General features: G+C 43.9%; 12 protein-coding genes, 1 long non-coding RNA gene and 1 pseudogene across 26 annotated transcripts in view; 5 read left to right on the plus strand and 9 right to left on the minus strand.

Moving 5' to 3' along the window:
* The first annotated feature begins 16,066 nt into the window (after positions 1–16,066).
* On the plus strand, positions 16,067–29,097 carry zgc:171566. The gene is made up of 8 exons (XM_042329828.1): positions 16,067–16,504; positions 17,192–17,357; positions 17,642–17,726; positions 18,016–18,154; positions 18,765–18,871; positions 21,074–21,164; positions 22,979–23,116; positions 28,538–29,097. Exons 1-8 carry the CDS (start codon positions 16,402–16,404, stop codon positions 28,657–28,659), a joined length of 951 nt encoding a protein of 316 aa, XP_042185762.1. The 5' UTR covers positions 16,067–16,401; the 3' UTR covers positions 28,660–29,097.
* Positions 29,098–33,786: 4,689 nt separating this feature from the next.
* LOC121840793 (trichohyalin-like) lies at positions 33,787–35,482 on the minus strand (the record flags this gene model as incomplete). Its single annotated transcript, XM_042306105.1, has 2 exons — positions 33,787–34,820; positions 35,041–35,482. Coding segments are annotated over 2 exons (1,476 nt in total), but the record flags the coding sequence as incomplete, so codon positions are not given.
* A 1,041-nt stretch (positions 35,483–36,523) lies between these two features.
* On the minus strand, positions 36,524–62,135 carry LOC112222005 (podocalyxin-like protein 2). Of its 3 annotated transcripts, none has more exons than XM_042329832.1 (10): positions 61,777–62,135; positions 51,491–51,631; positions 51,171–51,332; positions 46,101–47,110; positions 41,652–41,726; positions 39,440–39,596; positions 39,109–39,170; positions 38,783–38,962; positions 37,126–37,326; positions 36,524–37,072 (listed from the first exon to the last, which is right to left on the minus strand). In XM_042329832.1, the coding sequence occupies exons 1-10, from the start codon at positions 61,805–61,807 to the stop codon at positions 37,043–37,045; spliced, it is 2,049 nt and encodes a 682-aa protein (XP_042185766.1). In that variant the 5' UTR covers positions 61,808–62,135; the 3' UTR covers positions 36,524–37,042. The 3 variants fall into 3 exon arrangements, with proteins under 3 accessions (XP_042185766.1, XP_042185767.1, XP_042185765.1); XM_042329833.1 differs by having other exon boundaries at positions 36,524–36,782; positions 37,073–37,326; XM_042329831.1 differs by having other exon boundaries at positions 36,524–37,326; positions 61,777–62,134.
* A 2,946-nt stretch (positions 62,136–65,081) lies between these two features.
* On the minus strand, positions 65,082–77,435 carry LOC112222032 (DNA replication licensing factor mcm2-like). Its single transcript, XM_024384576.2, has 16 exons — positions 77,305–77,435; positions 75,463–75,653; positions 74,691–74,854; positions 73,948–74,075; positions 73,717–73,855; positions 73,295–73,514; positions 72,467–72,674; positions 72,159–72,293; positions 71,150–71,341; positions 70,195–70,288; positions 69,324–69,574; positions 67,829–68,068; positions 67,394–67,636; positions 66,693–66,875; positions 66,064–66,219; positions 65,082–65,750 (listed from the first exon to the last, which is right to left on the minus strand). Exons 1-16 carry the CDS (start codon positions 77,308–77,310, stop codon positions 65,640–65,642), a joined length of 2,661 nt encoding a protein of 886 aa, XP_024240344.2. The 5' UTR covers positions 77,311–77,435; the 3' UTR covers positions 65,082–65,639.
* A 289-nt stretch (positions 77,436–77,724) lies between these two features.
* On the minus strand, positions 77,725–80,129 carry LOC112221994 (mitochondrial potassium channel). 3 transcript variants are annotated; one of them, XM_024384502.2, is made up of 4 exons: positions 80,019–80,129; positions 79,249–79,650; positions 78,884–79,048; positions 77,725–78,783 (listed from the first exon to the last, which is right to left on the minus strand). In XM_024384502.2, exons 2-4 carry the CDS (start codon positions 79,588–79,590, stop codon positions 77,971–77,973), a joined length of 1,320 nt encoding a protein of 439 aa, XP_024240270.1. In that variant the 5' UTR covers positions 79,591–79,650; positions 80,019–80,129; the 3' UTR covers positions 77,725–77,970. The 3 variants fall into 3 exon arrangements, with proteins under 3 accessions (XP_024240270.1, XP_024240279.1, XP_024240289.1); XM_024384511.1 differs by having other exon boundaries at positions 80,015–80,094; XM_024384521.2 differs by having other exon boundaries at positions 79,249–79,673; positions 80,019–80,059.
* LOC112222026 (translation machinery-associated protein 7) lies at positions 80,104–81,679 on the plus strand. Its single transcript, XM_024384560.2, has 4 exons — positions 80,104–80,234; positions 80,730–80,785; positions 80,937–81,024; positions 81,464–81,679. Exons 1-4 carry the CDS (start codon positions 80,219–80,221, stop codon positions 81,496–81,498), a joined length of 195 nt encoding a protein of 64 aa, XP_024240328.1. The 5' UTR covers positions 80,104–80,218; the 3' UTR covers positions 81,499–81,679.
* Positions 81,680–86,855: 5,176 nt separating this feature from the next.
* On the plus strand, positions 86,856–92,013 carry LOC121847722 (annotated as a pseudogene).
* Positions 92,014–97,893: 5,880 nt separating this feature from the next.
* On the plus strand, positions 97,894–114,870 carry LOC112222037 (deoxyribonuclease gamma). 5 transcript variants are annotated; one of them, XM_042329863.1, is made up of 10 exons: positions 97,894–98,050; positions 98,918–99,003; positions 99,129–99,223; positions 99,676–99,762; positions 100,279–100,391; positions 101,459–101,571; positions 102,611–102,768; positions 103,038–103,134; positions 103,270–103,452; positions 114,295–114,491. In XM_042329863.1, exons 2-9 carry the CDS (start codon positions 98,923–98,925, stop codon positions 103,417–103,419), a joined length of 894 nt encoding a protein of 297 aa, XP_042185797.1. In that variant the 5' UTR covers positions 97,894–98,050; positions 98,918–98,922; the 3' UTR covers positions 103,420–103,452; positions 114,295–114,491. The 5 variants fall into 5 exon arrangements, with proteins under 5 accessions (XP_042185797.1, XP_042185790.1, XP_042185795.1 ...); XM_042329856.1 differs by lacking the exon at positions 114,295–114,491 and having other exon boundaries at positions 103,270–103,353; positions 103,416–103,662; XM_042329851.1 differs by lacking the exons at positions 97,894–98,050; positions 98,918–99,003; positions 99,129–99,223; ... (4 more) ...; positions 103,038–103,134; positions 103,270–103,452 and adding exons at positions 108,956–109,112; positions 109,975–110,060; positions 110,186–110,280; ... (3 more) ...; positions 113,575–113,732; positions 114,002–114,098 and having other exon boundaries at positions 114,234–114,317; positions 114,378–114,870.
* Positions 114,871–116,329: 1,459 nt separating this feature from the next.
* On the plus strand, positions 116,330–131,066 carry LOC112262727 (keratin, type II cytoskeletal 8-like). The gene is made up of 9 exons (XM_042329877.1): positions 116,330–117,134; positions 122,158–122,366; positions 122,918–122,978; positions 123,549–123,644; positions 124,900–125,064; positions 126,595–126,720; positions 128,108–128,328; positions 129,292–129,338; positions 129,686–131,066. Exons 1-9 carry the CDS (start codon positions 116,865–116,867, stop codon positions 129,793–129,795), a joined length of 1,305 nt encoding a protein of 434 aa, XP_042185811.1. The 5' UTR covers positions 116,330–116,864; the 3' UTR covers positions 129,796–131,066.
* Positions 131,067–133,626: 2,560 nt separating this feature from the next.
* LOC112222046 (ceramide synthase 5) lies at positions 133,627–177,975 on the minus strand. 5 transcript variants are annotated; one of them, XR_006084543.1, is made up of 11 exons: positions 177,496–177,975; positions 168,828–168,936; positions 159,934–160,064; positions 158,879–158,936; positions 158,737–158,787; positions 156,440–156,532; positions 149,284–149,412; positions 148,725–148,831; positions 140,674–140,830; positions 134,983–135,548; positions 133,627–134,667 (listed from the first exon to the last, which is right to left on the minus strand). XR_006084543.1 is itself a non-coding variant. In XM_042329892.1 (10 exons), exons 1-10 carry the CDS (start codon positions 177,666–177,668, stop codon positions 135,360–135,362), a joined length of 1,197 nt encoding a protein of 398 aa, XP_042185826.1. In that variant the 5' UTR covers positions 177,669–177,975; the 3' UTR covers positions 134,970–135,359. The 5 variants fall into 5 exon arrangements, 1 of the variants encoding a protein (XP_042185826.1); XR_006084542.1 differs by lacking the exon at positions 133,627–134,667 and adding an exon at positions 134,716–134,933 and having other exon boundaries at positions 135,140–135,548; XR_006084544.1 differs by lacking the exon at positions 133,627–134,667 and adding an exon at positions 134,716–134,933 and having other exon boundaries at positions 135,087–135,548.
* A 9,719-nt stretch (positions 177,976–187,694) lies between these two features.
* LOC112222054 (glycerol-3-phosphate dehydrogenase [NAD(+)], cytoplasmic) lies at positions 187,695–197,212 on the minus strand. Its single transcript, XM_042329901.1, has 8 exons — positions 197,064–197,212; positions 195,516–195,693; positions 194,874–195,014; positions 194,512–194,650; positions 194,010–194,122; positions 193,270–193,506; positions 192,823–192,929; positions 187,695–188,330 (listed from the first exon to the last, which is right to left on the minus strand). The coding sequence occupies exons 1-8, from the start codon at positions 197,102–197,104 to the stop codon at positions 188,234–188,236; spliced, it is 1,053 nt and encodes a 350-aa protein (XP_042185835.1). The 5' UTR covers positions 197,105–197,212; the 3' UTR covers positions 187,695–188,233.
* A 467-nt stretch (positions 197,213–197,679) lies between these two features.
* Positions 197,680–231,199, minus strand: LOC112222062 (SWI/SNF-related matrix-associated actin-dependent regulator of chromatin subfamily D member 1). The gene is made up of 12 exons (XM_042329904.1): positions 230,971–231,199; positions 217,460–217,635; positions 217,057–217,222; positions 211,794–211,916; positions 211,561–211,677; positions 211,265–211,366; positions 207,078–207,239; positions 206,205–206,302; positions 205,525–205,660; positions 202,368–202,490; positions 200,128–200,229; positions 197,680–199,490 (listed from the first exon to the last, which is right to left on the minus strand). The coding sequence occupies exons 1-12, from the start codon at positions 231,154–231,156 to the stop codon at positions 199,437–199,439; spliced, it is 1,545 nt and encodes a 514-aa protein (XP_042185838.1). The 5' UTR covers positions 231,157–231,199; the 3' UTR covers positions 197,680–199,436.
* Positions 231,200–236,021: 4,822 nt separating this feature from the next.
* Positions 236,022–238,969, minus strand: LOC121840693. Its single transcript, XR_006079824.1, has 3 exons — positions 238,889–238,969; positions 237,693–237,877; positions 236,022–236,060 (listed from the first exon to the last, which is right to left on the minus strand). It is a non-coding gene; the product is annotated as an uncharacterized LOC121840693 (long non-coding RNA).
* A 10,511-nt stretch (positions 238,970–249,480) lies between these two features.
* Positions 249,481–288,358, minus strand: part of LOC112263252 (acid-sensing ion channel 1) — a 426,839-nt gene continuing 387,961 nt past the window's right edge. For both annotated transcript variants that reach the window (XM_042329911.1, XM_042329907.1), the window contains 6 exons: positions 270,984–271,040; positions 268,903–269,056; positions 256,170–256,261; positions 253,876–253,955; positions 252,561–252,662; positions 249,481–250,817 (listed from right to left, as the gene is read on the minus strand). In XM_042329911.1, the coding sequence (XP_042185845.1) occupies positions 250,722–250,817; positions 252,561–252,662; positions 253,876–253,955; positions 256,170–256,261; positions 268,903–269,056; positions 270,984–271,040 (581 nt within the window). In that variant the 3' untranslated portion in view covers positions 249,481–250,721. The remainder of the gene's footprint in view (positions 250,818–252,560; positions 252,663–253,875; positions 253,956–256,169; positions 256,262–268,902; positions 269,057–270,983; positions 271,041–288,358) is intronic.

The following is a 288,358-nucleotide window of genomic DNA, read 5'->3' on the forward strand; positions in this document are numbered from 1 at the left end:
TACATTTAAACTCAGTTTCACAATACCTGACGTTTATTCCTAGTAAAAATTCCCAGTCTTACGTCAGTATCACCACTTCATTTTAAGAATGTGAAATGTCAGAATAATAGCAATGAGAATGATTTATTTCAGCTTTTATTTCTTTCATCATATTCCCAGTGGGTCAGTTTACATACGCTCAATTAGTATTCTGTAGCATTGCTTTTAAATTGTTTAACTTGGGTCAAATGTTTTGGGTAGCCTTCCACAAGCTTCCCACAATAGGTTGCGTGAATTTTGGCCCATTTCTCCAAACAGAGCTGTTGTAACTGAGTCAGGTGTGTAGGCCTCAGGTGTGTATGATTGAGGTCAGGGCTTTGTGATGGCCACTCCAATATCTTGACTTAGTTGTCCTTAAGTCATTTTGAAGCAACTTTGGAAGTATGCTTGGGGTCATTGTCCATTTGGGAGACCCATTTGCGACCAAGCTTTAACTTCCTAACTGATGTCTTGAGATGTTGCTTCAATATATATGCACATCATTTTCCTGCCTCATGATGCCATCTATTTTGTGAAGTGCACCAGTCCCTCCAGCAGCAAAGCACCCCCACAACATGATGCTGCAACCCCTGTGCTTCACGATTGGGATGGGGTTCTTCGGCTTGAAGGCCTCCCCCTTTATCATCTAAACATAACGGTGGTCATTATGGCCAAACAGTTCTATTATTGTTTCATCAGACCAGAGGACATTATTCCAAAAGTACGATATTTGTCCCCATGTGCAGTTGCTAAGGACAGTCTGGCTGTTTTATGGCCGTTTTGGAGCAGTGGCTTCTTCCTTGCTGAGCCTTTCAGGTTATGTCGATATAGGACTCTACTGTGGATATAGATACTTTTGTACCTGTTTCCCTCCAGCATCTTCACAAGGTCCTTTGCTGTTGTTCTGGGATTGATTTGCACTTTTCGCACCAAAGTACGTTCATCTCTAGGAGACGGAATGTGTCTCCTTCCTGAGCAGTATGACGGCTAACCCTAACCCTGGTCACATGGTGTTTATACTTGCGTACATTATTTGTACAGATGAACGTGGTACCTTCAGGTGTTTGGAAATTGCTCCCAAGGATGAACCAGACTTGTGGACGTCTTGGCTGATTTCTTTTGATTTTCCGATGATGTCAAGCAAAGAGGCACTGAGTTGGAAGGTAGGACTTGAAATATATCCACAGGTACACCTCCATTTGACTCAAATTATGTCAATTAGCTTATCAGAAGCATCTAAAGCCATGACATCATTTTCCAAACTGTTTAAAGGCACAGTCAACAAAGTGTATATAAACTTCTGACCCACTGGAATTGTGATGGAGTGAATTATTGTGCTCGTCGTTGGAATGAGGTGAGGACCAAAGCGCAGTGTGGTAAGTGATCATCTTATTTAATGAAAGAACTGAACACTGAATAACAAACAACCGAAACAGTTCTGTCTGGTGCAGACACACAAAGACTGAAAATAACCACCCACAAAACACAATTGAAAACAGGCTACCTAAATATGGTTCTCAATCAGGGACAACAATTGACAGCTGCCTCTGATTGAGAACCATACCAGGCCAAACACAGAAATAGAAAATCATAGAAAAACTAACATAGACAACCCACCCAACTCACGCCCTGACCATACTAAAACAAAAGACAAAACAAAGGAACTAAGGTCAGAGCATTGTTTAAAGTGGCGTGACAATTATAAGTGAAATAATCTGTCTGTAAACAATTGTTGGAAAATTTACTTGTGTCATACAAAGTAGATGTCCTAACTGACTTGCCAAAACTACAGTTTGTTAACAATAAATGTGTGGAGTGGTTGAAAAACGAGTTTTAATGATTCCAACCTAAGTGTATGTAAACTTCAGACTTCAACTGTATCTGCTCTGTATACACTGATCGCAGCTAGGCAACCAAGTCAAAGGATGATCACCACTGTCTTAACGACTACTCACGTGCAATCTGCCCCGGAGTTCTCTGTCGTTCCTCATCTTCACATATATCCTCTCATCCAGACTGAGATCAGATCAGATCCAGATCCTCTCATCCAGACTGAGATCAGATCAGGATCCAGATCCTCTCATCCCGACTGAGATCAGATCAGATCCAGATCCTCTCATCCAGACTGAGATCAGATCAGGATCCAGATCCTCTCATCCCGACTGAGATCAGATCCAGATTCTCTCATCCAGACTGAGATCAGATCAGATCCAGATCCTCTCATCCAGATTGAGATCAGATCAGATCCAGAGGCTCCTCCATTGTGTTGCTGATGATTTGCTGCAACAGAGACCAGATTAGATGTTGGTTTTATGCCCACTTAAAAATGGTAAACTATCAGTGAGAGTTAAGTACTCATTCCCATAGGGTGGCACACAGTCGGTCCAGCGTCGTCCAGTTTTGGCAATCGGGTTTGGCGTCCGGGTTTGACAATTTCAACATTGTCAGGTCGGGGATTCGATCTTGCAACCTTTTGGTAACAAGTCCAATGCTCTAACCACTATGCTACCTGCCGCCCATTAACATGGAGTTGGTCTCCCCTTTGTTGCTAAACTCAGCAGAAAAAGAACCCTCCCATTTTCAGGGCCCTGTCTTTCAAATATAATTTGTAAAAATCCAAATAAATTCACAGATCTTCAATGGTTTAAACACTGTTTCTCATGATTCTTCAATGAACTGTGAACAATGATCATGCACCAGTGGAACAGTCGTTAAGACACTAACAGCTTACAGACGGTAGGCAATTAAGGTCACAGTTATGAAAACTTAGGACACTAACGAGGCCTTTCTACTGACTCTGAAAAATGTCAAAAGAAAGATTCCCAGGGTCCCTGCTCATCTGCGTGAATGTGCCTTAGGCATGCTGCAAGGAGGCATGAGGACTGTAGATATGGCCAGGGCAATACATTGCCAGGTCCGTACTGTGAGACGCCTAAGACAGCGCTAAAGGGAGACCGGACGGACAGCTGATTGTCCTCACAGTGGCAGATCACGTGTAACAACACCTGCACAGGATCGGTACATCCGAACATCACACCTGCGGGACAGGTACAGGATAGCAACAACAACTGCCCGAGTTACACCAGGAACGCACAATCCCTCCATCAGTGCTCAGACTATCCACAATAGGCTGAGAGAGGCTGGACTGAGGGCTTGCAGGCCTGTTGTAAGGCAGGTCCTCACCAGACATCACCAGCAACAACGTCGCCTATGGGCACAAAACCACCGTCGCTGGACCAGACAGGACTGGCAAAAAGTGCTCTTCACTGCGGAAGCATCTCTTCTATGCAACAACCATCTGTACGCCTAATGTATCCATTAGAGCAGACACTATCCAGAGCCACTGAGAAAGCGACAACTACGAAAGATATTGTGCCTTCTGGGGAAGTTAACCAGAGTCTCTTTGATCAACTGACTCTCCAGCAGAGGGACCATCAATTTCAACAGAGAAGACAACAACGGCAAACGGGCATAAATATATACATATATACAATAAATACATATACAATTATTTTCAAATGAGCGGCCGTTCATGTGCAAAGGATTAGCATTTCAATTAATATAATTATCAACTGTGTGTAGTGAATCCATTTTGTCTTTCCCACTTTTTATCTGTCCCCACCCCTTTCCATTGTCTACCAAGCCGTCATACCGGTTTAACCCACTAGGGACTTATCAATGCATTGTGTTAGTAACCAATAACTATATTGTTTCTTTATGTATTTCTGTGATTTGATTAGTTAGTTAGTAAATAAATAATTAAGCCAATTTGTATATCACTGATTCATTTTGGAGGCTTCGTGCAGATATCCAAGGGTTTGCGAAGTTCAGTAATGAGAACTGATGAGGGAATAACGATACGTTAATAGAAGACTAATTGATAAGATATGAAAATATCTGAAGAATCGATTCGGGAAATAGAGACTCTATAAACATTTTCCCGTAGTGCCCCAACTTTCTAGTTAATTCAAGTTTACATGATTAGTTTAATCACATAATAATAATTACGCATAGAGAATTGATTTGATAAAATAACAGTCTTCACATTTAATGATGTCACAAACATAACACCACACACACACAAACACGAAATCAATACCATGGAAAGCCACATGATATTTTGCTTAAATTAATTTACTAAATTGTTTTTTAAATCTTTTAGTTGTCACTGTATTAGACTAACCATAGATGATTTGATGATGTTGAAATGGTGCAGGAAATGTGGAGGCAGCTTCTGTTTTATTTGCGACTTGCGGTAACTATCTGGTTTTCTAAATCAATAGTTGTTTAGTAGTCTGAAAATATCAGAAACATTAACTTGATTGACAATGCTATAGGTCACCATCCAACCTGGAACTGAGTGAGTGATGCTTACTCTGAAGCTTTTTTTTAACTTTCAAAGCCAAGAAGAAAAATATTTTACAATTATATATTTGACTTTATAAGGACTGAATGCTGAGGCTACCAAGGTTACTAGGACATAGAGACACAACTTCAATTATCACTGACGTGTGAAGCGAGAGGTGTCGAAGCCTTTGAGCCCAACAAATGGCAGGCTACCCCACCCAGGCTACCCCACCCAGGCTACCCCACCCAGATCCATAGGCCTTGAAGCCCCCTCCTGCTGTTCAGAGACCATCCACTGGCATTTTATACATGGTTGATGCTTATTTATAAAACCCTCTTAGGCCTCACTCCCCCTTATCTGAGATATCTACTGCAGCCTTCATCCTCCTTATACAACACTCGTTCTGCCAGTCACATTCTGTTAAAGGTCCCCAAAGCACAGACATCCCTGGGTCGCTCGTCTTTTCAATTCGCTGCAATTAGCGACTGGAACGAGCTGCAACAAACACTCAAACTGGGCGGTTTTATCTCCATCTCTTCATTCAAAGTCTCAATCATGGACACTCTTACTGACAGTTGTGGCTGCTTTGTGTGATGTATTGTTGTCTTTACCTTCTTGCCCTTTGTGCTGTTGTCTGTGCAATAATGTTTGTACCATGTTCTGTGCTGCTACCATGTTGTGTTGCTACCATGTTGTGCTACTACCATGTTGTTCTGCTACCATGTTGTGCTGCTACCATGTTGTGCTGCTACCATGTTGTTCTGCTACCATGTTGTGCTGCTACCATGTTGTGCTGCTACCATGTTGTGCTGCTACCATGTTGTGCTGCTACCATGTTTTGTGCTGCTACCATGTTTGGCTTCTACCATGTTGTGTTACTACCATGTTGTGCTGCTACCATGTTGTGTTGCCACCATGTTGTGTTGTTACCATGTTGTGTTGTTACCATGTTGTGCTTCTACCATGTTGTGTTGCTACCATGCTGTGTTGTCATGTGTTGCTGCCTTGCTATGTTGTTGTCTAAGGTCTATCTGTATGTAGTGTAGTGTTGTCTCTCTTGTCGTGATGTGTGTTTTGTCCTATATTTATATATATATACAGTATATATATTTATTTTTTTAATCCCCACAGGAGGCCTTTTGCCTTTTGGTAGGCCGTCAATGTAAATAAGAATTTGTTCTTAACTGACTTTCCTCGTTTCGTTAAATAAAAAAATAACACATGTAACATGTTTCTTACATGCATAATGCTTTGTGGACTCACTTTTTATAGCTACTGTTTACAGGCCTCCAGGGCCATATACAGCGTTCCTCATTGAGTTCCCTGAATTCCTATCGGACCTTGTAGTCATAGCAGATAATATTCTAATCTTTGGTGACTTTAATATTCACATGGAAAAGTCCACAGACCCACTCCAAAAGGCTTTGTCCAACATGTCTCTGGACCCACTCACTGTCACAGTCATACTCTGGACCTAGTTTTGTCCCATGGAATAAATGTTGTGGATCTTAATGTTTTTCCTCATAATCCTGGACTATCGGACCACCATTTTATTACGTTTGCAATTGCAACAAATAATCTGCTCAGACCCCAACCAAGGAACATCAAAAGTCGTGCTATAAATTCACAGACAACACAAAGATTCCTTGATGTCCTTCCAGACTCCCTCTGCCTACCCAAGGACGCCAGAGGACAAAAATCAGTTAACCACCTAACTGAGGAACTCAATTTAACCTTGCGCAATACCCTAGATGCAGTTGCACCCCTAAAAACTAAAAACATTTCTCATAAGAAACTAGCTCCCTGGTACACAGAAAATGCCCGAGCTCTGAAGCAAGCTTCCAGAAAATTGGAACGGAAATGGCGCCACACCAAACTGGAAGTCTTCGGACTAGCTTTGAAAGACAGTAGCGTGCAGTACCGAAGAGCCCTCACTGCTGCTCGATCATCCTATTTTTCTAACTTAATTGAGGAAAATAAGAACAATCCGAAATTCCTTTTTGATACTGTCGCAAAGCTAACTAAAAAGCAGCTTTCCCCAAGAGAAGATGACTTTCACTTTAGCAGTGATAAATTCATGAACTTCTTTGAGGAAAAGATTATGATTATTAGAAAGCAAATTACAGACTCTTTAAATCTGCGTATTCCTTCAAAGTCCTGAGTCTGCACAACTCTGCCAGGACCTAGGATCAAGAGAGACGCTCAAGTGTTTTAGTACTATATCTCTTAACACAATGATGAAAATAATCATGGCCTCTAAACCTTCAAGCTGCATACTGGACCCTTTTCCAACTAAACGACTGAAAGAGCTGCTTCCTGTGCTTGGCCCTCCTATGTTGAACATAATAAACGGCTCTCTATCCACCGGATGTGTACCAAACTCACTAAAAGTGGCAGTAATAAAGCCTCTCTTGAAAAAGCCAAACCTTGACCCAGAAAATATAAAAAACTATCGGCCTATATCGAATCTTCCATTCATCTCAAAAATTGTAGAAAAGGCTGTTGCGCAGCAACTCACTGCCTTCCTGAAGACAAACAATGTATACGAAATGCTTCAGTCTGGTTTTAGACCCCATCACAGCACTGAGACTGCACTTGTGAAGGTGGTAAATTACATTTTAATGGCATCGGACCGAGGCTCTGCATCTGTCCTCGTGCTCCTAGACCTTAGTGCTGCTTTTGATACCATCGATCACCACATTCTTTTGGAGAGATTGGAAACCCAAATTGGTCTACACGGACATGTTCTGGCCTGGTTTAGATCTTATCTGTCGGAAAGATATCAGTTTGTCTCTGTGAATGGTTTGTCCTCTGACAAATCAACTGTAAATTTCCCTCAAGGGTCCGTTTTAGGACCACTATTGTTTTCACTATATATTTTACCTCTTGGGGATGTTATTCGAAAACATAATGTTAACTTTCACTGCTATGCAGATGACACACAGCTGTACATTTCAATGAAACATGGTGAAGCCCCAAAATTGCCCTTGCTAGAAGCATGTGTTTCAGACATAAGGAAGTGGATGGCTGCAAACTTTCTACTTTTAAATTCGGACAAAACAGAGTTGCTTGTTCTAGGTCCCAAGAAACAAAGAGATCTTCTGTTGAATCTGACAATCAATCTTAATGGTTGTACAGTCGTCTCAAATAAAACTGTGAAGGACCTCGGCGTTACTCTGGACCCTGATCTCTCTTTTGAAGAACATATCAAGACCATTTCAAGGACAGCTTTTTCCAACTACGTAACATTGCAAAAATCTGAAACTTTCTGTCCAAAAATGATGCAGAAAAATTAATCCATGCTTTTGTCACTTCTAGGTTAGACTACTGCAATGCTCTACTTTCCGGCTACCCGGATAAAGCATTAAATAAACTTCAGTTAGTGCTAAATACGGCTGCTAGAACCAAAAAATGTGATCATATTACTCCAGTGCTAGCTTCCCTACACTGGATTCCTGTCAAAGCAAGGGCTGATTTCAAGGTTTTACTGTTAACCTACAAAGCATTACATGGGCTTGCTCCTACCTATCTCTCTGATTTGGTCCTGCCGTACATACCTACACGTACGCTACGGTCACAAGACGCAGGCCTCCTAATTGTCCCTAGAATTTCTAAGCAAACAGCTGGGGGCAGGGCTTTCTCCTATAGAGCTCCATTTTTATGGAACGGTCTGCCTACCCATGTCAGTGACGCAAACTCGGTCTCAACCTTTAAGTCTTTACTGAAGACTCATCTCTTCAGTGGGTCATATGATTGAGTGTAGTCTGGCCCAGAAGTGGGAAGGTGAACGGAAAGGCTCTGGAGCAACGAACCGCCCTTGCTGTCTCTGCCTGGCCGGTTCCCCTCTTTCCACTGGGATTCTCTGCCTCTAACCCTATTACAGGGGCTGAGTCACTGGCTTACTGGGGCTCTCTCATGCCGTCCCTGGAAGGGGTGCGTCACCTGAGTGGGTTGATTCACTGATGTGGTCATCCTGTCTGGGTTGGCGCCCCCCTTGGGTTGTGCCATGGCGGAGATCTTTGTGGGCTATACTCAGCCTTGTCTCAGGATGGTAAGTTGGTGGTTGAAGATATCCCTCTAGTGGTGTGGGGGCTGTGCTTTGGCAAAGTGGGTGGGGTTATATCCTTCCTGTTGGCCCTGTCCGGGGGTGTCCTCGGATGGGGCCACAGTGTCTCCTGACCCCTCCTGTCTCAGCCTCCAGTATTTATGCTGCAGTAGTTTATGTGTCGGGGGGCTAGGGTCAGTTTGTTATATCTGGAGAACTTCTCCTGTCCTATTCGGTGTCCTGTGTGAATCTAAGTGTGCGTTCTCTAATTCTCTCCTTCTCTCTTTCTTTCTCTCTCTCGGAGGACCTGAGCCCTAGGAACATGCCCCAGGACTACCTGACATGATGACTCCTTGCTGTCCCCAGTCCACCTGGCCTTGCTGCTGCTCCAGTTTCAACTGTTCTGCCTTATTATTATTCGACCATGCTGGTCATTTATGAACATTTGAACATCTTGGCCATGTTCTGTTATAATCTCCACCCGGCACAGCCAGAAGAGGACTGGCCACCCCACATGTGCTCTCTCTAATTCTCTCTTTCTTTCTCTCTCTCGAAGGACCTGAGCCCTAGGACCATGCCCCAGGACTACCTGACATGATGACTCCTTGCTGTCCCCAGTCCACCTGGCCATGCTGCTGCTCCAGTTTCAACTGTTCTGCCTTATTATTATTCGACCATGCTGGTCATTTATGAACATTTGAACATCTTGGCCATGTTCTGTTATAATCTCCACCCGGCACAGCCAGAAGAGGACTGGCCACCCCACATAGCCTGGTTCCTCTCTAGGTTTCTTCCTAGGTTTTGGCCTTTCTAGGGAGTTTTTCCTAGCCACCGTGCTTCTACACCTGCATTGGTTGCTGTTTGGGGTTTTAGGCTGGGTTTCTGTACAGCACTTTGAGATATCAGCTGATGTACGAAGGGCTTTATAAATACATTTGATTTGATTTGATTTGGACTCCACGGGACAAATGTTGCTCTCCGGTTTTGTAATGAACAAAGGTGTGATTGAATTTATTCTGCCACTGTGTCTTCTTATTGTCTCAGCCTCAGGCCTACAGTACATTCTGAAAGTATTCAGACCCTTTAACCTTTTCCACATTTTGTTATGTTACAGCCTTATTGTAAAATTGATTCAATTTATTTTTTCCCTTATCAATCTACACGCATACCTCCCAATGACAATACAAAAAAAAGGCTGCTTTAGTAATTTTAGTACATTTATTAAAAGTTAAAAACAGAATGTCAGAGCAAAAACCAAGCCATGAGGTCTGTGTCGATTGTTTCAAGGCACAGATCTGGGGAAGGGTAACAAACAAATTCTGCAGCATTGAAAGTCCCCAAGAACACAGTGGCTTACATCATTCTTAAATGGATGAGGTTTGGAACCACCAAGACTCCTCCTAGAGCTGGCCGCCCGGCCAAACTGAGCAATCGGGGGAGAAGGGCCTTGGTCAGGGTGGTGACCAAGAACCTGATGGTCACTCTGACAGAGCTCCAGAGTTCCTCTGTGGAGATAGGAGAACCTTCCAGAAGGACATCTCTGCAGCACTCCACCAATCAGGCCTTTATGGTAGAGTGGCCAGACGGGAAGACACTCCTCAGTAAAAGACACATGACAGCCCACTTGGAGTTTGCCAAAAGGCACCTAAAGATTATCAGACCATGGAAAACAAAATTCAAAGGTCTGATGAAACCAAGATTGAACTTGTTCGCCTGAATGCCAAGCATCACGTCTGGAGGAAACCTGGCACCATCCCTACGATGAAGCATGTCCATGGCAGCATCATGCTGTGGGGATGTTTTTCAGCAGCAGGGACTAGGAGACTAGTCAGGATTGAGGGAAAGATTAACAGAGAAAAGTACAGAGAGATCCTTGATGAAAACCTGCTCCAGAGCGCTCAGGACCTCAGACTGGGTCAAAGGATTACCTTCCAACTGTAACGGTTTTCTAGTGGTGATGAAGGAGAGTCGGACCAAACTGCAGCGTGTCGATTGAGATTCATGTTTAATCAAATAAAGAAACACGAACACTACACAAAACGAAACCGAAACAGCCTATCTAGTGCAAACTAACCGAGAGTACACATAGGACACTAAGGACAATCACCCACGACAAACTCAAAGAATATGGCTGCCCTAATATAGTTCCCAATCAGAGACAACGATAAGCACCTGCCTCTGATTGAGAACCATTCCAGACAGCCATATAGACTTTGCTAGATAACCCACTAAGCTACAATCCCAATACCACCACCAAAAACCCCAAGACAAACACACCACAATTACAAAAACCCCATGCCACACCCTGGCCTGACCAAATACATAAAGATAAACACAAAATACTTTGACCAGGGCGTGACAGAACCCCCCCCCTAAGGTGCGGACTCCCGAACGCACAACCTAAACCTGTAGGGGAGGGTCTGGGTGGGCATCTGTCCGCGGTGGCAGCTCTGGTGCTGGACGTGGACCCCACTCCATAATTGTCTTAGTCCACCTCCTTAGTGTCCCTTGAGTGGCGACCCTCGCCGCTAACCTTGGCCTAGGAAACCTAACAACGGGCCCCACTGGACTGAGGTAGCTCGGGACCGAGGGGAAGCTCGGGACCGAGGGGAAGCTCGGGAGTGAGAGGAAGCTCGGGAGTGAGAGGAAGCTCGGGAGTGAGAGGAAGCTCGGGAGTGAGAGGAAGCTCGGGAGTGAGAGGAAGCTCGGGAGTGAGAGGAAGCTCAGGCAGGTTGATGGATCTACCAGATCCTGGCTGGCTGGTGGTTCCGGCAGATCCTGGCTGACTGGCACTTCTGGCGGATCCTGGCAGACTGGCGGATCCTGGCAGACTGGCGGATCCTGGCTGAATGGCGGATCTAACTGATCCTGGCAGACTGGCGGATCCTGGCTGACTGGCAGATCCTGGCCGACTGGCAGATCCTGGCTGACTGGCAGATCCTGGCCGACTGGCAGATCCTGGCCGACTGGCAGTTCTGGCGGATCCTGGCAGACTGGCGGATCCTGGCAGACTGGCGGATCCTGGCAGATCCTGGCTGACTGGTGGATCCTGGCTGACTGGCGGATCCTGGCAGACTGGCGGATCCTGGCAGACTGGCTGACTGGCGGATCCTGGCTGACTGGCGGATCCTGGCCGACTGGCGGATCCTGGCCGACTGGCGGATCCTGGCCGACTGGCGGATCCTGGCCGACTGGCAGATCCTGGCCGACTGGCAGATCCTGGCCGACTGGCAGATCCTGGCCGACTGGCAGATCCTGGCGGATCCTGGCAGACTGGCGGATCCTGGCAGACTGGCAGTTCTGGCGGATCCTGGCAGACTGGCGATGCTGGGCAGACTGGCGATGCTGGGCAGACTGGCGATGCTGGGCAGACTGGTGGCGCTGGGCAGACTGGCGACGCTGGGCAGACTGGCGGTGCTGGGCAGACTGGCGGTGCTGGGCAGACTGGCGATGCTGGGCAGACTGACGGCGCTGGGCAGACTGGTGACGCTGGGCAGACGGGGGCACTGGCGGCGCTGGGCAGACTGGCGGCCCTAGCTGCTCCATATAGGCTGACAGCTCTGGCGGCTTCTTACAGACTGACAGCTCTGGCGGCTCCGTGCTGACTGGCTGCTCCTTGCAGCCTGGCAGCTCCTTGCAGCCTGGCAGCTCCGTGCAGACTGACAGCTCCTTGCAGACTGACAGCTCCGTGCAGACCGGCAGCTCCGTGCAGACTGACAGCTCCTTGCAGACTGACAGCTCCTTACAGACTGGCAGCTCCTTGTAGACTGACAGCTCCTTGCAGACTGGCTGCTCCTTGCAGACTGGCTGCTCTATGCAGACTGACATCTCTGGCTGCTTCATGCAGACTGACAGCTCTGGCTGCTCCATGTAGGCTGACATCTCTGGCGGCTCCGTGCAGACTGGCAGCTCCTTACAGACTGGCAGCTCCTTGCAGACTGGTAGCTCCGTGCAGACTGGCAGCTCCGTGCAGACTGGCAGCTCCGTGCAGACTGGCAGCTCCGTGCAGACTGGCAGCTCCTTGCAGACTGACAGCTCCTTGCAGACTGGCTGCTCCATGCAGACTGGCTGCTCTATGCAGACTGACATCTCTGGCTGCTTCATGCAGACTGACAGCTCTGGCTGCTCCATGTAGGCTGACAGCTCTGGCGGCTTCTTACAGACTGGCAGCTCTGGCGGCTCCGTGCAGACTGGCAGCTCCTTACAGACTGGCAGCTCCTTGCAGACTGGTAGCTCCGTGCAGACCGGCAGCTCCGTGCAGACCGGCAGCTCCGTGCAGACCGGCAGCTCCGTGCAGACCGGCAGCTCCGTGCAGACTGACAGCTCCTTGCAGACTGACAGCTCCGTGCAGACCGACAGCTCCTTACAGACTGGCAGCTCCTTGTAGACTGGCTGCGCTGAACAGGCGTGAGACTCCGGCCGCGCAGGAGAGGAGAAAGGCTCTGGCTGCGCTGAACAGGCGGGAGACTCCAGCAGCGCTGTAGAGGAGAAAGGCTCCGGCAGCGCTGAACAGGTGGGACGCACTGTAGGCCTGATGCGTGGTGCTGGCACTGGTATGCCGTGCATGCTATGCCAAGCCCACACCTTTCTTTCTACTCTGTCCAATACATCCTCCACACTCTCAGACTCAGCACTCTGCTTCGCCGACAGCTCCAAATCCATCCATGGCTCTGCCCAGGGTCCTTGTCCGTCAAGGATCTCCTCCCAAGTCCATTTATCCAAAGAGTGCAGCCTCTCCCAATGCTGCTGCTGCCTCTGTTGCTTCTCCTGCTGCTGCCTTTGCTCCTGCTGCTGCCTTTGCTGCTGCTGCTGTTGCTCCTGCTGCACCTGTCGCTTCTCCTGCTGCTGCTGCTGTTGCTGCTGCCTCTGTTTACCACGCCGCTTGGTCCTTGGTTGGTGCTTATTCTGTAACGGTTTTCTAGTGGTGATGAAGGAGAGTCGGACCAAACTGCAGCGTGTCGATTGAGATTCATGTTTAATCAAATAAAGAAACACGAACACTACACAAAACGTAATCGAAACCGAAACAGCCTATCTAGTGCAAACTAACCGAGAGTACACATAGGACACTAAGGACAATCACCCACGACAAACTCAAAGAATATGGCTGCCTAAATATGGTTCCCAATCAGAGACAACGATAAGCACCTGCCTCTGATTGAGAACCACTCCAGACAGCCATAGACTTTGCTAGATAACCCACTAAGCTACAATCCCAATACCACCACCAAAAACCCCAAGACAAACACACCACAATTACAAAAACCCCATGCCACACCCTGGCCTGACCAAATACATAAAGATAAACACAAAATACTTTGACCAGGGCGTGACACCAACAGGACAATGACCATAAACACACAGTCAAGACAACTCAGGAGTGGCTTCGGGACATGTCTCTGAATGTCCTTCAGTGGCCCTGCCACAGCCCGGACTTGAACCCGATTGAACATCTCTGGAGAGACCAGAGAAAATACCTGTGCAGTGATGCTTTCCATCCAACCTGACAGAGCTTGAGAGGATCTGCAGGAAGAATGGGAGAAAATCCCCAAATACAGGTGTGCCAAGCTTGTAGCGTCATACCCAAGAAGTCACGAGGTTGTAATCACTGCACAAGGTGCTTCAACAAGTAAAGGGTCTGAATACTTATGAAAATGTAATATTTCCATTTTTTTTATTTGTAATAAATTTGCAAACATTTCTAAAAACCTGTTTTTGCTATGTCATTATGGGGTATTGCGATGTCATTATGGGGTATTGTGATGTCATTATGGGGTATTGTGATGTCATTATGGGGTATTGTGATGTCATTATGGGGTATTGTGTGTAGATTGATGAGGTGGAAAAAACAATTGTATCAATTTTAGAATAAGGATGTAATGTAACAAAATGTGGAAAAAGTCAAGAGGTCTGAAATGTTTCTAAATGCACTGTATATATCACGGTGGCAAGGCATATGAACTAACAGGTTATAGAGCAAACAACACAATTATCACAACACATAGGTTGTAAAATAGCTATTTTGTTTCCTGGCTTCCCCAGTGATTTTACACATGCACCTCTACTGTTCCTCGGCCCAATTTACTAGTCTGGCTATCTCTGGCCTCTCCATCACTGAGATATAATAAAAGAGCTCTCCATTCTCGCAATCACTCATTTCCCAGGATTCCTTGCGGGAAACGGTATGTTCATTTTGTTCACAGAAGCAGGAGGACACACGAGATGCAGTTACAGATTGTCATGGAAATTCTAACCAGAAAGAAAGAGAGACTGTAGATTCTTCGAACAACAATTATATTATACATTTTTCAAATCTGGAGCCATTAAAAATCCCTCAATGGTGCAGAGTTAAGGCTCTTAAGGCGCTTTTATAGGTAGGTACAACCTCGTTTGTCTACGTGGCAGTTTAGCAGGTGTGTGAGGTCATGGTGGGTACATGTAACCTTTATTTAACTAGGCAAGTCAGTTAAGAACCAATTCTTATTTACAATGACAGCCTACCAGGGAACAGTGCCTTGTTCAGGGGCGGAATGGCAGATTTTTACATTGTCAGCTCGGGGATTTGATCCAACAACCTTTCAGTTACTGGCTTTAACCACTAGGCTACCTGCCGCAAACATAGCATTCAAAACAAGTGATATCAACATAGCATACAAAACAAGTGATATCAACATAGCATACAAAACACGTGATATCAACATAGCATACAAAACAAGTGATATCAACAGTTTTATTACTATCTAGCTGCTGCTGCTCAAACTAGCCTCTGATCTTCATATCTCCACATAGCTGTGCCCTTGAAAGATATGAAAATGACAGGATGGACCACAAACTGTGGTCACTCTCAGACGGCCCTTTGTCTTTGGTCGCGTGACTAAATTACACAAAGACAAGAGTGAAAAAACACTAGCTTCTTCATACACGACAGAAACAGACAGTGGAAATGTAAAATGGCTTATACCTGCGTATGTGTTTAACAGAGTTTGTAATTTTCCCACCATATGTGTGACACCTACAAATGTCAATCTTGTTGAATTCATGAATGCCGATGTAATAACAGTAGTGGTGCATGGGTAAAATCACTGGGGAAGCCAAGCCAGGGGGGGGGGAAACCTATGTGTTGTGATAATTGTGATGTTCCATCCTCTTAGGCCAGGGGCACACAATGTATGAATTTATGGTTGGATCCGATTCACCAATATAATCATAGGCCAGTACGGATAATTAAGTAAAACCACAAGTTCGAGATGCAACAATTCAAATTTTCTTCTGGCAATGACGTTTGGTTTCATGTGATGTGATTAGATTGAAGCCAAATCCAAACTGGCTTCCCTTTGCATTTTTTAGGGGGTGGACCAGGATCATTTACAGTTCAGCTTGCTCAGTTTAGCTCAACGCTGATTGGCTGTTATTGTTTTTTTTTTTTTCATCAAGAGAGGCCAAAATGCTATGTGGCTTCGCTTGCATTCAATGCTATGGGCGGCAACAATATCATCCTCTTTTTGACAAGACTGCAGTCAGATAGATGGGCTACACATACAGAGACAGAGGGGGCGCTGTTTCGCTCGTTCGGGGTTTTCTCTAGTGTGATACATTCATCCTCTTGTAATTATTTTATGTTTTTTTTTTTCTTGATCAATGTTTTGGGGAAGCGGCATCCATGAATACACGCCACTGAAATAGCATAATGTTGCCTTTTGCGTTATAGCCTGGTTGAAATATTTCGCATGTCCACATGTCATTCGGTGAGTTTTCATAATTGCACACGTGACTGAAACCTTTTTTTTTCACGCGTCCCCCGCCACGCGTGAGAGAATCGATAGGCTTCACTGTAGAGTCCAGGGATTACGCGTCACATAACTGCAGTAGACTACAGCCTCCTCGTTCTCACTGGTACCATCATCACATACCGCGCTGCTGATCATTGAAGCAGGAGAACTAGTGTCTGACAATTTTAGCATTTTTATTTTATGTAAGCTACCCGAGGGGAATGAGTCCTCCGTTTGCGGTTCTTGCGGTGTTGGCCGCTTGCCTTTGCGGTGTGCCTCTGCTGGTGGTTTGTAGTGACCATCTAAATTACAGACCCATCATCGGTAAGCCCTTCCGAATCAATCTGTAGGGTGAATTTGTATGTATGAGTGTATCTGGAATGTTCCTTATATGCTGCTGGTAATGTGTTATTCTAGAATGTTCTTGGACCATTATCGGAACCTACCAATTTCCAACATGAAATTGTCAATTTTCTAGGAAGTGAAACAAGAGAAACTCACTTCAGAATGTCATCTTGATTGTATAGATTTGATAAGTTATAAAACATATATTTGATATTTTTCACTGATCAACGTTAATCCTCATGTAGCCATTGCAGAGTTATAGACCGGCTGCTCAATATTTCGCCTTCTAAAAAGCAGGTTATTTAGAATTGCCTCAGGTGTATGTATATAGGCTAAGTAGAAAAATAGTCTGTTGAAATCGACCATAGACGTTGGAGAGAGAGAGAGAGAATATCTGTGATGATGATGGCTGTATATATTAACCACACCTGTCTTCACAGTAACCTTTAACCCTATCTATCAGCTTTAAAGCAAACCAAGTGGAGGGTTTGTTGCCGTTTTTGTTGTTTTTCAAAGGAATAGGGCCTTGTCCAAGCCAGAACTGTCCAGGAGTCTATCTCCTGTTTCTGTAGCGTGAGGCAACTTGATGTACAACTACACCCACCTAGACATTATGATAGTCTTGTTGTAGTTTTTTTTTAAATGGAAAGTGTATTGTTATTTCAGGTGTCCTGGCCCAGGAGAACATCGTAGGAGACCCTCATGCTCAGGGATCCTCCTACATCACTGCCTCCTATGTGAAGTACCTGGAGAGTGCCGGAGCCCGAGTTGTTCCCATAAGAATACACCAAACAGATGAAGAATATGAGAAGATCTTTCACTCCATAAACGGGTGAGTGAAATTATTGCTCACTTATTATGTTTACTGTAAAGAGATGCCTTCATTCGAATAATTAAAATGCCAAGGACTATAGGCAATTTGGGGCGTCAGGGTAGCCTAGTGGTTAGAGCGTTGGACTGTCGTCCTGCCCCTGAACAAGGCAGTTAACCCACTGTTCCTAGGCCGTCATTGAAAATAAGAATTTGTTCTTAACTGACTTGCCTAATTAAATAAAGGTAAAAAAATAAATAATTATGATTTGAATTTGATTCTGATTGGTTGATTGGTTGTTTTAGGTTGCTGCTACCAGGAGGGGACGTAGATCTGGAGACGTCCCAGTTCAGTCGATTGTCAAAGATCTTCTACGATCTGGCCATCAAGGTACATAATATAATACATGTATCAGTTCCGTACCCATCAAAATCCAATTCAGTTTTTATCCCTGATTGACGATGGCTGTTTTTGGAAATTGTTTTCAGTAACTATATAACAGTTTTAAATATTGAGTATTCTGTTTGGTACCCACCGTTTAAGACTACTCCCCTTGCCCCTGACCTTTCTATAAACAGTGTAGTGGTGGAGTGTCCACTATATGGCTTCCACCTGTTGGGCAGAACGTCCGGTTGATTCGTGGTCCTCTTGTCGTCATTGTCTTCCTCTCTCCATGCAGGCCAACGATGCGTCCGAGTACTTCCCTATTTGGGGTACGTGCCAAGGTCTTCAGCAGATGACCGTACTGACCAGCAACAAGAACCTCCTGACTCTAACAGACACCAAGGCTGTGGCCCTGCCTCTCACATTCACCCCAGGTCAGAGACAGCACCACATTTCTGCAGACTTTAGGAGTGAAGGCCTATGTTTGTCTATGAATATTGTGCCTTGTATGGTGCACAGACCAAGTTTCCCCTCCATAGGAGTAGAGGGCTGTGTTCATTTGGGCAGCAAATAGAAAGAAAAACATTACGTTTTCCATTGCTTGACTAAATGCCAGGGGAGAAAAAACATTCCCTGGACCAAAAGAAACCATTGATCTTGACAATCCATTTTTGACCTATTTAAAACTAGAATCTGCAGTTGAAATAATAACCCCAGAGGCCAAAACAGTGAAGGATGGGCCTGGAGAAATGTAACCACTTTCAAATTCATAGACCGAGCTATGGATGCAAGGACTGACCATCCACGATATATTATAGATTTATCATGTGTTGAGGCTATACATTGTTTACGGTCACATTGTTTTACAAACGTTAGAACCAAAAAACGGTGTATATTTTGGGGTTCTGATTGGGTATGACAGGCATTTTATGTTATATTCTTTAAGAATCAACGGGTATATATAATTAATTTACAAGTCCAAAAATGTATGTAGCAACTAAGGATTCAAGCTTTTAATATTTGAGTTAACTTTGTTTACCACAGCTTCACAGACCAGCCGTCTGTTCAAGACCTTCCCCGGTAGCCTGCTACAGTCTCTGTCCGAGGACAACATCACCTCCAACTTCCACAGCTGGAGTCTGTCGCTACAGGTACTGTCTGACGTCAATAAACACATGAATATGTCTCTGGTACTGTCTGACTGCTGGCTGACTTGTTCTTAGGACTGATAGACTTGTTCTTAGGGAAGGAACGAGTACAGAAGTGACCACAGTGTTTTAACAAACAATATTCTATAGAATTAAAATGGCTCTTTTAAAAAAAAAAAAAGTTTTTTAATGGATTTAAAGACCGCTGTGTTTCGGACAGCATGGTATTCATCAGGGTGAAGGCCATGCTGCCCAAACAACTCATCAGTTCAAAGGAGTTTGTTACATTGAACATGCCATACAAATAAAGGCATTTGTATTACATGAAGAGTGCCTTGGTCATCCTCGTTTTTTGTTGACCAATGAACCCCTTTTTTTACCGAAGAGCAGCGATCTACAGAGCCCTACTGTGTCCTTATCAGTGCTTTCTTCCTCGTCTTTTCTACAAGCATTATTCTGGATGTGAATTATTCATCTTGTCAAAACACTGAGCTGAAAGTGTAATACCACGTTCTCGTTCCCAGAATATCTGAAGACTTGTTTGAATGTCTGTGCGTCAGAGTTACCATGTACAGATGACCACCACTAGCCTGTGTGTCAGTCACTTCGCCCCCACCTACATGTACAGATGACCACCACTAGCCTGTGTGTCAGTCACTTCGCCCCCACCTACATGTACAGATGACCACCACTAGCCTGTGTGTCAGTCACTTCGCCCCCACCTACATGTACAGATGACCACCACTAGCCTGTGTGTCAGTCACTTCGCCCCCACCTGTGTGTCACATGTACAGATGACCACCACTAGCCTGTGTGTCAGTCACCTTGTACAGATGACCCCCACTAGCCTGTGTGTCATGTGTACAGATGACCACCACTAGCCTGTGTGTCAGTCACTTCGCCCCCACCTACATGTACAGATGACCACCACTAGCCTGTGTGTCAGTCAGTACAGATGACCACCACTAGCCTGTGTGTCAGTCACTTCGCCCCCACCTACATGTACAGATGACCACCACTAGCCTGTGTGTCAGTCACTTCGCCCCCACCTACATGTACAGATGACCACCACTAGCCTGTGTGTCAGTCACTTCGCCCCCACCACATGTACAGATGACCACCACTAGCCTGTGTGTCAGTCAGATGACCACCACTAGCCTGTGTGTCAGTCCCCCCCCACCTACATGTACAGATGACCACCACTAGCCTGTGTGTCAGTCACTTCGCCCCCACCTACATGTACAGATGACCACCACTAGCCTGTGTGTCAGTCACTTCGCCCCCACCTACATGTACAGATGACCACCACTAGCCTGTGTGTCAGTCACTTCGCCCCCACCTACCCCCACCTACATGTACAGATGACCACCACTAGCCTGTGTGTCAGTCACTTCGCCCCCACCTACATGTACAGATGACCACCACTAGCCTGTGTGTCAGTCACCACTAGCCTGTGTGTCAGTCTACATGTACAGATGACCACCACTAGCCTGTGTGTCAGTCACTTCGCCCCCACCTACATGTACAGATGACCACCACTAGCCTGTGTGTCAGTCACTTCGCCCCCACCTACATGTACAGATGACCACCACTAGCCTGTTGACATTCGCCCCCACCTCTAGCCTGCCTGTGTCAGTCACTTCGCCCCCACCTACATGTACAGATGACCTCCACTAGCCTGTGTGTCAGTCAGTCCATGTACAGATGACCTCCCCCCACCTACATGTACAGATGACCTCCACTAGCCTGTGTGTCAGTCACTTCGCCCCCACCTACATGTACAGATGACCTCCACTAGCCTGTGTGTCAGTCACTTCGCCCCCACCTACATGTACAGATGACCTCCACTAGCCTGTACCCCTGCACACTGACTCGGTACCGTTACCCTCTGTATATAGCCTCGTTATTCTTATTGTGTTACTTTTTGTTTTAGTCTACTTGATAAATATGTTCTTCTGGAACTGCACTGTTGGTTAAGGGCTTGTAAGTATTTCAAGGTAAAGTCTACAGTTGTATTCGGCGCATGTGACAGTTTGATTTGAATATATATTGTCCTATTCCTTTGTTGACATTTCAGTTTCCTGTTTCCTAGAGCAAAATAAATATGTATTTCTCAGCAACAATGTAACCTTTTTTTTTTTTTACATTTATTTTTAAATTCCGGAACATTCCAAAGTAACTCAATGTAATGATTCATGTCACCAGAACTACAGCCGGAATGTCAAACTGAAACGTTTCTACAAGATTCTGACCACCAACACAGACGGCAGGAGAGAGTTCGTTTCTACCATGGAAGGTACTGTACGGTGTCTGAGCATGGCTAGAGGGACTTTAGTCACAAGGTTCATTTGGCAGTCAAATGTTGTCAGCGTTACTGGTAGAACTTATCACTTTTCAGCTGATATCTGTTCAGCTGGTCTTGGACAAGCATTTTGCTGTATTTGAACAGACTTTACTGTAGGTAAACATTATGTAACCATGGGATCCCTGCAGGTGTGTGTGTGTGTGTGTGTGTGTGTGTGTGTGTGTGTGTGTGTGTGTGTGCAATCCTTCACAAGCTGGGTATGTTGATTCACACGTATTCAACTGATGTTTTTAAAATACATTTACTTCAGTGTGTTGATTTAACAATCGGTCATGTCCACAAGACTCCAGGTGCTAATCAGTCACACTGTACCTGGATACTAGAGTGATCTGTTTTCTGCTGTCTAATGGCCCACACTGTACCTGGATACTAGAGTGATCTGTTTTCTGCTGTCTAATGGCCCACACTGTACCTGGATACTAGAGTGATCTGTTTTCTGCTGTCTAATGGCCCACACTGTACCTGGATACTAGAGTGATCTGTTTTCTGCTGTCTAATGGCCCACACTGTACCTGGATACTAGAGTGATCTGTTTTCTGCTGTCTAATGGCCCACACTGTACCTGGATACTAGAGTGATCTGTTTTCTGCTGTCTAATGGCCTGCACTGTACCTGGATACTAGAGTGATCTGTTTTCTGCTGTCTAATGGCCCACACTGTACCAGGATACTAATGATCTGTTTTCTGATGTCTAATGGCCCACACTGTACCTGGATACTAGAGTGATCTGTTTTCTGCTGTCTAATGGCCTGCACTGTACCTGGATACTAGAGTGATCTGTTTTCTGCTGTCTAATGGCCCACACTGTACCAGGATACTAATGATCTGTTTTCTGATGTCTAATGGCCCACACTGTACCAGGATACTAATGATCTGTTTTCTGCTGTCTAATGGCCCACACTGTACCTGGATACTAATTATCTGTTTTCTGCTGTCTAATGGCCCACACTGTACCTGGATACTAATGATCTGTTTTCTGCTGTCTAATGGCCCACACTGTACCTGGATACTAATGATCTGTTTTCTGATGTCTAATGGCCCACACTGTACCAGGATACTAATGATCTGTTTTCTGATGTCTAATGGCCCACACTGTACCTGGATACTAGAGTGATCTGTTTTCTGCTGTCTAATGGCCCACACTGTACCTGGATACTAGAGTGATCTGTTTTCTGCTGTCTAATGGCCCACACTGTACCTGGATACTAGAGTGATCTGTTTTCTGCTGTCTAATGGCCCACACTGTACCTGGATACTAGAGTGATCTGTTTTCTGCTGTCTAATGGCCCACACTGTACCTGGATACTAGAGTGATCTGTTTTCTGCTGTCTAATGGCCCACACTGTACCTGGATACTAGAGTGATCTGTTTTCTGCTGTCTAATGGCCCACACTGTACCTGGATACTAGAGTGATCTGTTTTCTGCTGTCTAATGGCCCACACTGTACCTGGATACTAGAGTGATCTGTTTTCTGCTGTCTAATGGCCCACACTACCTGGATACTAGAGTGATCTGTTTTCTGCTGTCTAATGGCCCACACTGTACCAGGATACTAGAGTGATCTGTTTTCTGCTGTCTAATGGCCCACACTACCCGGATACTAGTGATCTGTTTTCTGCTGTCTAATGGCCCACACTGTACCAGGATACTAGAGTGATCTGTTTTCTGCTGTCTAATGGCCCACACTGTACCCGGATACTAGAGTTGTTCTAGTATATATGTTCTGTCTGTTTTCCTGTTCTAGCATACCACTATCCATTCTATGCTGTCCAGTGGCACCCTGAGAAGAGTCCCTTTGAGTGGGTAGATAAACCAGGCATGGTCCACTCTGCTGCCTCCGTCAGAGCATCCTTCTACACAGCACACTTCTTTGTCTCCGAGGGTGAGTTATTTTAGTCCACTTTTCTTTAAGCAGGCAAATCAGTTAAGAACGACGCTGGCCTGGTGAGGGACTGTAGATTAGTTACTGGACTGTATGACGCTGGCCTGGTGAGGGACTACACGACACTGGCCTGGTGAGGGACTGTAGATTAGTTATTGGACTGTACGACACTGGCCTGGTGAGGGACTGTAGATTAGTTATTGGACTGCACAATGCTGGCCTGGTGAGGGACTGGCCTGGTGAGGGACTGCTGGCCTGGTGAGGGACTGTACAATGGCTGGCCTGGCCTGAGGGGGACTGTAGATTAGTTATTGGACTGCACGACACTGGCCTGGTGAGGGACTGTATGACGCTGGCCTGGTGAGGGACTGTAGTTATTGGACCATTTAACCTGTAGATGACAGGTCATCCTACAGTCATACATTGTGTCAGATAAACAACATGATTTGTTAACCCTACATTACACTAGGCTTTCATTATCCGGTGCTTTCTCAATGTATTAAGAGCCCTTTTCCCACGTTTTGTTACGTCAGCCTTATTTGATCAATTAATTTAATGTTTTTTCCCCTCAATCTACTCACAATACTCACAAGGCTAATCTGAAAACAAGACTCCCTAAATTCTATCAGCATATCGATTGTGCTACCAGGGCTGGCAAAACCCTGGATCATTGTTATTCTAACTTCCGCGCCGCATATCAGGCCCTCCCCCGCCCTCCTTTTGGAAAAGCTGACCACGACTCCATTTTGTTGCTCCCTGCCTATAGACCGAGACTAAAACAGGAAGCTCCCACGCTGATGTCTGTTCAACACTGGTCCGACTGATCTGAGTCCACGCTTCAAGACTGCTTCCATCACGTGGACTGGGATATGTTCCGCATTGCGTCCAACAACAACATTGACGAATATGCTGATTCGGTGAGTGAGTTTATTAGCAAGTGCATCGGTGATGTCGTCGCGAGACTGAAAGCGCAAACCACTGCTTTTAACCAGGGCAAGGTGACCGGAAACATGATAATACAGTGTACCTATTCCCTCCGCAAGGCCATCAAACAAGCTAAGCATCAGTATAGAGACAAAGTAGAGTCACAATTCAACGGCTCAGACACAAGAGGCATGTGGCAGGGTCTACAGTCAATCACGGATTACAAAAAGAAAACCAGCCCAGTCACGGACCAGGATGTCTTGCTCCCACACAGACTTAACAACTTCTTTGCCCGCTTTGAGGACAATACAGTGCCACTGACACGGCCCGCAACCAAAACATGCGGCCTCTCCTTCACTGCAGCCGACGTGAGTAAAACATTTAAACGTGTTCACCCTCGCAAGGCTGCAGGCCCAGCCGTGTCCTCAGAGCATGCGCAGACCAGCTGGCTGGTGTGTTTATGGACATATTCGATCAATCCTTATCCCAGTCTGCTCTTCCCACATGCTTCAAGAGGGCCACCATTGTTCCTGTTCCCAAGAAAGCTAAGGTAACTGAGCTAAACGACTACCGCCCCGTAGCACTCACTTCCGTCATCATGAAGTGCTTTGAGAGACTAGTCAAGGACCATATCACCTCCACCCTACCTGACACCCTAGACCCACTCCAATTTGCTTACCGCCCAAATAGGTCCACAGACGACGCAATCGCAACCACACTGCCCTAACCCATCTGGACAAGAGGAATACCTATGTGAGAATGCTGTTCATTGACTACAGCTCAGCATTTAACACCATAGTACCCTCCAAACTCGTCATCAAGCTCGAGACCCTGGGTCTCGACCCTGCCCTGTGCAACTGGGTACTGGACTTCCTGACGGGCCGCCCCCAGGTGGTGAGGGTAGGTAACATCTCCACCCCGCTGATCCTCAACACTGGAGCCCCTCAAGGGTGCATTCTGAGCCCTCTCCTGTACTCCCTGTTCACCCACGACTGCGTGGCCATGTAAGCCTCCAACTCAATCATCAAGTTTGCAGATGACACTAGAGTGGTAGGCTTGATTACCAACAACGACGAGACGGCCTAGAGGGAGGAGGTGAGGGCCCTCGGAGTGTGGCGTCAGGAAAATAACCTCCCACTCAACGTCAACAAAACAGAGATGATTGTGGACTTCAGGAAACAGCAGAGGGAACACCCCCCTATCCACATCGATGGAACAGTAGTGGAGAGGGTAGCAAGTTTTAAGTTCCTCGGCATACACATCACAGACAAACTGAATTGGTCCACTCACACAGACAGCATCGTGAGGAAGGCACAGCAGCGCCTCTTCAACCTCAGGAGGCTGAAGAAATTTGGCTTGTCACCAAAAGCACTCAAACTTCTACAGATGCACAATCGAGAGCATCCTGTCAGGCTGTATCACCGCCTGGTACAGCAACTGCACCGGCCACAACCGTAAGGCTCTCCAGAGGGTAGTGAGGTCTGCACAACGCATCACCGGGGGCAAACTACCTGCCCTCCAGGACACCTACACCACCCGATGTCACAGGAAGGCCATTAAGATCATCAAGGACAACAACCACCCGAGCAAACTGCCTGTTTACCCCGCTATCATCCAGAAGGCGAGGTCAGTACAGGTGCATCAAAGCAGGGACCAAGAGACTGGAAAAACAGCTTCTATCTCAAGGCCATCAGACTGGTGGATGTTTAACACTAACATTGAATGGCTGCTGCCAACATACTGACTCAACTCCAGCCACTTTAAAAATTTAAAAATTGATGTAAAAATGTATCACTAGCCACTTTAAACAATGCCACTTAATATAATGTTTACAGACCCTACATTACTCATCTCATATGTATATACTGTACTCTATCATCTACTGCATCTTGCCTATGCCATTCTGTACCATCACTCATTCATATCTTTATGTACATATTCTTTATCCCTTTACACTTGTGTGTGTATAAGGTAGTAGTTGTGAAATTGTTAGGTTAGATTACTCGTTGGTTATTACTGCATTGTCGGAACTAGAAGCACAAGCATTTCGCTGCACAAGCATTTCGCTACACTCGCATTAACATCTGCTAACCATGTGTATGTGACAAATACAATTTGATTTGAAGCACCTTTGGCAGCGATTACAGCCTCAAGTCTTCTTGGGTATGACGCTACAAGCTAGGCACACCTGTATTTGGGGAGTTTCTGCCATTCTTCTCTGCAGATCCTCTCAAGCTCTGCTATTTTCAGGTCTATCCAGAGATGTTCAAGTCCGGGCTCTGGCTGGGCCACTCAAGGACATTCAGAGACTCCTACGTTGTCTTGGCTGTGTTGTTGTCCTGTTCGAAGGTGAACCTTCACCCCAGTCCTGAGCGGTCTGGAACAGGTTTTCCTCAAGGATCCCTCTGTACTTTTCTCAGTTCATCTTTCCCGTCTCCCAGTCCCTGCTGCTGAAAAACATCCCCACAACATGATGATGCCACCACCATGCTTCACCGTAGGGAATGTGCCATGTTTCCCCCAGACGTGACACTTGCTATTCAGGCCAAAGAGTTCAATCTTGGTTTCATCAGACCAGAGAATCTTGTTTCTTATGGTCTGAGTCCTTTAGGTGCCTTTTGGCAAACTCCACGCTGGCTGTCATGTGCCTTTTACTGAGGAGTGGCTTCTGTCTGACCACTCTACCATAATGGCCTGATTGGTGGAGTGCTGCAGAGATGGTTGTCCTTCTGGAAGGTTCTCCCATCTCCACAGAGGAGCTCTGGAGCTCAGTCAGTGACTATCGGGTTCTTGGTCACCTCCCTGACCAAGGCCTTTCTCCACCGATTGCTCAGTTTGACCGGGCAGCCAGCTCTAGGAAGAGTCTTGGTGATTCCAAGACGTTTGAGTTGAGCCAACTCCGTATTATTGTAATGCAACAGTATGGTTGGTTACACATACACTGAAACATACACTGAAAACAAATATTAACTTAAGTATTGGTCCCATGTTTCATTTTATTTTTATTATATAGATGCCAGAAATGTTCTACACAATAAGCTTTTTTCTCTCATATGTTGAACACACATTTGTTTACATCCCTGTTAATGAACATTTTCTTATTTTAGACAAGATAATCCATCCACCTGACAGGTGTGGCATGTCAAAAAAAAGCTGATTAAACAGCATGATCATTGCACAGGTGCACCTTGTGCTGGGGACAAAAGGCCACTAAAATGTGCAATTTTGTCACACAATACAATGCCACAGATGTCTCGAGTTTTGATGGAGCGTGGCAATTTGGCATGCTGACTGTGGGAATATCCACCAGAGCTGTTGCCAGAGACATGTTGTGTATTTTTCTACCATAAGCCACCTCCAACATCATTTTAGAGAATTTGGCAGCATGTCCAACCGGCCTCACAACTGCAGACCATGTGTAACCATGCCAGCCCAGGACCTCCACATCCGGTATTTGCACAACCAAATAATTTCTGCACAAACTGTCCGACGCCACCTCAGGAAAGCTCATCTGTGTGTCTAATCATCCTCACCAAGGGTCTTGACCTGACTGCAGTTCGGCGTCATCACCAACTTCAGTGGGCAAATGCTCACCTTCAATGGCCGATGGCACGCTGGAGGAGTGTGCTCTTCATGGATGAATCCCAGTTTCAACTGTACCGGGCAGACGGTTTGTATGGCGTTTGTGGGCGAGCGGTTTTCTGATGTCAACGTTGTGAACAGAGTGCCCCATGTTGGTGGTGGGGTTATGGTGTGGGCAGGCATAAGCTACGGACAACGAACACAATTTTGTATTTTATCGATGGCAATTTGAATGCACAGAGATACGGTGACGTGATCCTGAGGCCCATTGTCGTGCCATTCATCCGCTGCCATCACCTCATGTTTCAGCATGATAAAGCACGGCTCCATGTCGCAAGGATCTGTACACAATTCCTGGAAGCTGAAAATGTCCCAGTTCTTCCATGGCCTGCATACTCACCAGACACGTCACCCATTGAGCATGTTTGGGATGCTCTGGATCAACGTGTATGACAGCGTGCTCCATTTCCCGGCAATATAATGCAACTTTGCACGGCCATTGAAGAGGAGTGGGACAACATTTCACAGGCCACAATCAACAACCTGATCAAATCTATGTGAAGGAGTTGTCGCACTGCATGAGGCAAATGGTGGTCACACCAGATACTGACTGGTTTTCTGATCCACGCCCCTAACTGTTTTTGTTTTTTTTAATAGGTACACTATCTGTGGCCAACCAATTTTAAGGTATCTGTGACCCAACAGATGCATATCTGTATTCCCAGTCATGTGAAATCCATAGATTAGGGCCTAATTAATATATTTCAATTGACTGATTTCCTTTTCTATAAACTGTAACTCAATAATTGTTGCATTTTTATTCAGTGTAGTAGGCCTGTAGATGTGGGAGTATGTTAGCGTTTAAACACAGTTGGCTAATCTCTTCTGTTGTCCTACTCATCCTCCTATTCACAGCCATGAAGAATCATCACAAGTTCTCTTCAGCCAGTGAGGAGGAGAGGGCTCTCATCTACAACTATTCTCCTGTATTCACAGGTCTAGATGGTATATTTGTGCAAAATTATTACTTTGATTAGATTTAACAATTGATTATAGTCTCTTTAAACTGTCAAATAAACTGCATTTGTATTTGAGCTCTGATTTAGCTGTAAAAAAAAAAAAATGTTTTGGATCAGTGTTTATTGCAGATGTTGCTGTTGGATGATTTTTAGAAATGTTTTCTTTTTACTTGGTTTGGAGTCTTGATGTGTTTTTTAAACATGTTGAAATATATTGGATGTGAAGATATCGTTTTTATTAATGGGGAAAATATGTACATTCTCACTGCCATTATGACAACGTGACTGTAACGTCTGAAAACGGAACCCGAAAACTGCCTGCACACGAATGCAAAAAGTATTCTGAATTCATCTGTTTGTGATGCATTTGATAGCACATTTTAGTGCCATCACAATAGTGTTTTTTTTTTTTTATTGTTTTACTCACCCAAATGAATGGACAATAAAGTCTGCAAACAAAACCTTGTTGACATTGTTTCTTATAGCTCGATGCCAGCTGACTGGCCCAATATATCATCAATATGTGCTTGAATATTCAGATTCAAGCACATATACAAGTACCTCCAGAATTGGGAGGTTATTTCTATAGTATACACTAGATGGCGCAATTGTATAATTTGCTTGTAGCCTATATGATAATGAATCTGACTATATATAAGTCCTACCAAAGCAGCATTTCACAAATGTTTATTTTATTTTTTTTACATTACATGATACATAAAACAGTGAATTTTAAACTAACATGAAATTTAAAAAAAAAAAAAAGTTTCACACAAAATAATGAACATTTTATAAAATCGATAACAAAAGATCGAGTATACTTCTAAACTTCTCTCTAGCCGACTCTCACTCGGTGTTAGCAATGGCACCTGGGGATGATTCTTATCCAAGTGACATATGAGAAACCTGCCATTTTAACACCACTGAGCAGCTCATATGATAGAGACAACAGCACAGGAGCAATTACAAGGAGCTGACCACACACAGACCTACGGCTGGTTTCCAATAAGCCTAGTCCTGGACTAAAACATTTTCAATTGAGATTTTTCCCCATTAATAATGACAAAAGAGACCCGAGTTCAGACCCACCAATCCAGAACATCAGGACCTACTCTCTGAACTTTCCTGTTCATTAGGGAACTCAGTGTTAAATGGTTTAAGTTGTTTGTTTTTTACGAACGTTTGTTATTGGACCAGATCCCAAGTAGTCCTTCCCTGATTGTCAGTTTTCTTCCGTTTGGTGCCTAATGAGCACAACCCTGGAGAGGTCAACTGTCCAATACAGATTTTAAAGAGCACATTGTGGCCGTCTGCTTGTCTAGTGCAAAATAAAACAAAACAGGAAGTGTTATTCCTCCCTCCCTCCCTCTCATCAGCCATCCCACTCTCCTTCCAGCCACCCCTCTCACCCATCCATCCATTCCTCCCTCCCTCTCATCAGCCATCCCACTCTCCTTCCAGCCACCCCTCTCACCCATCCATCCATTCCTCCCTCCCTCTCATCAGCCATCCCACTCCCCTCCCATCCATCCATTCCCCTCCCTCTCATCAGCCCCCACTCCATTCCAGCCACCCCTTCCCCATCCATTCCTCCCTCCTCTCATCAGCCATCCCCTCTCATCCATTCATTCCTCCCTCCCTTCATCAGCCACCCCTCCCATCCATCCATTCCTCCCTCCCTCTCATCAGCCATCCCACTCTCCTTCCAGCCACCCCTCTCATCCATCCATCCATTCCTCCCTCCCTCTCATCAGCCATCCCACTCTCCTTCCAGCCACCCCTCTCATCCATCCATCCATTCCTCCCTCCCTCTCATCAGCCATCCCACTCTCCTTCCAGCCACCCCTCTCACCATCCATCCATTCCTCCCTCCCTCTCATCAGCCATCCCACTCTCCTTCCAGCCACCCCTCCCATCCATCCATTCCTCCCTCCCTCTCATCAGCCATCCCACTCTCCTTCCAGCCACCCCTCTCATCCATCCATCCATTCCTCCCTCCCTCTCATCAGCCATCCCACTCTCCTTCCAGCCACCCCTCCCACCCATCCATCCATTCCTCCCTCCCTCTCATCAGCCATCCCACTCTCCTTCCAGCCACCCCTCCCATCCATCCATTCCTCCCTCCCTCTCATCAGCCATCCCACTCTCCTTCCAGCCACCCCTCCCATCCATCCATTCCTCCCTCCCTCTCATCAGCCATCCCACTCTCCTTCCAGCCACCCCTCCCATCCATCCATTCCTCCCTCCCTCTCATCAGCCATCCCACTCTCCTTCCAGCCACCCCTCTCACCCATCCATCCATTCCTCCCTCCCTCCCTCTCATCAGCCATCCCACTCTCCTTCCAGCCACCCCTCCCATCCATTCATTCCTCCCTCCCTCTCATCAGCCATCCCACTCTCCTTCCAGCCACCCCTCTCACCCATCCATCCATTCCTCCCTCCCTCTCATCAGCCATCCCAGCCATCCCATCCATCCATTCCTTCCAGCCACCCACTCTCCTTCCAGCCACCCCTCCCATCCATCCATTCCTCCCTCCCTCTCATCAGCCATCCCACTCTCCTTCCAGCCACCCCTCCCATCATCCATTCCTCCCTCCCTCTCATCAGCATCCATTCCTTCCAGCCACCCCTCCCCCATCCATCCATTCCTTCCTCCCTCCCTCTCATCAGCCATCCCACTCTCCTTCCAGCCACCCCTCTCATCCATTCATTCCTCCATCCCTCTCATCAGCCATCCCTCTCCTTCCAGCCACCCCTCTCACCCATCCATCCATTCCTCCCTCCCTCTCATCAGCCATCCCACTCTCCTTCCAGCCACCCCTCTCACCCATCCATCCATCCATTCCTCCCTCCCTCTCATCAGCCATCCCACTCTCCTTCCAGCCACCCCTCTCATCCATCCATCCCTTCCTCCCTCCCTCTCATCAGCCATCCCACTCTCTCTTCCTCCCATCCAGCCATTCCTCCATCCAATCCCATCCATCCCTCCACTAAAACGTTAGTTTAGTACCACAGGAGATTGCAGAGGGGAGGGCGGCTCATAATGTCTGGAATGGATTAAATGGAATGGGGTCAAACACGTGGAAACCAGGTGTTTTTTGATGTTCCATTTCTTCTTTTCAGGCCATTACTATGAGTCCGTCCTCCCCAATTAAGGTGCTACCAACCCCCTGTGTTTAGTAGCTTATCACTACCATATAAGATTTGACTATGCTTTGGGATGATTTCACACACACACACACACACACACACACACACACACACAGAGTTTTAGCTTGTATTTACGGATTTAAGCGTTTCTAACACTCCTCGGCTAAGCACAGTGTACGCTATGAGAGATGTGAACCATCTTGGTGCTATTGATTTCTCTCAAAAAGATCTGAGCTCTATAGCTGACTGCGGACTAAAAACAAAAACACATATCCCACCATTTTGATGCAGAGACAATACTGTCAAGGCAGAGAAGATATATTTAAACCACAGTATGTCATTAGCTTCAGGGCCTCAGCAGAAATACTAGCAGCATGACATTACATTCATATTTACATGCCTTCTACAGTAAAGAGCCCAAAACATTATTCGCTGTGCTTATGATAAATTAATATATATATATTTATAAAATTGTAGGGGGGGTTATCAAAGGGAAGCATCATAAATATGGCCAGCCTCTGTTTTGCAGCCTGGTTACCAGATGTGATTGTGCTTTAGCCAATCCCTTGTTTGTTACCATGACAGCCTCAGTTGTTTTGCAACCTGGTTACCAGAGGTGATTGTGCTTTAGCCAATCCCTTGTTTGTTACCGTGCCACAGCAGCCAGAGATGACTTGCTAAAGCCTTCAGATCAGGCAACCAAGCTAGATATTTGGCTAACTCAGTCTTGATTGTAAGGAGGCTGGGTATAATGGATGCTGCCAAATGATTGTGTGACTTTGAACTACTAGTGTGAACAGATCAGATACAGAGATGGCATTCCAAACTTTACATAATAAAAGAATAGCACAAAGTGTTTAACTCTCAAACATGTTAAACTAAAATGCAATATTCTAATAACTTCAGTAGTTCAACTACGAACATTTATACACGTAACAGAGGGATAATGCCTCTATTCGCTTCAATATCAATGTTTCATTGTTCTGAAAAGTCCCTGTAGCTGTACAGTGTTTAGTAATAGATGCGAATCATGCTTAGTTGACAAAAAAAGGGAAAGCAGAGTAGATGATCAAGTCCATATCATATAATCATAGTCAATTGATAAAACGTCTAAGTAGCTTTAATAAGTTGTTTAATAAGTGACTTCTGATTACTATACTTTGTCTTTCTGTACTGAACACAAAAAATATATATATATATATAAACGCAACATGCAACAATTTCAACGATTTTACTGAGTTACAGTTCATATAAGGAAATCGGTCAATTGAAATGAATTCGTTAGGCCCTAATCTATGGATTTCACATGACTGGGCAGGGGCACAGCCATGGGTGGGCTTAGAAGAGCATAGGCCCACCCACTGGGGAGCAAGGCCCAGACAAAAATATTGAGTTTTTCCTCACAAAAGGGCTTTATTACAGACATAAATACTCCTCAGTTTTATCAGCTGCCTGGGTGGCTGGTCTCAGACGATCCCGCAGGTGAAGAAGCCGGATGTGGAAATCCTGGGCTGGCGTGGTTACACACGGTCTGCGGTTGTGAGGCCGAGTGGACATTCTGACAAATTCTCTAAAACGACGTTGACGGTGGCTTATGGTAGAGAAATGAACATTCAATTCTCTGGCAAGAGCTCTGGTTTAGAGTGGCATTTTATTGTCCCCAGCACAAGCTGCACCTGTTTAATGATCTAATGCTGATTTAGTGCTGTTTAATCAGCTTCTTGATATGCCACACCTGTCAGGTGGATGGATTATCTTGTCAAAGAAGAAATGCTCACTAGCAGGACTATAAACAAATTGGTGCACAAAATTTAAGGGAAATAAGCTTTTTGTGCAGATGGACAATTTCTGGGATCTTTATTTCAGCTCATGAAACATGGGACCAACACTTTCCTTCTCTCTTTCTCTCTCTTTCCTTTTCTCTCTCTTTCCTTTTCTCTCTCTTTCCTTTTCTCTTTCTCTCTTTCCTTCTCTCTCTCTTTCCTTCTCTCTCTCTCTTTCTTCTCTCTCTCTCTTTCCTTCTCTCTCTCTCTTTCCTTCTCTCTCTTTCCTTCTCTCTTCTCTCTCTCTTTCCTTCTCTCTCTCTCTTTCCTTCTCTCTCTCTTTCCTTCTCTCTCTCTTTCCTTCTCTCTCTCTTTCCTCTTTCCTTCTTTCCCTCTCTTTCCTTCTCTCTCTCTCTTTCCTTCTCTCTCTCTTTCCTTCTCTCTCTCTTTCCTTCTCTCTCTCTTTCCTTCTCTCTCTCTTTCCTTCTCTTTCCTTCTTTCCCTCTCTTTCCTTCTCTCTCTCTCTTTCCTTCTCTCTCTCTTTCCTTCTCTCTCTCTTTCCTTCTCTCTCTCTTTTCCTTTCTCTCTCTTTCCTTCTCTCTCTCTTTCCTTCTCTCTCTCTTTCCTTCTCTTTCCTTCTCTCTCTCTCTTTCCTTCTCTCTCTCTTTCCTTTTCTCTCTCTTTCCTTCTCTCTCTCTTTCCTTCTCTCTCTCTCTTTCTTCTCTCTCTCTCTTTCCTTCTCTCTCTCTCTCTTTCCTTCTCTCTCTTTCCTTCTCTCTCTCTCTTTCCTTCTCTCTCTCTTTCCTTCTCTCTCTCTTTCCTTCTCTCTCTTTCCTTCTCTTTCCTTCTTTCCCTCTCTTTCCTTCTCTCTCTCTCTTTCCTTCTCTCTCTCTTTCCTTCTCTCTCTCTTTCTTCTCTCTCTCTTTCCTTCTCTCTCTCTTTCCTTCTCTTTCCTTCTTTCCCTCTCTTTCCTTCTCTCTCTCTCTTTCCTTCTCTCTCTCTTTCCTTCTCTCTCTCTTTCCTTCTCTCTCTCTCTTTCCTTCTCTCTCTCTTTCCTTCTCTCTCTCTTTCCTTCTCTCTCTCTTTCCTTCTCTTTCTTTTTCCCTCTCTTTCTTTTCTCTTCTTTCCTTTTCTCTCTCTTTCCTTCTCTCTCTCTTTCCTTCTCTCTCTCTCTTCTTCTCTCTCTCTCTTTCTTCTCTCTCTCTTCTTTCCTTCTCTCTCTCTCTCTTTCCTTCTCTCTCTTTCCTTCTCTCTCTTTCCTTCTCTCTCTCTCTTTCTTCTTTCCCTCTCTTTCCTTTTCTCTCTCTTTCCTTTTCTATCTCTTTCCTTTTCTCTCTCTTTCCTTCTCTCTCTCTTTCCTTCTCTCTCTCTTTCCTTCTCTTTCCTTCTTTCCCTCTCTTTCCTTCTCTCTCTCTCTTTCCTTCTCTCTCTCTTTCCTTCTCTCTCTCTTTCCTTCTCTCTCTCTTTCCTTCTCTCTCTCTTTCCTTCTCTTTCCTTCTTTCTCTCTCTTTCCTTCTCTCTCTCTCTTTCCTTCTCTCTCTCTTTCCTTCTCTCTCTCTCTCCTTCTCTCTCTCTCTTTCCTTCTCTCTCTCTTTCCTTCTCTCTCTCTTTCCTTCTCTCTCTCTTTCCTTCTCTTTCCTTCTTTCCCTCTCTTTCCTTCTCTCTCTCTTTCCTTTTCTCTCTCTTTCCTTCTCTCTCTCTTTCCTTCTCTCTCTCTCTTTTTTTCTCTCTTTCCTTCTCTCTCTCTCTCTTTCCTTCTCTCTTTCTCTCTCTTTCCTTCTCTCTCTTTCCTTCTCTCTCTTTCCTTCTCTCTCTCTCTTTCCTTCTCTCTTTCCTTCTCTCTCTCTTTCCTTTTCTCTCTCTTTCCTTCTCTCTCTCTCTTCTTCTCTCTCTTTCCTTCTCTCTCTCTCTCTTTCCTTCTCTCTCTCTCTCTTTCCTTCTCTCTCTTTCCTTCTCTCTCTTTCCTTCTCTCTCTCTCTCTTTCCTTCTCTCTCTCTCTCTTTCCTTCTCTCTCTTTCCTTCTCTCTCTTTCCTTCTCTCTCTCTCTTTCCTTCTTTCCCTCTCTTTCCTTTTCTCTCTCTTTCCTTCTCTCTCTCTTTCCTTTTCTCTCTCTTTCCTTCTCTCTCTCTTTCCTTCTCTCTCTCTTTCCTTCTCTCTCTCTTTCCTTCTCTCTCTCTTTCCTTCTCTCTCATGTTGCGTTTATATTGTTGTTCTGTATAATTTGACAGCCGATGCATTCACAAGTTTCACAACACGGATGTTTTGCGTCTTCATCATGAGTTCTCTTTTCTAGCCTAGTCCGACTCCCAGATCTGTTTGTGCTGTCTTGCCACGCCAAATGTGACAGTGACCATAGAAGTTGGCAAGACAGCACAAACAGATCTGGATCCAGGCTACCTTCTCCTCTTCCACTCTTCTTCTCTCTACTAAAAGGTGTGTATCCTCTTCCATAGTATCCTCTTCCACTCTTCTTCTCTCTACTAAAAGGTGTGTATCCTCTTCCACTCTTCTTCTCTCTACTAAAGGTGTGTATCCTCTTCTATAGTATCCTCTTCCACTCTTCTTCTCTCTACTAAAGGTGTGTATCCTCTTCCATAGTATCCTCTTCCACTCTTCTTCTCTCTACTAAAGGTGTGTATCCTCTTCCATAGTATCCTCTTCCACTCTTCTTCTCTCTACTAAAAGGTGTGTATCCTCTTCCATAGTATCCTCTTCCACTCTTCTTCTCTCTACTAAAGGTGTGTATCCTCTTCCATAGTATCCTCTTCCACTCTTCTTCTCTCTACTAAAAGGTGTGTATCCTCTTCCATAGTATCCTCTTCCACTCTTCTTCTCTCTACTAAAGGTGTGTATCCTCTTCTATAGTATCCTCTTCCACTCTTCTTCTCTCTACTAAAGGTGTGTATCCTCTTCCATAGTATCCTCTTCCACTCTTCTTCTCTCTACTAAAAGGTGTGTATCCTCTTCCACTCTTCTTCTCTCTACTAAAAGGTGTGTATCCTCTTCCATAGTATCCTCTTCCACTCTTCTTCTCTCTACTAAAGGTGTGTATCCTCTTCCATAGTATCCTCTTCCACTCTTCTTCTCTCTACTAAAAGGTGTGTATCCTCTTCCATAGTATCCTCTTCCACTCTTCTTCTCTCTACTAAAGGTGTGTATCCTCTTCCATAGTATCCTCTTCCACTCTTCTTCTCTCTACTAAAGGTGTGTATCCTCTTCCATAGTATCCTCTTCCACTCTTCTTCTCTCTACTAAAAGGTGTGTATCCTCTTCCACTCTTCTTCTCTCTACTAAAGGTGTGTATCCTCTTCCACTCTTCTTCTCTCTACTAAAGGTGTGTATCCTCTTCTATAGTATCCTCTTCCACTCTTCTTCTCTCTACTAAAGGTGTGTATCCTCTTCCATAGTATCCTCTTCCACTCTTCTTCTCTCTACTAAAAGGTGTGTATCCTCTTCCATAGTATCCTCTTCCACTCTTCTTCTCTCTACTAAAGGTGTGTATCCTCTTCCATAGTATCCTCTTCCACTCTTCTTCTCTCTACTAAAGGTGTGTATCCTCTTCCATAGTATCCTCTTCCTTCACTCCAGGTTTGTTGACCAGGACCTGCCAGCCACTACTCCCTCCCTCCCCCACAGACCCAGCCGTCAGTCCGTTGGCGTGGCGATGTTTCTTCTCCTGTATCTCTGGCTGCCCCCCCCCGTCACTCGTCACATCCAGGGTAGGGTTGTCATGGCAGCCGTTCTCCACAAAATGGAATTCCTCGCCTCGAGTCTTGGGAGGGAAAGGAGAAGAAAGAGGAGAAGTTTTTACATAATCAAAACATAACGTTTGAAATAATTGAGCGTGGGACTCCCGAGTGGCACAGTGGTCTAAGGCACTGCATCGCAGTGCTAGCTGTGCCACTAGAGAATCTGGGTTCGAGTCCAGGCTCTGTCACAGCCAGCCGCGACCAGGAGACCCATGGGGCGGCACACAATTGGCCCAGGGTCGTCCGGGTAGGGGAGGGTTTGGCCGGCACTAGCGACTCCTGTGGCGGGCCGGGCGCAGTGCACACTGATACGGTCACCAGGTGTACGGTGTTTCCTCCGACACATAGGTGCGGCTGGCTTCCGGGTTAAGCGGGCATTGTGTCAAGAAGCAGTGCGGCTTGGCAGGGTCGTGTTTCGGAGGACGCATGACTCTCGACCTTCACCTCTCCTGAGTCCGTACGGGAGTTGCAGCGATGGGACAAGACTGTAACTACCAATTGAATACCACGAAATTGGGGGGAGAGGCTAAAAAGAAAACCAATAATAATACATTTACAAGAAATGAAGTAACTGAAGAGTAACAACCACACCATCATAATTCATCCATACAGTCATAAAGCTATTGATCAATCGATACCATTTATCAATCAATGAATAAATCAATACCATTTCTCAATCAATACCATTTACCTATCAATCAATCAATACCATTTATCAATCAATCAATCAATACCATTTATCAATCAATGAATAAATCAATACCATTTATCAATCAATGAATCAATCAATCAATACCATTTATCAATCAATCAATACCATTTATCAATTAATCAATCAATCAATGAATCAATCAATACCATTTATCAATCAATGAATAAATCAATACCATTTATCAATCAATCAATCAATCAATCAATCAATACCATTTATCAATCAATCAATACCATTTATCAATTAATCAATCAATCAATGAATCAATCAATAGCATGTATCATTCAATCAATGAATGAATCAATATCATTTATCAATCAATACCATTTATCAATCAATGAATCAATCAATCAATCAATACCATTTATCAATCAATGAATCAATCAATTCAATGTTATTCATTTAGCCCTTCTTTTTTTTTTACAACAACATTGTCAAAGTGCTTTACAGTAAATCTACAGTAAGAAAATCTACAGTAAATCTACAGTAAGTAAATCTACAGTAAGTAAATCTACAGTAAATCTACAGTAAGTAAATCTACAGTAACTCTACAGTAAGTAACTCTACAGTAAGTAAATCTACAGTAAATCTACAGTAAGTAAATCTACAGTAAGTAAATCTACAGTAAGTACATCTACAGTAAGTACATCTACAGTAAATCTACAACAAGTAAATCTAGAGCAAGTAAATCTACAGCAAGTAAATCTACAGTAAATCTACAGGAAGTAAATCTACAGTAAGTAAATCTACAGTAAATCTACACCTACCATAGTCTTGATCTTAGGCAGGCGTCTCTGCCAGAAGATATAGATGAGACCAGACGCGATGATGACCACACAGACAGAACCTATGATCACCAGGACCACAAACAGCTTCCCGTAGTCACTACGAGTCTGACTGGGCCTGGAGTGACAGGTGTTAGCGCTGCTGTAGTTCTGGATACCAATCTGGAACCAATCACACTGAACAGTTCAGTTTCATTCAGACAGAATCAGTTTATACTTCGGACGGAGACCAGGCCGACCCATTTACAACCTTACACAAAGTCAGAAGGATCCAATTACAACCTTACATAGAAACAGAAAGATCTTACCTCGTGTAAACCTCTCCTGATTTCGCCTAACATTGACAACATATCCTTGGTGGCAATAACTCCTACAAGACAGTCAGAAATCACACAAAAAAATGTTACTTAATAGCACACGAGTGGAGCACCCGCATGAGAATACAGTGTTGGGAGACATCTACGTGTATATCTTCATGTCATTTGATGAAGTTTGGCTCGGGATCACATATTTCACAGTATTTCTATGAAACCTAGGTTTGAGAGCTTGACTGCAATGAGAAAGTGGGCCCCAGCTCTCTGGGCCCCAGCTCTCTGGGCCCCAGCTCTCTGGGCCCCAGCTCTCTGATGTATCTGGTACCGTGTTCGTTGGTCAGCGTGACGAGCAGCTGGTGGTCCTGTCGGGTGGGTTTAGAGAGAGAGATGAGCCAGGAGCCCTGAGGACTGTTCATCTTCCTAGAGAAGGTTGTCTCTAGCAGCTCCAAGAGCCGGTCTCCACTATCCACACGGAACTCATCCTGACCAGGAGACAGAGATGTCACAGGGTTAGGGCAAAGTTAGTTAGTTAGAGAAGGTTGTCTCTAGCAACTCCAAGAGCCGGTCCCCACTCTCCACACGGAACTCATCCTGAACATAAACACAACAGGAGAGGTCAGAGGTTAACGGTGAAAAAAACAAAAGGGGCATCAGGTGACCTGGTTGTTGTCAGATCGATTTGGTTTGTGCTGTAGTTAGTTGTATAGAGGATCCAGCTGAAACAAGGACAAGAGGACAAGGTAGAAACAAACAGACGTACAAAATATGCAACTGTTTAACATACAAAATGGTATTCTGTGGGAAAAAAAGAGAAGGTTGTGTGGTGATGACTCATGCTGTACGGAATAAATCTGCCTGCCAACTATGCCGTTGAACTAACCATGCTCCTTTGATGCGCTGCTGTTTTGTGGATCGGAGCGTTTCTGTCTTCCTCCCTGCTGGGTACTTGTGATTACTCTGTAGCGGTTGGCGTGACAACCAAAAAGGTCACATTGATTATAATTGCACGGCTTTCTGTTGTTTCCATGGTGACGGAGGGACTCTTGGGTGATGGAGGGGGATGATTTGGGGGATGGAGAGGATTTGATTTAGATTTATTAGGATCCTCATTAGCCGACTCCAATGGCAACAGCTAGTCTTACTGGGGTCCGACACAGCGAAAAACATATTACAGACAAAAGAGGATGGAGAAGAGGGGGTGGGGGTGGAGAGGAGGGGGATGAGATGGATGGGGGTGGGGATGGAGAGGAGGGGGGGATCAGATGGATGGGGGTGGGGGTGGAGAGGAGGGGGATGAGATGGATGGGGTGGGGGATGGAGAGGGGTGAGGGGGAGAGGAGGGGGTGAGGGGGAGGGTGGAAAGGAGGGGTGAGGGTGAGGGGGAGAGGAGGGGGATGAGATGGATGGGGGTGGGGGATGGAGAGGGGTGGGGGGAGAGGAGGGGGTGGGAGGGAGGGGGATGAGGGGTTGAGGGTGGAGGGGAGGGGAGGGGGATGAGGGGTTGAGGGTGGAGGGGAGGGGAAGGGATGGGGGATGAGGGGTTGAGGGTGGGGGGGGTGGAGAGGAGGGGGTGAGGGGTGGAGAGGAGGGTGGAAAGGAGGGGGTGAGGGTGAGGGGTGAGAGGAGGGGGTGAGGGTGGAGGGTGGAAAGGAGGGGGTGAGGGTGAGGGGGAGAGGAGGGGGTGAGGGTGGAGAGGAGGGGGGTGAGGGTGGAGAGGAGGGGGTGAGGGTGGAGGGTGGAGAGGAGGGGGTGAGGGTGGAGAGGAAGGGGTGAGGAGAATGTTGTAAACCGACTGTCAGAGGAAAGAAAGGGCTCCTGGGTTGTCTCACAGTGAAAGGGCTCCTGGGTTGTCTCACAGTGAAAGGGCTCCTGGTTTCCTCACAGTGAAAGGGCTCCTGGTTTCCTCACAGTGAAAGGGCTCCTGGTTGTCTCACAGTGAAAGGGCTCCTGGGTTGTCTCACAGTGAAAGGGCTCCTGGTTTCCTCACAGTGAAAGGGCTCCTGGTTTCCTCACAGTGAAAGGGCTCCTGGTTGTCTCACAGTGAAAGGGCTCCTGGGTTGTCTCACAGTGAAAGGGCTCCTGGGTTGTCTCACAGTGAAAGGGCTCCTGGGTTGTCTCACAGTGAAAGGGCTCCTGGGTTGTCTCACAGTGAAAGGGCTCCTGGGTTGTCTCACAGTGAAAGGGCTCCTGGGTTGTCTCACAGTGAAAGGGCTCCTGGGTTGTCTCACAGTGAAAGGGCTCCTGGGTTTCCTCACAGTGAAAGGGCTCCTCCTGCCTCACAGTGAAGGACAACAATGGAGCTGTGTGGATCTATGGCCTGGTTAGACCAGACTGTACGCTACACTCACTATAGTTACACAAGTGTTCAGGCTGGTTTAACTAGGAGACCATCTAATGGCATCCCATCATGCCCTGTTGATTCAATTACAAATTTACGAAATCAGAACTTTTCCCAACGAATGATTCTAAGAAACATCAGCAATTACAGTGCTGCAATATTACGGTCTAAAAAATATGTTTACGATGTGGTTACTCACACAGTCAACGTTGTCTGACATGTTGAGGATGACGTACCCCTTCCCAGCCAGATCGCTCCAGTCCACACAGATCACCTGGTGGTTACATTAAGAGAGGAGGTGAAAGGGAGTTAGTAAGAGGCTGGCAAACCAATCAAAAACGTCAAAATATATGGGGCTGAGTGATACACAGTACCATAGTGTGACCGGTCGGGTTCAAACCAGTCTCCTGTGTGCCACAAGAACGCCGAACTGAAGTTAGGTCATTACCTCAGGGGGCTAACAACTCTTCAAGGAAAGGCTACTCCTCATAGAACCACCTCCTCCGCTACATTATAGATTAGACATACTACTGAACCACCTCCTCCACTACATTATAGATTAGACATACTACTGAACCACCTCCTCCGCTACATTATAGATTAGACATACTACTGAACCACCTCCTCTACTACATTATAGATTAGACATACTACTGAACCACCTCCTCCGCTACATTATAGAATAGACATACTACTGAACCACCTCCTCCGCTACATTATAGATTAGACATACTACTGAACCACCTCCTCCGCTACATTATAGAATAGACATACTACTGAACCACCTCCTCCGCTACATTATAGATTAGACATACTACTGAACCACCTCCTCCACTACATTATAGAATAGACATACTACTGAACCACCTCCTCCGCTACATTATAGAATAGACATACTACTGAACCACCTCCTCCGCTACATTATAGATTAGACATACTACTGAACCACCTGCTCTACCACATTATAGAATAGACATACTACTGAACCACCTCCTCCGCTACATTATAGATTAGACATACTACTGAACCACCTCCTCCGCTACATTATAGAATAGACATACTACTGAACCACCTGCTCTACCACATTATAGAATAGACATACTACTGAACCACCTCCTCCGCTACATTATAGATTAGACATACTACTGAACCACCTCCTCCGCTACATTATAGATTAGACATACTACTGAACCACCTCCTCCGTTACATTATAGATTAGACATACTACAGAACCACCTCCTCCGCTACATTATAGATTAGACATACTACTGAACCACCTCCTCCGTTACATTATAGATTAGACATACTACTGAACCACCTCCTCCGCTACATTATAGATTAGACATACTACTGAACCACCTCCTCCGCTACATTATAGAATAGACATACTACTGAACCACCTGCTCTACCACATTATAGAATAGACATACTACTGAACCACCTCCTCCGCTACATTATAGATTAGACATACTACTGAACCACCTGCTCTACCACATTATAGAATAGACATACTACTGAACCACCTCCTCCACTACATTATAGATTAGACATACTACTGAACCACCTCCTCCACTACATTATAGATTAGACATACTACTGAACCACCTCCTCCGCTACATTATAGAATAGACATACTACTGAACCACCTCCTCCGCTACATTATAGATTAGACATACTACTGAACCACCTGCTCTACCACATTATAGAATAGACATACTACTGAACCACCTCCTCTGCTACATTATAGATTAGACATACTACTGAACCACCTCCTCCGCTACATTATAGATTAGACATACTACTGAACCACCTCCTCCGCTACATTATAGATTAGACATACTACTGAACCACCTCCTCCACTACATTATAGATTAGACATACTACTGAACCACCTCCTCCGCTACATTATAGATTAGACATACTATTGAACCACCTCCTCCGCTACATTATAGATTAGACATACTACTGAACCACCTCCTCCGCTACATTATAGATTAGACATACTACTGAACCACCTGCTCTACCACATTATAGAATAGACATACTACTGAACCACCTCCTCCGCTACATTATAGATTAGACATACTACTGAACCACCTGCTCTACCACATTATAGAATAGACATACTACTGAACCACCTCCTCCGCTACATTATAGATTAGACATACTACTGAACCACCTCCTCCGCTACATTATAGATTAGACATACTACTGAACCACCTCCTCCGCTACATTATAGAATAGACATACTACTGAACCACCTCCTCCGCTACATTATAGAATAGACATACTACTGAACCACCTCCTCCGCTACATTATAGAATAGACATACTACTGAACCACCTCCTCCGCTACATTATAGATTAGACATACTACTGAACCACCTCCTCCGCTACATTATAGATTAGACATACTACTGAACCACCTCCTCCGCTACATTATAGATTAGACATACTACTGAACCACCTCCTCCGCTACATTATAGATTAGACATACTACTGAACCACCTCCTCCACTACATTATAGAATAGACATACTACTGAACCACCTCCTCCGCTACATTATAGAATAGACATACTACTGAACCACCTGCTCTACCACATTATAGATTAGACATACTACTGAACCACCTGCTCTACCACATTATAGAATAGACATACTACTGAACCACCTCCTCCGCTACATTATAGAATAGACATACTACTGAACCACCTCCTCCACTACATTATAGAATAGACATACTACTGAACCACCTCAGATACATTATAGATTAGACATACTACTGAACCACCTCCTCTACTGCATTATAGATTAGACATACTACTGAACCACCTCCTCTACTACATTATAGATTAGACATACAACTGAACCACCTCCACTACTACATTATAGATTAGACATACTACTGAACCACCTCCTCCACTACATTATAGATTAGACATACTACTGAACCACCTCCTCCACTACATTATAGATTAGACATACTACTGAACCACCTCCTCTGCTACATTATAGATTAGACATACTACTGAACCACCTCCTCCGCTACATTATAGATTAGACATACTACTGAACCACCTCCTCTACTACATTATAGATTAGACATACTACTGAACCACCTCCTCCACTACATTATAGATTAGACATACTACTGAACCACCTCCTCCACTACATTATAGAATAGACATACTATTGAACCACCTCCTCCACTACATTATAGATTAGACATACTACTGAACCACCTCCTCTACTACATTATAGATTAGACATAATACTGAACCACCTCCTCCGCTACATTATAGATTAGACATACTACTGAACCACCTCCTCTACTACATTATAGATTAGACATACTACTGAACCACCTCCTCCACTACATTATAGATTAGACATACTACTGAACCACCTCCTCCGCTACATTATAGATTAGACATACTACTGAACCACCTCCTCCACTACATTATAGATTAGACATACTACTGAACCACCTCCTCCACTACATTATAGATTAGACATACTACTGAACCACCTCCTCCGCTACATTATAGAATAGACATACTGCTGAACCACCTCCTCCACTACATTATAGATTAGACATACTACTGAACCACCTCCTCCACTACATTATAGATTAGACATACTACTGAACCACCTCCTCCACTACATTATAGATTAGACATACTACTGAACCACCTCCTCCACTACATTATAGATTAGACATACTACTGAACCACCTCCTCCACTACATTATAGATTAGACATACTACTGAACCACCTCCTCCACTACATTATAGATTAGACATACTACTGAACCACCTCCTCCACTACATTATAGATTAGACATACTACTGAACCACCTCCTCCACTACATTATAGATTAGACATACTACTGAACCACCTCCGCTACATTATAGAATAGACATACTACTGAACCACCTCCTCCGCTACATTATAGATTAGAAATACTACTGAACCACCTCCACTACATTATAGATTAGACATACTACTGAACCACCTCAGATACATTATAGATTAGACATACTACTCAACCACCTCAGATACATTATAGATTAGACATACTACTGAACCACCTCCTCCGCTACATTATAGATTAAGACATACTACTGAACCACCTCCGCTACATTATAGAATAGACATACTACTGAACCACCTGCTCTACTACATTATAGATTAGACATACTACTGAACCATCTCCTCCACTACATTATAGATTAGACATACTACTGAACCATCTCCTCCACTACATTATAGATTAGACATACTACTGAACCACTTCCACTACATTATAGATTAGACATACTACTGAACCACCTCCACTACTACATTATAGATTAGACATACTACTGAACCACCTCCACTACTACATTATAGATTAGACATACTACTGAACCACCTCCACTACTACATTATAGATTAGACATACTACTGAACCACCTCCACTACTACATTATAGATTAGACATACTACTGAACCACCTCCACATTATAGATTAGACATACTACTGAACCACCTCCACTACTACATTATAGATTAGACATACTACTGAACCACCTCCACTACTACATTATAGATTAGACATACTACTGAACCACCTCCACTACATTATAGATTAGACATACTACTGAACCTGCTGTATCTCCTGTGAGAAGTGTGCACCACGGAGGAGCTCTGCCTCTGTTAACAGCTCTTTTCCTCCATGCCTGATCTCCTGCTCCTCCTCATCATGCTTCTTTTCCTCCTCCTGCCTCCTCTCCTTCTCCTGGATCTCCTTCCCAGCGAACATCTCCTCGTCCTCCAGACGGACCGCTGAATCCTCCGTGACGTCGACCGTGGGCGCCAGAGACGCCAAGGGGGCTGTGGTCAGGGGAGAGATGTCCCCTCCTCTCCCTGCTCTTCCCGAGTCACTCCTAGGTCTTCCAGGGACCACTGCCTCCTCTTCCTCCTCCTGGTCTTCTGTATGGGTGTTGTCCGACTGGAGAGGCCCAAGGCTGGGGAAGACACCCACCTCTGGGAGGGTTGGTCTGGAGGTGGAGGCATCAGGCTCAGGGGTGGAACTCTCCCTCTCCTCTTCCTCGTCCTCCTCCTGGTCTTCTGTATGGGTGTTGTCCGACTGGAGAGGCCCGAGGCTGGGGAAGACACCCACCTCTGGGAGGGTTGGTCTGGAGGTGGAGGCATCAGGCTCAGGGGTGGAACTCTCCCTCTCCTCCTCCTCCTCCTCCTCCTCCTCCTCCTCCTCCTCCTCATCATCTGCTACCTCTACCTCCACTGTGTCTTCAGGAGTTGATTGTGAACCCCCGTACACTGGGACATATTGTGGGTCTAAGGTGGTTGAGTCTACAGGAACCAGAGGGTCAGCAGCAGGGGTGGTGGGGGTGTTGGAGGTGGGGGTGGTGGTGGTGGTGGTGGTGGTGGTGGTGGAGGTGGTGGTGTTGGATGTGGTGGTGTTGGAGGTGGTGGTAGGCAGGCTCTGGTTCTGGCCGTAGCCAGCCTCCAGGGGGAGGCCACTGGACTCTCTCTCCATCTCCCATAGCTCCCGCTCCTGCCTCTCCACCACATCCTTGAAGGGAGAGGTGTGATTTCCCTGTCTGGGTTCCTCCATAGGAGAGGTGGAGGTCTGGGAGAGGGTCTGACTGTAACCTGAGACGAACAAGAAGAAATGGTAGTACTTGACTTTACAGTACAGAGATGACTTGGTATTTACCAGTACACACAGTCATAACCTATGATTTATTATAATGAACTCAGGAACGCTCCTTAACTCTTTGTTGTGAAATATGTGTGACTGGGACAGATGTATTATCCACAACACAAACAGACTGTAAATCCCTAGTGTTGCTTGATTTACAATAGACTGGGAGGCACCCTCCCCCCCAATACAGTCACACTGAAATATGATGTTCATATAGAACTGATTTCCCGGACATAAATCAAATCCATTTTTATTTGTCACATACACATGTTTTACAGATATTATTGGGGGTGTAACGAAATGCGTGTGTTTCGACAGTGCAGTAATATCTAACAATTTCACAACATATACCTAATACACACACATCTAAGTAAAGGAATGTAATTAAGAATATATACATTTATGGACGAGCAATGTCAGAGCGGCATAGACAAAGATACAGTAGAATAGTGTAGAATACAGTATATACATATGAGATGAGTAATACATGTATGTAAACATTATTAAAGTGACTAGTGTTCCATTTATTAAAGTGGCCAGTGATTTCAAGTCAATGTATATAGGGCAGCAGCCTAAGGTGCTGTCTCCTGTTATTGACTGATAGGACTATTACTCAGTCATCGGCTTCATCAATAAGTGCATCGATGACGTCGTCTCCACAGTGACCGTACGTACATATCCCAACCAGAAGCCATGGATTACAGGCAACATCCGTATCGAGCTAGAGACTAGAGCTGCTGCTTTCAAAGAGCGGGAGACTAATCCGGACGCTTATAAGAAATCCCGCTATGCCCTCCGACAAACCATCAAACAAGCAAAGCATCAATACAGGATTAAGATTGAATCCTACTACACTGGCTCTGATGCTCGTCGGATGTGGCAGGGCTTGAAAACTATTACAGACTAGAAAGGGAAACCCAGACGCGAGCTGGCCAGTGACACGAGCCTACCAGACGAGCTAAATACCTTTTATGCCCGCACCGAGGCAAGCAACACTGATTCATGCACGACAGCACCAGCTGTTCTGGATGACTGTGTGAAAACACTCTCGGTAGCCAATGTGAACAAAACCTTGAAACAGGTCAACATTCACAAAGCCGCGGGGCCAGACGGATTACCAGGACGTGTACTCAAAGCATGCGCGGACCAACTGTCAAGTGTCTTCACTGACATTTTCAACCTCTCCCTGACCGAGTCTGTAATACCTACATGTTTCAAGCAGACCACCATAGTCCCTGTGCCCAAGGAAGCGAAGGTAACCTGCCTAAATGATTACTGCCCGTGGTATTCACATCAGTAGCCATGAAGTGCTTTGAAAGGTTGGTCATGGCTCACATCTACAGCATCCACCCAGACACCCTAGACCCACTCCAATTCGCATACCGCTTCAACAGATCCACAGATGAGACAATCTCAATCGCACTCCACACTGTCCTTTCTCATCTGGACAAAAGGAACACCTATGTGAGAATGCTGTTCATTGACTACAGCTCAGCGTTCAACACCATAGTGCCCTCAAAGCTTATCACTAAGCTAAGGACTCTGGGACTAAACACCTCCCTCTGCAACTGGATCCTGGACTTCCTGACGGGCCGACCCCAGGTGGTAAGAGTAGGCAGCAACACGTCTGCCATGCTGATCCTCAACACTGGGGACCCTAAGGGGTGTGTACTTAGTCCCTTCCTGTATTCCCTGTTCACCCACGACTGCATGGCCAAACACGACTCCAACACCATCATTAAGTTTTCTGACGACACAACAGTGGTAGGCCTGATCACCGATAACTATGAGATGGCCTAAAGGGAGGAGGTCAGAGAACTGGCAGTATGGTGCCAGGACAACAACCTCTCCGCCAATGTGAGCAAGACAAAGGAGCTGATCGTGGACCACAGGAAAAAGGCGGGCCGAACAGGCCCCCATTAACATTGACGGGGCTGTAGTGGAGCGGGTTGAGAGTTTCTTGGATAGTCCTCTACTGTACTGTCCTGTCCTCTACTGTCCTGTACTGTCCTCTACTCTACTGTCCTCTACTCTACTGTTCTCTACTCTGGGTGCTGTAATTCCTCTGTCTCTGTTGATGTTTGTCATGATGTTGAACAAACGAAGACGGAGAGGAGCTACCTAAAGCACAAACAGAATTGACTACCATAGCCTGGTCCCAGATCTGTTTGTGCTGTATTGTTAACTCCTATAGACAACACAAAGACTGGACCACCAGGCTAAGCTAGGCTACATACCAACAGGGACTAGAGAGACTAAACTGCTGGTGTGGCTTTCTGCCTGAAAGCCAACTCCAACCGATATCTGCAGCATGGAATCCCATTTGCTACCACCATGAAATCATTAAAATACTTGTGCCAGATGGGCGGAGTTTGCAGTTTTGGGACTATTCCATTTGTCTATTAAGATTAAGGTGAGCTCAATCAAGCACAGATAAAGTATTTGAAATTCTTTTCAGATATGATTTGAACCCAGGTCTGCCACACTGGTACCGCAGTGAAACATATCCTCCTCCCCATTCTTCTGCGCAATGCAAGGAATCATACTCAACTCAAGGAATCATACTCAACTCAACTCAGCTCAAGGAATCATACTCAACTCAACTCAAGGAATCATACTCAACTCAAGGAATCATACTCAACTCAACTCAAGGAATCATACTCAACTCAACTCAAGGAATCATACTCAACTCAACGAATCATACTCAACTCAACTCAAGGAATCATACTCAACTCAACTCAAGGAATCATACTCAACTCAACTCAAGGAATCATACTCAACTCAACTCAAGGAATCATACTCAACTCAACTCAAGGAATCATACTCAACTCAACTCAAGGAATCATACTCAACTCAACTCAAGGAATCATACTCAACTCAACGAATCATACTCAACTCAAGGAATCATACTCAACTCAACTCAAGGAATCATACTCAACTCAACGAATCATACTCAACTCAACTCAGCTCAAGGAATCATACTCAACTCAACTCAAGGAATCATACTCAACTCAAGGAATCATACTCAACTCAACTCAAAGAATCATACTCAACTCAAGGAATCATACTCAACTCAACTCAGCTCAAGGAATCATACTCAACTCAACTCAACGAATCATACTCAACTCAAGGAATCATACTCAACTCAACTCAGCTCAAGGAATCATACTCAACTCAGCTCAAGGAATCATACTCAACTCAAGGAATCATACTCAACTCAAGGAATCATACTCAACTCAAGGAATCATACTCAACTCAACTCAAGGAATCATACTCAACTCAACTCAAGGAATCATACTCAACTCAACGAATCATACTCAACTCACCTCAGCTCAAGGAATCATACTCAACTCAATTCAGCTTAAGGAATCATACTCAACTCAATTCAGCTCAAGGAATCATACTCAACTCAATTCAGCTCAAGGAATCATACTCAACTCAACTCAGCTCAAGGAATCATACTCAACTCAGCTCAAGGAATCATACTCAACTCAACTCAGCTCAAGGAATCATACTCAACTCAACTCAGCTCAAGGAATCATACTCAACTCAAGGAATCATACTCAACTCAACTTTCTCTCAGTGCAGACATAATGTAAAATAATTCTACAGTACCCAGCCTTTACCCAGCCTTTACCCAGCCTGTACCCAGCCTGTACCCAGCCTGTACCCAGCCTGTACCTAGCCTGTACCCAGCCTGTACCTAGCCTGTACCTAGCCTGTACCTAGCCTGTACCTAGCCTGTACCCAGCCTGTACCCAACCCACCACAATAAACAGTTCTGGGAATAAATACACCCATCTCAGCAATATCATATTAACTTATATAGTGTGAGTGGTGGTGAGCATCTAGTGCTGCAGTTTGGGACACATTACCTGCTGCCATATATTCACTCTATCTAAGATCTTCCCTGACCTCTTCTCACGAAAGAGGGGACAAGATACAGCAGGGGAACTCTGATGTCAGACAGAAAGGACATACCACTGTCATATATATAGTCTTACTTACCTCTGAGGGACTTCCTGTCTAGACCAGTGACGTTGACTTGGTCCCTGACATCATCCCAGAGATGAACAGAGGACTGCAGAGGCTTGTTGTCGTCATTGAATAACCCCGAGGACTCCTGTCCCTGGGAGGTTAGGCCTGGTACTGTGGTGGGGCTGCCTGGAACTACAGAGAAGAAGAATACTTATTTACTTTATTGTCCACAAACACTCCTTGGAGTATTTTGGGGATTAAATGCCTTGCTCTAGGATGATGATGCTAGGACTATGCCCCCAATAGATTTCCCTGTCGGGCATAGGATTTGAACCACTACTCTAATGTACCGGTCATCCTCTCCGGCTGCTCCTCCACATCTTGGTCCAGGTCCATGAGGGACAGAGGAGAGGGCTGGGAGGTGGACAGCAAGGTGGGTGGTCCATCACTTAGCAGGGCATCACATGGCAGTAGGAAAAACAGTGTGGAGCCTGGAAAGAGAGAGAAGGAAAGAAATAGGAAAGGAAGGAAAGGGATGAAGAAAGGAAGGAAAGAGAGGAGGAAAGGATGGAAAGAGAGAAGGAAAGATAGAGAGAGAGAGGAAGAAAGAAAGAAATAGGAAAGGAAGGAAAGAAAGAGGAAAGGAAGGAAAGAAGGAAAGAGAGAAGGAAAGAGAGAGAAGAGAGAGAGAAAGAAAGAAATAGGAAAGGAAGGAAAGAGAGAAGGAAATGAAGGAAAGAGAGGAGGAAAGACAAAAAGAGAGGAGGAAAGGAAGGAAAGAGAGGAGGAAAGGAAGGAAAGAGAGGAGGAAAGACAGAAAGAGAGGAGGAAAGGAAGGAAAGAGAAAGAGAGGAAAGGAAGAAAGAGAGGAGGAAAGAAGGAAAGAGAGGAGGAAAGGAAGGAAAGAGAGGAGGAAAGGAAGGAAAGGAGGAGGAAAGGAAGGAAAGAGAGGAGGAAAGGAAGGAAAGAGAGAAGGAAAGATAGATAGATAGAGAGAGAGAGAGAGAGAGAGAGAGAGAGAGATAGAGAGAGAGAGAGATAGAGAGAGAGACAGAGAGATTTCCATCCATTACTAGGTATCCTTACTAGGTAAGTACCAGCTTATGTCGGGCTGTGAAATAAAGCATTACTAAAATAAGATTTACTAAAATAAGATTTACTAAAATAAGATTTACTAAAATAAGATATCCTTGCAAATAGAGACTCCAGTCACCCAAGTTATAGACTGTTATCCCTGCTACCACAAGGCAAGCGGTACCGGAGCTCCAAGTCTAGGACCAAAAGGCTCCCCAACAGATTCTACCCCCAAGTCATTAGACTGCTGAACAATTCATACAAATCGCCACCGGACAATTTACATTGACCCCCTCCCCCCTCCCCCTCTTGTACACTGCTGCTACTCGCTATTTGTTTGTTTGTTACCTATATATAGTCACTTTCTTGTTAGTCAGCATTTCACTGAAGTCTACACTTGTTGTATTCTGCGCCTGTAGCAAATAAAGTTTGGTTCAATTTGATTTGAAATAGAAGGTAATACTCTAAATGTGTAGTCTTTTTCTCTGTGTTTTTCCATATTGTTAAATAGAGTTGTCTTAATGGGGTCTGTGTGTGGTCCCGTGTGGCTCAGTTGGTAGAGCATGGCACTGGTATCGGCAATGTTGTGGGTTCGATTCCCACAGAGGACCAGCATGTGAAAATGGATACATGCACTTGTGTAAGTTGCTCTGGATAAGAGTGTCTGTAAAATGACTAAAAGCAGGTAATGCATGTGACAGATGGATATTAAGTTACTAAGCACTTGAGTGACACCTGTCAGTCTTTGACCTGTTAAGGAATGTGCTCCTGTCTGGTCCCAGTTTTAACCACAAATGGCTTAATACAGTCTAGAGTACAATCAGCTTAATATCCACACTGTTTGAACATGTTGAACTATGAGCTCACACTGGGCTGAGCTCACACTGGGCTGAGCTCACACTGGGCTGAGCTCACACTGGGCTGAGCTCACACTGGGCTGAGCTCACACTGGGCTGAGCTCACACTGGGCTGAGCTCACACTGGGCTAAGCTCACACTGGGCTGAGCTCACACTGGGCTGAGCTCACACTGGGCTAAGCTCACACTGGGCTGAGCTCACACTGGGCTAAGCTCACACTGGGCTGAGCTCACACTGGGCTAAGCTCACACTGGGCTAAGCTCACACTGGGCTAAGCTCACACTGGGCTGAGCTCACACTGGGCCGAGCTCACACTGGGCCGAGCTCACACTGGGCTGAGCTCACACTGGGCCGAGCTCACACTGGGCCGAGCTCACACTGGGCTAAGCTCACACTGGGCTGAGCTCACACTGGGCTAAGCTCACACTGGGCTAAGCTCACACTGGGCTAAGCTCCCCTGTGGCTCCGTCACCAACCACATGACAAGAAGACTGAGATTTATTCCTTGTTCTCAAAATACATTTCCCAAAGCCATGGCTTTCCAAATGCTGAGTCACAGAGCCTTGCAGTTACTGTAGATAAGTAAGTCTGGCTCCTCTTTGACCGGGACAGTGAGGTCACAGCTACATGGCAGAAAGCATCACCAAGACAGAGGTTTAGGCTATTCCTTATTCCCAAAACACACTTTCCAGGCTGTGGCTTTCTTTATGCAGAGTCACAGAGGCTTGTCGTTAGATAAGGACACGCCTTTACAGCTGGCATGGCTTCTATCACTGATTCAAACTCATATACATCTCTGTTCTCTTCCTGGGTTGGCTCTGTCTGTCTGTCTGTCTGTCAGCTCTACAAACACATCTCTGTTCTCTTCCTGGTGTGGCTCTGTCTGTCTGTCTGTCTGTCTGTCAGCTGTTCTCTTCCTGGTGTGGCTCTGTCTGTCTGTCTGTCTGTCTGTCTGTCTGTCTGTCTGTCTGTCTGTCTGTCTGTCTGTCTGTCTGTCTGTCTGTCTGTCTGTCAGCTCTACAAACACATCTCTGTTCTCTTCCTGGTGTGGCTCTGTCTGTCTGTCTGTCTGTCTGTCAGCTCTACAAACACATCTCTGTTCTCTTCCTGGGTTGGCTCTGTCTGTCTGTCTGTCTGTCTGTCTGTCTGTCTGTCTGTCTGTCTGTCTGTCTGTCTGTCTGTCTGTCTGTCAGCTCTACAAACACATCTCTGTTCTCTTCCTGGTGTCTATCTGTCTGTCGGCTCTACAAACACATCTCTGTTCTCTTCCTGGGTTGGCTCTCTGTCTGTCTGTCTGTCTGTCTGTCTGTCTGTCTGTCTGTCTGTCTGTCTGTCTGTCTGTCTGTCTGTCTGTCTGTCTGTCTGTCTGTCTGTCAGCTCTACAAACACATCTCTGTTCTCTTCCTGGTGTCTATCTGTCTGTCGGCTCTACAAACACATCTCTGTTCTCTTCCTGGGTTGGCTCTCTGTCTGTCTGTCTGTCTGTCTGTCTGTCTGTCTGTCTGTCTGTCTGTCTGTCTGTCTGTCTGTCTGTCTGTCTGTCTGTCTGTCTGTCGGCTCCACAAACACATCTCTGTTCTCTTCCTGGTGTCTGTCTGTCTGTCGGCTCTACAAACACATCTCTGTTCTCTTCCTGGGTTGGCTCTGTCTGTCTGTCAGCTCTACAAACACATCTCTGTTCTCTTCCTGGGTTGGCTCTGTCTGTCTGTCAGCTCTACAAACACATCTCTGTTCTCTTCCTGGTGTCTGTCTGTCTGTCGGCTCTACAAACACATCTCTGTTCTCTTCCTGGTGTCTATCTGTCTGTCGGCTCTACAAACACATCCCTGTTCTCTTCCTGGGTTGGCTCTGTCTGTCTGTCAGCTCTACAAACACATCTCTGTTCTCTTCCTGGTGTCTGTCTGTCTGTCGGCTCTACAAACACATCTCTGTTCTCTTCCTGGTGTCTGTCTGTCTGTCAGCTCTACAAACACATCTCTGTTGTTTGGGGCCCCTGGCCGCTTCAAAGGGGAAATTATAAACTTCAGAAACCTTTTAACCTCGAAAAGCTAACCAATGGAATTGTTTTAAGATGGTCATACCATTAATCATTTAGCTATTTTTATTTAGAATTTTAGGCCCCCTTTAGCTATAAAAAAAAAAATGTATAAAACAATTATTTGATGAAATATTGAATTTCGCCTTTACTACTATAGCCCATAGAAACACATTAAATAACACATTCATAAATGCCAAAAAAGACAGTCCAAAAATCTATCATAAGGAATGAGGGTTTTGTAATAAGTGTCTGTCCTATATCTAGGAGATATAAGAAAGCTCACAAAATATTTTTTTTTTTTTTTTGGACACATATTTTAACCCCTTATATTTGTTAGCACGAAACTACCTCCAGACTTCCATTCATTCATATGGGTTAACTTCCAAACTCGTAGAGCAGAACACTATTATCTTATTGAGTCTTATCTCTCTATAGAGAGGTCAGTCATAGGCCTTCCGAGTGGTGCAGTGGTCTAAGGCATTCCATTGTAGTGCTTAAGGCGTCACTACCGACCTGGGTTCAATCCCAGGCTGTTTCACAGCCGTGCGTGACCGGGCGACCCATGAGGTGGTGCACAATTGGCCCAGCGTCGTCCGTTTTACATTTTCTGCATTGCCGGAAAGTTATCCTGCAACAGGCTGATCAAATTAAGATCCTCCTCTGAGTCCCCAGAACTTCTGGTGTGACTAACTGGGTTTGAACCTGTGTCTCAACCATGAGGCTGTGTTAGCGCGCCGAGCTAAAGGCTGAAGCTCAGGGAGCTAACACAAGTCTTCCGGCAGGTCTCAGGCAATGTAAGGAATCATGGGAACGTGTTTCACTGAACCACATACTGGCCAACTATTATAGTACTGGTCTGGTTGTGTACTCTCTGAGTTTCCACATGACTGTCTGCATCTAACCTTGAGTACGTCCCAATGACACCTCAATTACCCATGCAGTGCACTACTTTAGACCAGGGCCCATAGGGAAAAGAGGCCCTTATTCACCAAGGGGCTGACGCAATAATGCATTCTACATCTAGCTTCAGGGACAAGACTTGGACAGCTGTATTCTATATCTATCTTCAGGGACAAGACTAGGACAGCTGTATTCTATATCTAGCTTCAGGGACAAGACTAGGACATCTGTATTCTATATCTAGCTTCAGGGACAAGACTAGGACATCTGTATTCTATATCTAGCTTTCAGGGACAAGACTTGGACATCACCCAGGACTGAGACAAAACTTTACTTTGAATGTCACTTCATTGACCCATGACTGATAGAAAGGCTAAGTACTACTGACCATAATAATAAACAACAACAGCAACAACAACAGCAACAACAACAACAGCAACAACAACAACAACAAGACACTAATAAGTCATGCCAAACAAATCAAATCAAATTTTATTTGTCACATACACATGGTTAGCAGATGTTAATGCGAGTGTAGCGAAATGCTTGTGCTTCTAGTTCCGACAATGCAGTAATAACCAACAAGTAATCTAACTAACAATTCCAAAACTACTGTCTTATACACAGTGTAAGGGGATAAAGAATATGTACATAAGGATATATGAATGAGTGATGGTACAGAGGAGCATAGGCATGATACAGTAGATGGTATCGAGTACAGTATATACATATGAGATGAGTATGTAAACAAAGTGGCATAGTTAAAGTGGCTAGTGATACATGTATTACATAAGGATGCAGTCGATGATATAGAGTACAGTATATATGTATGCATATGAGATGAATAATGTAGGGTAAGTAACATTATATAAGGTAGCATTGTTTAAAGTGGCTAGTGATATATTTACATTTCCCATCAATTCCCATTATTAAAGTGGCTGGAGTTGAGTCAGTGTCAGTGTGTTGGCAGCAGCCACTCAATGTTAGTGGTGGCTGTTTAACAGTCTGATGGCCTTGAGATAGAAGCTGTTTTTCAGTCTCTCGGTCCCAGCTTTGATGCACCTGTACTGACCTCGCCTTCTGGATGATAGCGGGGTGATAGATGCCAGAAAACTGTTTATTTGACTTGGAACAGGATCTATGGAGGATCTCAGATTGTGATAAATATTGATTCCACAGTAAATCCAATGATTTCCTTGCCTGACATCTCTCTGTTGCAGGCCAACTTCCTGTGTAGCTATTGTTGCTCCTTATGTTATGTAGCAGCCCTTTGCAGGGAAATCATTTGGTTCTCTGCTCTCCTGCTGAGCTCTGGAAGGGGCAATGTTGTTAAAACCTCTTGAAGCTATTCCACAAATGACCTTTTAAGAAGGCACACCAGATAATTTAAATGCATTCCAGGTGACTAACTCATGAAGCTGGTTGAGAGAATGCCAAGAGTGTGCAAAGCTGTCATCAAGGCAAAGGGTGGCTATTGGAAGAATTTCATTTGTTTAACACTTTTTTGGTTACTACATGATTCCATATGTGTTATATCATAGTTTTGATGTCTTCACAATTATTGTACAATGTAGAAAATAGTTTTAAAAAATAAAGAAAAACCCTTGAATGAGTAGGTGTTCTAAAACTTTTGACCGGTAGTATAGACTCTGTGTGTGTGTGATTCACACAAGTGCTTCGGCTGCTTCATCTCTATAATGTGCTCTCTATCTCCTTATATCCATATCATTCCACATCAGTGATCAATCACTTACCTGTCCTGCTAAGTACATTCATGAGGGTCAATAGTGTGATTAATGACTTTTCTACCTGCTTTGAATGGGTTCCAGGATGCTGCTGTGTCCTGTAGGAGGATGGCAGGGCTACAGACAGAGGGAGGTTGACTTTGCAGCACTGTGTAGGCAGCCAGGTAGCTTTAGCTGTGGGTAGTAGTGAAATGCATAGTGCCTGTTCTCTGGCTGCCTACAGTGTACATTTCTCACAGCAGAAAACTGTTGAAAGTGAACAGTCTGAGATTAGCAGGTTTGTGTGTGTATACAGGGCATTCGGAAAGTATTTAGACTCCTTGACTTTTTCCACATTTTGTTACGTTACAGCCTTATTCTAAAATGGATTAAATTAATGTTTTTCCTCATCAATCTATACAAACCCTATAATGACATCACAATACCCCATAATGACATCACAATACCCCTTAATGACATCATAATACCCCTTAATGACATCACAATACCCCTTAATGACATGACAATACCCATAATGACAAAGAGAAAACATTTTTTTTTAAACAAAAATACCATAAGTATTCAGACCCTTTGCTAAGAGACTTGCAATTTACCTCAGGTGCATCCTGTTTCCATTGACCTTCCTTGAGATGTTTCTGTAACTTGAGTGGAGTCCACCTGTGGTAAATTGATTGGACATGATTTGGAAAGGTACACACCTGTCTATATAATGTCCCACAGTTGACAGTGCATGTCAGAGCAAAAACCAAGCCAGGAAGTCGAAGGAATTGTCCGTAGAGCTCCGAGACAGGATTGTGTCGAGGTACAGATCTGGGGAAGGGTACCAAAGCATTTCTGCATCATTGAAGGTCCCCTAGAACACAGTGGCCTCCATCATTCTTAAATGGAAGAAGTTTGGAACCACCAAGACTCTTCCTAGAGCTGGCCCTCTGGCCAAACTGAGCAATCAGGGGAAAAGAGCCTTGGTGGTTCCAAACTTCTTCCATTTAAGAATGATGGAGGCCACTGTGTTCTAGGGGACCTTTAATGGTGACCAAGAACCCGATGGTCCCTCTGACAGAGCTCTAAAGTTCCTCTGTGGAGATAGGAGAACCTTCCAGAAGTACAACCATCTCTGCAGCACTCCACCAATCAGGCCATTATGGTAGAGTGGCCATACAGAAGCCACTCCTCAGTAAAAGGCTCATGACATCCTGCTTGGAGTTTGCCAAAAGGCACCTAAAGGACTCTCACACAATGAGAAACAAGATTCTCTGGTCTGATGAAACCAAGATTGAACTCTTTGGCCTGAATGCCGAAGCATCACATCTGGAGGAAACCTGGCACCATCCCTACGGTGAAGCATGGTGGTGGCAGCACCATGCTGTGGGAATGTTTTTTCAGCGGCAGGGACTGGGAGACTAGTCAAGATCGAGGGAAAGATGAACAGAGCAAAGTACAGAGAGATCCTAAATGAAAACCTGCTCCAGAGCGCTCAGGACCTCAGACTGGGGTGAAGGTTCACCCTTCCAACAGGACCATGACCCTAAGCACACAGCAGAGACAACACAGCAGTGGCTTCAGGACAAGTTTCAGAATGACCTTGAGTGGCCCAGCCAGACCCCGGACTTGAAACCGAACTAACGTCTCTGGAGAGACCTGAAAATAGCTGTACAGCGACGCTCCCCATCCAACCTGACAGAGCTTGAGAGGATCTGCAGAGAAAAATGGGAGAAACTCCCCAAATTCAGGTATGCCAAGCTTGTAGCATCATACCCAAGAACATTCGAGGCTGTAATCACTGCCAAAGGTGCTTCGACAAAGTACTGAGTAAAAGGTCTGAATACTTATGTAAATGTAATTTTTGTATTTTATTTATTTATTTATACTATTGCTAAAATCTCAAACCTGTTTTTGCTTTGTCATTGTGGGGTATTGTGTGTCGACTGATGAGGAAAAAAACAATTGAATCCATTTTAGAATATGGCTGTTACGTAAAAAAAATATGTGGTGAAAGTCAGAGGATCTGAATACTTTCCAAATGTAATATAATAATAAAATAATAATTGAGAATATAGTCACTGAGAAACAATCACGGTTTTGGATATTGAATCCTTCCTGATGTCGTGAGCCAGCCAGCCAGCCAGCCAGCCAGCCAGCCAGCCAGCCAGCCAGCCAGCCAGCCAGCCAGCCAGCCAGCCAGCCAGCCAGCCAGCCAGCCAGTGCAGTGGAAAGCAATTGTGTTGAAGTAAACACATTTCACAGAGCCAGTGAAGGGAGGGAGTTTCAGAAAAGCCTATAGGCTACTGTACCGAAGTGCTGTCCTTGTTCTTCTGTGCCTGCATAGTGCTTACAACAGATGTCAGCACTACTGTAAATGTCAGCACTACTGTAAATGTCAGCACTACTGTAAATGTCAGCACTACTGTAAATGTCAGCACTGGACCAATAGAGCGACAAGGTAATATTCTCATTGGCTGTTATGGAAATAGGACAGAAAATAATACAATCCCCTCATAAAAAAATGATGAAGTTGGCAAATGATTTCCCCGAGTCTGGATGTGGTGAAAGGATATAGAAAAAGGGTGTAGCCTGGTTCCATACCAGTAGGCCAACTGACTACCGCTTTCATTGAACCATAAGGAGTCTCCTCTGACTACCGTTTTCATTGAACCATAAGGAGCCTCCTCTGACTACCGTTTTCATTGAACCATAAGGAGCCTCCTCTGACTACCGTTTTCATTGAACCATAAGGAGGCTCCTATGACTACCGTTTTCATTGAACCATAAGGAGGCTCCTCTGACTACCGTTTTCATTGAACCATACAATACAAGGAGACTTCTCTGACTACCGTTTTCATTGAACCATACAATACAAGGAGACTTCTCTGACTACCGTTTTCATTGAACCATACAATACAAGGAGACTTCTCTGACTACGGTTTTCATTGAACCATACAATACTAAGGAGTTGGGTTTAGCACTGAGTGGCAACACTAATTAGTGGCCTCTGTTCTGATGGTTTACAATGTTCCATGCAATCAATATCTGTCAGGCACAGTGTCACTACAATTAAACTATGGGTTGAGGGGGTTGAGTGGTAAAGCCACTTAACTCAGAAGGAAAACAAGTGCTCCACTGACTGTCAAGATAAATGTGTGTGCTCTCTAGTAACGGGATAATCTCCAACCAGTTTCGACTGTGCTGTGCTCGTCGTGTCCAGTATAATGACTAGCCTGTAGGAACTTCATTACAGCCTACATATAACTGGTTTTCCTTAGATAATCAATTCTAGATCTAAACAATTCAGCTCCTCGTGAGTTTGGTGTTGTTTCTCAACTGTCTGAGGACAGACGGACTTCTTTGTCTAGGCTGTGTACTTCACGGGATCAGGAAAACATTGGTACTGTAAACTATCATATTTATTGTTTTGACATCTATTTTAAATCTGAATAATCTCATGATGTACAAAAAGATGAACAAAAAGAAAAACAATCATATATTTAAAAACAGTCTGGTTTCATGTTTAAAACACAGGTGTAATTGAATTCACTACTGCACCAATCAGTGGGTCCACTTTTATAATTAAGCCTCACAATGAGTCACATTCAACATTCTCTTTTTTTTTTTTAAGTAGGAGATATGACAGAGCATAACTACATGGATTTTCTTTGGATACATACAGGCCCCCCTTTGTTGGGCAATAGACTTATTATGATGACAATTTTATGCATCTGTGAATATGGCATTAGAAAACACGGCGTGTGATTTATGATCGCTGCAGAAACACACTCAGTGAGACATAGAGCTTTTGTTGATAATTCATAATAGGAAGAGGATCCCGTTAGAAAACACGAATGAATATAATTTAAACAATGACAAATTATAATTTTTTTGTATCAATGTTTCAACAACCAAGCAATATTCAATTGAAAGAGACTGAGCGCGTAGTTTACATTGATTTGGGCTATCATGCGACACCAATAACAGTAACTAGACTACAGTACCGGCGCAGACCTGCCATAATAAAAACAAGACTTACCGAATAAAAGCGGGCGAAGCAGGCCTGCCATGACTGCAGCGAAAACAATTCCACACTATTTAGAACTGTTGTTGCTCGTTGTTTTTCAGCTGTAGCGGGCGGAGAGAGCGCACCTCATCGCATACTGGCCGGTTAAGAAAAACGCTAAGCGTGATAAGCGTCTGAACTTGGATGCTCCGGTTCACGATTATCTGCGTCTCTCAGCGCTATGTGTGTGTGGAGACAGGCTCGCACTGACAGATGCTGTCACTATGGTGCTTTCAATACAACTCGGAAACTCGGTATCTCCGAGTTAAAAATGTATGTACGTTATTGGTCTATTCTGATATTTTCCAAATGGGAAACTCCGGCACCATTTCTTCAACGAGTGTGCAAGTCGGACATTTCCGAGTTGTCTTGAACGCGGCATATGACAACGCCTGTGTGTGCGGGCATAAGCACCCGTCAGAGTAAGTCACATAATGTAAACAATGAAACTTCAGAGACAAACCCTCTCGTCTGAATTAAATGTTGACAGTCACATTCTTTCGTGTAAATGACAGCAGGGGTGCAGTGATTAATTTAAACTAGAAGAACAGGCCTTTATGTATTCTACCAATTGTACCCCACACACCCACAATTGGGTTTTCTGATAAAAGAGCTGTAGAGATGCAACCTGGTCTCAGAGCATATCGTATTATTATTTTTTAGACACCCTATTTAGTATGACATGTTATGTTTTGTATTAACTTGTGGGTGTCCATCATGGAATGATATGTTACAAAAGTGCAATTCCTACAATGTTACAAATTACATTTTGTAAAATATATCATACCATGACGGGACATCCACAAATGTGTTGTAGCTAATCTCTGGAGAGACCTGAAAAAAGCTGTGCAGCGATGCTCCCCATCCAACCTGACAGAGTTTGAGAGGATCTGCAGAGAAGAATGGTAGAAACTCCCCAAATACAGGTGTGCCAAGCTTGTAGCGTCATACCCAATAGTATAGTATAGGGTCTGAATACTTATGTAAATGTTATATTTCAATTTTGTATTTTTAATACATTTGCAAATATTTCTAAAAACATATTTTTGCTTTGTCATTATGGGGGTATTGTGTGTAGATTGATGAGGGGGAAAAAATGATTTAATCCATTGTAGAATAAGGCTGTAACGTAACAAAATGTGGAAAATGTCAAGGGGTCCGAATACTTTCCGAATGCACCGACGATGTCATCAATGATGTCGTTGGCGCCCCCCTTGGGTTGTGCCTTGGCGGAGATCTTTGTGGGCTACACTCGGCCTTGTCTCAGGATGGTAAGTTGGTGGTTGAAGATATCCCTCTCGTGGTGTGGGGGCTGTGCTTTGGCAAAGTGGGTGGGGTTATATCCTTCCTGTTTGGCCATGTCCGGGGGTGTCCTCGGATGGGGCCACAGTGTCTCCTGACCCCTCCTGTCTCAGCCTCCAGTATTTATGCTGCAGTAGTTTATGTGTCGGGGGGCTAGGGTCAGTTTGTTATATCTGGAGTACTTCTCCTGTCCTATTCGGTGTCCTGTGTGAATTTAAGTGTGCGCTCTCTAATTCTCTCTTTCGGAGGACCTGAGCCCTAGGACCATGCCTCAGGACTACCTGACATGATGACTCCTTGCTGTCCCCAGTCCATCTGGCTGTGCTGCTGCTCCAGTTTCAACTGTTCTTCCTTATTATTATTATTATTATTGGACCATGCTGGTCATTTATGAACATTTGAACATCTTGGTCATGTTCTGTTATAATCTCCACCCGGCACAGCCAGAAGAGGACTGGCCACCCCACATAGCCTGGTTCCTCTAGGTTTCTTCCTAGGTTTTGGCCTTTCTAGGGAGTTTTTCCTAGCCACCGTGCTTCTACACCTGCATTGCTTGCTGTTTGGGTTTGTTTTAGGCTGGGTTTCTGTACAGCACTTTGAGATATCAGCTGATGTACGAAGGGCTATATAAATACATTTGATTTGATTTGAAGATAAATTGCTGGTAGTCATACGGAGTTAAGCAAATGTAAATGGAACGTTGTTCTCTTTTTATGCACTTCTCTCTCTCTCTGAGTATTTTGACCTTGAACTTATACATGAGAATAGCATGCTAATCACCTGCTATTCATTCAGGGTGGAGATTTAAGAAATGTAGGTGTCTACAGATAGCACTTCCATGTCCCACGGTTCTGGGTGTTATGGGTGTCTGCTGCACCCTCTGAGAAATGGGACTAGTTCAATAAAATCGTCACGGAACGGAGTGCAGACCAAGCCCTAACAGTTTGAGCCCGAATTGGCTGTCGTCAGTTCTGGTTAGAGCAGGCAACAGAGGATGGTATAGCCTACTAATCAAATTCTATGTACACTAACCTCCCTACATTACCATGGGTTATAAGAACTGAATGTGGCAATTCTCAAATGAATCAAGCCACTATTTTTGATTCAATAAATTGTGTTTGTAAACGCTTTCCAAACCAGATATAATTCAAACATACTTTCCTAACCCCCCAATGAGTAAATAATGAGTCTGAATAATGAGTCTAAATAATGAGTCTGAATAACAGACAAGACGGGGAGTATTTAAAAAAAAAAAAAATCAAATTTTGATGATTAAACAGAGATGAATATGCATATATTTAGATGGATTTCTTTTAAATCGAACCTTATTTTCTGAACCCGTTCTCTCAAATGTATGCTAGTCTGGCAACAAAATTTGCATTAGTAAAGATAAAATGTACTGAACACCCTATTGAAAACACCCAAGAGAAAAATCTGTCGGTAAGAAAGTGGGAGAGTATTCAGCGTAACGCAAAAGCCCCATCACAAGGTAAAGCCAGAATACCAACTACTGAGACATGTAGGAAAGGTCATTTCTTAAAAATTGGAAAGAGGGGCCTTGGTAAATAGTATCCTCTGCGGTTTTAGCATGACAGTCGACCTCAGGCCAGCAAAAAAAAAACGTGCGATTTCCTTATCAGAGATCACGCACCACTACACCTACAGATGTCGATGCCTTACAGTGGGGGCAGGTGACAATCGTCCACAAAGGTCGATTTATGCCCTTTAAGCTTAAAAAGGACCTATATTTATTTGTTTAATTTAACTAGGCAAGTACAAATTCTTATTTTACAATGACGGCCTACCCCCGGCCCAACCCGGACACGCTATGGGACTCCTAATCACAGCTGGTTGTGATACAGCCTGGAATCAAACCAGGGTCTGTAGTGACACCTCTAGCACAGAGATGCAAGGGCCTTAGACGGCTGCACCACTCGGAGATCCATGTCTTCAGTACATTCAGGGTGATGACATGCTTCAACAAATGACATTTATTACCAAAACATTATCCCAGAATTCTAGTCACAGACCAGAACAGGAAGTCATGAAGGTCATCAGAAAGTCATTGGTCCAGAAGAAAATAATATGACATCATATTTCAGTGGCCAGAAGATAATCTGATTTCAGGTCAGATTATCTAATAAAAATAAGACATTAATACTCAGTTACACGTCAAAAAGTCTGTTACAAAAAACACACAAGCTTTGTTCCAAAATGTAAAAGTAGAAAGTAGTTTGGATTGAAGGTATATAGGCTACGTTCACAAAACTTGGTACATTAACAGATACAATTTGTAACATTGATAGCATTCAAATTGGGCCATTTTGTTCCCTATTAGGATTCTTCTGTTAACCAACAACAGGATGACAAACATTTACAACTATTTACACATCCAGACAGGCTGTGTCCCCCCCAGAAAATAAATCACACCCCTATGGGCCCTATTCAAAAGTAGTACACTACATATGGAAAGGGTGAATTTAGAACACAGACAGAGGCTAGTCTTCTTCTTTTTTTTTACCCAGGAAACAGATTTAAAACTGCTGCAGGATCAGCTTCTTCTTCATGTCGTGAGAGAACTTGTTGGATCGGAACGCGTCGCTGTCATAGAACACTGACAGGTTGTGGATGCTGATCTGTCTGGCCTGGGGTAGGAGAGAGCACAAACAACAATTAATAAACTATAGCAGTGTTGACAACAACATATTCTCTCATCCCCCCACCCCACCCCCCCCAGGGGAAGAATAGAAATAGATACAGAGTTGAATCAAGTTGACATTATTGAGATTATGCCAAAGGTTAGCATCTCGCTAGACAACAGACGAGGGAGAGGAGACGAAACCATCAGACTATTGAGATGGCACCATGATTAGCAGCTTGGTATAATAGTACATTACCGAGGAAGACATTTTACATAATTCGTTAAGACAACACCATGACTAACTAACAGCTCATTACCTTGTCCACCAGGTCTTTCTCTGGGATCTCGATGGTGTCCTGCTGTGCTCCGTACCGGTTCCTCTGATACGCCACCTGCTCTGACACCAGCTGCTTCAGGATGAACAGCAGCAACTCGTTGTTGTCTCGTCTGAACGCCAGGTAGCGGGCAAACGTCTAGAGAAGAAGAAGAAGAGTAAACAGCAGCCAGTTGTCCTGTATGAAAACCAGTAAACGAGGGAGGAAGACAGGTTGATTTCAGGATGTCACTAGAGGAAGTGACTAGCAAGCCTCCTCCAAGGACTGGTTTCCCAGACACCAATTCATATCCATTGAAAGTGAACTTTTGTCGAGGACCCGAGGCCCCTAAGGTCGAGGACCCGAGGCCCCTAAGGTCGAGGACCCGAGGCCCCTAAGGTCGAGGACCCGAGGCCCCTAAGGTCGAGGACCCGAGGCCCCTAAAGTCGAGGACCCGAGGCCCCTAAAGTCGAGGACCCGAGGCCCCTAAGGTCGAGGACCCGAGGCCCCTAAGGTCGAGGACCCGAGGCCCCTAAGGTCGAGGACCCGAGGCCCCTAAGGTCGAGGACCCGAGGCCCCTAAGGTCGAGGACCCGAGGCCCCTAAGGTCGAGGAGTCCGTTCCTGTGCTTACCTTCCTCATGCTCCTCATGACGCTGAACTTCTGAGTGTCGATGAAGCTCTCCAGCATGACTCTGATGGCCATGTTGACGTCGTCCTCCACTACGTAGTCTCGGAGGTGCATCCTGGCGTGGGCCTCCGCCATACGGATCATAGACTCGATGTGACGCACCGTGATGGGGATACTGCCTGTCGCCTAGAGAGGAAGACATAGATCTATTACTGATAACAAACCCATGATGAGACACTCGATGTGACGGGGAGCCTGTCTGTCTCCTACTCAGCAATAATATGGATTTAATAACACACAAGACAGTACACTAACAGGGATGTGATCAGAACCAAATAAAATCAGCTGCCTAGAGAAGACATCCAGCTGTGACTCACTATTGATCCAACAGCAGGATGCTGACACTCCCTTTACAGCAGACAAAGCGATTGATTATTATTGATTCCAGGGTTAAGATCCATTCTTAAAATTCTTTTTTTTTTTAAAAGACATTCCAATTCGCATTACGGTTGTTCAGGTCTGTCGCATGAGTGTCATTAATCCTGTCTCTAGGCTCTGGGATCAAAACTCACCCGGCTAACAGGATTGTAGTACGCAGGATTCAAACCCCGATTCACACAGCTTTTTTCATGTTTGTTCGGAATAGCCAATAGCTAACAAGACTTTTTGTAATTGTGGCAATACTAGACTAGTCACAGACTCACCATGGACTCTTTGCGCAGGTCGCTGTAGATACGAGCCACTTTATCCTGGTCCATCTGGTTGAGTTTGGGCCGGACCCTTTCCTTGGAGTACATTATGTATTTTCTCAGCAGCTCCTGGGGGATAGGAGGCACGTCTGTGGTGTTGGGCAGAACCACTTCCTCCAAGCCAGCCATGCCAGCTTCCTTGTTGCTGGGGTGATGCTTAATGTGGCTGCCCACCACAAAACGAGCCAGCATCTCATCCTGTTGTAGTAAAAAGGAGAGAGAGCGAGAGAGGTTAAGGTCTGATGAGAGTTGTCAAGTTTTCAGGGTTTTTGTAGAGTATCAATTAAGCAACAGTAGTTATATTACAATCCAGTTTGTACCAATATTACAAAATATGAAAAATGTATGAAGGAAGTTAGCATTCGGACGCTAGTTGATATGCAGCTTTACCTGCACTGGATCCACAGTATCTCTGACCACACACAGGATGTCAAAACGAGACACGATAGGCTCGGTCAGATCCACGTTCTCAGAGAAGGTCAGAGACGGGTCGTAGCGACCACCGATAGGGTTGGCAGCAGCGATGATAGTACAGCGTGCCTGGAGCGAGGTGACGATGCCAGCCTTGGAGATGGAGATGCTCTGTTGTTCCATGGCCTCATGGATACTGGTCCTGTCTGCATCGTTCATCTGGACAGGGAAGATTTTTGTTAAGCCTCATACCGTTACCCACATCTCGAGTGGGGCCAAGAGTTAGACCTGGTCACATCACATGTTCAGGGAAATCTCATGGTCCCCCCCTGACCAGTCCTGACCAGAAGACCCCCCCCCCCGCCTGACCAGAAGACACCCCCCCCCCCCGTCCTGACCAGAAGACACCACCACCAGAAGACACCACCACCCCCCCGTCCTGACCAGAAGACACCACCACCCCCCGTGACCAGAAGACACCACCACCCCCCCCTGCCTGACCAGAAGACACCACCACCCCCCGACCAGAAGACACCACCACCCCCCGCCCACCACCACCCCCCGTGACCAGAAGACACCACCACCCCCCGACCAGAAGACACCACCACCCCCCGACCAGAAGACACCACCACCCCCACCACCCCCCTGACCAGAAGACACCACCACCCCCCTGACCAGAAGACCCACCACCCCCCGTGACCAGAAGACACCACCCCCCCCGCCCTGACCAGAAGACACCACCACCCCCCCTGACCAGAAGACCCTGACCAGAAGACACCACCACCCCCCCGACCAGAAGACACCACCACCCCCCGTCCTGACCAGAAGACACCACCACCCCCCCCCTGACCAGAAGACACCACCACCCCCGTCCTGACCAGAAGACACCACCACCCCCCTGACCAGAAGACCCACCCCCCCCCCGTCCTGACCAGAAGACACCACCACCAGAAGACCCCCCTGACCAGTCCTGACCAGAAGACACCAGAAGACCACCCCCCCCCTGTCCTGACCAGAAGACACCACCAGAAGACCACCAGAAGACACCCCCCCCCCGTCCTGACCAGAAGACACCACCACCAGAAGACCCCCCCCCATCCTGACCAGAAGACACCACCCCCCATCCTGACCAGAAGACACCACCCCTGAAGAAGACACCACCCCCCATCCTGACCAGAAGACACCACCCCCCATCCTGACCAGAAGACACCACCCCCCCATCCTGACCAGAAGACACCACCCCCCATCCTGACCAGAAGACACCACCCCCCATCCTGACCAGAAGACACCACCCCCCCTGACCATCCTGACCAGAAGAGACCACCCCCCCCCATCCTGACCAGAAGAGACCACCCCCATCCTGACCAGAAGAGACCACCCCCCATCCCCATCCTGACCAGAAGAGACCCTCCCCACCCTACTCATGAGAAATGTGAATATCACAAGCAGATGGGTATAAAAAGAACCCCCTCACCTTATCAAACTCATCGATGAGACAGACCCCTCTGTCTGCTAACACCAGGGCTCCAGCCTCCAGGGTCCACTCCCTGGTGACCGGGTGTCTCTGTACGTAGGCGGTCAGGCCCACAGCGGAGGCTCCCTGGCCTGTGGTGAACACCGCTCTGCTGGCCACCTTCTCAACATACTTCAAGAACTGGGACTTAGCCGTACCGGGGTCACCGCACAGGAGCACGTTGAGGTCACCACGAACCTTGTGTTTCCCACCTAGAAGAGAGAGCAGATGGTTTTAAATAGTGTTGTGTATTTATATTTTTTTACTCCTTTTTTCCCACCATTCATGATATCCAATTGGTAGTAGTTAGTCTGATCGCTGCAACTCCCGTACGGGAGAGGCGAAGGTCGAGAGCCATGCGTCCTCCGAAACACAACCAAGCCGCACTGCTTCTTAACACAGCGCGCATCCAACCCGGAAGCCAGCCACACCAATGTGTCGGAGGAAACGCCGTGCACCTGGCGACCTGGTCAGCGCGCACTGCGCCTGTTCCGCCACAGGAGTCGCTGGCGCGATGAGACAAGGATATCCCCACCGACCAAACCGTCCCTAACCCGGAAGACACTGGGCCAAATGTACCTCCCGGTCGCGACAGAGCCTGGGCTCTAACCCAGCGCCTTAGATCACTTCGCCACCCGAGAGGCGTGTGTTATATTTCCTAGTCAGGTTGTGTGATCAAAACTCTGCTCCCAAATCCCCCATTCCCTTCCCCTGAAGTGTACACTTGTGCACTCCCCCTACAGGGAATGTTAAAGCATAGGAGTGGAACACACTTCAGGGAAAAGGGTGTAGAATTGGGACGTGGGAATAGCCTCGTCTATTGTCCACAAACCTGGATTCTTGGGCTCTCCACCAAACAGAGCCAGAGCCAGGCCTCTCTTGATGTCCTCGTGGCCGTAGATGGAGGGGCCGATACTGGCAAAGATCTGCGGAGAGACAGGAGACAGACCAGGGGATAAATAGGGTATATTAAATGATACGAGGAACGACAACACGACTAGATAAGGAGTTCTTAAAAGCCCTTCTAGCTACGGGTATTGACAACCAACATTTACACAATGAGCTTCTCCGGTACTTTAGTTGACCTTCTAGCCAATAGTTCTGAAAGTAGCACCCACGAGCCAAAACTGGTCTCCGAAAATTGCATCTGTCACGTATATGAGCACTAAAGTATGTGGACACCCCTGCAAATTAGTGGATTCGGCCACAACCACTGCCGACCGGTTTATACAATCTCCATAGACAAGCAGTAGAATAGACTTACTGAAAAGCTCAGTGACGTGGCACCGTCATAGGATGCCACCTTTCCAACACGTCGGTTCGTCAAATTTCTGTCCTGCTAGAGCTGTGGAAACGTTTAGGAGCAACAACGGCTCAGCCACGAAGTGGTAGGCCACACAAGCTCACAGAACAGGACTGCCCGAGTGCTGAAAAGCGTAGTCCGTCCTCGGTTACAACTCTCACTACTGCCTTCCAAACAGCTTCTGGAAGCAACGTCAGCAAAGGAACTGTTCGTTAGGAGCTTCATGAAATGGGTTTCCGTGGCCGAGCAGCCGCACACAAGCCTAAGATCACCATGCCCAATGCCAAGCATCATCTAGAGTGGTGTAAAGCTCACCGCCATTGGACTCTGGAGCAGTGGAAACGTGTTCTCTGGAGTGATGAAGCACGCTTCACCACATCACACCAGCAAGGTGCGGCTGAAATTGCCGAATCCACAAATTTGAAGGGGTGTCCACATACGCACAAAAATATCTCTCTCACTCAGCAGGGTACTCCTAACTCACCCTCTCCCCGATGCGCTCGTCCTTAGACAGCGCCACGATGGCCTTGACGTCCTCGTCAGTGAGCTCAGCCACGGCCACTTTGTTGTCTCTCAGAGCGATGTGATTGGCCATGATGACCGTAGCGAACACTGGGAAGCCGTTGGCCATGTTCAGAGAGCCGTCGTAGTTGTTGTTGTAGATGCCCGTCAGTTCCTGCGGGGGGGAAAAAGTTAGAATATTACTTTTGGGAAAATATTATTTTTAAAAATGAAAAAGGTATCGCTCTGAGCCCCAAATATGAAGAGTTGCTTTGGTATTTTTACTCGTATGAATAAACACATGATTGTTCAAAATGGGGTCAAACAACATGGTACATCTACCTCTGAAACCATACGTTATAATGGAGTCCTCAGATCCCCGTACATCTACCTATGAAACCATACGTTATAATGGAGTCCTCAGATCCCCGTACATCTACCTATGAAACCATACGTTATAATGGAGTCCTCAGGTACATCTACCTATGAAACCATACGTTATAATGGAGTCCTCAGGTCCCCGTAGATCTACCTATGAAACCATAAGTTATAATGGAGTCCTCAGGTCCCTGTACCATCTACCTATGAAACCATACGTTATAATGGAGTCCTCAGGTACATCTACCTCTGAAACCATACGTTATAATGGAGTCCTCAGGTACATCTACCTATGAAACCATATGTTATAATGGAGTCCTCAGGTCCCCGTACATCTACCTATGAAACCATACGTTATAATGGAGTCCTCAGGTACATCTACCTATGAAACCATACGTTATAATGGAGTCCTCAGGTCCCTGTACCATCTACCTATGAAACCATATGTTATAATGGAGTCCTCAGGTACATCTACCTATGAAACCATACGTTATAATGGAGTCCTCAGGTACATCTACCTATGAAACCATACGTTATAATGGAGTCCTCAGGTCCCTGTACATCAACCAACTACCAAAAAAAAAAAACATAGTTCTGTTAGAAGTCAGACTCACTATTTCGTCTCCAGGTTTGCATTGGTCCACCAGGTCAGCCAACAGGATGGCATCTTTGGAGCGTGGGAGGCGGCCAGCGGCGATCTTCCCAGGGCTCTCCTGAATGGTGATTCGCTGGTAGTTCTGGTACACAGTCTGTGGAAGAAGTGTTATTATTCCACTTTTTTCCCTTCTGATTGGTCGACTGGCACTCGGCTTCACTTCCTCGTTCTAATCTCATTCGATTCTCCATTGGTTCACTCACCTAGATTCTGTATTGCTATTGGTCCACTACCTTAGAGCATATCTATTTGTTCGGCTAGACTCACCAACTCCATGTTGATGTCAAAAGGGCCGAAGGACTGGCACTCAGGGCAAGACCCTGGCTTCACTTCCTGGTTCTGGGACTGGAAGAAAGGCCCCAGGATGAAGTTACACTTGTTACAGTTGTATTTGACCATTCCCAGCTGAGGTAGAACACCTGTACAGCAGGTCACCACTCCACTGGTACGGATCAACTGGTTCAGGTGGAGTTGTCTAGGGAGGACAAGAGGGAAAATAACAAAGGATAATGTATTGGAAAGAGGCAAATCAATTATATTAGTCCTATAGAGGGTGTGGTGTAAGAGGCCCCACAGAGTATCACCCTGTGCACGGGAATTCACATTGTTCTAATATTCTACCTCAAATCACATTTATAAAGATATTTTTACATCCGCGGATATCTCAAAGTGCTATACAGAAACCCTAGCCTAAAACCCCAAACAGCAAGCAATGCAGGCGTAGAAGCACGGTGGCTAGGAAAAACTCCCTAGAAAGGCCAAAACCCAGGAAGAAACCTAGAGAGGAACCAGGCTATGTGGGGTGGCCAGTTCTCTTCTGGCTGTGCCGGGTAGAGAGGAACCAGGCTATGTGGGGTAGCCAGTTCTCTTCTGGCTGTGCCAGGTGGAGATTATAACAGTACATCGCCAATAAGGCCAGATGGCTCTTTCAAGGATGATCGAACTTTCATAGATGACCAGCAGGGTCAAATAATAGCTCTGTAACAAATGTAGACGAGATTAGCCTCGGTCTTTGTTGTTGAAAAAGTTGTTGCGCCCCCCCCTCACTTATGCCTACTTTGTGTCACTGAGTCTACTTTTAAAATCAGTATTTACCTGAGGGATCTCAGCTCTTCGACAAGGGGCAGGTTGCAGATCCTGACGTGGATCTCGTGAGCGATGCGGTCGTATTTGGGGTACATGGCCAGGACTACTTCCTTGGCTGCCTCGTCAAATATTTTCAGCATCTCAGTAGGCGCCTCCGGCAGGAAGTAGGCCAGGACATGCTCCCTGGCTGCTAGGTCCTCGTAGTTCACCACCAGACTCTCCTTGTTCTCTGGAAGTTTTAAATATATTATCACTGGTTAGTTACATAAATAAAAAATGTATTTTTCCCCCCAGCATTTCAGTAGGTGCCTCAGGCAGGAAGTAGACCAGGACATCCTCCTTGGCTGCTATGTCCTGATAGCTCACCAGTCCTTGTCCTTGTTCTCTGTGAGAAATTTCAGATAGAATAGTCTAGTACTTGTATTGAATACCTTTACACATGTCGGTGATCTTCTCCTTGAACACGTTGTGGCCGTTCTCATCCACGTGGGTGCGCAGGAAGTTCTTAAAACGGTGGTATATCTCCAGACGAGGAGCGGCCATGACCACCCACTCCCTGACTGAGTGACCCTACAACCAACCAATCACAGGGAAATAAAGACATTTACAAAATCTGAAAAACTAAAACGGATAAAAACTACTTTTTCTTCTTTCTTTCTTACCTTCATGTCCTCCAGGTTCTCAATGCTCTCAATCATCTCCTCATCCTCTCCCTCCACCCCGGACCCATCTGCAGCCCGCTCAGCCAGGCGACGCCTCCGGGCCGGGCGCTCATCCTCATCCTCACTGTCTGTTAGGAAGAAGAGAATTGAGTAGAGTTAATTGACGCGGTAAGCTTAGGATAATTCTCATCCTCACTGTTAGGATGAACAGAAACGTTTGGGAAGAAAGGTGAATGATTAGTGGAAGTCGTAGATACAGCAGGGTTTGGAGTTACAGGGTAGCCTAGTGGTTAGAGCGTTGGACTAGTAACCGAAAGGTTGTAAGTTCAAATCCCCGAGCTGACAAGGTTAAAAATCTGTCGTTCTGCCCCCTGAACAGGTAGTTAACCCACTGTTCCTAGGCCGTCATTGAAAATAAGAATTTGTTCTTAACTGACTTGCCTAGTAAAATAAAGGTTAAATAAAAAAAACACTTCATACATTCCACAACAGCGTAAGAATACGATATAGTATATAGGCCTAATGCAGTATCTTCATAGACAAAGACTACGGGCCAAACTTAAAGGACCGACAGTATATTCGGCTCTCTGGGCCTTTACCATGACATACTCTCTATATATACACACCATAGGACAGCACTCTCTTGAGTTTCCCCCTCTAGAGATATATATAATATCCTAATTTCCTCAGCCTACCCTCCTTGTCCCTGAATCTCAATGTATATAATATATAAACATCCTCACCATAAAGTAGACCTCTCCTCAGCCTGCCTCCCTGCTCCCTGTCTCTTCTCCTCATGGCATCCTCAGCAGCAGCCCTGGCCCCAGGAGACAGCTCCGACAGCTCCTCGTCAAGATCCAGACCCTCCTCCTCATACCTGTCTAGCTCAGGGATGGCTCGGTAGTCCCTGTATTGAGAGGGGGAGAGATGGCATCAGTGTGGTGATAATATAAAAGCAACCAGAACACTATGTAAAGAGCTACATCTTAAGTCAGGATGAGATAAACGACAAGGATCAATTCCACTTTAAATAAAATACATTAATTTAACTAGGCAAGTCAGTTAAGGACAAATTCTTATTTACAATGACGGCCTACCAAAAGGCCTCAAGCGGGGACAGGGGCTGTGATTAAAAATAAATATATATATATATTTAGGACAAAACACAAATCACAACGAGAGACAACAACATAGCAAGGCAGCAACACATGACAACACAGCATCGTAGCAACACCACATGGTAGCAGCACAAAACATGGTACAAACATTATTGGGCACAGACAACAGCACAAAGGGCAAGAAGGTAGAGACAACAATACATCACGCTAAGCAGCCACAACTGTCAGTAAGAGTGTCCATGATTGAATCCCTAAAAGGTATTGAATACTATTTTTATTGCAGCCATGTTACACAGCAGCACAAGGAAGATGAACACACAGTAAGACTGTAACCAAGCTAGTTTACCGGAGTTACGTTGAGTTAGCTAGAATGAAATAAACACCTCCCCTTGCTCACCTCTCCATCGCATCTCCGATCAGTTCCTCCCCATCTCCCTCCTCCTCCTCCCCTGGCAGAGGACCATCACCCAGGAGCCCCTCTGACTCATCCTCGAAGGGGGGCAGGTCTCTCCCCGGGCTGGAGGTCAGGTCTCCCCGTCTGAAACCATGGCTGGGGCTGGTCGCCATGTGAGATGACTCAGATGAATCCTGACAAAGAGGAGAATACCCAGACCCTTGTTAAAAATCGATTAGCTAAACTTTACTAGTTATTTATGTGATGACTTATATCATAACAATGTTATTGTAACAAGATGTAACTACTGTAACGTAGTAAACAAAGAGCTAACGTTAATTAGCTAGCGAACATGAGCTATATAAATGAAACGTTGCATTTTCAAGTTAGTTACCAGGGTCTCTCTAGTTAGCTTGCTAACTATGATGGTGACAATGGAGTGCTCGTACGCCGACTGATGGCTGACAACCTGGCAATCAAACTAGCTAGCTAACTACCAGCTATTGCACAATACAATTCTAAATTAAACGATTTGTATCACTTTTAACATGGCCAATAAAAATGTATAAACCATAACCTTAATAACATTTACATCTAGTTATGAGCGGTCTAAGGCACTGCCATCTCAGTACTAGGGACGTCACTACAGACCCTGGTTAGATGCAACTGTCAGATCAGATTACTACACCTGTACATAGCCCACCTATAATTTAGCCCAAACAACTCTCTCTTTCCCAACTGTATTTAATAAATTTATTTATTTTGCTCCTTTGCACCCCATTATTTTTTATTTCTACTTTGCACATTCTTCCATTGCAAATCTACCATTCCAGTGTTTTACTTGCTATATTGTATTTACTTTGCCACCATGGCCTTTTTTTGCCTTTACCTCCCTTCTCACCTCATTTGCTCACATCGTATATAGACTTGTTTATACTGTATTATTGACTGTATGTTTGTTTTACTCCATGTGTAACTCTGTTTGTTGTATGTGTCGAACTGCTTTGCTTTATCTTGGCCAGGTCGCAATTGTAAATGAGAACTTGTTCTCAACTAGCCTACCTGGTTAAATAAAGGTGTTCTCAACTAGCCTACCTGGTTAAATAAAGGTGTTCTCAACTAGCCTACCTGGTTAAATAAAGGTGTTATCAACTAGCCTACCTGGTTAAATAAAGGTGTTCTCAACTAGCCTACCTGGTTAAATAAAGGTGTTCTCAACTAGCCTACCTGGTTAAATAAAGGTGTTCTCAACTAGCCTACCTGGTTAAATAAAGGTGTTCTCAACTAGCCTACCTGGTTAAATAAAGGTGTTCTCAACTAGCCTACCTGGTTAAATAAAGGTGTTCTCAACTAGCCTACCTGGTTAAATAAAGGTGTTCTCAACTAGCCTACCTGGTTAAATAAAGGTGTTCTCAACTAGCCTACCTGGTTAAATAGAGGTCTTCTCAACTAGCCTACCTGGTTAAATAAAGGTAAAATAAAATAAATAAATAAAAAGATCCCGGGTTGTATCACAACCGGCCGTGACCGTGAGTCCCATATGGCGACGCACAACTGGCATAGCTTCAGCCGGGTGAGGCCGTCATTGTAAATAGGATTTTGTTTTTAACTGACTTGCCTGGTTAAATTGGCAAGTAACATAAACTAGCTAAGATTAGTGGGCATGACAACGTTGCTAGCTAATCTGCTTCCTGACATGTTCTTCTGCTCTTTGCTTTACTAAAGAGCAAAAAGAGAACACGAGCAAAGCTAGCTAACCAATCACAGGAGATAAACAGCCACCTGTGAACTTTTATATTAGCATGCAATGTTAATATAAAACTATTTTCTATAATAATCACTCACCGCCATTGTGTATTGCTGGCTTGTCTCCGCTGCTTCTACCCAAGTGTTTTTTTCTCTGACCACTGACTTTTCGCGCGAAATCTTCACGTGGTATGGAAAGCGCGCGAAACCTCATGAATATGTTATGTTGAAAACCAAACTCAGTATTATGATTGGTCGGCGCTAATTAATGGCTCTGTGATTGGTCAGTCCTATGGAGAACATTTAGGTGCACTCGTTTTGATTCGCCCAGCAAGCCGGAAGATTCGGATTACCGCATGTATAACTTCCGTCATAGGACCAACTGATAAATAAATCGGGCAACGCTGTCACGCTTGAGCACATTTGTGTGTGAAATACACGTTTTATGTTCTTTTTTTCTAGGAGTGACAATTTATTTAGGATTAATTTATATAACAAATCTACATTCAAAACATAAAATATTTGACAACATATTACATTTTAATAGATCAAGTACTGTAATTCAAAATATTTGATAATGTATTGCATTTAAACATAATTATAGTACTCTCATACAGTCATTGATTTCACATCATTACATGGTTCATTTTCCCTGTATAAAAGACATGAATAGCACATCACAATATTAATTTGTAATTATTTCATTGTAAATCAAGATGGACCTGGTTTAGATTAATAACACTCTTTTACAGTACATAATGTTAGTCAAACACCTCTAAAGAAAATATACAGCGCAGGTACAGTGACAGCAAGCGCAACGTAAGCCAGAACAGTGTTGTACATGGTAGTCTGGTTTATCTGAGCCTCAAGTCTTTTCTCCGTCTGGTCAATTCCTTGCATAACACTCTCTGTTTCACATACAAACATCTGTGAATCTTGTTGTCTTATCACGACAGGTGGCTTCTCTTCTCTATGATACGTCTCAATTAAATTCTTCACGTCCTTGAGTTCTGATTCAACCTTCCCAACACCCTGGTCAAGCTGCCCAAGCTGGGGCTGGACTCCTTCTATAAGAACCTGTGCCTTCTGGCTATAGAGCAATATCTCTTTTAGAACTGTCTCAGACGCACTTGGAGAGGGTTGGGGTGGAGGCGGAACCACGATGGGTTCCGGAACCAGAACAGGACCTGCCACTGGCTTCTTCACATCTTTCTCAGCCTGAGCTGCTCTATGCTGTAGTATCGTCCTCAGGGTGTCTATAAGGCCTCTCAGTTCCTCTTGTTGAGACTTATGCATACTGGCCTGGACTTTGATAGCTTCCTGTAGGTTGACTGGTCCTTTCTGGGCCTCTAGTAGTAAAGTCTTCAGCTCCTGTAGGCGTACCCTGTTGATATAGGTAGAACCCATGACCCCTATGAAGGTACCGAGTACAGAGCCTATCACGGACCAGTTCTTGGTGCGCTCCGTCCGCGTCCGTTCTTTCTCGTGGCTCTCACGTACACCCGCTGAGAATAAGGCAAACTTCTCCCTTTCAGCCCCCTCTGCGTTTTCGTAGGCTGTTCGCATGCGACGTTCCTCCTATGGTCAAGACATTGTGAGAATGTTTGCTTCTTTAAATAGAGTGCAACACTACAGATGTGTGTATGTTCCATTTTTATTCTGTGTTGACATTTGTTACCTGCAGCAACTTGTGCTCCAGCGTGGCCAGCTCCAGGTAGTGGGCCTCCTCTCGTGAGACCCGATCCAGTCGATCTCTCACCTCCTTCAGCCGGACCTGTAGGGCCTCCAGGCTGCCATGGGCCTCACGCACCATCCCTCTGGCCACCATGAAGGCCTTTTCTGCCTAAAGTAAAACATGACAACATTTACAAGATCAGGAAAGAGATGCATAATCTGACCAAACTCTGGGTCCCAAGACAAACTAGGGTTTTCTCCTGGTCAGGTCATGGAAAACTCAGTGGAGAGATAGTAAGACAAGATAGATACAGTGAAAAATGCACCAAAACCTCCAGTTCAATACACCTGGCTTGCATATTGTCTTACCTCTGTAACTTTAGACTGGGCATATCTGACTTCATTCAGGCCTACAAACTCCTCGTACCTCTCCCACCAGTAGTTAACTGTGTTTGAGGCAGTGCTCATAGACTTCTGCCCCCATTGCTTCCCCAAGTCAGTCAGATTCTGTATTGTAGCTATGGCATGCTCCTGAATAGGCACAGCAGGTTTATCAACTCGGTCATCTTTTGGCTGTGGTGGTTTCTGTTGTTGTGTGCTGTAGCTCCTGCTGGAATACACAGTCCCTCTGACCGTCCAAGGGATGTGGAAACGGTAGAGACATGAAGTTCCATGGCACCATGGTATGAGCGGTTTCCCTCCGGACCTCATTGAGAAGCCAGTCGGTGATATTCACTATGACACTACAGCAGAAGACATTGGAGCTGCCACCTGTAAAACAGTATAGTCAAACCCTGTACCAAAGTACAGTATATGGGTGGGCTGTTGAGGTTCGATGTATCAATGAATGTTCATCAATACTTTTTTAACACTGCTCATTTGACCTCTACAATGCTGATGTTTATGCAATTCATTGAAAATCTATGGCCATTTTGGATGTTATGCATGATGCAGTGGCTGAGACCCCCAATCAATTACCATAAAGAACGGGCTAGCGAGCACAGCTACCTAGCTAGCTACCAGCTGACAGTTTGCAAACTTGCTTTAAGGCAACCCAAGCCTAAATTAACGTCATGTTATACTCGTAGCTATTCATCTCTCTGATTTTTATTTGTACCTTAAAAAGTATAATCACCTACCGGTTGTCTTCAAGTGTTGATTGTTCGGCAAATTATCAGCTGGCTACAGAACGTGAATGATGCTTTTATGATCAGGCGCATCGCAAACATCCTGCATCCGGTTTAGAGCGGAAGTAAGGTCCTAACGGCGCGGATTAGTAAGCAACTGCTAATACGCTAGCTCAGTTGTTTAATTTAGATTTTTTTGAAAAGTATCAAATATGTCCGGAAGAGAAGGTGAGATACACATTTACATTTTTTTTTACATTAAGCTCGATATTTATTTTCAGAGGAAACGTAATATTGCCTCTACTAGATTGAAGAAAAGTTTCGACTTCGACTGTCCAGACTAGCTAACTAGCAACTCGTGCAATGCATTGCAATGTAGCTAGATACTGTAGCTTGAATAGCTGGGGCCTGTCAAGCCATGCCAAAGCAAAGCAAAGAGATGGCCATGCTACTTAGGCTAGAAAGTTCAATCTATTTACAGGGATGGCATTCGTATGTACCATATATGTTCATATATTGTTGATTGCTCGTACTAACATCTGCTTGCTAATAAATGCATCACAGTTATGCTAGATGGTTAGCTAGCTGTATAATGTGTACATTTCTCCCACATGTCTTAATCAAGTTTAGCTAGTTATACGTAAGCATGCTACCTTCTGGGCTTTGTGTGATGCTCATATGCGGTATTGATTCATATTAATTCAATGTGTTCTTGTCTTACAGGTGGTAAGAAGAAGCCCTTAAAAGCTGCCAAGAAAGCGACTAAGGAGATGGATGATGTGAGTCATTGTGTTGTTGGCACAATGTTGTATGTAGCCTGTATCATTCTGAAGGAACGAATCAGGATCTTTTGAAATTTCGAATACATTCAAATGTGGACCTGTGTTATGTCCATTGTAATCCTGAGCAGATTTGCTTTGTCAAATCCAGGATGAAATGGCCTTCAAACAAAAGCAGAAAGAAGACCAGAAAGCCTTGGAGGCGTTGAAGACGAAAGCAGCAGGAAAAGGACCTTTGAGTAAAGAATAATGTATTTGTTCTTGTTGACAATAAGAATCTAATCAGGATTCTTCGCTTTTTCTGATGAAACTGAACAATACCCCAAAATTAAATCAAAGGGTGGACTTTCAACTTGCCCCAAATCTACCCAACCACCCATTCACGGACTCCAGATATATAGTATTATTTACCCATGCCAAAGTTTAACTGTTTTTATACTGCAGAGGATAACAAAAAAGTATCTCAAGTACTGAGGAGAATAGGCCTATTGATTCTCAACACTAGGTGGCAGTGTTAGCTTTTTTTGGGGGGGGGTATTCTTACCTGATATTCAATGTACTCTGCTTGCCACAGGTGTCTTTGAGGCTATACATTAGTGCCTCACTACATGAGTTTTCTACAAAAAGTTTATATTTTATATTTCAGATGTTTTTCTGAACTTTTCCATTTTGTTTCAGCTGGTGGCGGAATCAAGAAGTCTGGAAAGAAGTGATTTGGCGTTAGAAGATCATGCACTCATTTGCTGAATCACAGCTCCCCACCCCCATATTTTTCTTTCTTGTTTGGGTCCATTGAAGAATGGGTAAAATACATGAAATGACCCTTTTTAAAAATAATTTCCAGTGTGTTCTTGTAAAGGAAAAAGTTGTGTACTATTAAAGTCTTGTAACTACTGTTGTATTTACACTCCTCTGTAATCTTTGAGATTCAGTCAGGAAACACATCAGCAATAGATCAGTAGCTACACTACACATACCAACATGATGTTGTGACGGCCCCGTTATAATGTGTAGCACAAATATAGTGTATTATGGTCAAATGTAATCAGTTTCACTTCTTCCAAGCTTGGCCTCCTGCATCTTTAGCATCTGTGTCAGTAAATTCAGCTTCTCTCGTTGAGGTTCTCTCTTCCGTTCCCTAAATTCTCTTCATACAGTCCAATTTTGTCCATGAACTGTTTCCCAGTTCCAGAAAATTAGTCTTCTTATTTACAATTCATTTTATTGTTCAGATTTTGACACCGGATTTTTGAATGTGTGTGGAGTGATGTGTGTTTAAAAGATGTTGCTTGTTTACCTCATTTAAATGATTTTCCTTAAGAGGAAAGTTTGGGAGATTCAGAATAAAGCGCAATGATGCTGCTTGCTGTATTTAGTTGGTGTCTGTCCTTTCAGCTGTACCTCAACAGGGTAATTAATGGTCATTCACCTTCAGGGGCCTGATAAAGCATGTGGAGATATAAGCCAGAGGGTTCACCTTTTACATGTATTTCTAGCGTAGACAGAGGGTCACTGTAGGCTACTAAAGTGTTAATTTCATATAGTTTATAATAATGTTAATCAAACCATCTGCCAGGATTGAACTTGGCTTGTGTTGTCTAGCGTGTGTACGTCCATCTCCTTTAGAACATACATATATGCCTTTTGAAAGTAGAATAGTTTGGCACGATGGTGTAAAGCATGTAATCTGTGGATCAGAACAAGTCAGCAGTCATATTACACAAGTAAATGTGTTTTATAATACCTTATGACATTTTAACACCCCCCCCCAAAAAAAAAAATGTGCACGTTATCTCCATAGGTGATCGACCATTTTCAGACGTGTTTTTTAAATCAGCGAGCCACCTGTCAAGTGTTCTCGTTGCCTGTGTTCGCTGTGGTATCAGTCATCTTTAATCAGCCAGTGGACATGTCACTGCAGCGGTTTTCGTGTCCTTGTTAGAAACGTAGGACCCGTCTGCGTTAAAAGTCAACAAAGATCATTAAGTTCTGGTACAAGAGACACAACAGATGTATTCACTTGTCATCAGGAATGAGGACAGGGTTTTTATGAGAACAGGTTGTTCATAAATCAATGTTATTCTCACACATAAGAGTTATCTTTAAATCAAGATGTGGCTGGTTTTGTATTTGACTTGTTAAAGGCTCATACTGTAGGTCTACTTTCTAAACCCAAGGGTGGTGTTAAGCTCTGTCAATGGCTTATCTCAGAACTTACATCAGTCTTCCATTTATTTTTCACTTCCATGAAGACATCATTAAGCTCATCCAGCTCCTGTTGAGTCATCAGGCTAGGTGTGCACCGCGATCAGAACCTCTAGCTTTGAGAAACCCAGGAAGAGATGAGAAGTCATTTATTACATCTGTTTATGGACGGACTTTTATTCTCTGCTTTAATTTCCACCTGTCTGTCTGTTTAACATTCACATATGATTTGCTAAATCAAATGGCATGTGAATGGATCACGCTAAATTCCAATGCTCCTGTGCCCCTTACCAATATTGAGACATTTAAAGCGGAAAATGGACAGGTCCCTGGCGAAGGCATCCACATCTTCAGCCTGGTTGTACTCATTGCAAGGCGCCGACCAAGTCCACCAAATCATCCCTTTTCAGCACAAACGACGCAACACATTTAATAGCATTAGTCCTGCATTATATATATATATATTTATCAGATCACAATGTAAAAGATGATGGGCATCAGATAGAGCTTTATGAGGGTAATGTTGTACCTGTACGGAAACACACTGCTCCTTGTATCTGTTTCTTCCCAGACGAGTGCTGATTTTCAGTGTAGTGTTGCTGCTTACTGGACCTATTTGGACAAGAACACAAGATCAAATGACACACTTGTAAATGAATCATTATTATCCTGTAGGGCCAGGAGTTTTCCTGACCTGACAAGGGGGCCTTATTTATATATTTATAGTGTCTCATGGTCTGGAAAAACATCCGGCTACTGACCCTAATATGACCAGGGTTCAGTACTGAACTATACTCTACTGTACTGAACTATACTCTACTGTACTGAACTAAACTCTACTTTCCTATGCTTAACTATACTCTACTGTACTGAACTATACTGAATTAAACTCTACTTTCCTATGCTGAACTATACTCTACTGTACTAAGCTATACTCTACAGTACAGAACTATACTCTATGAACGATACTCTACTGTACTGAACTATACTCTGCTGTTCTACACTATACTTAATTGAACCAAACTCTACTGTACTGAACTATACTGTACTGAACTATACTCTACTTTCCTGTACGGGACTATACTATACTGTACGGAACTATAGTCTACTGTGCCACACTATACTCTACTGACCTATACTCTACTGTACTGTACTGTACTGGACTATACTATACTGTACTGAACTATACTCTACTGTACTGAACTATACTCTACTGAACTATACTCTACTCTACTGTACTGAACTATACTCTACTGAACTCTACTCTACTGTACTGAACTCTACTCTACTGTACTGAACTCTACTCTACTGTACTGAACGATACTCTACTGAACTATACTCTACTGAACTATACTCTACAGTACTGTACTGAACTCTACTCTACTGTACTGAACTCTACTCTACTGAACTGAACTCTACTCTACTGTACTGAACTATACTCCTGTGCTGAACTATACTCTACTGTACTGAACTATACTCCTGTGCTGAACTATACTTTACTGTACTGAACTATACTCCTGTGCTGAACTATACTCTACTGTACTGAACTATACTCTACTGTACTGAACTATACTCCTGTGCTGAACTATACTCTACTGTACTGAACTATACTCTACTGTACTGAACTATACTCCTGTGCTGAACTATACTCACCATCTCAAGCTTTATATTAATAATATGTGTAGAGTAAATTGCCACAGTAGATTATCTCTGGAAAATGAGGACATAACTGATTTCAGTTTTACGGAATGATTGTCAATTCAATCTTACGCCTTGTTCACATGCTGGTTGTAGCTATACGCCTGCTGATTTCAACCAGTTAGCAACTCTGAAATTTCTGAATTCCAACTGGCATGTGAGCAGGACATTAGTCTGGTTTCACTGCTCAAAACGTCTGCCTCCTGTCATTGAAGCCATGGAAGTTCAAGGCCGCACTGCAGTCATTGTTAGCAGAAAACAGGATTCCTCATTATAGTGTATGGAAAAATGTAGATCTTTGTTCTAACCCCCTAAATCAGATCTTAGATAAGCCTCAATGTAAGTGAACTCGGATTTTGTTGTCTAACAACACATTGTGTCAGTACCTGTAGAGGAAGACAAACTGTTCCTTGTAGGTGTCGCGCCCCAGTCTGATACTCTTCACCATGGTGTAAGGATGCTTCTTGTTGGCCCTGCCAAAAGGATATAACACATATTATAAACTGGGTGGTTCAAACCCTGAATGCTGATTGGCCGACGGCCGTGATATATCAGACCGTATATCACTGGTATGACAAAGCATTTATTTTTACTGCTGTAATTAAGTTGGTAACCAGTTTATAATAGCAATAAGGCACCTCGGGGGGTTGTGATATATGGCCAATATACCACGGCTAAGGGCTGTGTCCAGGCACTCTGCATTGCGGAGTAATTGCTTCTAATAAACCAGATATATTGCTTCTAATAAACTAGATGTGTGTGCTTGAACTGATCATTTTAAAATCCCACACAGAAGAAGTTATAAGGATAATTTAGTTGCTAATGGCAGGTTGCAGTACCCCGGTCGGCCTTCAACTTGAGTTACTCAATGAGTGATAGTATTGAAAGACTATAGCCAATACGCATAGGCTGTCACCTAAAATGTGGCATGTAGGCTGATTATTTATTGGTGCTGTTCGGTTATCAAATCAATTTAATTAGCTATTTTGGTGAATGGCATTGGTGCCCTAGCAGAGGGTATTGGTGCCCTAGCAGATGGCATTGGTGCCCTAGCAGATGGTGTTGGTGACCTAGCAGATGGTGTTGGTGCCCTAGCAGATGGTGTTGGTGACCTAGCAGATGGTGTTGGTGCCCTAGCAGATGGTGTTGGTGCCCTAGCAGATGGCATTGGTGCCCTAGCAGATGGTGTTGGTGCCCTAGCAGATTGGGCCCCTCTCAAAAGCCAAATGGTCTTGCAGGCCTGCCACCACCACTCAGATTTACAGTAACTTCTGAGCTACTCATAGACTACCCATGATGACAGATGAGAAATACCTATTCCAGATACATACTGTGGTTTACAGTATTCTGACAGGCTCTGGTTTACAGTTTACAGCCTCTGACAGGCTATCCTGTCAGAGTTGACATCTCTAGATGTCTCTGCTGTGTACTATAGTGTATAAACCGTAAAAGTCAGGAAAGGCCTCAAGCTTTTTTTCCTTCACTAAAATTACAACACACAAACACAAACAAAATAATATTTTTTTAGGCTCTGTTTGCATTTATTGTTCTAAAAAAAAAAATTGCACATGGAAGGCCAATCCTGTTCATGACATGTTGGAAACGTGCCCTGATAATCAGAGGGGCCCAAAAAAATGGGGGGCCTTGTGGTTTAGTTTGTTCTGGTGGTGTAAGTGGCCCCTCTAACACATATAGCCTATAGACTCTGACCTGCTGCAGCATAGGTTTAACTCCGGAACCGTGCTCTTTCAGAAAACTCTCTCCTCTTTATCTGTCTCTCTATCCTGTCTAATAAACATTAACAAAATATGGAAGGAGTGTGTGTGTGTGTGTGTGTGTGTGTGTGGGGGGGGCTCTGGATACACTGGGACCAGATGACAGGTTCCCAACACTATAGGTAACTCTAATTCCAATAATAACATGGTCACTATCTCAGATACGTTTTCGGTGCACTATATAGAACCTGGTCTCTAAGTAACTAAGTAATATGTTTACATATTTCACAACTGAGCGGTTAGGCAGAAAGTGGCCTGCCTGAGTGAATCAGAAAGCACGGTGTCCGTGTGTAAAGGGACACAAATGTCACTGTGACAAGGAAATGGGAAGAAAATATGCAAACACAAAGAAACTTCCACACCCCAAACTGTTCTTCAGATACAGGAAGTGCTATGTTATAAAGCTTTAGTCACAACCTAGGTATACAGGGAGAGAGTGGGTTATGTAGTGCAGTTCAGGCCATACAACGTTCTCTCTGAAGAGGATTTCTGCTGTTTCCTTAAGGCATCAGAGCATCCTTCAACTCCTGGGTACATCTTCATACCACGGTAATGAATTTGAATAATGAAAAAAATTGTATACGGTTCAAATAGACTAAATATGGAACTATTATCAATCGACCTTATTCAATAATATCCTTTGAGTAAATGTCATAAAATTGTTTGTAATATCATTATTTTGTACCAACAAAAACAAAACTGAGGAAAAGAGATTTGCATAATATTTCATGTTGATGTTCTTTGTGCGAAAACTGCTGTGAGACTGCACAGGAAGCTACTGTGTGCATATGTCAGATGTTTTGAGGCTTCCGCTCTTCTTGATGTCAGACAGTCTGCAAGGCTAGTGTTCTCCTTTCTGTCTTTAAAGCCTTTTGGTCTGATATCTATTGACAATTTACAGCTGAATTAAATGACCAGGACTGAACCGGACTCCGATGAACACTTTGTGGGGTCTATAATAAGCAAATCATTTCTAGCAGATCATTTCTACCCTAAAACGTCAGGAAGTCTCAACTCTTTTTGTATGGTGAAGAGAACGGAAACATATACTGCACTAATAAAATATTTTTGTGTGTGAAATATCTAGTTTTTTTTTTTACAAATCATCTTGGCTGACATATATATATATATATATTTTTTTTTTGAACCTTTATTTAACTAGGCAAGTCAGTTAAGAACAAATTCTTATTTTCAATGACAGCCTAGGAACAGTGCACACCCCACAACTGCCTGTTCAGGGGCAGAATGACAGATTTGTACCTTGTCAGCTCGAGGATTTGAACCTTCCGGTTACTAGTCCAACGCTCTAACCACTAGGCTACCCTGCCACCCCAATATATTCAGACAGTTTATAGACAAGACTCTATACCAACTACTAAGATGTATCATAACTGCTCTATTACCCGTAGCAATCATGAAGGTGGCGTCCTTCAACGTCAGAAGATTGGGCACAAGCAAAGTGGCTGATAAGAACGTCCTGAAATATCTCATCAAGGTGCTTATTCTCTCATTGTTCTGGAAATACATTCACATTCTCTATTCATACTTAATATTCAACATTGAGTCTGTCATTATATTCTATTGAATTCATTCCCATTCTATTCTATTCCATATGGCCAGATTGTGTCCCGCTACAGTGTCTTTTGATCCTAGAAGTGGTTGATAGGACTGGCCAGGCCATGACAACGTTCCTTAAAGAGCTGAATGACACAAGGTATTTTCTCCATCTCTGACCTAAAACATACAATAATACCTGGATCCCTAGCAATTCTCCTGTGTATATGTCATATATCCACATCTATATAATACAGTGATTAATACCTTACTGTTGTAATCCATGCCACTGAAGAAAAAGGCATTTAAGCAATAAGGCACAAGGGGGTTTGTGGTATATGGCCAATTTATTACGACTAAGGGCTGTTCTTAGGTATAACACAACGCAGAGTTCCTGGACACAGCCCTTAGCTGTGGTATATTGCCCATATACCACAACCCCCCGAGGTGCCTTATTGCTATTATAAACTGGTTACCAACTTAATTAGAGCAGTAAACATAAATGCTTTGTCATACCAGTGATATACGGTCTGATATATCACGGCCGTCGGCCAATCAGCAATCAGGGTTTGAACCACCCAGTTTATAATATGTGTTATATCCTTTTGGCAGGGCCAACAAGAAGCATCCTTACACCATGGTGAAGAGTACCAGACTGGGGCGCGACACCTACAAGGAACAGTTTGTCTTCCTCTACAGGTACTGACACAATGTGTTGTTAGACAAGCTTACAATTGGCTCATTCATCTTCCCCCTCGTCTCCCCTGTAACTATTCCCCAGGTCGTTGCTGTAAATGAGCATGTGGGAGGATGAGAAGTTCGAGTATGAGGAAATAAAAATAAAAGACAACAAAATCCGAGTTCACTTACATTGAGGCTTATCTAAGATCTGAAATTAACTGATCCTTTTAGATAATAATGAACAAGTGTACATAAACAGCAATGGGGACCTGATCCTAGATCAGTTTTCCCACTCAGGGACACTATGAATACGGGCCCTGTAGATGAACGTGAATACGTGTAGGAGACCTGATCCCAGATCAGCATTCCTACTCAGGGACACTATGAATACGAGCCCTGTAGATGAACTTGAACATGTGTAGGAGACCTGATCCTAGATCAGTATTCCCACTCAGGGACACTATGAATACGGGCCCTGTAGATGAACGTGATAAGCTGTAAGTTGACAGATGCCTCATGTATTGTTTGTGCCAGAAAGGACCATGTGAAGCTGACTGACAGTTATCAGTATAAGGACAACCAGGTGGGAGACGAGGACGCCTTCGCTAGAGAGCCCTACATCCTCCGCTTCACTTGTCTCAATACAGGTAGTATTATAGTAATGTCTTCACTAGAGAGCTCTGTTTCACCTGTCTCAATACAGGTAGTGTTATAGTAATGTCTTCACTAGAGAGCTCTGTTTCACCTGTCTCAATACAGGTAGTGTTATAGTAATGTCTTCACTAGAGAGCTCTGTTTCACCTGTCTCAATACAGGTAGTGTTATAGTAATGTCTTCACTAGAGAGCTCTGTTTCACCTGTCTCAATACAGGTAGTATTATAGTAATGTCTTCACGTAAGTTATTATTTATTTACCATCTATCCTCTTTAGTTCCTATTTGTATATTTATCCTACCTGAGGGGTGATAGAGACTGGTTGGTACATCAGTAATACTATAGTATCTGAGGGGTGATAGAGACTGGTTGGTACATCAGTAATACTATAGTATCTGAGGGGTGATAGAGACTGGTTGGTACATCAGTAATACTATAGTATCTGAGGGGTGATAGAGACTGGTTGTAGTAATACTATATTATCTGAGGGGTGATAGAGACTGGTTGGTACATCAGTAATACTATAGTATCTGAGGGGTGATAGAGACTGGTTGGTACATCAGTACTACTATAGTATCTGAGGGGTGATAGAGACTGGTTGGTACATCAGTAATACTATAGTTTCTGAGGGGTGATAGAGACTGGTTGTAGTAATACTATAGTATCTGAGGTGTGATAGAGACTGGTTGGTACATCAGTAATACTATAGTATCTGAGGGGTGATAGAGACTGGTTGGTACATCAGTAATACTATAGTATCTGAGGGGTGATAGAGACTGGTTGGTACATCAGTAATACTATAGTATCTGAGGGGTGATAGAGACTGGTTGGTACATCAGTAATACTATAGTATCTGAGGGGGGGGATAGAGACTGGTTGTAGTAATACTATAGTACAACATGATAGCTTTATATCCTATAGTGCTGAAAGACCTTGTGTTGATCCCGGTGCACACCAAGCCTGAAGACTCTGTGAAGGAATTGGATGAGCTGTACGACGTCGTGAAAGTAGTGAAGAGGAAGTGGAAGACTGATGTAGGTTTACTTACTAAATGCTCACCTGGGTACACACACTTCTTATTCTGAAAGTTAAGGTTCACTGACACTTTAAGGTTCAAATAGTTTCCACTCATTTGTAGTTTAAACGTGTGTATATAAGTAGCTAATAAGGTATTTATTATGTCTTATTAGTCATATATTACACCTAAATTAAGTGTTTTCTTATTCAAACATTGTCATGTGCTACTGGAAAATCCTTTTAAAACCTCCTTGTTAGCCATAATAAAGACATATTAGTATTTAATAAAGGGCAAGTTACACAGGAACAATATTCTTAGTAAGCTGTCTCAATGTAGGACTACTAAGGACATAGTACATAAAATGTGTTCCCTATTCTAAAGTGTAACGAAAGATACCGCTTTAGAACAGGGAACACATATTGAGGTACGATGACCTTATTAGTTCCACATTGAGAACGCTCACTAAGAGTCTGTTTCTTGTGTAATTTGCTCTTTATTAAATACTGTATCAAATCAAATCAAATGTATTTATATAGCCCTTCGTACATCAGCTGATATCTCAAAGTGCTTATACAGAAACCCAGCCTAAAACCCCAAACAGCAAGCAATGCAGGTGTAGAAGCACGGTGGCTAGGAAAACTCCCTAGAAAGGCCAAAACCTAGGAAGAAACCTAGAGAGGAACCAACAATGAGGTTATTAAGTAAGTTTGATGTTTGATTAAGAAAACCCTTAATTAAGTTATAATATATTACTAATAAGACATAATAAAGGCCTTATTGGCTACTTATATACACACTTATACACTACAAATGAATAGCTAACGTGCACCTTAAAAAGTGTTATCCACTTTTTAACACAACATTATATCATTGTTGACAGCATTTAGCTTAAAATCAAGAGAATATAGAAGTAATTTAAAAATATATATGTATTTTTTGATTTCTTTGTATATTCTTTATTATTTTCCTTTAATAAAAAAAATATTATACATTTTTTTTTTTTTTATTCTTCATAGAAATACTTTAGTGTCACTGTTTGTGTCTCTGGCAGAACATCATGATCCTGGGCGATTTCAATGCGGACGGAAGTTATGTCACCAAGAAAGGCATGACAAATATCCGTATTCGTAGTGACAAGAAGTTCCACTGGGTGATTGGAGATGATGTGGACACCACAGCCAACACAAGCAACGACCACACCTACGACAGGTAGACCTACTCCAAATAGGTTATAGACTCAAGGTGTACGACAAAAAGGTTATGAATTGGATCAAATACATCAAATATGGTACAATATAATAATTTCTCAAAAATGTTTCCAAAAGAACCCTATGAAATTAATGGAAATGGTTCATTGTTAAGCAATGTTTTATAAACATATATGTTCAATATTGCAAACAGGACCTCTGAAGACACATATCATCATGTAATTTCTTTAGCCATTGTGGAATATTTTTGTTTCCTTTGCTTCCTATCAGGATTGTGATGTACGGGGATGACATGTTGGAAGCGATGGTCCCCAACTCAGCCAAGCCCTTCAACTACCACAAAGCCTTTCACTTATCTGAAGCTATGGTATGTCATATTTCATCTTTCAGCCATCTGTTTTCCATCTTGGACTAAAAACATTTTCAATTGAGATGTTTTTTGTTCAATCCCTTACTACATAAATATTTCACTCCCTCAAATGATGCAGGCTGTTTTAAAGAGATAGAGGAAGTAATCTCCCAGTGTAAATCCTACCATAAATATTCTCCCAGTGTAAATCCAGTACCACAGAAGAAAAAGAATAAAAGATGATGCTCCCAGGTAAATCTACCACAGAAGAAAAAGAATAAAGAGATGAGTATCTCCCAGTGTAAATCCAGTACCACAGAAGAAAAAGAATAAAGAGATAGAGGAAGTAGAGTCTCCCAGTGTAAATCCAGTACCACAGAAGAAGAAGAATAAAGAGATAGCTCCCAGTGTAAATCCAGTACCACAGAAGAAAAAGAATAAAGAGATAGAGGAAGTAGAGTCTCCCAGTGTAAATCCAGTACCACAGAAGAAAAAGAATAAAGAGATAGAGGAAGTAGAGTCTCCCAGTGTAAATCCAGTACCACAGAAGAAGAAAAGACCCATGAGAAAGTTAATAGGGAAGTCAAAACAAGCCTAGAAATGCCAAAATGTACATAAATAATTATATTCTAACTGTAAATCTGTTTCTGTTTGTTTCAAATGTTTCAAGTGATTTACTTAATAAAGACCTACATGCAATATTCTATGCAGGAAATGTTATTTTACGATAAAACATTTTCTAAGTAAACCAATCCAAGTTGTCTGTTTATCTTCATTAGAAAATATATTTTCAACATGGAAATAGGTCACACAAAAAACATCAACTGGCTAACAACACAGTGTGAAACTGATGCAGCTACAGGGCTTACAACTGTTTGTGAGTGTATTCTAACCACACTTCTGGTGGTTGACAGTGCTGCACATAGTGTACTGTAATGTACTACAGCAGACACTGGACAGCAGGATGGAGAGAGATGACACCGTTTCTCCAAGGAGTTACCATGGAATTGTGGGCCGGTCCGCAAAAAGACGGACCTGTTTACACACTGAAAGACAATCTGGACACTGCTCTAATATCTTGTATAATGAGATATAAACTCATGAGATATAAAAAAATAAACATCCCTTTTTCAGGACCCTGTCTTTCAAAGATAATTCGTAAAAATCTAAATAACTTCACAGATCTTCATTGTAAAGGGTTTAAACACTGTTTCCCATGCTTGTTCAATGAACCATAAACAATTAATGAACAATCACCTGTGGAACGGTCGTTAAGACACAAACAGCTTACAGACGGTAGGCAATGAAGGTCACAGTTATGAAAACTTAGGACATTAAAGAGGCCTTTCTACTGACCCAAAAGAAAGATGCCCAGGGTCCCTGCACATCTGTGGCCAGGGCAATAAATTGCAATGTCATTACTGTGACACGCCTAAGACAGCACTACAGGGAGACAGGGTGGACAGCTGATCGCTCTCGTAGTGGCAGACCACGTGTAACAACACCTGCACAGGATCGGTACATCCGAACATCACACCTGTGGGACAGGTACAGGATGGCAACAACAACTGCCTGAGATATATCAGGAACGCACAATCCCTCCATCAGTGCTCAGACAGTCCGCAATAGGCTGAGAGTGGCTGGACTGAGGGCTTGTAGGCCTGTTGTAAGGCAGGTCCTCACCAGACATCACCAACAACAACGTTGCCTATGGGCACAAACCCACCGTCGCTGGACCAGACAGGACTGGCAAAAAGTGCTCTTCATTGACGAGTCGCGGTTTTGTCACACCAGGGGTGTTGGTCGGATTCGCGTTTATCGCGAAGGAATCAGCGTTACACCGAGGCCTGTACTCTGGAGCGGGATCGATTTGGAGGTGGAGGGTCCGTCATGGTCTGCGGCGGTGTGTCACAGCATCATCGGACTGAGCTTGTTGTCATTGAGAGAGAGAGGAGGGAGAGGGGAGGGAGAGACAGAGAGAGGGAGAGAGAGAGAGAGAGAGAGAGAGAGAGAGAGAGAGAGAGGGGGGGAGGGAGAGGGAGGGAGAGAGAGAGAGAGCGAAAATAGAGAGGGACAAAAGGGGGGAGAGAGAGAGCGAGGGGAGGGAGAAAGAGGGGGAGAGAGAGAGAGGTGAGGGAGAGAGAAAATAGAGAGGGACAAAGAGGGGGGAGAGAGGGTTCCCAGTGAATACCATTGTAAATACAACCCATATTTATGTTTATTAATTTTCCCTTTTATACTTTAACTATTTGCAAATCATTATAACACTGTATATAGACATATTATATTTGAAATTTCTCTATAATGTTTACCGTACATTTTTTATTTCACATTTGTTTATTATCTATTTAACTTGCCTTGTCAATATAAATGTATGTTTCCCATGCCAATAAAGCCCTTTCAATTGAAATTGAGAGAGGGAGAGAGAGAGGTGGGGGAGAGAGGAGGAACCGAGACAGGCAGTGTGGGGCCATGAAGAGGAGAAAGTTGAATGGGCTGTCTAACTGGTTCCGCAGAGTGAGAATAACATAACCAGAGGCCCACCCCCAGCCTGAGGAAGAGGGATTTATAAGGAGGGCAGAACACCTGAGACAACTCACTGAGGTCAGATAGTCCCGCTGCTGTCCTGTCCTCTTCTGCAGCACCACTTTAACTCTCACTCGTCTCCGTCTGTGATTCTCACGCATCTCCATCTCTCTGTCTGTGACTCTCCCTCCACCTCTCCATCTCCCCTTCCACCATGAGCCTGAGGTCCAAGCGTATCAGCAGCTCCAGTGGTTCTGTGCGGAGACACAGCGGGGCTTCGGTGGCATGTCCCTGGGTAGCAGCTCTCTGTACGCGGGGGCTCAAACGGCCACCACAGCAGTCCTTTCCACTCAGTCTCTGTCAACAGGAGCCTGCTGGCCCCCTTAACCTGGAGATCGACCCCAACCTACAGGTGACGCGCATCCATGAGAAAGAGCAGATCAAGGGCCTCAACAACCGATTCGCATCCTTCATCGATAAGGTATGTAGTCATCACTGAGAATTATTAGGTTACATCCCAATGTCTATACTAGCATACAGCTTTGATTGCTTGCCCAATACATTCATTCAATGATTTTTATTTTTTTAACCTTTATTTAACTAGGCAAGTCAGTTAAGAACAAATTCTTATTTACAATGACGGCCAAACCCGTAAACTCCCTAACCCGGACGACGCTGGGTCAATTGTGCGCCGCCCTATGGGACTCCCAATCACGGCTGGTTGTGAGTGATACAGCCTGGATTCGAACCAGGGTGTCTGTAGTGACACCTCTAGGACTGAGATGCAGTGCCTTAGACTGCTGCGCCACTCAGGAGCCCCTACTACACAAGCTACTTCGGTTTTAGTTATCCTCATATAACATCATCATCACCACTCGGGAGCCCCTACTACACAAGCTACTTCGGTTTTAGCTATCCCATATAACATCATCATCATCACCACTCGGGAGCCACTACTACACAAGCTACTTCGGTTTTAGCTATCATCATATAACATCATCATCACATCACCACTCGGGAGCCCCTACTACACAAGCTAATCATCACCACTCAGGAGCCCCTACTACACAAGCTAATCATCACCACTCAGGAGCCCCTACTACACAAGCTAATCATCACCACTCAGGTTTTAGTTCATCACCACTCAGCCCCTATAACATCAATCATCACCACTCAGGAGCCCCTACTACACAAGCTAATCATCACCACTCAGGAGCCCCTACTACACAAGCTAATCATCACCACTCAGGAGCCCCTACTACACAAGCTAATCATCACCACTCAGGAGCCCCTACTACAACAAGCTACTTCGGTTTTAGTTATCATCATAAATGGCACTGATTTATTGTCTTTTGAAGCAGCTACAAAAGGAGCAAAAGCTAGTTTTGGTTTTAGCCAAACTAGCCTGGAAAAGGAGAACAAACAAAGAGTTTGCCATCTGTGTCTGTTTTCATTATGTGTGTTGCAACAATCACCCATTCAATCCCATTGATCACAATAGTGAGGATTTTTATTTATTTATTATGCATTATTAAGTTGTCTATGGTGAATCATAGACGTTTCATATGATTTCTCAAAATCATAAACTGGTCACAAGAACACAAGCATACATCTACAAGGTGTACTTTTACAGACAAATTTGACACCAGAAGTCCTTATTCGCCAGGTCGCAGTTGCAAATGAGAACTTGTTCTCAACTAGCCTACCTGGTTAAATAAAGGTGAAATAAAAAATTTTAAAAACAGCAGATTAGCAACGCTTTCAGTAGATTGGAGTTGAGTTGGGTTATGGGATGTACTTGATCAAAATGATCTTCCACATGGATTTACCTTCATCCATTAGCCTTTAGATATATGTTTGAAATAGTGATTTTGACTGTAAAACATCATATTGTGTTAATTCAGTATAGACCCATAATTGGACATGTATAGACCCATAAACTGAATTAGTGTAATAACTTAAACAAATATTTAAAGTCGATAGGTTTGTTTAGTATTTCTTGCACGAGCGTAGACCTGGTTTGTCAGAGTATTGGGACATAGCCAAAGGTGGTTCTTATGGGCTGAGATATGCAGGCATAGATCTGCTTTATATCAGTATTGGGACAGTCACAGGTGTAGACCTGGTTTGTATGAGTAATGGAGCTGAGGTTCAGGGGTAGTCCTGGTTTGTATGAGTACTGGAGCTGAGGTTCAGGGGTAGTCCTGGTTTGTAGGAGTACTGGAGCTGTGGTTCAGGGGTAGTCCTGGTTTGTATGAGTATTGGAGCTGAGGTTCAGAGGTAGTGATGGTTTGTATGAGTATTGGAGCTGAGGTTCAGGGTAGTCCTGGTAGCCCTGATTTGTATGAGTACTGGAGCTGAGGTTCAGGGGTAGTCCTGGTTTGTATGAGTATTGGAGCTGAGGTTCAGAGGTAGTGATGGTTTGTATGAGTATTGGAGCTGAGGTTCAGGGTAGTCCTGGTAGCCCTGGTTTATATGAGTACTGGAGCTGAGGTTCAGGGTAGTCCTGGTAGCCCTGGTTTGTATGAGTACTGGAGCTGAGGTTCAGGGGTAGTGATGGTTTGTATGAGTACTGGAGCTGAGGTTCAGGGTAGTGATGGTTTGTATGAGTACTGGAGCAGAGGTTCAGGGGTAGTGATGGTTTGTAGGGGTAGTACTGGAGCTGAGGTTCAGGGGTAGTGATGGTTTGTATGAGTATTGGAGCTGAGGTTCAGGGGTAGTGATGGTTTGTAGGAGTATTGGAGCTGAGGTTCAGGGTAGTCCTGGTAGCCCTGGTTTGTATGAGTACTGGAGCTGAGGTTCAGGGTAAACCTGGTTTGTATGAGTACTGGAGCTGAGGTTCAGGGTAAACCTGGTTTGTATGAGTACTGGAGCTGAGGTTCAGGGGTAAACCTGGTTTGTATGAGTACTGGAGCTGAGGTTCAGGGTAGTGATGGTTTGTATGAGTACTGGAGCTGAGGTTCAGGGTAAACCTGGTTTGTATGAGTACTGGAGCTGAGGTTCAGGGTAAACCTGGCTTACAGTTTATACGTATTCAGTCTTTGGCACATTTAGACATGGCTGAGTTGACAAATTGGGTTCAAGCACAGGTGCAGACGTTGTAGGTATGTAGGTGTGTGGGGGGGGCTCTGGATACACTGGGACCAGATGACAGGTTCCCAACACTATAGGTAACTCTAATTCCAATAATAACATGGTCACTATCTCAGATACGTTTTCGGTGCACTATATAGAACCTGGTCTCTAAGTAACTAAGTCATATGTTTACATATTTCACAACTGAGCGGTTAGGCAGAAAGTGGCCTGCCTGAGTGAATCAGAAAGCACGGTGTCCGTGTGTAAAGGGACACAAATGTCACTGTGACAAGGAAATGGGAAGAAAATATGCAAACACAAAGAAACTTCCACACCCCAAACTGTTCTTCAGATACAGGAAGTGCTATGTTATAAAGCTTTAGTCACAACCTAGGTATACAGGGAGAGAGTGGGTTATGTAGTGCAGTTCAGGCCATACAACGTTCTCTCTGAAGAGGATTTCTGCTGTTTCCTTAAGGCATCAGAGCATCCTTCAACTCCTGGGTACATCTTCATACCACGGTAATGAATTTGAATAATGAAAAAATTGTATACGGTTCAAATAGACTAAATATGGAACTATTATCAATCGACCTTATTCAATAATATCCTTTGAGTAAATGTCATAAAATTGTTTGTAATATCATTATTTTGTACCAACAAAAACAAAACTGAGGAAAAGAGATTTGCATAATATTTCATGTTGATGTTCTTTGTGCGAAAAACTGTTGTGAGACTGCACAGGAAGCTACTGTGTGCATATGTCAGATGTTTTGAGGCTTCCGCTCTTCTTGATGTCAGACAGTCTGCAAGGCTAGTGTTCTCCTTTCTGTCTTTAAAGCCTTTTGGTCTGATATCTATTGACAATTTACAGCTGAATTAAATGACCAGGACTGAACCGGACTCCGATGAACACTTTGTGGGGTCTATAATAAGCAAATCATTTCTAGCAGATCATTTCTACCCTAAAACGTCAGGAAGTCTCAACTCTTTTTGTATGGTGAAGAGAACGGAAACATATACTGCACTAATAAAATCTTTTTTTGTGTGTGAAATATCTAGTTTTTTTTTACAAATCATCTTGGCTGACATATATATATATATATATTTTTTTTTTGAACCTTTATTTAACTAGGCAAGTCAGTTAAGAACAAATTCTTATTTTCAATGACAGCCTAGGAACAGTGCACACCCCACAACTGCCTGTTCAGGGGCAGAATGACAGATTTGTACCTTGTCAGCTCGGGGATTTGAACTTGCAACCTTCCGGTTACTAGTCCAACGCTCTAACCACTAGGCTACCCTGCCACCCCGATATATTCAGACAGTTTATAGACAAGACTCTATACCAACTACTAAGATGTATCATAACTGCTCTATTACCCGTAGCAATCATGAAGGTGGCGTCCTTCAACGTCAGAAGATTGGGCACAAGCAAAGTGGCTGATAAGAACGTCCTGAAATATCTCATCAAGGTGCTTATTCTCTCATTGTTCTGGAAATACATTCACATTCTCTATTCATACTTAATATTCAACATTGAGTCTGTCATTATATTCTATTGAATTCATTCCCATTCTATTCTATTCCATATGGCCAGATTGTGTCCCGCTACAGTGTCTTCTTGATCCTAGAAGTGGTTGATAGGACTGGCCAGGCCATGACAACGTTCCTTAAAGAGCTGAATGACACAAGGTATTTTCTCCATCTCTGACCTAAAACATACAATAATACCTGGATCCCTAGCAATTCTCCTGTGTATATGTCATATATCCACATCTATATAATACAGTGATTAATACCTTACTGTTGTAATCCATGCCACTGAAGAAAAAGGCATTTAAGCAATAAGGCACAAGGGGGTTTGTGGTATATGGCCAATTTATTACGACTAAGGGCTGTTCTTAGGTATAACACAACGCAGAGTTCCTGGACACAGCCCTTAGCTGTGGTATATTGCCCATATACCACAACCCCCCGAGGTGCCTTATTGCTATTATAAACTGGTTACCAACTTAATTACAGCAGTAAAAATAAATGCTTTGTCATACCAGTGATATACGGTCTGATATATCACGGCCGTCGGCCAATCAGCATTCAGGGTTTGAACCACCCAGTTTATAATATGTGTTATATCCTTTTGGCAGGGCCAACAAGAAGCATCCTTACACCATGGTGAAGAGTATCAGACTGGGGCGCGACACCTACAAGGAACAGTTTGTCTTCCTCTACAGGTACTGACACAATGTGTTGTTAGACAAGCTTACAATTGGCTCATTCATCTTCCCCCTCGTCTCCCCTGTAACTATTCCCCAGGTCGTTGCTGTAAATGAGCATGTGGGAGGATGAGAAGTTCGAGTATGAGGAAATAAAAATAAAAGACAACAAAATCCGAGTTCACTTACATTGAGGCTTATCTAAGATCTGAAATTAACTGATCCTTTTAGATAATAATGAACAAGTGTACATAAACAGCAATGGGGACCTGATCCTAGATCAGTTTTCCCACTCAGGGACACTATGAATACGGGCCCTGTAGATGAACGTGAATACGTGTAGGAGACCTGATCCCAGATCAGCATTCCTACTCAGGGACACTATGAATACGAGCCCTGTAGATGAACTTGAACATGTGTAGGAGACCTGATCCTAGATCAGTATTCCCACTCAGGGACACTATGAATACGGGCCCTGTAGATGAACGTGATAAGCTGTAAGTTGACAGATGCCTCATGTATTGTTTGTGCCAGAAAGGACCATGTGAAGCTGACTGACAGTTATCAGTATAAGGACAACCAGGTGGGAGACGAGGACGCCTTCGCTAGAGAGCCCTACATCCTCCGCTTCACTTGTCTCAATACAGGTAGTATTATAGTAATGTCTTCACTAGAGAGCTCTGTTTCACCTGTCTCAATACAGGTAGTATTATAGTAATGTCTTCACTAGAGACCTCTGTTTCACCTGTCTCAATACAGGTAGTGTTATAGTAATGTCTTCACTAGAGAGCTCTGTTTCACCTGTCTCAATACAGGTAGTGTTATAGTAATGTCTTCACTAGAGAGCTCTGTTTCACCTGTCTCAATACAGGTAGTATTATAGTAATGTCTTCACGTAAGTTATTATTTATTTACCATCTATCCTCTTTAGTTCCTATTTGTATATTTATCCTACCTGAGGGGTGATAAAGACTGGTTGGTACATCAGTAATACTATAGTATCTGAGGGGTGATAGAGACTGGTTGGTACATCAGTAATACTATAGTATCTGAGGGGTGATAGAGACTGGTTGGTACATCAGTAATACTATAGTATCTGAGGGGTGATAGAGACTGGTTGGTACATCAGTAATACTATAGTATCTGAGGGGTGATAGAGACTGGTTGGTACATCAGTAATACTATAGTATCTGAGGGGTGATAGAGACTGGTTGTAGTAATACTATATTATCTGAGGGGTGATAGAGACTGGTTGGTACATCAGTAATACTATAGTATCTGAGGGGTGATAGAGACTGGTTGGTACATCAGTACTACTATAGTATCTGAGGGGTGATAGAGACTGGTTGGTACATCAGTAATACTATAGTTTCTGAGGGGTGATAGAGACTGGTTGTAGTAATACTATAGTATCTGAGGTGTGATAGAGACTGGTTGGTACATCAGTAATACTATAGTATCTGAGGGGTGATAGAGACTGGTTGGTACATCAGTAATACTATAGTATCTGAGGGGTGATAGAGACTGGTTGGTACATCAGTAATACTATAGTATCTGAGGGGTGATAGAGACTGGTTGGTACATCAGTAATACTATAGTATCTGAGGGGTGATAGAGACTGGTTGGTACATCAGTAATACTATAGTATCTGAGGGGGGATAGAGACTGGTTGTAGTAATACTATAGTACAACATGATAGCTTTATATCCTATAGTGCTGAAAGACCTCGTGTTGATCCCGGTGCACACCAAGCCTGAAGACTCTGTGAAGGAATTGGATGAGCTGTACGACGTCGTGAAAGTAGTGAAGAGGAAGTGGAAGACTGATGTAGGTTTACTTACTAAATGCTCACCTGGGTACACACACTTCTTATTCTGAAAGTTAAGGTTCACTGACACTTTAAGGTTCAAATAGTTTCCACTCATTTGTAGTTTAAACGTGTGTATATAAGTAGCTAATAAGGTATTTATTATGTCTTATTAGTCATATATTACACCTAAATTAAGTGTTTTCTTATTCAAACATTGTCATGTGCTACTGGAAAATCCTTTTAAAACCTCCTTGTTAGTCATAATAAAGACATACTAGTATTTAATAAAGGGCAAGTTACACAGGAACAATATTCTTAGTAAGCTGTCTCAATGTAGGACTACTAAGGACATAGTACATAAAATGTGTTCCCTATTCTAAAGTGTAACGAAAGATACCGCTTTAGAACAGGGAACACATATTGAGGTACGATGACCTTATTAGTTCCACATTGAGAACGCTCACTAAGAGTCTGTTTCTTGTGTAATTTGCTCTTTATTAAATACTGTATCAAATCAAATCAAATGTATTTATATAGCCCTTCGTACATCAGCTGATATCTCAAAGTGCTTATACAGAAACCCAGCCTAAAACCCCAAACAGCAAGCAATGCAGGTGTAGAAGCACGGTGGCTAGGAAAAACTCCCTAGAAAGGCCAAAACCTAGGAAGAAACCTAGAGAGGAACCAACAATGAGGTTATTAAGTAAGTTTGATGTTTGATTAAGAAAACCCTTAATTAAGTTATAATATATTACTAATAAGACATAATAAAGGCCTTATTGGCTACTTATATACACACTTATACACTACAAATGAATAGCTAACGTGCACCTTAAAAAGTGTTATCCACTTTTTAACACAACATTATATCATTGTTGACAGCATTTAGCTTAAAATCAAGAGAATATAGAAGTAATTTAAAAAATATATATGTATTTTTTGATTTCTTTGTATATTCTTTATTATTTTCCTTTAATAAAAAAAAATATTATAATTTTTTTTTTTTTTTAATTCTTCATAGAAATACTTTAGTGTCACTGTTTGTGTCTCTGGCAGAACATCATGATCCTGGGCGATTTCAATGCGGACGGAAGTTATGTCACCAAGAAAGGCATGACAAATATCCGTATCCGTAGTGACAAGAAGTTCCACTGGGTGATTGGAGATGATGTGGACACCACAGCCAACACAAGCAACGACCACACCTACGACAGGTAGACCTACTCCAAATAGGTTATAGACTCAAGGTGTACGACAAAAAGGTTATGAATTGGATCAAATACATCAAATATGGTACAATATAATAATTTCTCAAAAATGTTTCCAAAAGAACCCTATGAAATTAATGGAAATGGTTCATTGTTAAGCAATGTTTTATAAACATATATGTTCAATATTGCAAACAGGACCTCTGAAGACACATATCATCATGTAATTTCTTTAGCCATTGTGGAATATTTTTGTTTCCTTTGCTTCCTATCAGGATTGTGATGTACGGGGATGACATGTTGGAAGCGATGGTCCCCAACTCAGCCAAGCCCTTCAACTACCACAAAGCCTTTCACTTATCTGAAGCTATGGTATGTCATATTTCATCTTTCAGCCATCTGTTTTCCATCTTGGACTAAAAACATTTTCAATTGAGATGTTTTTTGTTATAGTGTTTTTAGGTAATCCCTTACTACATAAATATTTCACTCCCTCAAATGATGCAGGCTTTGAGTATCAGTGACCACTACCCTGTAGAGGTGGAGCTGACGACGGCTGAAACTGTACCACAGAAGAAAAAGAAAAAAGAGATAGAGGAAGTAGAGTCTCCCAGTGTAAATCCAGTACCACAGAAGAAGAAAAGAAAAAAGAGATAGAGGAAGTAGAGTCTCCCAGTGTAAATCCAGTACCACAGAAGAAGAAAAGACCCGTGAGAAAGTTAATAGGGAAGTCAAAACAAGCCTAGAAATGCCAAAATGTACATAAATAATTATATTCTAACTGTAAATCTGTTTCTGTTTGTTTCAAATGTTTCAAGTGATTTACTTAATAAAGACCTACATGCAATATTCTATGCAGGAAATGTTATTTTACGATAAAACATTTTCTAAGTAAACCAATCCAAGTTGTCTGTTTATCTTCATTAGAAAATATATTTTCAACATGGAAATAGGTCACACAAAAAACATCAACTGGCTAACAACACAGTGTGAAACTGATGCAGCTACAGGGCTTACAACTGTTTGTGAGTGTATTCTAACCACACTTCTGGTGGTTGACAGTGCTGCACATAGTGTACTGTAATGTACTACAGCAGACACTGGACAGCAGGATGGAGAGAGATGACACCGTTTCTCCAAGGAGTTACCATGGAATTGTGGGCCGGTCCGCAAAAAGACGGACCTGTTTACACACTGAAAGACAATCTGGACACTGCTCTAATATCTTGTATAATGAGATATAAACTCATGAGATATAAAAAAAATAAACATCCCTTTTTCAGGACCCTGTCTTTCAAAGATAATTCGTAAAAATCTAAATAACTTCACAGATCTTCATTGTAAAGGGTTTAAACACTGTTTCCCATGCTTGTTCAATGAACCATAAACAATTAATGAACAATCACCTGTGGAACAGTCGTTAAGACACAAACAGCTTACAGACGGTAGGCAATGAAGGTCACAGTTATGAAAACTTAGGACACTAAAGAGGCCTTTCTACTGACCCAAAAGAAAGATGCCCAGGGTCCCTGCACATCTGTGGCCAGGGCAATAAATTGCAATGTCATTACTGTGACACGCCTAAGACAGCACTACAGGGAGACAGGGTGGACAGCTGATCGCTCTCGTAGTGGCAGACCACGTGTAACAACACCTGCACAGGATCGGTACATCCGAACATCACACCTGTGGGACAGGTACAGGATGGCAACAACAACTGCCTGAGATATATCAGGAACGCACAATCCCTCCATCAGTGCTCAGACAGTCCGCAATAGGCTGAGAGTGGCTGGACTGAGGGCTTGTAGGCCTGTTGTAAGGCAGGTCCTCACCAGACATCACCAACAACAACGTTGCCTATGGGCACAAACCCACCGTCGCTGGACCAGACAGGACTGGCAAAAAGTGCTCTTCATTGACGAGTCGCGGTTTTGTCACACCAGGGGTGTTGGTCGGATTCGCGTTTATCGCGAAGGAATCAGCGTTACACCGAGGCCTGTACTCTGGAGCGGGATCGATTTGGAGGTGGAGGGTCCGTCATGGTCTGCGGCGGTGTGTCACAGCATCATCGGACTGAGCTTGTTGTCATTGAGAGAGAGAGGAGGGAGAGGGAGGGAGAGACAGAGAGAGGGAGAGAGAGAGAGAGAGAGAGAGAGAGAGAGAGAGAGAGAGAGGGGGAGGGAGAGGGGAGGGAGAGAGAGAGAGAGCGAAAATAGAGAGGGACAAAAAGGGGGGAGAGAGAGAGCGAGGGGAGGGAGAAAGAGGGGGAGAGAGAGAGAGGTGAGGGAGAGAGAAAATAGAGAGGGACAAAGAGGGGGGGAGAGAGGGTTCCCAGTGAATACCATTGTAAATACAACCCATATTTATGTTTATTAATTTTCCCTTTTATACTTTAACTATTTGCAAATCATTATAACACTGTATATAGACATATTATATTTGAAATTTCTCTATAATGTTTACCGTACATTTTTTATTTCACATTTGTTTATTATCTATTTAACTTGCCTTGTCAATATAAATGTATGTTTCCCATGCCAATAAAGCCCTTTCAATTGAAATTGAGAGAGGGAGAGAGAGAGGTGGGGGAGAGAGGAGGAACCGAGACAGGCAGTGTGGGGCCATGAAGAGGAGAAAGTTGAATGGGCTGTCTAACTGGTTCCGCAGAGTGAGAATAACATAACCAGAGGCCCACCCCCAGCCTGAGGAAGAGGGATTTATAAGGAGGGCAGAACACCTGAGACAACTCACTGAGGTCAGATAGTCCCGCTGCTGTCCTGTCCTCTTCTGCAGCACCACTTTAACTCTCACTCGTCTCCGTCTGTGATTCTCACGCATCTCCATCTCTCTGTCTGTGACTCTCCCTCCACCTCTCCATCTCCCCTTCCACCATGAGCCTGAGGTCCAAGCGTATCAGCAGCTCCAGTGGCTCTGTGCGGAGACACAGCGGGGGCTTCGGTGGCATGTCCCTGGGTAGCAGCTCTCTGTACGCGGGGGCTCAAACGGCCACCACAGCAGTCCTTTCCACTCAGTCTCTGTCAACAGGAGCCTGCTGGCCCCCTTAACCTGGAGATCGACCCCAACCTACAGGTGACGCGCATCCATGAGAAAGAGCAGATCAAGGGCCTCAACAACCGATTCGCATCCTTCATCGATAAGGTATGTAGTCATCACTGAGAATTATTAGGTTACATCCCAATGTCTATACTAGCATACAGCTTTGATTGCTTGCCCAATACATTCATTCAATGATTTTTATTTTTTTAACCTTTATTTAACTAGGCAAGTCAGTTAAGAACAAATTCTTATTTACAATGACGGCCAAACCCGTAAACTCCCTAACCCGGACGACGCTGGGTCAATTGTGCGCCGCCCTATGGGACTCCCAATCACGGCTGGTTGTGAGTGATACAGCCTGGATTCGAACCAGGGTGTCTGTAGTGACACCTCTAGGACTGAGATGCAGTGCCTTAGACTGCTGCGCCACTCAGGAGCCCCTACTACACAAGCTACTTCGGTTTTAGTTATCCTCATATAACATCATCATCACCACTCGGGAGCCCCTACTACACAAGCTACTTCGGTTTTAGTTATCCTCATATAACATCATCATCACCACTGGGAGCCCCTACTACACAAGCTAATCATCACCACTCAGGAGCCCCTACTACACAAGCTAATCATCACCACTCAGGAGCCCCTACTACACAAGCTACTTCGGTTTTAGTTATCCTCATATAACATCATCATCACCACTCAGGAGCCCCTACTACACAAGCTAATCATCACCACTCAGGAGCCCCTACTACACAAGCTAATCATCACCACTCAGGAGCCCCTACTACACAAGCTAATCATCACCACTCAGGAGCCCCTACTACAACAAGCTACTTCGGTTTTAGTTATCATCATAAATGGCACTGATTTATTGTCTTTTGAAGCAGCTACAAAAGGAGCAAAAGCTAGTTTTGGTTTTAGCCAAACTAGCCTGGAAAAGGAGAACAAACAAAGAGTTTGCCATCTGTGTCTGTTTTCATTATGTGCGTTGCAACAATCACCCATTCAATCCCATTGATCACAATAGTGAGGATTTTTATTTATTTATTATGCATTATTAAGTTGTCTATGGTGAATCATAGACGTTTCATATGATTTCTCAAAATCATAAACTGGTCACAAGAACACAAGCATACATCTACAAGGTGTACTTTTACAGACAAATTTGACACCAGAAGTCCTTATTCGCCAGGTCGCAGTTGCAAATGAGAACTTGTTCTCAACTAGCCTACCTGGTTAAATAAAGGTGAAATAAATTTTTAAAAACAGCAGATTAGCAACGCTTTCAGTAGATTGGAGTTGAGTTGGGTTATGGGATGTACTTGATCAAAATGATCTTCCACATGGATTTACCTTCATCCATTAGCCTTTAGATATATGTTTGAAATAGTGATTTTGACTGTAAAACATCATATTGTGTTAATTCAGTATAGACCCATAATTGGACATGTATAGACCCATAAACTGAATTAGTGTAATAACTTAAACAAATATTTAAAGTCGATAGGTTTGTTTAGTATTTCTTGCACGAGCGTAGACCTGGTTTGTCAGAGTATTGGGACATAGCCAAAGGTGGTTCTTATGGGCTGAGATATGCAGGCATAGATCTGCTTTATATCAGTATTGGGACAGTCACAGGTGTAGACCTGGTTTGTATGAGTAATGGAGCTGAGGTTCAGGGGTAGTCCTGGTTTGTATGAGTACTGGAGCTGAGGTTCAGGGGTAGTCCTGGTTTGTAGGAGTACTGGAGCTGTGGTTCAGGGTAGTGATGGTTTGTATGAGTATTGGAGCTGAGGTTCAGGGGTAGTGATGGTTTGTATGAGTATTGGAGCTGAGGTTCAGGGTAGTCCTGGTAGCCCTGATTTGTATGAGTACTGGAGCTGAGGTTCAGGGGTAGTCCTGGTTTGTATGAGTATTGGAGCTGAGGTTCAGAGGTAGTGATGGTTTGTATGAGTATTGGAGCTGAGGTTCAGGGTAGTCCTGGTAGCCCTGGTTTATATGAGTACTGGAGCTGAGGTTCAGGGTAGTCCTGGTAGCCCTGGTTTGTATGAGTACTGGAGCTGAGGTTCAGGGGTAGTCCTGGTTTGTATGAGTACTGGAGCTGAGGTTCAGGGGTAGTGATGGTTTGTATGAGTACTGGAGCTGAGGTTCAGGGTAGTGATGGTTTGTATGAGTACTGGAGCAGAGGTTCAGGGGTAGTGATGGTGATGGTTTGGGGTAGGGTTTGTAGTACTGGAGCTGAGGTTCAGGGGTAGTGATGGTTTGTAGGAGTACTGGAGCTGAGGTTCAGGGGTAGTGATGGTTTGTATGAGTATTGGAGCTGAGGTTCAGGGGTAGTGATGGTTTGTAGGAGTATTGGAGCTGAGGTTCAGGGTAGTCCTGGTAGCCCTGGTTTGTATGAGTACTGGAGCTGAGGTTCAGGGTAAACCTGGTTTGTATGAGTACTGGAGCTGAGGTTCAGGGTAAACCTGGTTTGTATGAGTACTGGAGCTGAGGTTCAGGGGTAAACCTGGTTTGTATGAGTACTGGAGCTGAGGTTCAGGGTAAACCTGGTTTGTATGAGTACTGGAGCTGAGGTTCAGGGTAAACCTGGTTTGTATGAGTACTGGAGCTGAGGTTCAGGGGTAAACCTGGTTTGTATGAGTACTGGAGCTGAGGTTCAGGGTAAACCTGGTTTGTATGAGTACTGGAGCTGAGGTTCAGGGTAAACCTGACTTACAGTTTATACGTATTCAGTCTTTGGCACATTTAGACATGGCTGAGTTGACAAATTGGGTTCAAGCACAGGTGCAGACGTTGTAGGTATGTAGGTGTGTGGGGGGCTCTGGATACACTGGGACCAGATGACAGGTTCCCAACACTATAGGTAACTCTAATTCCAATAATAACATGGTCACTATCTCAGATATGTTTTCGGTGCACTATATAGAACCTGGTCTCTAAGTAACTAAGTCATATGTTTACATATTTCACAACCGAGCGGTTAGGCAGAAAGTGGCCTGCCTGAGTGAATCAGAAAGCACGGTGTCCGTGTGTAAAGGGACACAAATGTCACTGTGACAAGGAAATGGGAAGAAAATATGCAAACACAAAGAAACTTCCACACCCCAAACTGTTCTTCAGATACAGGAAGTGCTATGTTATAAAGCTTTAGTCACAACCTAGGTATACAGGGAGAGAGTGGGTTATGTAGTGCAGTTCAGGCCATACAACGTTCTCTCTGAAGAGGATTTCTGCTGTTTCCTTAAGGCATCAGAGCATCCTTCAACTCCTGGGTACATCTTCATACCACGGTAATGAATTTGAATAATGAAAAAATTGTATACGGTTCAAATAGACTAAATATGGAACTATTATCAATCGACCTTATTCAATAATATCCTTTGAGTAAATGTCATAAAATTGTTTGTAATATCATTATTTTGTACCAACAAAAACAAAACTGAGGAAAAGAGATTTGCATAATATTTCATGTTGATGTTCTTTGTGCGAAAAACTGTTGTGAGACTGCACAGGAAGCTACTGTGTGCATATGTCAGATGTTTTGAGGCTTCCGCTCTTCTTGATGTCAGACAGTCTGCAAGGCTAGTGTTCTCCTTTCTGTCTTTAAAGCCTTTTGGTCTGATATCTATTGACAATTTACAGCTGAATTAAATGACCAGGACTGAACCGGACTCCGATGAACACTTTGTGGGGTCTATAATAAGCAAATCATTTCTAGCAGATCATTTCTACCCTAAAACGTCAGGAAGTCTCAACTCTTTTTGTATGGTGAAGAGAACGGAAACATATACTGCACTAATAAAATCTTTTTTTGTGTGTGAAATATCTAGTTTTTTTTTACAAATCATCTTGGCTGACATATATATATATATATTTTTTTTAACCTTTATTTAACTAGGCAAGTCAGTTAAGAACAAATTCTTATTTTCAATGACGGCCTAGGAACAGTGCACACCCCACAACTGCATGTTCAGGGGCAGAATGACAGATTTGTACCTTGTCAGCTCGGGGATTTGAACTTGCAACCTTCCGGTTACTAGTCCAACGCTCTAATCACTAGGCTACCCTGCCACCCCGATATATTCAGACAGTTTATAGACAAGACTCTATACCAACTACTAAGATGTATCATAACTGCTCTATTACCCGTAGCAATCATGAAGGTGGCGTCCTTCAACGTCAGAAGATTGGGCACAAGCAAAGTGGCTGATAAGAACGTCCTGAAATATCTCATCAAGGTGCTTATTCTCTCATTGTTCTGGAAATACATTCACATTCTCTATTCATACTTAATATTCAACATTGAGTCTGTCATTATATTCTATTGAATTCATTCCCATTCTATTCTATTCCATATGGCCAGATTGTGTCCCGCTACAGTGTCTTCTTGATCCTAGAAGTGGTTGATAGGACTGGCCAGGCCATGACAACGTTCCTTAAAGAGCTGAATGACACAAGGTATTTTCTCCATCTCTGACCTAAAACATACAATAATACCTGGATCCCTAGCAATTCTCCTGTGTATATGTCATATATCCACATCTATATAATACAGTGATTAATACCTTACTGTTGTAATCCATGCCACTGAAGAAAAAAGGCATTTAAGCAATAAGGCACAAGGGGTTTGTGGTATATGGCCAATTTATTACGACTAAGGGCTGTTCTTAGGTATAACACAACGCAGAGTTCCTGGACACAGCCCTTAGCTGTGGTATATTGCCCATATACCACAACCCCGAGGTGCCTTATTGCTATTATAAACTGGTTACCAACTTAATTAGAGCACTAAACATAAATGCTTTGTCATACCAGTGATATACGGTCTGATATATCACGGCCGTCGGCCAATCAGCAATCAGGGTTTGAACCACCCAGTTTATAATATGTGTTATATCCTTTTGGCAGGGCCAACAAGAAGCATCCTTACACCATGGTGAAGAGTACCAGACTGGGGCGCGACACCTACAAGGAACAGTTTGTCTTCCTCTACAGGTACTGACACAATGTGTTGTTAGACAAGCTTACAATTGGCTCATTCATCTTCCCCCTCGTCTCCCCTGTAACTATTCCCCAGGTCGTTGCTGTAAATGAGCATGTGGGAGGATGAGAAGTTCGAGTATGAGGAAATAAAAATAAAAGACAACAAAATCCGAGTTCACTTACATTGAGGCTTATCTAAGATCTGAAATTAACTGATCCTTTTAGATAATAATGAACAAGTGTACATAAACAGCAATGGGGACCTGATCCTAGATCAGTTTTCCCACTCAGGGACACTATGAATACGGGCCCTGTAGATGAACGTGAATACGTGTAGGAGACCTGATCCCAGATCAGCATTCCTACTCAGGGACACTATGAATACGAGCCCTGTAGATGAACTTGAACATGTGTAGGAGACCTGATCCTAGATCAGTATTCCCACTCAGGGACACTATGAATACGGGCCCTGTAGATGAACGTGATAAGCTGTAAGTTGACAGATGCCTCATGTATTGTTTGTGCCAGAAAGGACCATGTGAAGCTGACTGACAGTTATCAGTATAAGGACAACCAGGTGGGAGACGAGGACGCCTTCGCTAGAGAGCCCTACATCCTCCGCTTCACTTGTCTCAATACAGGTAGTATTATAGTAATGTCTTCACTAGAGAGCTCTGTTTCACCTGTCTCAATACAGGTAGTATTATAGTAATGTCTTCACTAGAGAGCTCTGTTTCACCTGTCTCAATACAGGTAGTGTTATAGTAATGTCTTCACTAGAGAGCTCTGTTTCACCTGTCTCAATACAGGTAGTGTTATAGTAATGTCTTCACTAGAGAGCTCTGTTTCACCTGTCTCAATACAGGTAGTATTATAGTAATGTCTTCACGTAAGTTATTATTTATTTACCATCTATCCTCTTTAGTTCCTATTTGTATATTTATCCTACCTGAGGGGTGATAGAGACTGGTTGGTACATCAGTAATACTATAGTATCTGAGGGGTGATAGAGACTGGTTGGTACATCAGTAATACTATAGTATCTGAGGGGTGATAGAGACTGGTTGGTACATCAGTAATACTATAGTATCTGAGGGGTGATAGAGACTGGTTGTAGTAATACTATATTATCTGAGGGGTGATAGAGACTGGTTGGTACATCAGTAATACTATAGTATCTGAGGGGTGATAGAGACTGGTTGGTACATCAGTACTACTATAGTATCTGAGGGGTGATAGAGACTGGTTGGTACATCAGTAATACTATAGTTTCTGAGGGGTGATAGAGACTGGTTGTAGTAATACTATAGTATCTGAGGTGTGATAGAGACTGGTTGGTACATCAGTAATACTATAGTATCTGAGGGGTGATAGAGACTGGTTGGTACATCAGTAATACTATAGTATCTGAGGGGTGATAGAGACTGGTTGGTACATCAGTAATACTATAGTATCTGAGGGGTGATAGAGACTGGTTGGTACATCAGTAATACTATAGTATCTGAGGGGTGATAGAGACTGGTTGGTACATCAGTAATACTATAGTATCTGAGGGGGGATAGAGACTGGTTGTAGTAATACTATAGTACAACATGATAGCTTTATATCCTATAGTGCTGAAAGACCTCGTGTTGATCCCGGTGCACACCAAGCCTGAAGACTCTGTGAAGGAATTGGATGAGCTGTACGACGTCGTGAAAGTAGTGAAGAGGAAGTGGAAGACTGATGTAGGTTTACTTACTAAATGCTCACCTGGGTACACACACTTCTTATTCTGAAAGTTAAGGTTCACTGACACTTTAAGGTTCAAATAGTTTCCACTCATTTGTAGTTTAAACGTGTGTATATAAGTAGCTAATAAGGTATTTATTATGTCTTATTAGTCATATATTACACCTAAATTAAGTGTTTTCTTATTCAAACATTGTCATGTGCTACTGGAAAATCCTTTTAAAACCTCCTTGTTAGCCATAATAAAGACATATTAGTATTTAATAAAGGGCAAGTTACACAGGAACAATATTCTTAGTAAGCTGTCTCAATGTAGGACTACTAAGGACATAGTACATAAAATGTGTTCCCTATTCTAAAGTGTAACGAAAGATACCGCTTTAGAACAGGGAACACATATTGAGGTACGATGACCTTATTAGTTCCACATTGAGAACGCTCACTAAGAGTCTGTTTCTTGTGTAATTTGCTCTTTATTAAATACTGTATCAAATCAAATCAAATGTATTTATATAGCCCTTCGTACATCAGCTGATATCTCAAAGTGCTTATACAGAAACCCAGCCTAAAACCCCAAACAGCAAGCAATGCAGGTGTAGAAGCACGGTGGCTAGGAAAAACTCCCTAGAAAGGCCAAAACCTAGGAAGAAACCTAGAGAGGAACCAACAATGAGGTTATTAAGTAAGTTTGATGTTTGATTAAGAAAACCCTTAATTAAGTTATAATATATTACTAATAAGACATAATAAAGGCCTTATTGGCTACTTATATACACACTTATACACTACAAATGAATAGCTAACGTGCACCTTAAAAAGTGTTATCCACTTTTTAACACAACATTATATCATTGTTGACAGCATTTAGCTTAAAATCAAGAGAATATAGAAGTAATTTAAAAAATATATATGTATTTTTTGATTTCTTTGTATATTCTTTATTATTTTCCTTTAATAAAAAAAAATATTATAATTTTTTTTTTTTTTTTTTAATTCTTCATAGAAATACTTTAGTGTCACTGTTTGTGTCTCTGGCAGAACATCATGATCCTGGGCGATTTCAATGCGGACGGAAGTTATGTCACCAAGAAAGGCATGACAAATATCCGTATCCGTAGTGACAAGAAGTTCCACTGGGTGATTGGAGATGATGTGGACACCACAGCCAACACAAGCAACGACCACACCTACGACAGGTAGACCTACTCCAAATAGGTTATAGACTCAAGGTGTACGACAAAAAGGTTATGAATTGGATCAAATACATCAAATATGGTACAATATAATAATTTCTCAAAAATGTTTCCAAAAGAACCCTATGAAATTAATGGAAATGGTTCATTGTTAAGCAATGTTTTATAAACATATATGTTCAATATTGCAAACAGGACCTCTGAAGACACATATCATCATGTAATTTCTTTAGCCATTGTGGAATATTTTTGTTTCCTTTGCTTCCTATCAGGATTGTGATGTACGGGGATGACATGTTGGAAGCGATGGTCCCCAACTCAGCCAAGCCCTTCAACTACCACAAAGCCTTTCACTTATCTGAAGCTATGGTATGTCATATTTCATCTTTCAGCCATCTGTTTTCCATCTTGGACTAAAAACATTTTCAATTGAGATGTTTTTTGTTATAGTGTTTTTAGGTAATCCCTTACTACATAAATATTTCACTCCCTCAAATGATGCAGGCTTTGAGTATCAGTGACCACTACCCTGTAGAGGTGGAGCTGACGACGGCTGAAACTGTACCACAGAAGAAAAAGAAAAAAGAGATAGCGGAAGTAGAGTCTCCCAGTGTAAATCCAGTACCACAGAAGAAAAAGAAAAAAGAGATAGAGGAAGTAGAGTCTCCCAGTGTAAATCCAGTACCACAGAAGAAAAAGAAAAAAAGAGATAGAGGAAGTAGAGTCTCCCAGTGTAAATCCAGTACCACAGAAGAAGAAAAAGAAAAAAGAGATAGAGGAAGTAGAGTCTCCCAGTGTAAATCCAGTACCACAGAAGAAGAAAAGAAAAAAGAGATAGAGGAAGTAGAGTCTCCCAGTGTAAATCCAGTACCACAGAAGAAAAAGAAAAAAGAGATAGAGGAAGTAGAGTCTCCCAGTGTAAATCCAGTACCACAGAAGAAGAAAAGACCCGTGAGAAAGTTAATAGGGAAGTCAAAACAAGCCTAGAAATGCCAAAATGTACATAAATAATTATATTCTAACTGTAAATCTGTTTCTGTTTGTTTCAAATGTTTCAAGTGATTTACTTAATAAAGACCTACATGCAATATTCTATGCAGGAAATGTTATTTTACGATAAAACATTTTCTAAGTAAACCAATCCAAGTTGTCTGTTTATCTTCATTAGAAAATATATTTTCAACATGGAAATAGGTCACACAAAAAACATCAACTGGCTAACAACACAGTGTGAAACTGATGCAGCTACAGGGCTTACAACTGTTTGTGAGTGTATTCTAACCACACTTCTGGTGGTTGACAGTGCTGCACATAGTGTACTGTAATGTACTACAGCAGACACTGGACAGCAGGATGGAGAGAGATGACACCGTTTCTCCAAGGAGTTACCATGGAATTGTGGGCCGGTCCGCAAAAAGACGGACCTGTTTACACACTGAAAGACAATCTGGACACTGCTCTAATATCTTGTATAATGAGATATAAACTCATGAGATATAAAAAAAATAAACATCCCTTTTTCAGGACCCTGTCTTTCAAAGATAATTCGTAAAAATCTAAATAACTTCACAGATCTTCATTGTAAAGGGTTTAAACACTGTTTCCCATGCTTGTTCAATGAACCATAAACAATTAATGAACAATCACCTGTGGAACAGTCGTTAAGACACAAACAGCTTACAGACGGTAGGCAATGAAGGTCACAGTTATGAAAACTTAGGACACTAAAGAGGCCTTTCTACTGACCCAAAAGAAAGATGCCCAGGGTCCCTGCACATCTGTGGCCAGGGCAATAAATTGCAATGTCATTACTGTGACACGCCTAAGACAGCACTACAGGGAGACAGGGTGGACAGCTGATCGCTCTCGTAGTGGCAGACCACGTGTAACAACACCTGCACAGGATCGGTACATCCGAACATCACACCTGTGGGACAGGTACAGGATGGCAACAACAACTGCCTGAGATATATCAGGAACGCACAATCCCTCCATCAGTGCTCAGACAGTCCGCAATAGGCTGAGAGTGGCTGGACTGAGGGCTTGTAGGCCTGTTGTAAGGCAGGTCCTCACCAGACATCACCAACAACAACGTTGCCTATGGGCACAAACCCACCGTCGCTGGACCAGACAGGACTGGCAAAAAGTGCTCTTCATTGACGAGTCGCGGTTTTGTCACACCAGGGGTGTTGGTCGGATTCGCGTTTATCGCGAAGGAATCAGCGTTACACCGAGGCCTGTACTCTGGAGCGGGATCGATTTGGAGGTGGAGGGTCCGTCATGGTCTGCGGCGGTGTGTCACAGCATCATCGGACTGAGCTTGTTGTCATTGAGAGAGAGAGGAGGGAGAGGGGAGGGAGAGACAGAGAGAGGGAGAGAGAGAGAGAGAGAGAGAGAGAGAGAGAGAGAGAGAGAGAGAGGGGGAGGGAGAGGGGAGGGAGAGAGAGAGAGAGCGAAAATAGAGAGGGACAAAAAGGGGGAGAGAGAGAGAGAGGGGAAGGAGAAAGAGGGGGAGAGAGAGAGAGGTGAGGGAGAGAGAAAATAGAGAGGGACAAAGAGGGGGGAGAGAGGGTTCCCAGTGAATACCATTGTAAATACAACCCATATTTATGTTTATTAATTTTCCCTTTTATACTTTAACTATTTGCAAATCATTATAACACTGTATATAGACATATTATATTTGAAATTTCTCTATAATGTTTACCGTACATTTTTTATTTCACATTTGTTTATTATCTATTTAACTTGCCTTGTCAATATAAATGTATGTTTCCCATGCCAATAAAGCCCTTTCAATTGAAATTGAGAGAGGGAGAGAGAGAGGTGGGGGAGAGAGGAGGAACCGAGACAGGCAGTGTGGGGCCATGAAGAGGAGAAAGTTGAATGGGCTGTCTAACTGGTTCCGCAGAGTGAGAATAACATAACCAGAGGCCCACCCCCAGCCTGAGGAAGAGGGATTTATAAGGAGGGCAGAACACCTGAGACAACTCACTGAGGTCAGATAGTCCCGCTGCTGTCCTGTCCTCTTCTGCAGCACCACTTTAACTCTCACTCGTCTCCGTCTGTGATTCTCACGCATCTCCATCTCTCTGTCTGTGACTCTCCCTCCACCTCTCCATCTCCCCTTCCACCATGAGCCTGAGGTCCAAGCGTATCAGCAGCTCCAGTGGTTCTGTGCGGAGACACAGCGGGGGCTTCGGTGGCATGTCCCTGGGTAGCAGCTCTCTGTACGCGGGGGGCTCAAACGGCCGCCACAGCAGTCCTTTCCACTCAGTCTCTGTCAACAGGAGCCTGCTGGCCCCCCTTAACCTGGAGATCGACCCCAACCTACAGGTGACGCGCATCCATGAGAAAGAGCAGATCAAGGGCCTCAACAACCGATTCGCATCCTTCATCGATAAGGTATGTAGTCATCACTGAGAATTATTAGGTTACATCCCAATGTCTATACTAGCATACAGCTTTGATTGCTTGCCCAATACATTCATTCAATGATTTTTATTTTTTTAACCTTTATTTAACTAGGCAAGTCAGTTAAGAACAAATTCTTATTTACAATGACGGCCAAACCCGTAAACTCCCCTAACCCGGACGACGCTGGGTCAATTGTGCGCCGCCCTATGGGACTCCCAATCACGGCTGGTTGTGAGTGATACAGCCTGGATTCGAACCAGGGTGTCTGTAGTGACACCTCTAGGACTGAGATGCAGTGCCTTAGACTGCTGCGCCACTCAGGAGCCCCTACTACACAAGCTACTTCGGTTTTAGTTATCCTCATATAACATCATCATCACCACTCGGGAGCCCCTACTACACAAGCTAATCATCACCACTCAGGACCCCCTACTACACAAGCTACTTCGGTTTTAGTTATCCTCATATAACATCATCATCACCACTCGGGAGCCCCTACTACACAAGCTACTTCGGTTTTAGTTATCCTCATATAACATCATCATCACCACTGGGAGCCCCTACTACACAAGCTACTTCGGTTTTAGTTATCCTCATATAACATCATCATCACCACTCGGGAGCCCCTACTACACAAGCTAATCATCACCACTCAGGAGCCCCTACTACACAAGCTAATCATCACCACTCAGGAGCCCCTACTACACAAGCTAATCATCACCACTCAGGAGCCCCTACTACACAAGCTACTTCGGTTTTAGTTATCCTCATATAACATCATCATCACCACTCAGGAGCCCCTACTACACAAGCTAATCATCACCACTCAGGAGCCCCTACTACACAAGCTAATCATCACCACTCAGGAGCCCCTACTACACAAGCTACTTCGGTTTTAGTTATCCTCATATAACATCATCATCACCACTCAGGAGCCCCTACTACACAAGCTAATCATCACCACTCAGGAGCCCCTACTACACAAGCTAATCATCACCACTCAGGAGCCCCTACTACACAAGCTAATCATCACCACTCGGGAGCCCCTACTACAACAAGCTACTTCGGTTTTAGTTATCATCATAAATGGCACTGATTTATTGTCTTTTGAAGCAGCTACAAAAGGAGCAAAAGCTAGTTTTGGTTTTAGCCAAACTAGCCTGGAAAAGGGAGAACAAACAAAGAGTTTGCCATCTGTGTCTGTTTTCATTATGTGCGTTGCAACAATCACCCATTCAATCCCATTGATCACAATAGTGAGGATTTTTTTTGATTTATTATGCATTATTAAGTTGTCTATGGTGAATCATAGACGTTTCATATGATTTCTCAAAATCATAAACTGGTCACAAGAACACAAGCATACATCTACAAGGTGTACTTTTACAGACAAATTTGACACCAGAAGTCCTTATTCGCCAGGTCGCAGTTGCAAATGAGAACTTGTTCTCAACTAGCCTACCTGGTTAAATAAAGGTGAAATAAATTTTTTTAAAACAGCAGATTAGCAACGCTTTCAGTAGATTGGAGTTGAGTTGGGTTATGGGATGTACTTGATCAAAATGATCTTCCACATGGATTTACCTTCATCCATTAGCCTTTAGATATATGTTTGAAATAGTGATTTTGACTGTAAAACATCATATTGTGTTAATTCAGTATAGACCCATAATTGGACATGTATAGACCCATAAACTGAATTAGTGTAATAACTTAAACAAATATTTAAAGTCGATAGGTTTGTTTAGTATTTCTTGCACGAGCGTAGACCTGGTTTGTCAGAGTATTGGGACATAGCCAAAGGTGGTTCTTATGGGCTGAGATATGCAGGCATAGATCTGCTTTATATCAGTATTGGGACAGTCACAGGTGTAGACCTGGTTTGTATGAGTAATGGAGCTGAGGTTCAGGGGTAGTCCTGGTTTGTATGAGTACTGGAGCTGAGGTTCAGGGGTAGTCCTGGTTTGTAGGAGTACTGGAGCTGTGGTTCAGGGTAGTGATGGTTTGTATGAGTATTGGAGCTGAGGTTCAGGGTAGTGATGGTTTGTATGAGTATTGGAGCTGAGGTTCAGGGTAGTCCTGGTAGCCCTGATTTGTATGAGTACTGGAGCTGAGGTTCAGGGGTAGTCCTGGTTTGTATGAGTATTGGAGCTGAGGTTCAGAGGTAGTGATGGTTTGTATGAGTATTGGAGCTGAGGTTCAGGGTAGTCCTGGTAGCCCTGGTTTGTATGAGTACTGGAGCTGAGGTTCAGGGGTAGTCCTGGTTTGTATGAGTACTGGAGCTGAGGTTCAGGGGTAGTGATGGTTTGTATGAGTACTGGAGCTGAGGTTCAGGGTAGTGATGGTTTGTATGAGTACTGGAGCAGAGGTTCAGGGGTAGTGATGGTTTGTATGAGTACTGGAGCAGAGGTTCAGGGGTAGTCCTGGTTTGTATGAGTACTGGAGCTGAGGTTCAGGGGTAGTGATGGTTTGTAGGAGTACTGGAGCTGAGGTTCAGGGGTAGTGATGGTTTGTATGAGTATTGGAGCTGAGGTTCAGGGGTAGTGATGGTTTGTATGAGTATTGGAGCTGAGGTTCAGGGTAGTCCTGGTAGCCCTGGTTTGTATGAGTACTGGAGCTGAGGTTCAGGGTAAACCTGGTTTGTATGAGTACTGGAGCTGAGGTTCAGGGTAAACCTGGTTTGTATGAGTACTGGAGCTGAGGTTCAGGGGTAAACCTGGTTTGTATGAGTACTGGAGCTGAGGTTCAGGGGTAAACCTGGTTTGTATGAGTACTGGAGCTGAGGTTCAGGGTAAACCTGGTTTGTATGAGTACTGGAGCTGAGGTTCAGGGTAAACCTGACTTACAGTTTATACGTATTCAGTCTTTGGCACATTTAGACATGGCTGAGTTGACAAATTGGGTTCAAGCACAGGTGCAGACGTTGTAGGTATGTAAATTGGGTCTGAAATGCAAATGTACACCAGCAGTATTTTTATGAGAATTGGGGGTAAACCTTTAGCAGTAAACCTGTTTAGTATATATATATATATATACAAAAGTATGTGGACACCCCTTCAAATGAGTGAATTCGGCTATTTCAGCCTCACACGTTGCTGACAGGTGTATAAAATCGAGCACACAGCCATGCAATCTCCATAGACAAACATTGGCAGTAGAATGGTCTGTACTGAAGAGCCCAGTGACATTCAACTTGGCACCGTCATAGGATGCCACCTTTCCAACAAGTCGGTTCGTCAAATTTCTGCCCTGCTAGAGCTGCCCCCTGGTCAACTGTAAGTGCTGTTATTGTAAAGTGGAAACGTCTAGGGGCATCAATGGCTCAGCTTGCGAAGTGATAGGTCAAAACAAGCTCACAGAACTGGACCGCCGTGCAACACTCACTACCGATTTCCAAACTGCCTCTGGAAACACCATCAGCACAAAACGTGTTTTGTCGTGTAAAAGTCTCAGCCATATTGGGCTCTGGATCGATGGAAATGCGGATATCAGTTTGACTTGAGCTAAACCATGAAAACAAAGTCACCTGCTCCTTTCACAGCCGTGGTCACTGATACACGACTCAGCTTGCATTACAATTCCCCTTTCTCACGGAGTGGGTAACAGAGTCACAATAGAGGCTTTGTGCCTGTTCTACGCTACGGATCACCAGCTCTACAGCTCTGGGTTTCCTGTAATAACAAGCTCCTATTCCTCTCAGAAGGTAGCCTGGACCTGAGATATTTTGACACAAATCATGCCCTAATGGTGTGATTCACTTGGAATGCAAAGTCCATTTAAAGACGTCAAATAGGTCAAATACATGTAAAGTCCTATGTCCTATTATCTCTCAGCTCGGTGGTAACCTGATAAAAAAAACAGGTCAGACGTGGTGTGATCATCCAAGACCGGAAGATTCCCTGAAGTGTTTTTGGAAGGGAGCTTTTGTGTTGATCGCAGACAGACAATGGGAAGAGAATACTGAGACCTTAGGCTTGAAATAGATCCTAGAGAGATCTCAGTCAGTTGTAGCTGTTAATAAAACCAGAATAATTAACTTAACATGCAAGCACTGTTGTCTACAGTGTTATCCATTGTAATATAGTCTGGGAGATTGCTTCAGATTGCTTCTGATTGCTTCAAAGGTCTATTAATTAAAAAGACCGCTCCAAGCCCATACATTACTGCAGAAAACATGCTTGGAAAGTAAAGAGCCTCAATGACATATCAAGACAAAAATATTGTAGCAATTTGAGGTGGCTAGTCCAACCAGGACTTGGACCCAGGTCCCTGCGACTGTCAGTCCAGACTTAAGCCATTACATCAAGGGGTTTAGAACCAAGACAACGTCTTGTACCAAGGTCTCTATTAAAGTTTCTACAATGTATATGTATAGTGGACTACACTCAACATCTTCCTCCCGATGCTTCCTGATGCTCCCTGATGCTCCCTGATACTCCCTGATGCTTCCTGATGCTTCCTGATGCTCCCTGATGCTTCCTGATGCTTCCTGATGCTCCCTGATGCTCCCTGATGCTCCCTGATGCTTCCTGATGCTCCCTGATGCTCCCTGATCCTCCCCGATGCTTCCTGATGCTCCCTGATGCTTCCTGATGCTCCCTGATGCTTCCTGATGCTCCCTGATGCTTCCCTGATGCCCCTGATGCTTTCTGATGCTTCCTGATGCTCCCTGATGCTTCCTGATGCTCCCTGATGCTTCCCGATGCTCCCTGATGCTTGATGCTTCCCGATGCTCCCTGATGCTTCCGATGCTTCCTGATGCTCCCTGATGCTTCCTGATGCTCCCTGATGCTTCCCGATGCTTCCTGATGCTCCCTGATGCTCCCTGATGCTTCCTGATGCTTCCCGATGCTTTCCCTGATGCTTCCCGATGCTCCCGATGCTTCCTGATGCTCCCTGATGCTCCCCGATGCTTCCTGATGCTTCCTGATGCTTCCCGATGCTTCCCGATGCTTGGAATGTTGCGACTATTTCATCAGCTACGGGCTTTTCTCTCTCTCCTCCCTTTTAGGTGTGTTTCCTGGAGCAGCAGAATAAGGTGTTAGAGACTAAGTTTGACCTGCTGCACGGTAAGCAGACGGGCCGCTCCAACATCGAGCCGCTATTCGAGGCCTACATGGCCAACTTGCGTCGCCAGATGGACGTGGTCAACAACGACAAGACCAAGCTGGACGGAGAGCTGAGGAACATGCAAGGTCTGGTGGAGGACTTCAAACACAAGTAGGAGCCTGCCTGTCTGTCTGTCTGTCTGTCTGTCTGTCTGTCTGTCTGTCTGTCTGTCTGTCTGTCTGGAGGGAGGGCTGAGGAACATGCAAGGTCTGGTGGAGGACTTCAAACACAAGTAGGAGCCTGCCTGTCTGTCTGTCTGTCTGTCTGTCTGTCTGTCTGTCTGGAGGGAGGGAGGGTGGGAGGGAGGGAGGGAGGGCTGAGGAACATGCAAGGTCTGGTGGAGGACTCCAAACACAAGTAGGAGCCTGCCTGTCTGTCTGTCTGTCTGTCTGTCTGTCTGTCTGTCTGTCTGTCTGGGGGAGGGAGGGAGGGAGGGAGGGAGGGAGGGAGGGAGGGAGGGAGGGAGGGAGGGAGGGAGGGAGGGCTGAGGAACATGCAGGGGCTGGTGGGGGACTTCAACCACAAAAAGTCTCAGTAGCCTTAAACAGATATGTAAGGAATTGAGACAGAGCCAACCTATTTATTAAACCTTAAATGATGTATGCCAGAACCTTGCTTCCATGACCTAATTCAATATCTGGCCACCTGTTCTTCTTACCTAGATACGAAGATGAAATCAACAAGAGAAACAATCTGGAGAACGAATTTGTGATCCTGAAAAAGGTGAGAACATCACAGTTCCTCAGTGATACCTGATTTGTGTTTTAATGGTGCGGTCTCTGAAGTTCAACGTACACGTCTTCTGGACTACAATACCATACAACTTGATGTTGTAATCAGTGATACAGTGCAGCACCATGGGAGTGAGGGTGAGTTATTACACAAGCACTGCAGGGGAAAAGACACAGCAAGGCAGAGACAACAATAGCTAGTATGAGCAAACCTACCCCACCTTCTACGAGATGAAAACACATTAAGCTCCTAAGATATCATATCACCACTGAACAAGAACTGAGCGTGCGGTGTGTAGGGGAGACAAAGAACATCTCAACCAACCACAATCTCAACCTAACTAATAGCTTTGCAATTAAACTTTTGCAATCCGTCTAAATTGTTCCTGGTATGTTTCACCAAACAGTGGTAGCTACATTTGAGTCATTTACCTTGCTCAAGGGCACATCGGTAGATGTTTCACCTAGTCGGCTCAGGGATTCAAACCAGCAACCTTTTGGTTACTGACCCAATGCTCTTAACCGCTAGCCTACGAGTAACTACAGTTTGTTGTCCTTTCAGGATGTGGACTCAGCATACCTGGTGAAGGCAGACCTGGAAAACAAGGGAGGAGCTCTGACTGATGAGATAAACTTCCTCAGGTCCATCTATGAGGAGGTAAGGTCATTGCTGTATTTACTGTATTACAATATATTACAATACATTACAATATATTACGATACAATACAATATCTTCCAATACAATATATTACAATACATTACAATATATTACAATATATTACAATACAATACAATATATTACAATATATTACAATACAACACAATATATTACAATACAATACAATATCTTCCAATACAATATATTACAATACAACACAATATATTACAATACAATACATTACAGTATATTACAATACAATACATTACAATATCTTAAAATACAATACAATATTATACAATACAATACATTACAATATATTACAATACAATACATTACAAGGCAATAATATATTATAATACAATATATTACAATACAATATATTGCAATACAATGCAATATAATATATTACAATACAATGCAATATAATAGATTACAATACAATATAGTACAATACGATACATTATAATACAATATAATATATTACAATACAATATATTACCATACAATATATTACAATACAATACAATATATTACAATACAATTTATTACAATACAATACAATATATTACAATACAATACAATATTTTACAATACAATACAATACAATGTATAACAATACAATACAATATATTACAATACAAAATATTACCATACAATATATTACATTACAATATATTACAATACAATACATTACAATATCTTAAAATACAATACAATATATAACAATACAATATATTACCATACAAAATATTACAATACAATACAATATATTACAATACAATGTATTCAAATACAATATAATATATTACAATATAATAGAATATATTACAATACAAAATATCACCAAACAATATAGTACTATACAATACAATATATTACAATACAATATATTACATTACAATATATTACAATACAATACACAAGTAGCCCTGTATGGCGCAGGCAGTTGGTGAAAGGTTGTAGGTTCAAATTCGGCAAGGGGCGGCAGGGTAGCCTAGTGGTTCGAGCGTTTGACTAGTAACCGGAAAGTTGCAAGTTCAAACCCCCGAGCTGACAAGGTACAAGTCTGTCGGTCTGCCCCTGAACAAGGCAGTTAACCCACTGTTCCTAGACCGTCATTGAAAATAAGAATTTGTTCTTAACTGACTTGCCTAGTTAAATAAAGGTAAAAAATAAAAAAATAAAAGAGGATCACATACAAAAAAAAATGTATGAACACACTGTACTGTTAGAATGTTTGTTTCCATCCAGGAGCTGCATGAGCTGCAGGCCAGCATCAGGGACACCTCTGTGGTGGTGCAGATGGACAACAGTCGAGACCTCAACATGGACCAGATAGTGGCTGACGTCAAGGCTCAGTACGAAGACATTGCTACCAAAAGCCGAGAGGAGGCTGAGATGTGGTACAAATCCAAGGTGAACAACAGTTGACTATTCTAGGATTTAAGTGGTTCATTAAAAAGAGGATTTTTTTTTGTCTTACTACATTGAAATCAATATTATAATACAATACAATACATTACAATATCTTAAAATACAATACAATACATTACAATATCTTAAAATACAATACAATATATTACAATACAATACAATACATTACAATATCTTAAAATGCAATACAATACATTACAATATCTTAAGATACAATACAATATATAACAATACAATATATTACCATACAATATATTACAATACAATACAATACAATACATTACAATATCTTAAAATACAATACAATTTACTACTGAGCCATAGTTGCTGGAACCATTCAGCCAGGCTAGACCAAGGAGTGGAATGATAGATAAACAGACTGGTAGCCAGGCTAGACCAAGGAGTGGAATGATAGCTAAACAGACTGGTAGCCAGGCTAGACCAAGGAGTGGAATGATAGATAAACAGACTGGTAGCCAGGCTAGAACAAGGAGTGGAATGATAGATAAACAGACTGGTAGCCAGGCTAGACCAAGGAGTGGAATGATAGCTAAACAGACTGGTAGCCAGGCTAGACCAAGGAGTGGAATGATAGCTAAACAGACTGGTAGCCAGGCTAGACCAAGGAGTGGAATGATAGATAAACAGACTGGTAGCCAGGCTAGAACAAGGAGTGGAATGATAGATAAACAGACTGGTAGCCAGGCTAGACCAAGGAGTGGAATGATAGCTAAACAGACTGGTAGCCAGGCTAGACCAAGGAGTGGAATGATAGATAAACAGACTGGTAACCAGGCTAGACCAAGGAGTGGAATGATAGCTAAACAGACTGGTAGCCAGGCTAGACCAAGGAGTGGAATGATAGATAAACAGACTGGTAACCAGGCTAGACCAAGGAGTGGAATGTTAGCTAAACAGACTGGTAGCCAGGCTAGACCAAGGAGTGGAATGATAGCTAAACAGACTGGTAGCCAGGCTAGAACAAGGAGTGGAATGATAGCTAAACAGACTGGTAGCCAGGCTAGAACAAGGAGTGGAATGATAGCTAAACAGACTGGTAGCCAGGCTAGACCAAGGAGTGGAATGATAGCTAAACAGACTGGTAGCCAGGCTAGAACAAGGAGTGGAATGATAGCTAAACAGACTGGTAGCCAGGCTAGACCAAGGAGTGGAATGTTAGCTAAACAGACTGGTAACCAGGCTAGACCAAGGAGTGGAATGTTAGCTAAACAGACTGGTAGCCAGGCTAGACCAAGGAGTGGAATGTTAGCTAAACAGACTGGTAGCCAGGCTAGACCAAGGAGTGGAATGTTAGCTAAACAGACTGGTAGCCAGGCTAGACCAAGGAGTGGAATGTTAGCTAAACAGACTGGTAACCAGGCTAGACCAAGGAGTGGAATGTTAGCTAAACAGACTGGTAACCAGGCTAGACCAAGGAGTGGAAGGATAGCTAAGCAGACTGGTTACCAGTCTCAGGACCATTAAGTAATGCGTCATGTTCTTCTCCCTCAGTTTAACCAGATGGCCGTCCAGGCCATGCAGTACGGAGACGAGCTGAGGAACACCAAGGGAGAGATAGCAGAAATCAACCGCTTGATCGGCCGTCTGCAGAGTGAGATAGAAGCTGTCAAAAGACTGGTAGTTTGTTCACTTCTTCAAATCAGTTCACTTATGGTTCGGACCACTTTGAGGCACGGTAATATCAAACAAAATTATGGATGCAGCACCCTGTTGGATGGGATCTACTTTATGGGATAAAAGATTAAAAAGCTTTGGCACGGAGTGTTGCCGCGAAGACCGTATATATGCCATTCGGTGTGATGAGGCTTGACAGGGGGCAGTATTTTCACGTCCGGATGAAATGCATGCCCAAATTCAACTGCCTGCTACTCATCCCCAGAAGATAAGATATGCATATTATTGGTAGATTTGGAAAGAAAACACTCTGAAGTTTCTAAAACTGTTTGAATCATGTCTGTGAGTATAACAGAACTTATTTAGCAGGCGAAACCCTGAGGACAAACCATTCAGATAGTTTTTTTTGGTCACTCTCTTTTCAATACGTTTTCATTGGGAATCTCGATTTCTAAGGGACCTTCTTGCAGTTCCAATCGCTTCCACTGGATGTCAACAGTCTTTAGAAATTGGTTGAGGTTTTCCCTTTGTGTAATGAAGAAGCACGGCCATCCAGAACGAGGGTCACTTGTAGTGTACTGTTAGATAGAGGTGCGTGACCAGAAAGCTAGCTACAGTTTGTTTTCCTCCTGTATTGAACACAGATCATCCAGTCTTCAATTTTATCAATTATTTACGTAAAAAAATACCTAAAGTTGTATTACAAAAGTAGTTTGAAATGTTTTGGCAAAGTTTACAGGTAACTTTTGAGATATTTTGTAGTCACCGGTTGGAACCGGTGTTTTTCTGGATCAAACGCGCCAAATAAATGGTCATTTTGGATATATATTGACGGAATTAATCAAACAAAAGGACCATTTGTGATGTTTATGGGACATATTGGAGTGCCAACAAAAGAAGCTCGTCAAAGGTAAGGCATGAATTATATTTTTATTTCTGCGTTTTGTGTCGTGCCTGCAGGGTTGAAATATGCTTCTCTCTCTTTGTTTACTGTTGTGCTATCCTCAGATAATAGCATCGTTTGCTTTCGCTGAAAAGCCTTTTTGAAATCTGACATGTTGGCTGGATTCACAACAAATGTAGCTTTAATTTGCTATCTTGCATGTGTAATTTCATGAACATTTGATTTTTAAAGTAATTTATTTGAATTTGGCGCACTGCATTTTCCCTGGCTTTTGGCCAGGTGGGACGCTACCGTCCCACATATCCCAGAGAGGTAAGCAAGTACTGCCATTGACTTAATGCAGCCGTAACCCTGGTGTTGACGTCACATGGCGAGCCGACCTGGTGAACCAGATAGCCGAGGCTGAGAGGCCGGGGGGGAGCTGGCTGTGGAAGTGGCGAAGTCTCTAACCTAACCTAACTCTAACTATACATATCTATAATGTAGCGAGCCAACCTGGAGGACCAGATAGCCGAGGCTGAGGGCCGCGGGGAGCTGGCTGTGAAGGAGGCCAAGTCCAAGATGAGAGATCTGGAGGATGCTCTGCAGAGGGCCAAGCAGGACATGGTCAGGCAGCTCAGAGAGTACCAAGACCTGATGAACATCAAGCTGGCTCTGGACATAGAGATAGCCACCTACAGAAAACTACTGGAGGGAGAGGAGGACAGGTATGGAGGGGGAGGACAGGTATGGAGGGAGAGGGCAGGTATTGGGGGGGGTTATGGAGGGAGAGGAGGACAGGTATGGAGGGGGATGAGGACAGGTGTGGAGGGAGAGGACAGGTATGGGGGTAGGTATGGAGGGAGAGGAGGACAGGTATGGAGGGGGAGGACAGGTATGGAGGGAGAGGGCAGGTATTGGGGGGTTATGGAGGGAGAGGAGGACAGGTATGGAGGGGGATGAGGACAGGTGTGGAGGGAGAGGACAGGTATGGGGGGTAGGTATGGAGGGAGAGGAGGACAGGTATGAAGGGGAGGACAGGTATGGAGGGAGAGGACAGGTATGGAGGGAGAGAACAGGTGTAGAGAGAGAGGACAGGTATGGAGGGGGAGGACAGGTATGGAGGGGGAGGAGGAGGACAGGCATGGAGGGAGAGGACTGGTATGGAGGGAGAGGAGGACAGGTATGGAGGGAGAGGAGGACAGGTATGGAGGGGGAGGATAGGTATGGAGGGAGAGGAGGACAGGTATGGAGGGAGAGGAGGACAGGTATGGAGGGAGAGGAGGACAGATGTGAAGGGGGAGGACAGATGTGAAGGGGGAGGACAGGTATGGAGGGGGAGGACAGGTATGAAGGGGGAGGACAGGTGTGAAGGGGGAGGACAGGTATGGAGGGAGAGGAGGACAGGTATGCAGGGGGAGGACAGGTATGGAGGGAGAGGAGGACAGGTATGGAGGGAGAGAGGACAGGTATGAAGGGGGAGGACAGGTATGAAGGGAGAGGACAGGTATGGAGGGAGAGGACAGGTATGAAGGGAGAGGAGGACAGTTAATATTATAGACACACATTATACAGTATGTATGGTGTCTATAGGTTGTGGTTCTAAACAAGGACCGAACAATGTGTGAAAAGTGTTATCTGCAATATTTTCCCAAACTGAAGCAGCACACTTGTATCTATTTTTCTCTCAGGATTGGACATCAATCTATTCTCAACATCCAGTCAGTGTCCAACTACAGTAAGTAGTATACTGTATGTACTACTGAAAGAATTTAATCAGTGAATGTACTTAATGTTATCCGTTGACTAGAATGACACTAAAATGCTGTATTTTTCAGACACAAGATCAGATGTTAGGCTCTAACCAATAGACTGCCACTGTTGTGTTCTGTCGTTCTGTCCAGGTTCTAACCAATAGACTGCCCACTGTTGTGTTCTGTCCAGGTTCTAACCAATAGACTGCTGCTGTTGTGTTCTGTCGTTCTGTCCAGGTTCTAACCAATAGACTGCAGCTGTTGTGTTCTGTCGTTCTGTCCAGGTTCTAACCAATAGACTGGCGCTGTTGTGTCGTGTCGTTCTGTCCAGGTTCTAGGAGTTCCAGTAATGGATACCACAGCAGCTCCATCTCCCCTACACCCAAGCTGCTGATTAAAACAACTGAACAAAAAGACAGCTCCAGATTCAGCTCTCATTAAAAAAAACCCCGTCGGATCCTTCTGGCTGAGGGTGAAGAACCATTATATAAGAGTTTATAACAGATCTATAGCAATTTTCTGGATTATTTTTGTCAATCTACATTCTGTAAAGAGCATGAGAGAATAGCGTAAAATCATGAGATGATAGATTTGTGTTTGTAGCTAGAGGAATATAAACATTTGGTTGTTCTTACTGTAAAGAAAATAAGAAAACATATGTATCAGTATATAAAAATATGTATTTTGAGAAACCGTTTGTCTTATTTGGCGCATACAGACTGCTATGCAACAGCTGGAATAGAGGTCAAAACCCATTGTAGTGAGACAGCAGACTAATAACAGCATCGTCCTCATGCAGCGAGATAATGGTTCTTATGGGGTCAGGAAACAGGACACAACCAACTGGGTTTGGCTATCTACTTCCTGTGTCACAGGTGCATGCTGTAGACAGGGCTAATAGAGGTCAAAACCCATTGTAGTGAGACAGTAGACTAATAACAGCATCGTCCTCATGCAGCGAGATAATGGTTCTTATGGGGTCAGGAAACAGGACACAACCAACTGGGTTTGGCTATCTACTTCCTGTGTCACAGGTGCATGCTGTAGACAGGGCTAATAGAGGTCAAAACCCATTGTAGTGAGACAGTAGACTAATAACAGCATCGTCCTCATGCAGCGAGATAATGGTTCTTATGGGGTCAGGAAACAGGACACCACCAACTGGGTTTGGCTATCTACTTCCTGTGTCACAGGTGCATGCTGTAGACAGGGCTAATAGAGGTGATTTTCTATTGAACTTACTCAGAGAGTTCTGTTAAAGTTTAGAATTCAAACGCCTCTTCTTCTTCTTCTTCTTCAGATAGATGATCTTTCTTTAGAAAACTGTCAAGCTTGCTCATCATCTCCCTTTTTCTCTACGGTTCTTTAATTGCATCAGCTCTTTGGCGCGTTTAATGGCTACCACTCTGACTTTATATTTGAAAAAATTCCCCATCTACTTCCATGACCCATGTCTTCTTGCAAAAAAACATCTTTAGCTAATGCTAATCGATGAGATTCATGTAGCTAGTACTGGTCGTTGTGACGTTCCTGGAGAACCTGCTCCGGTTCCGACAGGAACACCATGTCGACCACCGCAAAGCGTCTCGCCGACTTCAGACAACGGGGGGGGGGTTTCCTGCCTCAATGATGCTATTGACACTCTACGGGGGATACCAGTGCACCATGTGGGGATACCTGTGCACCATGTGGGGATACCTGTGCACCATGTGGGGATACCTGTGCACCATGCGGGATACCTGTGTACCATGTGGGGATACCTGTGCACCATGTGGGGATACCTGTGCACCATGTGGGGATACCTGTGCACCATGGGGGATACCTGTGCACCATGCAGGGATACCTGTGCACCATGCGGGGATACCTGTGCACCATGCGGGGATACCTGTGCACCATGCGGGGATACCTGTGCACCATGCGGGGATACCTGTGCACCATGTGGGGATACCTGTGCACCATGTGGGGATACCTGTGCACCATGTGGGGATACCTGTGCACCATGCAGGGATACCTGTGCACCATGTGGGGATACCTGTGCACCATGTGGGGATACCTGTGCACCATGTGGGGATACCTGTGCACCATGTGGGGATACCTGTGCACCATGCGGGGATACCTGTGCACCATGTGGGGATACCTGTGCACCATGTGGGGATACCTGTGCACCATGCGGGGATACCTGTGCACCATGTGGGGATACCTGTGCACCATGTGGGGATACCTGTGTACCATGCGGGGATACCTGTGTACCATGCGGGGATACCTGTGCACCATGCAGGATACCGCTACATGAACAAGCAGAAAGAGCTGCAGGTCGAGGCAGAAAACCAGGAAGTGGAGGCCCTCAGTCCATAGAGGCCTGGATCGTTTGTCCACAAACTCATGGACATTTCTATTCCTCTCAATAGACTTCAAAATGATAATATTTGGGTATTGATCGTGTGATCAACTGTTTTGTGTAGTTAAAGAATGAGAATGTCTTCAGTCTCCTTCTCCTCATGGTCCTGGACTTGACCCTTTAGCACACAGAAGATACCACCACAGAGAAGATCTTTATAAACTCTACTGGATTACTTGTTAAGTTATTAAATGCCTAGCACGGTTTGGGTGGTGGGGTATTGTCATTTTACAACCGCGGAATATGAATAAAAACATATCTTTCACAAACATGTATTTGTTTATTTCTTTAAAAAATATATATATACAGTAATAACTTTAGTTCAACTGATAAAACAGGGAGAGAACATCCTCCCCAACAAACTGCTGCATTACATTAAAAAGTGGAATAAAAATTGAAACAGTCAGACCCCATTCTATGGACACAATGGAATGAAAATAGAGTCAGACCCCATTCTATGGACACAATGGAATGAAAATACAGTCAGACCCCATTCTATGGACACAATGGAATGAAAATACAGTCAGACCCCATTCTATGGACACAATGGAATGAAAATACAGTCAGACCCCATTCTATGGACACAATGGAATGAAAATAGAGTCAGACCCCATTCTATGGACACAATGGAATGAAAATAGAGTCAGACCCCATTCTATGGACACAATGGAATGAAAATAGTCAGACCCCATTCTATGGACACAATGGAATGAAAATACAGTCAGACCCCATTCTATGGACACAATGGAATGAAAATACAGTCAGACCCCATTCTATGGACACAATGGAATTAAAATAGTCAGACCCCATTCTATGGACACAATGGAATGAAAATACAGTCAGACCCCATTCTATGGACACAATGGAATGAAAATACAGTCAGACCCCATTCTATGGACACAATGGAATGAAAATACAGTCAGACCCCATTCTATGGACACAATGGAATGAAAATAGAGTCAGACCCCATTCTATGGACACAATGGAATGAAAATACAGTCAGACCCCATTCTGTGGACACAATGGAATGAAAATACAGTCAGACCCCATTCTATGGACACAATGGAATGAAAATACAGTCAGACCCCATTCTATGGACACAATGGAATTAAAATAGCTACAGGCCCATAGACTTGACAGAAGGGAATTAAACAAGTGTTTTTAATCAGTTAAATGTAATCCGTTTTGATTCTATGGGTCACGGTGGTGTCTGTCTATTCATTCATCGTCTGTTGTCATAGTCACCGATCATTGTCAGTGCAGTACAGTATAATTAAGAGTCAGAGTTGAATGAAGAAACAGACTTCAAACGTCCAGGGAACTGGATGAGAGGAAAAGCACTTCAAGATGTAGCGTAGGATAGGATGAACTAGTGGTGGAAAGGTCTCACAGACATTCTCACTATAGGGCCGACCTGAACAGTACTGTGCTGGCTCAGATATGCCTGATTCTCACTATAGGGCCGACCTGAATAGTACTGTGTTGGCTCAGATATGCCTGATTCTCACTATAGGGCCGACCTGAATAGTACTGTGTTGGCTCAGATATGCCTGATTCTCACTATAGGGCCGACCTGAATAGTACTGTGTTGGCTCAGATATGCCTGATTCTCACTATAGGGCCGACCTGAATAGTACTGTGTTGGCTCAGATATGCCTGAATCTCACTATAGGGCCGACCTGAATAGTACTGTGTTGGCTCAGATATGCCTGAATCTCACTATAGGGCCGACCTGAATAGTGAATCTCACTATAGGGCCGACCTGAATAGTACTGTGTTGGCTCAGATATGCCTGAATCTCACTATAGGGCCGACCTGAATAGTACTGTGTTGGCTCAGATATGAATCTCACTATAGAAATAGTACTGTGTTGGCTCAGATATGCCTGAATCTCACTATAGGGCCGACCTGAATAGTACTGTGTTGGCTCAGATATGCCTGAATCTCACTATAGGGCCGACCTGAATAGTACTGTGTTGGCTCAGATATGCCTGAATCTCACTATAGGGCCGACCTGAATAGTACTGTGTTGGCTCAGATATGCCTGAATCTCACTATAGGGCCGACCTGAATAGTACTGTGTTGGCTCAGATATGCCTGAATCTCACTATAGGGCCGACCTGAATAGTACTGTGTTGGCTCAGATATGCCTGAATCTCACTATAGGGCCGACCTGAATAGTACTGTGTTGGCTCAGATATGCCTGAATCTCACTATAGGGCCGACCTGAATAGTACTGTGTTGGCTCAGATATGCCTGAATCTCACTATAGGGCCGACCTGAATAGTACTGTGTTGGCTCAGATATGCCTGAATCTCACTATAGGGCCGACCTGAATAGTACTGTGTTGGCTCAGATATGCCTGAATCTCACTATAGGGCCGACCTGAATAGTACTGTGTTGGCTCAGATATGCCTGAATCTCACTATAGGGCCGACCTGAATAGTACTGTGTTGGCTCAGATATGCCTGAATCTCACTATAGGGCCGACCTGAATAGTACTGTGTTGGCTCAGATATGCCTGAATCTCACTATAGGGCCGACCTGAATAGTACTGTGTTGGCTCAGATATGCCTGAATCTCACTATAGGGCCGACCTGAATAGTACTGTGTTGGCTCAGATATGCCTGAATCTCACTATAGGGCCGACCTGAATAGTACTGTGTTGGCTCAGATATGCCTGAATCTCACTATAGGGCCGACCTGAATAGTACTGTGTTGGCTCAGATATGCCTGAATCTCACTATAGGGCCGACCTGAATAGTACTGTGTTGGCTCAGATATGCCTGAATCTCACTATAGGGCCGACCTGAATAGTACTGTGTTGGCTCAGATATGCCTGAATCTCACTATAGGGCCGACCTGAATAGTACTGTGTTGGCTCAGATATGCCTGAATCTCACTATAGGGCAGACCTGAATAGTACTGTGTTGGCTCAGATATGCCTGAATCTCACTATAGGGGCAGACCTGAATAGTACTGTGTTGGCTCAGATATGCCTGAATCTCACTATAGGGCCGACCTGAATAGTACTGTGTTGGCTCAGATATGCCTGAATCTCACTATAGGGCCGACCTGAATAGTACTGTGTTGGCTCAGATATGCCTGAATCTCACTATAGGGCCGACCTGAATAGTACTGTGTTGGCTCAGATATGCCTGAATCTCACTATAGGGCCGACCTAGTACTGTGTTGGCTCAGATATGCCTGAATCTCACTATAGGGCCGACCTGAATAGTACTGTGTTGGCTCAGATATGCCTGAATCTCACTATAGGGCCGACCTGAATAGTACTGTGTTGGCTCAGATATGCCTGAATCTCACTATAGGGCACCTGAATAGTACTGTGTTGGCTCAGATATGCCTGAATCTCACTATAGGGCCGACCTGAATAGTACTGTGTTGGCTCAGATATGCCTGAATCTCACTATAGGGCCGACCTGAATAGTACTGTGTTGGCTCAGATATTTTCCTTTTCTTTTTGACATGGTTCTTTCCAGCACAGCTCCGACAACTAGTGGCTGCCCAGTGTAACCAGGCCAGACATATTGGACCCCCGTGGTCAGCCCTATACTGTGAATCTGACAGCGGACTCCTCTTTCTTGTGTCACCAACTGCTGCTGCTGCTGCTGCTACGTATCTGTTGTGGCCAGGTTATAGTGGCGACGGCGTGGCCGTTGGTGCCGTTCTCTACTTTAGGAGAGAACACCATTTTAACCCCCTTGTTATTGGTACCGTTGGTGTCCACCTCCTCCTCTGAGCTGCTCTCAACATCACTGCGGTCATCCTTAGAAACCTGTCAGACAGACAGAAATACAATGTTACAATTCAAAGTGACACAATGGATATTTCCAGAAGTATCCAGTAGTAGTGCACGTTTTTTGACAGACGTCACATAGAATGACGTTTTTAAAAAAAAATTTAAACTATGGATATCATTACCCAAAGAATAGAACGCAGTTACACAGGATAAACCGGTACAGGGCGGCAGGGTAGCCTAGTGGTTAAATAAGAATTTGTTCTTAACTGACTTGCCTAGTAAAATAAAGGTAAAATTAAGGAATGGACATTTTGTACAAGTATCGGCTGATGGCGACAATGTAGTTGGCAGAACTCTGAGAGACGCATCACAATTGAACTCCGTAGACATTTAGCTCGACAGCCTGGAAACATGTTACCAGATCTTAAAAAGATTCATGCACTTAATCGTCATAGGTTATTTACAAATACATAAATAACATTAGAATATCTTCATATATAAATTATTTCTGGTCAACAACAAAAATAAAAATAGATCAGACTTCCCTTAATGAATTCTGACTCCCAAAACCTGCACATGCTCGCAAGTGCCACAAGATAGGAGTTTAAAGGAGCATGTAAAATCTGACGAGCCCGTCTGGCTCATATGCATAAAGCCACAACCATATGAACAAAAATGACATTGACAGACTGCAAAAAGCAGAGCAGAGAAGGTAGTTGTCAATCTGGTGGGAAGTGAGCTGACAAACCGGATGCTATTTCCTGCAGCTGTGCACCCCCCCCCAATAACAACAGCTCTCCGCACCTCTCCCAAAACCTGTATATGTATGTGTGTCTTTCAGAGGGGTTGGGTTAAAAGTGGAAGTCAAATTTCGGTTGGACCTTGTGTGCAATTGACCAATAGACGGATCTTAAATCGTAGTTAGACAGTAAAGCAAGGACAAGTGGAGTGAAGAATAAGGACTGAGGAGACGGAGAGACGGGACCCTCCACCAAAGAGAGGAAACAAACCACCTCTGCAGAGAGAAGGACAGCGATTCAAAACATGAAGAGGAAGAAAGCAATGAACAAACACGAAGTGTTACCTATAGCTTCCACACTCACAGCATTTTTTAAACGTTTATTTTATTTTTATCTTTATTTAACTAGGCAAGTCAGTTAAGAACAAATTCTTATTTTCAATGACAACCTAGGTGGGTTAACAGCCTGTTCAGGGGCAGAACGACAGATTTGTACCTTGTCAGCTCGGGGATTCGAACTTGCAACCTTTCGGTTACCAGTCCAACTCTCTAACCACTAGGCTACCCTGCCACCCCTTTCATAACTATAGCCTGAGGTCTGACATAATGGAATGTCATAACTATAGCCTGAGGTCTGACATAATGGAATGTCATAACTATAGCCTGAGGTCTGACATAATGGAATGTCATAACTATAGCCTGAGGTCTGACATAATGGAATGTCATAACTATAGCCTGAGGTCTGACATAATGGAATGTCATAACTAACTGAGGTCTGACAAAATGGAATGTCATAACTATAGCCTGAGGTCTGATAATGGAATGTCATAACTATAGCCTGAGGTCTGATAATGGAATGTCATAACTATAGCCTGAGGTCTGACATAATGGAATGTCATAACTAACTGAGGTCTGACAATGGAATGTCATAACTATCTGAGGTCTGACATAATGGAATGTCATAACTATAGCCTGAGGTCTGACAAAATGGAATGTCATAACTATAGCCTGAGGTCTGATAATGGAATGTCATAACTATAGCCTGAGGTCTGATAATGGAATGTCATAACTATAGCCTGAGGTCTGACATAATGGAATGTCATAACTAACTGAGGTCTGACAAAATGGAATGTCATAACTATAGCCTGAGGTCTGACATAATGGAATGTCATAACTATAGCCTGAGGTCTGATAATGGAATGTCATAACTATAGCCTGAGGTCTGACAATGTAATGTCATAACTATAGCCTGAGGTCTGACATAATGGAATGTCATAACTATAGCCTGAGGTCTGACATAATGGAATGTCATAACTAACTGAGGTCTGACATAATGGAATGTCATAACTATAGCCTGAGGTCTGACATAATGGAATGTCATAACTATAGCCTGAGGTCTGACAATGGAATGTCATAACTATAGCCTGAGGTCTGACATAATGGAATGTCATAACTATAGCCTGAGGTCTGATAATGGAATGTCATAACTATAGCCTGAGGTCTGATAATGGAATGTCATAACTATAGCCTGAGGTCTGACATAATGGAATGTCATAACTAACTGAGGTCTGACATAATGGAATGTCATAACTATAGCCTGAGGTCTGACATAATGGAATGTCATAACTAACTGAGGTCTGACATAATGGAATGTCATAACTAACTGAGGTCTGACATAATGGAATGTCATAACTATAGCCTGAGGTCTGACAATGGAATGTCATAACTATAGCCTGAGGTCTGACAATGGAATGTCATAACTATAGCCTGAGGTCTGATAATGGAATGTCATAACTATAGCCTGAGGTCTGATAATGGAATGTCATAACTGTAGCCTGAGGTCTGACATAATGGAATGTCATAACTATAGCCTGAGGTCTGATAATGGAATGTCATAACTATAGCCTGAGGTCTGACATAATGGAATGTCATAACTATAGCCTGAGGTCTGATAATGGAATGTCATAACTAACTGAGGTCTGACATAATGGAATGTCATAACTAACTGAGGTCTGATAATGGAATGTCATACCTAACTGAGGTCTGACATAATGGAATGTCATAACTATAGCCTGAGGTCTGATAATGGAATGTCATAACTAACTGAGGTCTGACATAATGGAATGTCATAACTAAAGCCTGAGGTCTGATAATGGAATGTCATACCTAACTGAGGTCTGACATAATGGAATGTCATAACTATAGCCTGAGGTCTGACATAATGGAATGTCATAACTATCTGAGGTCTGACAATGGAATGTCATAACTATAGCCTGAGGTCTGACATAATGGAATGTCATAACTATAGCCTGAGGTCTGACATAATGGAATGTCATAACTATAGCCTGAGGTCTGACATAATGGAATGTCATAACTAACTGAGGTCTGACATAATGGAATGTCATAACTAACTGAGGTCTGACATAATGGAATGTCATAACTATAGCCTGAGGTCTGACAATGGAATGTCATAACTATAGCCTGAGGTCTGACATAATGGAATGTCATAACTAACTGAGGTCTGACAATGGAATTTCTCAAGTCTGGGCCTATATTCACAACATTCTCAGAGTAACATTGCTGATATAGCATCCGTTTTGTCTTTTAGATCATAATCAATAAGATGAAGTAGACAGGAAGGACCTGATCCTAGATCAGCACTTCTACTCTAAGATGCTGTCTGAATACAGGCCCTGTCCTCATACAGACTGACTAGAACGCAGAGTTTTGTCCCTAACCTTGAGTCAGAGCTGTCCTACATCAATCCCACTCACCTTTCCTCTGACCATGTTAACTAGGTAGGTTATCCCAGCTATGAGGTACCTAATAGTTACCTTGGGTAGTTACACCTCACACTCACCTGTCTACATCTCACCTGTAATAGGCCAATACAGGGAATTCAGAAAGTATTCAGACCCCTTCCCCTTTTTCCACATTTTGTTACCTTACAGACTTATTCTAAAATTGATTAAATAAATGTTTTTCCTCACCAATCTACACACAATAACCCATAATGACAAAGCGATCTTGGGAAGGGTAACAAAACATTTCTGCAGCATTGAAGGTCCCCAAGAACACAAGTCCCTCCATCATTCTTAAATGGAAGAAGTTTGGAACCACCAAGACTCTTCCTATAGCTGGCCGTCCGGGCTAAACTGAGCAGTCGGGGAAGAAGGGCCTTGGTCAGGGAGGTGACCAAGAACCCGATGGTCACTGACTGAGCTCTAGAGTTCCACTGCGGAGATGGGAGAACCTTCCAGAAGGACAACAATCTCTGCAGCACTTAACCAATCTGTTAGAGTGGCGAGACGGGAGCTACTCCTCATTAAAATGCACGACAGCCTGCTTGGAGTTTTCCAAAAGATACCTAAAGAATCAGACCATGAGAAACAAGATTCTCTGGTCTGATGAACCAAGATTGAACTCTTTGGCCTGAATGCCAAGCGTCACGTCTAGAGAAAACCTGGCACTATACCTATGTTGAAGCATGGTGGTGGTAGCATCACGTCTGGAGGAAACCTGGCACCATCCCTATGTTGAAGCATGGTGGTGGTAGCATCACGTCTGGAGGAAACCTGGCACCATCCCTATGTTGAAGCATGGTGGTGGTAGCATCACGTCTGGAGGAAACCTGGCACCATCCCTACGGTGAAGCATGGTGGTGGTAGCATCACGTCTGGAGGAAACCTGGCACCATCCCTATGTTGAAGCATGGTGGTGGTAGCATCACGTCTGGAGGAAACCTGGCACCATCCCTACGGTGAAGCATGGTGGTGGTAGCATCATGCAGTGGGGATGTTTTTCAGTGGTAGTCAGGATCGAGGGAAAGGTTAACAAGAGCAAAGTACAGAGAGATCCTAGATGAAAACCTGCTCCAGAGCACTCAGGACCTTAGACTGGGGCGAAAGTTCACCTTCCACCAGGACAACGACCCTAAGCACACAGCCAAGACAATGCAAGAGTGGCTTCAGGACAAGTCCTTGAGTGGCCCAATCGAACATCTCTGGAGAGACCTGAAAATAGCTGTGCAGCGACGCTCCCCATCCAACCTGATAGAGGTTGAGAGGATCTGCAGAAAAGAATGGGAGAAACTCCCCAAATACAGGTGTGCCAAGCTTGTAGCGCCATACCCAAGAAGACTCAAGTTTGTAATCACCGTGCTTTAACAAAGTACTGAGTAAAGGGTCCGAATGTAAATGTGATATTTCAGTTTAATTTTTTTTGCTTTGTCATTATGGGGTATTGTGATGTCATTATGGGGTATTGTGATGTCATTATGGGGTATTGTGATGTCATTATGGGGTATTGTGTGTGGATTGATGGGAGAAAACAATTTAATCCATTTTAGAACAAGGCTGTAATGTAACAAAATGTGGAAAAAGTCAAGGCCGAGTCAGAGCTGTACATTCACATCCCACCCACCTTTCCTCGGACCAAGGCCTTGTAGGCGATCCCGGCTATGAGGTAGGACCAGATGACGTGTAGCACCTGTAGCACCAGCAGTAGGGAGTTGAAGAGCCACCAGGAAGGGTATGGACCAATCATCTCCCAGCTCTCAAACAAAGTTGTGTTCAGGATCCTGGAATAACACAGGAAGGATCACGCCATGAATTCATATGTGTATGGAAAGTATGTCACACACACACACACACACACACACACACACACACACACACACACACACACACACACACACACACACACAGACACACAGACACAGACACACACACACAGACACGGACACGGACACACACACACACACACACAGACACAGACACACACACACACACACACAGACACACACACAACACACACAACACACACACACACACCACACACACACACAACACACAACACACAACACACAACACACACACACAGACACAGACACACACACACACACACACACACACACACACACACACACACACACACGCAGACGCACACACACACACACACACACACACACAACACACACACACACAACACACACACACACAACACACACACACACAACACACACAACACACAACACACACAACACACACACACACACACACACACACACACACACACACACACACACACACACACAACACACACACACACACACACACACACACACACACACACACACACACACACACACACACACACACACACACACGTGAATGGAAAACACAAAATGCACATGCAACCACAGTAATTTCTCCGTATGGGAAAACCAGTTGGACTTTTCTGAGACCTGCCTTCCCCTGCTGAGACTGTACTCTCCTAACAACCTGCTCACTAAAAACATTTAGTAGTTACAATTCATCCAAGAAGCCTACATAATTAAATACATTTTTTGGGGGTGTAATTTCTCTAATAAAGTCAGGCAACATGTACCTCCTTAGTCCTTATACCCTACCTAGGTATCCATTACAGCCCTTATGGACAGTTAGACATTTATTGGGGTGGGGGGGGTGAAAATAGGAGTGTTTTTTTATTGGACACGGGGAGGGTAGAGTGTTTTTTATTGGACACGGGGGAGGGTAGAGTGTTTTTTATTGGACACGGGGAGGGTAGAGTGTTTTTATTGGACACGGGGGAGGGTAGAGTGTTTTTATTGGACACGGGGAGGGTAGAGTGTTTTTATTGGACACGGGGGAGGGTAGAGTGTTTTTATTGGACACGGGGAGGGTAGAGTGTTTTTATTGGACACGGGGAGGGTAGAGTGTTTTTTTTTTTTATACAACTGTTAGGTTCTTATTTTTCAGAATAAAAAAACTCACGGACACTAGAGAAGCTTAACCGAGTTTAATTCTTCCCAAAGGGTCGACACAGACAAAAAAACAACATTTCTCACCATCACAAGTATATATATTCCACTTTAAACACTTCTCTTTCTCTCAAATTGTTACATCTTATGGTGCCACAGGAAGAGGGTAATAAGATAATAAACCCTTATTTCTCCCTTCAGGGGATCTGACCTGACCTCCTGACCTCAACCCCTCCTTCACCTAATCCACAGATGTCCATCCGCTCCCCCTAAACCAATCCTGTGCTCTCCTCCCGTCCACCCAGTACATTCCACAGCCACTCTGTCTTTCCTACAGATCTCACTCCTTTATATACTATGCGTCTGGTCTATCATGTCTTTAATATCTCAATGTTCAAAGTTTAGAATCCAACACCACACAGCAAAGCATTCAAAGCTGCATCAATCTTCAATATGAATCCACAATAACAAATAGGACATAGGACATAGCTGATAGGAAGCAGAAGAGGCCAGGTGCATCATGGTACATGAAAGAACAGTGAACACGCAGCGCAAAAAGCTCCCTTATTGATGGACAATACAATTCTCCTACCTAAACTAGCCTACAACACCATCACCTCAATCTCACTCCACACTGCCCTTTACCACCTGGACAAAAAGGAACACCTATGTGAGAATGCTATTCATTGACTACAGCTCAGCGTTCAACACCATAGTGCCCTCAAAGCTCATCTCTAAGCTAAAGGACCCGGGGACTAAACACCTCCCTCTGCAACTGGAACCTGGGCTGCCCCCAGGTGGTAAGGGTAGGTAACAACACATCTGCCATGCTGATCCTCAACACAGGGGCCCCTCAGGGGTGCGTGCTCAGTCCCTTCTGTACTCCCTGCTCACTCATGACTGCATGGCCAGGCACGACTCCGACACCATCATTAAATTTGCCCGATGACACCGGCCTGATCACCGAAAACAACGAGACAGCCTATAGGGAGGAGGTCAGAGAACTGGCCGTGTGGTACCCAATTTAACTTTTATACAGTATTTCTCAAAAGGCAGCCAAGCATCAATCATCATGTCACTGTAGCCTACTTCATCAAAACTTCATGCTTTCCTGATGGGTCAAAGTAGGAGGAACACACAACATATCATCGCATGACTCCCAACTTTACTTCCATTTAATGGTTATTATATCAATAAATCAAATCATATTAGTCACATGCACCGAATACAACAGGTGTAGGTAGATCTTACAGTGAAATGCTTACGAGCCCTTAACAAACAATGCAGTTTCAATAAAAATACAGAAAACAATAAGAAATAAAAGTAATACATATGTATATATCCTCGCTATTGTTATTTTACTGCTGCTCTATAATTACTTGTTACTTTTATTTCTTATCCTTCTCTGTATTTTTTTAAAAACTGGCGAGTCACGTGATGATATGTTGTGTGTTCCTCCCACTTTGACTCGTCAGGAAAGCATGAAGTTTTGATGAAGTAGGCTACAGTGACATGATGATTGATTCTTGGCTGCCTTTTGAGAAATACTGTATAAAAGTTCAATTGGTTAAAGTTTATTTGGCTACAGATGAAATGAATTATGATGAACTTCACAAGGTGATGAGATTGATGCTCCTTTATGATAAATATCCCGGGTTTTATTCTGGTGACATGATGACCGATGCTCGGTTGCCTTTTGACAAATAAAATCTGTCTCTTTTGTCCATAATAATCTCATCGTATAGGCTACACCTACACTGTATCTGTGAGCTGATGGCTTAGAGCTCATGTGTCAACACCAGAGTGGGTCGTGATTTAATATGTTTTTCTTCTGACAAAACCATCAGTATACATGATACTTGGCTGCCGTTTGACAAATAAAAATGATCTGCAAGATGTTAGCTAGAGCGCACCTGTCAACCCCAGAGTGGGAACATTTGTTATTCCTACACAACCATCAGTAGAACTAGAGTTGAACATGTGATGGAAACCCATTCAAACTTTTATTTAATCCTTTTATTTAACCTCAAAAGGTATTTTTATGTGCACCACACAGACTTTTATCCGCAATAAGCCAATTTAACGGAAACAAAATTATGATGGGGAAAATGCGCCTATTTGCATATTTTAGAATATTCACATGAAAATCTGTCGTCAATTGGATGGAAGCCTAGCTACAGACCCCCCTAAAGATTCTGGCAGGTGCGCTAGTCCAGTGTCACTTTGATTATGCCTGCAGACCATGGTTCACCAGCAGTCACAAACATCTAAAGAAGACCAGTCAAAACAAGCTGGTCATACTCAACTGGTGGTCAAGCATTTTAAGCAGCTAGTACTGAGACAGGAAAGTTAGTTGTATTCATGAACCACGTTGTAATACAAGTCTATTTTAACTCACAGGCTTCGGTAGTTGAGAAATGTTAATTGACTGAATATTTCCACAACACTTGGCTGGCTAGTGGGGAAAAAGAGGGGTATTAATTCAACTTAGTTGGTCCAGAGAATTATCACATACTCATTTCATTTGTTAGATATTTCCACCAGCCAGAGACTCTTAATATTCACTGTTTTAAATATTCACCGTTTTAAATATTCACCGTTTTAAATATTCACTGTTTTAAATATTCACTGTTTTAAATATTCACTGTTTTAAATATTCACTGTTTTAAATATTCACCGTTTTAAATATTCACCGTTTTAAATATTCACCGTTTTAAATATTCACCGTTTTAAATATTCACCGTTTTAAATATTCACCGTTTTAAATATTCACTGTTTTAAATATTCACAGTTTTAAATATTCACTGTTTTAAATATTCACCGTTTTAAATATTCACCGTTTTAAATATTCACCGTTTTAAAGACAAGAGTCTATCTGGTAAGAGCACATTTTTATATACAGTGGGGCAAAAAAGTATTTAGTCAGCCACCAATTGTGCAAGTTCTCCCACTTAAAAAGATGAGAGAGGCCTGTAATTTTCATCATAGGTACACTTCAACTATGACAGACAAAATTAGAAAAAAAATCCAGAAAATCACATTGTAGGATTTTTTATGAATTTATTTGCAAATTATGGTGGAAAATAAGTATTTGGTCAATAACAAAAGTTTATCTCAATACTTTGTTATATACCCTTTGTTGGCAATGACAGAGGTCAAACGTTTTCTGTAAGTCTTCACAAGGTTTTCACACACTGTTGCTGGTATTTTGGCCCATTCCTCCATGCAGATCTCCTCTAGAGCAGTGATGTTTTGGGGCTGTTGCTGGGCAACACGAACTTTCAACTCCCTCCAAATATTTTCTATGGGGTTGAGATCTGGAGACTGGCTAGGCCACTCCAGGACCTTGAAATACCAGCAACAGTGTATAATAATAATAATAATAATAGTAGAGGTAAATGTAATCAAGGTTTGAAATGTGTTTTGGATTTCAGCGTATAAATGTTTCATATGTTCCGGCTCCCAGACTATCTGCTCAATAGAAAATATGTCCCGAGGCTAAATGCAATTGGGGAACCCTGCCCTGTCATTCTGCCCCTGAACAGGCAGTTAACCCACTGTTCCTAGGCCGTCATTGAAATTAAGAATTTGTTCTTAACTGACTTGCCTAGTTAAATAAAGGTAAAATAAAAATAAATAAAATATATAAACTACAGTGTACTACTTTTTTGACAAGGGCCTATAGGGCTCTGGTCTAAAATAGTGTACTATATAGGGAATAGGGTGCCATAGGGCTCTGGCCTAAAGTAGTGCACTATGTAGAGAATAGGGCTGTATAGGGCTCTGGTCTAAAATAGTGTACTATATAGGGAATAGGGTGCCATAGGGCTCTGGCCTAAAGTAGTGCACTATGTAGAGAATATGGTCTAAAGTAGTGTACTATGTAGGGAATAGGGTTTAAAGTAGTGCACTATGTATTGAATATGGTTCTATAGGGCTCTGTTCTAAAGTAGTACACTACGTAGGCAATAGGGTCTAAAGTAGTGTACTATGTATGGAATAGGGTTCTATAGGGCTCTGGTCTAAAGTAGTGCACTACATAGGGAATAGGGTTCTATAGGGCTCTGGTCTAAAGTAGTACACTACGTAGGCAATAGGGTCTAAAGTAGTGTACTATGTATGGAATAGGGATCTATAGGGCTCTGGTCTAAAGTAGTACACTACGTAGGCAATAGGGTCTAAAGTAGTGCACTACATAGGGAATAGGGTTCTATAGGGCTCTGGTCTAAAGTAGTGCACTATGTAGGCAATAGGGTCTAAAGTAGTGTACTATGTATGGAATAGGGTTCTATAGGGCTCTGGTCTAAGTAGTACACTACGTAGGCAATAGGGTCTAAAGTAGTGTACTATGTATGGAATAGGGATCTATAGGGCTCTGGTCTAAAGTAGTACACTACGTAGGCAATAGGGTCTAAAGTAGTGCACTACATAGGGAATAGGGTTCTATAGGGCTCTGGTCTAAAGTAGTGCACTATGTAGGGAATAGGGTTCTATAGGGCTCTGGTCTAAAGTAGTGCACTACGTAGGGAATAGGGTGTCATTTGGGACGCTGATTATAGCAGCTCAGGAGGCTACCTCCACTGCCCATCATAGACCTGTCCCTTGACTGTCGGTCGTCCCGTAGAGCTGCTTCCATCCATACTAAAATCACAGATGGTTCCGCGTCCCAAATGGTGCCCTCTTCTCTAAGTAGTGCACCATTGTTGACCAGGGGCACTTTGGGCTCTGGAATAGTGGATAGGGATGCACCCTTAGAGTAGTGTCAATAACTAACCACAGAGGTTAGGTAGCTCTGCTGAATGTTATTTAACCTTTACGTAACCAGGAAGTCTCATTGAGGTCAGAACAAGACCTGTTTCCCAAGCGAGACCTGACAGACAGACAGACAGACAGACAGACAGACAGACAGACAGACAGACAGACAGACAGACAGACAGACAGACAGGCAGGCAGACAGACAGACAGACAGGCAGGCAGTCAGACAGGCAGGCAGATAGGCAGACAAGCTGCTGTGACGACAGACAGACACAGACAGACAGACAGACAGACACAAACCATAGAAAGAAGGTAGACAGATAACTGGGATGTTTCGTTAGTGAAAACTGTAGCAAAATGTTTTCAACTAAAGAAGTTTCCCAACAAAACCAAAAGTTACTTATTGGACAAATTCAGTTAAGTGGCTTCCTGTTTCGGCCCATTTACTTCCAAATGAATACACCCCAGTCTAGAGGACACCCCAGTCTAGAGGACACCCCAGACTAGAGGACACCCCAGTCTAGACACCCCAGACGACACCCCAGACTAGAGGACACCCCAGTCTAGAGGACACCCCAGACTAGAGGACACCCCAGACTAGAGGACAACCACACAGTCTAGAGGACACCCCACAGTCTAGAGGACACCCCAGTCTTAGAGGACACCCCAGTCTAGAGGACACCCCAGTCTAGAGGACACCCCAGTCTAGAGGACACCGCAGACTAGAGGACACCCCAGTGTAGAGGACAACCACACAGTCTAGAGGACACCCCAGACTAGAGGACACCCTAGTCTAGAGGACAACCACACAGTCTAGAGGACACCCCAGTCTAGAGGACACCGCAGACTAGAGGACACCCCAGTGTAGAGGACAACCACACAGTCTAGAGGACACCCCAGTCTAGAGGACACCCCAGTCTAGAGGACACCCCAGACTAGAGGACACCCCAGTCTAGAGGACACCCCAGACTAGAGGACACCACAGACTAGAGGACACCCCAGTCTAGAGGACACTGCAGACTAGAGGACACCCCAGTGTAGAGGACAACCACACAGTCTAGAGGACACCCCAGACTAGAGGACACCCTAGTCTAGAGGACAACCACACAGTCTAGAGGACACCCCAGTCTAGAGGACACCGCAGACTAGAGGACACCCCAGTCTAGAGGACACCGCAGACTAAAGGACACCCCAGTGTAGAGGACAACCACACAGTCTAGAGGACACCCCAGTCTAGAGGACACCGCAGACTAGAGGACACCCCAGTGTAGAGGACAACCACACAGTCTAGAGGACAACCACACAGTCTAGAGGACACCCCAGTGTAGAGGACACCATACAGTCTAGAGGACAACCACACAGTCTAGAGGACACCCCAGTGTAGAGGACAACCACACAGTCTAGAGGACAACCATACAGTCTAGAGGACACCCCAGTGTAGAGGACAACCACACAGTCTAGAGGACAACCACACAGTCTAGAGGACACCCCACTCTAGAGGACACCATACAGTCTAGAGGACACCATACAGTCTAGAGGACACCCCAGTCTAGAGGACACAATACAGTCTAGAGGACACCCCAGTCTAGAGGACACCCCAGTCTAGAGGACAACCATACAGTCTAGAGGACACCCCAGTCTAGAGGACACCCCAGTCTAGAGGACACCCCAGTCTAGAGGACAACCATACAGTCTAGAGGACACCATACAGTCTAGAGGACACCATACAGTCTAGAGGACACCCCAGTCTAGAGGACACCCCAGTCTAGAGGACACCCCAGTCTAGAGGACAACCATACAGTCTAGAGGACACCCCAGTCTAGAGGACAACCATACAGTCTAGAGGACACCCCAGTCTAGAGGACAACCATACAATCTAGAGGACACCCCAGTGTAGAGGACAACCATACAATCTAGAGGACACCCCAGTGTGGAGGACAACCATACAGTCACTAACCATAGAGGGTAGAGGACAAGCCTTGTGATGAAGAAGACTACTGCAAACAGAACGAACAGGAAGTCACACAGGCGCTGGTACTTGGCGTAGTTGGTCAGTTTGGCTGCCTGAAGAAGGAGAGAAGGTAAACATTGATATACTGTCATATTGTACGTTCCATGTTCTACAAGTTCCTTCTTCAAAGAATACATGGCCTGTACTTTGATGTATATGTAACAGTATAACTTTAGACCGTCCCCTCGCCCATACCCGGGCGCGAACCAGGGACCCTCGGCACACATCAACAACAGTCACCCACGAAGCATCGTTACCCATCGCTCCACAAAAGCCGCGGCCCTTGCAGAGCAAGGAGAACTACTACTTCAAGGTCTCAGAGCAAGTGACGTCACCGATTGAAACGCTATTTAGCACGCACCACCGCTAACTAACTAGCGGTTTCACATCCGTTACATATATTCCAATATCTACACTAGAATATCACTGAGAATGTATTCCTCACTCATTCTGAGTAGTATGCTAATGTGTGTGTGTGTGTGTGTGTGTGTGTGTCCACACTCACCTCCAGTAGGAAGTCTGATGCGTCGTGGACACACATCACCAGGCTCCCGACACGTAGCATGTTGTTAGCGTAGGAAAAACTGATCAGGCTCACTGTTGCTAGGTGATGAATGAACATGATGGGGAAGTCCTGCAATTCAACAAGGAACCACGAGAAGGTTGGGTTTGTTTTCATATATAATCACAGATATTGTATACAGATATGCATTTATTTGATTATTTGACCATGCTGGTCATTTATGAACATTTGAACATCTTGGTCATGTTCTGTTATAATCTCCACCCGGCACAGCCAGAAGAGGACTGGCCACCCCTCATAGCCTGGTTCCTCTCTAGGTTTCTTCCTAGGTTTTGGCCTTTCTAGGGAGTTTTTCCTAGCCACCGTGCTTGTACACCTGCATTGCTTGCTGTTTGGGGTTTTAGGCTGGGTTTCTGTATAAGCACTTTAAGATATCAGCTGATGTACGAAGGGCTAAATAAATAAATTTGATTTGAAAATAAATGTAATTTATTTGTTGCGTTGGTAAGGGCAGATTTCATTTACAGCAGCTCCATACAGTAACTCTGCTCAATAACCTTTATGACTTCCTCATTTATCTCCTCCTCGATTTACAGTTGTTTTCTCACGTTCGATGTGAAAATCAATAACCGGGCGAAAATGAAGACTTTGAAGTCTGGAGACTACTCTCCTTTCCATGGCATCTGGAGACTACTCTCCTTTCCATGGCATCTGGAGACTACTCTCCTTTCCATGGCACCTGGAGACTACTCTCCTTTCCAGGGCATCTGGAGACTACTCTCCTTTCCAGGGCACCTGGAGACTACTCTCCTTTCCATGGCACCTGGAGACTACTCTCCTTTCCAGGGCATCTGGAGACTACTCTCCTTTCCATGGCATCTGGAGACTACTCTCCTTTCCAGGGCATCTGGAGACTACTCTCCTTTCCAGGGCATCTGGAGACTACTCTCCTTTCCAGGGCATCTGGAGACTACTCTCCTTTCCATGGCATCTGGAGACTACTCTCCTTTCCAGGGCATCTGGAGACTACTCTCCTTTCCAGGGCATCTGGAGACTACTCTCCTTTCCATGGCACCTGGAGACTACTCTCCTTTCCAGGGCATCTGGAGACTACTCTCCTTTCCATGGCATCTGGAGACTACTCTCCTTTCCAGGGCATCTGGAGACTACTCTCCTTTCCAGGGCATCTGGAGACTACTCTCCTTTCCAGGGCATCTGGAGACTACTCTCCTTTCCAGGGCATCTGGAGACTACTCTCCTTTCCAGGGCATCTGGAGACTACTCTCCTTTCCAGGGCATCTGGAGACTACTCTCCTTTCCATGGCATCTGGAGACTACTCTCCTTTCCAGGGCATCTGGAGACTACTCTCCTTTCCAGGGCATCTGGAGACTACTCTCCTTTCCAGGGCACCTGGAGACTACTCTCCTTTCCATGTATGTGAATGTTTGTTCCTTTGTAGAAACTAGGAAACTAGTTGTGTAACCTATCTACTACAGTATCAGTAACCTCACATTATCTACTCTACTACAGTATCAGTAACCTCACATTATCTACTCTACTACAGTATCAGTAACCTCACATTATCTACTCTACTACAGTATCAGTAACCTCACATTATCTACTCTACTACAGTAACCTCACATTATCTACTCTACTACAGTAACCTCACATTATCTACTCTACTACAGTATCAGTAACCTCACATTATCTACTCTACTACAGTAACCTCACATTATCTACTCTACTACAGTAACCTCACATTATCTACTCTACTACAGTATCAGTAACCTCACATTATCTACTCTACTACAGTATCAGTAACCTCACATTATCTACTCTACTACAGTAACCTCACATTATCTACTCTACTACAGTATCAGTAACCTCACATTATCTACTCTACTACAGTATCAGTAACCTCACATTATCTACTCTACTACAGTAACCTCACATTATCTACTCTACTACAGTATCAGTAACCTCACATTATCTACTCTACTACAGTAACCTCACATTATCTACTCTACTACAGTAACAGTAAGACATTATCTACTCTACTACAGTAACAGTAAGACATTATCTACCCTACTACAGTAAGACATTATCTACTCTACTACAGTAACAGTAAGACATTATCTACTCTACTACAGTAACAGTAAGACATTATCTACTCTACTACAGTAACAGTAAGACACATTATCTACCCTACTACAGTAACAGTAAGACCATTATCTACTCTACTACAGTAACAGTAAGACACATTATCTACTCTACTACAGTAACAGTAGGACATTATCTACTCTACTACAGTAAGACCTTATCTACTCCACTACAGTAAGACACATTATCTACTCTACTACAGTATCAGTAACCTCACATGATCTACTCTACTACAGTAACCTCACATTATCTACTCTACTACAGTAACAGTAAGACATTATCTACTCTACTACAGTAACAGTAAGACATTATCTACCCTACTACAGTAAGACATTATCTACTCTACTACAGTATCAGTAACCTCACATTATCTACTCTACTACAGTATCAGTAACCTCACATTATCTACTCTACTACAGTAACCTCACATTATCTACTCTACTACAGTATCAGTAACCTCACATTATCTACTCTACTACAGTAACCTCACATTATCTACTCTACTACAGTAACAGTAAGACATTATCTACTCTACTACAGTAACAGTAAGACATTATCTACTCTACTACAGTAACAGTAAGACATTATCTACTCTACTACAGTAACAGTAAGACACATTATCTACCCTACTACAGTAACAGTAAGACCATTATCTACTCTACTACAGTATCAGTAAGACACATTATCTACTCTACTACAGTAACAGTAAGACACATTATCTACCCTACTACAGTAACAGTAAGACACATTATCTATTCTACTACAGTAACAGTAAGACACATTATCTACCCTACTACAGTAACAGTAAGACACATTATCTATTCTACTACAGTAACAGTGAGACACATTATCTACTCTACTACAGTACCAGTAAGACACATTATCTACTCCACTACAGTACCAGTAAGACACATTCTCTACTCTACTACAGTACCAGTAAGACACATTATCTACTCTACTACAGTACCAGTAAGACATTATCTACTCTACTACAGTAACAGTAAGACATTATCTACTCTACTACAGTAACAGTAAGACACATTATCTACTCTACTACAGTAACAGTAAGACACATTATCTACTCTACTACAGTAACAGTAAGACACATTATCTACTCTACTACAGTAACAGTAAGACATTATCTACCCTACTACAGAAACAGTAAGACATTATCTACTCTACTACAGTAAGACCTTATATACTCTACTACAGTAAGACACATTATCTACTCTACTACAGTAACAGTAAGACACATTATCTACTCTACTACAGTAACAGTAAGACACATGATCTACTCTACTACAGAAACAGTAAGACATTATCTACTCTACTACAGTAAGACCTTATCTACTCTACTACAGTAACACACATGATCTACTCTACTACAGTAACAGTAAGACACATTATCTACCCTACTACAGTAACAGTAAGACATTATCTACTCTACTACAGTAAGACATTATCTACTCTACTACAGTAAGACACATTATCTACTCTACTACAGTAAGACACATGATCTACTCTACTACAGTAACAGTAACACATTATCTACTCTACTATAGTAACAGTAAGACACATTATCTACTCTACTACAGTAACAGTAAGACATTATCTACTCTACTACAGTAACAGTAAGACACATTATCTACTCTACTACAGAAACAGTAAGACACATTATCTACTCTACTACAGTAAGACACATTATCTACTCTACTACAGTAACAGTAAGACACATTACCTACTCTACTACAGTAAGACACATTATCTACTCTACTACAGTAACAGTAAGACACATTATCTACCCTACTACAGTAACAGTAAGACATATTATCTACTCTACTACAGTAAGACACATTATCTACTCTACTATAGTAACAGTAAGACACATTATCTACTCTACTACAGTAACAGTAAGACACATTATCTACCCTACTACAGTAAGACACATTATCTACTCTACTACAGTAACAGTAAGACACATTATCTACTCTACTACCGTAAGACATTATCTACCCTACTACAGTAAGACACATTATCTACTCTACTACAGTAAGACATTATCTACTCTACTACAGTAAGACACATTATCTACTCTACTACAGTAACAGTAAGACACATTATCTACTCTACTACAGTAACAGTAAGACACATTATCTACTCTACTACAGTAACAGTAAGACACATTATCTACTCTACTACAGTAACAGTAAGACACATTATCTACTCTACTACAGTAAGACACATTATCTACTCTACTACAGTAACAGTAAGACACATTATCTACTCTACTATAGTAACACATTATCTTCTCTACTACAGTAACAGTAAGACACATTATCTACCCTACTACAGTAAGACACATTATCTACTCTACTACAGTAACAGTAAGACACATTATCTACTCTACTACCGTAAGACATTATCTACCCTACTACAGTAAGACACATTATCTACTCTACTACAGTAAGACATTATCTACTCTACTACAGTAACAGTAAGACACATTATCTACTCTACTACAGTAAGACACATTATCTACTCTACTACAGTAACAGTAAGACACATTATCTACTCTACTATAGTAACACATTATCTTCTCTACTACAGTAACAGTAAGACACATTATTACGTTACAGTTATAATTACGTTATCACATTATCACATTACAGTTATAATGACCAGACAAACTGACAGTTATAATGACCAGACAAACTGACAGTTACAATGACCAGACAAACTGACAGTTACAATGACCAGACAAACTGACAGACCGACAGCGACCAGACAAACTGTAGAAGTCGTCTGTGACTAAAGCACACCCCCCTCTCCAGGGAAATAAACTCAGCAAAAAATAAACATCCACTCACTGTCAAATGCATTTATATTCAGCAAACTTAACATGTGTAAATATTTCTATGAACATAAGATTCAACAACTGAGACATAAACTAAACAAGTTCCACAGACATGTGACTAACAGAAATTGAATAATGTGTCCCTGAACAAAGGGGGGGGGGGGTCAAAATCAAAAGTAACAGTCAGTATCTGGTGTGGCCACCAGCAGCATTAAGTACTGCAGTGCATCTCCTCCTAATGGACTGCACCAGATTAGCCAGTTCTTGCTGTGAGATGTTACCCCACTCTTCCACCAAGGCACCTGCAAGTTCCCGGACATTTCTGGGGGGAATGGCCTTAGCCCTCACCCTCCGATCCAACAGGTCCCAGACGTGCTCAATGGGATTGAGATCCAGGTTCTTCGCTGACCATGGCAGAACACTGACATTCCTGCCTTGCAGGAAATCACGCACAGAATGAGCAGTATGGCTGGTGGAATTGTCATGCTGGAGGGTCATGTCAGGATGAGAATGCAGGAAGGGTACCACATGAGGGAGGAGGATGTCTTCCCAGTAATGCACAGTGTTGAGATTGCCTGCAATGACAAGCTCAGTCCGATGATGCTGTGACACACCGCCCCAGACCAAGACGGACCCTCCACCTCCAAATCGATCCCGCTCCAGAGTACAGGCCTCAGTGTAACGCTCATTCCTTCGACGATAAACACGAAACCGAGACTCATCAGAGAAGAGCACTTTTTGCCAGTCCTGTCTGGTCCAGCGACGGTGGGTTTGTGCTCATAGGTGACGTTGTTGCCGATGATGTCTGGTGAGGACCTGCCTTACAACAGGCCTACAAGCCCTCAGTCCAGCCTCTCTGAGCCTATTGTGGATAGTCTGAGCACTGATGGAGGGATTGTGCGTTCCTGGTGTAACTCGGGCAGTTGTTGTTACTATCCTGTACCTGTCCTGCAGGTGTGATGTTCGGATGTACCGATCCTGTGCAGGTGTTGTTACACGTGGTCTGCCACTGCGAGGACGATCAGCTGTCCGCCCTGTCTCCCTGTAGCGCTGTCTTAGGCATCTCACAGTATGGAGAGCCACATCTGCAGTCCTCATGCCTCCTTGCAGCATGCCTAAGGCACGTTCACACAGATGAGCAAGGACCCTGGGTCGGTAGAAAGGCCTCTTTAGTGTCCTAAGTTTTCATAACTGTGACCTTCATTGCCTACCGTCTGTAAGCTGTTTGTGTCTTAACGACCGTTCCACAGGTGCATGTTCATTAGTTGTTTATGGTTCATTGAACAAGCGTGGGAAACAGTGTTTAAACCCTTTACAATGAAGATCTGTGAAGTTATTTAGATTTTTACCAATTATCTTTGAACGACAGGGTCCTGAAAAAGGGACCTTTCTTTTTTTTGCCGAGTTTATGTAGCCCTAATGATGACGCTGCATTTACATACCCTACCAGTCTACATAGGGGCAATTTATGTTTGGTCCATAAAATGGATACAATTTCTTGCCCAAGGCAGGATGATATGAGTGAAATGTATCTGGCACTTCCTGGTTAAATTGAAAACGACTGCTTCCTTCCTGAGCACATCAAAGGCAAAGAATTACTGAGATCATTCAATAAGGCTAAGAAACAGAGAGCGACTGTTTGGTTTCTAGAACTCCTTCCCGATTCGTCTATACTTGAGCTTACCAAAAAACGGCCTGCTTTGAAAAAAACAATCTTCATCTCAGGTTTTACAAACTCCAACTTAGTTTTCTTAAGATTTATCCAACCACAGGCGGATTTCCTCGACTCCATGGAAGGAATCTCAATAATTCTATTAAGGACCGGGATATTCTATCCCGCTATCACATGACTGTAAATCCTGTCCCCTGTGCGGGAACCATGGAAACAAACAGCATTTCTGAGCAGAACCCATGTGACCTTTCATAATGAGCCATGCTATACTGCTCTAAACCAGTGGAGTCAAGGACATTCCTATACTTGACTCTGTAAATCACAACAGAAAGAAATATCTTAGTTAGTTAGTAACTTATCTATATCGTCCCCCCCCCCTATATAAGGAGCAGCACTGTGTGTGTGTGTTCCCATCAGACAGACAGCATCTGTTGCCTGTCTTGCGTCTCACCTTGCGTTTGATGTCAGTAAACTGAGAGAACATGAGAGACCAGTAGAAGCCCAGCTCAGTCACGTAGTAGTGGTACAGGCCTGGAGTCAGGACCTGTTAGATACCAACAGAGACCAAGACAGACAGGGTTTATGTTAATAGGGTTTTACAGGCCTGGGGTCAGGACCTGTTAGATACCAAGACAGACAGGGTTTATGTTAATAGGATTTTACAGGCCTGGGGTCAGGACTTGCAGGGGTCAGAAAGGGTTTATCTTAATAAGGATACAGACATTACTGAATGTGTAACATACTAATATTTTTTGTTTAACAAGGAAAGTCAGTTAAGAACAAATTCTTATCTTCAATGACGGTCTAAGAAACAGTGGGTTAACTGCGTTGTTCAGGGGGCAGAACAACAGATTTTGTACCTTGTCAGCTCGGGGTATTCGATCTTGCAACCTTTCGGGTGACTGGCCCAACACTCTATCCACTAGGCTACCCTGCCGCCTCTACACTCTAACCACTAGGCTACCCTGCCGCCTCTACACTCTAACCACTAGGCTACCTGCCGCCTCTACACTCTATCCACTAGGCTACCTGCCGCCTCTACACTCTAACCACTAGGCTACCTGCCGCCTCTACACTCTAACCACTAGGCTACCCTGCCGCCACTACACTCTAACCACTAGGCTACCTGCCGCCTCTCTACACTCTATCCACTAGGCTACCTGCCGCCTCTACACTCTAACCACTAGGCTACCTGCCGCCTCTACACTCTAACCACTAGGCTACCTGCCCCCTCTACACTCTAACCACTAGGCTACCTGCCCCCTCTACACTCTAACCACTAGGCTACCTGCCGCCTCTACACTCTAACCACTAGTCTACCTGCCGCCTCTCTACCACTCTAACCACTCTAGGCTACCTGCCGCCTCTACACTCTAACCACTAGGCTACCTGCCGCCTCTACACTCTAACCACTAGGCTACCTGCCGCCCTACACTCTAACCACTAGGCTACCTGCCGCCTCTACACTCTAACCACTAGGCTACCTGCCGCCCCTACACACTAACCACTAGGCTACCTGCCGCCTCTACACTCTAACCACTAGGCTACCTGCCGCCTCTACACTCTAACCACTAGGCTACCCTGCCGCCTCTACACTCTAACCACTAGGCTACCTGCCTCTACACTCTAACCACTAGGCTACCCTGCCGCCTCTACACTCTAACCACTAGGCTACCTGCCTCTACACTCTAACCACTAGGCTACCTGCCGCCTCTACACTCTAACCACTAGGCTACCCTGCCGCCTCTACACTACCACTCTAACCACTCTAGGCTACCTGCCTCTACCACTAGGCTACCTGCCGCCTCTACACTCTAACCACTAGGCTACCCTGCCGCCTCTACACTCTAACCACTAGGCTACCTGCCTCTACACTAACCACTAGGCTACCCTGCCGCCTCTACACTCTAACCACTAGGCTACCTGCCGCCCCTACACTCTAACCACTAGGCTACCTGCCGCCTCTACACTCTAACCACTAGGCTACCCTGCCGCCTCTACACTCTAACCACTAGGCTACCTGCCGCCCTACACTCTAACCACTAGGCTACCTGCCTCTACACTCTAACCACTAGGCTACCCTGCCGCCTCTACACTCTAACCACTAGGCTACCTGCCTCTACACTCTAACCACTAGGCTACCCTGCCGCCCTGCCGCCTCTACACTCTAACCACTAGGCTACCCTGCCGCCTCTACACTCTAACCACTAGGCTACCCTGGCCCTGCCTCTACACTCTAACCACTAGGCTACCCTGCCGCCTCTACACTCTAACCACTAGGCTACCTGCCGCCTCTAACCACTCTAACCACTAGGCTACCCTGCCGCCTCTACACTCTAACCACTAGGCTACCCTGCCGCCTCTACACTCTAACCACTAGGCTACCCTGCCGCCTCTACACTCTAACCACTAGGCTACCCTGCCGCCTCTACACTCTAACCACTAGGCTACCCTGCCTCTACCTCTAACCACTATGCTACCTGCCTCTACACTCTAACCACTAGGCTACCCTGCACTAGGCTACCCTGCCGCCTCTACACTCTAACCACTAGGCTACCTGCCACCTCTACACTCTAACCACTAGGCTACCCTGCCGCCTCTACACTCTAACCACTAGGCTACCCTGCCGCCTCTACACTCTAACCACTAGGCCCTTAGCGGTATTTCTTGCCAGAAAAAAAGAAAAAAAAAGTACTCTTTGTAATTCCAAAATACATCCAACCAAATAAAGAGGCTGGTTAACGTCACCTGGTAGGGGTAGTTGTACCAGCAGTGGTGTGTATCCCACATCCATGGGCACTGTAAACAAAGACCAACAACAATCAGTCTCAATTCAGCGCTAGGCAATCATGTGAATACACACACACACACAGGCACCAGAATATCTCACCTTCCACAGAAAGCAGATCCCATAGGTAAACATGAACAGATAAAATATAAGCCTCCACCTGAAAATAGATGACAGAGGTGTGGTCAGACACCTGGGGAAAAGTGTCTGGCAAAATAATGGGTGTGTCAGTCTCTCACCTTCGATGCACTATTATAGACCCTGATCAACCATGTAGACTGTGATGTAACCAAGCTAGGACTAATGACAGGAGCACAAATCAGAGCATATCACACTACACACACACACACACACACACACACACACACACAAACAAACCAATGTGTGCACAATCTCACAGAGGTCAAGGGCATGTTCTGTCCTGGGTTTAATAACCTACATGTTCTGTACTGGGTTTGATAACCTACATGTTCTGTCCTGGGTTTAATAACCTACATGTTCTGTCCTGGGTTTGATAACCTACATGTTCTGTCCTGGGTTTGATAACCTACATGTTCTGTACTGGGTTTGATAACCTACATGTTCTGTCCTGGGTTTGATAACCTACATGTTCTGTACTGGGTTTGATAACCTACATGTTCTGTACTGGGTTTGATAACCTACATGTTCTGTCCTGGGTTTGATAACCTACATGTTCTGTCCTGGGTTTGATAACCTACATGTTCTGTCCTGGGTTTAATAACCTACATGTTCTGTACTGGGTTTGATAACCTACATGTTCTGTACTGGGTTTGATAACCTACATGTTCTGTCCTGGGTTTAATAACCTACATGTTCTGTACTGGGTTTGATAACCTACATGTTCTGTACTGGGTTTGATAACCTACATGTTCTGTCCTGGGTTTAATAACCTACATGTTCTGTCCTGGGTTTAATAACCTACATGTTCTGTACTGGGTTTAATAACCTACATGTTCTGTCCTGGGTTTAATAACCTACATGTTCTGTTCTGGGTTTGATAACCTACATGTTCTGTCCTGGGTTTAATAACCTACATGTTCTGTCCTGGGTTTGATAACCTACATGTTCTGTCCTGGGTTTAATAACCTACATGTTCTGGGTTTGATAACCTACATGTTCTGGGTTTGATAACCTACATGCTCTCACAGAACTTGGTGAGTACGCTGGGTTTGTCCTGGTTGCGTCTGTGTCTGAACCATCTCTGGATCTTCCTCACATCCCAGTCCAGCTGCTTAGATAACCCATCCAGGCGTCGCGAGTCTGGGCACTACGGGAGACAGAGAGGGAGGTATTAGGGAGAGAGAGACAGGGAGAGAGGGGTATTAGAGAGAGAGAGGGTAAGTGAGGTATTAGAGAGAGGAAGCTATTAGGGGGAGAGAGAGAGATATTAGAGAGAGAGACAGAGAGAGAGAGAGAGAGAGAGGTATTTGAGAGAGAGGTATTAGAGAGAGAGAGAGAGAGAGAGACAGAGACAGAGAGAGAGAGAGACAGAGAGAGAGAGAGAGGGGGGGGTAAGTGAGGTATTAGAGAGAGAGTGTAAGTGAGGTATTAGAGAGAGGGAGCTATTAGGGGAGAGAGAGAGAGAGAGAGAGGGAGAGAGAGAGAGGGAGGTATTAGAGAGAGGGGTACTAGAGAGGGAGAGAAGTCAGAAATTAAAGAGTATGAGGAAGAAACTATGAATGAATTAATAAATGAGGGAAATATAGGGAAATTTGCTTTGCAACATACAGGCAGTCCTGGCTTACAGTACCAAACATCACCTCAGATGACAGGCAGTCCTGGCCCGCTCATACATACATTACTATAAATCACCTCAGATGACAGGCAGTCCTGGCTTACAGTACCAAACATCACCTCAGATGACAGGCAGTCCTGGCTTACAGTACCAAACATCACCTCAGATGACAGGCAGTCCTGGCTTACAGTACCAAACATCACCTCAGATGACAGGCAGTCCTGGCTTACAGTACCAAACATCACCTCAGATGACAGGCAGTCCTGGCTTACAGTACCAAACATCACCTCAGATGACAGGCAGTCCTGGCTTACAGTACCAAACATCACCTCAGATGACAGGCAGTCCTGGCTTACAGTACCAAACATCACCTCAGATGACAGGCAGTCCTGGCTTACAGTGACCAAACATCACCACCTCAGATGACAGGCAGTCCTGGCTTACAGTACCAAACATCACCTCAGATGACAGGCAGTCCTGGCTTACAGTACCAAACATCACCTCAGATGACAGGCAGTCCTGGCTTACAGTACCAAACATCACCTCAGATGACAGGCAGTCCTGGCTTACAGTACCAAACATCACCTCAGATGACAGGCAGTCCTGGCTTACAGTACCAAACATCACCTCAGATGACAGGCAGTCCTGGCTTACAGTACCAAACATCACCTCAGATGACAGGCAGTCCTGGCTTACAGTACCAAACATCACCTCAGATGACAGGCAGTCCTGGCTTACAGTACCAAACATCACCTCAGATGACAGGCAGTCCTGGCTTACAGTACCAAACATCACCTCAGATGACAGGCAGTCCTGGCTTACAGTACCAAACATCACCTCAGATGACAGGCAGTCCTGGCTTACAGTACCAAACATCACCTCAGATGACAGGCAGTCCTGGCTTACAGTACCAAACATCACCTCAGATGACAGGCAGTCCTGGCTTACAGTACCAAACATCACCTCAGATGACAGGCAGTCCTGGCTTACAGTACCAAACATCACCTCAGATGACAGGCAGTCCTGGCTTACAGTACCAAACATCACCTCAGATGACAGGCAGTCCTGGCTTACAGTACCAAACATCACCTCAGATGACAGGCAGTCCTGGCTTACAGTACCAAACATCACCTCAGATGACAGGCAGTCCTGGCTTACAGTACCAAACATCACCTCAGATGACAGGCAGTCCTGGCTTACAGTACCAAACATCACCTCAGATGACAGGCAGTCCTGGCTTACAGTACCAAACATCACCTCAGATGACAGGCAGTCCTGGCTTACAGTACTCATACATACATTACTATAAATCACCTCAGATGACAGGCAGTCCTGGCCCGCTCATACATACATTACTATACATCACCTCAGATGACAGGCAGTCCTGGCCCGCTCATACATACATTACTATACATCACCTCAGATGACAGGCAGTCCTGGCCCGCTACATACATTACTAAACATCACCTCAGATGACAGGCAGTCCTGGCCCGCTCATACATACATTACTATACATCACCTCAGATGACAGGCAGTCCTGGCCCAGTACATACATTACTATACATCACCTCAGATGACAGGCAGTCCTGGCCCGCTTACATACATTAAACATCACCTCAGATGACAGGCAGTCCTGGCCCGCTCATACATACATTACATACATCACCTCAGATGACAGGCAGTCCTGGCCCGCTCAAACATCACATACATTACATCACATCACCTCAGATGACAGGCAGTCCTGGCCCGCTCATACATACATTACTATACATCACCTCAGATGACAGGCAGTCCTGGCCCGCTCATACATACAGTAATACATCACCTCAGATGACAGGCAGTCCTGGCCCGCTCATACATACATTACTATACATCACCTCAGATGACAGGCAGTCCTACATACAGTACTATACATCACCTCAGATGACAGGCAGTCCTGGCCCGCTCATACAGTACTATACATCAACATCACCTCAGATGACAGGCAGTCCTGGCCCGCTCATACATACATTACTATACATCACCTCAGATGACAGGCAGTCCTGGCCCGCTCAACATCAGTACTATACATCACCTCAGATGACAGGCAGTCCTGGCCCGCTCATACATACATTACTATACATCACAAGACATCACCTCAGATGACAGGCAGTCCTGGCCCGCTCATACATACAGTACTAACATCACCTCAGATGACAGGCAGTCCTGGCCCGCTCATACATACAGTACTATACATCACCTCAGATGACAGGCAGTCCTGGCCCGCTCATACATACATTACTATACATCACCTCAGATGACAGGCAGTCCTGGCCCGCTCATACATACAGTACTGACATCACCTCAGATGACAGGCAGTCCTGGCCCGCTCATACATACATTACTATCACATCACCTCAGATGACAGGCAGTCCTGGCCCGCTCATACATACAGTACTATACATCACCTCAGATGACAGGCAGTCCTGGCCCGCTCATACATACATTACTATACATCACCTCAGATGACAGGCAGTCCTGGCCCGCTCATACATACATTACTATACATCACCTCAGATGACAGGCAGTCCTGGCCCGCTCATACATACAGTACTATACATCACCTCAGATGACAGGCAGTCCTGGCCCGCTCATACATACAGTACTATACATCACCTCAGATGACAGGCAGTCCTGGCCCGCTCATACATACATTACTATACATCACCTCAGATGACAGGCAGTCCTGGCCCGCTCATACATACATTACTATACATCACCTCAGATGACAGGCAGTCCTGGCCCGCTCATACATACATTACTATACATCACCTCAGATGACAGGCAGTCCTGGCCCGCTCATACATACATTACTATACATCACCTCAGATGACAGGCAGTCCTGGCCCGCTCATACATACATTACTATACATCACCTCAGATGACAGGCAGTCCTGGCCCGCTCATACATACAGTACTATACATCACCTCAGATGACAGGCAGTCCTGGCCCGCTCATACATACATTACTATACATCACCTCAGATGACAGGCAGTCCTGGCCCGCTCATACATACATTACTATACATCACCTCAGATGACAGGCAGTCCTGGCCCGCTCATACATACATTACTATACATCACCTCAGATGACAGGCAGTCCTGGCCCGCTCATACATACATTACTATACATCACCTCAGATGACAGGCAGTCCTGGCCCGCTCATACATACAGTACTATACATCACCTCAGATGACAGGCAGTCCTGGCCCGCTCATACATACATTACTATACATCACCTCAGATGACAGGCAGTCCTGGCCCGCTCATACATACAGTACTATACATCACCTCAGATGACAGGCAGTCCTGGCCCGCTCATACATACATTACTATACATCACCTCAGATGACCTATTTGATGACATCACGAGTGAGAGTAGGAGGAAGGAACGGATGAAGAATGTCAGGTGGTTGAGTATTGTGTAAAACAGAACAAGTGCGTGGGAATGGGCCATTAGGAGAAAGCTGACAGTAAGTCGAAATGTTTTCTAAGGGAGAGACTGATTGATTGACTGTATACTGTCCTTCAAGACAAAATTATTTTTCACAGCTCACAAGTAAGAACCAAGAGAGGGCACATCGAGGGTCGAAGAATTCTGGTAATTTTCCCCCAAATTCCCAAGTTTTACAACAATGACATAACTCCCACCTGGGAAAGTTACAGAGAGAGAAATGAAAGTATGATGGGAAGAAAGAAGAAACAAATGAACCATTCATATTATTATTATATTATTAGTATTGCGTAAGACCGGTGTGAGGACTGAGGAGGAAAGCAGACAGACAGAAATGGCTTCTTTCTGGGAGCTAGCTTACTGCCATTGATATTTTCCTGGCAGCTAATGTGTGTGTGTGTGTGTGTGTGTGTGTGCGCGTGCAACAAACTAGTTTATTATTTGGGTGTGTGTGGCAGCGAGCTAGCGTTGCGTACCTTTGATGGATGCAAACACTGTAAACACCTTCCTTAACTTCCCACGGGACACACTACGTTCATTTCAACGTGGATAATTGGGTAATATTTGCGTGAGACTAGGGCTGTTACGGTGACCGTATTACCGCCACTCCTAGGGTTGCTACGGTGACCGTATTACCTTCACTCCTAGGGTTGCTATGGTGACCGTATTACCTTCACTCCTAGGGTTGCTATGGTGACCGTATTACCGCCACACGCCAGCGGTGTCGAGTCATGAAGACAGTTAAATTCCACGTGACCGTTTTAGTCACGGTAATTAGGCTTCTCCAAGCTCTGATGCTGCTGATGGTCATTAGTAGTCTACCAAACTTCCTAACTGCCTGGTACTCAGCACTCTATTCTCCCTCTAATCACTCTGACATCAATGCTAATGTGATCGAAAATCTAATCAATCACTTCATGAGATCCCATGAGCTCATGTTGCTCAACATTTCTATTGGCTAGGCAATCATACAAGAAAACAGAGTGATGGCCTCTATTAAAAAGAGGAGGATCCCATCAGCTTTCTATAGGCTAGGCCTGCTATATTTATTCATCAACTTTTCTAATATTAAGCACATTGCTAATCTTTCCTACTTGGCTGTCATGAAAATGAACCAGGGGAAAAGTGTCCTCCATTCGCTATTTAAGTGTATCGGTGACATGTATTTTTTTCCCCTGACCCTGTTTCGATACAGGTGCAAAACAAATGTCCCACTTATATTATTTAGTATATGTAAAGAGAAGATTAAATCAAGAATAGTCTGATGGCTGACACTATTAGCCTATCAATGATATATTATCACTTGTGAATGAGGCCCAGTGTAAGAAACAATGCTTATTTTGTTGCTTTTTTCTAATTATAGTCACACACCTCACGTAGGCTAGCCAATAAGCCTCAATATATATATATATAAGGTTTGTAAGGTTTGATAAGGTTTGTATCATAACTAAAGTGGCTAAATAACTTATTCAAATGAAGCACATTAATCCACTTTACAAGGGGTGTGTAGAGCCTAACTGGTATTAACAAGGGGTGTAGAGCCTAACTGGTATATATAAGGGGTGTAGAGCCTAACTAGTATATATAAGGGGTGTAGAGCCTAACTGGTATATATAAGGGGTGTAGAGCCTAACTAGTATAAACAAGGGGTGTAGAGCCTAACTGGTATTTACAAGGGGTGTAGAGCCTAACTAGTATTAACAAGGGGTGTAGAGCCTAACTGGTATTAACAAGGGGTGTAGAGCCTAACTGGTATTAACAAGGGGTGTAGAGCCTAACTAGTATATATAAGGGGTGTAGAGCCTAACTAGTATAAACAAGGGGTGTAGAGCCTAACTAGTATAAACAAGGGGTGTAGAGCCTAACTGGTATATATAAGGGGTGTAGAGCCTAACTGGTATATATAAGGGGTGTAGAGCCTAACTAGTATATATAAGCAGCATGTGAGTTTCATGTTTGGGGAAGATCATTTTGACCATAAAATGCACCTTTATAATAAAAACATGACATGTATAATTGTATTTGCTGTCTCTTTTGATAATGGTGTTTTCCACTAATGGAACATTCATGCTTATAACCTACTGCTGTGTTCGCATTGCTGCGCTTATAATGTGAAGAAATAGCCTAATAGTTCATCAACATTTTAAGCTAAACGTTCTGGTCTGTTGCATCAACCATATTGCATAAAAAAAAAAAATTGATGTTAGTGTTTGTATTCATCTGGGATCTATCGCATGTCCCAGATATTTATTTCTCACACAGATTAGAATTGGTCAACTTTGTACTATGGGGGATAGTAGATTGACATCGGCTAATGCTTTTGCTCCTTCGTTAAGCCTTATTGGCTGGCGATAAGGAAACGTTCTTCCAACATCTTTAATATGCACTTTGGATTTGGATGTGTCTGTCTTCACATGTATGTAGCCTGTGAGAAAGACCCGGTCACGTGACAGAGAGCCGTGTGACTGAGAGATGCTTCGGATTGCACAGCGAGACTCGAGAGAAGGGCACAACGCAGGACTACGGGCCACAAAGGGGATGGATTCTTTTCAGGGTGCATTTACGGTGCATTGCGGTGCATTACGGTGCATTGCGGTGCATTACGGTGCATTACGGCTACAAAGGGGATGGATTCTTTTCAGGGTGCATTACGGTGCATTGCGGTGCATTACGGTGCATTATGGTGCATTACGGACACAAAGGGGATGGATTCTTTTCAGGGTGCATTGCGGTGCATTACGGTGCATTACGGACACAAAGGCGATGGATTCTTTTCAGGGTGCATTACGGTGCATTGCGGTGCATTACGGAAACAAAGGGGATGGATTCTTTTCAGGGTGCATTACGGTGCATTACGGACACAAAGGGGATTCCGTCGCCGCCGTGAAATTAGAGGCATTATCAAATTGTGAATGAGAGACTGATGAAGTGTGTACAGCCTGGGCGCATAAAGTATGGTCGCATTTAATTTGCTCTGTTAAACCTACCCTTTGGAATGACTTCGATAACAACAGTGAATCTATTTTGTTTTGATATTTCTCAACAATCATTCTCATGACAGCACATTGGTAGTCAGTGAGCTAAGCTGGGCTGGCTTAAAACCCTGGATGGGAGACTAAAGGGGAGCTGTAGACAGATCAACTCTCCAGTAGGAGGTGCTGTAGGTAGATCAACTCTCCAGTAGGAGGTGCTGTAGATAGATCAACTCTCCAGTAGGAGGTGCTGTAGACGGAGCAACTCTCCAGTAGGAGGTGCTGTAGACGGATCAACTCTCCAGTAGGAGGTGCTGTAGACGGATCAACTCTCCAGTAGGAGGTGCTGTAGACGGATCAACTCTCCAGTAGGAGGTGCTGTAGATAGATCAACTCTCCAATAGGAGGTGCTGTAGACAGATCAACTCTCCAGTAGGAGGTGCTGTAGACAGATCAACTCTCCAGTAGGAGGTGCTGTAGACAGATCAACTCTCCAGTAGGAGGTGCTGTGCTGTAGACAGATCAACTCTCCAGTAGGAGGTGCTGTAGACAGATCAACTCTCCAGTAGGAGGTGCTGTAGATCAACTCTCCAGTAGGAGGTGCTGTAGACGGATCAACTCTCCAGTAGGAGGTGCTGTAGACGGATCAACTCTCCAGTAGGAGGTGCTGTAGACAGATCAACTCTCCAGTAGGAGGTGCTGTAGACAGATCAACTCTCCAGTAGGAGGTGCTGTAGATAGATCAACTCTCCAGTAGGAGGTGCTGTAGACAGATCAACTCTCCAGTAGGAGGTGCTGTAGACAGATCAACTCTCCAGTAGGAGGTGCTGTAGATGGATCAACTCTCCAGTAGGAGGTGCTGTAGATGGAGCAACTCTCCAGTAGGAGGTGCTGTAGGTAGATCAACTCTCCAGTAGGAGGTGCTGTCGATAGATCAACTCTCCAGTAGGAGGTGCTGTAGATGGATCAACTCTCCAGTAGGAGGTGCTGTAGACGGATCAACTCTCCAGTAGTAGGTGCTGTAGATAGATCAACTCTCCAGTAGGAGGTGCTGTAGATAGATCAACTCTCCAGTAGGAGGTGCTGTAGACAGATCAACTCTCCAGTAGGAGGTGCTGTAGACAGATCAACTCTCCAGTAGGAGGTGCTGTAGATGGATCAACTCTCCAGTAGGAGGTGCTGTAGACAGATCTCCAGTAGGAGGTGCTGTGCTGTACTCTCCAGTAGGAGGTGCTGTAGACAGATCAACTCTCCAGTAGGAGGTGCTGTAGACAGATCAACTCTCCAGTAGGAGGTGCTGTAGACAGATCAACTCTCCAGTAGGAGGTGCTGTAGATGGAGCAACTCTCCAGTAGGAGGTGCTGTAGGTAGATCAACTCTCCAGTAGGAGGTGCTGTCAACTCTCCAGTAGGAGGTGCTGGATGGATCAACTCTCCAGTAGGAGGTGCTGTACGGATCAGAGTAGGTGCTGTAACTCTCCAGTAGGAGGTGCTGTAGATAGATCAGTAGGAGGTGCTGTAGACAGATCAACTCTCCAGTAGGAGGTGCTGTAGACAGATCAACTCTCCAGTAGGAGGTGCTGTAGACAGATCAACTCAGCTGCCCAGCCTAGTGCTTTTTTTCTGATAGTGTATATAACATTTGACATCTGACGTTGTTTTAAAGTTAAATTCTTCAACATATTTTACACAAGGTTTGGTTACCATAGTAACTTATTCCTGTGGCTGACATTCCACCTCACAACAACAGTTGACGTTGATGACATTTTTTTCAAATAAAATAAAATAAAGTTGAAACAACATTGATTCTGCGTGTGTGTGTGTGTGTACCTTTGTGATGGATGTGAACACCTTCTCCAGGACAGGGTTGGGTGTGGCTCGCCAGTGGACTGAGGCAGCGTGGATATGCAAGAGGAAGGCACATGGACTGGCTATGAACCTGAAGGAAAACCAGCAGTAGAAGCCCTATCAGTGAAACCCTATCAGAAAACACACAGCCTGTCTGTACCTTATTGGTTTTTAGTATATAAACGATGCACATCATCATCACTTACAGATGGACTCATAAGTCTGGATGAAGATCAGTGAAGGAAGCCTTATAAGTTCAGTATCATTTTGTATTCTTCACAATTTAGTGCACACTGCCTACATTCTCATCGGTGTACTTATATTCACACAATGGCTGACATGACTTGTTTTTATTATGTATATCTGTCATTTCAATATTTGTCCAACACCGGCCAAAAGACAGAGGGAAGAGATGAAATATACTGTAACTCATAAACCATTTTTTAAAAAAGAGCAGGACTGTCAAAACATTTTATGTGTCAGGACAAGAGACCAGGAAGAGAGTAGAGATGAAATATCACGTCATATACATAACTAGTTTGGCAACAGCATCAGTGAGTCCTGCATACAATAGAGTACAGACAAGTGGACTGTCCAAGTGAAGTGTGTTTTCAATTGCACTCAATATGTTAGTGTTCCTTCAGTGTCCTTTAGATCATAGAGTATAGACCTAGAGATCATAGCGAGTATAGACCTAGATATCATAGCGAGTATAGACCTAGATATCACAGAGAGTATAGACCTAGAGATCATAGAGAGTATAGACCTAGAGATCATAGAGAGTATAGACCTAGAGATAATAGAGAGTATAGACCTAGAGATCATAGAGAGTATAGACCTAGAGATCATAGAGAGTATAGACCTAGAGATCACAGAGAGTATAGACCTAGAGATCATAGAGAGTATAGACCTAGAGATAATAGAGAGTATAGACCTAGAGATCATAGAGAGTATAGACCTAGAGATCATAGAGAGTATAGACCTAGAGATAATAGAGAGTATAGACCTAGAGATCATAGAGAGTATAGACCTAGAGATCATAGCGAGTATAGACCTAGAGATAATAGAGAGTATAGACCCAGAGATCATAGCGAGTATAGACCTAGAGATAATAGAGAGTATAGACCTAGAGATCATAGAGAGTATAGACCTAGATATCATGGCATAGAGAACATAGAGCGAAGCGACATACTCAGTAATGGTGAAATGTGTTTTCAATAGCACTCCATCTGCTTGTGTTGCTTGTCCTATGTCACTATAGCCTGGAACTGTTTACAGTTGAAAATCATACCAATAGTAAAAAAACAAAAAACAAAAGACAACACACTAGTCTAACAGATTCAAACCCCTTTGACCCAGCCATTCCAACATTGGTTAGCCTACCGTGTGGATAAGTCAGTAGTCTACATTAAAGGTTAGCCACACTGTGGGTAAGCCAGAAAACACACAACAGAGGTTAACTGTGGTAAGCCAGAAGTCTAGAGTAGAGCAAGCAGTGTGGTATTGTAGGGTGGTAGCCTGGTTACAGATATGTAAATGTACAATGACCAGGAAGTTGGCTACACTGCATATAGATCTGGGATCAGGTTAAAGGAAGGGAACTGCGGTGGAATCTGACACTACACGCCCGGTTTGGCAGTCATTCAGCCAGCCAGAGTAGTGTGGTTGATTAGAATTTGAGAGAACTAAAAAAAAACTGCCCTTATTAATCTGATCTTGTTTCTGAAACGACTCCGACCAGTTTGTGGGGGGGGGGAATCCCTTTTCCCCCTCCCCCCTCTTCCTTCTGTCATTCCAGTTCACAAGCTATGAAAAATATGACTATCGTCCAAACGCACTGCATTAGGGTGAACAACTGAGTCAGAGGGGAAAACACACTTCGGTTTCACCTTGTGTTAAACATGAGTCCATAAAAGGAAGGTATGATGCTGTATCTACCATGTCGATCAGGAGTCACTAGGCCCTATTTCAGTGGGATGAAACACTGAAACACAACAGATAGAAATGTAATGAAAAGAGCTGACGCGATTCGCTATGCTAACCTGACACACATCCCCTGATCACATCTGTTCTACACTATACATTGTTTATCTCAACATTCTGTAACGAGGAACCAACATGAACAGACACCAGAGCTTTCCTGTTTTATCAAATGTCAATTATTTAAACTAGGTTATTATCAGTATTTATACTATAGGGTAAACTAGTTTATTATCAGTATTTATACTATAGGGTAAACTAGGTTATTATCAGTGTTTATACCATAGGGTAAACTAGGTTATTATCAGTGTTTATACCATAGGGTAAACTAGGTTATTATCAGTATTTATACTATAGGGTAAACTAGTTTATTATCAGTATTTATACTATAGGGTAAACTAGGTTATTATCAGTGTTTATACTATAGGGTAAACTAGTTTATTATCAGTATTTATAAACTAGTTTATTATCAGTATTTATACTATAGGGTAAACTAGTTTATTATCAGTGTTTATACTATAGGGTAAACTAGTTTATTATCAGTATTTATACTATAGGGTAAACTAGTTTATTATCAGTGTTTATACTATAGGGTAAACTAGTTTATTATCAGTATTTATACTATAGGGTAAACTAGTTTATTATCAGTGTTTATACTATAGGGTAAACTAGTTTATTATCAGTGTTTACATCAGTGTAAACTAGTTTATTATCAGTATTTACACTACAGGGTAAACTAGTTTATTATCAGTGTTTATACCATAGAGTAAACTAGTTGAATTGTCAGTGTTTATGCGATAGGCCAGGCTATAAGTTCAAATCTCAGTTTGCTTTACTGTCTAGTGTTTAGTTTACGCCAATAATTTGGACACAACAGTTTAATGTATAATCCTTATGTATAATGTGCATTGAAGCCTCAGGGAGCATTAAATGTGATACCTAGATGATTCTCGACCTGTTCAGTATGTTGATATGTGCTCTGACTGACAGAGTCTTCACCAGAGTGGGAGTTGTCTCCTCCTTTAGATGTCTTATCTAGCTCAGTGAATTAAGGCCTACAGCTTCACCAGAGTGGGAGTTGTCTCCTCCTTTAGATGTCTTATCTAGCTCAGTGAATTAAGGCCTACAGCTTCACCAGAGTGGGAGTTGTCTCCTCCTTTAGATGTCTTATCTAGCTCAGTGAATTAAGGCCTACAGCTTCACCAGAGTGGGAGTTGTCTCCTCCTTTAGATGTCTTATCTAGCTCAGTGAATTAAGGCCTACAGCTTCACCAGAGTGGGAGTTGTCTCCTCCTTTAGATGTCTTATCTAGCTCAGTGAATTAAGGCCTACAGCTTCACCAGAGTGGGAGTTGTCTCCTGCTTTAGATGTCTTATCTAGCTCAGTGAATTAAAGCCTACAGCTCCCATCGTTGAGTCAAGAGTCAGACAGCAAACATTTTGTCGCTGACACAGCAAATTATTTTCTGTTTGCTGTCCTATGATTCTGGCACCCAACAGCGTTACTAGATATTACCAAGCGTATGTTATGTACACTGTATTTATCCAGGTTGTATCTCCTGGTGAGTCCAAGTACTTAGGTAAAAAATACTTTAAAGTACTTAAGTAGTTACGGGGACATCTGTACTCCAGTTTACTATTTATTTTTCTCACTACTTTAACTCCACTACATTCCTCAAGAAAATATATACTTTTTACTCCCATACTGACACTAAAAAGTACTCGTTACATTTAGAACGCTCAGACAGGACAGCAAAATAGTCCAATTTACGCACCTATCAACATAACACATTGTGATGCCTACTGCCTCTGATCTGGCGGATTCACTAAATAAAAATACTGCTGTTTGTAAATGATGTTGGAGTGTGCCCATCTTTATTTATTAATTATTTTGTTACTCGGGCTGTCTGGTTTGCTTAATATAAGGAATTTAATGTATAGGGGCGGCAGGGTAGCCTAGTGGTTAGAGCGTTGGACTAGTAACCGGAAGTTTGCAAGTTCAAACCCCCGAGATGACAAGGTACAAATCTGTCATTCTACCCCTGAACAGGCAGTTAACCCACTGTTCCTAGGCCATCATTGAAAATAAGAATTTGTTCTTAACTGACTTGCCTAGTTAAATAAAGGTAAAATTTTAAAAAAAGCATTAATATGTTTTCTATTAATTCTATGAAGGTATCTTTACTTTTACTCAAGTATTACAATTGATTACTTTTTCCACCCCTGGCTAACTGTAATCTCAGTTGGAAAGAGGACAGTTTGAGGGTTACTACTACAACTGGTCTCCTGATGGTTACTACTACAACTGGTCTCCTGATGGTTACTACTACAACTGGTCTCCTGAGGGTTACTACTACAACTGGTCTCCTGATGGTTACTAATACAACTGGTCTCCTGATGGTTACTACTACAACTGGTCTCCTGATGGTTACTACTACAACTGGTCTCCTGATGGTTACTAATACAACTGGTCTCCTGATGGTTACTACTACAACTGGTCTCCTGATGGTTACTAATACAACTGGTCTCCTGATGGTTACTACTACAACTGGTCTCCTGAGGGTTACTACTACAACTGGTCTCCTGATGGTTACTACTACAACTGGTCTCCTGATGGTTACTACTACAACTGGTCTCCTGATGGCTACTAATACAACTGGTCTCCTGATGGTTACTACAACTGGTCTCCTGATGGTTACTACTACAACTGGTCTCCTGATGATTACTACTACAACTGGTCTCCTGATGGTTACTACTACAACTGGTCTCCTGATGGTTACTACTACAACTGGTCTCCTGATGGTTACTACTACAACTGGTCTCCTGATGGTTACTACTACAACTGGTCTCCTGATGGTTACTACTACAACTGGTCTCCTGATGGTTACTACTACAACTGGTCTCCTGATGGTTACTACTACAACTGGTCTCCTGATGGTTACTACTACAACTGGTCTCCTGATGGTTACTACTACAACTGGTCTCCTGATGGTTACTACTACAACTGGTCTCCTGATGGTTACTAATACAACTGGTCTCCTGATGGTTACTACTACAACTGGTCTCCTGATGGTTACTAATACAACTGGTCTCCTGATGGTTACTAATACAACTGGTCTCCTGATGGTTACTACTACAACTGGTCTCCTGATGGTTACTACTACAACTGGTCTCCTGATGGTTACTACTACAACTGGTCTCCTGATGGTTACTACAACAACTGGTCTCCTGATGGTTACTAATACAACTGGTCTCCTGATGGTTACTAATACAACTGGTCTCCTGATGGTTACTAATACAACTGGTCTCCTGATGGTTACTACTACAACTGGTCTCCTGATGGTTACTACTACAACTGGTCTCCTGATGGTTACTACTACAACTGGTCTCCTGATGGCTACTAATACAACTGGTCTCCTGATGGTTACTACTACAACTGGTCTCCTGATGGTTACTACTACAACTGGTCTCCTGATGGTTACTACTACAACTGGTCTCCTGATGGTTACTAATACAACTGGTCTCCTGATGGTAAGCTAGCCGTCTCTCTCTGAGCTAGTCCGGCAAGCTAGCCGTCTCTCTCTCTGAGCTAGTCCGGCAAGCTAGCCGTCTCTCTCTGAGCTAGTCCGGCAAGCTAGCCGTCTCTCTCTGAGCTAGTCCGGCAAGCTAGCTGTCTCTCTCTCTGAGCTAGTCCGGCAAGCTAGCTGTCTCTCTCTCTCTGAGCTAGTCCGGCAAGCTAGCTGTCTCTCTCTCTGAGCTAGTCCGGCAAGCTAGCTGTCTCTCTCTCTCTGAGCTAGTCCGGCAAGCTAGCTGTCTCTCTCTCTGAGCTAGTCCGGCAAGCTAGCTGTCTCTCTCTGAGCTAGTCCGGCAAGCTAGCTGTCTCTCTCTGAGCTAGTCCGGCAAGCTAGCCGGCAGGCTCTGTCTCTCTCTGAGCTAGTCCGGCAAGCTAGCTGTCTCTCTCTGAGCTAGTCCGGCAAGCTAGCTGTCTCTCTCTGAGCTAGTCCGGCCAGCTAGCTGTTTCTCTCTGAGCTAGCCGGCCAGCTGCTCTCTCTGAGCTAGTCCGGCAAGCTAGCCGTCTCTCTCTCTCTGAGCTAGTCCGGCAAGCTAGCCGTCTATCTCTCTCTCTGAGCTAGTCCGGCAAGCTAGCCGTCTCTCTCTCTCTGAGCTAGTCCGGCAAGCTAGCCGTCTCTCTCTCTCTCTGAGCTAGTCCGGCAAGCTAGCCGTCTCTCTCTCTCTCTGAGCTAGTCCGGCAAGCTAGCCGTCTATCTCTCTCTGAGCTAGTCCGGCAAGCTAGCCGTCTCTCTCTCTCTGAGCTAGTCCGGCAAGCTAGCTGTCTCTCTCTCTCTGAGCTAGTCCGGCAAGCTAGCCGTCTCTCTCTCTGAGCTAGTCCGGCAAGCTAGCCGTCTCTCTCTGAGCTAGTCCGGCAAGCTAGCCGTCTCTCTCTGAGCTAGTCCGGCAAGCTAGCCGTCTCTCTCTGAGCTAGTCCGGCAAGCTAGCCGTCTCTCTCTGAGCTAGTCCGGCAAGCTAGCCGTCTCTCTCTGAGCTAGTCCGGCAAGCTAGCCGTCTCTCTCTGAGCTAGTCCGGCAAGCTAGCCGTCTCTCTCTGAGCTAGTCCGGCAAGCTAGCCGTCTCTCTCTGAGCTAGTCCGGCAAGCTAGCCGTCTCTCTCTGAGCTAGTCCGGCAAGCTAGCCGTCTCTCTCTGAGCTAGTCCGGCAAGCTAGCCGTCTCTCTGAGCTAGTCCGGCAAGCTGGCCGTCTCTCTGAGCTAGTCCGGCAAGCTAGCTGTCTCTCTCTGAGCTAGTCCGGCAAGCTAGCCGTCTCTCTCTGAGCTAGTCCGGCAAGCTAGCCGTCTCTCTCTGAGCTAGTCCGGCAAGCTAGCCGTCTCTCTCTGAGCTAGTCCGGCAAGCTAGCTGTCTCTCTCTGAGCTAGTCCGGCAAGCTAGCCGTCTCTCTCTGAGCTAGTCCGGCAAGCTAGCTGTCTCTCTCTCATTTCGGCCCATTTTAAAGCAGGACTCCGACTCTGAGATGATTTATGAATTATGAATATTGGCTCTGCAAGTACAAGATGGCCAGCAGTTTGGTGAAATGCCCACAATGTTCAGAGCCATTATGAAAAACGTACAATATCACTCCATCCATCGCAATGCTTCAGCCTGGATTTCAGCCAATCTTTCCCCGACTAACCCTGAAACCCAAGGTACAACAGTTACAAGGAAAAAGGAAAAAAAAACCCTGTAAGATTCTAAAACTAGTCAAAGCAAGTTTATACCAGAAGCTAATTAAACAGAAAATGAACCCATCTCCTCCTCTCTCATTCATGACAAATAGGCCTAGTTCCCACATAGATGTGACGAGTCCCAACCCAACCCATGACACATAGGCTAGGGCAGGGTTCTGCACTCCTCTTCCTGGAGAGCTAATCTCCTGTAGGTTTTCACTCCAATACCACCTGTCACTAAACCTGATTCAGTTTATCAACCAGCTAAATTATTACAATCAGGTGTGCTAGACTAGGGTTGGAGCGTAAAAACCTACAGGAGGGTAGCTCTCCGGGAACAGGGTTGTAGAGACCTGGGCTAGGCTATATACTGTATGTCGGTCCCCAACCAGGCCTGAGGCTGTTTGGTAATGATGATAAGCTCTTTAGGTATGGATGGGTGGACTGTCATGAATACTGGTAATGGACTGATTTGTGATCCTGCAGCCCTGATGTGTCCGTTTCTCAGTGACAAAGGGTCTGTTATAACCAGTTTATAACGGTTTATAACTGTTTTACTCCCCACCATGTCTATAGCCATGATTGCTGAGCATGGTTTGAATTAAAAGGCAACCTGGACTGGAGATTGTGGGACGTGTGCTTTCTAAAGAAAATAACTTTGTAATAACTGACCCTGACCATACAGGCCATAGGCCAGCTCTGAGAACTGCCTGCAAAAGTTGTCATCAAGTTGTTGTACAGTCACTGTCGGCCATAGATATTATATCAATGGATAATGAGCTTATTTTCAATATCTATTGTTAGATGCTCTGTATGAGTTGGCTTGCCCAAGTGCTCTCACTAGGACAGGGGTAGACAACTAGGTTTTGCAGCGGGACGATGTTTGTCCGAGCAGATGGCAAAGGGGCTGGAACATAATTATAATAACTTGTACACTCAAATTGACCACAAGAAAGCCCAAAAGGAGGTTGTATTTGAAAATAACATAATCCTTTCCTACCTTGATTACATTGAGATACGATCACATATGTGTCTTTTTATTTGTGGGAACACTTGGGAACAGATTAAAAAAATTATTGGTGATTTTACAGTTGTTGTTTTTTTTACCCAAAAAGTTTAAACTTTGGAAGACCAAAGAAAAACACTTGAGGAACGGCTTTGGCCCGTACGCCAGCTGTTGCCGACCCCTGCCCTACGAAGTAGCAAGCAGCTAGAGGTTCGCGTAGCTAGCATAAGGCTGACATGGATGGACAACCATAGAGATCCTATTAAATTATACATTTGGGATACCCCCCCCAAAAAATACGATGGCAAGGACATTTTTATTTTTCAATCGAAGACTCGTGCGTGCATATACGTCCGGGCGGGTGTTATCTTCAAGAAAGAGTTGATAAAAGAAAACATGAGGGAAAAAACCGTCATGGTAACATGACTTAGAAAAGCAAAATAGTGCGTACCTTTCAAATAGTATTCTGACAGCAAAGATCCCCACAGCCAACGGTAAGGCAGAGAGTAAGTGCCCGGCTTTTGGATACTCCACCCCGGGCGCTGGGTCTGCAAGATCCGCCCAAGTCACATTATGTGGGAGCCAAAACCTCTCGTTCCAAAACCACACTGAAAGAGCAGCCATGATCACCAAAAGTGGCTTCAATTTAAGAAATGTAATCCTCTGGAGAAAAAAATACAACGAGGGAAACGTTTCCACCGCCCTTCCTTTGGGGACTGAGTATTGGATGAGTCCAGAAATGTTTTGTACCCGTGTTGGATAAGACTAGAAACGTTTTGTTGTCCGTGATAGAATTGTTGGATGGATTAAATTAAAAAGGCCTCACAACAGAGCAATCATCAAAGACAGTCCAGAAAGAACAAAGTTTTTTTTTTTTTACTAAAAAAGACCACAGTTTGTGGTTTAAGATGGGAAGAAATGTGGGCAGAACAAACGAGAAGGTGGGCAGTGCCAAGCATGAGCTAGCGAGATCCTATTGGCTCGTTCTAGCAACAGGGAACGCCTACTCTGTGAAGTGCGCATGTGCAAGAACTCAATTCTCCTTTGCACTCCTTCTAAACAACGCAATTCTTTAACACTTTGGCAAAGGGTAAACGTCTACATAACATATTCCACTCTGCTCGTCACATATTCTAGTTTTGGGAAGATAAACCTGTAATGAGATCAAATGTTTCATCGACGAGAAAACTATCAGAATATCGGCCAGAATCCAATTCAATTCAAGGGGCTTTATTGGCATGGGAAACGTGTGTTAACATTGCCAACGTTGGCCAGAATCCATCTCATTCCATCTTCTCCCACTGCCGGGCACTGGGCTTCCTCTCACTACCATATTTGGAAGTGAGTGGAGACTCCAGGCGGATGCTTCACATTTATACATCATGTGAAATAGATTTCTCATTGTTCTGTCTGTGGTATGAAGATGGCGACGTTGGCTAGCCAAACTGCGCATGTGGTGCAAGCCGTTAAATATAAAGCACTTATTCAATACAAAGTTGTTTTTGACGAAAATTCTGCAAAAGACCTGAGTATTCGGCCCCCTTGAACTTTGCGACCTTTTGCCACATTTCAGGCTTCAAACATAAAGATATAAAACTGTATTTTTTTGTGAAGAATCAACAACAAGTGGGACACAATCATGAAGTGGAACGACATTTATTGGATATTTCAAACTTTTTTTTAACAAATCAAAAACTGAAAAATTGGGCGTGCAAAATTATTCAGCCCCTTTACTTTCAGTGCAGCAAACTCTCTCCAGAAGTTCAGTGAGGATCTCTGAATGATCCAATGTTGACCTAAATGACTAATGATGATAAATACAATCCACCTGTGTGTAATCAAGTCTCCGTATAAATGCACCTGCACTGTGATAGTCTCAGAGGTCCGTTAAAAGCGCAGAGAGCATCATGAAAAACAAGGAACACACCAGGCAGGTCCGAGATACTGTTGTGAAGAAGTTTAAAGCTGGATTTGGATACAAAAAGATTTCCCAAGCTTTAAACATCCCAAGGAGCACTGTGCAAGCGATAATATTGAAATGGAAGGAGTATCAGACCACTGCAAATCTACCAAGACCTGGCCGTCCCTCTAAACTTTCAGCTCATACAAGGAGAAGACTGATCAGAGATGCAGCCAAGAGGCCCATGATCACTCTGGATGAACTGCAGAGATCTACAGCTGAGATGGGAGACTCTGTCCATAGGACAACAATCAGTCATATATTGCACAAATCTGGCCTTTATGGAAGAGTGGCAAGAAGGAAGCCATTTCTTAAAGATATCCATAAAAAGTGTCGTTTAAAGTTTGCCACAAGCCACCTGGGAGACACACCAAACATGCTCTGGTCAGATGAAACCAAAATGGAACTTTTTGGCAACAATGCAAAATGTTATGTTTGGTGTAAAAGCAACACAGCTCATCACCCTGAACACATCATCCCCACTGTCAAACATGGTGGTGGCAGCATCATGGTTTGGGCCTGCTTTTCTTCAGCAGGGACAGGGAAGATGGTTAAAATTGATGGGAAGATGGATGGAGCCAAATACAGGACCATTCTGGAAGAAAACCTGATGGAGTCTGCAAAAGGCCTGAGACTGGGACGGAGATTTGTCTTCCAACAAGACAATGATCCAAAACATAAAGCAAAATCTACAATGGAATGGTTCAAAAATAAACATATCCAGGTGTTAGAATGGCCAAGTCAAAGTCCAGACCTGAATCCAATCGAGAATCTGTGGAAAGAACTGAAAACTGCTGTTCACAAATGCTCTCCATCCAACCTCACTGAGCTCGAGCTGTTTTGCAAGGAGGAATGGGAAAAAATTTCAGTCTCTCGATGTGCAAAACTGATAGAGGCATACCCCAAGTGACTTACAGCTGTAATCGCAGCAAAAGGTGGCGCTACAAAGTATTAACTTAAGGGGGCTGAATAATTTTGCACGTCCAATTTTTCAGTTTTTGATTTGTTAAAAAAGTTTGAAATATCCAATAAATGTCGTTCCACTTCATGATTGTGTCCCACTTGTTGTTGATTCTTCACAAAAAAATACAGTTTTATATCTTTATGTTTGAAGCCTGAAATGTGGCAAAAGGTCGCAAAGTTCAAGGGGGCCGAATACTTTCGCAAGGCACTGTGTATCTCACTGGTCATCCCCAAAGCCAATTCCTCCTTTGGCCGCCTCTCCTTCCAGTTCTCTGCTGCCAATGACTGGAACGAATTGCAAATATCACTGAATCTTGAGACCCATATCTCCCTCACTAAATTTAAGCACCAGCTGTCAGAGCAGCTTACAGATCACTGCACCTGTACACAGCCTCTCTGTAAATAGTCCATCTAACTACCTCATCCCCATACTGTTTTTTTTGTGTGCTCCTTTGCACCCCAGTATCTCTACTTGCACATTCATCACTCCAGTGTTAAATTGTAATTATTTCACCACTATGGCCTATTTATTGCCTTCCTCCCTTATCTTGCCTCATTTGCAGACACTGTATATAGACTTTTTTCTCTCTATTGTGTTATTGACTGTATGTTTGTTTATTCCATGTGGAACTCTGTGTTGTTGTTTGTGTCACACTGCTTTGCTTTATCTTGGCCAGGTCGCAGTTGTAAATGAGAACTTGTTCTCAACTAGCCTACCTGGTTAAATAAAGGTGAAATAATATATACTGTATATACAGTATATCACAAAAGGGAGTACACCCCTCACATTTTTGTAAATATTTGAGTATATCTTTTCATGTGACAACACTGATGAAATGACACTTTGCTACAAATCTAAAGTAGTGAGTGTACAGCTTGTATAACAGTGTAAATTTGCTGTCCCCTCAAAATAACTCAACACACAGCCATTAATGTCTAAACCTCTGGCAACAAAAGTGAGTACACCCCTAAGCCATTTTCCCTCCCCGGTGTCATGTGACTCGTTGGTGTTACAAGGTCTCAGGTGTGAATGGGGAGCAGGTGTGTTAAATTTGGTGTCATCACTCTCACACTCCCTCATACTGACTGGTCACTGGAAGATCAACATGGCATCTCATGGCAAAGAACTCTCTGAGGATCTGAAAAAAAGAATTGTTGCTCTACATAAAGATGGCCTGGGCTATAAGAGGACTATTGCCAAGACCCTGAAACTGAGCTGCAGCACGGTGGCAAGACCATACAGCGGTTTAACTGGACAGGTTCCACTCAGAACAGGCCTTGCCATGGCCGACCAAAGAAGTTGAGTGCACGTGCTCAGCATCATATCCAGAGGTTGTCTTTGGGAAGTAGACGTTATGAGTGCTGCCAGCATTGCTGCAGAAGTTGAAGGGGTGGGGGGTCAGCCTGTCAGTGCTCAGACCATACGCCGTACACTGCATCAAATTGGTCTGCATGGCTGTCGTCCCAGAAGGAAGCCTCTTCTAAAGATGATGCACAAGAAAGCCCGCAAACAGTTTGCTGAAGACAAGCAGACCAAGGACATGGATTACTGGAACCATGTCCTGTGGTCTGATAAGACCAAGATAAACTTATTTGGTTCAGATGGTGTCAAGCGTGTGTGACGGCAACCAGGTGAGGAGTACAAAGACAAGTGTGTCTTGCCTACAGTCAAGCATGGTGGTGGGAGTGTCATGGTCTGGGGCTGCAGGAGTGCTGCCGGCACTGAGGAGCTACAGTTCATTGAGGGAACCATGAATGCCAACATGTACTGTGACATACTGAAGCAGAGCATGATCCCCTCCCTTCGGAGACTGGGCCGCAGGGCAGTATTCCAACCTGATAACGACCCTACACACACCTCCAAGACGACCACTGCCTTGCTAAAGAAGCTGTGGGTAAAGGTGATGGACTGGTCAAGCATGTCTCCAGACCTAGACCCTATTGAGCATCTGTGGGGCATCCTCAAACGAAAGGTGGAGGAGTGCAAGGTCTCTAACATCCACCAGCTCCGTGATGTCATCATGGAGGAGTGAAGGAGACTCCAGTGGCAACCTGTGAGGCTCTGGTGAACTCCATGCCCAAGAGGGTTAAGGCAGTGCTGGAAAAATATTGACACTTTGGGCCCAATTTGGACATTTTCACTTAGGGGTGTACTCACTTTTGTTGCCAGCGGTTTAGACATTAATGGCTGTGTGAGTTATTTTGAGGGGACAGCAAATTTACACTGTTATACAAGCTGTACACTCACTACTTTACATTGTAGCAAAGTGTCACTTCTTCAGTGTTGTCACATGAAAAGATATACTCAAATATTTACAAAAATGTGAGGGGTGTACTCACTTTTGTGATATACTGTATATATAGTGATAGTGTAGCAATAGTGATCCGTGATAAGACATTTTGAGATGAATATCAGTGAACGTATAATGTGTGTATGTAGAACAATATAGTATAATGAAAATTTCACGTTGTATATCATTGTCTCGAAACCCACCCTCAGAGTTCTCTGTACGAGATGAGGGCTCCACCAGGCGTCCATGGCAACGGAGACATTCTGAAATGTCATCTCAATACAGTATGATAATAATAGCACAATAACTGTATAATAAAATAGGTCTTATGTCCAATAACACCCACTCCCATTGGGTTAGGCATGTTGAAAACAACCAGTAAAATAATGTATAGATAAAGATTTGAAATGGTCCCTCAGATTCTCAAGAACGTCTACAGATGCACCGTCGAGAGTATCTTGACTTGCTGCGTCACCGCCTGGTATAGCAACTGCACCGCCCTCGTCCACAAGGCCCTACAGAGCTCCCATGGCATTCTAGACATACACACCAACAAGCGGTGTCTGAGGATGGCCCGAAAAAAATGTCAGAGACTTCAGCCAACCCTGCAATACATAGACTGTTCTCTCTACTTCTATCCGGCAGATGGCGCCAAAGTATGAAGTCTCGGACAAACAGGCTTCTTCCCCCAAAGCAATGACACTGTTAAACAGATAGACAATAGCTGTCCACCCCCACCCCCCCACCCCCTCCTCTATGTTCCATTCTTTATTCCAGCGATATAGTTATCATGTCTAAGCCTGTATTTCCTCTCCTCTTTTCATTTATTTCTCCTCCTGTTTTGGAATCTCATTGTCATTCAATTTCATAAGCCCTCGTATAGCCTCTTCTCTCCTATCGCTCTCTCCTATCTCTTCTCTCCTATCTCTTATCCCTCAATTTATCCCCCCTCTCTCTACATCTCCCTCTCTCATCCTCTCACCGTCTCTCTCTCTCTGTCTCTCCATCTTTCCCAATCCCATTTCTCCCTCCCCTTCCCTCTCTTTCTTTACCTCTATCCCCCCTCTCTCTCCCTCACCTCTATCCCCCCTCTCTCTCCCTCTCTCTCTATATGCACACTCACAGGTCACTACCCACACAAACAGACACACCTACACTGACACTCTTGCAAATACACGCACGCGCACACGCACGCACGCACACACACACACCACTTATGCTGCTGCCATACTGTTAACTATTATCATTATTTATCCTGCTACCAGTCGCTTTCTAATCCCAGCCTATACATCTACCTCAAAATACTCCAGTATCTCTGCACATTGTAAATGTGTTTTCTGGCACTGTCCCATATAGCTTACATTCTCATATTGTTTCTTCCTTTCTTTTTTAGTTAATACTATTTTGATAGAGAATACTGTTGGGAAAGGGGTTGCTAGTTCAGATTGTCACCGTACTTGTGCCAATAAAACGTGAAACTAGTAAAGATAGAAACTTCTCCAAATAGACTGGAGGAGGAAAACATAACCAACATCCTGTATGAGGATACGAATTTAGCTGTACACTATATATATATATATATATACACAAAAGTATGTGGACACCCCTTCAAATGAGTGGATTTGGCTATTTCAGCCACACCCAGTGCTGACAGGTGTATAAAATCGAGCACTCAGCCATGCATTCTCCACAGACAAACATTGGCAGTATAATGGCCTTACTGAAGAGCTGAGAGACTTTCAACGTGGCACCTTCATAGGATGCCACCTTCCCAACAAGTCAGTTCTTAACATTTTGGCCCTGTTAGAGCTGGTCAACTGCAAGTGCTGTAATTGTGAGGTGGAAATGTCTAGGAGCAACAACGGCTCAGCTGTGAAGTGGTAGGCCACACAAGCTCACAACATAAAAATCATCTGTCTTCGGTTGCAACACTCACTACTGAGTTCCAAGTTGCCCCTGGAAGCAACATCAGCACAAGAACGGTTCGTCTGGAGCCTCATGAAATGGGTTTCTTGGCCAAGGAGTCACACACAAGCCAAAGATCACCCTGGACAATGCCAAGCACAAGCTGGAGTGGTGTAAAGCTCACCGCCATTGGACTCTGGAGCAGTGGAAACACGTTCTCTGGAGTGATGAATCACAGTTCACCATCTGGCAGTCTGACAGACAAATCTGGGTTTGGCTGATGCCAAAGAACGCTACCTGCCCCAATGCATAGTGGCAACTGTAAAGTTTGGTGAAGAAGGAATATTGGTCTGGGGCTGTTTTTCATGGTTCGGGCCCCTTAGTGCCAGTGAAGGGAAATCTTAACGCTACAGCATAGAATGATATTCTAGACTATTCTGTCCTTTCAACATTGTGGCAACAGTTTGGGGAAGGCCATTTCCTGTTTCAGCATGACAATGCCCCCATGCACAAAGCGAGGTCCATACAGAAAAAGTTTGTCGAGATCGGTGTGGAAGAACTTGACTGGCCTGCACAGAGCCCTGACCTAAACCACAATGAACACCTTTGGGATGAATTGGAACGTCGTTTGAAATGCCCAACATCAGTGCCTGACCTCACTAATACTCTTGTGGCTGAATGGAAGCAAGTCCCCCCCCAGCAATGTTCCAACATCTAGTGGAAAGCCTTCCCAGAAGAGTGGAGGCTGTTATAGAAGCAATGTTCCAACATCTAGTGGAAAACCTTCCCAGAAGAGTGGAGGCTGTTATAGCAGCAATGTTCCAACATCTAGTGGAAAGCCTTCCCAGAAGAGTGGAGGCTGTTATAGCAGCAATGTTCCAACATCTAGTGGAAAGCCTTCCCAGAAGACTGGAGGCTGTTATAGCAGCAATGTTCCAACATCTAGTAGAAAACCTTCCCAGAAGAGTGGAGGCTGTTATAGCAGCAATGTTCCTACATCTAGTGGAAAACCTTTCCAGAAGTTTGGAAGCTGTTACAGCAGCAAAGGGAGGGACCAACTCCACATCAATGCCCATGATTTTGGAATGAGATGTTCAACGAGCAGGTGTCCACATACTTTTGGTCATGTAGTATATGTTCTCATGGCGGGGGAGGGGGGTATCCCAGTCCTACATGTCTGATAGGGCAGCTAATGTCATGATGGACATTAGAGCAGTCGCTCCCTGGTCCACAGCACTGAGCCCTGTACTAAATATAGTTCAACTTCCACCTTTGCCGTGATGGAGAGTAGCTATTATTAGTACACTGACTCAATAAATATGCAAACCATGTCAACTAGGGAATCCAATGATAGCCTACTTATTACATGACACTGGCAAATTGGCATGTTACTTCTTTTCCCACTTCTGAACAGGCCTACTGCTGATGTATTTCAGATGTTGTCTGGGGGAAAAAGCTACTTCTGTTGGGTCTATCTACTAAAAAAGCTACTTCTGTTGGGTCTATCTACTAAAAAAGCTAGTCATTTGCTCACAAACCAAAGCAGATCCTACTTTCAATTTCACGTACTGATTTTGGCACAATGGCATCGTCACAAATTTGAGAATTGTAATATATATATATATATCATTTTTTGCATAGTTGAATTTCTAATCCAATAACAGACTATCCTGAATATAGTTAAAACTGGAATACACTAGGATTTATATAATGTCCCAGAGGGTTTTTTTCCTGAGTAAGACTGCTTCAGCAAAAATTTAAGTAATAGTAGGCCCAAGTCTGCTCTCTCATCACTTCAGATTACTATGTGAGATCCACTTCTCAGCAGAGAGAATCGTTGCAGTCGTCACTCTAGAAAATGGTAAAGGTGAAGAGTTTAGGGTAGCAGGCTAGCAGGCTAGTCAGATTCAGGTCAGGTTTCATCGAGGGGTGTTGAGAGCACAGCATGCACTTGTGGAAAGGTCCTTTGCAATCTACTGACTGAAGGCCTAACACGGCCAAGCTATAACGCTGATGTACTTTACTGTATATAAACTCAGCAAAAAAATGGAAACGTCCCTTTTTCAGGACCCTGTCTTTCAAAGATAATTCGTAAAAATCAAAATAACTTCACAGATCTTCATTGTAAAGGGGTTAAACACTGTTTCCCATGCTTGTTCAATGAACCATAAACAATTAATGAACATGCACCTGCGGAACGTTCGTTAAGACACTAACAGCTTACAGACGGTAGGCAATTAAGGCCACAGTTATGAAAACTTAGGACACAAAAGAGGCCTTTCTACTGACTCTGAAAAACACCAAAATCGAGATGCCCAGAGTCCCTGCTCACCTGTGTGAATGTGCCTTAGGCATGCTGAAAGGAGGCATGAGGACTGCAGATGTGGCCAGGGCAATAAATTGCAATGTCCATACTGTGAGACGCCTAAGACAGCGCTACAGGGAGACAGGATGGAATGCTGATCGTCCTCGCAGTGGCAGACCATGTGTAACAACACCTGCACAGGATCGGTACATCCGAACATCACATCTGTGGGACAGGTACAAGATGGCAACCACAACTGCCTGAGTTACACCAGGAACGCACAATCCCTCCATCAGTGCTCAGACTGTCTGCAACAGGCTGAGAGAGGCTGGACTGAGGGCTTGTAGGCCTGTTGTAAGGCAGGTCGTCACCAGACATCACCAGTAGTTTATGTGTCGGGGGGCTAGGGTCAGTTTGTTATATCTGGAGTACTTCTCCTGTCCTATTCGGTGTCCTGTGTGAATTTAAGTGTGCTTTCTCTAATTCTCTCTTTCTTTCTTTCTCTCGGAGGACCTGAGCCCTAGGACCATGCCCCAGGACTACCTGACATGACTCCTTGCTGTCCCCAGTCCACCTGGCCGTGCTGCTGCTCCAGTTTCAACTGTTCTGCCTTATTATTATTGGACCATGCTGGTCATTTATGAACATTTGAACATCTTGGCCATGTTCTGTTATAATCTCCACCCGGCACAGCCAGAAGAGGACTGGCCACCCCACATAGCCTGGCCACCCCACATAGCCTGGAGATGCACTGCAGTACTTAATGCAGCTGGTGGCCACACTAGATACTGACTGTTACTTTTGATTTTGACCCCCCTCCCTTTGTTCAGGGACACATTATTCAATTTCTGTTAGTCACATGTCTGTGGAACCTGTTCAGTTTATGTCTCAGTTGTTGAATCTTATGTTCATACAAATATTTACACGTTAAGTTTGCTGAAAATAAACGCAGTTGACAGTGAGAGGACACCCGTCCAAAAAACATCAGGGGTGAATTATTTGAACAATTTATTCCTAAATTAATGTCATCCATTCATATAAGCACTAGGCTACTTCAATAAAGATAATATATGCAAAACCCTCAATACTGCAGATAGGTAGTGTGTCTGCACAGAAAGTTGAGAAAGTTGAGAGAGAGACACAGAGAGAGAGAGACAGAGAGAGACAGAGAGACAGAGAGAGACAGAGAGAGACAGAGATAACATAATGAAGGCGGTAACCAGGGATAAGCAGTGAATAACAGTTGTTTATTTAAGTCCTTTGTCAAACATAACAAGGTAATAAAATCTGTTTGCAAGACAAATATTTACCAGTGACTGGATCAAAAAGTAGATTAAGGCACTTCTTTCTTGTGTTTTTGTGAGGGATTGCCGACTATGGAAAATGCAACTTACACAAAATAGACATACCCTTCCTGTCCCAGAAGACAATTCACCTGTTTAAGGCCAAGGGACATTCTTCTAAACAAAATGTATTTTTGGAAAATCTGACATATTACCTAGTGGCAACATCACCAATAACAACTTAAGAATCAGTCGGAACAAGGGGTATTTTTGATGATATTGTAGTGGCATATTACAGCAGCCCAGAACCAGAGGTAGGTTTGACTGAGAAGTTCTTTTTCTGAGGTGTTTTGTGGTCCACTCCGTCCACTTAGTATTTAGACATTTAGATGAGGTGGAATCGTCGCCCAACCCGCTCCTCGTCAGCCTCGCTTCCTTCGGCTGGTTCCAACATTTAAAGCGTCCCAGCATCCTTCAGTCAGTCACATGTGTTCAGGGTGGTTCTGCAAACAGGTGATGAACTCTTTGACGGGGTGTCCGTGGAAACAGATCTGGTTGACAGCATTGAACAAGGGGAACCTAGAAGGTGGAAAGCTGGGATATCAGTTTCAGTTTTAAAACAAAAATGATTCACACCAAAGTGCCAACCCAAACCCTACTGGCTTACAGTATATATATATATATATATATATATATATATATATATATATATATATATATATATATATATATATATATATATATATATATATATATATATATATATATATATATATATATATATATATATATATATATATATATATATATATATATATATATATATATATACAGTGCCTTGTGAAAGTATTTGGCCCCCTTGAACTTTGCGACCTTTTGCCACATTTCAGGCTTCAAACAAAGATATAAAACTGTATTTTTTTGTGAAGAATCAACAACAAGTGGGACACAATCATGAAGTGGAACGACAATTATTGGATATTTCAAACTTTTTAACAAATCAAAAACTGAAAAATTGGGCGTGCAAAATTATTCAGCCCCTTTACTTTCAGTGCAGCAAACTCTCTCCAGAAGTTCAGTGAGGATCTCTGAATGATCTAATGTTGACCTAAATGACTAATGATGATAAATACAATCCACCTGTGTGTAATCAAGTCTCCGTATAAATGCACCTGCACTGTGATAGTCTCAGAGGTCCGTTAAAAGCGCAGAGAGCATCATGAAGAACAAGGAACACACCAGGCAGGTCCGAGATACTGTTGTGAAGAAGTTTAAAGCCGGATTTGGATACAAAAAGATTTCCCAAGCTTTAAACATCCCAAGGAGCACTGTGCAAGCGATAATATTGAAATGGAAGGAGTATCACCACTGCAAATCTACCAAGAACTGGCCGTCCCTCTAATCTTTCAGCTCATACAAGGAGAAGACTGATCAGCCAAGAGGCCCATGATCACTCTGGATGAACTGCAGAGATCTACAGCTGAGGTGGAAGACTGTCCATAGGACAACAATCAGTCGTATATTGCACAAATCTGGCCTTTATGGAAGAGTGGCAAGAAGAAAGCCATTTCTTAAAGATATCCATAAAAAGTGTTGTTTCAAGTTTGCCATAAGCCACCTGGGAGACACACCGAACATGTGGAAGAAGGTGCTCTGGTCAGATGAAACCAAAATTGAACTTTTTGGCCACAATGCAAAATGTTATGTTTGGCGTAAAAGCAACACAGCTCATCACCCTGAACACATCATCCCCACTGTCAAACATGGTGGTGGCAGCATCATGGTTTGGGACTGCTTTTCTTCAGCAGGGACAGGGAAGATGGTTAAAATTGATGGGAAGATGGATGGAGCCAAATACAGGACCATTCTGGAAGAACCTGATGGAGTCTACAAAAGACCTGAGACTGGGACGGAGATTTGTCTTCCAACAAGACAATGATCCAAAACATAAAGCAAAATCTACAATGGAATGGTTCAAAAATAAACATATCCAGGTGTTAGAATGGCCAAGTCAAAGTCCAGACCTGAATCCAATCGAGAATCTGTGGAAAGAACTGAAAACTGCTGTTCACAAATGCTCTCCATCCAACCTCACTGAGCTCGAGCTGTTTTGCAAGGAGGAATGGGAAAAAATGTCACTCTCGATGTGCAAAACTGATAGAGACATACCCCAAGCGACTTACAGCTGTAATCGCAGCAAAAGGTGGCGCTACAAAGTATTAACTTAAGGGGGCTGAATAATTTTGCACGCCCAATTTTTCAGTTTTTGATTTGTTAAGAGTTTGAAATATCCAATAAATGTCGTTCCACTTCATGATTGTGTCCCACTTGTTGTTGATTCTTCACAAAAAAATACAGTTTTATATCTTTATGTTTGAAGCCTGAAATGTGGCAAAAGGTCGCAAAGTTCAAGGGGGCCGAATACTTTCGCAAGGCACTGTATATACATACAGTGGAGTAAAGTACTTAAGTAAAAATACTTTAAAGTAATATTTTTTTGGGGGTATCTGTACTTTACTATTTATATTTTTGACAACCTTTACTTCACTACATTCCTAAAGAAAAAATAATGTACTTTTTACTCCATACATTTTCCCCTGACACCCAAAACTACTCGTTACATATTCAATACTTAGCAGGAAAATGGTCCAATTAACACGAGAACATCCCTGGTCATCCCTACTGCCTCTGATCTGGCGGACTCACTAAACAGAGAACATCCCTGGTCATCCCTACTGCGTCTGATCTGGAGGACTCACTAAACAGAGAACATCCCTGGTCATCCTTACTGCGTCTGATCTGGCGGAATCACTAAACAGAGAACATCCCTGGTCATCCTTACTGCGTCTGATCTGGCGGAATCACTAAACAGAGAACATCCCTGGTCCTCCCTACTGCCTCTGATCTGGCGGACTCACTAAACAGAGAACATCCCTGGTCATCCCTACTGCGTCTGATCTGGAGGACTCACTAAACAGAGAACATCCCTGGTCATCCTTACTGCGTCTGATCTGGCGGACTCACTAAACAGAGAACATCCCTGGTCATCCCTACTGCGTCTGATCTGGAGGACTCACTAAACAGAGAACATCCCTGGTCATCCTTACTGCCTCTGATCTGGCGGACTCACTAAACAGAGAACATCCCTGGTCATCCCTACTGCGTCTGATCTGGAGGACTCACTAAACAGAGAACATCCCTGGTCATCCCTACTGCGTCTGATCTGGAGGACTCACTAAACAGAGAACATCCTGGTCATCCCTACTGCCTCTGATCTGGCGGACTCACTAAACAGAGAACATCCCTGGTCATCCCTACTGCGTCTGATCTGGCGGAATCACTAAACAGAGAACATCCCTGGTCATCCCTACTGCGTCTGATCTGGAGGACTCACTAAACAGAGAACATCCCTGGTCATCCTTACTGCCTCTGATCTGGAGGACTCACTAAACAGAGAACATCCCTGGTCATCCCTACTGCGTCTGATCTGGCGGACTCACTAAACAGAGAACATCCCTGGTCATCCCTACTGCGTCTGATCTGGAGGACTCACTAAACAGAGAACATCCCTGGTCATCCTTACTGCGTCTGATCTGGAGGACTCACTAAACAGAGAACATCCCTGGTCATCCCTACTGCGTCTGATCTGGCGGACTCACTAAACAGAGAACATCCCTGGTCATCCCTACTGCGTCTGATCTGGCGGACTTACTGAACAGAGGTCATCCCTACTGCCTCTGATCTGGAGGACTTACTGAACACACATGCTTCATTTACTTTCCGTAAATTAAAAGAAAACAAGAAAATGGTGCCATCTGGTTTTGAATTGAAATGATTTGTACTTTTACTTTTGATACTTAAGCATATTTTAGCAATTACATTTACTTCTGATAGTTAAGTACCCTTGTAAAACTGACCATCCTACCAATCCTTGACTTTGGCGATGTCATTTAGAAAATAGCCTCCAATACCCTACTCAACAAATTGGATGCAGTCTATCACAGTGCAATCCATTTTGTCACCAAAGCCCCATATACTACCCACCATTGCGACCTGTACGCTCTCGTTGGCTGGCCCTCGCTTCATCCTCGTCGCCAAACCCACTGGCTCCATGTCATCTACAAGACCCTGCTAGGTAAAGTCCCCCCTTATCTCAGCTCGCTGGTCACCATAGCATCACCCACCTGTAGCACACGCTCCAGCAGGTATATCTCTCTGGTCACCCCCAAAACCAATTCTTTCTTTGGCCGCCTCTCCTTCCAGTTCTCTGCTGCCAATGACTGGAACGAACTACAAAAATCTCTGAAACTGGAAACACTTATTTCCCTCACTAGCTTTAAGCACCAACAGTAAGAGCAGCTCACAGATTACTGCACCTGTACATAGGCCACCTATAATTTAGCCCAAACAACTACCTCTTTCCCAACTGTATTTAATTTTAATTAATTTATTTATTTTGCTCCTTTGCACCCCATTATTTGTATTTCTACTTTGCACATTCTTCCATTGCAAAACTACCATTCCAGTGTTTTACTTGCTATATTGTATTTACTTTGCCACCATGGCCTTTTTTTTTGCCTTTACCTCCCTTATCTCACCTCATTTGCTCACATCGTATATAGACTTGTTTATACTGTATTATTGACTGTATGTTTGTTTTACTCCATGTGTAACTCTGTGTTGTTGTATGTGTCGAACTGCTTTGCTTTATCTTGGCCAGGTCCAATTGTAAATGAGAACTTGTTCTCAACTAGCCTACCTGGTTAAATAAAGGTGTTCTCAACTAACCTACCTGGTTAAATAAAGGTGTTCTCAACTAGCCTACCTGGTTAAATAAAGGTGAAAAAAAAAATAATAAAAAAAGTATATTTATAACCAAATACTTTTAGACTTATACTCAAGTAGTATTTTACTGGGCGACTTTCACTTGAGTATTGTCTATTAATGTATCAGCTCAGTTTGGCTCAGTAGTGTGAAAAGGTTATAAGGGTGGTTTGTCATTGGATGATCAATTCAGAACATAACTCACTCTCAGAAGATTCTGAAGGCAAACTCATCAAATGTAACTCACTTGTCCACCAGGCCCTTCTTCTTCAGAATGTGGTTGACTTCAGCTGCAGTGGCCGGACCCTGGAGCTTCTGCCCATTCAACATCTCCTTCTCCAACTCCTCAATAGTCTACACAGGGAGACACAAATACAAAGACAGAGTGAGAGAGAGATATATATAATATGACATTGTAATGTCTTTATTGTTTTGAAACTTCTGTATGTGTGATGTTTACTGTTAATTTTTATTGTTTATTTCACTTTATATATTATCTACCTCACTTGCTTTGGCAATGTTAACACATGTTTCCCATGTCAATAAAGCCCTTGAATTGAATTTTTTTTTTTAAAGAAGGAAAGAGATATATATATATATATATAGAGAGAGAGAGGGGACACACGAGAGAGAAATTTTAACATTTAGAATATCGACGACAACGGGTATGACAAATTCTTTCCACACTCCTCACCTTTCCGGTTTTGGCGAAGGCCTCTGCGATCTTACGGTTGCGTCCGCCGTAGCAAGTTGTGATGAGGTCTGCGACGCCACAGCTCTCTAGGAAAGTGACGGGGGAGACGGTCCCAGCGGTGCAGAATATCCGGGCGAAGGCAATCATCTCCATCAGTCCCAGTCTGATTACCGCCGCCTTGGTGTTATCTCCGAAGCCCAGGCCATCACAGAACCCTGCTCCTACCGCCACTATGTTCTGGGGTGGGAGAAGAAGAGATCGTTTTAAACCATTACGATCTCATCTGTAAATAGAAATCTAAAAAAGCAATTTATCTTAAAAAGATTCTCTGACGATGGTCAACATGACTGAAACACGTCCGGTACATTACACTCCTTTGTTTGAGCACATATTAATACACACGATCAGCAGCATTTTTCCCCCTTAAATCCTCAGTGTCTGTTTCCTCCTTCCAATTTTTTAAATATTTATATATTTTTAAAAAACCTTTGTTTAACAAGGAAAGTCAGTTAAGAACAAATTCTTATCTTCAATGACGGCCTAGGAACAGTGGGTTAACTGCCTTGTTCAGGGGCAGAACGACAGATTTTTTTTTACCTCGTCAGCTCTGGGATTCGATCTTGCAACCTTTTGGTTACTGGTCCAATGCTCTAACCACTGGGCTTACCCTGCCTCCCCATTCCGGTTAGAACATTGTAACACTTTTCCCCCCTCTCCTTCCTGCGTAACTAAAGGCCCACCTTGAGAGCGCCACAGATCTCTACCACATCAGCTTCCTCCACCACGGTAACTCTGAAGTTCGTGGTCTGCATCAGTTTCTTCAGGATGGGGCCCCACTCTTTGTTCTTGCACCCTGTGTGACGAATACAAAACATGGAGAATTATTACACGTGAAAAATATCTTCAATACCATACCTGGGGTTGGCAGGTAGCCTAGTGGTTAGAGCGTTGGGCCAGGTTGCTAGATTGAAATGATCAGTTGACAAGGTAAAAATCTGTCGTTCTGCCCCATGAACAAGGCAGTTAACCCACTGTTCCTAGACAGTCATTGAAGATAAGAATTTGTTCTTACCGGACTTGCCTCGTTAAATAAAATATTAAATTAAAACAATTATAAAAAAATAATAATCATGAAATACATTGATCTTTACTTATGTAGCACAAAAGCATTGACATGCTATTTTAATGGTCAGAGATATACTGCGTTCTATTTTTCTAAACAACCAAACACACACCCCTTACCGATTGTCGTTTCGCAGAACTTCTCCTCCGCGACTTCGTTGGCTATGTTAGCTCCCATCAGCACAGTCATGGTGACGCCCAGCTTCTCTCTGATGACATCAGAGATCAGCTTCAACCCCTCTGGCCCCTCATCCACACCCTGAAACATAGATCACCATGGATACGTCTATTCATATCATCTCCCTCATCGACATCCTACAACAACCGATCACCAGGAATGTCGTCCTATTTACAGCAACAAACAACAATCAGAAGCAGCAGAATTAAATTCTGTAAATTCAATCAGAAGTTTGCCCTTCAAAAAGGTAATTGTTTGCTGCTGGCTTTATTCAAAACAGGCCCTGAAAGCAAAAACCACTCACTTTGATAAGAGACATGCCCACAGCATCCTTCTTGATGTGTTCTTTGATGGTGTCACAGATTCTGTTGATGAACTGGTGTGGAATCACGAAGATCAAGATGTCTGCTCCCTTCACAGCATCCGTCACCTCTGGAACTGCCACCTACACGGGCGAAGACAGATTCATCGGGTGGATGTGTGGCAGACTAAAAATCTAACAGTTGGTAATAATAAATGATTAGGTAATGATTTGTTAATAATCAGGTAATAATCAAATTTGTTTTTTATTGAACCGAAAAGGTGATACATGCATTGTTGTGTTTTCTATTGTGACAAACTGTAAAAAAAAAAAAATGTTATGTTAGCTGCACAAGAGATTTGGTTCTGGGTTACATCTAAAATTATTAATACACAATTTTTTCCCAGAGTATTTTGAATGTCTAAAATTAATTTTATTTATTTAAACTTTATTTAACTAGGCAAGTCAGTTAAGAACAAATTCTTATTTTCAATGACGGCCTAGGAACAGTGGGTTAACTGCCTGTTCAGGGGGCAGAACGACAGATTTGTACCTTGTCAGCTCGGGGGTTTGAACTCGCAACCTTCCGGTTACTAGTCCAACGCTCTAACCACTAGGCTACCCTGCCGCCCCAATGAGTCTTACGATGTTTGGGGGAAGCTTGTGTCCAGGCAGGTACTTGACGTTCTCATGGTCTGTGTTGATGATCTCTGTGAGTTTACGTCCGTTCACGGTCTCCTCAAATACCCACATGTTCACTGTCGTGTCGAACACGTCAAGCTTTCCTGCATTGACGCCTACAATCTTGGCAATGGCAGAGCCCCTGTAGATGTGAAACAAAAGGTGTCCATTTCAAACAATGATATTGTTTCATTCGTGTTCTCCACATTTTAGGATCTTAAGAAATGACTCAGGGTGCAAGACCCAGTGAGGTAATCCCACTTTGAGAGATAAACAGGCTAGCAAGTGAGATGTTAGGATGTCGAATGTCTTGCAATTGTATTTGGTTAGTGAAGCTTGTCTCTAACTGCTGCCAATCAGTTATGCTTTCTAGCACCACATATTATGTAACAGATGCTGGAGAGAGATCAGGGAAGAAAATGTCATAATTCATTCTTAAAAAGTGGACTCAAATCATTATTGAGTCAATAATTTAACATTCACCGTTTATAATGAATATAAACCACACCTAACGAGTGTAATGGCACATTAGTGATTACTCAAACATTATTTTTTACATCAGTCAATGAGGCAAGAGTTATTTTAAAGATCAGACAACTCACTATTGATTCAGCTACTTTCCCCCCATTGTACTAGTAAGCCTACACAACAACACAATACAACACAACCTCAGAGAACATAAGAGCATTCCCGAGGAAGTCAATCCAAGGCCCTGCAGTACAGCAGTTCAAAGCATCTGTTGTTATAGGAGGCGCACAATTAGGCCCAGCGTCGTCCGGTGCCGGGGAGGGTTTGGCCGTCATTGGAAAATAAGAATTTATTCTTAACTGACTTGCCTAGTTCAATAAATAAAGGTTACATAAAAAAAAATTGAAATAGCAGCACGGCTACTGGACATACCACCACCACCCTTCAAGTTCATCACATAATATGATACGATCAGCCCTTGTGTGAGTGTGTGAAAGAGAAACTATAAGGAGTTGAACTGCATTCTGCATGAGCCAAACGTCCGATGCAGTCACTGTGGCTGAAACGTCAATAATCCAGCAAATCTACTAGATTAAATCAACTCTATTGAGATTATAAATTAAATTCTGATATCTGCCCCAGTTATGTTGCATTATCACCATTGAGACAATTACAAATCGTATTATTATTACTGGTCTAATAAAGCAACAAGGAAATCAGGGAAAATCTAACACGAACAGGGTAACAGCAGTTTACTGTAGGCCTATCTTTCAAACTGTCATCTTTTTCTGGTGAGATCACATCGAGCAAAAAAACAACACAAACTCGATACACTCACAGCTTCGATTCTACGACCTAAAACGTGATACACAACCGATCCAAAGATTCAGTGTTATCACCGCCTCAAATTAGTCCCTTAAGTGAGGCATTTGAAAAGCGCTGACATGCAAAAACTGCCCTCTCGTGTACATTAAGATTATTCTGCATCAGCTCAGAAAGAGCTAAATATGTTTAGAATGAATTCATATTTTAAAAAATGCTTACCAGTTGCCAGAGCCAATGATGCATACTTTCTTGAGTGCCATGATGTACAGTGCGATAGTCCACGGTGTCTGTAGCTTCTCCTGAAGTGCTTGGTGCGAGACGCGTCTGAAGCCGAGACGAAATGTATTTATACCTGACACGTGGTCTAGCAGACCGTCTGGGTCACGCCCCCTCGTAGCTATTGGTCAGCGCGGTCAGGAAAAGGACCACTTCTAATCCCATTAGGAACAATGTGTTGCGTTAGGAAGGAGTCTCACATCGAGTCCTTTAGCACACCTCGATGTTCGGAGAGGTGAGTCTTTGACCAAGAATGATTAGGATAATGTCAAGAGCAAAAAAAAGTTTGGTGAAGCAATATCTATCATTTCTAAACTCCTTATCCTATGAACACGATATGCTGACCTGTAGGTCAATGACCAGATCGTCCCCCTGGTTGTTATACTATACCCTCTCCTGCATCACCCCACTTCTCACAGCAACGACACAGGTGTGTGTTATCAGAACTAAACGGTGATGCTGAGGTGAGCACTAGGCAGGTAACATCTTTAAAATGGTAAGAATGCCAGTTTGTGCATCAAATGGTTCAACTTTAAATAATTAATTCACAACCGAGAAGTTATCATTGACGACTTCCTTTATTATAGCACAAGGTTCAAAACATACAGGAAAAAAATAGGTTTGGTCCATGAAATAAAAAATACAATTCATGTCTGAAGATTTAAAAATCAGTCAACAGTATCATCCTTTTACAGGTTTGGGGTCAATTCAGCATGAAATCAGAACGTTGATTGAAATTAAAATAAAAATACCCATTGAAAATATATGTATTTAAATGAACTTACTGAACAGATACTGAATTGAGCACAACGATAAAGCTTCTTGCATCCTCTACATGTCATATCTAAACAGAAATACCTACAAGCCTAAAGCCGTCTACCATGCTAGCAAAAAAGCTGAAATTCGTGAATGTCACAGCTAAAAAGTGAGCCCAGCTCTTACGCTTCTCTTCCTCGGGTGTTGATAGCTTCTGCACACTAACAAATAAAGAAGAAAACCCAGAGCAATTCATCTGAACAGAACAGTAGAAGCCTAAAACGTTGTTCTCCCTCTTCCACACAGGACCAACAAACAACTGCAACTTGCTGCTAGGTTATAGAGAATGTTCTGGATTAAACCATTGGGGTCACTTGAGGGGGAACGTCTTGGGCAAACGGAGCATTAAGACAATGAGTCAAATTGATGGTATGTCCTTTAAAAACAGACATTTTCCCCTTCACATCAGATTATTCTGTTCATTATTTACAAAAACTAGATCGACTTGAGGTAATTACTACTAAACACTACTTCCTTAATATTCTTTACTTCTAACTAAACAAGACTTCATACCTTCTAAACTTTTTTTTTTTATACAAACAAAGCTCCACCAAAATAGTTTAAAATGAAAAGGCCACTTAAATGATTAACTAACCAATATAGTGAAGTTTCACAGCATCGTACAGCCTTGCCTGTCATTGCTTTGAAGTGTTCATAGGGGAATTTTTGAAGCACACAAGATTCTAAAAGTAGAATTTTTGAAGCACACAAGATTCTAAAAGTAGAATTTTTGAAGCACACAAGATTCTAAAAGTAGAATTTTTGGAGGTACACAACATTCTAGAAGCATTTAAAATAATCTCGGTAAGAAACGAACAGCCAGCAAGGCAATAAAAGGCCACGGAATACTCACACAACCCTATCAATACCAAACAAACACTGAATATCAATTCCAGACCAAAGGCAGAATGGTAGTGTGCGTAGGTAGTGTGTGTAGGCTATCACCTGATCAGTTATGAGTTAGTTTGGACTCAGAGCGGGGTAGATAGATAGTCCCAAGCATTTAAAATTAACCCAATGCTCTTTCACCTTAGCCAAATGTTACAACTTTAATTTAAGCCCCTTACTTAAAATACCCAATATTAGTTATTGTGAAGTAGCATCAATACTTAGTTGGGGGTAATTTCAACCTCACTTAGGCCTGAATATATAGATTCAAGATCTGTGAGAGAGTTCAGCACAGAAAATAAATGCTTTGGGGGCTAAACAGAGAGAGACCATTGAAAGAAAATAAGTCAAAATATATTTTAGTGGGACAATGGGACACAAATAAAAAAGTAAGTAGCAATCAAACATTTATACATAACCATAACAGCTGCTAGTTGATGTTAAAATATATCCTACAGTTACCATCAAGAGTAAAGCAGTCTATATCTAAGATGTTTTATCTAAGCGTTTTGCAAAAATCAGCGAATGTCCCAAACTTCTCTTTTCGTCCTCCCAGAGAGAACAGCCACTTCTTTTCCTCTGTTGACCTGCTTTTCTTTGACATAATCTTGTCTAGGTGTTTCTGATTCCCAGGGCCTGTTCCAGCTCCTGACGCCTCTGTTGGACCTGAAATACATTTTAAAGAAACACAAAAATTAAGAGATTAAAAATGTCGACAAAGAACAATATTACATTTCAGAAATGGTAATCCAATTTTCAATTTCATAGAGCACTTTAGAACAGATTAGAGCATGTGTTATAAGTGAAAGGAATAGCAGGTAATGCTAGGTCAATTCCAGGTAATGCTAGGTCAATTCCAGGTAAATAGCAGGTAATGCTAGGTCAACAGCAGGTAATGCTAGGTCAACAGCAGGTAATGCTAGGTCAACAGCAGGTAATGCTAGGTAAATAGCAGGTAAATAGCAGGTAATGCTAGGTCAACAGCAGGTAATGCTAGGTCAACAGCAGGTAATGCTAGGTCAACAGCAGGTAATGCTAGGTCAATTCCAGGTAAATACCAGGAAACATAAGTAAATAGCAGGTAATATTAGGTAAATAGCAGTGGGAACAGTACCGTAAAATAAAGTATAATTAAGAATCTCCCTTAGATAATGATTGTATTTAAGTATTTAGTAGGGCAGAAAAACCGGGTGGTATGACTCAGCAATGATGACCCTTCATGGGGAATGAGTGGCAGAGGGGAGGAGGTTACCTTGGGAGTAGAAGTAGCAACATACAGAATGGAGAGAGGTGAGGACGTTACCTTGGAGTAGAAGTAGCGACACACGGCCTCCTGGGCCCAGGGTTGGAAATAGAACTCGGCTCTCCTCTCTTCTTCTGGGTTCGCAACAACATCAGTCATAGTCTGTAGAAAAATAATCACATGTACATTAGAGACTTTTAGTGACACTCCATTACGAAGTCAACAGGTATAACCTGTTGTTGTTTACGCACTAAAAGCATCATGCATGTTATCTATATTTCTTTTCATACAAGTAAACCATCTCTGTGTAAAGCATGCTAGGTTTGGTTTGCTCCTAGCAGGACTCCCTTAAAATAACTGATTGAAATTGAAAAAAAAAAAAAAAAGCAGCAATATTAATGTTTGTCCCTCGAGACACCGTAGCAACATAGCCAGTATACACTTCCTCAAAATAGTCTTAATTAATCTAAGATAAATCTGTCTCTCGTTGAATGCCAACAAACAATTCGTTGCCACTCTAACTAGGAGTATTACTGTTGGCCAATCACAGACAAATGAGCGCAGACTTCCCTCAATAAATAATATTGTGTGCTCGGGAACAGCCGGAAAAAAAATTAACAGCAGGACATCAAAACGAACAAAAACGTCATAGTATATGACCAAACTGTTTCGAATGGGAAGCATGCCACAGGCTTCATAAAACACATCTTCATTCACTCTGGCATGTTCTTGCATAAGGACAACTAAGGTTACTGGGTGCCAGGTAACCATGCGGAAGGCTGCATTTTCAGGGGGGAGAAGAAATATCCATGAACTTTGGACTGGATTCAACTAGATTCACCCCTTGGTTTCGTTGTCATTGGCAGTCCAGTCAGTGTGGTGTTTGGTCCTCCTCCAAGAATCAGCTGAACAAAACAGTATATGTGGAACAGCTAACGGCTAACATCCATCCATGGCAGTTAGCTAGTGCTAACATCCATCCATGGCAGTTAGCTAGTGCTAACATCCATCCATGGCAGTTAGCTAGTGCTAACATCCATCCATGGCAGTTAGCTAGTGCTAACATCCATCCATGGCAGTTAGCTAGTGCTAACATCCATCCATGGCAGTTAGCTAGTGCTAACATCCATCCATGGCAGTTAGCTAGTGCTAACATCCATCCATGGCAGTTAGCTAGTGCTAACATCCATCCATCCATGGCAGTTAGCTAGTGCTAACATCCATCCATGGCAGTTAGCTAGTGCTAACATCCATCCATCCATGGCAGTCCATCCATGCTAGTGCTAACATCCATCCATCCATGGCAGTTAGCTAGTGCTAACATCCATCCATCCATGGCAGTTAGCTAGTGCTAACATCCATCCATCCATGGCAGTTAGCTAGTGCTAACATCCATCCATCCATGGCAGTTAGCTAGTGCTAACATCCATCCATCCATGGCAGTTAGCTAGTGCTAACATCCATCCATGGCAGTTAGCTAGTGCTAACATCCATCCATGGCAGTTAGCTAGTGCTAACATCCATCCATGGCAGTTAGCTAGTGCTAATGGCTAACATCCATCCATGGCAGTTAGCTAGTGCTAATGGCTAACATACATCCATGGCAGTTAGCTAGTACTAATGGCTAACATACATCCATGGCAGTTAGCTAGTACTAATGGCTAACATACATCCATGGCAGTTAGCTAGTACTAATGGCTAACATACATCCATGGCAGTTAGCTAGTGCTATTGACTAACATACATCAATGGCAGCTAGACTGTGTTAATAGCTAACATTCGTACATGGCAGTTAGCTAGTGCTAACGGCTAACTAAGTCTATTACTACACAAGGAAAGGGTCATGTTCACTAAGACACAGAGCAAAATGCTTTGCAAAAGAAAACAACAATCTGTGTTTTTATTGGACAAGTTCAAGTAGTACCTCTCCATTTTAGTTCATTTCAATGTATTTTCTTCTTAATGAACATGACCCAGATGATTTGGGAGGTATTACGTAAAGTGTAATCAGTAACTGGCAGCACTAGAGAGCCATTTGATTTACCTTGTAAGTTAAGAAAAGAGGCCTGTACACATAACATTGCTGCTCCCCCATACATGGGGGCCTCATTTCTTCATCTGTAGCACCAGTTCACCAGAGTTCAGTTCATAGTGCTACCTTGAGGTCCCATAGAGAGGTGTTTTCCTGTTAGGTTACCTTGAGTTCCCTGCACTGTGACCGCAGCCAGCCATTGATAAAGCCCAGAAGTACCTCTCTCTCTGTCTGTGTGGTGTGTGTGTGGTGTGTGGTGTGTGTGTACCTTGAGGTCCCGGCACTGTGATTGCAGCCAGTCGTTGATGAAGCCCTGGGGGTCTCTGGCGAAGCTCAACATGAACTCTCTCTGGGTCTTCAGCTGGTTGATCGTCTCTATGGTCTCATGGATCTACAGGGGAAGAAGAGAGATCCGATGGTCAAGCCTAGCTCAACATTTAAATACACTATTGTTTTCAGGCGTCTGCATGCTTCCCAGCCCGAAACAGTTCAGTAGAGTTCGAGCATATGTGTCGACATTTTGTGACGTATTTGTTAGTTTTGTACTTCGGTGAGTTTTTCCTGGACGCAAGCTGAAGTTCGGAGCAGACTTCAACTCCCCTTCGTCGGTGATGGGTCCAACAGTAGGGATTCTTTCATAAAGTTTTTGTTGTCATTCAACGATAAGAGGACTCGTTATCATGCAACATTTTTCAGTGAAAAATACTGCATCAAACACACTTAAGATCTTGTCGCAGAAAAACAAAATGAATGACAGATTTCTCGAGTTCTTAAGATTAATTTGGACTATTTTGAGGAAATGTATACTGGCGACGGCGTTTTAAAAATGGACAAACAGTACTATTGGCCGCTTTTTTCTTTAAGGTCTTTTTAAGGGAGTATGAGAGCACACTCGTTCGGTTCGTCTAGGCGCCAGCCAAACTGAAGCAAGCTGACGCCTTTATGGATCTGAACGGGGAAAATATTGCTGGATGGACATCCAAACCAGGATGGATTAAGTAGTTACTTGGCTTTGTACAGGGACACAAATTAAGGCCCTATAAAATCTGCGATGCAAAGACGGAATCCACACAAACATCATCAAAAAAAAAAAAAAAGGAATTCAACAATGTATTGTACTTAGGGAAACCAGGTTAATGTATTGAACATTTATTGGCCCAGAATGCACCAGTAATTTATATTTCCTACCACGTTCTGAAGAGGCATCGAGAATGCCCTGTGTACGTCTGTGTACGGGGGTGCACGCGTCTACCGTTAGCAATGATAGTAATGAAAACAGTCAAGGTAGATGGAAAGGCTTTGTCAAAAACCTTCAGTTAAATGTTATCTACAGACGGCATTTAGACTGGCAGCACAATTCAGAGATTTCTTTTAGTAATTGATATTTTGACCCCCCAAAAAACTATTTTTTTCCCCTTCTGATGTGATTGGTCAAAAGACCAATTAGTGGGGAAAAGATCAGAATTGGGCTGCCTGTCTAAACGCAGCCGTAGCAGCTCATGATATCATTCTGCCAGGTAAACATGATTATTTTAATCGATCCGGTGGGTATTTGTTTTGCCAACTCGACCATCATGTGTGCTAGAAACACAACTAAACAGCAGCCTCATGCTAGGCGCGCACCGGAAATAAAGGGGAACTACAAAATAAAAAGATCAGTTTTTCCCCAGACCTCAAACGTGGTCTCTTGATGTGGTTTTAAGCATTTTTGTGGACTTTCACCATCCAATTTTGTTGTTCATCTATTAACCCCCTAGAGTCGATGTCGGCGCCTAATTATCTAAATCAGCATAATAAAATAATAATAAGATGTGTTTTTTTTTTGTATTGGATGATTTCGCATCTGCGGTGAAAGAGCTCAAGCGGTGTTTGTCAGACTACATGAGACTTCTCACAAAAATCTTCTGTAGTGTCTTGAACAGCCTACAAACTATTATGACCCCCCTCTATGGAGAGAGGAGACTCCCACGAACACCATGGTGTTCTCCGTTTTGCTCCACGTCCCCCCACAAGCATCTTGGGACTCGTCTGAAGTCGGTACAGCCGATCTGCCAACTTCAGTCTGTAGTGTCCGAACAGTTAGGGCTGCACACTAGTATGATCCATCTGTGATCCACAGGCCTCACAAGACTCGTCTGAAGGAAGGGTCCCCCGGTACAAGATTTTTAAAAAATGAATGGAAGTCTATATGGAGACTTTAGAGCCAAAAATATGGGGTTAAATAACAACAACAGGGAACAACAAACTTACTTTAGTTTTTTTTTTTTTTTTGGGTCTGTTGTTCCATGTAGTTAATCTGTTATTCATTGCATTTGTTAAAATTGATGTACCTCTGTCCTTGAGCTGTTCTTGTCTAATGATGTTCTGTATTATGTTGTTGTTGTTTCATGTGGACCCCAGGAAGAGTAGCTGCTGCTTTTGTAACAGCTAATGAGGACCCTAATAAAATACCCCAAAAATGGTATGGGGCTAATAGCAATAAGGCCAAATGAAAACATGAATCTTTTTTTTTTATATATATATTTTTTTTTTATACATTTTTTTTTTTATATACTTCAAGGGGTCTTAAAATTCCAAATCAAATAGCTAAATGATCCTTGGTATGACCTTAAAACAATTACATGTAGTTTAGTAGGATACCCCCCAGTTTAGACAGAGCTTAGATTGATGGGCTCATTTTTAAAAGCTAATTTGAGAGCAAAAACATACAACAAAAAAAAAAATAGGGAAAAACTGAAACCTGGAAAAACAAAAAGAAAACGGAATTTGGTGAAAGGAAAAAAAATCATAATCAGGCAACAAAATAAATGAATTGGGCCCTAAACAATGCAAATTGATATTTCTTTAAAATTTTCCAGATTTAGCTAGCCACCTGTAGTAGAACATTATGTTATCGTGTGCTCCTCACTCAGTCAAGTAGTACCGTGACAGTTGTCTTGTACATTTGCTGTGTTTCATTGGCCTTTGCCACAGCAGCTAGCCAGGGTCTCTCTGACCTTACTCTGCACTAGTTACCTCAGCTCTGCTCTCTCTACAATCACAGCAATGAGACATGCAGCCAATGCTAGTAACAGTGTGTGTGTTTGTGTGTCAGAGTCCATCCTGTGGGGTCTTGTTCTTTATTAACAGTCTGACCTTGAAGTAGGCTGCTGGAAGTTGTAGAGGGGGAGGAGGGCTGTCTATTTATCGTTTGATTTCAGGTTCAGTGAGTTTCTCTGTACAGTCTGTTCCTAGTTCACCTCTATTTTTCCACTCTTCCACCGTCTGTACAATAGCAGAGTGTAATAAAAAGGAGTGTGGAAGAACAGCTGTTTATTGCCTTAGTCACAGAGCCTCAGAATAGCTTACCATAAGTTCTAGGCTAGATTCAGTCCCTTGAAAACCAATGAAACACAGAAGACTTCAACTATGAGCTCCATACATACCTTGTTGTCCAGACCAGCTATCTCCTGCTGGCTGGCGGTGGAAAGGAGGAAAGAGTTCATCTGGGTCTTTAGAGTGTCGTCCACCTCCACATCGATGTCATAGCAGGCCGTCTTCTTCTGGTCGTTGGGATCCACACTGTAGACACACCGAGAGAGAGTTAGATCATGCAGTCGTCTATCTGTAGAGACAGAATTTTCTCAGAAGAGTTCTATATCATATTAATGTGGTTCCTGAGACACTTGAACTTGAGCTTCGAGTTATAAAAAGGGCCCAGTTTTTTTCCCCGGACCACGCAAACACTCTGGACCCTAGTGACGAGGCCTACCTGACGACATGGTTAATGATGATGGGTTAGAGGCCTACCTGACGACATGGTTAATGATGATGGGTTAGAGGCCTACCTGATGACATGGTTAATGATGGGTTAGAGGCCTACCAGGCCTACCTGATGACATGGTTAATAATGATGGGTTAGAGGCCTACCAGGCCTACCTGATGACATGGTTAATAATGATGGGTTAGAGGCCTACCTGACGACATGGTTAATGATGGGTTAGAGGTCTACCTGATGACATGGTTAATGATGGGTTAGAGGCCTACCTGATGACATGGTTAATGATGGGTTAGAGGCCTACCAGGCCTACCTGATGACATGGTTAATGATGGGTTAGAGGCCTACCTGATGACATGGTTAATGATGATGGGTTCTGGAGGCATCAGGAGAGCATGGAGACGCTGGGGGATCTCGGAGAACTTCATACGCTGGGCCTCAAAGATCTAGAACAAAATAGATAAACAGAACCTTATTAATTTACTCAAGAACCAGACATGCGAAGATTCAGCATTGCACGTTTTATGTTTCAGCTTTGGACAGTTCATAAGGATTGCTATTTGTTGGAGGTCTAGAGTGTGTTTAGGCTAAGGACAATATTCCCTGGCCCATTTACCCTTAACCATAAAGATTATGAAATGGCAAATTACATTGCATAACTTCCATTAGATTATTTAACTGTGCCTTAACATTACAGATACAAAACGTGGGGAAAAGATACTCTCCCTAAGAAAGCCTTGTATCTTCCAGCTGTGAACATAGGACACGGTTTTGTACTGGTCCCGCATGGGAATCGAACCCACAACCCTGCCGTTACAAGCGCCATCCCCTACCAACTATGCCACACAGGGCCACTTGCTGCTCACTGACCTGCTGCAGGTACTCATCACAGTTGATGAACTCTCTCACCTGCTGCAGGTACTTGTCACAGTTGATGAACTCTCTCACCTGCTGCAGGTACTTGTCACAGTTGATGAACTCTCTCACCTGCTGCAGGTACTTGTCACAGTTGATGAACTCTCTCACCTGCTGCAGGTACTCGTCACAGTTGATGAACTCTCTCACCTGCTGCAGGTACTTGTCACAGTTGATGAACTCTCTCACCTGCTGCAGGTACTCATCACAGTTGATGAACTCTCTCACCTGCTGCAGGTACTTGTCACAGTTGATGAACTCTCTCACCTGCTGCAGGTACTTGTCACAGTTGATGAACTCTCTCACCTGCTGCAGGTACTTGTCACAGTTGATGAACTCTCTCTCGTGGGGGTCCTGCAGCTTGTGGGTCTTAACATACTGCCAGAGTGCCTGGATGATGACCGGCCTGGTCTGGGTGTGGATCCCCAACATACGGGCCAGGCGAGGGTCCAACTTGAACTGAGGGGGCTGGGAAAGGGGAAGGTATGGAGAGGTGAAATTAGCAGTGACATTACACCATCAAATTGAAAAGTCTCTGAAAAGAGACTCAAATGACAAGAATGTATTTGGGAGAGATATAGAAAGGCCCTGCTGCCAAAACCACCTGGATCATATTGAATTCAATTAAAAAAAATAAAAAAAGAACAGAACATCAACATGACACCATTTAAAATGTAACTGACAGTGTTACAAAAACAACAACAACAACAACATTAAATCCTATATAAATCTGTTCATATATACCCCATTCAATGCATTTCTAAAAATGTGTAAAATACCATGTCTGTGCTTGCTTTCAGAAATTCATTTAATGTTTAGGAATTACGTTATAGTAAGGCATTTGAGGAAATTCTATAGCAATATAGAGTGGGAAAGTGGCCGTACATTTGGACAAATAGACACTGCAGTAAATAAAACCTAATAAAAGCCTGTCTTGTCCGGGACCGGACTCAGAGCGGTGGGTGCATCATAGCCAATCAGAGCTACAGTAGGACCTGTCATCATTCACTATGAACTGGACAGTGTGTTTACAGGCAGTAGGACCTGTCATCATTCACTATGAACTGGACTGTGTGTTCACAGGCAGTAGGTCCTGCCATCATTCACTATGAACTGGACAGTGTGTTTACAGGCAGTAGGTCCTGCCATCATTCACTATGAACTGGACAGTGTGTTTACAGGCAGTAGGACCTGTCATCATTCACTATGAACTGGACTGTGTGTTTACAGGCAGTAGGACCTGTCATCATTCACTATGAACTGGACTGTGTGTTTACAGGCAGTAGGACCTGTCATCATTCACTATGAACTGGACAGTGTGTTCACAGGCAGTAGGACCTGTCATCATTCACTATGAACTGGACAGTGTGTTCACAGGCAGTAGGACCTGTCATCATTCACTATGAACTGGACAGTGTGTTTACAGGCAGTAGGACCTGTCATCATTCACTATGAACTGGACTGTGTGTTTACAGGCAGTAGGACCTGTCATCATTCACTATGAACTGGACAGTGTGTTTACAGGCAGTAGGACCTGTCATCATTCACTATGAACTGGACAGTGTGTTTACAGGCAGTAGGACCTGTCATCATTCACTATGAACTGGACTGTGTGTTTACAGGCAGTAGGACCTGTCATCATTCACTATGAACTGGACTGTGTGTTTACAGGCAGTAGGACCTGTCATCATTCACTATGAACTGGACTGTGTGTTTACAGGCAGTAGGACCTGTCATCATTCACTATGAACTGGACTGTGTGTTTACAGGCAGTAGGACCTGTCATCATTCACTATGAACTGGACAGTGTGTTTACAGGCAGTAGGACCTGTCATCATTCACTATGAACTGGACTGTGTGTTTACAGGCAGTAGGACCTGTCATCATTCACTATGAACTGGACAGTGTGTTTACAGGCAGTAGGACCTGTCATCATTCACTATGAACTGGACAGTGTGTTTACAGGCAGTAGGACCTGTCATCATTCACTATGAACTGGACTGTGTGTTTACAGGCAGTAGGACCTGTCATCATTCACTATGAACTGGACTGTGTGTTTACAGGCAGTAGGACCTGTCATCATTCACTATGAACTGGACTGTGTGTTTGCACAGGCAGTAGGACCTGTCATCATTCACTATGAACTGGACAGTGTGTTTACAGGCAGTAGGACCTGTCATCATTCACTATGAACTGGACAGTGTGTTTACAGGCAGTAGGACCTGTCATCATTCACTATGAACTGGACAGTGTGTTTACAGGCAGTGGACTGTGTGTTGAACTGGACATTTTTAGCAGTAGGGATCTGTCATCATTCACTATGAACTGGACAGTGTGTTTACAGGCAGTAGGACCTGTCATCATTCATTGTCCCAACACTATGAACTGGACTGTGTGTTTACAGGCAGCAGGACCTGTCATCATTCACTATGAACTGGACTGTGTGTTTACAGGCAGTAGGACCTGTCATCATTCACTATGAACTGGACTGTGTGTTTACAGGCAGTAGGACCTGTCATCATTCACTATGAACTGGACTGTGTGTTCACAGGCAGTAGGACCTGTCATCATTCACTATGAACTGGACTGTGTGTTCAACAGGCAACCCCTAGGACCTGTCATCATTCACTATGAACTGGAAAACAGTGTGTTTACAGGCAGTAGGACCTGTCATCATTCACTATGAACTGGACAGTGTATTTACAGGCAGTAGGACCTGTCATCATTCACTATGAACTGGACAGTGTGTTCATTCAGGCAGAAGCAACAGCGTGACTTTAGATCATTAAAAACCAGCATTTGAGGCAGAAAGCCAGGCCAATGTGATTTCTGTAAATATGTAAATACTTCAAGAAATGTATTGGTGAGTTATATGAATCGTGCATTGAACTGCAATCCATCTATTCTGCCAACAATGCCCGACTCTACATCATGGGATTTGGAATAAAATTCTACCCATTTTAAAACCTCTTATAAAGTTGTTTTGTAGTATGAAGTGGGAATTTGATATTGAGAGATTTTTACGATTGTCCGTTTCATATCTGTAAAGTAGTTAAAATTCTGTCAGTTTCCCTTTAAAAGAAAAGATTACCTAATTTTTATGTTGTCATTTTATATATATATATGATGCAAAACTATATATTTCTGCCTGCTTGATGCTGAAACACAGATGAAATGACCCCGGGAATAAATATATAAAGATGCACAATAAGAGTAAAATTCAAAATGGCCGATCTTTCCCTTTAAGAGATGAATGATGCAAAACTACAGTGACATAGAGGATGTATATGAGAGGTCCCAGGTTGCTGTATTTCTGCCTGGATGGTTATTACTTGAATGAGCGGACAGAACTAGATGCTGAAACACAGATGAAATGACCTGGTAGTCTAGTATGAGCAGGACAGAATAAATATAACATCTAGTATCAAAGATGCACAATAAGAGTAAAATTCAAAATGGCCGAATCTTTCCCTTTAAGAGATGAATCCTTTTGTTTTTGCCGAAGTGTCTCTTTAAAACTACAGTGACACCTAGAGGATGTATATGAGAGGTCCCAGGTTGCGATTATTATAAAATGTTTTTACCTGGTAGTCTAGTATGAGCAGGACAGAACTAATAGGATGGTTATTACCTGGTAGTCTAGTATGAGCAGGACAGAACTAATAGGATGTATTTATATCTGGTAGTCTAGTATGAGCAGGACAGAACTAATAGGATGGTTATTACCTGGTAGTCTAGTATGAGCAGGACAGAACTAATAGGATGGTTATTACCTGGTAGTCTAGTATGAGCAGGACAGAACTAATAGGATGTATTTATATCTGGTAGTCTAGTATGAGCAGGACAGAACTAATAGGATGGTTATTACCTGGTAGTCTAGTATGAGCAGGACAGAACTAATAGGATGGTTATTACCTGGTAGTCTAGTATGAGCAGGACAGAACTAATAGGATGGTTATTACCAGGTAGTCTAGTATGAGGGACAGAACTAATAGGATGGTTATTACCTGGTAGTCTAGTATGAAGGACAGAACTAATAGGATGGGTGGGCTAAAGAGGGAGGCTCTCGGGTGGGCTAAAGAGGGAGGCTCTCGGGTGGGCTAAAGAGGGAGGCTCTCGGGTGGGCTAAAGAGGGAGGCTCTCGGGTGGGCTAAAGAGGGAGGCTCTCGGTTGGTACTAGCAGATCAAATACACAGCTGGAACTCCGATTAAGGTATTTACATGTCCTAATCATTTGAAAGAAAACCAGGTGTTTAACTTCAATTTTGACCGAACGCTGATTAAGATAAGCAGAGTAAGGTGTTAAAGACTATCGCATAATCTGTTTACTGCCATAATCAGTTTAATATGGAATTATTACTGTGCATGTAAACGTACTCAGTGTAATGATGTGTTTTACCTGGTAGTCCAGCATCAGCAGGACAGTAGTAATAATGTGTGTTTTACCTGGTAGTCCAGCATCAGCAGGACAGTGGTAATAATGTGTGTTTTACCTGGTAGTCCAGCATCAGCAGGACAGTGCAGCGTACCCCGACATCCCCTGGCCTCTTCACCTGGAACCCGTCTGTCTCCTGAGTGGTCGCAGTCCTGTGCCACTATTAACAATAGAAATAACTTTAGCAGTTACTTTTTGGTTTCTTTAGAACACAATCTCATTACTAAGACTACAATAGAGAAAGTGGTTAAGAAGGGTGGAGTTGGCAATTCGCTTCACATTGTTCATGAAAATAAATCGAATCATAGGTTCTCTTTTATTTTTATCTGAACATTAAACCGTTTTTTTTTTTACCTCGACCAAGTGATTGTCAGGCCCATAGAGGTCCTTGTCCAACTCGATGACCAGAGACTTAAAGAAGGAAGAGAACTTTCTCTTTTGCTTGGTTGCTTCATACTTGGACACAGCAGTCTGAGAAAAGAAAAACATTTTATCAGACACATTTCATCAAGTTACATTAAAAAAAAAAAACACACAGACACTAACCGTCAACACACAAACATATACAACTAGTAAATTAGTCTTACATCTTCAAGCAGGCGTCCTTCGACACGCAACTCCCACGATGCTACAGTGCCATCCCCGTCTTCAGCGTCGGGCTTGGCAGGGTTGAACGTGTTGGATATGAAGATACGAAGCTTTCGCTTTTGCTGAAACACAAACACAAATGGTGAGCAGGAAAAACTCAACCCGGACTTGAGCCTTGATCCGAAAGAAAAAAAGGCGCCGGGAAAAAAAGACCGACGTGCGGGCGCCCTGACAAAACTACTGCCTCTACCCTCCATTCTATTGGCGAACGTACAAATCACCGGAGAAGAAACTGGATGAGCTCCGTTCGAGACTATCCTATCAACGGGACCTGAAGAACTATAATATTGTGTTTCACGAGTCGTGGCTGAACAAATACACACACACAGCTGTTTTTTTGATGCAGCGGCCGGACAGACCGGCAGCGCCGGGTAAGCTCACCGGTGGACATGTCTTTTGAGATGCGATCTCTAACATTAGGGATTCTCGAGGTTCTGCTTGACTAAATTAGAACATTTCTTCATTAGCTATACACTGTTTGCCAAGCGAGTTCATCTATATTTTCACGTAGCTGTCTATTTTCCACCACAAACTGATGCTGGCACTAAGACCGAACTCAACGAGCTGTACAGGGCCATAAGCAAAATATCTAATCCTCATCGAGGCGGCGCCCCTAGTGGCCAGGGACTTTAATGCAGGAAAATGTAAATCAGTGTCACCCAATTTCCTCCAGCATGTTCACATGTGCAACTAGAGGCAAAAAAATAAATAATCTATATCACCTTTACTTTACACACAAACTCATAAAACGCTCTCCCTTGCCCTCCATTTGGCAAATCTGACCACATCTCCTGTTAACAAGCAAAAACTCAAAAACAGGAAGTACCAGTGACGCGCTCAATACAGAAGTGGTCCGACGAAGCGGTTGCTAAGCTACGGGACTGTTTCGCTAGCACTGAATAAAATATGTTCTCGGGATTCATCCGATGGCATGGAGGAGTTCACCACATCAGTCACTGGCTTCATTAATAAGTGCATTGACGACGTCGTCCCCACAGTGACAGTAGGTACACGTGTATGTATGTATGTGTGTGTGTGTGTGTGTGTATATATATATATATATGTGTACATACACACACACAAAAAAGTATGTGGACACCCCTTCAAATGAGTGGATTTGGCTATTTCAGCCACACCCGAGATTTTGGAAGATGATTTGAAGACGTGGAACTATTGAATACACATCGCCTCGTGATCAATTTGATAGATTATTAACGTTTACTAATACCTAAAGTTGGATTACAAAAGTATTCGAAGTGTTTTGTGAAAGTTTATCGTCGACTTTTTTAATTTTAAAAAATGACGTAGCGTTTTGAAACGGTCTTTTTTTCCATAGATGGATATTTTGGGTATATATGGACCGATTTAATCGAAAAAAAGACCCAATAGTGATGTTTATGGGACATATAGGAGTGCCAACAAAGAAGCTCGTCCAAGGTAATGAAAGTTTTATATTTTATTTCTGCTATTTGTGTAGCGCCGGCTACGCTAATTCTTTTGAGGTATTTCAGGTATTTCGGGGTGTTGCATGCTATCAGATAATAGCTTCTCATGCTTTCGCCGAAAAGCATTTTAATAATCTGACTTGTTGGGTAGATTCACAACAAGCTTTCATTCAATGCCCTGCATGTGTGTTTTGATGAACGTTTGAGTTTTAACGAGTGCTATTAGCATTTGGCGTAGCGCATTTGCATTTCCAGATGCCTAGATGGGACGTCTGCGTCTCAGGTCGACGTAAGAGGCTAACTGAGGAGTGTTAATTCACCTGTTTCCATACATGTTTCATTTAAAAAAAAAATCTTACAAAGTTATTTAATCTAACTGTTCAACTATTTATCTGTACATGGAATTGTATTTGGGTATTTTTTTTTACAATTTTTTTTCTAATCTTTACAGGAAAATGCCACAGGCACTATCTGATGTGTGGAGACATTTCACTGCAGCTAATATAGAAGTGAAAGCTTTGTACATTTGCAAAACCTGTGTCAAATCATATGTGAAGAATGCAACAAAGATGCAGAATCATCTGGCCAAGTGCATAAAGTTCCCTCGACCCTCACAACAAGCAACCTCTGACAAAAGTCCCTCTACTTCTATTCGAGGTGAAAATGATGAATCAGACACCTTATCGATAGCAACAGCTCACGGTCCTCCTGGAAAAATATTTTTTTTTTTACACAATGTAGGAACGTAGTCTGAGAAATGCTGATGAATGTCTTGATCGAGCTGTGTATGCAACTGGTTCACCTCTGATGCTCACAGGCAATGTGTATTGGAAGAGATTTCTGAATGTTCTTCACCCAGCATACACCCCTCCAACCAGACATGCTTTATCTACTCATTTGCTGGATGCAGAGTTCAACAGAGTTCAAGTGAAGATCAAGCAAATCATAGAGAAAGCAGACTGTATTGCAATCTCTGATGGGTGGTCGAATGTTCGTGGGCAAGGAATAATTAACTCATCTCCACCCCTCAACCAGTATTCTACAAGACCACAGACACAAGGGACAACAGACACACCAGTCTCTACATTGCAGATGAGCTGAAGGCAGGCATCAAGGACCTTGGACCATAGAAGGTATTTGCACTGGTGAGACAATGCTGCGTACATGAAGGCTGCTTGGTCTAAAGTGGGAGGAGTCCTACCCTCACATCACACCCATTGGCTGTGCTGCTCATGCATTGAATCTGCTCCTCAAGGACATCTTGGCACTGAAAACAATGAATACACTCTACAACATAACCAAGGAAATGGATAGGTATGTGAAGGGTCATCAAGTTATATAACAGCAATCTACCTCACCAAGCAAAGTGAGAGGAATAAGAGCACTACATTGAAGCTGCCCAGCAACACCCGTTGGGGTGGTGTTGTCATCATGTTTGACAGTCTCCTGGAGGGGAAGGAGTCTCTCCAAGAAATGGCCATATCACAGTCTGCCGTTTTGGACAGCCCCATCAAGAGGATCCTCCTGGATGATGTATTTTGGGAGAGAGTGGTAAGCACCCTGAAACCTATAGCAGTAGCCATTGTATGGATTGAAGGAGACAATGCCATCCTGTCTGATGTTCAGACTCTGTTTGCAGATGTAAGAGGAGAAATCTGTACTGCCCTGCCCACTTCACTGTTGCTCCAAGCAGAGGAAACCGCAGTTCTGAAATACATAAAAAAATGTGAAGACGTCTTCCTGAAGCCCAAACACGCCGCAGCGTACATGTTGGACCCCAAGTATGCTGGCAAGAGCATCCTGTCTGGTGCAGAGATCAACAAGGCCTATGGTGTCATCACTACTATGTCTCACCACCTTGTCCTGGTAGCTAGGCAGGGTAGCCAGGTGGTTAGAGCGTTGGACTAGTAACCGAAAGGTTGGAAGTTCGAATCCCCGAGCTGACCAAGGTACAAATCTGTCGTTCTGCCCCTGAACAGGCAGTTAACCCACTGTTCCTAGGCCGTCATTGTACATAAGAACTTGTTTTTAACTGACTTGCCTAGGTAAATAAAGGGGGGGGGGAAAGGGCAAGGTTCTTGGCAGTCTGGCGAAGTACACTTCCAAGCAAGGGCTTTGGGATGGAGATGCAATATATGTTGGCAGTCTTGCCAACATATCTCCTCAGCCACCTGGTGGAAGGGACTTTGCTTTCCCCTGTTGCGTCCATTATCCTCCAAATCCCACCAACATCAGCAACTGGTCCTTGTTTGGGAACACACACACCAATGCATGCTGAACAATTAGTGGTAATCCAGGCAAATGGGGCTTTTTGAGACTGACAACGAGCCATCCAAGGTTGGAAAGTGACAGTGAAGATGAGGCCTGATGTTCAAGAGGTGGTCCAGGGAGAAGACATTTAGTTTCTAGACTATCATTTTACAGATGTATGTTGAAAACATTTTTGGGAGATGCGATGGATCATTGGGGATCATTCAATATTCCCTTTTGTTGTTCAGTGAAATCGTCCCATGTGCTGAGTCAACTCATTTGATTAAAGTTCAATTCTTAACTAAATGTATTTCTATAGGAAGGATTTAAACATTTGCAATTATGTCTACTGATAACGTAAAAGGTTTATGTTTCTGTCTCCAAATGATATGGTAAATATATCCAATGCAAAAAACATCTACATTTAAATGGTAGTAATATTCATTTGCATATGTTCCTGTTAGTTTATATGAGAATTATCACAGATTACAAAGGGAAACCCAGCCGTGAGCAAGCAACACCAAAAAATGCATGAGAGCAGCTGCTGTTCCAGACGGATGTGTGATCACGCTCTCCGTAAGACGTTTGAACAGGTTAACATTCACAAGGCCGCAGGGCAGACGGATTATCAGAGCAAGTGCTAACCAGCTGACAAGTGTCTACACCGACATTTTCAACATCTCCTTGACCCAGTCTGTAATACCTACATGTTTCAAGTAGTCCACCATAGTGCCTGTGCCCAAGAACGGCAAGGTAGCCTGTGTAAATGACTATCGCACCGTAGCACTCACGTCTGTAGCCATGAAATGCTTTGAAAGGCTGGTCATGTCTCACATCAACACCATTGTCCCAGAAACCCTGGACCCTCTCCAATTCACCTACCACCCCAACAGATCCACAAATGATGCAATCTCTATTGCACTCCACACTGCTCTTTCCTACCTGGACAAGAGGGACACCTACGTGAGAATGCTGTTCATCAACTACAGCTCAGCATTCAACAGCATAGTGCCCCGTGAAGCTCATCACTAAACTAAGGACCCTGGGACTAAACACCTCCCTCTGCAACTGGATCCTGGACTTCCTGATGGGCCGTTGCCAGGTGGTGAGGGTAGGTAACAAAACATCCGCCACGCTGACCCTCAACACGAGGGGCCCCTTAGGGGTGCTTGCTCAGTTCCCTCCTGTACTCCCTGCTCACCCACAACTGTGTGGCCACGCACGACTCATGAAGTTTTCCAACGACAACTGTGGTAGGCCTGATCACAGACGACCATGAGACAGCCTATAGGGAGGAGGTCAGAGACCTGGCAGTGTGGTGCCAGGACAACCTGTTCCTCAATGTCAGCAAGACAAAGTAACTGATCGTGGACTTAAACCCTGTTCATATTATGTTATTCCTTAGGATCTAAAAGGAAACAATGATCCTAGATCAGCACTGTTACTTTGAAGTGCTTTATGAATACAGGCCTTGGCCCCTAGTGAGGAAATAACCTAATCAGTGTACCTTGATGGGTCTCTTGAGTGCCTCCTGGATGTCCAGACGTTTCCTCATGATGGTCTGGTCCAGCTTCCTCTCAAACGCCAGCAGGTCCATGTAGGCCTGAGACTCTGGCACCAGCTCCCGGATCCTCTGAGGTAAAATCTTATCCGCCATCTTCTTCTTCTTGGTACTGAAACAGAAGATAACAATAGTGTGACTTGATAAGAAATTAAAAAGTCCAATATGCATTATGTATACACCTTTATTTCCCCCTACAAAAGACACGGTCAACTCTTAATGAGGACAAATAATCACAGTAATCTAATAATCATTTTTAACATCCCTCCCTTTAACAATGTAACAATGTGAAAACCTGCTGTTGAAATAAATCCAGTCAAGCCTAAAATAATACTTAGTCAGATTTTACTGTTGGTTGCGCTGCTGTTGGACCTGCTGGATCTGCTGGGGGGCCGGCCTTTTACGGGAGGGGTCCATGACACTGGGCATCCCTGGTCGGGACACAGGGCTGGAGCCGTAGCCTGGAGGACCCATGGGCGGGCCCTGGGGGCTCATACGGCTGGATGGGGGCATCCCACCTGGTCTCTGGAGGGAGAGGCGAAAAGAGACAAGGGAGGGGTTAGAGTCTGGAGGGAGAGGCGAAAAGAGACAAGGGAGGGGTTAGAGTCTGAGGGAGAGGCGAAAAGAGACAGGGGAGTGGAGAGGGTCTGGAAGAGAGGCGAAAAGAGAGGGGGAGAGGGTCTGGAAGAGAGACGAAAAGAGACAGGGGGAGAGAGAGTCTGGAAGAGAGACGAAAAGAGACAGGGGGAGAGAGAGTCTGGAAGAGAGGCGAAAAGAGACAGGGGGAGAGAGAGTCTGGAAGAGAGGCGAAAAGAGACAGGGGGAGAGAGAGTCTGGAAGAGAGGCGAAAAGAGACAGGGGGGGAGAGAGAGTCTGGAAGAGAGGCGAAAAGAGACAGGGGAGGGGTTAGAGTCTGGAAGAGAGGCGAGGAAAAGATGGATGGCGTTTGATGGTAGGAGAAAATAGGATTAAAGAGACAAAATGTAGGACAAGAGGCAAAGAAAAAGAAGTAAAGAAAATGTTTATTGTGGGAGAGAAGACGAAGGTTCTATGGATGGTTGAGATGTGAGAAACAAAATGGCTTATTTTCCATCATCTACAGGTACATTATATTTCTCCTTGCAGGTGTTATTGCTGCCTTACACAAAACAGAGCAAGGTTGTACTCTCCTGACGTGGCGTACCGAATGTGTTCTAGAATGAATGTGTTCTGTTCTGTCCCGGAGTCAGGGTCAAGGATGTGTTCTGTTCTGTCCCGCAGTCAGGATCAAGGATGTGTTCTAGAACAGATGTGTTCTGTTCTGTCCCGCAGTCAGGATCAAGGATGTGTTCTGTTCTGTCCCGCAGTCAGGATCAAGGATGTGTTCTAGAATGAATGTGTTCTGTTCTGTCCCGCAGTCAGGGTCAAGGATGTGTTCTGTTCTGTCCCGCAGTCAGGATCAAGGATGTGTTCTAGAACAGATGTGTTCTGTTCTGTCCCGCAGTCAGGATCAAGGATGTGTTCTGTTCTGTCCCGCAGTCAGGATCAAGGATGTGTTCTAGAATGAATGTGTTCTGTTCTGTCCCGCAGTCAGGGTCAAGGATGTGTTCTGTTCTGTCCCGCAGTCAGGATCAAGGATGTGTTCTAGAATGAATGTGTTCTGTCCCGTCAGGGTCAAGGATGTGTTCTGTTCTGTCCCGCAGTCAGGGTCAAGGATGTGTTCTGTTCTGTCCCGCAGTCAGGGTCAAGGATGTGTTCTAGAACAGATGTGTTCTGTTCTGTCCCGCAGTCAGGATCAAGGATGTGTTCTGTTCTGTCCCGCAGTCAGGGTCAAGGATGTGTTCTAGAACAGATGTGTTCTGTTCTGTCCCGCAGTCAGGATCAAGGATGTGTTCTAGAACAGATGTGTTCTGTTCTGTCCCGCAGTCAGGATCAAGGATGTAGCTAGGTGAGGACGGTAGTGGAAGGAATTGTACTAACAATGGCCCAGCCCCTGACAAATCATTTTATGTTTGAGCCAAGCATCCTCTTTCGCAGGGATGGACAACTGGCGGCCATCCCTTTTGAAGGCCCTTGGATCCATACTGTTTAAGGAACTCAGTCGGAGTCTCAACTTACTGTGGTGAGTTAAAACAGAATACACCAAGGTGCAATTTCAATATGTGGTTGGGCATCAGCAGTTTCTCTCTTATGTCAGTCACTGGTAGTCACTCAATTAGCCCATGTCAGATATCATTTTTTTAATTGGTAAGTTAGTCTAGCGCCCAACTATCTGAATTTAGCAATCATGGTCGAATTACCAGATTTATTAACCTCTAGCATCGAGCAATCCCGTATCCGGGAGCGTAATTATAGCCTCAAGCTCATTACCATAACGCAACGTTAACTATTCATGAAAATCGCAAATGAAATGAAATAAATATATTCACTCACAAGCTTAGCCTTTTGTTAACAACACTGTCATCTCAGATTGTCAAAATATGCTTTTCAACCAAAGCTACACAAGCATTTGTTTAAGAGTATTGATAGCTAGAATAGCATTAAGCCTAGCATTCAGCAGGCAACATTTTCACAAAAACAAGAAAAGCATTCAAACAAAATCATTTACCTTTGAAGAACTTCGGATGTTTTCAATGAGGAGACTCAGTTAGATAGCAAATGTTAATTTTTTCCAAAAAGATTTGTGTAGGAGAAATCGCTCCGTTTTGTTCATCACGTTTGGCTAAGAAAAAAATTCGAAAATGCAGTCTCTACAACGCCAAACTTTTTACCAAATTAACTCCATAATATCGACAGAAACATGGCAAACGTGGTTTAGAATCAATCCTCAAGGTGTTTTTCACATATCTATTCGATGATAAATCATTCGTGGCAGCTGTGTTTCTCCTCGAAGCAAACGAAAAATACACGCAGCTGGAGATTACGCAATAATTGCAACGGAGGACACCAAGCGGCCACCTGGTAGATGTAGTCTCTTAAGGTCAATCTTCCAATGATTTGCCTACAAATACGTTACAATGCTGTCGACACCTTGGGGAAACGACAGAAAGTCTAAGCTCATGTGACCCATACACAGCCATATAAGGAGACATTGGAACACAGCGCATTCAAAATCTGGGGCACTTCCTGTATGAAATGTCATCTTGGTTTCGCCTGTAGCATTAGTTCTGTGGCACTCACAGACAATATCTTTGCAGTTTTGGAAACAGAGTGTTTTCTTTCCAAAGCTGTCAATTATATGCATAGTCGAGCATCTTTTCGTGACAAAATATCTTGTTTAAAACGGGAACTTTTTTTATCCATAAATTAAAAGAGCGCCCCCTATATCCAAGAAGTTAATGCAATCATGGTCTCACTCAGATATTAAAAATGGCTAAATCTCCTCTCCATCCCATGGCGAAATGTGTAGAATTGCAGCAAACTTGCTTTAAACAACATTTCCTATAAACCACATAGCAAAATGTTTACAATTGCACAAAACTAACTATAAAACGGAAGAAAAATATATATATGTAAGGGATGCCACTAAAATGTTTTGCTGGGGGGTTAATGTAGAACCGCGAGCAACTGCAGCCCCTAACGAGGTCAGATGTTTTGTGGTCTCCACCATAACCCCCGATCTCTTTTTTATGGAACCTTTATTTAACTAGACAAGTCAGTTAAGAACACATTCTTATTTACAATGACGGCGTAGGAACAGTGCCTTGTTCAGGGGCAGAGCGACAGATTTTTAGCTCAGGGATTTGATCTAGCAACCTTTTGGTTACTGGCTCAATGCTCTGACCGCTAGGCTGGCTGCCTCTCTGACCGCTAGGCTGGCTGCCTCTCTGACCGCTAGGCTGGCTGCCTCTCTGACCGCTAGGCTGGCTGCCTCTCTGACCGCTAGGCTGGCTGCCTCTCTGACCGCTAGGCTGGCTGCCTCTCTGACCGCTAGGCTACCTGCCTCTCTGACCGCTAGGCTACCTGCCTCTCTGACCGCTAGGCTACCTGCCTCTCTGACCGCTAGGCTACCTGCCTCTCTGACCGCTAGGCTACCTGCCTCTCTGACCGCTAGGCTACCTACCACCCCTATCACCAAGGTCAGGACTCTACTGATTCTCTGGATAGAGGATGTTTCAAAGGCGTGAAAATGAGATTAAAAATCGCCGTTATTTATGAATAACTATAAGACTCTAATAAAGAGAGGACATTGGTAAGCAGCAACAAGTGGATAAAAATCCATGAGTTGAAATACAGGCAGGAGTGCTTTGTGATAGATCGGAAGTCAACTGAACGATCATTGAAAGACAACATAAACATCGGCACTAGCCAACACAACAGATTGAATTAAAAACAACCTTGTATTGAATAAAGGCCACCTTATTTTGCATTCACAAAACAATATCACTCACCATCCTAAAAATGTGCAATTTGCATCAAAGTTTTTAAAAAGAAATCAAATGCATGTAGTACCCCATACAATGCACATACTTCCTAATATATATATATAGGGGTATAGATGAATTTATAACCTGTAAATATTATACCAAATTCACCCTTAAAAAAAAATCATACCAAGCAATGGTTACGGAAACAGGCACGACTTGCAGGTGCACAATAAAAACACCCTCCACATCACTCACCAATCCATGTGCTAGGAACTCAAACAGGCGACTTCGTGTTTCTGAATGCATGAGTGCTTCTTGAAGTTGTAGCGACAGTAGCAGGCTGAAGAATAAAACAGATCAGCGAGGCTAAAGCCAGAGACACACCCCTCTCTCTCCCTCTCCGACAGCCTTCAAGGGGAGTGCTGTGTTCGGCTGTCATCAACGCTGATGCACTCTACCCTCTCCTGTTCTCTACTGTAACGCAAGCTACAGCCTCACACTGTCTGCAGATCACAACACACCTGGGTCGTGTTCATTATGCAATGACGTAACGAAACATTTTGAAATGGAACAATGCATTTCTTATTTGACAAGTCCAGGTAGTCCACTCCCCGTTTTCAGTGTGTTTGGAATCTCATGACCCCGCCTTCAGCCTTCTGCACCCCGCCTTCAGCCTTCTGCACCCAGCCTTCTGCACCCCGCCTTCAGCCTTCTGCACCCCGCCTTCAGCCTCTGCACCCCGCCTTCAGCCTCTGCACCCCGCCTTCAGCCTCTGCACCCCGCCTTCAGCCTCTGCACCCCGCCTTCAGCCTCTGCACCCCGCCTTCAGCCTCTGCACCCCGCCTTCAGCCTCTGCACCCCGCCTTCAGCCTCTGCACCCCGCCTTCAGCCTCTGCACCCTGCCTTTTGCACCCTGCCTTCAGCCTCTGCACCTTGCCTTCAGCCTCTGCACCTTGCCTTCAGCCTCTGCACCCTGCCTTCAGCCTCTGCACCCTGCCTTCAGCCTCTGCACCCTGCCTTCAGCCTCTGCACCCTGCCTTCAGCCTCTGCACCCTGCCTTCAGCCTCTGCACCCTGCCTTCAGCCTCTGCACCCTGCCTTCAGCCTCTGCACCCTGCCTTCAGCCTCTGCACCCTGCCTTTTGCACCCTGCCTTCAGCCTCTGCACCCTGCCTTTTGCACCCTGCCTTCAGCCTCTGCACCCTGCCTTCAGCCTCTGCTGAAAAGCTGCCATCTGGCCTCTTCTATTTATTCCTTAGTTTTCATCCACAGCAGAGAACGTATTCTCACATTCGTCACCATAGTGATTTCAATGAGTCACATAGATAGAACAAGTTCTAAAGCAGAGGTTTGTGAATTTCTTTTTTTTATTTTTTTTTAAAGGGTAGCTGGAAGAGAGCTAGCCCCTGAAAAGCTGGAAGAGAGCTAGCCCCTGAAAAGCTGGAAGAGAGCTAGCCCCTGAAAAGCTGGAAGAGAGCTAGCCCCTGAAAAGCTGGAAGAGAGCTAGCCCCTGAAAAGCTGGAAGAGAGCTAGCCCCTGAAAAGCTGGAAGAGAGCTAGCCCCTGAAAAGCTGGAAGAGAGCTAGCCCCTGAAAAGCTGGAAGAGAGCTAGCCCCTGAAAAGCTGGAAGAGAGCTAGCCCCTGAAAAGCTGGAAGAGAGCTAGCCCCTGAAAAGCTGGAAGAGAGCTAGCCACTGAAAAGCTGGAAGAGAGCTAGCCACTGAAAAGCTGGAAGAGAGCTAGCCACTGAAAAGCTGGAAGAGAGCTAGCCCCTGAAAAGCTGGAAGAGAGCTAGCCCCTGAAAAGCTGGAAGAGAGCTAGCCCCTGAAAAGCTGGAAGAGAGCTAGCCCCTGAAAAGCTGGAAGAGAGCTAGCCCCTGAAAAGCTGGAAGAGAGCTAGCCCCTGAAAAGCTGGAAGAGAGCTAGCCCCTGAAAAGCTGGAAGAGAGCTAGCCCCTGAAAAGCTGGAAGAGAGCTAGCCCCTGAAAAGCTGGAAGAGAGCTAGCCCCTGAAAAGCTGGAAGAGAGCTAGCCCCTGAAAAGCTGGAAGAGAGCTAGCCCCTGAAAAGCTGGAAGAGAGCTAGCCCCTGAAAAGCTGGAAGAGAGCTAGCCACTGAAAAGCTGGAAGAGAGCTAGCCACTGAAAAGGGTAGCTGGAAGAGAGCTAGCCACTGAAAAGGGTAGCTGGAAGAGAGCTAGCCCCTGAAAAGCTGGCTTCTAATTATTTCTTTATTGCCAATGCCATTTTGTTTGAAAACCTCTTGCCCATTGTGTTCAAGGTAGAAGGAGATTGGAGTTAACATACGAAGACAAATCCAAGTGGGATGTATCTTTTCACTAATAAACTGCCCACACATTTGTAAACGTGGCCATTACTGTGTGCGAGGCGACTGAAGAATGCAACAACAAAATCCATTAAAATTTCTATAAATCATTTTTCACTCAATTCACCACATCTCTGTGCAACCTTGGTCTTCTACAGAACAATTGGGGAGTGCTTCTAAGGCTAACAGAATGTGTGGCTGAGTGACTATGGAGGACACTGCCGTCAGTGAGGCTGGCGTTTGTGTTCCACGTAGTCAAGGACACGAGAGAAGATTAGAACATCCTTTCACTGAGAAATGGTTTTTCCAGTTGAATTGTTGTAATAACAACAAAATGGGTGTGTGTGTACACTGTGTCAAATTCAATGACCACATACTGCCCCCCCCCCCAAACGTTTAGCTAGCAGTACTTCTGTTTTTTACTTTAATAAAGCACCAAACACATTTTTGCTCTGCCAGAATTACCCCCTCTCATCTGCAACTGTAGATGACGGCATCAAACGGGTTTGCATCATTAGCTGTGATAACCATTGATATCAAACAGCTGTATAGCCGTAGCAGGAGATTCTTTTTTTCCCGACCAACCTTTTCTTGCCGATACTCAGTTAAAAATACTCGATTTGGAAGTCACCGTTTTGACCCATGAAGTAATCCAACGATGTACACGCCTGCCATTTTGTCTATTTCTCATCTTCTCTCATTGAGACAGGTGCAAAGCCATCAATGATTTCTGAGTCTCACTCAGTGTATCACACCCACACGTCTCAACCAATGAGAGAAAGTAAGATATAGATAAGATGGTAGCGTATACATTATTGGATTACCTCATGGGGCAAACATTTGATGAATTAAGGTTGTTTCGAGGGGATAAGTGATGGGCGCAACTCAATATTAGGAAGGTGTTCCTAATGTGTGTGTGTGTATATATATATATATACACACACACACACACACTAACAAATAAAATAAATATCTAATACAAAATGTTTATAATGGTCAACATTTCATATTTATTAAAACAATGTTTAAAAAAATATGGAACAAAATAAATAATTAAAAAAATGTAAATGATTGGTGGTATTTATATTGTCTATATACTATAATTATAGAACACAGAGAAAATAGTACATTTTATGTTTCCTCCCCCTTGTGGCAAGCTGTGACATACTGTGCTGCCAACTATATAACAGACTGTTCCCCCAAAGGTATACAAAGTTTACCTTTCTTTGTTTAAAAATGTGTAGACATTTCCATTGTGACTTTGGGGAAGGACTCTAACTAATATATATATATATACATATATATGGGGCAGAAGACTAGAACTTACATGCGCCGAATACAACAGATGCGTGGCCATGCACGCCTCCAACTCAATCATCAAGTTTGCGGACGACACAACAGTGGTAGGCTTGATTACCAACAACGACGAGACGGCCTACAGGGAGGAGGTGAGGGCCCTCGGAGTGTGGTGTCAGGAAAATAACCTCACACTCAACGTCAACAAAACTAAGGAGATGATTGTGGACTTCAGGAAACAGCAGAGGGAACACCCCCCCATCCACATCGATGGAACAGTAGTGGAGAGGGTAGCAAGTTTTAAGTTCCTCGGCATACACATCACAGACAAACTGAATTGGTCCACTCACACAGACAGCATCGTGAGGAAGGCGCAGCAGCGCCTCTTCAACCTCAGGAGGCTGAAGAAATTCGGCTTGTCACCAAAAGCACTCACAAACTTCTACAGATGCACAATCGAGAGCATCCTGGCGGGCTGTATCACCGCCTGGTATGGCAACTGCACCGCCCTCAACCGTAAGGCTCTCCAAAGGGTAGTGAGGTCTGCACAACGCATCACCGGGGGCAAACTACCTGCCCTCCAGGACACCTACACCACCCGATGCTACAGGAAGGCCATAAAGATCATCAAGGACATCAACCACCCGAGCCACTGCCTGTTCACCCCGCTGTCATCCAGAAGGCGAGGTCAGTACAGGTGCATCAAAGCTGGGACCGAGACTGAAAAACAGCTTCTATCTCAAGGCCATCAGACTGTTAAACAGCCACCACTAACATTGAGTGGCGACTGCCAACACACTGTCAATGACACTGACTCTACTCCAGCCACTTTAATCATGGGAATTGATGGGAAATGTAAATATATCACTAGCCACTTTAAACAATGCTACCTTATATAATGTTACTTACCCTACATTGTTCATCTCATATGCATACGTTGATACTGCACTCTATATCATCGACTGCATCCTTATGTAATACATGTATCACTAGCCACTTTAACTATGCCACTTGGTTTACATACTTATCTCATATGTATATACTGTACTCGATATCATCTACTGTATCTTGCCTATGCTGCTCTGTACCATCACTCATTCATATATCCTTATGTACATATTCTTTATCCCCTTACACTGTGTATAAGACAGTAGTTTTTTTGGAATTGTTAGTTAGATTACTTGCTCGTTATTACTGCATTGTCGGAACTAGAAGCACAAGCATTTCGCTACACTCGCATTAACATCTGCTAACCATGTGTATGTGACAAATAAAATTTGATTTGATTTGAGATGAAATGCTTAGCCCTTTAACCAACATTGTTGCTGAGAAAATACCTTTAAAAAAAAAAGAGGTAAGAATAACAAAATTAAAGAGCAGAAGTAAATAACAATAGTGGGGCTATATACAGGGGGCAATGATGGGGGGTAGAAGCTGTTTAGAAGCCTCTTGGACCTAGACTTGGCACTCCGGTACCGCTTGCATGCGGTAGCAGGGAGAACAGTCTATGACTAGGGTGGCTGGAGTGTGACAATTTTTAGGCCTTCCTCTGACACCGCCTGGTATAGAGGTCCTGGATGGCAGGAGGATTGGCCCCGGTGATGTTTTCGGTCATACTCACTACCCTCTGTAGTGCCTCACAGTCAGAGGCAGAGCAGTTGCCATACCAGGCAGTGATGCAACCCGTCAGGATGCTCTTGACGGTGCAGCTGTAAAATATTTTGAGGCTCTGAGGACCCATGGAACATATTTTCAGTCTCCTGAGGGGCAACAGGTTTTGTCATGCCCTCTTCACAACTGCCTTGGTGTGTTTGGACCGTGTTAGTTTGTTGATGACGGGTCCTCCTTTTCCTGTAGTCCACAATCATCTCCTTTGTCTTGATAACGTTGAGGGAGAGGTTGTTGTCCTTGTACCACACAGGCAGGTCTTGGACCTCCTCCCTATAGGCGGTCTCATCGTTGTTGGTGATCAGGCCTACCACTGTTGTCATCAGCAAACTTAACGTTGTTGGAGTCATGTCTGGACGTGCAGTCATGAGTGAACAGGGAGTACAGGAGGGGACTGAGCACGCACCGAGCGGCCCCAGTGTTGAGGATCAGTGTGGCGGATGTGTTGTTACCTACCCTTACCACCTTGGGACGGCCCTCCAGGAAATCCAGGATCCAGTTGCAGAGGGAGGCGTTTAGTCCCAGGATCCTTAGCTTAGTGATGAGATTTGAGGGCACTATGGTGTTGAACGCTGAGCTGTAGTCAATGAATAGCATTCTCACATAGGTGTTCCTTTTGTCCAGGTGGGAAAGGGCAGTGTGGAGTGCAATATAGATTGCATCATCTGTGGATCTGTTGGTGCGGTATGTAAATTGGAGTGGGTCTAGGGTTTCTGGGATAATGGTATTGATGTGAGCCATGACCAGCCTTTCAAAGCATTTCATGGCTACAGACGTGAGTGCTACGGGTCGGTAGTCATTTAGGCAGGTTATCTTAATGTTCTTGGGCACAGGAACTATGGTGGTCTGCTTGAAACATGTTATTACAGACTCAGACAGGGAGAGGTTGAAAATGTCAGTGAAGACACTTGCCAGTTGGCCAGCGCATGCTCGGAGTACACGTCCTGGTAATCCGTCTGGCCCAGCGGCCTTGTGAATGTTGACCTGTTTAAAGGTCTTACATCGGCTGCGGAGAGAGTGATCAAACAGTCGTCTGGAACAGCTGATGCTCTCATGCATGTTTCAGTGTTACTATCCTCGAAGAGAGCATAGAAGTTATTTAGCTCATGTCACTGGGCAGCTCTCGGCTGTGCTTCCCTTTGTAGTCTGTAATAGTTGGCAAGCCCTGCCACATTCGACGAGCGTCGGAGCCGGTGTAATACTATTCGATCTTAGTCCTGTATTGACGCTTTGCCTGTTTGATGATTCGTCAGAGGGCATAGAGGGATTTCTTATAAGCTTCCGGGTTAGAGTCCCGTACCTTGAAAGTGGCAGCTTTACCCTTTAGCTCAGTGCGGATGTTGCCTGTAATCCATGGCTTCTGGTTGGGGTATATATGTACAGTAACTGTGGGGACGACGTCCTCAATGCACTTATTGATAAATCCAGTGACTGATGTAGTGTACTCCTCAATGCCATCGGAAGATATTCCAGTCTGTGCTTGCAAAACAGTCCTGAGGTTTAGCATCTGCTTCATCTGACCACTTTTTTTTAATAGACCGAGTCACTGGTGCTTCCTGCTTTAATGTTGCGTTTGTAAGCAGGAATCGGGAGGATAGAGTTATGGTCCGATTTGCCAAATGGAGGGCGAGGAAGAGCTTTGTACACGTCTCTGTGTGTGGAGTAAAGGTGGTCTAGAATTTTTTCCCCCTCTGGTTGCACATTTAACATGCTGATAGAAATTAAAACTGATTCCCTGCATTAAAGTCACCGGCCACTAGGAGCGCTGCCTCTGGATTTGTGTTTTCATGTTTGCTCATGGCGGAATAGAGCTCATCGAGTGCGGTTTTAGTGCCAGAGGTCGGTCTGTGGTAGTAAAAGGAAAAATACAGAAACTCTCTAGGTAGTTAAGTGTGGTCTACAGCTTATCATGAGATACTCTACCTCAGGCGAGCAAAACCTTGAGACTTCCTTAGATATCGTGCACCAGCTGTTGTTTACATAAATGCATAGGCCCCCATGTCTTACCAGAGGCTGCTGTTCTGTCAATAGAGTGTATAACCCGCCAGCTGTATGTTCTTTATGTCGTCGTTCAGCCACGACTCGGTGAAACATAAGATATTACAATTTTTTATGTCCCATTGGTAGGATATACATGCTTTCAGTTCGTCCCATTTATTTTCCAGCGATTGAACATTAGCTAGCAGAACGGAAGGCAAGGGCAGATTAGCCACTGGTCGCCTGATCCTCACAAGGCATCCTGATCTCTTTCCGCGAAACCCGTTTCCAGCGAATCACAGGGATCTGGGCCTGGTCTGGTGTCTGTAGTATATCTCTCGCGACAGTTTGAGGTGAGTAATACCAGTTCTGATATCCAGAAGCTCTTTTTGGTCATAAGAGATGGTAGCAGCAACATTATGTACACAAGTTACAAACAACGCGAAAAGACAAACAAATTAGCATGGTTGGTTAAGAGCCGATAAGACGGCAGCCATTCCCTTTGGCTCCATCAAAAGATCTTACCCTCCAAAGGGAATCTATGCAGCCGGCTATACACTTGTATCCCCCGTGGACCTGTTCGTAGATAAAACATGCAAAGGCGTCGATTTCCTAATTAACCCGATATAATGGCAAGTAGGTGGGGAAATATGCTTACTTTCTTTATGAAGCACCATTTTCCACCATGCTATGGTGGCTAATGCTACTTCCTGACATTACAACATGCAACATCTGGGACTAGCATAAAGAAATTACGCATAATTTCCATCTTGTCACCGTTAAAAATCAGGTTAAGGAGGAAATCGATGCATTTTGAGCCTGAATAGAGACTGTTTTATGTAAGAACCGGTCCACAGGGGATACGAACGTATAGCCAGCTGCATAGATTCCCTTTGGACAGGAAAGATGAAAGGACTCACTATCGCCAACTTAGCTGGTTCATTGTTGCCCATGTGAGGAAGTTAGGCTAGCAAGCATTTTAGCTAGGTAGCCTATGAAAACAACTAAAAGCTGACAGAGCCGTAGACCGCTTTGCCAACATGAAAGAGTTGAGAACAGCATTGTCATTTAACTAGTCTACAAGTAGGGTGAATCCCCAAACTTGGGCACCCAGACCGAAATCAGTACCATGGACAGCCACATGATATTTAGTAACATTGATTGGACTAAATTGTCTCTGGTATCTGTAAATTTGTTTTCAGTGTATTAAACTAAGCATATATAGCCTTGTTGATTTGATGTGAATGTTTAAGTTGAAATGGTGCTGGAATAACAGAGTATTGGAATAAATGAGGCAATACTCTCGCCTTTGTGCTGACTCGCGGAAACTCTGTGGTTCTAAATGAGTAGTTGTTTAGTAAAACTGTCAAACATTAACTTGTTTGACCAGGTCATGTAACTGTTACATGCAATATTTGCTTTGTGGACTTCACAGGACAGATGATGCTCTCCAGTTTTTGTGATGAAACAAACTTATGTGTAGTTGAATTTATTCCGCCACCGCTGTGTGACTTGTTGGTCACTGCCTTATTGTAATATCACGGTGGCGTATGAACAAATGAGCAAACAATGCAATTATCGTTGTAATATGGCTGTGTCACTTCATTACATTTAAGTCATTTTGCAGACGCTTTTAATCCAGAGTAATTTACAGGAGCAATTAGGATTAAGTGTCTTGCTCAAGGGCACATCGACATTTGTCACCGAGGCAGCTCGGGGATTCGAACCTGCGATCTTTCGGTTACTTTAAACTATGAAATATGAATCCGTGGTTATTCAAGGGTGCAACAGGTCACCTCAGGAGTAAAATGTCAGTTCGCTTTTCATGGCCGACACAGAGCAGAGGTGGAGACAGCAGGTGCGGTAGAGACCCACACACCATCCACTTTTCATTCAAACTAACGTAACTTTACAAGCTTAAATGTTATCTGTGTAGCTAGCAAGCAAACAAGCGCCAAACAACTAGCAAATGGGCTAGCTAGCTAGCTACTGTACCACTTGCAGACCGAACAGCTCATCATACTAGGTGGTCATCGACAGTGTAGTTAGCTAACTAATTATGCATAACCATGCCACTGGAAAAAGCCACAAAAACAATCAACCAACAACGACAATCAGTAAATTAGGGGGTCTTTACGAGTAAGGGCCCACATCGCTAACTAGATACTGTTAGCATAGGCTAGCTACCGCTTTGACAAAGGCTTTGTTCTAGCTTGCAGCTAGCTAACGTAACGTTAGCCGTTAAGTCGTGTCTCACCGGGTATCCAGGCCCGGGCATCGGAGAACGATAGAGGTGGTTCTGTGCGCCCGATGAGGGTCCCATCCTTCCTCCAGGAGTTCCAGGTCCCATGCCTGGTCCTCCACCTTGTACCGGGGGTCCGGGTCCCATTCCCCCGCCACCACCTCCCGTTGAAGCTGATTGAAAACTACCTCTGGCCGCCATCTCTTCTGGGTATCTCCTTCGCCGGATAGTGGAATGGAACTATCGCGAGAAGAGAGGAGTAGCGGAGTGATTCTTTTAACAACAACGACCTCAGGTGTTTAATTTAAATTCCAACCAACCCTTATTGTGGTATAGATCGTTACATTCTACATAAAAGCAGTCTCTCAAAATGAAAGCAACCAAAATGCAAGTAAAACCTTTCTGTATGGGGGCATACTAATATGTCTTTGCCAACCGGTCTCTGGACCTTTACAATTGGCACCAGGCATGCCAGGTGTTGACTGGGAACTGGTGTGAACTGACTGGGATATTTTTAAAATTTTAATTTATTTAACTAGGCAAGTCAGTTAAGAACAAATTCTTAATTTCAATGATGGCCTCGGAACAGTGGGTTAACTGCCTGTTCAGGGGGCAGAACGACAGATTCGTACCTTTTCAGCTCGGGGATTTGAACTTGCAACCGTTCAGTTACTAGGCCAACACACTAAACACTAGGCTACCCTGCCGCCCCAATTAACCTTCAAACAGGTACAACAGGTTAAAATGTTAATATTATTGTATCTCTAGTATCTCTACTGTATTGAGAGGTAAAGAAATCCTATTTTAAAATGGTAAACATACACATGGATACACATATTTGACAAACATCTAATCTCATGAGGTAATTCTGGATTATTGACTTGTTCTTTGATTAGCACTTTTAAAGGCACTTGATCAGCCTGCATGGCTGCCTGACATCGGTTTCATTATAACATCAATGAGGGAAGACAAAGGGGGCGGGGGGTAGAAAAAGAGAGGGAGAGTTGTAAGTTCTAGTCTTCTGCCCCATATATATATATATATATTAGTTAGAGTCCTTCCCCAAAGTCACAATGGAAATGTCTACACATTTTTAACCAATCAAAGAAAGGTAAACTTTGTATACCTTTGGGGGAACAGTCTGTTATATAGTTGGCAGCACAGTATGTCACAGCTTGCCACAGGGGGAGGAAACATCAAATGTAATATTTTCTCTGTGTTCTATAATTATAGTATATAGACAACATAAATACCACCAATCATTTACATTGTTTTAATAATAAATTTTTAAATTATTTATTTTGTTCCAATATGAAATGTTGACCATTATAAGCATTTTGTATTAGATATTTATTTTGTTTTATTTGTTTATATATATATATATATATATATATATATATATATATACATACACTGAGTACACCAAACATTAGCAACACCTTCCTAATATTGAGTTGCTCCCAACATTGACCTTGTTGTTCATGCCATTAAAGCCTTTTAAATGAGAATTTGAATACATTTTTGAATTTGAGAGAGACAAAGATAGAGGGACAGAGAGAAATGGCTCTGATGGAGAGAGATAGAAAGAGGGGGAAGGAGAAAGAGAGAGGGGGAGAGAGGATTAGGGAGGAGATAATTGTTTGTTAACAAACAGTCAGTTCAGCTTGCTTGGTCACATGACTCAACATGGAACATCTGGAATATAATCTTGGTGGGAAAACATTGTATACTGTATATACTTTTATTAATCCAATAAATGGCACAGCGAGAGAGAGATAGAGAAAATAGAGAGGATTGGGGACTGAGTGTTGTTTATTACAGTTTTTCTCATTTGCTGAAACACTAAAACCCATTGGCTGAACAACGTTCTCAGTTGCCTGAACTCATTTAGCTAATTATGCAGTCTGTTGTCAATACCTTAAACCATTTCACATGGTAAAACACCATTTGCAGATCTCACTTAGACTTTTCAGCAAAACTCTAAACACATTCTCATTCTCAAAACACATTCTGCACTCTAATGCACATGTCATCCATACTGGCAAACACAAGTGGCAACAATCAAATACAAATAGAGAACATATGTCATTGATTGAACACAACCACTCAACATTGATTTAACCTGTTTCAAATGATGCGACACAACCAATATAAGCCAGTTCAGAGAGCAAACAGGTTGTTGAAGGTGGGAAGGAGAAAGTCTGAGAATGGATACTGTAGTACAGTGCATTGTAGGCTGTATACTGCAATTGAGAAAAACTGTAACAAATAGTGGCCTGTCTGGAACAAGACTCAATGCTGAAACAGCGTGCAGTGGCTGAAATAAAATCATTGTTGCACACTGTGTTCATTTTCACAAAAACAACAGGATTTATTGGTTGGCTAACCACGCGGAAAGTATCATAGATTCATGGTACGTATGCAGAGAGATAGAGAGAGAGAGACAGAGACAGAGAGAGAGAGAGAGAGAGAGAGAGACAGAGAGAGAGACAGAGACAGAGACAGAGAGAGAGAGAGAGAGAGAGAGACAGAGAGAGAGACAGAGAGAGAGACAGAGAGAGAGAGACAGATACAGAGAGAGAGAGACAGAGAGAGAGACAGAGAGAGAGAGAGACAGAGAGAGACAGAGAGAGAGACAGAGACAGAGAGAGACAGAGAGAGAGACAGAGAGAGAGAGAGAGACAGAGAGAGAGACAGAGAGAGAGACAGAGAGAGAGAGACAGAGACAGAGAGAGAGAGACAGAGAGAGACAGAGAGAGAGACAGAGACAGACAGAGACAGAGAGACAGAGACAGAGACAGAGAGAGAGAGACAGAGACAGAGACAGAGAGACAGAGACAGAGAGAGAGAGAGAGAGAGAGAGAGAGTTAGACAGTTAGACTTCAGCAGGCAGGTGGGCAGACAGAACAATGCCCAGTGAAACTCTTTGTTCTGTTTGGCTGATGAAACTGTCTGCTAGCTTCCTTCCTGTAGGCGGAGCAAAGCAGAGCGGAGCAGAGCTGAGAGTGCACCATACCCAGACATCAACGTGACTTGAGACGTCAGGTGATGGTTGGGCCCCGTGTGTGTGTGTGTGTGTGTGTGTGTGCGTGCGTAAGTGTGTGTATTAATGGCAGGCCAGTGTCCAGACTGGACCTAAGTCAGCATTGTGTCTTGTATAACTCACTATAGTGTAATGGCTGGAAGTTAATCAACACAATATACACCCTTTTACAGACTCACTTTGATGATGTCATTAATGATGTCATGAAACTCCCGGCCCATTAGCAGGCTTGCAGTCTTAAAAAATCAATACCATTTTCTCTTCTCCTGGGCCGTTTTACACTGGGATAAACGTGTGTTGCAAAGTTGGGGTTGTGATTTGTGTGTGTGTGTATTAAAGCTTCAACTACCTGCATTTAAAGTAACAAATCATACTACTTTTAGTTTTTAAACGAATGAACTGAAAAGAAGAACCCCAAATAATAGAAAGTCTCTCCCTATGCACACTTGGAAGGCGGTTGTTTCCCAAATGGCTCCCTCTTCCCTATATAGTACACAGTAATAATTTTTTACATTTTGACCAAGGCTCTGCACTATAAAGGGAAGAGGGTGCCATTTTATTTTAACCTTTATTCAACTAGGCAAGTCAGTTAAGAACAAATTCTTATTTACAAAGATGGCCTACCCCAGTCGACACTGGGCCAATTGTGCGCACCACCAGCATGTGTGTACGGGACTCCCAATCACAGCCAGATGTGATACAGCCTGGATTTGAACCAGGGACTGTAGTGACACCTCTTGCACTGCGATGCAGTGCCTTAGACAGCTGTGCCACTTGGGAGCCTATATAGTGCACAGTAATCCAGGCTGAATCACATCCGGCTGTGATTGGGAGTCCCATTGGGCGGCGCACAATTGGCTCAGCGTTGTTTAGGATGGCCGGGGTAGTTCGTCATTGTAAATAAGAATTTGTTCTTAACTGACTTGCCTAGTTAAATAAAGATTTAAAATAAAATGGCACCCTCTTCCCTTTATAGTGCAGAGCCTTGGTCAAAAGTAACGCAAAAGTACGAGGGTGCCATTCAGGACGCATACCATGTCCCAATTGTAATTGTAATTGCTTATCTACAGCTCTTAATGAACAGGATGCAAAGTCGAGCCTCTGTGACCACTAGAGCACTACTGCCGTCTTATCTAAGACATACGGCTGGGCCCACTAATTGCACTGTGAGATCTGACAGGATAAATTAATACTTAGGTGTAAACGATTTTTCCTGGAAAACGGACAAATATTATGAGGTCGGAACCTGGGATACTGTTTCTGTCCTAAAACACATCGATTCCACTTGTGATCAGAAAAGGGATGTTGAATAGACTGGTACAGTATGTGAATGTGCCGCAGCAGTGAAGAGAATTTGACCATTCCTAGATAGGCTTGGAAGAAAACATTAGACATTACCTCTGTAGTTATCTATTCTATAATACAGTACACATACAGTATATTAACACTAAATTGAGTAGACAACTGCATAAATCATGTAGCCTACATACAAAACTCACGAAGCATATCATTGTATTCTCTGAATAATTTAATAAATAGAATAATATGTTCTGGGAAAGCGTGTCGAATGCACTAACATAGACCTAAAAAAAAAACATCAATCATTGAAAAGTGCGATGCTACAGTTCAATGGATGTATGTATTAAAGTAATGCATCCATAATACCATGATTTATTATGATGATCACTCGGTTGTAGTAGTCTTTATTCAAGGTAAGTCTGGGGTAGCAACATGGGTGTGTTTCATTCCAAGAAGATGTTCCCTCCCCGTGCCATCATTCACTTCCCTCCCGTTATAGATCTGATAGGACTGGGCAAGTGAGTATAAGGGCACAAGGCGAGACCCAGATGCAGACACGGGAAGAAGGTGGTTTGAGTCTTTGATATTTATTACATCCAAAAGGGGTAGGCAAGAGAATGGTCGTGGACAGGCCAAAGGTCAAAACAAGTTCAGAGTCCAGGAGGTACAGAGTGGCAGGCAGGCTTGAGGTCAGGGCAGGCTGATTGGTCAGGCTGGCGGGTACAGAGTCCAGAAAACAGGCAAGGGTCAAGAACCGGGAGAACTAATAAAAGAAAATAGAAAAGTCAGGAGCATGGGGAAAAACACGCTGGTTGACTTGGATCATACAAGACGAACTGGTACAGAGAGACAGGAAACACAGGGATATATACACTGGTACAGAGAGACAGGAAACACAGGGATATATACACTGGTACAGAGAGACAGGAAACACAGGGATATATACACTGGTACAGAGAGACAGGAAACACAGGGATATATACACTGGTACAGAGAGACAGGAAACACAGGGATATATACACTGGTACAGAGAGACAGGAAACACAGGGATATATACACTGGTACAGAGAGACAGGAAACACAGGGATATATACACTGGTACAGAGAGACAGGAAACACAGGGATATATACACTGGTACAGAGAGACAGGAAACACAGGGATATATACACTGGTACAGAGAGACAGGAAACACAGGGATATATACACTGGTACAGAGAGACAGGGATATATACACTGGTACAGAGAGACAGGGATATATACACTGGTACAGAGAGACAGGGATATATACACTGGCACAGGGAGACAGGAAACACAGGGATATATACACTGGTACAGAGAGACAGGGATATATACACTGGTACAGAGAGACAGGGATATATACACTGGTACAGAGAGACAGGGATATATACACTGGCACAGGGAGACAGGAAACACAGGGATATATACACTGGTACAGAGAGACAGGGATATATACACTGGTACAGAGAGACAGGAAACACAGGGATATATACACCAGGGATAACGAGTGACACCTGGAGGGGGGTGGAGACAATAAGAAGGACAGGTGAAACAGATCAGGGTGTGATAGTGAGATTAATATGGTAGGAAACTAGTTGGAGCTATTATGGTAGGAAACTAATTGGAGCTATTATAGTAAGAAACTAGGTGGAGCTATTATAGTAAGAAACTAGGTGGAGCTATTATAGTAAGAAACTAGGTGGAGCTATTGTGGTAGGAAACTAGGTGGAGCTATTATAGTAAGAAACTAGGTGGAGCTATTGTGGTAGGAAACTAGGTGGAGCTATTATAGTAAGAAACTAGGTGGAGCTATTGTGGTAGGAAACTAGGTGGAGCTATTATAGTAAGAAACTAGGTGGAGCTATTATAGTAAGAAACTAGGTGGAGCTATTATAGTAAGAAACTAGGTGGAGCTATTATAGTAAGAGACTAGGTGGAGCTATTGTGGTAGGACACTAGGTGGAGCTATTATAGTAAGAAACTAGGTGGAGCTATTATAGTAAGAAACTAGGTGGAGCTATTATAGTAAGAAACTAGGCGGAGCTATTGTGGTAGGAAACTAGGTGGAGCTATTATAGTAAGAAACTAGGCGGAGCTATTATAGTAAGAAACTAGGTGGAGCTATTGTGGTAGGAAACTAGGTGGAGCTAGTGTGGTAGGAAACTAGGCGGAGCTATTGTGGTAGGAAACTAGGCGGAGCTATTATAGTAAGAAACTAGGCGGAGCTATTATAGTAAGAAACTAGGCGGAGCTATTGTGGTAGGAAACTAGGCGGAGCTATTAGAGTAAGAAACTAGGCGGAGCTATTATAGTAAGAAACTAGGCGGAGCTATTATAGTAAGAAACTAGGCGGAGCTATTGCTTAGTTCCACTTACCCAGTTGTCTCAGATCCACTAAAGGAAGGGAACGAGGGTAGAAGTAGAGGGGGGAACATCTTGGAATGAAACAGCCGAAGTGATGAAGAAGAGGCAGTGCTTCATCAGAATGCAACACAGGGCACCCACTGAGTTTTGGTTGTTGGCAGCATCTCCTCTTCTGCTTCCAAAATGAGCCCCATGGGCTTCATGGGCAAAAGTAGTGCACTTAATTAATAGGGAATAGGATGCCATTTGGGAAACTCCCCTCCTCTCCTCACACCCCCCCAGTCTTCTGAGAAGCAGACAAGCGTTTAGACAAAGACACAGACGCCAGCAGAAAACTCATAACATCATAATTTATCCTTTACTCTATCTATTTGCTTGGCTAATGTAATAGGGGGAAAACAAATTCATGTTGCGAGGTTAAAAATAACTGAGAAAGGACATTTCCCTAAGTAATTATATTGGAGCCTTAGCTTGGTTGAAGGAAGCCCTGTACATGTGTTTGTTTGTGTGTGTGTGTGTGTGTGTGTGTGTGTGTGTGTTACAGGAACCTAATGAATGATGGGCTGTGGTATATATATCATATTCAGTATTGTCATACCTTGGTGGTTCCATCCGGAGTAATTGCTCAAATAATAATCAGTCACACTTGAACTACCTCTGTGAGTTATAGTGCAGGGCTGACTATAGCAGACTACAACAGACTATAGCAGTCTATATCAGACCATAGCAGTCTATAGCAGACTATAGCAGTCTATAATAGACTACAACAGATAATAACAGACTATAACAGACTATAACAGATTATAACAGACTATAACAGACTATAACAGACTATAACAGACTATAACAGACTATAACAGATTATAACAGACTATAACAGACTATAACAGACCATAACAGACTATAACAGACTATAACAGAGTATAACAGATTATACCAGATTATAACAGACTAAAACAGACAGTAGCAGAGTATAGCAAAATATAACAGACTATAGCAGACTATAGCAGTCTATAATAGACTATAACAGACTATAACAGACTATAGCAGACTATAGCAGTCTATATCAGACTATATCAGACTATAGCAGATTATAACGGACCATAGCAGACTATAGCAGGCTATAGCAGTCTATAACAGACTATAACAAACTATAACAGACTACTTTCTTTTAAGACTCTAAGTAAAAGTTCTGGATTTATTCCTACCTCTGCTTGCTGTGTTTCTCTGTGCCTGGGTTCGAGTTCGTACAAGCATTTCTGTCACAGTACTTCCTGTTTGAGTTTCTGCATATAGGAAGGGAAGAGCAAAAAGGAGTTGTGATCTGATTTCCCGAAGGGAGGGCAGGGTTTTGCCTTTTAGGCATCCCCGAAGGGGGAGTAACAGTGGTTGAGTATTTTAGCAGCTTGAGTACCTCTGTCAATGTATTGATATAACTTTTGTAGCGTTTTCCTCAAGTTTGCTTTGTTAAAATCCCCAGCTACAATAAATGCGGCCTAAAAATATGTGGTGTTCAGTTTGCACAAAGTCCAGCGTAGTTCCTTGAAGGCCGTTGTGGTATCAGCTTGAGGGGGAATATACACGGCTGTGACTATAACCGAAGATAATTGTCTTGAGAGGTAAAACGGTTGGCATTTGATTGTGAGCTATTCTAGGTCAGTTGAACAAAAGGACTTGACTTCCTGTACGTTATCACAATCACACCATGAGTAGTTAATCATGAAACATACACCACTGCCTTTCTTCTTCACAGAGAGTTCTTTATTCCTGTCTGAGCGATGTACTGAGAACCCAGCTGGCTGTATGGATGGGGACCGTACATCCAGAGAGTTCTTTATTCCTGTCTGAGCGATGTACTGAGAACCCAGCAGGCTGTATAGACAGAGACAGTATATCACGGAGAGAGCCATGATTCCGTAAAAAAGAGTATGTTACGGTCCTTGTTGTCTCTCTGGAAGGAGATCCTCGCCCTGAGCTCGTCTACTTTATTCTCCAGAGACTGAACATTAGCGAATAATATACTCGGAAGCGATGGATGGAGGTCACGCCTCCTGAGTCGGACTAGAAGTCCACTTTGAATACTTGGATTAGCCTCTGGGATACGTTCAATTGCCCTGGGGGGTACGAACAAAGGATCCAATTCAGGAAAGTCCTATTCCTGGTCGCAATGCTGGTGAGTTACCGTCGCTCTGATATCCAAAAGTTACTTCTGGCTGTAAAAAACAAAATACTGCAAAGTTTCTGAGGAGCTAGAAGCAGAGCTGTCATGTATGTCGGCGCCATTGGTTTAACTAATGTTGTGGTGTACCAATATACTAACCCCCCTCAAATAACAATGTTGTGGTGTGCCAATATACTAACCCCCCTCAAATACCAATGTTGTGGTGTGCCAATATACTAAACCCCCCTCAAATACCAATGTTGTGGTGTGCCAATATACTAACCCCCCTCAAATAACAATGTTGTGGTGTGCCAATATACTACCCCCTCAAATAACAATGTTGTTGTGTGTCAATATACAAAAATCCCCCTCAAATATCAATGTTGTGGTGTGTCAATATACTAACCCCCTCAAATACCAATGTTGTGGTGTGTCAATATACTACCCCCTCAAATACCAATGTTGTGGTGTGCCAATATACTAACCCCCCTCAAATAGCAATGTTGTGGTGTGCAACTACACTGAAATACCCCTGTTACGGGTTTTTGTTTTCCCACTTATGTTTTGAGGTTGGACTTTCAGCACATATAGCACGTTAGCACGTATAGCACGTTAGCACATATAGCACGTTAGCACATATAGCACGTTAGCACGTATAGCACGTTAGCACATATAGCACGTTAGCACATATAGCACGTTAGCATATATAGCACGTTAGCACATATAGCATGTTAGCACATAGGGCGCACCGATTGCTGTCACCTCGTTAGCCAGCATGTGTTACACTTGTGCTGGCTTGTCCATCTCGTAAGTGGGAAGGTATTTGACCTGTCCTGGCCAAGGTGCTATTTAAGAGTGGCTGGCCCAGTGTTCCAGCTGTCTTGAGAGATGTGGAGGGTCAACACATTTAGTTGGTGCTCCCTATTTGATTTCGAGAAAACAGTCCTTTGTCTGGTCTTCCTGTTTTTGTTTTGTAAAATGTTTTATTTGTTTATTTTCTTTAGGTTTGGTGTGTTTTTTTGTGTGTGTATTGTTTGCCTGTGCTTGGGCACATTTAGTGGGTCTCATGGTGGAGTTTGTTTAGGACCCAGATGTTGTTACTAGTCAACTTTCAGTGGACACCCCCATGAGTGTCTTTCAGAAGCCCTCCTAAAACCACACCTGTTTAGTTTTGGTTGTTGTCAGTGACTCTGTTAGTTGAGTGACATTTTCAGTTTTCTTGCTGGGGAATGTAACACCCCTCAAAATACCAAAGCTGTCTTGTGTCACTATTGCACCGGTGTGCAACTACTGAAATGGTTTGCAACTACTGAAATGGTTTGCAACTACTGAAATGGTTTGCAACTACTGAAATGGTTTGCAACTACTGAAATGGTTTGCAACTACTGAAATGGTTTTCAACTACTGAAATGGTTTGCAACTACTGAAATGGTTTTCAACTACTGAAATGGTTTGCAACTACTGAAATGGTTTTCAACTACTGAAATGGTTTTCAACTACTGAAATGGTTTTCAACTACTGAAATGGTTTTCAACTACTGAAATGGTGTGCAACTACTAAAATGGTTTGCAACTACTGGAGGGGGTAATAGGTGACTCCCTCTCGGTCTAATGTAACTGGAGGGGGTAATAGGTGACTCCCTCTCTGTCTAATGGAACTGGAGGGGGTAATAGGTGACTCCCTCTCTGTCTAATGTAACTGGAGGGGGTAATAGGTGACTCCCTCTCTGTCTAATGTAACTGGAGGGGGTAATAGGTGACTCCCTCTCTGTCTAATGTAACTGGAGGGGGTAATAGGTGACTCCCTCTCTGTCTAATGTAACTGGAGGGGTAATAGGTGACTCCCTCTCTGTCTAATGTAACTGGAGGGGGTAATAGGTGACTCCCTCTCTGTCTAATGTAACTGGAGGGGGTAATAGGTGACTCCCTCTCTGTCTAATGTAACTGGAGGGGGTAATAGGTGACTCCCTCTCTGTCTAATGTAACTGGTAACTGGGGGGGTAATAGGTGACTCCCTCTCTGTCTAATGTAACTGGAGGGGGTAATAGGTGACTCCCTCTCTGTCTAATGTAACTGGAGGGGTAATAGGTGACTCCCTCTCTGTCTAATGTAACTGGAGGGGTAATAGGTGACTCCCTCTCTGTCTAATGTAACTGGAGGGGGTAATAGGTGACTCCCTCTCTGTCTAATGTAACTGGAGGGGGTAATAGGTGACTCCCTCTCTGTCTAATGGAACTGGAGGGGGTAATAGGTGACTCCCTCTCTGTCTAATGGAACTGGAGGGGGTAATAGGTGACTCCCTCTCTGTCTAATGCAGATTGAAGGGCTGGGTGAAATACTATAATCGCAACATGTAGTGTGTTGGTCCCATATTTCATAAGCAAGTAAAAGATCTCAGAAATGTTCCATACGCACAAAAAAAAGCTTATTTCTCTCAAATTTTGTGCACAAATTTGTATACATCCCTGTTTGTGAGCATTTCTCCTTTGCCAAGATAATCCATCCACCTGACAGGTATGGCATATCAAGAAGCTGATTAAACAGCACAATCATTACAAAGGTGCACCTTGTGCTGGGAACAATAAAAGGATACTCTAAAATGTGGAGTTTTGTCACACAACACAATGCTACAGATGTCTCAAGTGTTGAGGGAGCGTGCAATTGGCATGTTGAGCGCAGAAATGTCCACCAGAGCTTTTGCCAGATAATTTAATGTTCATTTCTAAGCCGCCTCCAATGTCGTTTTAGATAATTTGGCAGTACATCCAACCGGACTCACAATCGCAGATCACGTGTAACCACGCCAGCCCAGGACCTCCATATCATAGCTTATTCACCTGCTGGATCGTCTGAGACCAGCTACCCGGACAGCGGATGAAACTGAGGAGTATTTCTGTCTGTAATGAAGCCTTTTTCATGAGGAAAAACTAATTCTGATTGGTTGGGCCTGGCTCCCCAGTGGGTGGACCTATGCCCTCCAAGGCCCACCCATGACAGCACCCCTGCCCAGTCATGTGAAATCCAGAGATTTAGGGCCTAATTAATTAATTTCCTTATATGAAATGTAACTCAGTAAAATAGTTGAAATTGTTGCATGTTGTTTTTATATTTTTGTTCAGTATAAACGACTCCCTCTCTGTCTAATGTAGATTGAATGGAATTGGAGGGCTGAGTAATTGCAGATAGGGTGGAGAATGCGATGAACATAGTTAATGAAGTCAAATGCTTTAGCTACACAAATGGTTGCATATTGAAATCAGTTAAGGGGCAACTAAAAGTTGAAATCAATTCAAGAATGGGTCTGATTCAATCAAATGTGCTTTGGCAAGGTGTTTTATGCATTCACACATGCACGGATGCAAGCACACTATAACCTTCCTCTGCTTATATTGAAAACATAATTTCCATAACAAGTCAGAAAACACGAGAAATGAGACCTCCATTAAAATAAGAAATGTTAAAAATGATATTTTGAATTTTATTATAATATGTTTTATTAGATAAATAGAACAGTCTATCAAATGTTTCTGTAGTCGGGTTTGAAATTCCCAGGTCTTCTGAAGATCCCCAGTCGGCGGGTTCCCAACAGGAAGATCCCTCCTGATACCGGGAATCTTCCAACTGGGATTTCTGAAAACACCTGGACATTTTGGGGAAATTTACTGCAAATTTTGTAACTCTATTCTGTAGTAAAGAAAACAAAAGCTAAAAAGTCTATACAGTAATAATAATGAGATTGGTAATATGAGAATATCCATAAGAATTCATCTCCTTTTTATTTTACATCACCACCTCTACATTTCGGTGTAATTGTGCTTTGATAGAACAACTAGAACACAGTTACAGAACATTTCAAAACCCTCACAGAATTACAAGACTGAAATGAATAGATTTCTCAACTCCCCCACACACCCCTATGTCAAACTACCCACACACCCCTATGTCAAACTACCCACCCCCCTATGTAAGTCAAACTACCCACACACCCCCATGTCAAACTACCCTCACACCCCTATGTCAAACTACCCACACACCCCTATGTCAAACTACCCACACACCCCTATGTCAGTTAAACTACCCACACACCCCTTTGTCAAACTACCCACACACCCCTATGTCAAACTACACCCCTATGTCAAACTACACCCCCCTATGTCAAACTACCCACACACCCCTATGTCAAACTACCCACACACCCCCCCTATGTCAAACTACCCCCCTACACACCCCTATGTCAAACTACCCACACACCCCTATGTCAAACTACCCACACACCCCTGTGTCACACCCCACACCCCTATGTCAAACTACCCACACACCCCCATGTCAAACTACCCACACACCCCTATGTCAAAACTACCCTCACACCCCTATGTCAAACTACCCACACACCCCTATGTCAAACTACCCACACACCCCTATGTCAAACTACCCAACACCCCTATGTCAAACTACCCACACACCCCTATGTCAAACTACCCACCACCCCTATGTCAAACTACCCACACCCCTATGTCAAACTACCCACACCCCTATGTCAAACTACCCACACACCCCTATGTCAAACTACCCACACACCCCTATGTCAAACTACCCACACCCCTATGTCAAACTACCCTATGTCAAACTACCACACCCCTATGTCAAACTACCCACACACCCCTATGTCAAACTACCCACACACCCCTATGTCAAACTACCCACACACCCCTATGTCAAACTACCCACACACCCCTATGTCAAACTACCCACACACCCCTATGTCAAACTACCCACACCCCTATGTCAAACTACCCCCTACACACCCCTATGTCAAAACTACCCACACACCCCTATGTCAAACTACCCACACACCCCTATGTCAAACTACCCACACACCCCTATGTCAAACTACCCACACACCCCTATGTCAAACTACCCACACACCCCTATGTCAGTCAAACTACCCACACACCCCTATGTCAAACTACCCACACACCCCTATGTCAAACTACCCTCACACCCCTATGTCAAACTACCCCACACCCCTATGTCAAACTACCCCCTACAAACTACCCCCCTATGTCAAACTACCCACAAACACCCACCCCTATGTCAGTCAAACTACCCTCACACCCCTATGTCAAACTACCCACACACCCCTATGTCAAACTACCCACACACCCCTATGTCAAACTACCCACACCCCTATGTCAAACTACCCACACACCCCTATGTCAAACTACCCACACACCCCTGTGTCAAACTACCCACACACCCCTATGTCAAACTACCCACACACCCCTATGTCAGTCAAACTACCCACACACCCCTATGTCAAACTACCCACCCCCCTATGTCAAACTACCCTCACCCCTATGTCAAACTACCCACACCCCTACAACCCCCCTAAACTACCCTCACACCCCTATGTCAAACTACCCACACACCCCTATGTCAAACTACCCACACACCCCTATGTCAAACTACCCACACCCTATGTCAGTCAAACTACCCACACACCCCTATGTCAGTCAAACTACCTACTCACACCCCTATGTCAAACTACCCACACCCCCCCCTATGTCAAACTACCCACACACCCCTTTGTCAGTCACCCTACCACACACCCCACACCCCTATGTCAGTCAAACTATGTCACCCACACACCCCTATGTCAAACTACCCACACACCCCTATGTCAAACTACCCACACACCCCTATGTCAAACTACCCACACACCCCTATGTCAGTCAAACTACCCACACACCCCACATGTCAGTCAAACTACCCTCACACCCCTATGTCAAACTACCCACACACCCCTATGTCAAACTTAAACTACCCACACCCACCCCCCTATGTCAAACTACCCTCACACCCCTATGTCAAACTACCCACACACCCAAACTTTGTCAGTCAAACTACCACACACCCCTATGTCAGTCAAACTACCCACACACCCCTATGTCAAACTACCCACACACCCCTATGTCAAACTACCCACACACCCCTATGTCAAACTACCCACACACCCCTATGTCAAACTACCCACACACCCCTATGTCAAACTACCCACACACCCCCCTATGTCAAACTCAAACTACCCACACACCCTACCCTTGTCAAACTACCCACACACCCTATGTCAAACTACCCACACACCCCTATGTCAAACTACCCACACACCCCTATGTCAAACTACTATGTCATGTCAAACTACCCACACACCCCCCTATGTCAGTCAAACTACCCACAAAAACTACCCACACACCCCTATGTCAAACTACCCACACACCCCTATGTCAGTCAAACTACCCACACACCCCTATGTCAAACTACCCACACACCCCTATGTCAGTGTCAAACTACCCACACACCCCAATGTCAAACTACCCACACACCCCTATGTCAAACTACCCACACACCCCTATGTCAAACTACCCACACACCCCTATGTCAAACTACCCACACACCCCTATGTCAAACTACCCACACCCCCTATGTCAGTCACACCCCACATGTCAAACTACCCACACACCCCTATGTCAAACTACCCACACACCCCTATGTCAAACTACCCACACACCCCTATGTCAAACTACCCACACACCCCTATGTCAAACTACCCACACAAACTACCCACACACCCCTATGTCAAACTACCCACACACCCCTATGTCAAACTACCCACACACCCCTATGTCAAACTACCCACACACCCCTATGTCAAACTACCCACACACCCCTATGTCAAACTACCCACACAAACTACCCACCCCCTATATCAGTCAAACTACCCACACACCCCTATGTCAAACTACCCACACACCCCTATGTCAAACTACCCACACACCCCTATATGTCAAACTACCCACACCCCTATGTCACCCTATGTCAGTCAAACTACCCACACACCCCCACACACCCCTATGTCAAACTACCCACACACCCCTATGTCAAACTACCCACACACCCCTATGTCAGTCAAACTACCCACACACCCCTATGTCAAACTACCCACACACCCCTATGTCAATCAAACTACCCACACACCCCTATGTCAAACTACCCCACACCCCTATGTCAAACTACCCCACACCCCTATGTCAAACTACCCACACACCCCTATGTCAAACTACCCACACACCCCTATGTCAGTCAAACTACCCACACACCCCTATGTCAAACTACCCACACACCCCTATGTCAAACTACCCACACACCCCTATGTCAAACTACCCACACACCCCTATGTCAAACTACCCACACACCCCTATGTCAAACTACCCACACAAACAAACTACCCACACACCCCTACACACCCACCCCTATGTCAAACTACCCACACACCCCTATGTCAGTCAAACTACCCTACCCACACCCCTATGTCAAACTACCCACACACCCCTATGTCAGTCAAACTACCCACACACCCTACCCACACACCCTATGTCAAACTACCCCACACCCCTATGTCAAACTACCCCACACCCCTATGTCAAACTACCCACACACCCCTATGTCAAACTACCCACACACCCCTATGTCAGTCAAACTACCCTCACACCCCTATGTCAAACTACCCACACACCCCTATGTCAGTCAAACTACCCACACCCCTACAAACTACCCACACACCCCTATGTCAAACTACCCACACACCCCTATGTCAAACTACCCACACACCCCTATGTCAAACTACCCACACACCCCTTGTCAGTCAAACTACCCACACACCCCTATGTCAGTCAAACTACCCACACACCCCTATGTCAAACTACCCACACAAACCCCACACACCCCTATGTCAAACTACCCACACACCCCTATGTCAAACTACCCACACACCCCTATGTCAAACTACCCACACACCCCTATGTCAAACTACCCACACACCTCAAACTATGTCAAACTACCCACACACCCCTATGTCAAACTACCCACACACCCCTATGTCAGTCAAAAAACTACCCACACACCCCTATGTCAAACTACCCACACACCCCTATGTCAAACTACCCACACACCCCTATGTCAGTCAAACTACCCACACACCCCTATGTCAAACTACCCACACACCCCTATGTCAGTTAAACTACAAACTACCCACACACCCCAATCAAACAAACTACCCACACACCCCTATGTCAAACTACAAACTACCCACACCCCTATGTCAAACTACCCCACACCCCTATGTCAAACTACCCACACACCCCTATGTCAGTCAAACTACCCACACACCCCTATGTCAAACTACCCTCACACCCCTATGTCAAACTACCCACACACCCCTATGTCAGTCACACTACCACACACCCCTATGTCAAACTACCCACACACCCCCTATGTCAGTCAACTACCCACACACCCCTATGTCAAACTACCCACACACCCCTATGTCAAACTACCCACACACCCCTATGTCAGTCAAACTACCCACACACCCCTATGTCAAACTACCCACACACCCCTATGTCAGTTAAACTACCCACACACCCCAATGTCAAACTACCCACACACCCCTATGTCAAACTACCCACACACCCCTATGTCAAACTACCCCACACCCCTATGTCAAACTACCCACACACCCCTATGTCAAACTACCCACACACCCCTATGTCAGTCACCCACACACCCCTGTGTCAAACTACCCACACACCCCTATATCAAACTACCCACACACCCCTATGTCAAACTACCCACACACCCCTATATCAGTCAAACTACCCACACACCCCTATGTCAAACTACCCACCCCACACCCCCCACACACCCCTATGTCAAACTACCCACACACCCCACATGTCATGTCAGTCACACTACCACACACCCCTATGTCAAACTACCCACACACCCCTATGTCAAACTACCCACACACCCCTATGTCAGTCAAACTACCCACACACCCCTATGTCAAACTACCCACACACCCCTATGTCAGTCAAACTACCCACACACCCCTATGTCAAACTACCCCACACCCCTATGTCAAACTACCCCACACCCCTATGTCAAACTACCCACACACCCCTATGTCAAACTACCCACACACCCCTATGTCAGTCAAACTACCCACACACCCCTATATCAAACTACCCACACACCCCTATGTCAGTCAAATTACCCACACACCCCCACACCCCTTGTCAAACTACCCACACACCCCCCTATGTCAAACTACCCACACACCCCTATGTCAAACTACCCACACACCCCTATGTCAAACTCAAACTATGTCAAACTACCCACACACCCCTATGTCAAACTACCCACACACCCCTACTTTATGTCAGGAATATGGTACATGAATTGGCCGATCACATCTGATAACTCATTATTTTTAATTCAAAATATGAATATAATAATAATAATCTGTTGTTGTTATGATGATTGTTATTTAGTTGATTATTGATCTAAATCCATATATCTACCTGTAGCCCCTATCACTACTCCCATTGTGTTGAACAGAGGATTGGATAGCTGTACCAATGTCAAACCTCTATTAAGCCAGGTGACCAAGTGATCAGGTGACCAAGTGATCAGGTGACCAAGTGATCAGGTGACCAAGTGATCAGGTGACCAAGTGATCAGGTGATCAGGTGACCAGGTGGAATTGTCTGACCAGGTGATCACAAGTGACAGTGATCAGGCATAGTTGCTAGGGCATGATTTGGGATTATGGGATAGTGCACACATTCAACATGAATAAAAAATAAAAAAGCATATTGATGGGATGAGGTACAGCTAGCTGGTGGATCCAACCAGGGTGGTCACACAAACCAACACACACACACACACACACACACACACACACACACACACACACACACACACACACACACACACACACACACACACACACACACACACACACACACACACACACACACACACACACACACACACACACACACACACACACTTAATGAATATGAGGGGAGCATCATATTCCTTTACTTGTATCATTGAGGCAAACTTGGCAATAATTATAAAATAAATAAACTAAACTAAATACAAAATGTAATACATGCAGAGGACGATATACAGGCATGCGCTTAAAAGATAAAACCTGAAAGGTTTACCATATGTTTTTTTTTCTCCTCTAAACGGTAGATCTCTCTACCATTCTCTCCCTCTGAATGTTTTCACCACTCACCTTGGTTGTAGTTGATTTAAACCATTGTAGACATAGCTACATTCAAGATGAGATACAGCAACACTGGATCTGAGGAGCAGCATTTACACTGCTACATTTACACTGGAGTTCAGTGAAGCATTACATTTCTCTACTGACCAGGGTTGGGGTCAATGGCATTTCAATTCGGTCAATTCAGGAAGTTAAAAGGCTACATTTAAATGGAATTGATCCCAACCATACTACTATCCTAATAGGATACTCAGTGACAGCTGAATGTTGCTGATACCGTATACAGTAAAGGCATGGGGCTCTGTTGATGTTGTCTGTACAGTGTTGTGTCTGTACAGTAGTTGGTTACATTTCCCATATTTGTCTGTTTTAGAGTGAGAGGACCATATTTGCAGTGTGTTCTTGAAGAGTAGAGTCTTTGCTTCCTGGTTCTATTCCAAACATAGACATAGAACACTCAGGATTTACTTCTAGGATTCCAAATTCCCCAAAATGTTCCAGAACAAACTTTTACAGATATTTATGTTTGGAATAGTCTTTATCTTCTCTACTTCTTGTCATTGTTGATATTTTCCCCCTCCTCTCAGATAGTAAGAAATGTTTCCATATTGACAATCAGTTTTTCATTTCAATCCCTTATATAGAGTGTTCACGTCAGATATTCTTGTTGTATAGTTGACTTTGGTTGCATACTGCCAGATTCTTCCTCCTTCTTCCTCCTGCCCTGATTGGCTCAGGTACTTGGCTCAGCACGTGAAGTCTTCGACGTTGCCCTGCGCTGGATGGTGAGGTAGCATGTTGGCAGGATACGTACCCGGTGTATGCAGGTTCTCACAGGGCGCCTGAGTGAAGAGAGGAGAGAGAGGAGGGAGAGAGGAGGGAGAGAGAGGGGGGAAGAGAGGAAGGAGAGAGGGAGGAGAAAGGGGAGGGAGAGAGGGAGAGAGGAGGGGGGGAGAGAGGAGGGAGAGAGGGAGGAGAAGAAAGTTGAGGGAGGGAGAGAGGGAGAGAGGGAGAGAGGAGAGATAGGGGGGGGAGAGGAGGGAGAGAGGGAGGAGAAAGTTGAGGGAGGGAGAGAGGGAGAGAGGAGGGAGAGGGGAGAGAGAGGAGGGAGAGAGGGAGGAGGGAGGGAGAGGAGAAGGGAGAGAGGAGGGAGAGAGAGGAGGGAGAGAGGGAGGAGGTTGAGGGAGAGAGGGGGGAGAGGAGCGAGAGGGGGAGAGAGAGGAGAGAGAGGAGGGAGAGAGGAGCAAGAGAGAGGAGGGAGAGAGAGGAGGGAGAGAGAGAGGGGGAGAGAGAGGGGGAGAGAGGAGCGAGAGGGGGAGAGAGAGGAGAGAGAGGAGGGAGAGAGGAGCGAGAGAGAGGAGGGAGAGAGAGGAGGGAGAGAGAGAGGGGGAGAGAGAGGGGAGGGAGAGAGGAGAGAGGGGAGGGAGAGAGAGGAGGGAGAGAGAGAGGGGAGAGAGAGGGAGAGAGAGGGAGAGAGAGGGGGAGAGAGAGGAGAGAGAGGAGGAGAGAGAGGAGAGAGAGGAGGGAGAGAGAGGAGGGAGAGAGAGGGGGGAGAGAGAGAGGGGGAGAGAGAGGAGCGAGAGAGAGAGAGGAGGGAGAGAGAGGAGGGAGAGAGAGAGGGGGAGAGAGGAGCGAGCGAGAGAGAGGAGGGAGAGAGAGAGGGGGAGAGAGGAGCGAGCGAGAGAGAGGAGGGAGAGAGAGAGGGGGAGAGAGAGGAGCGAGAGGAGGGGGAGAGAGGAGGGAGAGAGAGGAGAGAGAGGAGGGAGAGAGAGGGGCGAGAGGAGGGAGAGAGGAGCGAGCGAGAGAGAGGAGGAAGAGAGAGGAGGGAGAGAGAGAGGGGGAGAGAGGAGCGAGCGAGAGAGAGGAGGAAGCATAGTGGGAATGAAACCAAAGAGAAAATAGTCTACAAAATCACCCTATTAATTTTATAGTGCACTACTTGGTCAATGTTTTTTAATTTTTTAATTTGTAATTTTCCCCCCTTTTTCTCCCCAATGCGTCCTCCGATACACAACCCAACCAAGCCGCACTGCTTCTTAACACAGCGCGCTTCCAACCCGGAAGCCAGCCGCACCAATGTGCCGGAGGAAACACCGTGCACCTGGCGACCTTGGTTAGCGCGCACTGCGCCTGGCCCGCCACAGGAGTCGCTGGTGAACGATGAAACAAGGATATCCCTACCAGCCAAGCCCTCCCTAACCCAGACGACGCTAGGCCAATTGTGCGTCGCCCCACAGACCTCCTGGTCGTGGCCGTTTACGACAGAGCCTGGGCGCGAACCCAGGGTCTCTGGTGGCACAACTGGCGCTGTACTGCAGCTGCACCACCCGGGAGGCCACTTGGTCAATGTTTTGGGGGCAGGAAGAAGGGAAGAAAGAGGAGAGAGAGAGAGAGTGATGCAATGAAGAAAGATGATAAGATGCAGAGACATACAGGCTGGACTGGATGAAGGAGAAGATTATCAAAGAACTCTAAGAAGCAATCTCTCTCTCTCTCTCTCTCTCTCTCTCTCTCTCTCTCTCTTTCTCTTTCTCTCTCTCTCTCTCTCTCTCTCTCTCAACACTGAAAATACTTAGCCTACTGACATGGCGTTTGACGTCGTCCAGACTCAGCACTGCTCCCCGGTTATTGTTGTTGTTGTGTTTGTGTTTCTTATTTGAGCATCGACACAGCTTGTACTTGATCACCTGCAAACAAGCAAACATAGTTGCTGGTCTTTGAAGCAGTGCCTCAGAGGACCACACGTTTGGAATGCAGCCAACTGTCTGTTGGCAAATGGTTTTCTTTTAAAAAATCCTATGCTAGATTTCAAATTGAGACCAATCGAGAGTATGGGACTTTACGGTTCTATCTGCAAAAAAACAGGATTCTGGGATAATTGTCTTTAAAGTTCCCGAAACCTCATTGGTTTGAATGGTGTCTGCATTCAATCTTGTATTCTTTTGAACTTAACAACAAGAATTAGGGGCTATTTAGAGTACTATATAGGTAGAGAACATTGAACAAAAATGTAAACGGAACATTTTAGTCCCAAGTTCTCGTCATGACTATTGTAATGAGAAAGTTCTATAATTCAAAGAAGACTGATGGTCCACATTTATACATGATTACCAGTAATGTGTAAAATAATAAGATGAGCTACAGATCCCAGTTTATTCAAAATGAAAACTGTTTTTTAAATTGAAACGTTTTATATAATTAATCAAGAGGACATGAACAAACTGGAAACAGAAAGAGCTAATCTGGAAACAAATCCTTGCAGAACAGGCAGCTAGCTATTCTACACACGGAGGTTGTTACTCTGATACAAATCAACAGGAAGAGAAGCATCCTAACTGAATCCCAAATCAAATATGTCTAAAATGGTAATGTATTCAACAGTGGTGCAACAGTGCATGTGCCCGAGAGATGAGCTGCTTTTCAGACACCTGGAAATGAATGATCTGCTCATTTTACATTGGCTGGATAGTTTTAAAGGGATACAGGTAGTTTTATAGGGAATAACTTAGTTTCCACTTTCCTAGGGTTTTGTGTCCTGCCAAAAATGTTTTTAAAACCAGTTTGCTGGTTATGAAGCAACATCCAGAATAACTTGGTTAGCATTTTTGGAGAATGCAGCTATGCTAGTGGAAATGGATTGTTTCCGTGTGGCTGGCTAGTTGTAAGGCCCGTGGCTGTCCACCACTCACTAGACATATTGCACTGAGGAAATCATGTGAAGGATACTTATATACAGTGAGTCTACAATAATCTGGGGGGGAACTTTCTCTAGGGAGCCTAGATGCATGTAACAAAAAAAACAAGACTTAGGCAAAGAACTAATTTTGTCTTCAGGGAACATTCCGGATTCGAGAATGAAGAAAGATCTGACAAGAAACATTAGACGGAATGAAGGCTCACCTCATATAGGTAGTCAAAGAGCTCCAGGATGGTGAGGATACTGGCTCCTATGAAGAGACCCATCTGACCACCGATATCACCTGAAAACACATGGAGAGACCCATCTGACCACCAATATCACCTGAAAACACACGGAGAGACCCACCTGACCACCGATATCACCTGAAAACACACGGAGAGACCAACCTGACCACCAATATCACCTGAAAACACATGGAGAGACCCACCTGACCACCAATATCACCTGACAACACACGGAGAGACCCACCTGACCACCAATACCATCTGACAACACATGGAGAGACCCACCTGACCACCAATATCACCTGAAAACACACGGAGAGACCAACCTGACCACCAATATCACCTGAAAACACATGGAGAGAACCATCTGACCACCAATATCACCTGAAAACACACGGAGAGACCCACCTGACCACCGATATCACCTGAAAACACACGGAGAGACCAACCTGACCACCAATATCACCTGAAAACACATGGAGAGACCAACCTGACCACCAATATCACCTGAAAACACACGGAGAGACCAACCTGACCACCATTATCACCTGAAAACACATGGAGAGAACCATCTGACCACCAATATCACCTGAAAACACACGGAGAGACCCATCTGACCACCAATATCACCTGAAAACACACGGAGAGACCCATCTGACCACCAATATCACCTGAAAACACACGGAGAGACCCACCTGACCACCAATATCACCTGACAACACACGGAGAGACCCACCTGACCACCAATACCATCTGACAACACATGGAGAGACCCACCTGACCACCAATATCACCTGAAAACACATGGAGAGACCCACCTGACCACCAATATCACCTGAAAACACATGGAGAGACCCACCTGACCACCGATATCACCTGAAACACATGGAGAGACCCACCTGACCACCAATATCACCTGACAACACATGGAGAGACCCACCTGACCACCAATATCACCTGACAACACATGGAGAGACCCACCTGACCACCAATACCACCTGACAACACATGGAGAGACCCACCTGACCACCAATACCACCTGACAACACACGGAGAGACCCACCTGACCACCAATATCACCTGAAAACACATGGAGAGACCCACCTGACCACCAATACCACCTGACAACACACGGAGAGACCCACCTGACCACCAATATCACCTGACAACACACGGAGAGACCCATCTGACCACCAATATCACCTGAAAACACATGGAGAGACCCACCTGACCACCAATACCACCTGACAACACACGGAGAGACCCACCTGACCACCAATACCACCTGACAACACACGGAGAGACCCATCTGACCACCAATATCACCTGACAACACATGGAGAGACCCACCTGACCACCGATATCACCTGAAAACACATTAAACATGAAACATACCTGACACACAAGATGAAACATACAGAACACGGTACAGACGATGAAACATACAGAACACGGTACAGACGATGAAACATACAGAACACGGTACAGACGATGAAACATACAGAACACGGTACAGAGGATGAAACATACAGAACACGGTACAGACGATGAAACATACAGAACACGGTACAGACGATGAAACATACAGAACACGGTACAGAGGATGAAACATACAGAACACGGTACAGACGATGAAACATACAGAACACGGTACAGACGATGAAACATACAGAACACGGTACAGACGATGAAACATACAGAACACGGTACAGACGATGAAACATACAGAACACGGTACAGACGATGAAACATACAGAACACGGTACAGAGGATGAAACATACAGAACACGGTACAGACGATGAAACATACAGAACACGGTACAGACGATGAAACATACAGAACACGGTACAGACGATGAAACATACAGAACACGGTACAGACGATGAAACATACAGAACACGGTACAGACGATGAAACATACAGAACACGGTACAGACGATGAAACATACAGAACACGGGAACTCCTGAAGAAAGCATTAAGGTTCCTGGATCCTGAAACATTGGTTCCACAATAAATGAAGTAATATTGGGTAACTTCTTTTTATTCACGGGGAAAAACATAATTGAAAAAGTTTGGCGAATCAGTACGTAAAAAGTATCAAAATGTATGCACTCACTGTCAGTCGATCTGGGTAAGAGCATCTGCTAAATTACTTCAATGTAATTGTAACATGTTTATAGTAATCTAATTAAAAATGTATTAATAACAGTTTTTGGCAATTTTGTTAATCAATTTCCATACAACTGGTGAAAACAGCGTTTTTCTTACCCAGCAACCCTGCGAACTCGTAAGCTTTCGTCTGCTCGATGGTCTCGTAGTTCAGAGCCTCAAAGAAGATATCCAGAACCAGGATGTTATCACTGTCAACCAAGAGGGGAGGAAGAAGGAGAAGATAACTTACTGTCTATTGTAAAACGGCACAGTTATTTGTCTTTGTGGTTCATTCGAACCCCCTAAGACACACTCCGACCTTATAGCACAGGGTCAGCCACCAGGCACTACCCTTGGAGCAGTTTAGGGTTTAGGGGTTCAGTGTCTTGATCAAGGGCACAACAGCAGGAGTCTGCATCTAGGACACTTAAGTAAAACCTCTCATCACCAAGTCCACGTCACACTTAATACCCTCATAAAACACCAAACATTGATTGGCACGGCAAGGCTTTGTCCACATCCTTGCCTGCGTGACTTCCTGTTTCTAATCTGTTTGTCCCCCTCCTCGCCTGCATGACTTCCTGTTTCTAATCTGTTTGTCCCCCTCCTCGCCTGCATGACTTCCTGTTTCTAATCGGTTTGTCCCCCTCCTCGCCTGCATGACTTCCTGTTTCTAATCGGTTTGTCCCCCTCCTCCCCTGCAACATACAGAGGAAACAGACAGAGAGGATACAAACAGAGGAAACAAACAGAGAGGAAACATACAGAGAGGAAACATACAGAGAGGAAACATACAGAGGAAACATACAGAGAGGAAACATACAGAGGAAACAAACAGAGAGGATACAAACAGAGGAAACATACAGAGAGGAAACATACAGAGGAAACATACAGAGAGGAAACATACAGAGGAAACATACAGAGGAAACATACAGAGAGGAAACATACAGAGGAAACATACAGAGAGGAAACATACAGAGAGGAAACATACAGAGGAAACATACAGAGGAAACATACAGAGGAAACATACAGAGAGGAAACATACAGAGAGGAAACATACAGAGGAAACATACAGAGAGGATACAAACAGAGGAAACATACAGAGGAAACATACAGAGGAAACATACAGAGAGGATACAAACAGAGAGGAAACATACAGAGGAAACATACAGAGGAAACATACAGAGAGGAAACATACAGAGAGGAAACATACAGAGAGGAAACATACAGAGGAAACATACAGAGGATACAAACAGAGAGGAAACAAACAGAGGAAACAAACAGAGGAAACAAACAGAGGATATGTTGTGAGTTCACCCTACTGTATTCTCTCTCTCTCAATTCAATTTGAAGGCATTTATTGGTATGGGAAACATCTCTCTCTCTATCTCTCTCTCCCCCTTCTCTCTAATCTCTCTCTCTCCCTTTCTCTCTCTCTCTCTCTCTCTCTTTCTCTCTCATCTCTCTCTCTAGCTCTCTCTCTCTGTGTCTCTCTCTCTCCCCTCTCTCTCTAATCTCTCTCTCTCTCTTTTTCTCTTTCACCTCTCTCTTTCTCTCTCTCTCTCTCTCTGTCTCTCCCTTTCTCTCTCATCTCTCTCTCTATCTCTCTCTCTCTCCCCCTTCTCTCTAATCTCTCTCTCTCCTCTCTTTCTCTTTCATCTCTCTCTCTCCCCCTTCTCCCTCATATCTCTCTCTCTCTCTCTCTCTCTCTCTCTCTCTCCTTTCTCTTTCTCTCTCTCTTCTCTCTCTCTCTCTCTCTCTCTCTCTCTCTCTCTCTCTCTCTCTCTCCCTTTCTCTTTTCTCTCTCTTTCTCTCATCTCTATCTCTCTCTCTCTCTTTTCCTCTCTCATCTCTTGTTTTTAGAATATCAAGCAGGGATTACTGTATGTTAAGGCCTCGGGGCACATAGTGGATTATTTAGTTTTGGAATATCCGGTAAACAAGTGTCATATCGAATTACAGGAATCCAACTGCAAGGCAAGTCAAACTGCACCCTATTCCCTAAATAGTAGACCACTACTTAGGGAATAGGGCATCGTTTGGGACAAAGTCCTAGTCCTAGTTCTATCCACATCTGAGTACCCCATCAACAACACAGCTGTTTCCCATCAACAACACAGCTGTTCCCCATCAACAACACAGCTGTTTCCCCATCAACAACACAGCTGTTCCCCATCAACAACACAGCTGTTTCCCCATCAACAACACAGCTTCTCTCTCCTCTTTTCTCTCTTTCATCTCTTGTTTTTAGAATATCAAGCAGGGATTACCCATCAACAACACCGCTGTTCCCCATCAACAACACAGCTGTTCCCCATCAACAACACAGCTGTTTCCCCATCAACAACACAGCTGTTTCCCCATCAACAACACAGCTGTTTCCTATCAACAATACAGCTGTGTCTCTCTGATGCTGTTCCCAGATGAGTTTCCCCCATCAACAACACAGCTGATAAACCAAAAGGTAAATGTTTTAATATCTGGTGTTTTGAGTGTCTATCCACACACACATCTGTGTCTTATGAATGGTTATGTAGCTGTGTCCTATGAATGGTCATGTAGCTGTGTCCTATGAATGGTTATGTAGCTGTGTCCTATGAATGGTTATGTAGCTGTGTCCTATGAATGGTTATGTAGCTGTGTACTATGAATGGTTATGTAGCTGTGTGCTATGAATGGTTATATAAATCTGTGTCCTATGAATGGTTATGTAGCTGTGTCCTATGAATGGTTATGTAGCTGTGTCCTATGAATGGTTATGTAGCTCAACAACACAGCGTACTATGAATGGTTATGTAGCTGTGTACTATGAATGGTTATGTAGCTGTGTGCTATGAATGGTTATATAAATCTGTGTCCTATGAATGGTTATGTGGCTGTGTACTATGAATGTTTCTATAAATCTGTGTCCTATGAATGGCTATGTAGCTGCGTACTATGAATGGTTATGTAGCTGTGTGCTATGAATGGTTATATAAATCTGTGTCCTGTGAATGGTTATGTAGCTGTGTCCTATGAATGGTTATGTGGCTGTGTACTATGAATGTTTCTATAAATCTGTGTCCTATGAATGGTTATGTAGCTGTGTCCTATGAATGGTTATGTAGCTGTGTACTATGAATGGTTATATAAATCTGTGTCCTATGAATGGTTATGTAGCTGTGTACTATGAATGGTTCTATAAATCTGTGTCCTATGAATGGCTATGTAGCTGTGTCCTATGAATAGTTATGTAGCTGTGTACTATGAATGGTTCTATAAATCTGTGTCCTATGAATGGTTATGTAGCTGTGTCCTATGAATAGTTATGTAGCTGTGTACTATGAATGGTTCTATAAATCTGTGTCCTATGAATGGTTATGTAGCTGTGTACTATGAATGGTTCTATAAATCTGTGTCCTATGAATGGTTATGTAGCTGTGTCCTATGCATGGTTATGTAGCTGTGTACTATGAATGGTTATGTATCTGTGTCCTATGTAGGGTTGCACATTTTGGGGAATATTCAGAGGTGGAAACTTTCCGTGGGAATTAACAGGAATATATGGGAATTAACAGGAATATATGGGAATTAACAGGAATATATGGGAATTAACAGGAATTAATGGAAATATATGCAAATTAATATTACTACCATTTAAATGTAGATGTTTTTTGCATTGGATATATTTACCATATCATTTGGAGACAGAAACATTAACCTTTTACGTTATCAGTAGACATAATTGCAAATGATTAAATCCTTCCAATAGAAAAAATAAAATTGTTACGAATTGAATTAATTTACTTTAATTAAATGAGTTGACTCTTCACATGGGATGATTTCACTGAACAACAAAAGAAAGGGAATATTGAATGATCCCCAATGATCCATCGCATCTCCCAGAAACGCTTTCAACCTTCATCTGTAAAAACTAGAAACTAAAGCTTTGGTTGTCTTCCTCTCAGGCCTCCATGTCTTCTCCCTGGACCTCCTCAATGTCCACCTCTTGAACATCAGGCCTCATCTTCACTGTCACTTTCCAACCTTGTTGAGGATGGCTTGTTGTCAGGCTCAAAAAGCCTCAAATTTGCCTGGATGGCCACCAATTTGTCTACCCTTGTATTGGTCAGCCTGTTGCGTGTTTTGATGTGTGTGTTCCCAAAGAAGGACCAGTTGCGCTCTGAGGCAGCTGATGTTTGTGGGATTTGGAGGATGATGGAGGCAACAGGGGAAAGAGCCTCAGATCCACAAAGTCCCTTCCACTAGGTGGCTGAGGAGATATGTTGGCACAACTGCCATATTGCATCTCCATCCCAAAGCCCTTGCTTGGAAGTGTACTTCGCCAGACTGCCAAGAACCTTGCCCTTATCCAGGCCAAGGTGGCGAGACACAATAGTGATGACACCATAGGCCTTGTTGATCTCTGCACCAGACAGGATGCTCTTGCCAGCATACTTGGGGTCCAACATGTACGCTGCGGCGTGTATGGGCTTCAGGAAGACGTCTTCACATTTTTTTATGTATTTCAGAACTGCAGTTTCCTCAGCTTGGAGCAACAGTGAAGTGGGCAGGGCAGTACAGATTTCTCCTCTTACATCTGCAAACAGAGTCTGAACATCAGACATGATGGCATTGTCTCCCTCAATCTTTCTAATGGCTACTGCTATAAGTTTCAGGCTGCTTACCACTCTCTCCCAAAATACATCATCCAGGAGGACCCTCTTGATGGGGCTGTTGTCACGTCCTGACCTTAGTTCCTTTTTTATGTCTCTATTTTAGGTTGGTCAGGGCGTGAGTTGGGGTGGGCATTCTATGTTTTGTTCTTGTGTTTATATTTCTATGTGTTTGTCCTGGCATGGTTGCCAATCAGAGGCAGCTGTCAATCGTTGTCTCTGATTGAGAACCATACTTAGGTAGCCTGTTTTCCCACTTTTGTTTGTGGGTGGATATTTTCCGTTTCAGTGTTTTCACCATACGGGACTGTTTCGTGTTTCCTTTATTCTCTTGTTCGTTTGTATTCAGTTTATTAAAGTTATCACGGACACGTACCACGCTGCGCTTTGGTCTACTCCTTCTTCCACCAACGAAAATCGTTACAGAACCACGCACCAAAAGAGGACCAAGCAGCGTGAGAAGGAGGAGAGGAGCTATCTGGAGGAATGGACATGGGAGGAGATTTTGGAGGGTAAGGGACCCTGGGGAGTATCTTTTTTATTTGTATTTTTTATATATATTTTTTATTATTTTACCCCTTTTTCGTGGTATCCAATTGTTAGTGGCTACTATATTGTCTCATCGCTACAACTCCCGTACGGGCTCGGGAGAGACGAAGGTTGAAAGTCATGCGTCCTCCGATACACAACCCAACCAAGCCGCACTGCTTCTTAACACAGCGCCATCCAACCCTGAAGCCAGCCGCACCAATGTGTCGGAGGAAACACCGTGCACCTGGCAACCTTGGTTAGCGCGCACTGCGCCCGGCCCGCCACAGGAGTCGCTGGTGCGCGATGAGACAAGGATATCCCTACCGGCCAAACCCTCCCTAACCTGGACGACGCTAGGCCAATTGTGCGTCGCCCCATGGACCTCCCGGTCACGGCCGGTTACGACAGAGCCTGGGCGCGAACCCAGGGTCTCTGGTGGCACAGCTGGTGCTGCAGTACAGCGCCCTTAACCACTGCGCCACCCGGGAGGCCCAGGCTGGGGAGTTTCGCCGCCCCAGGGGAGAGCTGGAGGCAGCTAAAGCCGAGTGGCGGCGATATGAGGAGTTAGCACGGCAGCGCAACAGGGATGAGAGGCAGCCCCAAAAATGTATTGGGGGAGGCACACGGGGAGTGTGGCTAAGTCAGGTAGGAGACCTGAGCCAACTCCCCTTGCTTACCGTGGCGAGAGGTTGACCGGGCAGGCACCGTGTTATGCGGTGAGGCGCACGGTGTCCCCAGTGCGCACGCATAGGCCGGTGCGCTACATTGCAGCTCCTCGTATCAGTCGGGATAGAGTGGGCATCGAGCCAGGAGTAATGAAGCCGGCTCAGCGCATCTGGTCTCCAGTGCGTCTCCTCGGCCCAGGGTATATGGCATATATGGTATATTCCACCCCGGCGCACTTGCCGGGACTCCTACCAGAGTCGCCCTTCACTCCGGGGCTGCCAGGGGGGAGTCGCCCTTCACTCCGGGGGCAGAGATTAAGGTGAAGTGGGGTCCACGTCCCACGCCAGAGCCGCCACCGCGGACAGATGCCCACCCAGACCCTCCCCTATAGGTTTAGATTTTGCGGCCGGAGTCTGCACCCTTGGGGGGGAGTACTGTCACGTCCTGACCTTAGTTCCTTTTTATGTCTCTATTTTAGGTTGGTCAGGGCGTGAGGGCGTTTCAGTGTTTTCACCATATGGGACTGTTTCAGTTTTCCTTTATTCTCTTGTTCGTTTGTATTCAGTGTTCAGTTTATGAAAGATATCACGGACACGTAAATCAAATCAAATCAAATTTTATTTGTCACATACACATGGTTAGCAGATGTTAATGCGAGTGTAGCGAAATGCTTGTGCTTCTAGTTCCGACAATGCAGTAATAACGAACAAGTAATCTAACTAACAATTCCAAAAAACTACTGTCTTATACACAGTATAAGGGGATAAGGAATATGTACATAAGGATATATGAATGAGTGATGGTACAGAGCAGCATAGGCAAGATACAGTAGATGATATCGAGTACAGTATATACATATGAGATGAGTATGTAAACCAAGTGGCATAGTTAAAGTGGCTAGTGATACATGTATTACATAAGGATGCAGTCGATGATATAGAGTACAGTATCTACGTATGCATATGAGATGAATAATGTAGGGTAAGTAACATTATATAAGGTAGCATTGTTTAAAGTGGCTAGTGATATATTTACATCATTCCCATCAATTCCCATTATTAAAGTGGCTGGAGTAGAGTCAGTGTCATTGACAGTGTGTTGCCACTCAATGTTAGTGGTGGCTGTTTAACAGTCTGATGGCCTTGAGATAGAAGCTGTTTTTCAGTATCTCGGTCCCAGCTTTGATGCACCTGTACTGACCTCGCCTTCTGGATGACAGCGGGGTGAACAGGCAGTGGCTCGGGTGGTTGATGTCCTTGATGATCTTTATGGCCTTCCTGTAGCATCGGGTGGTGTAGGTGTCCTGGAGGGCAGGTAGTTTGCCCCCGGTGATGCGTTGTGCAGACCTCACTACCCTCTGGAGAGCCTTACGGTTGAGGGCGGTGCAGTTGCCATACCAGGCGGTGATACAGCCCGCCAGGATGCTCTCGATTGTGCATCTGTAGAAGTTTGTGAGTGCTTTTGGTGACAAGCCGAATTTCTTCAGCCTCCTGAGGTTGAAGAGGCGCTGCTGCGCCTTCCTCACGATGCTGTCTGTGTGAGTGGACCAATTCAGTTTGTCTGTGATGTGTATGCCGAGGAACTTAAAACTTGCTACCCTCTCCACTACTGTTCCATCGATGTGGATGGGGGGTGTTCCCTCTGCTGTTTCCTGAAGTCCACAATCATCTCCTTAGTTTTGTTGACGTTGAGTGTGAGGTTATTTTCCTGACACCACACTCCGAGGGCCCTCACCTCCTCCCTGTAGGCCGTCTCGTCATTGTTGGTAATCAAGCCTACCACTGTTGTGTCGTCCGCAAACTTGATGATTGAGTTGGAGGCGTGCGTGGCCACGCAGTCGTGGGTGAACAGGGAGTACAGGAGAGGGCTCAGAACGCACCCTTGTGGGGCCCCAGTGTTGAGGATCAGCGGGGAGGGGATGTTGTTGCCTACCCTCACCACCTGGGGGCGGCCCGTCTGGAAGTCCAGAACCCAGTTGCACAGGGCGGGGTCGAGACCCAGGGTCTCGAGCTTGATGACGAGCTTGGAGGGCACTATGGTGTTGAATGCCGAGCTGTATTCGATGAACAGCATTCTCACATAGGTATTCCTCTTGTCCAGATGGGTTAGGGCAGTGTGCAGTGTGGTTGAGATTGCATCGTCTGTGGACCTATTTGGGCGGTAAGCAAATTGGAGTGGGTCAAGGGTGTCAGGTAGGGTGGAGGTGATATGGTCCTTGACTAGTCTCTCAAAGCACTTCATGATGACGGATGTGAGTGCTACGGGCGGTAGTCGTTTAGCTCAGTTACCTTAGCTTTCTTGGGAACAGGAACAATGGTGGCCCTCTTGAAGCATGTGGGAACAGCAGACTGGTATAGGGATTGATTGAATATGTCCGTAAACACACCGGCCAGCTGGTCTGCGCATGCTCTGAGGGCGCGGCTGGGGATGCCGTCTGGGCCTGCAGCCTTGCGAGGGTTAACACGTTTAAATGTCTTACTCACTTCGGCTGCAGTGAAGGAGAGACCGCATGTTTTCGTTGCAGGCCGTGTCAGTGGCACTGTATTGTCCTCAAAGCGGGCAAAAAAATTATTTAGTCTGCCTGGGAGCAAGACATCCTGGTCCGTGACTGGGCTGGGTTTCTTCCTGTAGTCCGTGATTGACTGTAGACCCTGCCACATGCCTCTTGTGTCTGAGCCGTTGAATTGAGATTCTACTTTGTCTCTGTACTGGCGCTTAGCTTGTTTGATAGCCTTGCGGAGGGAATAGCTGCACTGTTTGTATTCAGTCATGTTACCAGACACCTTGCCCTGATTAAAAGCAGTGGTTCGTGCCTTCAGTTTCACACGAATGCTGCCATCAATCCAAGGTTTCTGGTTAGGGAATGTTTTAATCGTTGCTATGGGAACGACATCTTCAACGCACGTTCTAATGAACTCGCACACCGAATCAGCGTATTCGTCAATGTTGTTGTCTGACGCAATACGAAACATCTCCCAGTCCACGTGATGGAAGCAGTCTTGGAGTGTGGAGTCAGCTTGGTCGGACCAGCGTTGGACAGACCTCAGCGTGGGAGCTTCTTGTTTTAGTTTCTGTCTGTAGGCAGGGATCAACAAAATGGAGTCGTGGTCAGCTTTTCCGAAAGGGGGTGGGGCAGGGCCTTATATGCGTCGCGGAAGTTAGAGTAACAATGATCCAGGGTCTTTCCACCCCTGGTTGCGCAATCGATATGCTGATAAAATTTAGGGAGTCTTGTTTTCAGATTAGCCTTGTTAAAATCCCCAGCTACAATGAATGCAGCCTCCGGATAAATCGTTTCCAGTTTGCAGAGAGTTAAATAAAGTTTGTTCAGAGCCATCAATGTGTCTGCTTGGGGGGGGATATATACGGCTGTGATTATAATCGAAGAGAATTCTCTTGGTAGATAATGCGGTCTACATTTGATTGGAAGGAATTCTAAATCAGGTGAACAGAAGGATTTGAGTTCCTGTATGTTTCTGTCATCACACCATGTCACGTTAGTCATAAGGCATACGCCCCCGCCCCTCTTCTTACCAGAAAGATGTTGGTTTCTGTCGGCGCGATGCGTGGAGAAACCCGCTGGCTGCACCGCTTCGGATAGCGTCTCTCCGGTTAGCCATGTTTCCGTGAAGCAGAGAACGTTGCAGTCTCTGATGTCCCTCTGGAATGCTACCCTTGCTCGGATTTCATCAACCTTGTTGTCAAGAGACTGGACATTGGCGAGAAGAATGCTAGGGAGTGGTGCACGATGTGCCCGTCTCCGGAGTCTGACCAGAAGACCGCTTCGTTTCCCTCTTTTTCTGAGTCGTTTTTTTGGGTCGCTGCATATAATCCACTCCGTTACACTGGTTGTAAGGCAGAACACAGGATCCGCATTGCGAAAAACATATTCTTGGTCGTACTGATGGTGAGTTGACGCTGATCTTATATTCAGTAGTTCTTCTCGGCTGTATGTAATGAAACCTAAGATGACCTGGGGTACTAGTGTAAGAAATAACACGTAAAAAAACAAAAAACTGCATAGTTTCCTAGGAACGCGAAGCGAGGCGGCCATCTCTGTCGGCGCCAATGTCCAGTCTCTTGACCCCGCTGCATTTTGGTCTACTCCTTCCACCAACGAAAATCGTTACAGCTGTGTATATCGACAGACTGTGATATGGCCATTTCTTGGAGAGAGTCCTTCCCCTCCAGGAGACTGTAGAACATGATGACAACACCACCCCAACGGGTGTTGCTAGGCAGCTTCAATGTAGTGCTCTTACTCTTCTCACTTTGCTTGGTGAGGTAGATTGCTGCTATAACTTGATGACCCTTCACATACCTATCCATTTCCTTGGCTCTCTTTTAGAGTGTATCCATTGTTTTCAGTGCCATGATGTTCTTGAGGAGCAGATTCAATGCATGAGCAGCACAGCCAATGGGTGTGATGTGAGGGTAGGACTCCTCCCACTTTAGACCAAGCAGCCTTCATGTTCGCAGCATTGTCTGTCACCAGTGCAAATACCTTCTGTGGTCCAAGGTCATTGATGACTGCCTTTAGCCAATCTGCAATGTAGAAACCGGTGTGTCTGTTGTCCCTTGTGTCTGTGGTCTTGTAGAATACTGGTTGAGGGGTGGAGACGATGTAGTTAATTATAGTTAATTATTCCTTGCCCACAATACAGTTTGCTTTCTATATGATTTGCTTGACCTTCAACTTGAACTCTGTTGAACTCTGCATCCAGCAAATTATTAGATAAAGCATATCTGGTTGGAGGGGTGTATGCTGGGTGAAGAACATTCAGAAATCTCTTCCAATACACATTGCCTGTGAGCATCAGAGGTGAACCAGTTGCATACACAGCTCGAGCAAGACATTCATTGGCATTTCTCTGACTACGTTCCTACATTGTGTAAAAAAAAACGTATTTTTCCAGGAGGACCGTGAGCTGTTGCTGTCGGTAAGGTGTCTGATTCATCATTTTCACCTCGAATAGAAGTAGAGGGACTTTGTCAGAGGTTGTTTGTTGTGAGCGTCGTGGGAACTTTATGCACTTGGCCAGATGATTCTGCATCTTTGTTGCATTCTTCACATATGATTTGGCACAGTATTTGCAAATGTACAAAGCTTGTATGTATGGAAACAGGTGAATCAACACTCCTCAGTTAGCAGGCTCAACCAAGCTAAAAACCCACATGGTAGGAACAATTGGTAACAAGTTAGAAATTATTTAAACTCACTTTGCTGTAGGCTACTATTTACTAGTTAACAAAAAAAATCATGATTGTCATATACAATATATTCACCCCACCCAGTATTGTAATCAACCCTTACCAGAAAGCATGTAGTCCTTGGCTCAGACAGTGTAGTAGTGTGGGCTGAATAGCATCTTATTAGTGTGCAAGCTCTTCAGAATCAGCTGCACATGTGATGGAATAATGCACTGTGCATGCAGAGGGGATAGTTTAACCAAAATATGCCACAAGACCTAGGCCTTATCTGTATCCCACAAAAAAGGTTCACTGTTATAAGCTAACTTTTTTGATGAATTTAAACAAAATTCCTCAAAATCCCGGGTTTAATTTCCCATGGAAAATTACTGGAGTTTACTGAATTACTGAAGTTTCCCACCCTCTGCACCCACACACACACACACACACACACACACACACACACACACACACACACACACACACACACACTTTCTCTCTCTCCCTCTCCCAATACATATTTATTTATGCAAATTCATTCCAATCTGATCTGTCTCTAAACAGACGGGAGGCTGAGAAGGATCCCTTTTCTATCCACTGAGAATTTAGATGATGTCGATGATGAATTTGTCTGAGGGAACGGAATAACTCTTTAACCTTTAAATAAGAAACATGTCATCTTAATCATCGACTGTCACGGTGACTATATCTAAAGTCTTCATGATTATCCTTTTCGCAATACAACTTTAACCTTTCACAAGAAATCAATTTACAGAGATTCTTCATATTGTCTTTCCTTTAAACTTCCACACCTGACAGATGAATCAGGAGCAGACAGGTAAACTTCCACACCTGACAGATAGATCAGGAGCAGACAGGTAAACTTTCACACCTGACAGATAGATAAGGAGCAGACAGGTAAACTTCCACACCTGACAGATAGATAAGGAGCAGACAGGTAAACTTCCACACCTGACAGATAGATAAGGAGCAGACAGGTAAACTTCCACACCTGACAGATAGATAAGGAGCAGACAGGTAAACTTCCACACCTGATAGATAGATAAGGAGCAGACAGGTAAACTTCCACACCTGACAGATAGATCAGGAGCAGACAGGTAAACTTCCACACCTGACAGATAGATAAGGAGCAGACAGGTAAACTTCCACACCTGACAGATAGATCAGGAGCAGACAGGTAAACTTTCACACCTGACAGATAGATAAGGAGCAGACAGGTAAACTTCCACACCTGACAGATAGATAAGGAGCAGACAGGTAAACTTCCACACCTGACAGATAGATAAGGAGCAGACAGGTAAACTTCCACACCTGACAGATAGATCAGGAGCAGACAGGTAAACTTTCACACTTGACAGATAGATCAGGAGCAGACAGGTAAACTTTCACACCTGACAGATAGATAAGGAGCAGACAGGTAAACTTTCACACCTGACAGATAGATCAGGAGCAGACAGGTAAACTTTCACACCTGACAGATAGATAAGGAGCAGACAGGTAAACTTTCACACCTGACAGATAGATAAGGAGCAGACAGGTAAACTTTCACACCTGACAGATAGATAAGGAGCAGACAGGTAAACTTTCACACTTGACAGATAGATCAGGAGCAGACAGGTAAACTTTCACACCTGACAGATAGATAAGGAGCAGACAGGTAAACTTTCACACCTGACAGATAGATAAGGAGCAGACAGGTAAACTTTCACACTTGACAGATAGATCAGGAGCAGACAGGTAAACTTTCACACCTGACAGATAGATAAGGAGCAGACAGGTAAACTTACGCAATGTATTGCTCAGTCTTGTTGTACTTCTTGGCCAGGTACTTGGCTGAGGCCTTACTGGGAATCTTGACAAAGGACATCTCCTTTCCAAAGCGTGTCATGTTGCAGGGCGTCTCACACACACAGTAGTCATTATCCCTCTCCACCAGGAAGTCTAAGGACACAATAATTTAATAGAATAGCATAGAATAGAATAGAACAGAATATCATAGAATAGAACAGAATAGAATAGCATAGAATAGAACAGAATAGCATAGAATAGAACAGAATAAAACAGAATAGAATAGCACAGAATAGAACAGAATAGAATAGCATAGAATATAATAGAACAGAATAGAATAGCATAGAATAGAACAGAATAGAACAGAATAGCATCGAATAGAACAGAATAGAATAGCATAGAATAGAACAGAATAGAACAGAATAGCATCGAATAGAACAGAATGGAATAGCATAGAATAGAACAGAATAAAACAGAATATAATATAATAGAATAGAATAGAACAGAATATAATAGAACAGAATAGAACAGAATAGCATATAATAGAATAGAATAGAACAGAACAGAATAGCATAGAATAGAACAGAATAGAACAGAATAGAATAGAACAGAATAGCATAGAATAGAACAGAATAAAACAGAATAGAATATAATAGAACAGAATAGAACAGAATAGAACAGAATAGAACAGAACAGAATAGCATAGAATAGAACAGAATAGAACAGAATAGAACAGAATAGAATAGAACAGAATAGCATAGAATAGAACAGAATAAAACAGAATAGAATATAATAGAACAGAATAGAATAGAATAGAACAGAATAGAATAGCATAGAATAGAACAGAATAGAACAGAATAGCATAGAATAGAACAGAATAGAACAGAATAGCATAGAATAGAATAGAACAGAATAGAACAGAATAGCATAGAATAGAACAGAATAGAACAGAATAGCATAGAATAGAATAGAACAGAATAGAACAGAATAGAACAGAATAGAATAGAACAGAATAGAATAGAATAGAACAGAATAGAATAGAACAGAATAGAATAGAACAGAATAGAATAGAATAGAATAGAATAGAACAGAATAGCATAACCAAAGACCAAGCGATGGAATAAAAAACAAATACATCGGGGAGTTATAAAGACAAGAAGCAAGAAGAGTGTTTATTCTAATAATGTATTGCATTGGATTGAAGCACCAGCAGTAAGGGTCATGACACACCAGGCAGATCACTCAAGAATGACTTCGAAATTGGACGTCTATCCATGTCACGATGACATCGGGAAATGCCTTCAAATGCCTTCCCGGCCACTACGGGGAACAGTGTGGCAGGGGGCAACTATTACCATCAACACACTAGGAGCAACTATTACCATCAAGTAGACCATTCTGAATGAGTGTCTAAAGTTAATGTTTTAACCTTATCCAAAACCTTAACCCTTAACCATCTACATTTGACGTTTGGAGCCACTTCAAAAATTGACGTTTAGAGAAACAGAACAATACTGCACAGCATAAATTAACCCAGGGTGACAAAAACACTTTTAAATTTCACTGTTGCAGCAAATCTGAAATACGTGGATAAACATGAAATTATGCAGTGGGACTATGAGAGCAACTTGGAAATTTGACGTTTGGAGAAAAGTGGATAAACATCTAATTTGGCTGTAAGACTGTGAGAGCTTATTGTGAGAAGCAGACAAAGCCCTGATTAGGTAGAAAGACACAGGACAATTTCAAAGGATCAAGCAGAAAAATAGACAGACAGACAGACAGACAGACAGACAGACAGACAGACAGACAGACAGACAGACAGACAGACAGACAGACAGACAGAACGAATGAAAGAGCAAAAGAGAGAGAGCGAGAGAGAGAGAGAGAGAGAAAGAAAGAGAGAGAGAGACAGAGAGAGAGAAAGAAAGAGAGCGAAAAAGAGAGAGAGAAACAGAGAGAGAAACAGAGAGAGACAGACAGACAGACAGACAGACAGACAGACAGACAGACAGACAGACAGACAGACAGACAGACAGACAGACAGACAGACAGACAGACAGACAGAGGTTTAACTTACCCAAGGCAGGGTCGGCACACTCCTTGTACTGCTCTGGGGTACAGTAAGGGGCATCTCCTGAGGAAGACAGAACACAACGTCCTGATGAAGACATAACAGAGACAGAACACAACGTCCTGAGGAAGACATAACAGAGACAGAACACAACGTCCTGAGGAAGACATAACTGAGACAGAACACAACGTCCTGGATGAAGAGGAGTAGGAAGATGATGAAGAGGGACTTGTTTGGCATTTTTACAACTCTTCTTTTTCTTTCTCTGGTCTGTCTCATCTGCCTAGAAAACATCTCCCTAAAATGTGATCTAATCTCCTGATGAAATTTAATTCATTGATTTTGTTAACACGGGTGTTCTTTCGTTTTCTCTAGATTGCACAAACTCTTCGATCAGCGACAACACAGTTAGAGACACACCACAACAACCTGATGTCCAGAGATACAGTGAATTAGCGCCCGAGTCCGTCATATAACTATACTTATTCACATCCCTGCCACACTGTTCACATCCAGTACATGCCACCTGGCAGGTCAGGTGAGGAATGATGAATGAGATCATGACAGAAGCTACAGAGGAGGACGGGGTCCCAGACGACAGCCTAATTCCCTAGATAGTGCATTACCTTTTTGACCAGAGGCCCCTTTTAGTCAAAAAGTTCTGCACCAAAGAGGGGAATAGGCTGCCATTTTGGGACAGTATGGAGGACGGTTCCTTCACAGTGCAGGTGACTGATGGATACTCTGAGGACAAGTGTCTCTCAGAATAACTACTGTTGAGACACTGTTACTGGGGCGGCAGGGTAGCCTAGTGGTTAGAGCGTTGGACTAGTAACCGAAAGGTTGCAAGTTCAAACCCCCGAGCTGACAAGGTACAAATCTGTCGTTCTGCTCCAGAACAGGCAGTTAACCCACTGTTCCTAGGCCGTCATTGAAAATAAGAATTTGTTCTTTAACTGACTTGCCTAGTTAAATAAAAGGTTAAATATAAAAATAAAACTGTTACTTCTTACGAGCACCAATTACACGTGAGTGCTGGTTATAGGAGCAATTCAGAATAAAAGCTAGATTGCACATTAAAGATAGCATTGATTTGGCTGACAACCATGGTTTCTATAACCATAATACAAATTATATTCCACAATTTAATAGGTCAAATCGGGACTTATGTATAACAAATACTGTATGGCTGGTCCTTAACACTGATTAGGCTGACAAACATCGGCATAGCAATTGTTCTGACAAATCCAGCACAACCAATCTAGTCTGCTACTACCCCTTAACAATAGATCGCGGGAAAATAGAAGCTTTACTTTTTCTGTCTTTCTCATCTTCAGCCTAGTCACCTCTGTCTCTAAGATACACAATCCATCACACTCAACAAACCTTGTCTATGCTGCTCGGCCATCGCTCATCCATATATTTATATGTACATATTCTCATTCACACCTTTTAAATTTGTGTGTATAAGGTAGTTGCCTGTGGAATTGTTAGATTACTTGTTGGTTATTACTGCATTGTCGGAACTAGAAGCACAAGCATTTCACTACACTCACATTAACATCTGCTAACCATGTGTATGTGGCAAATAAAATGTGATGTGATTTGAGAGTTGAGATAAAAACTCCACTGCAGCATGTGCCAACTAACCCTGCTGAACAAAATCTATTTTAATAGTTTTGTTGGATCCCTATAGACTCAGTGACATAGAGGATGACTGAGTCATGGATCCCTATAGAGTCAGTGACAAAGAGGATGACTGAGTCATGGATCCCTATATAGTCAGTGACATAGAGGATGACTGAGTCATGGTTCCCTATAGAGTCAGTGACAAAGAGGATGACTGAGTCATGGTTCCCTATAGAGTCAGTGACATAGAGGATGACTGAGTCATGGATCCCTATAGAGTCAGTGACATAGAGGATGACTGAGTCATGGTTCCCTATAGAGTCAGTGACATAGAGGATCACTGAGTCATGGATCCCTATAGAGTCAGTGACATAGAGGATGACTGAGTCATGGATCCCTATAGAGTCAGTGACAAAGAGGATGACTGAGTCATGGTTCCCTATAGAGTCAGTGACATAGAGGATCACTGAGTCATGGATCCCTATAGAGTCAGTGACATAGAGGATGACTGAGTCATGGATCCCTATAGAGTCAGTGACATAGAGGATGACTGAGTCATGGTTCCCTATAGAGTCAGTGACATAGAGGATCACTGAGTCATGGATCCCTATAGAGTCAGTGACATAGAGGATGACTGAGTCATGGATCCCTATAGAGTCAGTGACAAAGAGGATGACTGAGTCATGGTTCCCTATAGAGTCAGTGACAAAGAGGATGACTGAGTCATGGTTCCCTATAGAGTCAGTGACAAAGAGGATGACTGAGTCATGGTTCCCTATAGAGTCAGTGACAAAGAGGATGACTGAGTCATGGTTCCCTATAGAGTCAGTGACAAAGAGGATGACTGAGTCATGGTTCCCTATAGAGTCAGTGACAAAGAGGATGACTGAGTCATGGTTCCCTATAGAGTCAGTGACAAAGAGGATGACTGAGTCATGGTTCCCTATAGAGTCAGTGACATAGAGGATGACTGAGTCATGGATCCCTATAGAGTCAGTGACATAGAGGATGACTGAGTCATGGTTCCCTATAGAGTCAGTGACAAAGAGGATGACTGAGTCATGGTTCCCTATAGAGTCAGTGACATAGAGGATGACTGAGTCATGGATCCCTATAGAGTCAGTGACATAGAGGATGACTGAGTCATGGATCCCTATAGAGTCAGTGACAAAGAGGATGACTGAGTCATGGTTCCCTATATAGTCAGTGACATAGAGGATGACTGAGTCATGGTTCCCTATAGAGTCAGTGACAAAGAGGATGACTGAGTCATGGTTCCCTATAGAGTCAGTGACATAGAGGATGACTGAGTCATGGATCCCTATAGAGTCAGTGACAAAGAGGATGACTGAGTCATGGATCCCTATAGAGTCAGTGACATAGAGGATGACTGAGTCATGGTTCCCTATAGAGTCAGTGACAACAGAGACGATGACATATGCCGCGTTCACGTGCTAGTCGGAACTAGGAAACTCTGAAGTTTTAGACTTGCTAGTAGGTTGTAGTTCAACACATGCCGCATTCAAACCAGTTAGCATGTCGGAAATGTCAATTTCCTAGTTCCCACTAGCACGTGAACGCGGAGTCATGTTTCCCCATAGTGTCAGTAACAGAGAAGATGGTGTTTATAGTGAGTGACAGAGAGGATGACTCAGCACATGGTGGGTGGAATTTCCCATCATTCTATATTTTTCTAGGGACAGCTCATAGACTTAGTTAGATGACTCTTCTTTGGATCTGTCCCTTTGTGGCATCTGTGAGAGCACGGGCAACGCCATTGAGGCCATCTCCATTTTAAAGTAGTGCATTTTATTCTTCTATGAGATGGTAATCCAACTGAAAGGGGGGCGTACTGCCACCTGGAGGCTGTTGTTTGAACAGGTATAAAGACAAGGTTGGTGATTTTTCTGCCACCTGCAGTTATGGAATGAGAATAATTCATTGGACCTGGATGGAATCATGTGATCCTTCCTTTACCAATAGGAAGTCTCACCGCAATATCAGTGTCCTTGCAATTTTTTTTTACATTTCCAAGTATTGATCTCTATCTATTTTTATGGGGCAGCTCTGCGTCTAGGGCTGAAATTAATGTGACTGGTTAAGTTTGGAAAATAAATGTGATTGGTTAAGATTGGGGTTAGGGGTTGGGTTAAGTTTAGGTAAGACATATGATTAGTTAAAGGGATAGTTCACCCAAATTACAAATGACACATTTAGGCAAGGGGTGTCAGACTCATTCCATGGAGGGCCTATTGCCAGCAGGTTTTTTCCCTTTCAATTAAGACCTAGACAACCAGGTGAGGGGAGTTCCTTACTGAGACCTAGACAACCAGGTGAGAGGAGTTCCTTACTGAGACCTAGACAACCAGGTGAGAGGAGTTCCTTACTGAGACCTAGACAACCAGGTGAGAGGAGTCCTTTACTAAAGACCTAGACAACCAGGTGAGAGGAGTCCTTTACTAAAGACCTAGACAACCAGGAGAGAGGAGTCCTTTACTGTGACCTAGACAACCAGGTGAGAGGAGTCCTTTACTAAAGACCTAGACAACCAGGTGAGAGGAGTCCTTTACTAAAGACCTAGACAACCAGGTGAGAGGAGTCCTTTACTAAAGACCTAGACAACCAGGTGAGAGGAGTTCCTTACTGAGACCTAGACAACCAGGTGAGAGGAGTTCCTTACTGAGACCTAGACAACCAGGTGAGAGGAGTTCCTTACTGAGACCTAGACAACCAGGTGAGAGGAGTTCCTTACTGAGACCTAGACAACCAGGTGAGAGGAGTCCTTTACTAAAGACCTAGACAACCAGAGAGGAGTCCTTTACTAAAGACCTAGACAACCAGGAGAGAGGAGTCCTTTACTAAAGACCTAGACAACCAGGTGAGAGGAGTCCTTTACTGTGACCTAGACAACCAGGTGAGGGGAGTTCCTTACTGAGACCTAGACAATCAGGTGAGAGGAGTTCCTTACTGAGACCTAGACAACCAGGTGAGAGGAGTCCTTTACTAAAGACCTAGACAACCAGGTGAGAGGAGTCCTTTACTAAAGACCTAGACAACCAGGTGAGAGGAGTCCTTTACTAAAGACCTAGACAACCAGGTGAGGGGAGTCCTTTACTAAAGACCTAGACAACCAGGTGAGGGGAGTCCTTTACTGTGACCTAGACAACCAGGTGAGGGGAGTTCCTTACTGAGACCTAGACAACCAGGTGAGGGGAGTTCCTTACTGAGACCTAGACAACCAGGTGAGGGGAGTTCCTTACTGAGACCTAGACAACCAGGTGAGAGGAGTCCTTTACTAAAGACCTAGACAACCAGGTGAGAGGAGTTCCTTACTGTGACCTAGACAACCAGGTGAGGGGAGTCCTTTACTGTGACCTAGACAACCAGGTGAGGGGAGTCCTTTACTAAAGACCTAGACAACCAGGTGAGGGGAGTCCTTTACTAAAGACCTAGACAACCAGGTGAGAGGAGTCCTTTACTAAAGACCTAGACAACCAGGTGAGAGGAGTCCTTACTGTGACCTAGACAACTAGGTGAGTGGAGTTCCTTACTGAGACCTAGACAACCAGGTGAGAGGAGTCCTTTACTAAAGACCTAGACAACCAGGTGAGGGGAGTTCCTTACTGTGACCTAGACAACCAGGTGAGGGGAGTTCCTTACTGAGACAACCAGGTGAGGGGAGTTCTTTACTGAGACCTAGAAAACCAGGTGAGGGAGTTCCTTACTGAGACCAAGACAACCAGGTGAGGGGAGTTCCTTACTGTGACCTAGACAACCAGGTGAGGGAGTTCCTTACTGTGACCTAGACAACCAGGTGAGGGGAGTTCCTTACTGAGACCTAGACAACCAGGTGAGGGAGTTCCTTACTGTGACCTAGACAACCAGGTGAGGGAGTTCCTTACTGAGACAACCAGGTGAGGGGAGTTCTTTACTGAGACCTAGAAAACCAGGTGAGGGGAGTTCCTTACTGAGACCAAGACAACCAGGTGAGGGGAGTTCCTTACTGTGACCTAGACAACCAGGTGAGGGGAGTTCCTTACTGTGACCTAGACAACCAGGTGAGGGGAGTTCCTTACTGAGACCTAGACAACCAGGTGAGGGGAGTTCCTTACTGAGACCTAGACAACCAGGTGAGGGGAGTTCCTTACTGTGACCTAGACAACCAGGTGAGTGGAGTTCCTTACTGAGACCTAGACAACCAGGTGAGGGGAGTTCCTTACTGTGACCTAGACAACCAGGTGAGTGGAGTTCTTTACTGAGACCTAGACAACCAGGTGAGGGGAGTTCCTTACTGAGACCTAGACAACCAGGTGAGGGGAGTTCTTTACTAATTAGTGACCTCAATCAAGTGCAAGGGAGGAGAGAAAACCTGCATACTCTCAGATAAAAGTTACCAGGGTTACAGAAAGTGTTTATGCCAAAGCAGTAAAGAGAGTGATAGAGGATGATGGGCACAGGGTGAGGGATCCTGAGAGGATTCCTGTGAATAGGCAGAGAACAAGAGAGAGTGATGGGAAGAATATGTGCCTCAGTAAGGTGGGCTTTTAAGCATTCATAGCCTTGGTTGGTAATTGTACTTCAGAAATGGATCGTAAAGTCACAGAAGTTAGAGGTTGTGGTGGCAGCGGCAGAGAAATGCTTGGGAATGTGATGATTTTCTGCAGAACAGCTGCAGGGGATGTTAAGGTGTAGTGATATGTCCTCTCAGACCGTAGGACGAGACAGGGTTAAATAGTGGAATGGGCTGGCAGGGCAAATAGTTGGCAGGGCAATTTACCCAATAGTTTTATTATCCTGTTAAAGAATATAATGAAAGTAGGTTGGTCGTGAATGGCCTCACATACCAGTACAGTAGGGGGTAGGGCTGTTGTCTGTATTACCGACCACACCAGTACAGTAGGGGGTAGGGCTGTTGTCTGTATTACCGCCACACCAGTACAGTAGGGGGTAGGGCTGTTGTCTGTATTACCAGCACACCAGTACAGTAGGGGGTAGGGTTGTTGTCTGTATTAAGCAGCATTCCCCAAGAGAGGATGACTTTCACTTTAGCAGTGATAAATTCATGAACTTCTTTAAGGAAAAGATTATGATTATTAGAAAGCAAATTACGGAATCCTCTTTAAATCTGCATATTCCTTCAAAGCTCAGTTGTCCTGAGTCTGCACAACTCTCCCAGGACCTAGGATCAAGAGAGACGCTCAAGTGTTTTAGTACTATATCTCTTGACACAATGTTGAAAATAATCATGGCCTCTAAACCTTCAAGCTGCATACTGGACCCTATTCCAACTAAACTACTGAAAGAGCTGCTTCCTGTGCTTGACCCTCCTATGTTGAACATAATAAACGGCTCTCTATCCACCGGATGTGTACCAAACTCACTAAAAGTGGCAGTAATAAAGCCTCTCTTGAAAAAGCCAAACCTTGACCCAGAAAATATAAAAAACTATCGGCCTATATCGAATCTTCTATTCCTCTCAAAAATTTTAGAAAAGGCTGTTGCACAGCAACTTACTGCCTTCCTGAAGACAAACAATGTATACGAAATGCTTCAGTCTGGTTTTAGACCCCATCATAGCACTGAGACGGCACTTGTGAAGGTGGTAAATTACATTTTAATTGCATCGGACCGAGGCTCTGCATCTGTCCTCGTGCTCCTAGACCTTAGTGCTGCTTTTGATACCATCGATCACCACATACTTTTGGAGAGATTGGAAACCCAAATTGGTCTACACGGACAAGTTCTGGCCTGGTTTAGATCTTATCTGTCGGAAAGATATCAGTTTGTCTCTGTGAATGGTTTGTCCTCTGAAAAATCAACTGTAAATTTCGGTGTTCCTCAAGGTTCCATTTTAGGACCACTATTGTTTTCAATATATATTTTACCTCTTGGGGATGATATTCGAAAACATAATGTTAACTCTCACTGCTATGCAGATGACACACAGCTGTACATTTCAATGAAACATGGTGAAGCCCCAAAATTGCCCTCGCTAGAAGCATGTGTTTCAGACATAAGGAAGTGGATGGCTGCAAACTTTCTACTTTTAAACTCGGACAAAACAGAGATGCTTGTTCTAGGTCCCAAGAAACAAAGAGATCTTCTGTTGAATCTGACAATTAATCTTAATGGTTGTACAGTCGTCTCAAATAAAACAGTGAAGGACCTCGGCGTTACTCTGGACCCTGATCTCTCTTTTGAAGAACATATCAAGACCATTTCAAGGACAGCTTTTTTCCATCTACGTAACATTGCAAAAATCAGAAACTTTCTGTCCAAAAATGATGCAGAAAAATGAATCCATGCTTTTGTCACTTCTAGGTTAGACTACTGCAATGCTCTACTTTCCGGCTACCCGGATAAAGCATTAAATAAACTTCAGTTGGTGCTAAATACGGCTGCTAGAATCCTGACTAGAACCAAAAAATTTGATCATATTACTCCAGTGCTAGCCTCTCTACACTGGCTTCCTGTCAAAGCAAGGGCTGATTTCAAGGTTTTACTGCTAACCTACAAAGCATTACATGGGCTTGCTCCTACCTATCTCTCTGATTTGGTCCTGCCGTACATACCTACACGTACGCTACGGTCACAAGACGCAGGCCTCCTAATTTTCCCTAGAATTTCTAAGCAAACAGCTGGAGGCAGGGCTTTCTCCTATAGAGCTCCATTTTTTGGAACGGTCTGCCTACCCATGTCAGAGACGCAAACTCGGTCTCAACCTTTAAGTCCTTACTGAAGACTTATCTCTTCAGTGGGTCATATGATTGAGTGTAGTCTGGCCCAGGAGTGGAAAGGTGAACGGAAAGGCTCTGGAGCAACAAACCACCCTTGCTGTCTCTGCCTGGCTGGTTCCCCTCTTCCCACTGGGATTCTCTGCCTCTAACCCTATTACAGGGGCTGAGTCACTGGCTTACTGGAGCTCTCTCATGCCGTCCCTGGAAGGGGTGCGTCACCTGAGTGGGTTGATTCACTGATGTGGTCATCCTGTCTGGGTTGGCGCCCCCCCTTGGGTTGTGCCATGGCGGAGATCTTTGTGGGCTATACTCAGCCTTGTCTCAGGATGGTAAGTTGGTGGTTGAATATATCCCTCTAGTGGTGTGGGGGCTGTGCTTTGGCAAAATGGGTGGGGTTATATCCTTCCTGTTTGGGCCTGTCTGGGGGTGTCCTCGGATGGGGCAACAGTGTCTCCTGACCCCTCTTGTCTCAGCCTCCAGTATTTATGCTGCAGTAGTTAATGTGTCGGGGGGCTAGGGTCAGTTTGTTATATCTGGAGTACCTCTCCTGTCCTATTCGGTGTCCTGTGTGAATCTAAGTGTGCGTTCTCTAATTCTCTCTTTCTCTCTCTCTCTCGGAGGACCTGAGCCCTAGGACCATGCCCCAGGACTACCTGACATGATGACTCCTTGCTGTCCCCAGTCCACCTGACCGTGCTGCTGCTCCAGTTTCAACTGTTCTGCCTTATTATTATATGACCATGCTGGTCATTTATGAACATTTGAACATCTTGGCCATGTTCTGTTATAATCTCCACCCGGCACAGCCAGAAGAGGACTGGCCCCACCCCACATAGCCTGGTTCCTCTCTAGGTTTCTTCCTAGGTTTTGGCCTTTCTAGGGAGTTTTTCCTAGCCACCGTGCTTCTACACCTGCATTACTTGCTGTTTGGGGTTTTAGGCTGGGTTTCTGTACAGCACTTTGAGATATCAGCTGATGTATGAAGGGCTTATTAAATAAATTTGATTTGATTTGATTTATTACCGCCACACCAGTACAGTAGGGGGTAGGGCTGTTGTCTGTATTACCGCCACACCAGTACAGTAGGGGGTAGGCCTGTTGTCTGTATTACCGACCACACCAGTACAGTAGGGGTAGGGCTGTTGTCTGTATTACCGCCACACCAGTACAGTAGGGGGTAGGGCTGTTGTCTGTATTACCGCCACACCAGTACAGTAGGGGGTAGGGCTGTTGTCTGTATTACCAGCACACCAGTACAGTAGGGGGTAGGGCTGTTGTCTGTATTACCGCCACACCAGTACAGTAGGGGGTAGGGCTGTTGTCTGTATTACCGCCACACCAGTCCAGTAGGGGGTAGGGCTGTTGTCTGTATTACCGACCACACCAGTCCAGTAGGGGGTAGGGCTGTTGTCTGTATTACCGCCACACCAGTACAGTAGGGGGTAGGGCTGTTGTCTGTATTACCACCACACCAGTACAGTAGGGGGTAGGGCTGTTGTCTGTATTACCGCCACACCAGTACAGTAGGGGGTAGAGCTGTTGTCTGTATTACCGCCACACCAGTACAGTAGGGGGTAGGGCTGTTGTCTGTATTACCGACCACACCAGTACAGTAGGGGGTAGGGCTGTTGTCTGTATTACCGACCACACCAGTACAGTAGGGGTAGGGCTGTTGTCTGTATTACCACCACACCATTACAGTAGGGGTAGGGCTGTTGTCTGTATTACCGGCCACACCAGTACAGTAGGGGTAGGGCAGTTGTCTGTATTACCGCCACACCAGTACAGTAGGGGGTAGGGCTGTTGTCTGTATTACCGACCACACCAGTACAGTAGGGGTAGGCCTGTTGTCTGTATTACCGCCACACCAGTACAGTAGGGGGTAGGGCTGTTGTCTGTATTACCGACCACACCAGTACAGTAGGGGTAGGCCTGTTGTCTGTATTACTGACCACACCAGTACAGTAGGGGGTATGGCTGTTGTCTGTATTACCGACCACACCAGTACAGTAGGGGTAGGGCTGTTGTCTGTATTACCACCACACCAGTACAGTAGGGGGTAGGGCTGTTGTCTGTATTACCGCCACACCAGTACAGTAGGGGTAGAGCTGTTGTCTGTATTACCGCCACACCAGTACAGTAGGGGGTAGGGCTGTTGTCTGTATTACCGACCACACCAGTACAGTAGGGGTAGGGCTGTTGTCTGTATTACCGACCACACCAGTACAGTAGGGGGTAGGGCTGTTGTCTGTATTACCACCACACCATTACAGTAGGGGTAGGGCTGTTGTCTGTATTACCGACCACACCAGTACAGTAGGGGTAGGGCTGTTGTCTGTATTACCAGCACACCAGTACAGTAGGGGGTAGGGCAGTTGTCTGTATTACCGCCACACCAGTACAGTAGGGGTAGGGCAGTTGTCTGTATTACCGCCACACCAGTACAGTAGGGGTAGGGCAGTTGTCTGTATTACCGCCACACCATTACAGTAGGGGGTAGGGCTGTTGTCTGTATTACCGCCACACCAGTACAGTAGGGGGTAGGGCTGTTGTCTGTATTACCGACCACACCAGTACAGTAGGGGGTAGGGCTGTTGTCTGTATTACCGCCACACCAGCGGTGTCGAGTCATGAAATTCAGTTAAATTCCACGTGACCGTTTTAGTCACGGTAATTAGGCTTCTCCAAGCTCTGATGCTGCTGATGGTCATTAGTATCCTACCAAACTTGCTAACTGCCTGGTACTCAGCACTCTATTGTCCCTCTAATCACTCTGACATCAATGCTAATGTGATCGAAAATCTAATCAATCACTTCATGAGATTCCATGAGCTCATGTTGCTCAACATCTCTATAGGCTAGGCAATCATACAAGAAAACAGAGTGATGGTCTCTATTAAAAAGAAGAGGATCCCATCAGCTTTCTAAAGGCTAGGCCTGCTATATTTATTCATCAACTTTTCTAATATTAAGCACATTGCTTCTCTTTACTACAGGAGTATAGCCTACCTGGCTGGAATAAAAAAGAACCAGGGGAAAAGTGTCCTCTATTCGCTATTTAAGTGTATAGGTGACATGTATTTTTTCCACTGACCCTGTTTCGATACAGGTGCATGATAATGGTCCATTCTAAATTAAAACAAATTTCAAACATATATCATTTCGTATAAGTAAAGAGAAGATTTAAATCAAGAATAGTCTGATGGGTGACAAGATTAGCCTATCAATGACATATTATCACTTGTGAGTGATGCCCAGCATAAGAAACAATGCATTTTATTTTTTGAATCATAGTATCACACCTCATGTATTTTAGCCCATAGGCCTATATGTTTCGATGAGGTTTGTAATCACAACTAAAGTGGCCAAATAACTTCTTAAAATGAAGCACACTAATCCACTTTACAAGGGGTGTGTAGAGCCTAACTAGTATTAACAAGGGGTGTAGAGCCTAACTGGTATTAACAAGGGGTGTAGAGCCTAACTAGTATTAACAAGGGGTGTAGAGCCTAACTGGTATTAACAAGGGGTGTAGAGCCTAACTAGTATTAACAAGGGGTGTAGAGCCTAACTGGTATTAACAAGGGGTGTAGAGCCTAACTAGTATATATAAGCAGCATGTGAGTTTCATGTTTGGGGAAGATCATTTTGACCATAAAATGCACCTTTATAATAAAAACATGACATGTATAATTGTATTTGCTGTCTCTTTTGATAATGGTGTTTTCCACTAATGGAACATTCATGCTTATAACCTACTGCTGTGTTCGCATTGCTGCGCTTATAATGTGAAGAAATAGCCTAATAGTTCATCAACATTTTAAGCTAAACGTTCTGGTCTGTTGCATCAACCATATTGCGCAACAAAGTGGTTTTGAAGCTTGTGGTTGTTTTAATATGGGGATCTATCATATTCCACAACTGTCCCAGACTATGTTTTAATATTGGGATCTATCGCATCCCACAACTGTCCCAGACTATGTTTTAATATGGGGATCTATCGCATCCCACAACTGTCCCAGACTATGTTTTAATATGGGGATCTATCGCATCCCACAACTGTCCCAGACTATGTTTTAATATGGGGATCTATCGCATCCCACAACTGTCCCAGACTATGTTTTAATATGGGGATCTATCGCATCCCACAACTGTCCCAGACTATGTTTTAATATGGGGATCTATCGCATCCCACAACTGTCCCAGACTATGTTTTAATATGGGGATCTATCGCATCCCACAACTGTCCCAGACTATGTTTTAATATTGGGATCTATCGCATCCCACAACTGTCCCAGACTATGTTTTAATATGGGGATCTATCGCATCCCACAACTGTCCCAGACTATGTTTTAATATTGGGATCTATCGCATCCCACACACTGTCCCAGACTATGTTTTAATATGGGGATCTATCGCATCCCACAACTGTTCCAGACTATGTTTTAATATGGGGATCTATCGCATCCCACAACTGTCCCAGACTATGTTTTAATATGGGGATCTATCGCATCCCACAACTGTCCCAGACTATGTTTTAATATGGGGATCTATCGCATCCCACAACTGTCCCAGACTATGTTTTAATATGGGGATCTATCGCATCCCACAACTGTCCCAGACTATGTTTTAATATGGGGATCTATCGCATCCCACAACTGTCCCAGACTATGTTTTAATATGGGGATCTATCGCATCCCACAACTGTCCCAGACTATGTTTTAATATGGGGATCTATCGCATCCCACAACTGTCCCAGACTATGTTTTAATATGGGGATCTATCGCATCCCACAACTGTCCCAGACTATGTTTTAATATGGGGATCTATCGCATCCCACAACTGTCCCAGACTATGTTTTAATATGGGGATCTATCGCATCCCACAACTGTCCCAGACTATGTTTTAATATGGGGATCTATCGCATCCCACAACTGTCCCAGACTATGTTTTAATATGGGGATCTATCGCATCCCACAACTGTCCCAGACTATGTTTTAATATGGGGATCTATCGCATCCCACAACTGTCCCAGACTATGTTTTAATATGGGATCTATCGCATCCCACAACTGTCCCAGACTATGTTTTAATATGGGGATCTATCGCATCCCACAACTGTCCCAGACTATGTTTTAATATGGGGATCTATCGCATCCCACAACTGTCCCAGACTATGTTTTAATATGGGGATCTATCGCATCCCACAACGGTCCCAAACTATGTTTTGTAATATTTATTTCTAGCACAGAATAGCATTTTCTACTTTTGTAATATGGGCAGTGACGTCCCGTCATTCAGGGCAGGGGGGTTGTCTGTTTTGCATGTTATTTTGGCATTAATACGTGTCACATATCAATTTGCAAACAATGTAAAAACAAATATACAAATCATTTGAGTTAATAAAGCCTCCATACAAACATGGTCTCTTTCTTTTGTACATTTTCTTTTATTTTAAGGGGAGGATCAGCTTTAATATTATCGGAAAGATCGTTGCTTCCATCAATGTAATTGTCTGCATCATTTCCAATCCCCCATATATTTTGGGGGTAAATATATACTGTATATCCATACACACATGCATACATATACACATATATACATACACATACCTATATAGATATACATACTTTTTAAAGAATATACCTTTCTTATTCTCCGCAAACCCTTCCACCGATCCCCCAATTGGAGTAAACTAATAAACACTTCTGCTTCTACCTTCACTTTATACATCTTATACACCATCTATCTTACAATAGTTATATTGTGTTTGTTTTTAGTCCTTCCTCTATTTCTGATGTCCATCCAGTTTGATTTCTATTTGTAACTGTGCTATTTCACAACATTTCTGAACCTATATACATTTTACAGACCCCGTATGTTTTACGTTGGTTATCTTGTTATTAGTCCCACCCTTCAACTCCATTCAATCCCTCCCATCTGTCTCTCAACACCATCCAGTCCCACCCTTCATCTCCATTTAACCCCTCCCATCTGTCTCTCAACACCATCCAGTCCCACCCTTCATCTCCATTTAACCCCTCCCATCTGTCTCTCAACACCATCCAGTCCCACCCTTCATCTCCATTTAACCCCTCCCATCTGTCTTCAACACCATCCAGTCCCACCCTTCATCTCCATTTAACCCCTCCCATCTGTCTCTCAACACCATCCAGTCCCACCCTTCAGCTCCATTTAACCCCTCCCATTTCAAACACCATCCAGTCCCACCCTTCATCTCCATTCAACCCCTCCCATCTGTCTCTCAACACCATCCAGTCCCACCCTTCAGCTCCATTTAACCCTCCCATCTGTCTCTCAACACCATCCAGTCCCACCCTTCATCTCCATTCAACCCCTCCCATCTGTCTCTCAACACCATCCAGTCCCACCCTTCAGCTCCATTTAACCTCTCCCATCTATCTCTCAACACCATCCAGTCCCACCCTTCAGCTCCATTTAACCCCTCCCATCTGTCTCTCAAACACCATCCAGTCCCACCCTTCAGCTCCATTTAACCCTCCCATCTGTCTCTCAACACCATCCAGTCCCGCCCTTCAGCTCCATTTAACCCCTCCCATCGAAACACCATCCAGTCCCACCCTTCAGCTCCATTCAACCCCTCCCATCTGTCTCTCAACACCATCCAGTCCCGCCCTTCAGCTCCATTTAACCCCTCCCATCAAAACACCATCCAGTCCCACCCTTCATCTCCATTCAACCCCTCCCATCTGTCTCTCAACACCATCCAGTCCCACCCTTCAGCTCCATTTAACCTCTCCCATCTATCTCTCAACACCATCCAGTCCCACCCTTCAGCTCCATTTAACCCCTCCCATCGAAACACCATCCAGTCCCACCCTTCAGCTCCATTCAACCCCTCCCATCTGTCTCTCAACACCATCCAGTCCCACCCTTCAGCTCCATTTAACCCTCCCATCTGTCTCTCAACACCATCCAGTCCCGCCCTTCAGCTCCATTTAACCCCTCCCATCGAAACACCATCCAGTCCCACCCTTCAGCTCCATTTAACCCCTCCCCATCTATCTCAACACCATCCAGTCCCACCCTTCAGCTCCATTTAACCCTCCCATCTGTCTCAAACACCATCCAGTCCCACCCTTCAGCTCCATTCAACCCCTCCCATCTGTCTCTCAACACCATCCAGTCCCGCCCTTCAGCTCCATTTAACCCCTCCCATCGAAACACCATCCAGTCCCACCCTTCAGCTCCATTCAACCCCTCCCATCTGTCTCTCAACATCATCCATTTTGGATTTCTATTTGCCATATATTTTTCAGCTGTGCTGTGATGCTTCACAAAAGTACTGAACCTTTCTATTCTCATAGCTTCTACAGATTGTACATTAAAAATAAACATTTTTGCTAAAATAATTATTATATTATTGATTGATTGTCTATGGCTTTTCAAATGACCCAGTATTGCTATCTGTAGTGTTAGTTCTAGGCAAATGTTGCAATTCTTCAGCCATCCCTGGACCTGTGACCAAAAACGAGCTACATATGGACAATAGCAAAATAAATGATCTAATGATTCTGCCTCCTCACAGCAAAATCTGCAGAGCTGGGAAAATTGTATCCCCCATATATATAACATTCTATTGGTTGCAAAAATGTTGTATAGTAAATTATATTGAAAAATGTGAAGTTTTGAATCCGGCGTTGTTTTGCGTATCAATTCATAATGGGTACATCGAACATCTCTTCCCAACTATTTTGCAATTTATATGGCAAAGCTGTCAGTTTTTGGGTCCTTAAATGAAATTTTTGCTCTCTTGATTAAGGCAGCTCGAAAATGCAGGTGTTTCAGCCTAGCTCAGTGCTTTCTGTAGTGGTTGGCCAGTCAGCAGGAAAACATGGAGCGTAGGGGTTAGTTAAGTTATTTAGTTGCGCCGTGATTGGCTCAGTGTTCTGTCACTCATGGGAACACTACGTGACTGCAAAATCTAAGGGTCGAGATAAAGGTGCTGCCATAGATTTACATTAGAAGTGCTCATCCAAGGAGGCTCAAGTTCATTGGCCACAGATACAATTATGTCAAATCACGTTATATCTACAGTAGATTTGATTGGACTGATCATGTCAACATCATACTTTCAAAATCTTAGCTAGCAGTCATCATAAATCAAGTCAACAATCTACTTGCAAATCCTTTTTAACCCTTGTTGCATGAAGATAAATAATAAAGATAATTTATAGATAATCGGCCATTGGCCATAAACATTACACAACAAGTCAGAAATCACAAATTTAACAATGAGTTGTTTGGAAGGAATCCGTGACGACCTGCAAGCATTGCAAAGCAATCATTAGCCTGCTATTCAGTGGAGTGGGTGTGTGGTGCCAATTCTGGGTTTAAGGGTCTCTTTTCCAAGCTTAAAATGATAAACATTCAACATTGGCCATGCTGTCAATCCAGCATGATTTCTGCAGGGCTCAATACAACTGTTAACTCAGAACTAGACAATCTGACTTCAGTGAGTTCAAGACAAACTCAGGAAAAAATTAGCTCTGACTGTGAAATATGTTTTGAATGGTCATGCAACTCAGAATTTTAAGTCGGAAATTCGGGCCTCTTTCTAGAGCTCCGACCTGAAGATCACTGACGTGTTGTCTTGAAAGCACCATAAATCCAGAGAACGCCAGATTTTTATGACAAAGTTTGATGACAAGATTTGCCCACGAGGGACCGCCATGCCACCTCCCTGTTCAAGTGAGCACAGCACAACAAGGTCCAAAAATGTACTCTATGCTGCTACATAAATTATGTAATATGCCAGGGAGATATGTATACTGTAGCTAAGAAAGTAATACTAAGTGTATGTTGTGTAGTAAGCTGTTGGTAGCCAATGTGCCTCACCCTAATAATTTGGTCCATTTCCCCTCATAACTTAGCCCACTGTTCTGACTTGGTGGTGCACATGTAGCCTATAGCCTGTAATCATTGAATATTGTAAGAGCTTTCATTGTCTGCTGATATGCCCCCTTTAATTATC

This window comes from Oncorhynchus tshawytscha, linkage group LG02 (genome assembly GCF_018296145.1).
Source record: "Oncorhynchus tshawytscha isolate Ot180627B linkage group LG02, Otsh_v2.0, whole genome shotgun sequence".
NCBI classification, from domain to species: domain Eukaryota; kingdom Metazoa; phylum Chordata; class Actinopteri; order Salmoniformes; family Salmonidae; genus Oncorhynchus; species Oncorhynchus tshawytscha.

Excerpts from the sequence above, each read along its gene's own strand:
- zgc:171566 (XM_042329828.1), top strand. The coding sequence starts at position 16,402 with ATGAGTCCTCCGTTTGCGGTTCTTGCGGTGTTGGCCGCTTGCCTTTGC. Across the intron at positions 17,727-18,015 it reads TCTACGATCTGGCCATCAAG|GCCAACGATGCGTCCGAGTA; the intron begins GTACATAATATA and ends CTCTCCATGCAG. Across the intron at positions 23,117-28,537 it reads ACACTTCTTTGTCTCCGAGG|CCATGAAGAATCATCACAAG; the intron begins GTGAGTTATTTT and ends TCCTATTCACAG.
- LOC112222005 (XM_042329832.1), bottom strand. The coding sequence starts at position 61,807 with ATGGCAGGCCTGCTTCGCCCGCTTTTATTCG. Across the intron at positions 51,333-51,490 it reads GCAGCCGGAGAGGATGACCG|TTCCAGGCAGCCCCACCACA; the intron begins GTACATTAGAGT and ends TCTTCTCTGTAG. Across the intron at positions 39,597-41,651 it reads TGTCAGACAACGTTGACTGT|GATGAGTTCCGTGTGGATAG; the intron begins GTGAGTAACCAC and ends TCTCCTGGTCAG.
- LOC112222032 (XM_024384576.2), bottom strand. Across the intron at positions 71,342-72,158 it reads GCAAACCTGGAGACGAAATA|GAACTGACGGGCATCTACAA; the intron begins GTGAGTCTGACT and ends TCCCCCCCGCAG. Across the intron at positions 66,876-67,393 it reads ACCTGCGCAAAGAGTCCATG|GCGACAGGCAGTATCCCCAT; the intron begins GTGAGTCTGTGA and ends CTTCCTCTCTAG.
- LOC112221994 (XM_024384502.2), bottom strand. The coding sequence starts at position 79,590 with ATGAGGTCCGGAGGGAAACCGCTCATACCATGGTGCCATGGAACTTCA. Across the intron at positions 79,049-79,248 it reads CCCAGTCTAAAGTTACAGAG|GCAGAAAAGGCCTTCATGGT; the intron begins GTAAGACAATAT and ends GTTTTACTTTAG. Across the intron at positions 78,784-78,883 it reads TGGAGCACAAGTTGCTGCAG|GAGGAACGTCGCATGCGAAC; the intron begins GTAACAAATGTC and ends TCTTGACCATAG.
- LOC112222026 (XM_024384560.2), top strand. Across the intron at positions 80,786-80,936 it reads CGACTAAGGAGATGGATGAT|GATGAAATGGCCTTCAAACA; the intron begins GTGAGTCATTGT and ends TGTCAAATCCAG. Across the intron at positions 81,025-81,463 it reads AGCAGGAAAAGGACCTTTGA|CTGGTGGCGGAATCAAGAAG; the intron begins GTAAAGAATAAT and ends ATTTTGTTTCAG.
- LOC112222037 (XM_042329849.1), top strand. The coding sequence starts at position 109,980 with ATGAAGGTGGCGTCCTTCAACGTCAGAAGATTGGGCACAAGCAAAGTG. Across the intron at positions 110,061-110,185 it reads TCCTGAAATATCTCATCAAG|ATTGTGTCCCGCTACAGTGT; the intron begins GTGCTTATTCTC and ends CCATATGGCCAG. Across the intron at positions 111,447-112,419 it reads CTTCACTTGTCTCAATACAG|TGCTGAAAGACCTCGTGTTG; the intron begins GTAGTATTATAG and ends TATATCCTATAG.
- LOC112262727 (XM_042329877.1), top strand. The coding sequence starts at position 116,865 with ATGAGCCTGAGGTCCAAGCGTATCAGCAGCTCCAGTGGTTCTGTGCGG. Across the intron at positions 123,645-124,899 it reads TCAGGTCCATCTATGAGGAG|GAGCTGCATGAGCTGCAGGC; the intron begins GTAAGGTCATTG and ends GTTTCCATCCAG. Across the intron at positions 126,721-128,107 it reads TAGAAGCTGTCAAAAGACTG|CGAGCCAACCTGGAGGACCA; the intron begins GTAGTTTGTTCA and ends TCTATAATGTAG.
- LOC112222046 (XM_042329892.1), bottom strand. The coding sequence starts at position 177,668 with ATGGCTGCTCTTTCAGTGTGGTTTTGGAACGAGAGGTTTTGGCTCCCA. Across the intron at positions 168,937-177,495 it reads GTCAGAATACTATTTGAAAG|GTTCATAGCCAGTCCATGTG; the intron begins GTACGCACTATT and ends GTTTTCCTTCAG. Across the intron at positions 140,831-148,724 it reads CTTGTCCTCTACCCTCTATG|GATCCTGAACACAACTTTGT; the intron begins GTTAGTGACTGT and ends GTGTTATTCCAG.
- LOC112222054 (XM_042329901.1), bottom strand. The coding sequence starts at position 197,104 with ATGGCACTCAAGAAAGTATGCATCATTGGCTCTGGCAACTG. Across the intron at positions 195,015-195,515 it reads ACAAGCTTCCCCCAAACATC|GTGGCAGTTCCAGAGGTGAC; the intron begins GTAAGACTCATT and ends TCGCCCGTGTAG. Across the intron at positions 194,651-194,873 it reads TGGGCATGTCTCTTATCAAA|GGTGTGGATGAGGGGCCAGA; the intron begins GTGAGTGGTTTT and ends TCTATGTTTCAG.
- LOC112222062 (XM_042329904.1), bottom strand. The coding sequence starts at position 231,156 with ATGGCGGCCAGAGGTAGTTTTCAATCAGCTTCAACGGGAGGTGGTGGC. Across the intron at positions 205,661-206,204 it reads ATCATTAACCATGTCATCAG|TGTGGATCCCAACGACCAGA; the intron begins GTAGGCCTCTAA and ends GTGTGTCTACAG. Across the intron at positions 199,491-200,127 it reads GTCGCTACTTCTACTCCAAG|GTCCAACAGAGGCGTCAGGA; the intron begins GTAACGTCCTCA and ends AATGTATTTCAG.